The sequence below is a fragment of the Triturus cristatus genome, chromosome 12 (assembly GCF_964204655.1).
Source record: "Triturus cristatus chromosome 12, aTriCri1.1, whole genome shotgun sequence".
NCBI classification, from domain to species: Eukaryota; Metazoa; Chordata; class Amphibia; order Caudata; family Salamandridae; genus Triturus; species Triturus cristatus.
In genome coordinates, this window is record NC_140595.1 from 739,324,502 (window position 1) to 739,612,859 (window position 288,358).

General features: G+C 45.3%; 2 protein-coding genes across 6 annotated transcripts; both read left to right on the top strand.

The window, feature by feature from the left end:
• The first annotated feature begins 11,933 nt into the window (after positions 1-11,933).
• LOC146782638 (calpain-5-like) lies at positions 11,934-154,345 on the top strand. 2 transcript variants are annotated; one of them, XM_085640024.1, is made up of 13 exons: positions 11,934-12,543; positions 63,259-63,469; positions 71,737-71,868; positions 72,274-72,482; positions 94,128-94,320; positions 102,748-102,941; positions 129,675-129,752; positions 131,719-131,914; positions 137,934-138,056; positions 139,613-139,809; positions 142,534-142,655; positions 145,353-145,489; positions 152,627-154,345. In XM_085640024.1, the coding sequence occupies exons 2-13, from the start codon at positions 63,305-63,307 to the stop codon at positions 152,798-152,800; spliced, it is 1,920 nt and encodes a 639-aa protein (XP_085496150.1). In that variant the 5' UTR covers positions 11,934-12,543; positions 63,259-63,304; the 3' UTR covers positions 152,801-154,345. The 2 variants fall into 2 exon arrangements, with proteins under 2 accessions (XP_085496150.1, XP_085496151.1); XM_085640025.1 differs by having other exon boundaries at positions 12,067-12,199.
• Positions 154,346-194,528: 40,183 nt separating this feature from the next.
• On the top strand, positions 194,529-288,121 carry LOC146782639 (uncharacterized). Of its 4 annotated transcripts, none has more exons than XM_085637949.1 (6): positions 195,017-195,538; positions 232,021-232,107; positions 259,309-259,449; positions 259,911-261,122; positions 277,571-277,661; positions 287,255-288,121. In XM_085637949.1, the coding sequence occupies exons 1-5, from the start codon at positions 195,268-195,270 to the stop codon at positions 277,642-277,644; spliced, it is 1,785 nt and encodes a 594-aa protein (XP_085494075.1). In that variant the 5' UTR covers positions 195,017-195,267; the 3' UTR covers positions 277,645-277,661; positions 287,255-288,121. The 4 variants fall into 4 exon arrangements, with proteins under 4 accessions (XP_085494076.1, XP_085494075.1, XP_085494074.1 ...); XM_085637948.1 differs by lacking the exon at positions 287,255-288,121 and adding an exon at positions 278,299-278,665; XM_085637950.1 differs by lacking the exons at positions 195,017-195,538; positions 277,571-277,661; positions 287,255-288,121 and adding an exon at positions 194,529-194,650 and having other exon boundaries at positions 259,911-261,818.
• The last annotated feature ends 237 nt before the right edge of the window (positions 288,122-288,358 follow it).

Genomic DNA, 288,358 nt, shown 5'->3' on the forward strand with positions numbered 1-288,358 from the left:
GTATGCTCAGACGTGAGTCCCTTGCTCACTTTGCCACTGGATTCAAGCAAGCCTGGCTGAAGACGGCTGAAATTGCAGAAACCGGTCCTAGGAAGATTGTTTCCGGTCCAGGGAAGGCATGGCTTGGCAGTTCGGGCTGGACTGTTCCCATGAGGCACAGGGTCAGACTGATTTGCATATGGCCATGTCTGAACTGGGGTGGCAGAGTGGGCTAAAGAACGGTGATGGATCAAACCCAGATCTGTTGACTGGGTGTGAGTGTTTGATTGGTTCTGATGCTCCATCCATCACCACCCCCTTTTGTACCACGTGTATAATACGGCACTAGTGCAGAGGCAAAATGTTCCCTCATTTGCATGGAGCGACGCCCCCACGCATAAATGGCACCATCTACCCCACAACCCTTCCTCGCCCCCTGAGATTGCACTGACGCACATGCAGCACCGGGGCAATCTGTATTGCAGAAGGGGTTGTGCAAGCATCAGCAGTCCACTTTGTAATAATAAAGTGCCGCAGAAAACAGAGTGCATGCACAGGCGCATTGCACTCCCAAGGAACATTCTCTAATAGAGCCCTTGGAGTACTGTGTACACTTCTGCGGACCACATCTACTGTGCAAGTACAGCTCTGGAATCCACATATAGAGTATTGTGTCTAGCTATGGAGACTGCATCCATAGGGTGTGTAAAGTTCAGAAGTGCATATATCTAGAGTGTTGTGCAAATCAAGTCTATAGTGTGGGTAAAGATCTGAAAATCACACATGTCGTCTGCTCTCTCTTTCTGGACTAAGCTCTTAAGTATTATGTCCAGTTCTGGAGGTTACATCTATGGTGTGTGTAAAGTTCTGGAGTATTGTGTTGCACTCTGGATGCAACATCTGGAGTATTTTGGAAAGTTCTGATAGCTGCGTCTACAGCCAGAGTAATGTTCTGAAGCACATATACACGTACATGCAGCACTGTGTGCAGTTCTGCAAGTCATATCTTTATTGTGTATACAGTACTCAAATCAACATCTGGAGTGTTGTGTCCACTTCGGAGGCGGCATCTACAGTGCATGTAAAGCTCTGAAGTGCACACCTGGAGTATTGTGTCCAGTTCCAGAGACCGCATCTACAGTGTATGTAAAGTTTTGAAGTGCACACCTGGAGTATTGCATCTACAGTGCATGTAAAGCTCTGAAAGGGCACACCTGGAGTATTGTGTCCACTCTGGAGGCCGCATCTACAGTGCATGTAAAGCTCTGAAGTGCACACCTGGAGTATTGTGTCCACTCGGAGGCCGCATCTACAGTGCATGTAAAGTTTGAAGTGCCCACCTGGAGTATTGCATTCACTTCCGGAGGCCGCATCTATAGTTCATGTAAAACTCTGAAGTGCACACCTGGAGTATTGTGTCGACTTCCAGAGGCCGCATCTATAGTGCATGTAAAGCTCTGAAGTGCACATCCTAGAGTATTGGGTCTAGTTCCAGATGCCGCATCTACAGTGCATGTAAAGCTCTGAAGTGCACACCTGGAGTATTGCATTCATTTACCGAGGCCGCATCTACAGTGCATGTAAAGCTCTGAAGTGCACACTTGGAGTATTGTGTCCACTCTGGAGGCCGCATCTACAGTGCATGTAAAGCTCTGAAGTGCAAATCTGGAGTATTGTGTCCACTTCGGAGGCAGCATCTACAGTGAATGTAAAGCTCTTAAGTGCAAATCCAGGAGTATTGTGTCCAGTTCCAGACGCCGCATCTACAGTGCATGTAAAGCTCTGAAGTGCACACCTGGAGTATTGTGTCCACTCTGGAGGCCGCATCTACAGTGCATGTAAAGCTCTGAAGTGCACACCTGGAGTATTGTGTCCACTCTCACTCTGGAGGCTGCATCTACAGTGCATGTAAAGTTTTGAAGTGCACACCTGGAGTATTGTGTCTACTTCGGAGGCGGCATCAACAGTGCATGTTAAGCTCTGAAGTGCACACCTGGAGTATTGTGTCCACTCTGGAGGCCGCATTTACAGTGCATGTAAAGCTCTGAAGTGCACACCTGGAGTATTGTGTCCACTCCGGAGGCCACATCTACAGTGCATGTAAAGTTTTGAAGTGCACACCTGGAGTATTGTGTCCACTCCGGAGGCCACATCTACAGTGCATGTAAAGTTTTGAAGTGCCCACCTGGAGTTTTGCATTCTCTTCTGGAGGCCGCATCTACAGTGTATGTAAGGGCCAAGGATAGGATTTTTTCTTTGATCGAATAGGTAAGAAAGTTGACCAGAATCTTCCTAGGCTTTTCTCTGCCAGGTTTTAAACGAAAGGGGTCCCTGTGAATCCTCTGGATATCACTCCCCAAAATATCTAGTGGCTCTTCTAAATTGAGTGAGTCTTTGAGCAGGTTTATGACGAAAGTTTTAATGTCACTCCCCTCTTTCCCCTCAGGAATCTTCAAAAGTCGGAGGTTGTTTCTTCTTGAAAAGTTCTCCAAAGACTCAACCCTTTCGCGGAACACATCCCCCTCTCTTTGCAAGGTGTGGATTTTCGCTTGAGCAGATCCTAAATTGGTTTTAAGCTCCTCTACTGTGCCTTCGAGGGTTTCAGTCCTCTCATTGAGTCGATCTACTTTTTGCTCCAAAACATCACAGGCAGCCCTAATCTCAGATTGGTTCTCTGCAGAAATCATAAACCCCTGCTTTATATGTGCTTTTAGGGAGTTTGACAAGGATTCTATCGAAGAACAAGCTGTGACCGCTCCACTATCACCAAACTCTCGCTTATCTAAAGGCTCAAGAGATTGATCAGAACATGATGTTTGTTTCACCAGAGCCTTAGTAGGTGTTGAAATCTCTGTCTCTATCAATGGGCCACCTTGTGAGATTTGGACCGATTGTGAACTGACGTCCCCATTAGGTGCCATTATCTCCACTGTCCTGACATCTTCTGCTGCCTGGTCATCGTGGTCTGACCGGGCCGCTGGTAGGATTATATCCGCTGAGGGAGAACCTGCCGCTTGAAAGGCCATTTTCTCATGGAGACCTACACATACAGAATTACAATCTTGATCGGAAAGGTGAGGTTTTGAAATGGTCAGAACTTGGGGCAGGACTTTAAAAAAGGAGCGCAAGGAGGGTGTGATACGAGATGGTTTAAGCTCAGCTTGTCTCCCCTTAACAGCAACTCTCACAAGCCCTCTCTGGGGTCCTATTAGCTCCTCAGCTGCATGCCCCTCCTGCAATATGCTCTCACTGCCACAGTCAGCCAAAAATGCCTGGGTACCGTGCCTGCCCCTCCACCCTCCTCTGCCCCTACCCCTACCCTTCCGTGATTTACACTTTGCTACTTTCTTTTTGCAGGTGGTTGAGTTGGAGCTCTTAAAAGATACAGATTCAGCCCCGCAGATATTTTGTCCGTGATCTGCTGCGTTTGTCAAATCGCCGTCACATACCACCGGAGCTTTGTAAGGCTCCAACAAGGGGGGCGCCTGGGAGAAAAAAGTGCCGATCCCTTTACCCCCGTCACCTTACCGGAAACTTCACTGCCTCCCTGCACTGTTCTCCCTCGAAAGAGACCTCGAGCCGCTGCGCTGCGGCCGCGTCTTAACTCCACGGCTGCAGTCTCCCAGCGCCACGGCAGGGAGAGCCAGGAGACAGAGACGAAAGCCCGGTCCAAAACTCTCAGGCACATCCGCTGAATATTCAAGCCGACCCAGGTGGGGCAAAGAATCCCTTTACTCCGGGACGCCGTAACACATCGTATTCTCGACACACTAACATGGGAGAGAGAGGAGTGGAGAGCTTCTCCGAGGACGCGCGCTGCTGCTCAGCACGCGGGCGCCATGTTTTCCTGGTCTGTTTCACCTGGAGTATTGTGTCCAGTTCCAGACGCCGCATCTACAGTGCATGTAAAGCTCTGAAGTGCACACCTGGAGTATTGTGTCCAGTTCCAGACGCCGCATCTACAGTGCATGGAAAGCTCTGAAGTGCACACCTGGAGTATTGTGTACAGTTCCAGACGCCGCATCTACAGTGCATGTAAAGCTCTGAAGTGCACACCTGGAGTATTGTGTCCACTCTCACTCTGGAGACTGCATCTACAGTGCATGTAAAGTTTTGAAGTGCACACCTGGAGTATTGTGTCTACTTCGGAGGCGGCATCTACAGTGCATGTTAAGCTCTGAAGTGCACACCTGGAGTATTGCATTCATTTAGCGAGGCCGCATCTACAGTGCATGTAAAACTCTGAAGTGCACATCCTGGAGTATTGTGTCCACTTCGGAGGCGGCATCTACAGTGCATGTAAATCTCTGAAGTGCACACCTGGAGTATTGCATTCACTTCCGGAGGCCGCATCTACAGTGCATGTAAAGCTCTGAAGTGCACACCTGGATTATTGTGTCCAGTTCCAGAGACCGCATCTACAGTGCATGTAAAGTTTTGAAGTGCACACCTGGAGTAGTGGGTCCACTTCCGGAGGCCGCATCTACAGTGCATGTAAAGCTCTGAAGTGCACACCTGGAGTATTGTGTCCACTCTGGAGGCCGCATCTACAGTGCATGTAAAGCTCTGAAGTGCACACCTGGAGTATTGCATTCAATTCCGGAGGCTGCATCTACAGTGCATGTAAAGCTCTGAAAGGGCACACCTGGAGTATTGTGTCCACTTCGGAGGCCGCATCTCCAGTGCTTGTAAAGCTCTGAAGTGCACACCTGGAGTATTGTGTCCACTCTGGAGGCCGCATCTACAGTGCATGTAAAGCTCTGAAGTGCACACCTGGAGTATTGTGTCCACTTCGGAGGCAGCATCTACAGTGCATGTAAAGCTCTGAAGTGCACACCTGGAGTATTGTGTCCAGTTCCAGACGCCGCATCTACAGTGCATGTAAAGCTCTGAAGTGCACACCTGGAGTATTGTGTCCACTCTGGAGGCCGCATCTACAGTGCATGTAAAGCTCTGAAGTGCACACCTGGAGTATTGTGTCCACTTCAGAGGCGGCATCTACAGTGCATGTTAAGCTCTGAAGTGCACACCTGGAGTACTGTGTCCAGTTCCAGAGGCCACATCTACAGTGCATGTTAAGCTCCGAAGTGCACACCTGGAGTATTGGGTCCACTTCCGGAGGCCGCATCCATAGTGCGAATAAAGTGCTGAAGTGCACATCTGGAGCACTGTGAACAGTTCTACTGGCCATATTTTTAGTGCGAGTGCATAGTTATGAAATCCACGGGTGGAGTATTGTGCATCATTCTGGACACACAATAGTGTGCGTACAGCTCTGAAATCCATGAATGGAATATTGTCTCTTGTTCTGGCGGGTACATCTATCTAGACTATTGTGTACAGTTCTGCAGGCCAGGCCTATAGTGTGTGCAGAGTCCTGAAATCCACACGGGTACAGTGTATGTGGGACAGGAGAGAGCTGAGAGACATGACGGACACATGCAAACCACAGGTGTATAAAATCAGTCATGGGGAGAGAAGAACACACAGGAAACGAGCATTCCCAGTGGTGGGGTAACTTTAGTGATGTCACGGAGTAACAGGAAGAGGAGTGTGTGATTGTGTGCGTGTGGGGGGGGGGCTGTAGGTGGGGGTGGGGGTGACGTTGTACTAGAATGCAGGGCTTTGAGTAGGATGAAAAAACTGGGGGGGTCTCTCAATGGGGAGTGGCCGATTCAATTAGGGGCGTGGCTTAAAACATGTACTCTAAAATTCTGTGCTTAGCATAATGTGCCGCACGACTGGTATTTTGCTGTTTCTCTCATTTCATCCAGATATTTGAAACAACAGGTAACAATATACCTACAGCAAGCCAGGACTATTGACTTTGTCAATACTTGTTAGTTGCATAGGATAAAGAAGCAACAACTATGACTTTGTTGTATATAAGATTGAAAATGCTTCAGTTCTGAGATGAGACTGGGAAAGAACTAAAACACGTCTCTTTGTAGTTATGTCAAAGGCTTTGGGCAGTGGTACTGCTGCAGAATTGAGATTTTTTTTTTGTTCACCCTGACGGTGCGGACAAAGGTGGAGAGCCCGATAGAGACCCATCTTAGCACCTGCTTTTAAGAACTGCTGGTGCTGAGAACCGCCAGGACTATGCCCACTTAAAGCCCCGCTAGAAGGCGACATAAGGATTGTTTGGAACCAGCGCCCAGTGAGTTGCAAAGGTGAATCCGCAATATTGTGATAAGGTCTTTGGACTTGGCAGTTAATACACAAACAGGGTAAAATGTTTTTTACTTTCAGCATTTCACGTCTGACCTGTGGTCAGCGCATCGCTATTGCTTGCAACGCATTTTGGTTACTTCAGGGGGCTTAGAGGTTGTCAATTGTTTACCTTTTGACGGCTTCTTTGTCACTCTCATTTTCTTGCTTCTCCTTGTTCAGTGTGTGCCTGCTTCACTTCCTCTTTGTATGTTTGTACCTCCCTTGGAGCATGGCTAATGTACTGCGTCATTGCCCAATATGTGTCCTTCCACTGCTGTTTGGATTTCGAAGGTACTTTTCTTTGAGTTGCAGCAGTGCATGTGTATGCAGGCCATCTTTGTTGTTGTTTGCCTGCCCTGTTGTTTTTACCTGCCCCCTTGTTGTTCTGTTGTTGGCTGCCCCTTTGTTATGGGGTTCTTGCTTGTCCCGTCGTTGCTTTCCCCTTCCCTCCTGCGTTGTTGCTTGCCCCTGTAAACAGTTTGCTTCTTGCCACGTCCCTCTGGGGTAGTTCCGTTGACGCTGTGCCCAGTCCCCCCATCATCCCCGTTGTTGCTTGCCACATCCCCACCTGCCTCCTGTGTTGTGGTTTTACCCCTTCACCCCACCCAGTCTCAACCTGCCAGTAGAAAAGCGCTACAACGCTGGCGGATGCTGTGCCGATAGCTCATAAAGGACAGACCTGTTGGCTCTGCCAAGGCTTATTCCATTAGAGCACTCCATAAGCTGAAAGGATGCCACATTTGCTCGAGTTTTGCACATGCTGGTACCACTACCATTTTACTGATAACAAAAGTGTGCACAAGTATTACAAAATTGGGTATTAACTTGCGCAACACTCCTACGCCTGCACTACTCCGTGTGTGTGTTTTTATGCCACGCTATACACCTGGCACAAAATCCCTTTATATATCTCAGTCTAGTGTTATTTCTGCTCGAATACTCGTCAATGCCTGCTGGACATATGTTACTAAAAAAATACGGGCAGACGGTGTAGTAATAGGAATGTGAGGCAACCCATGAGAGAAGGGCCAGGAGTCCTTCCTTGGAGCCCACAAAGAGCCCCCCGTCAAAGACCGGTTACTCATCTGCTCCTGTGTTTTCTTCCATTGCATTCTGGGACCTGAAGTTCCATTTCTGTATTATAAAGGCGTAGCTGCAAGGAGGATATTGCAAAAGGGAGGAAAGGACAGAGTGAGCTACAGAGTTGACGTATGACAACTTGAGAGTTCCTGAAGTTTCTAAAGGACCTCAAGACCTGGCTCTTCGATGGAACTCTGTGAACCTCTGGATTCTGCGGCACCCCCTACCCCCGCCACCCCCCTCTCCCCCCACTCCTCAAGCATCTTGAGACCCATTCCGGGTGAGTAGCTGCGCGATAAAAACCCTGATTGATTGATTGAATATGTCCACCAGGCAGGGGCATAGCTTGGTCAGCAAGATGAGGGGGGTGGGGCTTTAGATTTCCCAACAATCATGCTAACATATCTCGTAAAAATGCATTATATTAGAAGCACGACGTGAGGTGGACTTAAGGGGCAGTGGAAATGATTGTTAGGAGTGCTTAAAACAACATTTTTCAAACTAACCAGGTTTTAAGGCCTTCGACACTGAGAGAAAGTGTGTCAGTGAGTTTTTAGGTCTCACCTGACCCAGCGCATACGCTGGCCTGGCGAGACTTTTAGTAAGGGCTTCAAAAAATTCTACCATGGCCCGCCTACAGCTTGCGTGCATGTGCGCGGGTGCGCGCTTATGAGCAGAGGCGCCATATGGCTTTCCTTGTCATGCTCATTAAGCGCATCGCTCGCGCATTGCTCACCGCGCTTGATCGCGATCACTTTCACTTTCGTGCTGTTCTCAGTGAGCCAGTATTGCGCTCGCAGCATTTTCTAAGCCGGGCTTGTCTTGTTTAACTTGCAGTGCGAGCACGCGCTTGTTTGTTCTGCATGTCTGGTTGTCCCAGTCCTCGTCTCTCAGACCCAGTGACTGTGAAATCCTGCCCTAGTGCCTGTGTGATGTCTCACAGTTGCCTATTTAGATTCCTGTGCTCGTGTGGACTTCTCAGTAAAGCGAAAGGACACAGTAGTGCGCACGCGCTCTTTGAAGTTGGCAGGAGCTATGCATCTTACAGGAAATATTTAAATAACATGATATACTGTTCCACTTGCGCAATAACACGGTCTCAATTACTCCACACTATCCTAAAACCAGCAGCAGGTGATATGAAAGACTTGCTGTTGGCTAAGGCCTGTGTAGAGATACTTGGTTCACAGCGCCACTACAAATGGCCACACGAGGGCACCTGATTCCAATAAATTACCTAAACAACGACCGTGTTGCTTAGCGAAAAGGAGCACTCAAACAGCAAATTATCATTGCGCCTGGTGCCCCGAAACTTCTTGCACAGGAACGGGTTGACTCGTCGGAGATGCCTTTGCTGAGGTAATGCTCTGTAGATCACAGATTTAAATCAAAGAATGCAAGTGAGGGGTGTGCAGAAACACTCCTCACTGCATCAGGGCAACGGTTCAGGGAGAATGCTGCCTCGCCGCAGGACCCACACCAGAGTACCTTTAAACCTCACCAGGACCCACGTAGTCGAGAACAGATCAGTAGTGAGTGATTAAAAAGATAACATTTGGATCTAAATTCACTTGAACTATTCTTGTTGCTCTTGTTCGGGATCCACCTATGTTTGCTTGTGCTTGCTCCCATAACAAAGTACAATACTTTACAAAGCCTGAGCTTGTTTGCCGAAAAATTATATTATTTTACATGTTGGGATTTTCCACCGAGTTGCTTACTATTCCCGTTGTCACTCTCCGTCATCCTGAGCGACTCCAGGAGTTTCTCTGATTTGCTAACAACTTCCCCAGCACAAACCCAAAAATATGCACAGAAATCACACTCACAAACCGTCCTGAAAATTATCAAAACGACCAAATTTTGCTGAAAATGCTCGAAATAGTGCTTCTCCCGCCTCCTTGAACGTCTGCTGTTGCACAGAGCATGTGGTCAGCGGCCTGAGCAGAAACATTTTAAGCCATGTGCAACGCGAGACCCACGTACCAGGGCCCCCCTGGGAAAGTGAACTTTCTCCCTCTTGGGCCTCCTTTCTATCTGTCTCTCCCTTTAAACCTCACTCCCTGTTTCTACCTGTGACTCTCTCTCTACCCAGCGACATCTTAGGGAATTTTGGGGCCCCGAGCATGAAATATTTTAGCTGTTGTTACTCTGTTAAAGTTTAGCATATAATTCAGTATTGTTTGGCGTCTTGATGATGAATTATCAGGAAATGGTAATAAAACTATGTGTTCAATACAGGGGCCCCCAAAATATGTCTTGCCCCGGGGGGCCCAAAATCTTTAACATGACATTGGGCCTGGCCCTGAGTGAGGATTGGGGATTGAACTACCGTGCCAAGAACAGTAAAAACTGTGCCAGCTCAACCAAAGCAACCAAACACTGCAGGGTTTGATGTCTTTTATTCAATCAATCAATCAATCATTTAATTTGTAAAGCGCACTACTTACCCGTAAGGGTTTCAAGGCGCTGGGGGAGGGGGGGCTGCTGCTACTGGTCGAAGAGCCAGGTCTTGAGTTGTCTCCTGAAAGTCAGCAGGTCTTCAGTTTGTCGTAGGTAGAGGGGGAGGGTGTTCCAGGTCTTGGCAGCGCGGTGGGAGAAGGACCTACCTCAGGAAGTGGTTCTACGGATGCGCGGGACCGTGGCCAAGGCGTGGTCAGCAGAGCGGAGTTTCCTGTTTGGTACGTAGAAGGAGAGTCGACTGTTGAGATAGGCCGGTCCGGTCTTGTGGAGTGCCTTGTGTGCGTGGATCAGGAGATTCTCCTGTCGACGGGGAGCCAGTGCAGGTTCCTCAGGTAGGGGGTGATGTGGTCGCGGCGCGGGACGTCGAGGATCAGGCGTGCAGAGGCGTTCTGTATTCTCTGCAGTCTGTTGATGAGCTTGGACGAGGCTCCGGCGTAGAGGGCGTTTCCGTAGTCGAGTCTGCTGCTGACTAGGGCCTGGGTGACCGTTTTCCTCGTGTTAGTCGGGATCCATCTGTAGATCTTGCGGAGGGTGTTGAAGCAGGTGGAGGAGACTGCGTTGACTTGTTTGGTCATGGTGAGTTTTGAGTCGAGGATGACTCCCAGGTTGCGTGCGTGCGTGGTCGGTGGCGGCCGGGGGGGTCCCCAGTGATGCTGGCCACCATGAGTCGTCCCATTTTTGGACTAACCGCAGGTATATGCAATCGGTGCTACGTTTTTATGATCTTTCAGAGTCCCACAGAGGTATCCGTCAGAAGGAACTGGCAGCACTGCGCCGGAGAGGATACAAGGAGACCTTGAACATATTTTCTTGCAAAAATTAATACATGTACAAATGTACACATTGTGCGCACTGCTCGAAAGTGAAGTATTTGAAGAATATACCACAATAATCACTATTGACAGTTTTATAACGCAGCACATGTCACGTTACTACAGGCCGCTGTGGATGCTGACAGTGTACTTGGCAGGCGGGTTGGGGTAGGTAGCGTCTCATCCCTGGGGCAAGGCATTGGACAGTCTGCAACCCTGGACACATTAAGTTAATCTTTGGCAAATGCACTCTATTACCATCTGAAGGCTCAATTGGTTAATGCGATCGCAGCAGCTGTCTTAGGCATTACCAAACAGCCACATAATAGGATCCTGCTTGCTGCAGAGGGGTATAGACAGTCAGACTGCACCTTGTATAAACCTTTTATGTAAGTTTTCCTTCAGAAGGATACAACCCCGAACTTATATGGTAACACCCTTACATTATCCCTCAAAAATAATCTTTGTCACCATAAAGTTTCAGATGAGTCCAACAATGAATATAGTGTCTCCCAGGTAGCCTTTAGTTGTACTGCTTAACCAATTGCATGCATTTGCATGTCTTTCCGGTACCAGGGCCCCTGGTGAGAAGGCTTGTTCTTCTGCGACTGCTTCTTGCTTGTCTTCACAGTACAAGAGATGCCCTTTTGCCCTTTCAGTGAGTGACGCCTTAAGGGCAGCATCAACCGTTCAGGAACAGTTGTTTCTGAACAAAAAGTAGGGGAACTGTTAAAACAAGGATTGGCATAGCCAATAGGTCTCGCCTTTGCGACCTTATAAGTGTTTAGCCATGCAACACTTGATGTTGTTGCACCAAGGAAATTGTGCTGGATAACTAAATACTTATAAGGTCCCAAAAGCGAGACCTATTAGCTATGCCAATGCTTGTTGTCTGTGTGGACATGTAAAAATCCATGGTGAAATCCAACAGACACCTCACCATGCCCCACTGAAAGCCCCTGCACCCAACTATTCACTAGAGAATATATGTATAGGTGGTGTAACATCCCCTCTCCCCCGAAGCTTACCCAGGGGAGGGAGGTCCTTTCATTTAGCTGTTGCAGTATTACACTACACATCTTCCCCAGCCCCCACCACACAATTCAATTGAAAGGATTCCCTGTCCTTTGTTAGCACTGAGACACGGAGACCACGTCCGCGACTGACGCACTGTGTGCTCCTGGGCCAGCTCCTTACCCCGCTGGGGCTGGGCTGCTGCTCGAGACGGGCGCCCTCGTCACAGGTTGTTAGGGTGCAGGTGCTCCTGCCGTAGGTGGTGCCAGTATTCATACGGCCGGGATGGGCGTCGTCCCCGGAGGGAGACCTGTTTGCAAAGCCAGTTTCGAGAGAGGGAGGGAGGGAGCTGCCCAAGTTGTGCCGGGAAGTGGTTCTCTTCAGGAAATGTACGCCGACTGGTTCTGTAAGGCGCCGATGCTTAGATAGAGCGCTGCGAAACCTCATTGAGGGGCTGTAGGGACCTTCGGGTTAGGTTCAGCGGTGAAGGGCACGAAGATCATCTCCCGGTTTAATCATCACGGATGAAACTGAAGCGCTTTGAAGCTTCTGAGTGTGGGGTTCGAGGTTGGGCGCTAAGTTGCCAGGTTGCATGTTTACTTCCTCAGCATTCGCTTCGTCACGTCACGCTTTGTGCGGTGAGTCATTTATACATTTGTTTAGGTTTTGCTCCGAGATAAACCTACCTGCTTCTAGAAAACCTTTAGCCAGTCCTGTCAGATGAAACCAAACTACAAGTCCCAGAATGCAACTTTTACGAAGACAGGTGTGGCTGAAGTGGTCAGCCATGACACTGGGCCACGTTCCAGCTAAAGATAAGAAGTTCCTCCTCCCAGGGCGGGATCGACGCGCCCTGCGGTGCTGGCTGCGAGCACAGGTGTCGTCTAGGGAGACACTGGAAGAGGAGCTACAGGTTACACCTTCTCGGCGCTGCTCCCGACCGACGCAGTGTGTGTTTTCAGACTCCACACCCGCGTAGACGGTAAGGTCCCTGTTTGATTTCATACACCTGTTGTATGTATCTGTGTGCAACCCGAAGCTCGGGGTGTGGATTCTCAGCATTTCATCATTCTGGGGACCAGTTAAAAAATAAGTTAGAAAATAGTAACGCCTAGCGCTTTGAAACTAAGGGGGCTGTACAGCAAATTATAGACTGTTTAGAAAGAAAGTGGGTGTTCTTTGAGCATAGTTTTGCAGCCATGAAACGCCGGATGAGATGCCGAGGTACTGAACACGTTTTGACAAATGTTTCACCTAGAGTCACCATACGAGGTATTTGCATTCTGGGGGTTGCAGTTTGACTTTCAGCACTAGAAGTATGATATGATAACAAACATGTCAAGATGATGGACGGAGTGCTGTCATTTTTCAACCCCTCACCCCCCAGTCACAGATCTGGGTTTAATCCATGGTTCTGTTGCTCACTTCACCACCCTAGTTTGGACCCAGCCATATGCAAATCAGTCCTGACCCTGTTCCTTGTGGAGACAGTCCAGCCCGAACTGCCAGGTCATGTCCTCCTTGGACCAGAAACAAGCATCCTGGGACCGGTTTTGGTGTGACACCCAGACAGGCTAGCCTGAACCCAGTGCCACAGCAAGCCTGGGACACACGCCTGGGCACACTCTGCCAACTTAGGGCGAACAAAGCAAACACAAGGAGCTGATGGACAGAGCGCTGAAACTTTTCAACCACTCACCCCCAGTCACAGATTTGGGTTTAATTCATCGTTCTTTTGCTCACAATGCACCCAGTTTGCTTTTTGTGTTATTTCTATAGCGCAAACCTAGCCAAAATAGCGAGAAGCGCTGTACATGGCGAGCTTAAAGTTTACGAGTAACAGGAGAGGAAGCCGTGATGTGGACTGTTAATGCAGTGTGATGCAGCGTTCTTTAAAGAGGGGAGTCTTCAACTTGTTCCCCAACTGGAGTAGGGTTAGAGTGGTCCGGATGGATACAGGGCGTTGTTCCAGATCCTGGATGCATGGATGGAAAAGGCCTCCTGCCTTTTTTTTTTTTTTTTTTTTTTTTACTGTTCTTAGTCTGCAGTCTGATGGTGTTCTGCCTACCCGTGTGCCGGGAACCATCAGAGATGGTGAGCTTGTCTGCAAGATAAGCAGGGTGTTGGTCGTGATGGCTTTGTAAATGATGGCGCCAGCGCTTAATTTGTAAAAGAATGAGTACCGGTGCCCAAGGCTCAGAAGCCCGCAGTCAGGGCAATTAAATGGTGGTGCACTGAATACCAAGGCTGCATAGTCTCGATTCGACCTCATCGCTCTTCCATTTACTGGCACACACTCCCTGCCCCTTTGACTCACCGTGCAGGTTCCCACTTTCTCCCTGTGTGGTGTTTTGTTTTCTTCAATCTTTCCGCTTTGTGTGTTTTTCCCTCTGTTGCTCTCGGTAAATGTCTGATGGACAAAAATACATGCCGATCCCCAAAAAATGAGCGCCGATGGCCCCCAGCAGCTCAAATGAAGCACTAAATGCAGCTGGTTTTGAAGGTGGTGCGAGCCTGCAAGGGGAGCCGATGGAGGGCCACCAGGATGGGGGGATGTGACCATATTTCTTCAGGCCTAGGATGAGATGTGCTGCAGCGTGTAGGACGCCCTTAAGGGGTAGATTATTATGCATTATTTGTTTTGTTTCTTTGCATTGTTATAAAGCCCTAAGGTGCTTTCTTATTTACTGTCTTTTCAGAGCACAGGGAGACACTGTAAAGCTACAGCACTCTATATACAAGCATTTGCAATGCAATAGGTCTAGAATTTGCAAGAGTTAGAGCTATGGGCGTTTTAAATGACAATGTTTTTTACCTATGTGTTTTGGCTTGGAGTATAGTGGATGTATGTGTTGTGGACTGGAAATATGTGGATTGCGTTGGAATTGTTAGTTGTGGAATTCTGTGGGGTGAGATGCATTTGTGTAGTGGAAGTGTTTTTTTATCGTGAATAGATAGTGGTGAGAGCTGCACTGAATAGGAAGAAAGAACAAGCATTGGCGAAGCCAATAGGTCTCGCCATGTGAGGAGGGACCCAATAACAGCACAGCATGCAGCGGGCGATGCACTCAACAGTAAAATGAAGCCATCAGAGAACAGCACAAAAAAGCATTAGCAACACACAGTTAGACAAGGAAGGCCTCAGCAAGTACTACGCATTTCCAGTTGGGTAAAATAACCCTCCTATAAATTGTTTTTGGCACATTGCCTTTCAGATCAAAAATATAAAACGAAAACAGTAAAATAAAAGAAGCAGGCAAACTAAACAAGTAAATAAAATACGCAGGAGCCACGCACCGTATTTGTAGGAGAGCGATCCTCCCTCCGTGGGTGTAATTTCATGCAGAATGTTTCCCCTTTTTTTTTTCACGTTGACAGGTCTAGTGTACAATGGTAAATGTCAAAGCCCTAGCGGCCTACCAGCATGTGCTGGAAGAAATTTTGCATAACTGCCCAATAATTAACATGGGTTTCTCAAAAACAGGCATTTTTTGTTAGTAAACACAGTGGTCGCACAAAGTAGCAGTAAGCAGTGGCGAGGTAAAGCCGAGCAAAAGATGTATGTTTATGTGTTAATCTAGGAAGTCTGCTAATTATATGAATTTGAAAGCTTCGTGCAGCCCATGACATACCAGCTATGCCGTTTCAGTGATTAGTTTTGAAAAGGTATGAATATGATAAGGAACTGTGAATGTGTGTGCGCTGCTGGGATATCTAATTAACTGGAAGTTATGTAGTTAACTGTCAATCCAGAAAGTTGTGGCGCTTGTAATGTGCTGTTAAAAAAACAGAAGGAACAAGAATGGCCACAAAAGTGAAAGCAAATTGTGCGGCAAATTAATTAAATAAACAAGCGCGGTCCCCAAAGTGGAAGCGGACCGCGCTACAAATAACAAACAAGGAAGAGTGGGAGGGGGTGCAAATGTGGAGCGCAGGCTGCAAATGAAAACAAGCAGCTCAAGAGGAGTGGTGTGGCGGGCACAGGAATATATCTACCACCCAGCGCGCCGCTGCTCGCCCCGAGAGCAAAACGCCATGGGAGTCAACATTACAAAAAGAGGTGGGACATGCACCCGCCTTTAGCCATTTGCGTGCTTTCATTCTTGACAGACACATGCAAAACCCAATTCTATGCGTGGGGGAAGTCAGACCCACATAGAGTAGTTACAAGAAGCCGCGCAGGGCAGCGCATGCGTGCTGCGCTAGGCTCGACCTAAAAATAGAGGGATAGGTGGTTAGTACATGAAGTGGTGATGGAACTCAAGACAGAGGGGCAAAGGAGTGTGTGAGAAAGAAGGGGAGAGCAGGCCACAAACGCATAGAGAGAGAGGACCTGCGTACGCATAAGACACCCCAAGAAGAGGAGGAGAGTGTGGTTTGAGGGAAGGAAACCTTGAAAAAGTTTTGAAAAGAAATTGTGCTTGAAGTCCTGAAGTGAACTATATGAGAATGGGGGAAGAATGCAAGAGAGAGGGATTAGAGAGAGTACGAGAGATAGAAGGATGCATTGGAGAGTTATCTAGAGGGGCGGCAAGTGGTGGACTCGTGCAGAGCATGAAGGTAGCATGCGTGAGCAGGCAGTATAGAGAGGGGTTAGGCAGTGTGAGATGTGGCAGTGAGATTTCAAGAGAAGAGGGGGTAGTGGTAGTATGTTCTATTTTAGAGCAGTGTTGCTGCTGTGTAGTATGTTGAAAAGTTATAATAAAATGGTATACGCATTCCTGCTTATTTGTATATAACCTAGAGCACGTCACGGGTACTCATAGTACGGCCCGCGGGCCGCCAGCGGCCTGGCAAGCCTTCCGTGGCGGCCCATGGACCTTGCAGGCAACATACCTCTGTTTTTTTATATTGCCGGTTGCAGCAGCGCGGAGCTATGGGGGCCGGGCGATTCTTTTAAAAAACATTCACTTGTTAATAAGGCTTTGTTGTATTTCACCTCTTCTTAGCGCCCCTGCATCTCCACTCTGATTGAGTGGAGATGCAGGGGCACTTTTGAGTGGAGATGCAGGGGCGCTAAGAAGAGGTGAAATTCAACAAAGCCTCATTAACAAGTGAATGGTCTTTAAAAGACCTGTGAAGTACTTGGGTGCGGCTGTGTGTGTTCCAGGGAAGCTGTCTCAGCGCTGGGTAGCAGGGTGAGGTGAGGGGGGGGGGGCAGCAGCTAGTGAGAGCAGCGGGAGAGTTTACAGAAGAAGGAAGACAGAGTGTGACAGAGGGAGGGGGAAGACAGAGAGCGGGAGACAGAGAGGGAGAGACAGAGAGAGAGAGGGAGACAGACAAGGAGACAGAGGGAGAGGGAGGGAGGGAGAACAGAGGGAGAGGGAGGGAGGGAGACGGAGAGAGGGAGACAAACAGCGTGAGTGAGACAGAGAGAGAGAGAGGGAGGGAGACAGAGCGGGACGGAGACAGAGAGAAAGGGAGACAAACTGATTGAGAGAGGGAGGGAGACAGGGAGTGGGCGGGAGACAGGGAGAGGGAGGGAGAGAGAGAGGCAGGGAGACAGAGAGAGAGAGAGGGAGGGAGGGAGGGAGACAGAGGGAGAGAGAGAGGGAGGGGGAGAGAGAGGGAGGGAGACAGGGAGAGGGAAGAAGGGAGAGGGAGGGAGACAGAGAGAGAGGGAGATGGAGGGAGGGAGACAGACAGAGAGAGAGGGAGGGAGACAGAGGGAGGGAGATGGAGGGAGGGAGACGGAGAGAGAGAGGGAGACAAACCGAGTGAGTGAGACAGAGGGAGGGAGACGGAGGGAGGGAGACGGAGGGAGACGGACGGAGGGAGGGAGACGGAGGGAGGGAGACGGAGGGAGGGAGACGGAGAGAGGGAGACAGAGGGAGACAGAGAGAGGCAGACAGAGAGAGAGGGAGGGAGACGGAGAGAGAGGGAGACAGAGAGAGGGAGGGAGACAGAGGGAGGGAGACACAGAGTGAGTGAGACAGAGACAGAGGGAGGGAGACGGAGGGAGGGAGAGAGAAAGGGAGACAGAGTGAGTGAGACAGAGGGAGAGAGAGAGAGAGAGATAGAGATAGATAAAGAGAGAGGGAGACAGAGAGAGGGAGAGTGATAGAGAGAGAGTGATAGAGGGAGGGAGGGAGACAGAGCGAGAGATAGATAGATAGATAGAGATGTGTGAATGCCGGGTCTGGTGGCTCAGTGGACGAAGGCGTCCGCTGCAGGGGCCTGTGTTCAACCTCATGGTCACAGTTTTTTTTTTTTGCTCTAGCCCTGCCCCCTTCCCCACTGCCCCGCCCCCACCGGTGCAGCCCTCTGCCACAAACCACACTGTAAATTTGGCCCCCGAGAGAAAGTTTGTGAGTACCCATGACCTAGAGTGTGAAATTAGTATTATATCATATATATATAAAAGTATTGCGGTGGGAGATAGAGAATGAAACAGTGAGGTAAGAGGATTTGTGTAGGGTCATAGAAATAAATATGTGAGAAAGACAGAGTGAGTTTGTTTTTGAGGCGAGCAATAGAATAGAAATAATGATAAACAGAGGAAAGAGAAATGGTGACAGAAAGAGAGATAGAATAAGCAATAGTGTTAGTTTTTTGAGAGAGAGAGAATGGGTGAATGCGAGAGAAGGTGGCTAGATATTATTTGTTAAAATTATAGTAAGTACACAAGATATTAAAATAAAGAGTATTAGTTCCTGTGTTATTGTTTGACAGTGAAAGTTTTATAGCAAATATGTAACTAATTCTTGTGATGGAAAATGTTCTATGGCCTGTGTTTTCCCACTTTGAATGCAAACTCTAAAAATATACAAAGGCTGGAAGTCTAACAACATTTTTTCACAAACTTTTGAACTTTATTTAAGAAGAGTTTTTTATAGCACATATTCGAGTGGCTTACGGCGTGCTGTGCTATGCGCTGCAACGTTGGCTGGAGGGGGGGGGGGGGAGTCTCAATTCTTGCACATCGCACAGCAGTGTGATGTTTTGTTTATGTGATATTATAATAGTGGAGCACTTATGTTAACTGGTTTTCGCGATTCTTGCTGGTGTAACGGAGGTGGAACATACACCTAAACCTAACATAAAAGCCTTGTGTAATAGTAAAGATGGAGATAGAGGCTAGGTAACACAGTGCTGCTATTAATACAAGTTTGCATCCGAAATAGACGGATCCTTTCTTACAGCAAGAGTTTAAGCATAAAAATGTTTGTCCGTCATAATTGGCTCCGCTTTTTATCATAATGAGGAAAAACAGAAGTATACCCTTGATTTGTGGACTATTACTTAAGTGTATGTGCTATAGATATATATATATATATATATTATAAACCAAGCTGTCCTACCAGACTACCGGGGGCCATCCCACAGAACCATTTCACTGATGAAAAGGGAGCGTTAGTACTTGTGTATCCCCTTCTTTTGGCTTGGCGCTGCAAATTGGAACAAAACAGATTTCATCCAGTCCATATTACAGTAAGATTTTTCCACTAGGCCAAAAACGTAGAAAATGGATTGTAAAAGGAAATGCTGCACAAATTTTGATTGTAAAAGGAAATGCCGCAACAATTTTGCTTGTAAATGATTTAAGTTATCAATATTTCAGCAGTGAAATCCTATTCCACAAATAACTCTGAAAGCCGGATTTGATATAATCCGGCCGACCTGGCCAGGGGGCTGCACCACTGCAAACCATAGCGGTTCCGCTGCTGGTGTGGAAATCAGCGGAGCGTACTAATCTGGCACAGACTTGAACGGGTGAGAACTCAGCAAATACACCTGTGATGTTTTTAATATTTTACTGGATGCCTGCCACCAGCCCACTGGGGTGTCATGGATAAAGACTACCAGTCCCAGAATGCAATTGGTTTATTTTTTCTCACCTGAGTTTGATTGTTGGAACAATAAAATGGGAGGAATACTGGAGTCTTGTGGTTGGCAGTCGCTCAGTATGCAGAGTCGCCTCAGAAGAAGGGCGTAGTCCCGAAACGGGTCAGGCTCTGCTGGTGTTGGGTGATGTCTGCTTCTTGCCTCGAATTGAACGTTCTGACTGGGAGTGTGCCCCGCACTTTTAGACTTGGTGTGTGTGTGTGTGTATATATATGTATATATATATATATATATATGAAACATCTCTCGACATTGCTGAGGGTCTGCCTGCCTGGTTCCCACCTTTATGAAGGCCATCTGGATGCAACGTGCGCTACGAGTTTATCCTTGCTGTGTCAAGAAGTATGATGTCACAAGAAAATGCAATCATTTTCCTCAACAACCAATGAAGAGAATCATTCAATAACCTGGCATCGTATGTCAAAATCACATATGCAGTAGATAAGCATATTGGGGTTGGCAGTGCTTAATTTGTAAAATAAGGCATGCTGGTGCCCAAATCTCTGCTCAGAATCTGCGGCCAGTGGTATTTAACATTAACGTGACAAATATCAAGGCTGGTAGTCTAGACTCCACCTCATACCTCTTTAATGCACTACCAGCCACTCCCTGTCCCCAGTTTTTAAATGGAAACCTAGACCTGCAGGTACTCCCCCATTTGGAGTACCGGTACACTCCCAATATATGTATTGCAGCAGTGAGGAGAAGTGCAAGTACTGTCCCGTTCAAATTAATGAAGTGCAGGCACTCCAGTACTGGACAGTACCTGTCATTTAATGCACTGCCTGTCCCTCTATCTTACTCTTGCAGGATCCTGCTTTCTCCCTCTGTGACTGCTTTTCCGTCTTTCTTTAATTCCTTTTTTCCGATTTTGTGTTTTTCCCTCTCTTGCTCTCGGGGAATATCTGATGTGAAAAAGCAAGTGCCAGTCCCCTAAAATAAGTGCCTGCGGCCCCCATCATCAACCACCAGCTCAAATTAAGCACTGGTCGAAAGTGCCAATTTCCACTAATAAGTCACGCAAGATCAGGAAATTGGCCTTGATTGTGCTCCACGCAGAGGTTGTGCATAGCCTCAACCATGGCCGATTTCATTCTATGACCAAGGCAGGGCCAAGAATAACGTGATGTTTGTAAAAAATAACCAAACTCGCCACAGATATGGGAGAGGATGTGGTGCTATGGACAGAGCTGCTGCCTTTGGAACTTGGGAGCCAGGTTCAAGTATCCGCAACAGCTGAGCATCCTGTGATGCTGAGCAAATCACTTAACCTCTCTGAGCCTAAAAGAACAAGCATTGGCGTTGGTGAAGATCTCCACAAACAGGTGGAAAGTTAGTTACAAATTCAATCCTTAACTCGCCAGGTGTCAGTCTCTTGTCTGAGTGTTTTTAGAACTCTTTCTTGTAGTGTTCTGTATTGTCACTCACTCTCTCTATATATATATATATATATAAATAGTCCAATCCGCTCTTCTCACGGCGGAGATGTAGGCACGGACCTCTCGCCTCCAATCCCAAAAGTAGTCAGTCCACAATCAAGTCAAATTCCACTTTATTCGATTAATTAAAATCATAAAAGCATTCTACAGCAAATATCAAAAGTTCATCTATAAAACAGTTGATAAATTTAATACAATATTAAACAGTTGATAAATTTAAAAAGCAGGTTAAAAGGGCGATAATTGCATAAAATACATTAAAAAAAAAAGCACTCGAATGAGCAATATAGATGGATCCAAATTTCTATTGTTCTTCCAATCTTAGCCTTATTCTCTTGCATCTCACAGATGCGGCTAGAAAACTAGCAGTGCAGTACATAATTAGAGGAGAGAGCAACATCTGTAAATAAAACAGTGCAGGCTTATACTGGATAAAGCCCAGGTCCTTCAAAATAGATTTTAAGTATCTTGTGCGCGGTTCATGATAGAAGGAACAAAAGAACAAAAAATGGGCGTTATCCTGAATAGAGAAACCATCACATTTGCATGGGGCCGATTCCTCCAGCTTGCACCAGTCTTTCACATCCCACAGCACCGTATAAATTTGGTTAAACCGAAATTTGGATAAAAGCCATCTATGAAATGGGTTGGTTACCGTTATTAATTAAGGGGCCAGCACACAGGATGGAGATATCAGAACATGAGCCCTCACAGAGGGTTTACATAAATCGTGGGCTTCGCGCTCGGCCATGCGAATTCTCAGAAAATTTATTTTCACCCACGGCAGGTCAGCTCTACACAAGGCTTCAGGTCTACTAAAGATTTCAGGGCGTCCCAAAAGTGCTGTCATAGTTTCAATGTAAGACAGCCACTGAATGTCCCTTCTGTGATCAAGTTGGAGACAATCTTTGATGATCCGATGATTAAGGCTAAGGTTTGGGTTAAGCCAAAGCTTTATCCACATCAATAGTGGAGCTAGATTTATTATGTCTAGGATGTAACCCATTCCCAGCTCTAGGTGTACTGAGAAGGTAGCAGTTGACTGGGGTAAACCCAGCAGTGAGCGAAAAAATTTGTTTTCCTCAGTCTGGATATCTTTAGAATTAACGTAACCCCAGACTGCTGCACCATATCTAGCCATTGCAATTGTCTTGGCTTTATAGATGGCCATAATAGCCTCCATAGGTTTCCCCCCCAATCTCTTAGCAAAACCCAGAATTGCAGCATATGAGCTTCTTACCGCATTCATTTTAGATGTTACCTGCGGTGTCCAGGTTCCCCTCTGATCAAAAATCACACCCAAGTAGGTAAAGACCTTGACACTAGTAATCACCTCTCCGTCACAGAAAAAGGATTTTTCTTTACGCATACCACATCCTACAGACATGGTATGTGATTTACTTTTGTTGATCACCAGGTCGAGACTAGTCCTAAAATTACAAAAGGCATCAAGTAACTTTTGTAGGGCAACTGGGGTCCTAGCTATGAGTACCGCGTCATCGGCATAGAGGAGCACCGGAATTGGTGCACCCCCCATGCTCGGGAAATCTTTTGTGGCAGACGTTAGGTAACCCTCCAAAGAGTTCACGTAGAGCGTGAACAACATTGGCGCCAGGATGCATCCCTGGCGGACCCCTCTAGTGGATCTAAAGCTCTCGGTACACTTTCCGTCGGTGGTCATTCTAATACGGGCCCTCAGATCTTTGTGGAGCTCCACCAGAAAGTGTACCAAGGAACTGTCGAGGCCCATCTCCAGCAACATTGCCCACAGCTTAGATCTATTAACAAGATCAAAAGCTGTGGACAGGTCCATGAAACCAAGGAATAAGCTGCCCCCTTTTGCTTTGGTGTATTTGGACAGTATGAGGTGGAGGTTGAGGCATTGGTCCTCAGTACTCCTCCCTGACCTAAAGCCGAATTGTGCCTCGGATAGGATGTTATTTCCCTTGGCCCACGCGGAGATCCTCGCCAGGACAACCTTGCCTAAAATTTTTACCGAGGAGTCCAAAAGCGATATAGGTCGATAGCATTTTGGATCTCCTCTCTGCCCTTTTTTAAATATTGGGACGATTGTAGCTAGAGACCAGGACTCAGGGAAACCCACTATTGCGGCAGCGTTAAAAACTCTAGTTAAAATGTTTGCCCAAAACAGTGGATTTGCCCTGTACATGTCCGCTGGCACTCCGTCGGGGCCAGGGGCCTTGCGCCCTGCTGTCTCCTCTATGGCTCTGAGTACCTCACAGGTTTCAAAACTCACAGGCTCCATGGGGCTACCATTTACGGGGGTTATAAAAGGGTCCGACTCCCTGTGACTGTCATAAATTTTTTCAAAATGGGATAGCCAATCGACCTCTGAGATGTTTAATTCCTGTGCTGAGTTTTGAGCGCCTGTAAGAAATGGAGAATTTATTATTGTCCAAAACTCCGCACTATTTTTTAGAGTAGCTTTATCCCTTAAATCCTCCCAAGCTTTACTTTTTAATTCATTTTTACGCAGAGTGATGGCCGTGTTATAATCCTTTCTCAATCGTGCCACAAGCTCCTTATCCCTTGGGCGGATGTTGAGGGCTTTTTTAAGGCGGTTATGAGCTTTACTGCAATTTTTATCAAACCAGCCTTTCGCCGGGTATTGTTTAGCCCCCTGCCCTTCGGCTAAAAGACTGCTAGACACAAACCGGCAAATATCTTCAAAGGAAGATATAATATCATTGTGCCCAGCTGATGGGGTGGCACACACCATTAACTCTTCCGCGACTGAATTGGATAAAGTTATAAAAAAAAATTCCGGTAGAACCGACTCCCATTTAAGTCTTCTCCCCTGATCCTTTTCTTTTACAGGCAATATAGTCCGCTGGAGAACAACAGATTTTGACAAGAAGGCACTATTTGTTAACACCAAACCAACCGGATTATGATCACTTATGGGCATAGCAATTGCATTATATGTAATCACATAATTAAGAAAATATCTCGAGATAAAAATAAAATCAATTATCGAATCGCTAGCCCTTCCTGTGTAGGTGGCAACCCGTGTAGTATTGTCATAAAATTCAGGTTCAAATAACTCATTTTCCTGCAGTACATGTTCAAGTGCTCGACCCTTCTGTGTGTGTTCTAGATGAGGGGGTGACACACTGCCTGGCCCCTCCGATTCCACCATAACACATTTTGAACACAAATGAACATTAAAATCACCCATTAAAATAAATCGAAACAAAGTGGTTTGCTTGTCTCCGTAGAGAATTAAAAAATCTGATAACCAATTAAAATGCGAGGATTCTGGATTACTATTGGGAGCATTGTAACAGTTAACCAACAATAATTTACCACCATCCTCTAAGGTTAACTCCAGAATGATAACATTTTTGGAAGCGCAGTCTAACATAATCAATTTGCCTTTTAAATTCACCGAAACCAGCATCATGAGGCCGCCTTTGTTCCGTCCAGCTGGGGAAGGCAAGGCAGGGACAAAGAAGGATGTAAAGCCATCTATCCAGTAGTCACACTCCAAGTCCCAAGTCTCTTGCAAGGCAATAACGTCATAACTCTTTACAAAGTTTTCCCAATTGGGGTCTCCCTTCTTAGCCCGCAACCCAGCAATGTTCCAAGATAACAGCCTAACCGTGTCCCCATTGTCACTAGTAATAATCTCTGGTGAGTTGTTCTTGACCGCCTCAGAAGAAGGGACGTGGACCATTGATGTTGGGGCCGCTACAGCGGCGTCCTCTGTACCCTCTCCCTCTCCCCGTCAATCACAGAGGTCGAGGCCTGAGAGCACATTAAACCTGTTATACGTTGTAATGGGGGGACCCAATAAACTAGAATTATCACGGCCCTGCAAAGAACATTGCTGAGCCCGACTGGGCCCTACCGGGGTAAATGGATAAGGTCTTGGTCTGGACAAGGAGGGAAAATTGGCTTTGTTGTAAAAATACCCCAGTGGACGAACACGGATACTATTACTGTCCTCCAACAGGGATGCTGCCCGCAGGAGGACAGTGGCCACATGTTGTGGGTATTTAAAATTCACAACCACGCAATCCCCTCTACAAGATTTCCTTGATGGGCCAATCCAATTCACTCTCCTCGTCGTAATAATATCTCCAGCATGTTTGGAAGGGAAACCGCATTTAGCGCCTAACCAGGCCACCACTTTGTTTTTAAGAGAATCATGCGCTTCCACTTGCGGCTCAGTATTACCTGAGCAAAACAACGGAACATTTGCAAGTACGATGACATAAGGAGCGCATTCTGGGGGCAAATTAATAGTATTGACGCATCTACTTTGTACAACGTTATTGTTATATAAGGGGCCAGGTCTCTGCAATCCCCTCGCCTGATCAGCATCCAAATCTGCTGGTAGAGGATGGATTGCTAGGGGAACAGTAGGTTTGCGGACCGGGCTAATAACAGGAGGGATCAAGGATAGAGAGTTGGGGGCTTTTGTAGCACTACCTCCCGTCACTTTAGGAATTGCTATACTATTATGAGGGGGTAAGGGATTCACCTGAGAGAATTTAACCAGCTGTTGATCCAGTAGACCTCCAAGTCTTTTAATCTCCGCATTTGCGGTGTCCAATTTGACTGTAAGACAGTCAATGGAAGCCTTAAATTTTAGGTCTACCGCTGCCTCAATACGTTCAATTAGCAAATCAAACTGCTCTGGGCTCAGTGTAATATTGGGTTCCTTCGTGATCTCTGCGTTTGGTTTGGATTTGGGGGAAATGTAACCATCCGGCCGGTGATTTTCCACTCTTCTCCTGTGGATGGTCTTACCCCCCCCTCTTGCTTTGTTGCCTTCTGCATGATCTAAAAGGTCTCTTTCCCCTAGTTTCTTCCAATATTTCTGTCTCTTCCTCAGAGTCAGGGCGTAACGTATCATTCATTGTAGAGACCATTAATGCATTAACATGCTCCTGGTGAATAGAAACTACTGTATTACAGGTTAGTTCAGTAGCGTTATGGTCTTCTGGCGTACAGTCCAAGATTCTATCGCCATCTAGGAAATCCTCCAGTGTAGCAGCTGTAGCTGGGGAGGGGGCATAATCCAGAGCGTCTACTTTGCCCAAGGAAGCTCTTCTATCCTCGTTGATTTCACAATCAGAAGTGGGTGAAGCAAAAATTTAATACCCAAAGTTAGAAAACAAAAATATATTCGGACCAGTGTCCTCCATGACGCGTTTCGCTCCACACAGGGAGCTTGATCACATGATGCGTCGCCGTGTAATGAGCTCATAAATACAGAGCCACTGTGCACCAATCAGAGAAAATAGAAGACAGACTGCAAGGTAAGACCTTTGTATACAATATACAAGCAAATCCTAATAGGCATGATCAAAACAGAATCCATGTCATGTGCAAATACGCAATTGCTAGCAGCAGGGTTCAATAATAAATTACAACACAGACAATAATAGTAATATAGTATAAATATATAAATATATATAAAAATACAAAAATTCAATACTAAAAATGCCGTTTAGGGTGGTACTCAAATTCATGCATAGTGCATATTATCCTCCCAAAAGGCAAATTAAATGAACCTATATTGTCAAAGAATGGGCTGTCAAATATAACAAAAATAGTCAGTGTCCAATACACACGAACCCAGAAGAAATGAAAACAAAACTAAATGCGTAATGTATAGGACACAATTACGTATAAAATGACAAAAATAGCAGCATATATAAATAAAACCAGTCAAAAGAGACTAGATTTATAAATATATTAAAAAGCCATTAAAAAGATTAAATATATCAGATTCATTTTATAAAAAAAGATCAATAGCCAAGGAAAGAGCTGAAAATCCAAAATTGGAAAGCAGTCTGAAAAAATAAAATATTAAAAAATGCCAGAACGACAATGTGCAAGAGGTGCATAGACCTATTCAGCAAAAAAAGGGGGTTAAGTAGGAAAGAACGACACATAGTTTTCAGACGTCACATAAGGGCCTAATATTCCATAAAATATAGCAAAAGGACACAGTTAAAAGGCAAAAAGTGTACATAGCAGCACCAAGATACAAGCAATCATAGAAAATTATGAAGATCCTCATTGATATTCAGACCATTTGGCGCTCTAGTATCTAAGGCTAGTATAAAATGTGATTCTCTCTGTCTCAATAGTTTATCGTGGTTGCCTCCCCGTCCGGGGTTCGCAACTGATCCTATGACAGTGTATTCAAAGTCTTTTAGCTTGTTGTCATGAATGGCTTTGAAATGTCTGGCCACTGGATAATTAGAGTCAGAGTTCACTATGGCCCTAATGTGCTGCAAAATTCGTTTGTGCACAGGAAGTTTGGTACTTCCTATATACTCTAAATTGCAAGTGCAATGAATTTTGTAGATTGCATATTCTGTGCGGCATGTTAAATGTCCTTGGATTGCAATTTCTTTACTGTTGAATGCTGTTCTGTAATGTGTACTATTAGTGGCAAAAGTACAGGCCCGGCAAGAGTTACACTTAAAAAAACCCGTTTTATTCAGCCAGGTGCCTTTGATATTACCTACAGGCATAGTTCTTACAAGGGCATCCCTCATAGAAGGCGCTTTCCTAAAAGTGATAGAGGGTAATTTAGGCAGGATGGGACCCAAAATATTGTCCGTTAAAACAATAGGCCATTCAGAGTAGATACTTTTGCGAATAGCATTTTCTTGAGAACTGAATGTAGTTATTAGGCGAATGGACTTCAGATCTGATTCAGGAGTTACCATAATATTCTTGATGCTAGGTTGAAGAAGAGTAGCCCTGGATATAGCATTCGCTTTATTGAGAGCATGTATTAAAAGACTTTCTTTGTAACCCCTGTCAAGAAATCTTTCAAAAGCTGCCTTCTGACAGTCAGTTGAGACAGAATCAGAGCTACAGATACGGCGAATGCGAATGAATTCGCCGTAAGGTATACTATTGATCAGGTGACGTGGGTGCGCACTGTCTGCAAATAGAATCGAGTTACCTGCAGTTGTCTTCCTATGTAGTTTAGTGCAGAGTGTATTACTGTCAATGTATACCAAAACATCAAGGAACTCAACAGAACAATTGTCAATGGAAGCAGTGAACTTCAAATTCAAATCATTAACATTGATATCATCAACAAATCTGCTGGCATCATCCTTTGAACCATTCCAGATAAGAAATATATCGTCTATGTAACGCCAGTAATGTACCACATGGCTCCACCATATATATATTCACTGAAAAAACCATAGGTTTCACACATGTTGTAGTTAGCTGGACATTTTACTCATAAAAAACCAATGAAATTCCCCCGTTATAGTTAGTGCAGGCAACTATAACTCACGCGACCGCAATCCTCTGCTGATGCTAATACTGTATTTAGACACTTATTTGCCCATGTCTTCTTCCATTAAATTTTAGCTATACATATATTACAAATATTTTTTTTTCATAAAGACACATATGTCATCAGCAGAGGATTGCGGTCGCGTGAGTTATAGTTGCCTGCACTAACTATAACGGGGGAATTTCATTGGTTTTTTATCAGTAAAATGTCCAGCTAACTATAACATGTGTGAAACCTATGGTTTTTTCAGTGAATTTGCAAGGTTTTTTTAAATGCTAATTCCTAACTATAACGTGTGTGAAACCTATGGTTTTTCAGTGAATTTGTACGGTTTTTTAAATGCTAAGTTACTTTACGCCGTTCGTGGCGTGCGCGCCCACTTAACGCAGTTCGTTCCGTGCGCGCACCGTGCGCGCACAGTGAGCACGCGGTGCGCTTCGCGCACCGCGCGTCCACTTTACGCAGTTAGTGCCGTGCCCACGTTACGCTGGATGGGCCATGTACGCACGATGCACTTCGCGCACCGTCCGCACACGGAGGACATATTATGCGCTTCGTTGTGAAAGGTAATCTATTAAATGTTCCATTTACCAATATGCAATGCGCAAAAGGAGCCCTGCGGGCACCTTTTGCACACGGGGGTGGGAAAAGGTGATACATTTTTTTTTTATAATTAATTTTTACCGTACGCGTACGGTAAGCGTAATCGGCGTTTTTTCGAAAAAAAATAAAATTGAATTTGGGGGTTCTTTTGAGACACCTTAATCAAGGCTAGGTGGTTAGGAGCTGTCTAACCTGCCCCTTTACATGTTTTCAACCTTTGTTTTTCCTCCCCCCCCTCAGAGTGCGAGAGAGAAAATGGCGGCCGCCGCTTCCTGGTTTCGACCGATTCGAATGTTTACTAAGATCTAACAGCCAATCAGAATCGCGCTCGCGCACGGCACCGTACGCGTACGGTAAGCTTACCATAAGCGCACGGTAAGCGCACCGTAAGCTGCCACAGATATATATATTGATTTAAATGCTATTTTCTCAGGAACTACTGAACAGATTTACACCAGACCTACAAAAGGCACTTCCTTGACCTGTAGACTACCTCTCTGCCAAATTTCAAGTAACTCTGTTCAGCCGTTCGGGCTGTAGCTGTGTCTAAAGGTCCTATGGAAAAATGCATGGGAAAAACGCGTTTTGGGACCCCCCTTTTTTCTCAGCCCCCGCTTGACGAATCCCCCCCGAGACTTTCAGGGTAGGAGCGGAGCGTAGCGCCCCATTAGTTTTGAAAATTTCGCGAGGATTCGTCGACCGGCGCCAAAGTTATTCCAAATAGAATGTTGCGGTTTTCCTATGGAAACAGGGTCCTAACTATAACTACCTACTGGCGACCGCCAGTAGGATATATATATATATATATATATATATATATATATATATATATATATATATATTCAGTGAAAAAACCATAGGTTTCACACACGTTATAGTTAGGAATTAGCATTTAAAAAACCTTAGAAATTCAGTGAAAAAACCATAGGTTTCACACATGTTATAGTTAGCTGGACATTTTACTCGTAAAAAACCAATGAAATTCCCCCGTTATAGTTAGTTCAGCTAACTATAACTCGCGCGCCCGCAATGCACTGCTGATGACGTCACATATTACATCACTCATGACATGGTCAGTGACATCACTCATGACATCACTGATGACATCTCAAATGACATCACTGATGACATCACTGATGACATCATCCAGAGAATGTGTGTTTTTCTGAAAATTACATATGTTTTATATATGTATATCTCAAGGTCGATGGAAGAATAAATGGGTATATAAGTGTCTAAATGGATGAATTGTTTTTGAAAAATTGATTGTATAACTGACTGATTAAGTGTATCTTAGTGAATACATGGCTTAGTGAGTAATGTTTAAATATGTAAATATCTGTATCAGTCTCTCACTTTGTGTATAAGTGGCTGCATAGGTTGGTGAGTAGCTACATGAGTGTCTATATAGGTTATTAGTTGGTTTTTTGAGTATCAGTGTCTGATGTCTGTATGGTTCGGTGGGGGGTATTACGTATTGCATAGATGCATGAATGAATGACTCACTCTTTGTATGTGTTGAAGACAGCATGTGTGCAGGACTCTATGGGTGGATGAGTGTGTGCATGGGTGTGTTAGTGAGTGAATGACTGTCTCAATAGTGTCTCTGAGTAACTACATATGTTTTAAACTAGTATATGTCACTATTGGTGTATATAAGCGAGTATATGTGAGAGTGAGAGATTGGAAGAGTTCCTGTATGAATAAGTATGTGTTTCTATAAGTGATTGTTTAAAAGACTAAGTATGTGTAAGTTTCTGTAGAAGTAAGTGTGGTGGTGTGTGTATAACTGTATATGCAAGTAAATGTATGTTTGATTCTTTATTAGCATGAGTGACTATGTGTGTGAGTACCTCTATGGATGAGTGGCATTGTGTAACAGGATGTATACGTGTACGAGTACATATGATGAGTGAGTACATGTATTAGTGACTGTATAGGACTGTTGGTGAATGAGTGGATGTGTATTTGGATCTTAGAATTACTGTATAGGTTGTTGTAACTGGTATTGGTATGTCCATTGTTTTTAAAATTTTAATTTCTATTTTTGAATGCGTGTATCAAAGGTTATATTAGGGGAAGAGGAGGTCTGCCACTCTATCACAAGGATGATGTCATAAGTGATGTCATCAGTGATGTCATTTGAGATGTCATCAGTGATGTCACTGACCATGTCATGAGTGATGTAATATGTGACGTCATCAGCAGTGCATTGCGGGCGCGCGAGTTATAGTTAGCTGAACTAACTATAACGGGGGAATTTCATTGGTTTTTTACGAGTAAAATGTCCAGCTAACTATAACATGTGTGAAACCTATGGTTTTTTCACTGAATTTCTAAGGTTTTTTAAATGCTAATTCCTAACTATAACGTGTGTGAAACCTATGGTTTTTTCACTGAATTTCTAAGGTTTTTTAAATGCTAATTCCTAACTATAACGTGAGTCTGCTTCTTCCCCCAAAAAATCGCTCCCCCTTTTTCCTACTAATGCAACTGTGAAATCACCAGAAAAAAACGCAATAAATCTCTGCCTGTAATTCCTATTTCCACACAGAGTCATGTTTTCACATTAGTCCCAAAACGAAATGTCTTTGCCAATTTGAAAGCACACTTACTGCTCTTTTTTTTTGGCAAGTGAAAATCACTTTTACAGACTGACACATTATGAAACCACTTTTTTGATTTTTTTTAAATGCACATGTCCAAACTGCTTTTTCAGACCACCACCATGTGTAACCTGGGTGGCTGCCTACATTCCAGCAAGGGCAACCAGCCTTAGTGATGCTGAATGTATTTGCATTACTGAGTCCAACCTCAAACCCTTAAACTATTCTTTTTTTTTTCCAGTACACCTTAATTTATCGTGAAAACATAGTCCATATTATTTTACATGTTCCTCACATTTAAATTTCTCCCAAAACAGAAAATGATAAACGCAACTTCAACAAAAAGAATTTCCATTTCTATTATTCATTTCTTAATTTACCATATACATCTCCTCTCAAACTCTAACCTCACCTTTAAAATTAGTTAGTTGTGAAAGAAATGTGGCACTCAAACAGCAGATTATCAGAGCCAGGATCTCTGTTCTGTTCACCTCTCTCCTCTCAGCAGAACCAGATAATGGCAAACTTTCCCTCTATTTTTCCACACATATACATGTAAGTTTCAAATCTCAGTGCTTCCCCCTTTTTTTCAAATGTAATCACACATTTCTATTGGTTGAAAACCAACCCTTTTCCAAAAGTACCCTGCCCCCAACTTGACTTCTGCCTAGTACCCTTCCCCCAACTTGACTTCTGCCTGCTACCATAGCAACAGCTCATGGAACACTGCTGTGTGGAGTTAGGTCAGAAGTTCGCCACACAATGTTTCAATTCCACAGAGCAAGAGTGCTTGACTTTTCAAACCTAACAGCAAATCCATAGTACTGTTCTTTGGTAACACATTTTTTTGTACCAATACAAAACATGCTTCTATTAGTTTACACATACAGCCTAGTTTCTATTCTAGAATGGTATGAAACAGCCAATCAGTTCTTTTTGTTTTGAAAAAAATATGTATGCCTCCATTTCCAAACTGTCTTTCTTTTCATATTGCCATTCTACTGAAAGACACCTCCTGAGTGCATCCAGTTCTCCTTTGAAGATGTTCACAGTGTGGATTGTAGGGCACAGCTATGTCTTCTGGAGTGAAAAGTTTGCAGAGAAAACAGATATGGTGAGAGACCTTGCTTTGCCAAATGTAGACATTAAATGGATTGGTCAGAGAGGGTTAAAGTGGCACCAATTGATGCCATTGGTGAAATCCTTCATGCAAATCCAACACCCTGACCTCATAATAGTGCACTGTGGTGGCAATGACCTAGGCACTTTGACTGGGGTAGGTCTGGAAATGCTTATGAAGGACACCTTTGCACAACTGTTTTCACTTTTCCCTAAAACTGCCTTTGTGTTTTCCAACATATGCCAAAGGCAAAAATGGAACTGGTCCAATCATTTCTGTCCGCAGATTGACAAAGCAAGAAAGCACGTCAACAAATCTGTTTCTGCTTTCCTCCGTGACTATGGTATGGGTGCCATTTACCACAACAACTTGCGTTATGACATGCAAGACATTTATAGAGGAGATGGTGTGCACTTCAATGATGAAGGGAACAGAGTCTTCCTCTTGAACCTTAGACTCTGCATCGGTACTTACTTGTAGGTACCACTAAAAAATCATTTCATAAACACAACGGCTCTTTTTAGAGCCCCCTAATATCTAAACACTTAAATCTGAATTTCATTTATTTTTTTATTTTTTTTTCTACCGTACGCTTACCGTAAGCTTACCGTACGCGTACCCCGTGATTTTTTTAAAAATCAATAAATGTTTTCTTTGTACTTTTCAGTCCTTCTTTGACCCCCTCACAAATGTAAGGGGGTCTGTAACTCTCCTCATTGCCCCCTTTTCTTGTTTTCACTCTTTTTTTTCTGAGTGAAACACACAAAATGGCGGCCGCCGCTTCCTGGTTTCGGCCGATTCGAATGTTTACTAAGATCTAACAGCCAATCAGAATCGCGCTCGCGTACGCCACCGTACGCGTACCGTAAGCTTACGGTAAGCGTACGGTAAGCGTACCGTAAGCGGGCTCAGATATATATATATATATTGATTTAAAGGCTATTTTCTCAGAATCTACTGAACAGATTTACACCAAACCTACAAAAGGCACTTCCTTGACATAGGGACTACCTCTCTGCCAAATTTCTAGTAATTCTGTTCAGCCGTTCGGGCTGTAGCTCGTTCTAAAGGTCCTATGGAAAAATGCATGGGAAAAACGCGTTTTGGGACCCCCCTTTTATCTCAGCCCCCGCTTGACGTATCCCCCCGAGACTTTCAGGGTAGGAGCGGAGCGTAACGCCCCACCTATTTTGAGAAATTCGCGAGGATTCATCGACCGGCGCCAAAGTTATTCAAAATAGAATGTTGCGGATTTCCTATGGAAAAGGGGTCCTAACTATAACTACCTACTGGCGACCGCCAGTAGGTAATATATAGCTAGCATGTAACTGCGCTCACTCAAACGTTTCGTTGACACTCGTTACAGTGTACACAAAACATTGTGTTGTATCTTGCCTGCTTGGCCTACTTTTGGTATAATTTTGTTTGTGTATTCATTCATTGTTGTACCTAAAAGGCGTGTGTCCATTGAGTGTCCCTGTACCCTGTGTTGGAAAAAGTTTGCTTCCGGGGCTTCTTTCTAAATGTATTCTTGGGCGTGGTTGGGCTCCATAGATGACAAACCGCGTAGGAGCACCAGACATTAAGTCTTTATCGGTGTTGAAGCGACAGACTCTGATTTTGGCACGGTGCCCAGGTTGTAGCCTAGAGCATCAGCAGAACTGAGGAATCCACTCTCGGCTTCCCTGCTTGATCAAATGGTGTGATTCTGGCCAATTTACATCTAAGTTCCAATCTGTGTAAAGTTAGGAGCCAGGAAAATGGGAGTTCCTAACGATTTCTCGTGTATCTGGCAACTGCTTGCATTTGTCTAATTTGGCTTTCATGTATGTGTGACCAGATGACATCATCCAGTGAATTGGAAGTTGCTAGGAAGTAAAAAAAACAAAAAACGCATTGGCAAAGCCAATAGGCCTCGCCTATGTGAAGTATTGACTTTGTCAATGTTTTTAGCCATGCTGCTTAGTAGCATGGCCGAAAGGTAAAAATAAAAAGATCGCTGCAACGCTGTCCACGCTGACCACATCATAGTGTTTTTTTAAACTATCAACCATGCTGTACAGCAGCCACGCTGCTGTGTAACATGGCTAAAAACATTGGCAAAGCCAATAAGTCAGGTAGGTGAAACCTATTGGCTTTCCCAATGCTTGTCTAAGGAGAAATGCCACAAAGCTACATTATAGGATGAGGATTACCCAAGTGATAGCAGGACCTGAGGGTGGTGGTCGCCATAACGCGCAGGTAGGAGGGTAGGAATCCATTGAAGATTCCGAAGAACATAAAATTCAGCTGACAAGAACATTCCTGGATTGGAAACTGGTGGTTAATGCACTGTCCTGACCACAGTGGTCGAGAATCCAAAGCTGTCCTGGGGAGCAGAGGTGATCACAGTCCAGATGTCACTGGAGAACTGGGAACTGAGTGCCCGGAGGAGCCGCAGCGAGTGGAAGGGTCTCTGCCACTGTCCACTCAGGCTGTGTAAAGGCCGGTGTGGTGGGTGGTTTTAGTGCCGGTGAAGGCCTTTAGCTGGTCATGGGATGTGAGAAACATAGGGGCTGTCTTTGACGTTTGCTCAGATTGGTTGCCCAGGGGCAGGCAGCAGCCACTCTAGACTGAGGTGACGGGAGGGCCCTTTCCTGGGCAGGGGTTTGCGGTTACTAAACATCAGCAGGTGAGATGGGGAGGAGAATTCTGGAAGGTTGGGCTATGTCCAAAGGGAAAGCTGTTAGGAGGACCCACCTGGCTCTCCTGTTGCTGAAAGCACTACACACACTTGTTCACTTGCGCTACTTCAGCTCTGAAGAGAAATTGTGGAAGGCAGAGTTGACATGAATGTTATTGAGGGCAACTGGTCTTTTGTGTCTGATGGGACGACGTCGGAGGACATTTATGGCACAATCCTTGAGTCGGTGAAAAGGAAATAAATGGTTTGTGACCTCGCCCAAAATAAATCGAAAGGACATTGGTTTGGCGTATGACCGGGTGAAGCTGGCAGCAGTGTGTTATGTCCGGTATCCGCTATGCAGGAAGTTTTGTAGATTTAACCACTGAGGGCGGATTCTGTTTGCAGGTGTTAAGGGATGCCAGAAAGTTTATTAGAAGTTTATTTTTGTATGGCGCTGCAGCAGAGGCTTATGTTTGTAAATCTGATGTGCTCCAAAACGAAAGGAACCATTTTTAGGTCTAGCTAAAGACAGATTTACTTGTGTAATGCATCTCATTCCATGAAAGAAACCAGCATTGGCCAAGCCAAAATACCTGGCTTTTGCCTGTGGCAAAGCTTGTTTATTTTTTCCTGGCTTTTGCTACATTTATTGTAGGGGAAACTTCAGGGCCCTTCTCAATCTAAAATAAAATTGGCTAAAATCTTTGTTGGTCTAAATAAAACACATTGCCATTATAGTTCCGGGAACTTAACGAAAACATTTTGTGTGTGAATTTGCTCTTTGTGAAATGTCAGAATGCAGTCACTCACAATGACATTAGACAGTGGCAGAAGAGGGCTGAACTATTGACTCATGCTGCATGCTATAGCGAGTGGAAAAAAAAGTGAATAGCATAGTTACAGACCAATGGATGAAGAGGGCTGGCCGAAAGCCCATATAAGTATATAATATATTTATTATTGTAGTAAAATAAAAAGGTTTTGGCTAATGCCAGAACTAAAAATATGAAGACATGAGCTTTGGGTTAGCCCCGTTTTTAGGTCTCGCCTACCAGACAGCGCAGGTTGTATGGTTGCAAATAGCCTTTTGCGGGCCTGTAGCCTGCCTAATGCTTGCCATTGGTTGGCTTTAGTACCTCTCATTTCCTTGCTTCTTATTCAATGGGTTAATTTCCTTCTTTTTGTTTGTCCCTCCCCTGGAGCACAGCCTCTTTACCATCCTTTTGATTGGGTGACTTTTATCCTTCCATTGCTCACTTTAGGGAATTTCTTTTTGGTCATGGACTCAGTGAGAGTGCGTATGCTTTCCAACTCTTCCCCCTTGTGTGCTTCTCTACCCACCAAATACTCACCCCACTCTCCATGTTGCTCTTTCCCTTGGGTGCTGTTCTCTCTCCCTCTCACTTGCTTGTCTCCATGCTCTGTATTCCTCTCTCGGAGTCAGCTATTTCTCCGTCCTAGTGTTGCTCTCTCCCTCACGTCCGGCTCACTCGCTCTTATGTGGTTCTGCCTCTACCAGACTCCCTCGCACTCACTGTAGCGCTCTCACTTGTGTCCAGCTCACTCTGACCACACCCACTTCCTGTTGTTTACTGATATACCTGTAGACCTGTCTTCTTTTTTTCCTTCTGTTGGACTGTCCAGCAGTGGTCATTTGCTCCCTGGCTGCTCTGCGGAGCAGAAAGAGTGTTTGTGGCAGAGATGGGAGCAGTATGGAGTGAAGGGGGCTCCATGTTGTGGGCAGTAAGCTGCCACTTGCACTGAAACATTTGGACATGGCCTCGCAGAAACTGTACCCGCTCAACTTCTAGAGTCATAGCTTCTAAGGTTTCAGATTGCTATGTGTGACATTTTCATAATTTCCGTGTAATTATGAGTGACATTTCAACGACTATGAGTGAGACTTTCTTATGAGCAAAAATCAACCAATAAAGACGAGGGAAACATAAATCTAAGAAATAAGACCCATTTGAGCAATGAGAGCTCTTAGAAGATCTTAAAACTGCTGCAAAGGCCTGCGGTGGCTGACTCATAATTACAATGAAATTATGAAAATGTCACACTTAGGAATCTGAAACCTTGGCAGCTATGGCAAGGCCTTATCTGTAGGTGAAACTGTGCCACAGAAGGAGGGATTAAGCAAGTTTGGGGACAAAGATTGGAGGCGTAGCGGAACGAGCATGCAGTGAAATGCTTGCAAGGGAATGGAAGGTTGCTGCAGCAGGCCAGTATAATATTGGGGACATGTCCTCCATCCTTTCCCATCAGAAGCCCCCCCCCAATTGGTGATGCTATGGGAGGCCCTTTTGTGCTCACATGTCACATCCTGGCTGCATACCCCGGAGCAATGACCAGCCGGTGAATACACATTTGCCTCTTTTCCTCTTACTTGGCTCATGTATTCAGTTGGTAAACTGGGGGTAAGAGTCCATGGGAGAGGATGAGATGGGTAATGGGTGAGAAGCTAGGAAAAATAAAGAACACAAGCTTTTATAGACTGCCTGGAGGCAATGAACTGAACCAACAGCCTGGAAAGACAGCATTATCAAAGGCAGCTCACAGGTCAGCTGTGTGTGTGTCCTTCTAATCCAAGAGCCCCGACCCTCGTTCAAGTTTGGTAATGCCAAAAGCCAGCCCTGTTTAGGACTTTAAGGTAAGGGCAGCCAACTGCAGAAGAGGATCCTAAAGATAGGTTATCATATTTGGCCAAGGTGTTCTTGGCTAAGGAGGCACTTTACCAGCAGAGATCCATATACGCTTACGTTTTACAACCGAAAAGAGGGAGATTTTGAAAACAAAATCGGGCGAATGCATTTTTCCAACTGATTTATACTGTAGCAGAGACGATTTTAGGAGCGAGGGATCTAAAATAAAGCCATTTTCGACTTCTAACATCGGGAGTCTCCCGCCTGAATCGGGTCTGTTGACATTAATGAGATACGGTTGGGTCCTCCCTTTAATTGGGGGTTAAATAAAGAGGGCGGGTATCACTTCACATGACATAGCTGTTATAATCTCTCTTTCTTTCCCCTGGTTCCCTCCTCTGTGGTGTCTGTCCTCTTTTCCTTTTCAAGAAGTAGCTTCCACTCTCTCCCCCGCACCCTCCGCCCTCTTGGAACGTTCCTCGAGAGTTCACTGTGGAATGTTGACAGTGCTGTGAGTTACGGAGAGTGGATGACAAGAATAAAGACGTTTGAACTTACTTGCATAAGTTTCGTCATCATTACAACACTGGCGACGATCTGGCGAAGGCAATCAGGAGTTAATCTCAGAAACAATTACTTGAAGGACCAATCATGAGTTATACAGTTGCCACTCAAATCTCTTCCCCTGATGGACGCAAAAGGAGTAACCCCCGTTCTCAAATCATAAGAGGTGTGATATGCCCAAATGCTATCTCTTAATATGAGGAATCTACTGGACATACCCATGGAGACAATGAACTCATTCGGTGGGCAATGCATTGGGTCAAAAATCTCACTCATCAAGCCCGTACAAACAAGATGGATGTAGAAAAGGTATTAAGAGATAGCATTTGGGCATATCACACCTCTTATGATTTGAGAACGGGGGTTATTCCTTTTGCGTCCATCAGGGCAAGAGATTTGAGTGGCAACTGTATAACTCATGATTGGTCCTTCAAGTAATTGTTTCTGAGATTAACTCCTGATTGGTCCTCCATGTAATTGTTTATAAAATGTATTGGAGTGTTCTCTCCTTCCCTTTACAGCTGTAACCCTTTCCCCCGGAATCTGTTCTCAATCTTTGATTGGTAAGTTGTATCCTCCCAGGTATCCCCTTGGTTTCCTCTTCTCTCTCTCCCAGCTGTGTCCCGGTTTCCCTCCTCCCTCCGTAGGGAGATGTGTTATAATCTCTCTTTCTTTCCCCTGGTTCCCTCCTCTGTGGTGTCTGTCCTCTTTTCCTTTTCAAGTGGTAGCTTCCACTCTCTCCCCCGCACCCTCCGCCCTCTTGGAACGTTCCTCGAGAGTTCACTGTGGAATGTTGACAGTGCTGTGAGTTACGGAGAGTGGATGACAAGAATAAAGACGTTTGAACTTACTTGCATAAGTTTCGTCATCATTACAACAATAGCATTGAAGACCGTGCCCATTCTTGACACCAAGTCTTCTTTACCTACATATTTCATAAAAGTGATAGGAAGTGTGTGTTTTATTTTATTGCTATTTGATTGCTTCTCTTGCAAAATACTAATCATAAATAAAACTTGTGAATTTTGGATGGCACAATGAATTGACTTATAAGGATAAAAAGGCAAAGACAGTGCCATTAAGGAAAAAATAAAAGATAAGGCGCATGGTGAAACAAGCAGAATAAAACAAATCACTTTTACCAGGTAGTGGCTGTTGTCCAAGACTAAGACATACAAAAAATTAATGTGATGGGAAAAGGTTTATCACTTGGAGTGGGGTGAACTGAGTCGGTAAAGCTGCCACTGCCGGGACCACCTTATTCATAAGCGAAGCTGTGAGCAGCAAAGTAAGGCTTGTGAAGTAACTACTAATATCCGCCTCAGATGTCACCACCAGAAAGCAATAAATAGCGGACAGCTAGAAAGCAGGTCACATGGCTCCGCTAAGAATTCACACCAAAAAGACAAAGGCCATTGCGTTTAGACTGCAGAACCACTGGAGTGAAGCTGTGCAATAAGTGCCACTGACCATACAAGAGAACAGTATAGTAGAGAACACACATCTTTACTGCAACATGCCCTACCAGTGTAGAAGGGGTGTTGATGGGTACACACAAATGGCATTTGGAGGTGTGGTGGACCTCAGCATCTCCAAAGCCTGCCCTGATCTGGCATAAAACCTCTCTAGTCCCACACATGGTGTCTGTATGATGCCGCGAGTGACAATTTACACACCAAGTGTAAATACACCAGACGACACTTCAGGCAAAGATTGAAATGTGTTTTCTGACCATGGGCAAGAAGTCAAAACATGTAAACAGCACAAAAGCAGCACGGTCTGAAGTCGGGTATTCTGTCTGTCCTGTATCTTGGTTTGAAGCCTGGAGCACAGCAAGCGTTGAAAGTCCCCTGAATCAAACACCCCGCATTCAGATCCAGACATGCGCAGGTAAATGCAAAAGTAGTCTGTCTCGAGTGACAGTCAAGACACACGCTGGTAAGAGTAGCTCTCTGTGAACTGGTGGCACTGCGCTGTGGCTGCTTGGAGCGAGGCGTGCAGCCTGACCTGGCTTTTAAAGATAATACGCCACCTCCTGCTCATCTAGCTCTGCCCCCTGAACTCGGAGCACGTAAAGTCAGACACTGTTAAACAGAGTGAGTTCTAGTGTTGCCAGGTGACCGCAACAATTCCGGGGGACTCGAGCTAGGACACAAGGGACTTGAACCTTGGAACACCTCACCTGTTGCCGGGAGGGCTGGCAGAAAAAGAATCCTGCCAGCTTAGTAGTACACCCACTCACTGGGCCCCCGGCTCCTCCCTGGCAATCAATCAAATAATATAAAGAAGGCAAAGAGCATCACTGAACTCCATGCCGCTCTAGCTGTCCCACATGGGACCCGGGCCCAGACTGTAACAGGATGTGAGAGACCCTAACACAGATCTCAGCTGCCTCAGGCCTCTACCATAAATTAATGATGGAGTCGGCTCACTCGCGGACTCCGGCCACAATCAGAAAGTGACGGCATGATTGGCCAAGCCTCAGAAGAGGCTGTGAGACACGCATAGTGGCCACAGGCAGGCTGTATTATTTCAAAATGCCACACCAGTATAATTAAGTGAGCGTCCCCGCTACTACTGCGAGTTCAGACAGTTAACTTACTTGCATGCATTATCTCAAAAAGAAAAGATTTTACTTACTCAGTCACACAGCATGATTACAGTTCTTCTCATAGTCGAGCAGCAGGCTCACAACGGTGAGTGAGTCATCCGCCACCAGCACTGGGGGGGTTAGGTGAGCCTCAGAAGGTCTGGTCCGCAGGATTCATTATACTGCTGCCGCAACCGTGGGTCAAGCGGCGTGCTCAGCTGAACTCTCAATCCCACTCACACTGCAGCTGAGCAGCGTAGCCATTTACTACATTTGAAATGCCGCCCACTCGCCGCCGCCCCGCCCTGTTAAACTGACTCTGAGAGACTCACACTGTCTATCCATTCCATTGGGCACTGACAATGACTCCTCTCCTGATGTCAGGCCGTGTGGTGTTGGGTGGTGTTACATTGTAGCACAGGAGCAGTCAAACAAGCCCCAAAGCCTGCCGGAGCAGTGTGCATCACGCTACCACTGCAGATTTCAGTATTTGTGCATTATAGACCCTCGGGCTTGATAGCTGAGGGACGCTATAATGCGTCACTGAAATGCATGTGTGGTGATGCGGACCACAACACTGAAATGTGTTAGTTTAACGCCAGATGCCTGGTACTTGGCAGGGCTGTAGAGTACAGGTCAGAGTCCCTGTGGCTGGAGCACACATTCTTGGATACAGACTGTGTAGGGTGCCAGCTCCCAACATCTACTGCTGGGCGGCTCGATCTTGGAGCTCGGCACCGGTATCGGAACCGTGGCATTTGTTGCAGCTCCACCGAGGTAAAACTTGCTAAGATGCAGAATGTCTCCCTTCCCACGGAGTGCCCCGAGATGCACCAGATAGTGCATTGAGTTGTTCAGATGGGCTGATATTCTCCATCTCGCATTTGAGAACTCCCTTTAGACCCGGGCTGAGAGGGGAAAAGGACTTCAGGGGCAGTATTATAGAAGTGCCCTGGGGGCACAACGGGCGTTTGCACCCACTTTGCGTGTCCCTGGCGGGATTTGGTATTGGACCACAGACCCCCCCCCCCCCAGACATACCCTTGCAGGCAGGTGCAGTCTCTAATCCCTTTTAAAAGCGCTGGCGGGTGCCGCCTGCACTGTGAAAACACAGAGCGGCTTCAAAGCAGCTGCTCCGTTTTTCACATGAATGCGCTGTCTTGGGGGCAGCGCATTCACCCTAATACGGCGCATTTTCCTTGGTTGTGTCGGGCGCATGTTTTAAAAGGTGCGCCTGACGCAATCAAGGAAAATTTGCTGTACGTATGACACGGCCCCAGGTTGTCATGGGGAAGGTTCAAATCTAATGGGAAGGAGAAAGAAGCAGAGGTCCATTCAGCATCCAACTGTCAATAGTCATTAATCAAAAAGGGGGGGGGGATGAACCAAAACAGTCCATATACCAGAATTTCAGGGAAAATTGTCTCGGAGACCCTCAACCACACGTTCACAGTTGCAGGTGTATATTATCTCCGCTACTGTGGTATGGTGCATCGTGTCATCAGTGGGTCTATCACTTAAGTGTCCAGTTCTCTAAGTGATTAAACATCCTCCACTAGGAGGGACACTGTCTGGATGTTGACAGTGGTGTAAAGATTGTTGTGGTTCATTTTCCCCTCTTATTTGATTAATGACTATGTCATAGGGTTGGCTCAGGGGACTTGCCCCAAGAACTGGGGATGGTCACGAGTTCGTAGTCTGCTATTTTGGGGTCTAATAACCTTGACCTAAGACCGAGACATCTGTGCGGTGATATTGTTCACAGAAGGCAAGTCATTGGCCTCTGCCTCCTCCAGAGAGTAGCATGTGCGGTATTCATCAGCTGTGGCTGCCAACTGCACTCCAAGCAAAATCATAAGTGTAGTCCCAGCCCACTAAAAAGTGACAAAACCCTTCTTAGAACCTTTGTAGGTTCTGCTAGAGTTGAGATGCCCCCACAGGTCGATCTGCCCCATATACACTCTGCATGTAGCTTTGGGGGGATACTGTCACCTTCCTTAGTGGGTTTTCACATGGTTACACTGCCTCAGAGGCGAGGGCCGCCCCCACCTGCTGTCTCCCTCATCCAAGCTTGTATTGTTCAGAGAGTGTCACACTCACCCTGGGGCTGCTGTCTGAACCTTGAGGTACAAGACATAAGGCACCCACCTTCGAAGGCGGTACTAGGGGTGGGCAAAGGTGCCATGTGGTGCCTTCTGTGTACATGGGTGCATTATCCCTCCTGATTTGTGAAGATAAAGTTAACTCACCTCTGCACCAACTCCTGCAGTCCTGTCCATCCTATCTTTCAGCACAGGTTGCAGGCAGGAATTTGTCCTTGACTACTTTCTGTTTGTGGCCTATCGTCAAGGTAGGCTAGCGAGGGCTGTTGCGAAGGCGTGTAGACCGAAGAATAGAATATCCCCCACTTTGAACAGTGCCCTAAAAAGCACTGAGTGAGCAAGTGAGGCTGGCACTCATTGAAGGCAGGTGCTCGCTCCACCGCCCCCCCGCCCCACCCCCCACCCAAGTGAATTCAGAAAACAATGTGACCAAATGGTGCATTTCAGACCTCAGTTCTCAAAGAACTTTGCAAAAAATGTAGACCCTTCCCAAGCAGTTCTGCATGGGTACTCCTTAAATAATACATTAATCAAGTGTTTCCCACGAGGCTATCCTTCCTCAGGAATGTTCAATGGTCCATCCTTCCAAAGAATTAAAAAAAAAAAATATATAGGGCCATGGTGTTCATTTTACAGAACAAATTCAAACAAATTGGCTGAAACATCAATATGTTTTGCAGGCAATGGAGAAGAAAACCGACGCACAAGAAAAGGCTTATGCTTTTTTTAATCCATCCATGCATCCATCTTCCATTCTCTCATCTTTTTGTCTTTTTCCATTCATCTATCCTTCTTTCCTTCCTCCTCCTCATTCAGCAAAGGAAGAAAGCCTCACTCGCTCAGTGCTATTTTGGACATGGTGGATCGTTCCTTTCTTCCTCCTCTATCCAACAACCGTCCATCCACCCATTGTAATTGTATTTATATAGCGCTTACCACCCCTGAAGAAGAGTCAAAGCGATTTTTGGCGAGTAGAATGCCACTCATGAACCCCCAAAAAATTAGTGGCGAATTAGTATAGGGAAATGCGAGTTAATTTGAGCGGTGGACATGCAAGTCTGTTAGTTGGATTGAAAAGGATTGTGGAGGGATGGAAGAGGGGAGAGTGTAGAAAGTGTTTATTGGGAGATCACAGCAGTAGGACGAGGTTTGGGATGAGTAAAGAAGAGATGGAGGGAAGAGTCTCTAGAAATGGATTAGGGAGTTCATATTCCATCTTTCTCTCCATCCACTCGTCCTCCTCACCCCACCCTCTTTATTCATCCATTTTTCCTTCTGTCCGTTCATGCGTCCATGCTGGTCTCCATCGTCCGCTTTTCTTTGCATCCATCCATCTTTCTCCGCAGACCTCTCTCCATTCATTCTAATGCGTCTCGTGGTCATTTGTTCCTCTCGCCCCACAGCTGCAGTATTGGTATATATGAGTATGTGTTTGGGGAACAGCATCTCCAATCACAGGCAAAGAAGAATCAAACAACTTCACAACAATTCATGTTTATTTTAACCACAACTGCTAACTGGCACCACTCGACAGCCATTTAAGATGCAAAAGTGGAGGAGAATTATCATGACGCCCTGGGCACCAGGAGCTGTTGGCCATCGCAGTGGGAACGTTGGGTGAGGGGTGGCAGTGTGAGGCATGGGAAGGAGGAATACGGTTTGCCTGGTGCCAGGCTTAATTTGAACCAGTGGTTGCAGTTGGAGCCCACCTGCACTCTTTTTGGAGATCAGCACTTATGTTTAATTATACATATTTTGAACCAGAACAAGAGAGCGGAAAGGAGGAAGAGAAAGATGGAAAAACAGTGACAAAGGGACAAAGCAGGAATGAAATAGAACCTACGACACTGCGATATAGGGGCAGAGAGTATAGGTTGGTGGATAAAAGAGCTACGATGCCCTAGTCTGTAACTGAAAGCACCGTGATTATGTATGTTATTATTTTAAAATTGTGTTAAGCACAATATAAGGTAGACTTCTGTAAAATATGCAAAAACATTTAGTGTTTAATATAAAACAAGTGGTTTCATAATCTATATTTTAGTAATAGGCACTGTTCATAGATTTTTTCTATAGGTCTGTCTGCTGAAAAAGTCCTGCAAAATTATAAAGGGCTTTTGATGGTAAAGTTGAACATACTTCAAATACATTTATTTATATACAGTCTGTGGCAACTATCAGGCAACTCCTTATTCTTTTTAGGTGGTACTTATGTGTTTGACATATACTGAGATGCAGGGTGAATTGCAAATTGCTTTTTGAAAGTCGGACCAGTTGACTTTTGCCAATGCTTCTTTTATCGTAGTCCAACCCAAGTTGTGTGCCAAGGAAGTGGCTTCCGAGGATTTCCTTAGGACCGAGACATTTCCAGTTACTCCTCGTCTAATACTTGAGTATAAGTCTAGTAACTTGGTAATAGTGCTCTTCAGACAGTAGGGCTATGGATCTGGCATAAGGGCTGCACGCGGATCACAGCAGGATGCGGCGGTGGCTCTTGTTTGCATATTTAGGTTCACCAGAACAAGCCTTGTGCTTCTCACACTTTGCATAAAACAGATTTGTGCCAGCAGTGGTTGGGGCACAAACAGTGCATGAATTCTAAAGGGCTTGAGGGCAGAGCGGGGGGAGTGGCAGACCAGAGTAAGTATGGGTGGAGCTGCAGGCTTCATGTACAAAGAATGCATTCGATAAAATAGGTCACAATTTGTGCACAAACTTTACCAATTGCATTCTTATTTTGTGAACCGAGCTATGTAATAAGAGGTTGGTAAACAAAACAACTGAATCCTAGTGGGTCCAGAGAAATTCAGCAGCTCTAGTTACCTGAGCTAACTATAACTCACGCCCCCACAATGTACTGCGTATGACTTCCCATATTACATCTCTCATGAATTGGTCATTGACATCACTGATAACCTCATCCAGTGAACCGCTCACACACCCACTTGCATCCCTATACAATATCTCATACACCCCCTGTCACACAGCCACTGACAAACCATTCACAGTAGTGGCTGTTAGGGAATGAAGGTGGAGGGGTGTGGGGACAAAGGTTTTTTTGTTTTTTTAAATACCACCTACCTCTTCCACCGGCCGTGAATTCTGGAACCAGGACGCACCCAGGCTCCCCATAGCCAATCACAAAGCTGTTGCAATGCAGCATTCTGAATAGCTCCCCTAAGCCAATCACAATGCTTCAATGCAGCATTGTGATTCGTCTGAGCGCCGTGGATCGGCGCTCAGATGGGGCCTGGGCATGTTCCCCACCAGGCTGTGTAATGCAACCTAGTGGGGAACATGGAAAGTGCACATGACTGTTTGGTTGGGCCAAGACTTTCGGCCAAGCAGTCATGCACACTTGGAGTGTGCAAACCACTCCTCCCCCTGTCCCCCCAGCCCCACCCTAACCCAGCCCCGAACTGGCAAAACATAAGATCATAATAACTACGTTATTTTCAACTATTTTTTTTTTTCTCAAAGAGCAGTGGGGCGACTCTCCTCCGCCTTAGTGGAGGAGCCGCTCCTGCCCAATCGCAGGCCCATGGAAATACTCGCACACCTACTCCCTTACCAATCGAGGCACTCGCACATAAACTCACCCATACACCCACTAACACAACAAGTAACTCACATAAACAGCCGCTCATGAACCTGCTCCCTGAACAATAAAGGCACTCACACATCAAGACATACAGACACTTCCATACCCACATATACACCTATTCAACCACTGACACACTGAGTCAGTCAACCATAAACATACTCACACATGTACTCACTCACCTATACAGTCCCTCATGTAGCCACTCACTCATCCATACAGTTACACACACATACTCATACATATACTAACTGTTGGATTCACTCGCACATACAGTCACTAAGACAAGCAGATAGTCTCCCATACAACCTCACTCAAAGTAACTTAAATTAGCACTCACACACCCATTCACGCACCCACATATCCAGTCACACACCCTGTTAATCATCAATACACCCAGCTACATATCCATTCACACACCTGGACAACTATTCATATACCCTATTACTCACCAATACAGACACGTAGGTACCTCCACTGCCACTATTCACCCACTCATGCAGTCACACATTTACCATTTATAGACACTGACACACCAGCACACTCACCCATACAGCCACTCATTCATCCTCCTATTCGCTTGTACAGCCACTTGCACACCTTCTCTCTCACCCATATAGCTACTCACACAGCCACTCACTCATACACAAATTCACTCATGTATGCAGTCTCTCACATCCCCACTCACTTTACTATACACCACATACACAGCCACTGACTAGCCCATTCAGACACTCCTTCAGCTATCTACCCTACTATATATATTAAACACTGAATACGTTTTAGAAAACACTCACAATCATTGGATGATGTAATCAGTGATGCTACATGTGTATGAGTGGTGCATGGATGATTACATGAGTGCATGAGTGGTGATGGATGATTACATGAGTGTATGAGTGGTGGATGAATGATTGAATGAGTGTGTGTGTGGTGCATGTATGATTTAATGCTTGGGTGCATGAGTGGTGCATGCACAATTGAATGAGAATGGGAGTGGTGTATGGATGATTGAATGACTGCATGAGTAGTGTATGAATGATTAAATTAGTGCATAAGTGGTACATGGATGACCAAATGAGGATGTGAGTGGTGCATGGATGATTGCATGATGTATGTATTAATAACTGAGTGCATGTGTAGTGCATGGATAACTCAGTGCATCAGTGGAGCATGGGTGAGTGAATGAGTGCATGAGTGAGGCATGGATGATTAATGAGTTCAAGGGGTGTATGAATGGTTGTGAGCACATGAGTGGTGCATAGATGATTGAATGTATGAGTGGTATATACATGTTAGAATGAGTGCATGAATGGTGGATGAATGAGTAGTGCATGGATAATTGAATGAGGGCATGAGTGCTGAATCAATGATTGCATGAGTGGTGCATGGATGTTAGAATGAGTGCATGAGTGGTGCATGGATGTTTGAATGAGTGCATGAGTGGTGGAAAGAGGACAGAGTGCATGAGTGATGGATGGAGGATTGAATGAGTTTGGTGCATGGATGTTAGAATATGTTATGAGTGGTGCATGGATGATTGAGTGGTAAATGGTTGAATGAGTGCATGAGTGGTGAATACATGATTGAATGAGTGCATCAGCTGTGCATGGATGTTAGAATGAGTGCATGGGATGTGCATGAATGAGTTAAATAGTGCATGAATAATTGAATGAGTTATGCATGAATGATTGAATGACTGCATCAATGGTACATTGATGATTGAATGAGGGTGTAAGTGGTATATGAATGATTGAATGAGTGGTGTATGGATGAATGAATTAGTGCATAACTGTTTTTTTACTATGACTACGCCTGTAAGTGGGTGTGTCAGTGTCATAGTGCGACTATGAGTATATATATTGGTTTCTGAATGGGTGTTTCACTGGGTGCATGTGTCTGTAACTGAGTGTGTTAGTGCCTAAGGAAAAGTCAGGGTGGGAGTGTGAATTTCTTTTTTTTTTTTTTTTTACATTTTACCAATAATTGCGAACTCACTGCAGCGTTATATGGGGGACCACGCTGACGATCCAGATGTCATTGTGAATATTGTGCGTAGTCAGGAAAATCGATTTTGGATACATAACTTGTGTCATTACCACCCTCATTTGTCAAACGGCAGAGTAGCTCCACTCTGACCCCTTATATGAGCTTTCGAGGAACTTTTCAGCCCTGAGAACCATTCCCCAAGCCATTTAGTGGCAGCCGCAACTTTCTCTTTAGGTTGCGGCAGGCCAATCACAGCATTGCTGTTGGCTTACGTCGTCACAATTAATTACAGTGTCTCTGCGAAATATGCTCGCCACAGATATCGCTAACTTTTTCTTCTTAAATTTCTCCAAAACTACAAACGTATTTACACCAAATAACAGAAAGCACAATCTGTGTAACCAAATCTACCTTTCTGCCAAATTTGGTGTAATTCCATCCAGCAGTTTGGGCTGTAGCAATGTTGACAGGTCTCCATGGCTAATGCACCCTTTAGTTCAACCCCATTTATCTCAACCCCTGCTTTATGAATCGCCCCAAAACTTTACATCCGTCACAAGACTTACAGGAGCACTTTTTGGGGAAAATTTTGTGAAGATTCATCAAGCGGCACCAAAGATATAGGCAAGTAAAAAAAAAAAACCCTTTACCTATGGAAACATGGTCCTGACTAATATTACCTACTGGCGACCACCCGTAGGTAATAAATAAAATGACACCCAAATGACAAAATCCAATCAGTAGAACCGGAGTTATGAATTTTTTAAGATTCTACTAAAAATAGCACCGCAAAGTGCCAAGTGGGTTACCTGGTCGCACTGGACAGAGTCTCAGCCACAAGTTCAGACTGACCACACTGGAGGGCAGGTTGGCTACAGGAACCAGGTGTGTCCTGCTGAAGATTTTACCTTTTCAGAGTCCACGTCCACCTGGGTAGCTGCAGGGGAGCTTTGTGTTGGTGGTCGATGCAAGGAGACTGTTGGTGGCAAGAGGAGCATGTCGGGCATCACAGAAGGTCTCTGCTCTGTATGAAGAGTCAGTTGTCGCTGGAAGTTTACGTTGGTGAACAACACAGACTGCCGCCATTGCAGCTCGATCTCAAAGCAGATACGAAGATCAGGTCATCGCTGGAGGTTCGCTTGACTGGTGCAATGGATTGTCATCGGGCGACACGAGGAGTTTGTTTGCGAAGAGCCCAAAAACTCACAGATCTATACCTGGAGCTCAGGACTTATTTGAGACAGGAGGAGTACACTGTGATGCCAGTCAAGGTCAAGGTCCAGGACCTGGAGAGGAATATGAGTCATTACTACGCAAACCAATACTTAGCTTGCTTTTAGTACAAAGTTTTTACTTCGCAAATACCATTACTACGCAAGTTTTTAGTGCGCATGCTTTTATTTCGCAACTGCTTTTAAATGTAATAAAATTGCTTTTACTTTGCATTAAAATATAACACATACACCTACTACGCATTCTTGGCTCGTTTTAATTATAAATTAATTGAAATAGTAACCTATCCCCTGGGACGGGATGCCAGAAAAATTGGGGTTTTGGGCGGGGGAGTGTCCCCTACACTGCACTAACAACACTACCCTAAAACACTACCCCCAGCACAACCCTGCCCCTACCCCCAGTCCGTTCCCTACACTGAAACACTATCCTGCACGACCCACCAACACTACCCTAAAACACTACCCTACACAAACACCACAACACTACCCTAAACCCTAAAACACTACCCCCAGCACAACCCTGCCCCTACCCCCAGTCCGGTCCCTACACTGAAACACTATCCTGCACGACCCACCAACACACCCTAAACTCTAAAACACTATCCTACACTACACAAACACCACAACACTACCCTAAACACTACCCCCAGCACGACCCTGCCCCTACCCCCAGTCCGTTCCCCACACTGTAACACTACCCTGCACGCCCCCGACACTACCCTAAAACACTACTCTACACTACAAAAAACAACTACACTCCCCTAAAACCTAAAAGACTACCCCCAGCACAACCCTCCCCCCTACACTAAACCCTTAAAAACTACACAGCCCCTCTTACCTCTCTCTTCTCGTGGTTCCTCTCTTCTCCGGCTTCAAGCGTTGTCAGAGGTGCACGGAGTCTTGAAAACGGTGAGTATGCAGAGGCAAACGCATCGCGCATGCCTACGACCGCCCTGGCCGCGTATCCTCATTAGTGACCACCCTTCACGAACGTGTTCTTGATCGTACGGCGATGCGGTCCATCATTTTGGCGTCATTTCTAGTACGTTCGGTTACTTTCTAGTGCATGGTTGATCTAAACATAGAAATAAAAAAAGGTCTGCTACTTCCATTGAAGTAGCAGACCTTTTTTTTTTTTATGTTTATATCAACCATGCACTAGAAAGAAACCGAACGTATTACAAACCCACGTATTGCAACGCAAGCGATGTGACAATTTGCATAGTAAAGGCTACACGCTGTTACATCACGTGCGTTGTAACGCTTGCGAAGTAATGGTATGAGGTGTAATAGCCGCGTACTAGTGGCAGTTCACCCCTGGAGAGGCCCCTCTTGTGGATCAGACTCATTACTGCAGAGGCCAGCTCGGGCAGCTGTAGTTGGTGCTGTGCAGGCCTTTGGAAGCTTTTTGTATCCCTGTATCTCAAGCAGGAGGTCAGCCAGTTGACCTTTGGAGACACTTCTTGGGGAGCCGGGGTTCAAGGCCAGCAGATCCAATCTTGCCTCTTCAGACAGCAGGGAGGTACTTCTTCTGAATCTTCCACAAGTCCAAGGGAGTTCTGATGAACGGTTCTGAAGGTGCCACTTTTATCCCCAGTACCAGTCTGTGGGTGTGGGCTGCCCCGTTTGTCTAACATTCCACCTTTCCTGGGTTTGGCTCAAACTGTCTAGGGTTCCAAAGGGCAGGCAGGCAGGCATAGGTGTGTGCTACATTTGGGAGTGGCAGGGTAGGCAGATCTTAGAAGTCGGGTTGGGCAAGCCCTGATGCTACCCTTTAAAGCTCAGGAAGGTCGTAGTATAACCCCCAGGACATCCTTTTCAGGAGAGCAACATCTACACCACACTCGAGCCCCTTTTGTCCCCCATGTTTGAAAGGAATACACAAAACACCACATGAGACCTTTACAGCCATAGGACCATGGACATTGGCAGAATGGCTCATTTTGGTTTAAGTAGAAAAATGCCAACTTTCTCAAAGTGGGATTTTCAGACTAGTAACTTAAAATCTGACTTTACCATTCAATATCATTTTAAATTTTAATTCATTTGAGTGAAAGAAGCATTTATCTATCTGTTCCCTTGGGGACCCCTTTCCATTAGCGAATGAGTTACTCCTTTTGGTTGGTGGTATAATATTAACGTTTTGCAACTGGATTTCCATCACAAAACATTAATGCATACCAAAAGGAATCAGTATTTGGAAGGAACATCCTCAAAACACCTGTTAGACCTGGCACCGTGGCGTGAGTCTCCCTCCCTCTTTTTTGTCGCTGTGCCTCATGTGATTTTATGGTGTTGGCCGCTCAGCGCGCTGTGCCACTGCCAACCAGTGTCGCGGTGCGAGTGCTCCCTTTGTAAATTGTATATGTTGGTTGGATTCCATGATTGGATTGTTTGATTGACTATCAGACCCCAGTAAAGTGCGCCAGGAGCGCCAGGGCATGTAAAGGCAAACACCGCTGGTGGGCTTGCAGCACGGGTTGTGCCACCCACAGAAGCGGCCGGTAAAATACGTCTAAGGTCTGCCATCGCAGAACCTGCGTGCAGTCTGGTACTGACACGCTGACTGACAAGTGCCCACACTTGCCGGTCCCTGAAACCTTCCCTTAGCTGCATGTTAGTCACCCCTCTGGTAGGCCCACGGGCAGGGTGCGTTGTGAGCCTGAGGTAGGACAAGCCTAGATGCATGGCATGTCCTGGTAGTGAATGACCGCCATTTTGTTGTTCACTGCTGTAAGGCTACCCTGTTCTCATAGGCCAGTATGGGCGGCCTGGATTATTACACCCTATGATCCTAACCGACCCAGGGAACATGGTAGAAGATCGAGTTTAGTATGCCTGAACTCGGAATAATAAGGTACATCTTTTCGCAAGGTTTATTTTAATATTCCGGGTTTGCAAATGTCGCTTTTAGAAAGCTGGCCTTTGCTTGCCTAAACATTTCAGCCGCCTCTGCGTGATGTGTATCTGTTGTCTGGCTGGTATGAGTGACAGGGCTGGGGGAACCCAGATGGGCAGGGCTAGGTTGCCTGGTGGTGAATAGGACGATCGACGGGTAGATGGGTGGGAGGAGTGCTCCTAGGCTCTGAATAGGACAGTGCTCTGCTACCTCAATGCCGGCTCCGCCCCCTGTGGAGCGTCTGATGACTCTGCCCTGCGCTCTGAAAGAAGAAGCCTGCATCAAGTAAACAAAGTGCTCAGAAACCGGACTGAACTAGGCAAGGGCCCCCCTGGCCTGGGAGAACAAAAGATTGGTGGTATAAATGGAGGAGCCCGGCTCCTAAGAAACTAGATCCGCTTTTGACCAAGAAGAATCTCTGCCTGAGGAGGAGGCACCGGGAAAGCTGTAGGAGGAAGACTGTCCCTGTCCTGGGGGATTGGCCTGCAGTGGTGACCTTGCTGCCAAAGGGGAGAAGAGAAACTGTTGCTGAAGACTTTGCTTTATTTTTACTTTCAAGACTTGTGCTTTTCCAAAACGATCTCCAAGGGCTTGGAACTGAGCTTGCCCCCTGAACTGCGCCCCAGGACCATTGGGCTCTACCTGATCTTCACTCGCCTGCTGCTGGACTGTGGTGTCCTTTCCCTCGCCGGAGCTGTGACCCTCGTGCCGCAGTCCATCCCTGAGCCGTGACCAGGACTGCTTAGCCGCCCCCGCCTTGGGAAGAGCCTCGCTCGATCGGAGCCGCTCCCCCTACGCTGTGCTGGGCTGCCCCTGTCACCTCGCTCGCTGGAGGCTCGCTGTGCACCTTCACCCTCCCGCCGGAATCGGCGTTTGTGAGCATCTCCAAGCCTCGGACGGCCCGGACGTATCTGCGTGCCCGGCTGCCCCGCTTTGTTCACCCGCCACCTGCAACACCCCGCTCTTGCCGTGAGCCTGAAGACCAGACACCCCTCGTGAAGTGAGGGAGCCCCGGACGCCGCCTCGCTCTTCTGTCGAAGAGCCGCTGAAATCCCGCACCCACCTTCGCGTCAAGAAACAAGGTACTGTACTCACAACCTCGACCACGAGCTCGCATCGGATCCAGGGTCCGCAACGTTCTGATTTCCCTGTCATCTGCCGTGTGCTTCCCGGTCGCCGCTTCAGCACGGAGTGCGCTGAGGCCTACAGTTACCTTGTGCCCGCCTAAAGAACTTTCCACAACGAAGAGAACTTTACCGTATCCCTGAGAATTGTGGCCCCATCAGTTCAACGTTACTGGGCCTTGTATTTAACTCTGCTGAAACTACATAAAAGCTTATTTTTATATACTACCGGATTGGTGTCCATTTGTGGTGCATGCAAGGGGTTTACTGTATGTGTAATTGCATTTGCTTAACCGTGTACGCCTGAGACTTAGCCTAGACTGCTCGCGCCACGCACCTAGAGGGTGAGCAGGGGTTATTCTTGGGAGTCATCCTTCGCCCTGACAAGAAGTAAAGGGTCCCTGCTTGTTGTGGGTTCGCACCTGCGTCAACCAGAGGCCTCTCATTTCTAACATTGGTGGCAGCGGTGAGGATTTACTGATTTGCATTTGTGGTTTGCGTATAGTGAATCACTGATCACCACGTAGTGAGAGCAGACCAGTAACACAGCCACAAGGCTAGCATTTGTTTTTGTTTTGCCAAGAATCTCCGTTGTTAGAGCCATGCCTGGTTCACTTTCCGCCGGAAGGGCGGCTTCCATAATCTCTGGATTTGAAGACGTAGATTGGGAGGATGACGCACTTCTGAATCGTAGCAATGAAGAATTGAAAGGTTTGTGCTCCAAGTTCAGGATTGCCCAAACTGGATTAAAAAACAAGGCCCAACTCGTGAAGGCGCTGAGGGCCTGGTATGAGTCAAAGGCACCAGAGAATCAGGTGGAAGTGGTTCCACCAGAAAGTGTCCATGAGTTTGGCAGAGGCCTGTCGCCAGAAGAATTGGCAGACAGGGCAGCAACCCGGGCACACGAGGTGGAAATGGCAAAACTTCATGGGCAGATGGATATGGAAAAACAAAGATTAGCCATGGAAGAAAAGAAACTACAATTAGAGCATGACATGAAGCTGAGGGAGCTGGAGCTGACAGCAAAAAGTTTGGAGCTTAATCCCTCTGGTGGCAGCACACCGCCAGTACCGGCGGAACCAAGAGTTTATATTCCCAAGGATGTAGTGAAGGAGTTCTTCAAGAATGACGACATCGGGCAGTGGTTCAGAGCCTACGAGGTAGCCATGTCTTCCCACCGGGTCCCTGAGAAAGATTGGGGAGCGGGGTTGTGGGGAAGGTTCCTGAGTGAAGGGCGGGACACACTGTTAGATTTACCTGCTGATGTTCGTAATTCTTATGCCCATATGAAGGAAGCATTGATGGCTAGGTATGGGTTGACCCCTGAGTTATATAGACAGAGGTTCAGGGGTTGCACTAAGATTCCCAATAGTACGTATGTGGAGTATGTGACTTTCTTTTGCAGAGCGCTGGATGGTTGGGTAAAGGGTAGTAAGGTGAATGATTATCAAGGGCTTCTTGATCTAATGGCATGGGAGCACTTGTCCAGTAATTGTTTTCCGGAGCTACGCCAGCACCTGATAGATAGTAGGCTGACTAACCCGAGGAAGCTTGCTGAGGAGGCGGACCGCTGGGTCAGTACCAGGGTCCACAAGGGTACCGTGGGAGATTCCGCCAAAGGTGGGCAGGGTCCCCAGCAGAAGAGTGGGGGGGACAGGGGTAAACAGAAGCAGTTCCAAAAAGGGCCCCAAAATAATCCCCAAGGGAACCAAGGGAAGGGTTCTCAGCCTCCCCCACCCCAGAAACCGACCGGGGCCCCGACAGGTCCTCCTGTTCAGAAGGGGCCCGTAAGATGTTACAGGTGTAACAATTTGGGGCATTTTGCCTCTGATGTAAAGTGTCCGTTGTTTGGTAAGCCAGCACCCACTGGTGCTCCCCCCCGGCAGGTGACTAGTGTAGCCTTGGGGGAGGAGAGGGATGTCCAAGGTGGGTGGGGTCCCGCAGAGATGTCCCTGGTCTCGCTAGGAGACCGTGAAGTGGTCTCTCCAACCCAGCTGCCTGAGAACACTAAGAAGTACAGGCAGTGGGTGACCATAAATGGCCATAGGGTGGAAGCTCTTAGAGATACAGGAGCCAGTGTGACAGCTGTCAGGTGTCACCTGGTGTCTCAGGAGCAGGTGGTCCCCAATGCATTCTATCCCGTTGTTGCCGCTGACAACACAGAGAGGCACTGCAAGGTGGCTCAGGTTCCCTTCGAGTGGGGGGGGGTCTCTGGTACTCTTCAGGTAGCTGTGAGGCCCGCCATGCCTGTAGACTGTTTGTTAGGGAACGATTTGGAGAGCTCACCTTGGGCTAAGGTGGAGCGGAGTGCTCACCTGGAGATGTTGGGTATGCCAGATTGGGCGTGTGTCACCACACGGTCCATGGCAGCCAGTAGAGGTACTCAAGAGGTCCTGGAGCCTGAGAGGGAGGCCCAGGAACCGGCCTCAGAGAGAAGGAGCAAGGGGCGCGGGAAGCCGGCCCCTGAAGTTCCCACGGTCCAGGAGGAAGCAGACCTTGAGGGGGATGCCCTGGAGCCTACAGGGGAACAAATAGCTGAACTGGGAGACCTGCCGGAGCTGACCCATTGGCAGCAGGAAGGGGGTCCCACCAGGGAGGACTTTTGTAAGGCACAGAAGGAGTGCCCTTCTCTCGTGGGTATGCGGCAGCAGGCTGCAGACCAGGCCGCAGGTGATCAGTCAGGATCACATTTCATTTACTGGGAGAACGACCTCCTATATACAGAGCCTAAGGTTGCTGAGCCTGGGTCAGCCCGTGCGCTGGTGGTACCCCAGGACTTCAGAGCCTTCCTACTGGGGCTGGCTCACGATGTGCCATTGGCAGGGCATTTGGGGCAGGACAAGACCTTTGAAAGGCTTGTCACCCACTTTTATTGGCCTCAAATGCGCAGGAGTTCGGATACTCACTGCAGGACATGCCAGACTTGCCAGGCAAGTGGAAAGAGTGGGAGGAAGCAGAAGGCTCCACTCCAGCCATTCCCTGTGGTCGGTACTCCATTCCAGCGAGTGGGGATTGACATTGTAGGGCCACTGGACCCCTGGACAGCGATGGGCAATAGGTTCATCCTGGTCCTGGTGGACCATGCCACCCGGTACCCGGAAGCCATTCCTCTGAGGACAGTGACGGCCCCCGTGGTGGGACGTGCACTGATGGGAATTTTCTCCCGAGTGGGATTCCCTCTAGAGGTGGTGTCTGACCGAGGTACCAATTTCATGTCCAAGTACATGAAATCTCTTTGGCAAGAGTGTGGTGTAACCTACAAGTTCACCACACCTTACCACCCCCAAGGAAACGGGTTGGTTGAGAGATTCAACCGAACCCTCAAAGGCATGATAATGGGCCTAGAAGGACCCATGAGGCGCAAGTGGGACGTCCTCTTACCATGCCTTCTCTTCGCTTACCGTGAGGTGCCACAGAAGTCTCTGGGGTTCAGTCCCTTTGAGCTTCTGTATGGTCACCCCGTCAGAGGACCTCTAAGTCTGGTCAAGGAAGGCTGGGAGCAATCTCCCAGGAAACCTCCCCAGAATGTATATAGCTACATGCTGGCCTTCAGGAATCAGACTAGGCGTTTCAGGCAACTTGCTGAGGCAAATCTGGAAGCCAGCCAGGAGGAGATGAAGCGGTGGTACGACCAGAATGCCACTCTGGTAGAGCTTCAGCCTGGGCAGAAAGTATGGGTCTTGGCCCCCGTGGAGCCATGTGCGCTCCAGGATAAGTGGACCGATCCCTTTGAGGTGGTGGAGCGCAAGAGTCCTGTTACCTACGTGGTGGACCTGAAGACTCCCAGGAACCCCTTACGGGTCCTACATGTCAACCGCCTCAAGCCCCACTTGGAGAGGTCCCAAGTGGGCATGCTCTTGGCAACAGATGCGGGGATGGAAGAGGAGACAGAACCTCTTCCTGACCTCCTGTCAGCCAAGGAGCAAGATGGGTCAGTGGATGGTGTCATCCTCTCTTCCACCCTGACCCCTGAGCAACAGAATGATTGTCGCCAGTTGCTGGGACAATTTTCTGATCTGTTTTCCCTGGTCCCTGGTGTCACTGATTGGTGCGTCCATGATGTGGACACTGGGGATAGCCCACCTGTGCGGCACAAGGCCTACAGGGTGACTGACAGGGTGAGGACATGCATCAAGGAGGAGGTCTCCAAGATGTTTGCACTCAGGGTCATTGAGTCTTCTAGCAGTCCTTGGGCCAGCCCCGTGGTCTTGGTCCCAAAGGCTGCAGCGCCGGGAGCCACACCCGAACTCCGGTTCTGTGTGGACTACAGAGGACTCAATTCAGTCACTAGGACTGATGCACACCCCATCCCCAGAGCTGATGAGCTCATCGATCGGCTAGGGGCTGCCAACTACCTCGGCACGTTTGATCTAACGTCTGGGTATTGGCAGATCGCCTTGACCGAGGGGGCCAAAGAGAGGTCAGCATTTTCCACCCCAGATGGGCACTACCAGTTCCGGGTTATGCCATTTGGGATGAAGAATGCCCCTGCCACCTTCCAGAGATTGGTCAACCAGGTGTTGGCTGGGCTGGATTCGTTCAGTGCAGCCTACCTGGATGACATCGCCGTGTTCAGCTCCACGTGGGAGGAACACTTGCGTCACCTCTGGGAAGTGTTGATCGCGCTGCGGAAGGCAGGCCTCACGATCAAGGCGAGTAAGTGCCAGATCGGGCAGGGTTCCGTGGTGTACTTGGGACACCAAGTTGGGAGTGGCCAGGTGGCACCCCTTCAGCCCAAGATAGAAACCATCCTGAATTGGGAGGCGCCCAAAACCCAGACAGAGGTGAGAGCCTTCCTAGGTCTCACCGGGTACTACAGGAGGTTTGTCAAGGGGTATGGCAACATGGTTGCCCCCTTGACAGCGCTGACTTCGAAGAAGCAGCCCAGGAAGGTGATCTGGACTGACACCTGTCAGAGAGCTTTTGAGGCCTTGAAAACTGCTATGTGCACGGCGCCCGTGCTCTTGGCTCCCAACTTCTCCAAAGAGTTTATCGTTCAGACAGACGCTTCAGAGCATGGTGTGGGGGCTGTCCTTTCACAGATTAATGAGGAGGGCCTAGATCAACCCGTAGCCTTTCTTAGCAGGAGGTTACTTCCACGGGAACAGAGGTGGAGTGCTATTGAGCGTGAGGCATTTGCTGTGGTCTGGGCGCTGAAGAAGCTAAGACCCTACTTGTTTGGGTCTCACTTCCGGGTTCAGACGGACCACAGGCCTCTCAGATGGTTGATGCATATGAGGGGTGAGAATCCAAAGCTGTTGAGGTGGTCCATTTCCCTACAGGGGATGGATTTCACGGTGGAACATCGCCCTGGTACGGACCACGCCAATGCTGACGGTCTGTCCAGATTTTTCCGCCTTAGTGATGAGGAACTCCCTGGGGTAGGGTAGTTCTCCCCACTTTTCAGCTGGAGGGGACACGTGTTAGACCTGGCACCGTGGCGTGAGTCTCCCTCCCTCTTTTTTGTCGCTGTGCCTCATGTGATTTTATGGTGTTGGCCGCTCAGCGCGCTGTGCCACTGCCAACCAGTGTCGCGGTGCGAGTGCTCCCTTTGTAAATTGTATATGTTGGTTGGATTCCATGATTGGATTGTTTGATTTACTATCAGACCCCAGTAAAGTGCGCCAGGAGCGCCAGGGCATGTAAAGGCAAACACCGCTGGTGGGCTTGCAGCACGGGTTGTGCCACCCACAGAAGCAGCCGGTAAAATACGTCTAAGGTCTGCCATCGCAGAACCTGCGTGCAGTCTGGTACTGACACGCTGACTGACAAGTGCCCACACTTGCCGGTCCCTGAAACCTTCCCTTAGCTGCATGTTAGTTACCCCTCTGGTAGGCCCACGGGCAGGGTGCGTTGTGAGCCTGAGGTAGGACAAGCCTAGATGCATGGCATGTCCTGGTAGTGAATGACCGCCATTTTGTTGTTCACTGCTGTAAGGCTACCCTGTTCTCATAGGCCAGTATGGGCGGCCTGGATTATTACACCCTATGATCCTAACCGACCCAGGGAAATGGTAGAAGATCGAGTTTAGTATGCCTGAACTCGGAATAATAAGGTACATCTTTTCGCAAGGTTTATTTTAATATTCCGGGTTTGCAAATGTCGCTTTTAGAAAGCTGGCCTTTGCTTGCCTAAACATTTCAGCCGCCTCTGCGTGATGTGTATCTGTTGTCTGGCTGGTATGAGTGACAGGGCTGGGGGAACCCAGATGGGCAGGGCTAGGTAGCCTGGTGGTGAATAGGACGATCGACAGGTAGATGGGTGGGAGGAGTGCTCCTAGGCTCTGAATAGGACAGTGCTCTGCTACCTCAATGCCGGCTCCGCCCCCTGTGGAGCGTCTGATGACTCTGCCCTGCGCTCTGAAAGAAGAAGCCTGCATCACGTAAACAAAGTGCTCAGAAACCGGACTGAACTAGGCAAGGGCCCCCCTGGCCTGGGAGAACAAAAGATTGGTGGTATAAATGGAGGAGCCCGGCTCCTAAGAAACTAGATCCGCTTTTGACCAAGAAGAATCTCTGCCTGAGGAGGAGGCACCGGGAAAGCTGTAGGAGGAAGACTGTCCCTGTCCTGGGGGATTGGCCTGCAGTGGTGACCTTGCTGCCAAAGGGGAGAAGAGAAACTGTTGCTGAAGACTTTGCTTTATTTTTACTTTCAAGACTTGTGCTTTTCCAAAACGATCTCCAAGGGCTTGGAACTGAGCTTGCCCCCTGAACTGAGCCCCAGGACCATTGGGCTCTACCTGATCTTCACTCGCCTGCTGCTGGACTGTGGTGTCCTTTCCCTCGCCGGAGCTGTGACCCTCGTGCCGCAGTCCCTCCCTGAGCCGTGACCAGGACTGCTTAGCCACCCCTGCCTTGGGAAGAGCCTCGCTCGATCGGAGCCGCTCCCCCTACGCTGTGCTGGGCTGCCCCTGTCACCTCGCTCGCTGGAGGCTCGCTGTGCACCTTCACCCTCCCGCCGGAATCGGCGTTTGTGAGCATCTCCAAGCCTCGGACGGCCCGGACGTATCTGCGTGCCCGGCTGCCCCGCTTTGTTCACCCGCCACCTGCAACACCCCGCTCTTGCCGTGAGCCTGAAGACCAGACACCCCTCGTGAAGTGTGGGAGCCCCGGACGCCGCCTCGCTCTTCTATCGAAGAGCCGCTGAAATCCCGCACCCACCTTCGCGTCAAGAAACAAGGTACTGTACTCACAACCTCGACCACGAGCTCGCATCGGATCCAGGGTCCGCAACGTTCTGATTTCCCTGTCATCTGCCGTGTGCTTCCCGGTCGCCGCTTCAGCACGGAGTGCGCTGAGGCCTACAGTTACCTTGTGCCCGCCTAAAGAACTTTCCACAACGAAGAGAACTTTACCGTATCCCTGAGAATTGTGGCCCCATCAGTTCAACGTTACTGGGCCTTGTATTTAACTCTGCTGAAACTACATAAAAGCTTATTTTTATATACTACCGGATTGGTGTCCATTTGTGGTGCATGCAAGGGGTTTACTGTATGTGTAATTGCATTTGCTTAACCGTGTACGCCTGAGACTTAGCCTAGACTGCTCGCGCCACGCACCTAGAGGGTGAGCAGGGGTTATTCTTGGGAGTCATCCTTCGCCCTGACAAGAAGTAAAGGGTCCCTGCTTGTTGTGGGTTCGCACCTGCGTCAACCAGAGGCCCCTCATTTCTAACAACACCCCTTCCAAATAGGTACTTCTTCATGTTTCCTAAACCCATTTAACATTTCTGAAAACCATTTCCAAATCTTTAAATGGGTTTAGTTCATTTAAAAAAAAGTGTTTTAGCAGCTGCAAACCCTCAGATTTACCAAATGTTAAAACACTTTGTACATGAGGCCCTGCATGTCAAGAGCTGGGCCCGGATCCACTGTCTACAAGGTGAGGGCAGGCTGATGGGCCTTGGTGGTGCATATCTGCTGGGAATGGCCAGACTTGAAGGGTTTGGCTTTACAAATCTATGAGAGAGTGGAAGACAGGATAGGTCCAGCAGTACTTTTTTGCAAGGAATGGCGGACTGAATGGGCATGGCACACGTATCTGCAAGGGATGAATGGTTGGATAGTCCTGGAGGTCCGCACCTGGAGGGAATGACCAGACCGTACGGGCCTGGCTGCATGTCTGTAAGGAAGACTGGACACGTCTGGTGATCTTTCAGTGGATTGGAGGGCTTGATTGGTCGTTATCCTTCGGTGCTGTCACAATTGTCTTTTTCCATATTTGTACTATTGTCATTCCCCCTCCTCTGCCTAAAATAATTAAAGTTGAGCTGTTCGTATTTTTGTTCTACAGCACCAACCAATGAGGGTCATAGTCGTTTTTGGAAGGTTAGTGTGTAGTACCAGGATCCGAAAGATGACCGTGTCCGAACAGGGACATTTTTTTCGCGAGTCTGAGTCTAAGGCTAGTTGTATGGTATTACAACATTTATGTAGAGCTTATTACCGGTATCTGGGGTATTGAAGTGCTACCCTATATGGGTAGCTGTTGTAATAGAAATTCCATTAGCCGAGGTGTATATTCTATGGATGATTTATTTAAGCTAAGTTACAAGGTAAGTTCCACATAAGAAGGTAGATGATAAGAGAGCTCCACCAGGAGCAGCCTCTCTGCTCCTCAGCATGCACACTCCTACTGACACTCAGCACATCACCTGGCACCCATGCATTCTATGACATCATCAAGCATTCAGCATTCCATTCATCACCAAGCACTCCAGCACTCATCCTGGCTGAGCAGTAGGGAAGCTGTAGTTATGGAAAAGGAACGGCAACAGTTAAGTCGCAACAGTAGCATACTGCACTTTATAGGGTGTGTGATTGGAAGTGTGTTGTCTTTGCTTTGATTCTATGAGGGACTCAGTGCTTTAAATGGGCCGGTACTCACCGGTACTGAGTACCGGCACTTCCGATTTTTTTTTTTTTTGCCTTCAGTACCGGCACTTCTCTGTAGCCAGGGAAGAGTACCGGTACCCTGATCCAGAGGACGGCAGGCGCAGGTTAGGTTTCTCCTCCAGTGCAGGGCGGATGCCGCTCTGCTTCCGAGGAGCATGTCGTGTAATGGGTTAATCTGTTTTATTGCCATTAACGCATTTCTCGTGTGTTTTGACATGTGCTTCTGCGATACATAAGTCATTCGGTATGATCATATCTTTCTCTTCGCCCCGCCCCTAGCCCCGCCCATTTGCCACACCTCTATTTTAATTAGTACCTGCACTTATTTTTTACCATTTAAACCACTGATGAGGGTAATGTTTCCACGCTGTGCGTGACGATCACCAAGGATGAAAACCTTTCTCGGGTATGATAAGCTGCTGTCTGGTTTCTAATTCATCAGTGGCCTGTCCTTTTTTTCTCTCTCTCACGCAGGTGCGTCTCACTGCTTTACTTCCCCTCCTGAGGACTGCAAGAAGAGATGCCCAACTCGGTGGTGCCCTATAAAGGCCAGAACTATGCCAAGCTGAAGAAGGCCTGCCTGCAACGCCGCGCTCTCTTCGAGGACTCGTTCTTCCCAGCTGCGAACGAGACCCTCTTCTACACCAAGGCCCCGCCCGAAGGCGTGGTCTGGAAGAGGCCAAAGGTGAGACTGATGGAAATAGAGGGACGAGAGGAGCGCCCTCGGCTCTCACTAGTAAATATTGCCTTTTCCTCTATCAGCAAGTCCTTTATTCGGCTATTTCTTTTAATCTGGCTCCCTCCTGTGGGCATAGGAGGTGTTACGGTGACGCCGTAAATGTATACTATACAGTCAAGCAACACCGGCCCCGAGAGAAATGCAGTTCTCTGATTCATGGTAATGGATTGGTTTATTTTTATGGTTTTTATTTTATTCAATTAGGGTAGTACCTGGCGTTCTGAACCTACTTCTCGATCAATTTTATTTAGCGCCTCGCATGTATTTATTTACCTTCTACCCACGTTCGAAATGAACCCCCTTTATATAGAATGTTTTTTGTTTGCATCTTTTATATAGCACGAACTCGAACAGAAGGTATTGGAGTGCTGTACATGAGCACCGTATTTACATTACATATTCAGGCACGGGGAGATTAGGTGATTTGCCCAGAATCACAAGATGTGGACGCGACCTCGAGGCTCGAACCCTGGTTTCCTGCACCAAAGTCGGAAGCGCAGCCGACGGGCCACATCTCCTGTATAAAGTCCCGGGGCTGTGTCGATTAAACGCAACTAACTTTTTTTCTGTACTTGCCCATGAGGCCGGTATTACACTGGTCCGTTTCAGGCTACACCTCTTGTTTAGGTAACATCCGAGATGTATGAAGTGTGTGTGGTTCTACTGGATTTAGTGACAGCGGTGCAGCGAGTTACCGGAGAGATAGCCCTGCTGCCCCAGTCTTTCTTCAGAGTTCTGTCACCCGCTGCACAGTTCTTTCGTCTAAAGCCTCTTTGACAACTGTGGCTGCCCCGAGCTCAAATCTGTCCCTTCTAACCCCATCAGTGGCAGAACGCGTTTCAGGTGAAATGAGTGATGTACCTAATGCATTGAGGGAGGAGCGAAGAGCAGACTCAGCCTTTCAGCTGTCCGAACTCGATAAAATGAGTACCATTGCACTGACCAATAACATCACACGTGATGGTTACTATAAAGGTCGCCCCCCCCCCGAGTTTGACAGGTGAATGTTATCAAGGGTGATCCTTGTTATTAAAGTTCTAAAGCCTAACCCCCTGTGATATATGGGGTACTCTTCAAAGGTTTGGACTGCCCAGTAGCATTTCAGACCCTCGTGCTATGATTCATCACTTGTCACAGATCTGTTTGTGCCCTCCTCATGCCTTACATGCCACTTACATGTTACTATCAGCGCTTCAGGGCAACCCCCCCCCCCCCCCCCCCGTGCACGAGGGTCAGCTCCCTGCCAGACGTTCAGTATGGCACTTATGTGAAATAGCCCAATTTAGATGCAGAGCTCGTAAATGTTTATGTGTATGTCCTAAGAATCTACATTGGGTCTGGCCGCCCTGGACCTATGCTGGACAGTCCTTCCCTGCTAGCTGGTCGTTTTAGGGACCTGGAGGACTGTGACCGAGTTCGTGAGCTGTGAGGCGCGCCTTGGATGTCCTCACAGGCCTTTGAGGACATGCCTGGTTTTCCTCTGGTTGCATTGATTAGCAGACAGTTTGTGGCTCCTTCAGTCCCCGGCCAGATGTATCTTACGTGTGACAGGCCAGCCCTTAGCAATTCCAGGGGCGCGGACCTGTTAATGGAATCTCTCAGTTTGCCCTTAGCCTGGTATTTTCGGAAGTATGAGAAATGTTTTTTTTCCTGTTTTTAAAGACTGCTGAGTGGGTTGAGTGCCCGCTGCAACGATCTGATTTTATATGAATGCACCCTCCATGGTATGTGGTGGAATCCTAGGACGGTAGCTCTGTTGGTTAAAGTGGATGCAGAAGAGACCTGTGCACTATCTGAAAAACGTCTCTGAATCCCAGTGGGGCCAACCTAGGACTAGGGTGTTCAGGTGAAAAACAGCTGAGCGCTGCTGAGTTTGAAAGTACGACCATCTTTATTGAGTGGCATGGCACTTCCGGTTCTCCGCACTACATCAGCGGTGATACGAGTCATTACTACGCAAACCAATACTTAGCTTGCTTTTAGTACGAAGTTTTTACTTCGCAAATACCGTCACTACTCAAGTTTTTAGTGCGCATGCTTTTATTTCGCAACTGATTTAAAATGTAATAAAATTGCTTTTACTTTGCATTAAAATATAACCTACACCTATTACGCATTTTTGGCTCGTGGGGCACTCCTATGTGTAGTATCCGGCTGGATACATTCTAGTGTTCCACTGCTGATGTAAGACACTTTACACCCACCCACCACAGGCGTCACCAGTCAGCTGACCCTGTTAATAAAAGGGGCCGGGCGCACGTGCCCTGGGCCAGTTACTGCACCATACTAGCCTGTGTCTCTATGTTCACACAATGTGGGCCTGAGGCCCAACACCACACTATGAAAGTATTGAACTGGGGTCGACACTGGAGTTCACTTCAGATCTGGCAGGGACCTCTGCTTTGGGGAATGCTGCTCTTGAAAGTCAGATCTTTGACTTTTGGGTGTAAATTACAGTCTTTTTGTAGCTTTTTTGATGATCCTATTTAAGTTTAAGGTTGCATGAAGGCCAGCTGCTGCACTCTCGATGAAAACACTGGCCGTGTTTTCCTACTCCTGCAAAATCAACTTCCCGTTGAAATGCTCTAAAGACATCACCAGGACTCCTAACGAAGGGACATGTACAAAGATGATGACTTTCCTCCCACTTTAAATTATTTATTAGTCATACAATACTGAATAGTCGATGTTATGGCTTTTTCTCCATGTCCAAAAGGTGTCCCCCCCCCCCCCCCCCCCCCCTTCCTTCCTGGGCTTTGATGCAGCTTCACCAGAGTTCTAATGAAGACCATGGGTACACACAATACAGATGCACACGCGTGTGCCATGTTGCTTGACAGAAAGCTTTACATGTTGCAGCCTTTGCTTTGAGGCAGGCTGCAGCAAATGAGGGGGATTCACTGTGCTTCTGTTGTTGCAGATTTGAAGCCTCCTCTTTTAAAATGGGCCTTTACCCTTTACATGGCCTAGTTTTTAAAGTCTAACAATTGTGGATGAGAATTCCCCTTCCTTGACCATGACACCAACTCCTCACCTGTTTCTCCAGGTTATCTTTCCTCTCTGTCGCTTTATTTCACTACATCTTTAATTCAGAACATTTTGGAAGGACGCAAAGGGCGTTTTTAGCCAGCCATTAAAATGGGTTGGAAGAGACCACAACCCTATTTACAGATAGATTCCATGCTCATTATTAATAAATAATTTGTGCCAAAGTGTCTGATCAGATGCCTAAATGCATGAAAGCGCACTGGCTATTTATTCTATAATTTGTCAAATGTTAAAAATGGCCTACTTAGGTTTTTTTTCTACATACTTGCATATTACATCTTTGGGTGCAGTATTTTAAAACACATATATATAGGTGCTGTGAAATGTTTCATCATCAAAATTACATCCAAAAAACCACTCGACAGAGCATTGAGCATTGCCAGGGTGCAGGAAAGGGAAATGTTATTTGTGGGGTTCACCTCAAAGGATAAGGCTGACGCCTGCTAGATATCACATACAGTAAATAAAATTAACCTGTGCCCAATCCCAGGTAACGTGACACGAAGAAGTCAGGCTTAAATCAAAGGCAATGTATAAAGTATTTAAGCATTGCATACACAGTAGAAAAAAAATCACACAAGACACAATAAAATTCTACAATAAATTTTAAAATAAAGAGAAAAAGTTCATGAGTAAAATAAGACCAAAACATCAAAAACCCAGTAAGGCGTGCCAGAGAACCACATTTGTAAAGGTTGAAATAACATAAGTAGTTGTAAAGCGCACGTTCACCCGTAGGTATCTTGGCACTGAATAACAGATTTTTCTTGTTACCCCACTCAATGGTACTCATTTTATCCACCTCAGATGGATGACAGGTTGAGTGGACCTGCCAGGATTTGAACCTGTGACCATGAGGTAAAACACAGGCTCCTGCAGTGGAGGCATTAGTCCACTGAGCCACCAGACCCGGTTTAAATATCAATAGCACCAAAAAGCCCAAAGCGTCAATGATAGTCTATTGAAGGGGTAGATCAGGATTTAAGCACAGTTTGAAGCTGGCCGCGATGGAGCCCTGGTCAAATACAAAAAGTGGATTGGTCCCAGTAAAAGTCTGGAAGTCACAAAGTTCAACAAAGTTTCAAAAGTCCTACCAATAAGGGAATTCTTTTTGAAGAATAAGTTGTCTTCCTGTGTGACAAATGTGAAATTGTAGCCACTGCCGTGGAACTGCTGGTCAGATACCTGCCGCAGGTTGGTCCTGCTAAGGCTCTGGAGCTTTTGAGGTTTTTGCTTCAAAAAGTTTGTAAGTCCAGTATGTGCTAGAGCATGGTTACTAAGAAACATTTGCCTGGGCGCCGCAAAGTTTGGTCGTTGGTGTGACCGAGGTCCGCACTGATGCCAGCGGGGTTGTAAAGTTGGTGTAGGGGAAGCAAAGCATGTATATTTAGTGGCTGAACGAAATTGCGCAATGTGGAACCAGAAAACCTGGGATGAATCCCAGCTTCTCCACTTGACCAAATTGTGTGACCCAGGGCGCAATTGTTTTATTTTAATTTCCCTCCATTTTCTTAATTATCATATAAGAGAAACTCGAAATCCATGACTTAAGGATGCGTGCAGTTCAAAACCATCTCCCGTGCCTGGATGTAATCACTAGTAGCATTGTTGTCAGGGTGAGGAGGAGCAGCATGTTTGAAAAACATCACTTTAAGAAAAATACTTCTGAATGCTCTGCTATAATTTGATTTACTAAGGTGAAATAGTTCTACAGGTCAATTAAATACACTTTTTGAATTTTGAAAAGACTAGCGTATTTTTATGCATTTGCTATATTTAAAAATGAAGGTGTTCCTAAAGTAAAGGGCCTTGTTACTGCCTTTCCCTAACTGCAATTAACCTTTCAAGAAGTTTTTGCTGTATATTTAAACATTTTCTTCATATTAGTGCTGTGTCGAGTAAACAGCAGCCCAGTGCTGCTGCCCAGGGAGTCGTATGTAAAGGTCAAGCGGACCACATGTGGCCCCGGGCCATACTTTGAATATCACTGTGCTAGAGCCTTTCAGGAGACAAATCTGAAATTCAATCTGCCAGTCTGGTACTTTTCAGTCTAGTGGTCCTTGGCTCTGGTGCTCTGGAACAAAACTTTTCAAAAGTTTCCAAAGTTTTGTCTGGCACCCAAGCCACCACAGAAGTACTTTTCAAAGTCTCCCAGGCTTAATTTCACAGTTCCAGATTAAAACATTTCAAAAATATAACTAATGAATGGAAGTATAAATAATGGTTTCTGTGGTCTCCTCTCAGAAGGAAGAAGCTTGCAAGGGAAGCCAATGCGGTTATGTGATATTATTTCTAAGGCCATGAACAAATGCGCTGCGGTGTGGATGTCCCAAGGGGTGCAAAGGTGGAGTCTGGGAAGCCATGGAGTAGGGCGTAAACACCATCCAGAAGAGAGAGTAAGAGGGCTTGAACAGCAGTTCTAAATTTGCTTTCTGGAATAACCGGTTCTTCTGAAGAGAGAGCTGGTACCAGGCATTCTTTATTTTTTGACAGTGTGTTCCTTGGAAGTGAGGTTGAATCCAAGCAACTCGGCATTCAGTAAAAGGTGGGGGTTCAAAGCCGTCAAGGTTCATGTCATTGAGCCAGGTTTGAACTGCATCTTGTTTGATGTTCTTGCCAAACAGGAATTCTGCCTTAAGCTTCAGGTAAGCGCTGGACATCCAAATCCGGATGACGTTGAAGCTGTGTTTGAGGCATTATATGTCTGAAGCTCAGAAGACTTTCAAGTAGAGTTTTGTATCATCGGCTCATTGGTGAATCTTGATGCTGTTTTTTGTGGGTCGAGCACCAAGTGGCTCCATGTGAAGGAGGCGTATGGAGCACTGAGAGAGGCCACGGCTGAAAGGGATCAGTTGGGACCTGGAGGTATCCAGGTGAACAAATTGGTGTTGGTTGGAAAGGATGAGGAGAACCAGTGAAGGACATGGACAGTGACTTCCGGTTGAGACTCACAGGGTGCGCATGAGGATGGGATCGTCAACTGTGTCGAAGACAGCGGTCCAGCAATATCAGGAGGCATTGGTCCTCTTCATCTGTGGTCAAGAGGGCATCGTCCATGATGTGTAAGGTAGCGGTTTGGATGCTCCAGCCTGTCCTGAAGCCAGACTGGTAGTCGTGCTGGAGATGGCTAGCATTGATGCATTAGTGAAGCTAAGCACAGACTGGTATTTCAGTGAACTTGCTGATGAGTGGTAGGTGAGTGGATTAGAGGGGTTGAGTGCATCCGTGAGATCTGGGAGAGACAGGGCTTTGATGGCTGCCCACCGTAGGATTCTCCAGGAAGGAGTGGGTGTAGGAAATGAAGCAGGCTTGGTGTTGTCGATGGCTCTTGTCTATTTTTTCACTGAAGAAGAGTTTGATGGCACTGCACTTTTCTGTGGAGTGAGGAACAGGTGGGTCTGGCAGGGGATTTATGCAGTGCTTGTCTTGAGCAGTGGTCTGCTTCTGTTGTTGACTGCATTGATGGTGTTGGTATAGTACTTTCCTCTAGCTGATGGGATGTGCTGTCTGCGTGTTGAGCACAAGGACTTCAGGATCAAGCCCCTACGCATGGGCATTACCCACGGGTTGAAGGGATGGGTTTCAGTGGAGAACATCAGAAAATGACAAAGCGAGTTGTCTATTGAAAGTAATCCAACCATTTGATAGCTGTTCCCTGGTAGGGAGGCGTAAAGGTTATTTTGTGACACAGGACTGCCTTACACATCATAGTATACAAATTGGCTTACCCAGTGCACTAAATAGGAGGTAAATATTGTAACTGTCTTTTCCAGCCAAGGGCGGCTCCTCCATCAGGGCGGATGAGCTTCAGCCCACTACTTTCTCGCATACCATTTTATTTTATTTTTCTGCTTCTCGCGCTGCAAGAAAGCAGAAGGGTATGCTGGTTGGGGGTGGGCGGGTCAAGAAGGAGTGGCTTGCCCAATGCTGTGGGCCCGGGCTGTTTGGCCGGCCCTATGGGGCTGACCAAACCAGTCGTGCGCACTCTACATTTTCTCTATGCAGCCTACATAGAGAAATGGCCTCCCCATAGGTGCTCGGCTGGGCGCTGTCCCCACCAACCAAAACGCTGACATTGCAGCGTTGTGATTGGCTTAGGGGAGGGAGGCTGCCTGCTTCCTGTTCCAGCCGGAGGCAGAAAAGCAGGAAAGTAGTAGGAAAACGTGGGACCCAGCCAGGAGCGGAGGTGGCGCGAGACCCGGTAAGGTGAGTTTTTTTTGTGTTTTTGTAAAACACGCCCCCCACCCGTGAGTCATGTGAGCCACGACTGACTTCCAGGGGCAGCAACGAGTTTTTCTGCAACTCCCTAGAGTATGCGTGTGCTGGCTTTTTTCCTGGCAAATTGTTAATCAGTCACTGGACCTTTACCAAGCAGGTCCAAAGGAGAGCCTCCCTTTCAACAAACAAAAACTAAAGTAACACCCTTTCTCCTACTTTCCACTCTATTGTGTAGACACAGATTGTACTGCATGATTTTGTTTCATGTGCATACATCTGGTACCTTTTGTAAATAAATATACCATTGTTCTGTTCTTAGGTTCCAGCCTTGGCCTTCTAAAGTTCAGCCTTGAGCTTGCTTTCTATTATTAATCTTGGGAGTGACTTGACGTGTGCAGTGCTTGCAAAACCAGAGTACCTCTGCTCAGAACATCCTAGGCATTTAGTTTAGATAGCAAATGTTCACAGGGACGCTGCCCCTCTTGAAGAACCTCTACTGTAGGTTCTTACACCGATGTCCCACCTCATTGGTCCTCGAGGCAGATGGGATATGGACATCAGTATGTAGAGGACCTCAGCAGTAGGAGTTAGATGTGAGTTTGGAGCATCCGAAAACACCACTCCTGCACTCATCCGGGCTGCACTCATCCGGGCCACATGACGCTAGCTTGAAGATGAGGGCTGTGATGCCTTCATAGAGGCGAGGGAAGAGTAGAAGAGGTGCAGGCCTACAGAGGGTGAGTTGCTGTGCAGGTGAAGGTGATGGGTGCCTCTCTGCAGAGGGTGAGGGGATCTGCACTATCATGCAAAGGGTGTGGTGCCGGGCGCCGCTCACAGGCAGGTGCGGTGAAGATCACCACCCTACAGCAAAGGAGATGATGTGTACCAATTGGTAGGTGACAAAAGCCATAACTATATGCCACTCTCACTGACTGTTCTCTTTGTAGGAGATCTGCTCCAACCCACAGCTGTTTGTGGATGGCATCAGCTCCCGCGACCTGCACCAGGGTAGCCTGGGAAACTGCTGGCTGGTGGCAGCAGCGTCCTGTCTCGCCACTGAGCCATCTGTATGGAAGAAGGTGAGCACCAGTGAACTCGCATCGCTGTTCCTACCTGACGTCTCTGACTGTGGCCTTTACTGGCAGGCTCTACTCATATCCCTCTCTGACGCCTGTTCCCTATGCTAATTCCAGACTGCCAGTTCCTGTGCTCTTCTCAAATGTATTTTTCTTAACTGTGGCCCTTTGTGTGCTTTCCATACGTCCACTGCTCGTGCCTTTCACTTGCTCTTGGCTCCACCTCTCGCGGACTCCTCCCTCAGTTATCTTTCTTGAATGCTCACTGGCTGCTCTAGTAAATCCCTGGTCCTCAGTCTCCTTGCTCTCTCTCTCCAAAGGACCTAGTGTGTATGATGTATCAGACCTGCTCTGCCACCCTCCATTCGCATGCCAGCTGATGCCATTACTGCTTTCACTCCCCCTCAGGTGATTCCCAACTACAAGGAGCAGGACTGGGATCCCAAGCGGCCAGAGAAGTACGCTGGCATCTTCCACTTCCGCTTCTGGAGGTTTGGCAACTGGCAGGATGTGGTCATTGATGACCGGCTCCCCACTAGGAATGGCAGACTGCTCTTCTGCAGCTCCACCGATCCCAACGAGTTCTGGTGTGCCCTGCTGGAGAAGGCTTATGCCAAGTAAGATGAGACGTATGGCCAGCATTGCGGAGAGACTGAGGCAATGCATGTTACCCATGTATTGCTTTCTCTGAGTGGCAGCTTCTTTACCATAGATGGTGCATAACTCGTTGTAGTGTTGTCATTTACTTTCTCCCTAGAAGGGTCTATTTTGGCCAGGCAAATATTGGCTGCCGGTGGGTGCCACTTGAGTGGCTGGATCACTCCTAGACAGCTGCTACTTTCTACCCAAAGTTGGCAGCTTCAGATCATTTACAGGGTGCTTACCCTCCTGTATGGTTTCTAGATTGCATGTCAGAGTGGCAGCTGGTTTCCTTCCTTCCTTTCTTTAAATTGTCTGATTTCCCGGATTGCAATTGGTTGACTCCATATAGAAGGTGGTCCCGCCGGCAGGTGGATGAGTTATTCCATGGGGGTGGCTGGTTTCCCCAGTTAGGCACTCTTTTTCCCCCATATGTGCCAGTTTGAGTCTCCCTTTGGTCCTGCGTCCCCTCTGTGGGGTCTTGCGTGTCTCTCCCACCAGTTGTCTACTAGTTTCTACATGGTAGAGCGCACAGCTAAGTGCCACCCCAAGTACTATGTGCCTTTTTTCCATCTGGTTGATTGTCCCCAAAGGAAGTGTAGAGTTTCCCCACCAGAGCCCCGTTGCTATGGTTTCCCCAACATGTGATGTCTGATTTACTGGTAGGTAGTGTACTGAATCCCACAGCGGGCCAGGTTCCAGATAGAGACTGATTCCCGCCAGGTGGTATTTGGTTTCCACTCCGTAGGCAAAAGGTACACTTCCATCCCGCTGCTGGTGCTCTCTTGAGTTGCAACATACGCCCGCCACACCTCTGTTGCCAGGGGTGAAGACGGCTTCACTCCCTGAACAGCTCCCTCTTTGCAGTGCTTGCCTGCCTCCCGGTGTCAGATCTTTGGCTATCAGACGCAGCGCAGATAATCCACCCATGGTTCTACAGCCATTGTTCAGCGAGGTAGCTGATCCGCTTACTGCCCCACCATGTTGGAAAAAATGGATAAGTCGCCTACCTCATGAACTACTTCAGGGCCACACAAGAAACTAACAGAACGAATAAAAGATCCTTGTTCCCCCACTATGCAGGGGAAGAAATATACTAACTATTCAAACACCTCCCAGGTGCCGGGGGCTTACAATGACACAGCTCTCAGAGAACGTAACGCACACTTTGATCCCCAACTCAACCTGGACCTCGAACACTTTAACCTGTGGTAAGTGCGGCAGTCTGAAGAGGAATCCATTGAAATGTTCTATGTATACTTGCATGAGATAGTGAGCAAATGCACCAATGATGATTAATCAAAAGAAGTTTGGGCGTAGCTCATACAAGGTTGCAGATATGTAACTTTGAGAGGCCTCATCCTGTGTCAGCCGGAAATATGCCTAAATTACATTCTAATCCTCGCACACATGCATGACCTGTCCACATCCTACACAGGAGAAATGGAAATAGCTCTCAAGACCAGCAAGTCCATCCCACAACTAGGTAAATCGTCAACCATCAAGACGGAAGTGCTCAATGCGATACGAAGTCGATCCGCAACATGAGCGTAAAAGTCCACAACACCAGAGCCCAGTTTCGAAATTGTGGAAGGGAAGAACATCCACTAGAGAAGCTGGCCAGCCCAGGGAAAGACATGCTCCAGCTTTGGTCAGCTGAATCATTTTGCAAAATAAGAACAAGGAAAGAGAAAAGAGGGAGAGATAGAAGGAAAGATCATCGGATGCACAGGGAAGACAAATGAGGGAATAAAGAAGGAACATACCTACAAAGGAGGTATGCGAGAAGGGGTGGAGGAGGGAAGGAACCACATGGGTGAGGCAGCACATCCAGGAGCAACGAAGCAGGGACCGGGAGACATCATTAAACACGAAAAAAAAGTCCTGTAAGACGAAAAAAGAAGAACAAAGAATTAAGACATACCAGGAGATTATGTTGAAATCATGACTAACAAATAGAACAGGGGACAACCATCATGCATAAACAATAGAGCACCGGCAAAGTGGATAACCGGAGAATCAGAAGAACACAGGTTAACTGCAACCTAGATAAAGTCTCTGAAGAAGAACAGGAAAAAGAGAAAAAGCAGCAGCCATTAGAGAGTCACAAAGGCACTAGTCAACCAGGAGCAGAGGATGATGGTCCGGAGGCTTCCATGGTAGATGATCTGTGCGCATTGATGAAGCTTTGTAAGCGCACTGGATCTTCATAAGTTGTAGTCTTATTATTATAGGTAACTTTGAATAAACATGGGTGATAAAGGCCGTATCGTGCTCCCATCGCACGTAGGTCTTCTCTTAAACTCAGAAAAACCTTGCGACGATTGGCAGTGGCCTTGGCATAATCCTGAGCAAAAAACTGAGACGAGCCAGACCAAGTCAGATTCGGAGAGGATTTGGCCGCCGCCAGTACCATCAAGAGATCGGTATATTCCAAAAAGTAGATGATGACCCCTCTGGGCCTTTGTGAGGAAGAAGCAGAAGAAGGTGGCCGACCCAGTCTGTGAGCACGCTGAATGTTGAGGGCCTTGTCCTGTGGCAGATGCAGGAGCTTGGGGAGAAACGACTTGAAGAAGGCGATTGGATCAGACCCCTCGAGTCCTTCAACTAGGCCATAAACACGAAGATTATTGCGTCTATTTCTGTTTTCCAACTGCTCCACTTGTTGTTGAAGATCCGAGACTTGAGACTTCAGGTTCGAGACAACAGAGGATGTCTCTTGGAACGACTGAACAGATTTTTCAATCGATGTTACCCTTGTTTTCATTTGCGACCAATTATCCGTAAGAACCTGGAGCTTAATATTAGTCTCTTCCATGAAAGGACGCAAGGATCTTATTTCTTCTAACAATAACTCCATGGATACTGGTCCTGAATGCTTTGGGGGTGAAAGGGAGTTCGACTTAAGCCTCTTCGTGTTAGATTTGGAATTATCCTGCGAGTGCCTGGAAGGATGCATTGGTGTATCAGAGCCAGACGAGTTAAGAGAGTGTTCCAGTTGTGAAAAAGCAGAGAAAACCTTGGAGTTCTTCACAATCTGAGGTTTGGGCGAACGAGACGAATGCGACATTGACTTGAGTCTACCCATGTGACAAAGCCGTGAGGTGGTTGACACAGTAGAGGTCACAGGAAGCTAAAATGAAGACAGCCCAAGAGAGAACACCGCAGGAGTATGAGGGTAGTTGAATACGTCATGAAAGGAATGCAACCATCTTCATAGTACTCGGGTGTAAATGGTCATCGAGGTGTGTGAGGAAAAACAGAAGGAGCCGTTTATGATAAGACCAGGGTATTATTCGTGTGGCATTATACTGCAGAATGTAGGCACCAACGCACTGCTTAATGTGAAGTGATCTCAAGCAAATTGGCAAGAGATGTGGTGGAATGTCCTCTCATGTACCTCGCAGAAGCCTGCAGTAATTAGTGACATTGACAGCAGAGAAGCAACCAGGCGCGCTGCTTTGAGAAAAAAAAATGAAAAAAATAAAAATAATTCACCACTTATAAGGAAGGCAGGAAATTATCCATATAGAGCGCTGGTAGTGTCTTAGCTTGAAAAACAGCTCAATGGTAGTCATGGGAAAGAAGGGCGTGTCATGAAGGAGCATTGTTGATGCATTATATAAGTGACACGCGCTCCAAATAAAAGGCAGGCAGTGCAGAAATTCGGTGCATAAAAGGAGAAGCAGTCATGGGGGTAAATTATAAGCCCACGAAGAGTGTGTATTGTCTTACACTCATAGCGCTGAACTGATGTTGCAGTTACCTCAGCACAACGCGCGTCGCTCGGCAAAACTAAGATGGCGGCCGCAAGCAAAAAATCCTGTCGGAACTCACAAGCGGCAGTAGTAGCGTCGCGGAGGCATGAAGAGACTTCAATTGACGTCGGGTGAGATCAGGGCATGTTCCGACTCTCCTTCAGCCATTCGCCTCCAGGATTGAAAAACAGGAACCGGCTTGTCTCACAGCGCCGCCCCGGAGCCTTACTCGAGCGCCGCCATCACTCGCGGGCGCCAAGCCACGCCCATAGTCTTCTTCTAACTAATCCAAAAAGTGCATTAAATAAATCTAAGGGAATAGAACTCGCGATTAGTATGTTGAACACAGAAAGATTGCTCAGAAGGACGCGCTAGAAAGCTAGTTTTCCCCTTATTGTTTAACCGCAGTTTTAATTCTGCTCAGTAATCTGCCTTTCACTTTCAGCACCCGATTAGGGTATCGAACAGACCACCACCGACAGTCCATTGAAGGTGGCCTGCCCGACAGCCAGGATAGCAGTCTGACCACAGGATTATGATGTGGTAGGTCGGAGCACAGTGGTCCGAGGGACTGACCGATGCATCCGACAGGCTCAAGGAGCCCATTTGAGCATCGGTCCGACAGTAATCCCTACAATAGGGGAGTGCCTGCTAAAGCACCGCTGTAGGGATTACCATGTCCTTTTTAGGTCTCGCTCTCGAGACCTATTGTCGCCGAGATGCCTCTCAAGGGAGACAGACTGGGGCACGCGCAGCGATAGTGATTGGGGTCTGTGGACGCGCTTCTGAGATGCGCTTGCGCAGATGCACACACAGACACATGCGCGCGCACACACCCCGCCGCTGCCGACCCCCTGTACAACAAGCATTGACAAAGCCAATAGGTCTCGTTGTTTTATCGGTTGATTCTTTAGTAATCCTCTAGTTACGGGATCACCCTTACTTCTGAAATGCCCCATCCCCATCCTCTAAGCCACTTAGCCTCCTAAGTGCCCATTACTGCCGACTGCGGCCCCCGGCATCTGCCTGCTTCCCTCCCTCTCGGCGGGATCACGCCTCCCTCCTCACCTGCGGGGTGAGCAGGGTCTTCATGTGTTTGAGCTGCATGATGCTGCCTCCCTCGAGCTGTAGAGCACAGCGCCACTGCTCTCAGTTCCTCTCCTCTAGGCCGAAGCCCCGCCCCTTCCCTGGTAACCCGGGGCAACAAACTGTACACTCTCTTAGTGGCGCGCACGGATGACGACCAACAGAGGTCATCGGATGCGCCGAGCACCATGGCAACAGCAGAGGGCGCGGCCTAGCGACGGCATGTAGTGACTGTCATGCAACGTACGCAAATTACGTCACATGTTAGCTAATGAGTTACCGATAGAGCTGTTCAGCAGCGCGCAGCCCGAATCTGTTGCTCTTGAGTTGTTGTCATCTTCTTTCCATTGCTCACAATGATGCAAAGAAAATCCTTGGACTGCGTTGGCTTTTCGCACCTGGGCTTGAGGGAATTGAGCGTCCAGCTCTGTTTCCAGCTGCAGGGTCACAAATCCATGCCCGAATAGCCGTGTGTCATCCAGGCGCGCAACGCCCATTGGACTCGAAGGGCTTCAGCGACCCCTCCTCTGTCGTGTGTCAGCCCGGGCTGAGACAGCTTCCCGGCGCACACACAGCCGCACCCGAGTACTTCACAGGTCTTTAAAAGACCATTTGCTTGTTTATGAGACTTTGTTAATTTTCAACCCTTTTTAGAGGCCCTGCAGCTCTACTCTGCATGTTGCTTTTAGAATTAGCCCCCCCCCCCCCCCGAAAAAATTTCATAACCCCCCCCACCCCACCGAAATGTGGCTCTGGTGTCATCCTTCACCTTTCCTCAACCTGTCTAAGGCCCAAGTATGTTTTCCGCACAAACTTTAGTGCCAGACTTGCTTCAGCAAATACTGTCCTTCTTTTTGCTCCCAAGCGAAGTGTGAAACTCCTTTAACCCCTTCTGTGCCTATGACGAGCTGGATTTGTCATGGAGCACAGTCGCGCTGTGCCCATGACGAGTCCAGCTCGTCATGAGGCATTCCCTAGGGAATCCCTTTGGTGCGGGCACCAGAGGGATTCCCTTTAAACCAAAATAGCCTCGGGAGCTGGGGAAAAGCTTCCCCAGCTTCCGAGGCCCCCCACCCTTTCACTGTAATGACGATCGGCGCGCAAGTCGCGCCGACGTCATTACAGTGAAAGTGAAACTGAAATGTGCCAAGAGGCTCATTTCAGTTTCACTTTCTACGTGCTCAGGGGGCTATCTCAGCCCCCTGAGCACGTAGAAAGACGGGAGAGGTATAGTTGGAAAGGGGAGAATCTCCCCTTTCCAATGGTACCCCTCCCCAGTGGATCTCTGCTTGGGGATCGCCACAGAAGGGCGATCCCTAAGCAGGGATCCACCCACTAGACACCAGGGAGGGGGGAGCGGCCCCTTGGGCAAGGGCCTTTGCTCCCCCCAAATAACTTTGGCGCAATTTAGTCTGTTTGCCCCCCCTGGGGGGCAGATGGGGGCATTAGCCCCTAATCTGCCCCCCCCGGGGGGACAAAAAGCCCACTAGACCCCAGGGAATTTTTTTATCATTAAAAATAGGGGTTGGGGCTGCCCAAAACGGGCAGGCCCATGCCCCCACCCCACCCCCCAATTACTAGTCTTTCTGCCCCCCCCGGGGGCAGATGGGGCATTGGCCCCTAATCTGCCCCTTCGGGGGGGCAGAAAGCCCACTAACTACCAGGGATTCGTTTTTACTTTTTTTTTTTTTTAGAGTGGGGGCTGCCCGCAACGGGCACGCCAATGCCCCCACTCACCCGCCACCATTACAGCCTTTCTGCCCCCTAGACACCAGGGAATAAAAAAAAAAAATAGAGGTGGGGGCTGCCCAAAATGGGCAGGCCCATGCCCCCACCCCACCCCCCAATTACTACAGTCTTTCTGCCCCCCCCGGGGGGGCAGAAAGCCCACTAAATACCAGGGATTAGTTTTTAGTTTTTTTTTTTAGGGTGGGGGCTGCCCGAAACGGGCACGCCAATGCCCCCACCCTCCCTCCCCACAAAAATGACAGTCTTTCTGCCCCCCAGGAGGCAGATGGGAGCTGTAGCCCCCAATCTGGCCCCCCCGGTGGGCGCAGAAAGCCCACTAGAAACCATAGATTTTATTGTTTTATTAGTGTAGGGGTAGGGGCTCCCCAAAATGGGCATGACTGTTAGACCTGGCACCTTGGCGTGAGTCTCCCTTCCTCTTTTTGTCGCTGTGCCTCATGTGCTTTAATGGTGTTGGCCGCTCAGCGCGCTGTGCCACTGCCAACCAGTGTCGCGGTGCGAGTGCTCCCTTGTAAATTATATATGTTGGTTGGGTTCCATGATTGGATTGTTTGATTTACTGTCAGACCCCAGTAAAGTGCGCCAGGAGCGCCAGGGCATGTAAATGCAAACACCGCTGGTGGGCTTGCAGCACGGGTTGTGCCACCCACAGAAGCGGCCGGTAAAATATGTCTAAGGTCTGCCATCGCAGAACCTGCGTGCAGTCTGGTACTGACATGCTGACTGGCAAGTGCCCACACTTGCCGGTCCCTAAAACCTTCCCTTAGCTGCATGTTAGTCACCCCTCTGGTAGGCCCACGGGCAGGGTGCGTTGTGAGCATAAGGTAGGACAAGCCTAGATGCGTGGCATGTCCTAGTAGTGAATTACCGCCATCTTGTTGTTCACTACTGCAAGGCTACCCTGTTCTCATAGGCCAGTATGGGCGGCCTGGATTGGTACACCCTATGATCCTAACCGATCCAGGGAACATGGTAGGAGATCGAGTTTAGTATGCCTGAACTCGGAATAATAAGGTACATCTTTTCGCAAGGTTTATTTTAATATTCCGGGTTTGCAAATGCCGCTTTTAGAAAGCTGGCCTTTGCTTGCCTAAACATTTCAGCCCGCCTCTGCGTGATGTGTATCTGATGTCTGGCTGGTGTGAGTGACCGGGCTGGGGGAACCCAGATGGGCAGGGCTAGGTAGCCTGGTGGTGAATAGGACGATCGACAGGTAGATGGGTGGGAGGAGTGCTCCTAGGCTCTGAATAGGACAGTGCTCTGCCACCTCAATGCCGGATCCGCCCCCTGTGGAGCGTCTGAGGATTCTGCCCTGCACTCTGAAAGAAGAAGCCTGCATCACGTAAACAAAGTGCTCAGAACCCGGACTGGACTAGGCAAAGGACCCCCTAGCCTGGGAGAACAAAAGATTTGCTGTATAAATGGAGGAGCCCTGCTCCTAAGAAACTAGATCCGCTTTTGACCAAGAAGAATCTCTGCCTGAGGAGGAGGCACCGGGAAAGCTGTAGGAGGAAGACTGTCCCTGTCCTGGGGGATTGGCCTGCAGTGGTGACCTTGCTGCCAAAGGGGAGAAGAGAAACCTTTGCTGAAAACTTGCTTTATTATTACCTTCAAGACTTGTGCTTTTCCAAAACGATCTCCAAGGGCTTGGAACTGAGCTTGCCCCCTGAACTGAGCCCCAGGACCATTGGGCTCTACCTGATCTTCACTCGCCTGCCGCTGGACTGTGGTGTCCTTTCCCTCGCCGGAGCTGTGACCCTCGTGCCCCAGTCCCTCCCTGAGCCGTGACCAGGACTGCTTAGCCGCCCCCGCCTTGGGAAGAGCCTCGCTCGATCGGAGCCGCTCCCCCTACGCTGTGCTGGGCTGCCCCTTTCACCTCGCTCGCCGGAGGCTCGCTGTGCACCTTCACCCTCCCGCCGGAATCAGCGTTGTGAGCATCTCCAAGCCTCGGACGGCCCGGACGCAACCTGCGTGCCCGGCTGCCCCGCTTTGTTCACCCGCCACCTGCAACACCCCGCTCTTGTCGTGAGCCTGAAGATCAGACCCCCATCGTGAAGTTTGGGAGCCTCGGACGCCGCCTCGCCCTTCTGTCGAAGAGCCGCTGAAATCCCGCACCCGCCTTTGCGTCAAGAAACAAGGTACTGTACTTACGAACTCGAACGCGAGCTCGCATCGGATCCAGGGTCCGCAACGTTCTGATTTCCCTGTCATCTGCCGTGTGCTTCCCGGGCGCAGGCTCAGCACGAACTGCGCTGAGGCCCACAGTTACCTTGTGCCCGCCTAAAGAACTTTCCGTAACAAAGAGAACTTTACCGTATACCTAAGAATTGTGGCCCCATCAGTTCAACGTTACTGGGCCTTGTATTTGAATCTGCTGAATCTACATAAAAGCTTATTTTTGTATACTTCCTGATTGGTGTCCGTTTGTGGTGCATGCAAGGGGTTTACTGTATGTGTAATTGCATTTAAACCGTGTACGCCTGAGACTTAGCCTAGATTGCTCGCGCCACACACCTAGAGGGTGAGCAGGGGTTATTCTGGGGAGTCATCCTTCGCCCTGACAAGAAGTAAAGGGTCCCTGCTTGTTGTGGGTCCACAGCACCTGCGTCAACCAGAGCCCCCTCATTTCTAACAATGACAATACCCCCACCCCACCCCCAGAGAAACTCCAGTCTTTCCACCCCCCTGGGAGGGTAGTTGGCGGCAGCGGCCCCTGATCTGCCCCCTGGGGGGGCAGAAAGCCCACTAGGCGCCAGAGAGTACGCAGGCTTTTTTATGCGTGGGGGTGGGGGCTGCCCAAAATGGTCATACCAATGCCCCCACCCCCACAAAAAATAGCCACAGTCTTTCTGCCCCTTTAGGGGCATATCGGGATGAAACCCCCTTCCCCGATTTCCCCCCCAGGGCGGCAGAAAGCCCACTGGGCGCCGCCTTTTTTTTAGCAATGTGCATACCTGTGGATTTTGGGCCCTAGCGCAGTTGGAACGTAGGCAAACCTGTACATTTTTTAAGACTAGACACCGAGGAGAATCCAGGATGGGGTGACTTGACTGGCTCTCACCAGGTTCTGTTACCCAGAATCCATTGCAAACCTAAAAATGTGTCCAACATAACAAATTTTCCTCACATTTCTGTGGTGGAAAGTTCTGGAATCTGCGTGGGTCCACAAAATTCCACCCACCCCGCGTTCCCCAAAGTCTTCCGAGAAAAATGGTACCTCACTTGCGTGGGTAGGCCTAGTGTCCGCGTCAGGCAAGGGCCCACAACCAATTGAGGTGACATCAAAATTACCTATCACAAAACAACCTGATTTTGCAAAGGGGGTCCCATGAGTTTTTGGCCCCGGGCTTGGCGGCTATCTAGGGAAAACTACAAAACCCACACATTTCTGAAAACTAGACACCCGTGGGATTCCAGGGAAGTATGGCTTGCGTGGATCCCCCAACGTTTCCTTACCCAGAATGCCCTGCAAATCTCAAATTTAGCTGAAAAAATCACCTTTTTCACACATTTTTGTGTGGGAAAGTTGTGGCATCACCGGGCTGACACAAATTTCCTACCACCCAGTAGTGCGCCTCAACAGGCAAGGGTCCTAAACGTAGTGCGCCTCACTACGTTTTGGGCCCTTGCCTGTCGCGGGTACTTGGGCCTCCCACACGAGTGAGGCACCGTTTTTATCGGGAGACCCGGGGGAACGCTGGGTGGTAGGAAATTTGTGTCAGCCCGGTGATGCCTCAACTTTCCCACACAAAAATGTGTGAAAAAGGTGATTTTTTTCAGCTAAATTTGAGGTTTGCAGGGCATTCTGGGTAAGGAAACGTTGGGGGATCCACGCAAGCCATACCTCCCTGGAATCCCCCGGGTGTCTAGTTTTCAGAAATGTGTGGGTTTGGTAGGTTCCCCTAGGTGGCCGCCGAGCACCGGGCCAAAAACCCAGGTGACCCCCCTTGCAAAACCAGGTCGTTTTGAGGTAGGCAATTTTCATGTCGCCTCAATACGTTTTGGGCCCTTGCCTGTCGCGGGTACTTGGGCCTCCCACACGAGTGAGGCACCATTTTTATCGGGAGACCCGGGGGAATGCTGGGTGGTAGGAAATTTGAGTCAGCCTGGTGATGCCTCAACTTTCCCACACAAAAATGTGTGAAAAAGGTGATTTGTTCAGCTAAATTTGAGGTTTGCAGGGCATTCTGGGTAAGGAAACGTTGGGGGATCCACGCAAGCCATACCTCCCTGGAATCCCCCGGGTGTCTAGTTTTCAGAAATGTGTGGGTTTGGTAGTTTCCCCTAGGTGGCCGCCGAGCACCGGGCCAAAAACCCAGGTGACCCCCCTTGCAAAAGCAGGTCGTTTTGAGGTAGGCCATTTTCATGTCGCCTCAATACGTTTTGGGCCCTTGCCTGTCGTGGGTACTTGGGCCTCCCACACAAGTGAGGCACCATTTTTACCGGGAGACCCGGGGGGACGCTGGGTGGTTGGAAATTTGAGTGAGCCCAGTGATGCCACAACTTTCCCACACAAAAATGTGTGAAAAATTTGATTTTTTTTCAGCTAAAATTGAGGTTTGCAGGGGATTCTGGGTAAGGAAACGTTGGGGGATCCATGCAAGCCATGCCTCCCTGGAAGCACACGGGTGTCTAGTTTTCAAAAATGTATAGGTTTGCTAGGTTTCCCAAGGTGCCCGCATAGCTAGGGTTCAAAAACTACAGCTAGACATTTTGCCAAAAAAGGGTCATTTTTCACTGCGAAATTGAGGTGTGACCACGTTGCGTTTTGCGCCGTTTCCTGTCGCGGGCACTAGGCCGACCCACACAAGTGAGGTACCGTTTTTCTCGTAAGACTTTGGGGAACGCGGGGTGGGTGGAAATTTGTGGATCCACGCAGATTCTGGAACTTTCCACCACAGAAATGTGGGGAAAACGTGTTTTTTTTTTTGTCAATTTTTTAGGTTTGCAAGGGATTCTGGGTAACAGACCCTGGTGGGAGGCAGTCAAGTCACCCCATCCTGGATTCCCCTGGGTGTCTAGTTTTAAAAAATGTATAGGTTTGCTAGGTTTCCCAAGGTGCCCGCGGAGCTAGGGTTCAAAAACTACAGCTAGACATTTTGCCAAAAAAGGGTAATTTTTCACTGCGAAATTGAGGTGTGACCATGTTACGTTTTGCGCCGTTTCCTGTTGCGGGCACTATGCCTACCCACACAAGTGAGGTACCATTTTTATCGGGAGACTTGGGGTAATTCAGATTTGTAAAGGAACTGTTAGTTATTATCTATTGACTTTCGATGCATTTCTGCCTTCCAAATGAAAGATATTGTGTAAAAAAGAAGTCATTCTAAAAAATGACTGATAATTCTCATGCTAGTATGAGTATTCCCAATTTCAGAAATGTGCAAATATCTACTGTTTCTAAACTCTATATTTTGTTCCCATTTCAGAAATGCATAGGTGTCTTTCATACCGATTTTTCCATGTACACATTTTTACAGAATAATTACTATATACCCGGTACAGAATAAAAAACCATTGCAAGTTGCTGCTCAGTTTTTGGCTCTGGGTTCGTCGGGTTCTTGGTGAACCTACAAGTCCTATATATCCCCACAACCAGTTATGTCCAGCGGATGTAATGGTATATTGCTTTCAAAGAGCTGTCATAATTAGAAGAAGTTACAGGTGAAAACGTTGACACAAAAGGCTGTTTTTTTCAACTAATTTTCAATTTATCCTATATTTAACTGTTAGTTTCTATAAAAAAACCTTGATGGATCTACACAAATGACCCCTTGCTGAATTCAGAATTTTGTCTTCTCGAAAATGTATAGCTTTCCAGGATCCATTATTGCTTTTGTACCCATTTCTGCCATTAACTGGAAGGAGGTCAAAAGCACAAAAAATAGCAAAATTAGGCTATGTCCCAGAAAAATGCCAAAACTGTGTAAAAAATGTTGGGTTTCTGACATAAGTCTGGTATCCCCGAAAAGCTGGGAAAATGGTGATTTCAACCCCACAAACCCTTTTTTGATAACATTTGCAGGGAAAAACCCAGATGCTTTCATTTGCAGCTCGTTTTTCCCATTTTTCCGAAAAAAAAAACATTTTGCTGTATTTTGGCTCATTTCTGTGACCCCTCTAGGAGAATCCACAAACCCTGAGTACCTTTAGAATCCCCATGATGTTGGAAGAAAAGGACGCAAATTTGGCGTGGATACCTTATGTGGTCAAAAAGTTACAGGGGTCTCAGCGCGCACTACCCCAAATAGCCAAAAAAGGGAGTGGCACAGGAGGGGAAAAGGCCTGGCAGCGAAGGGGTTAACGGTGTTGTCGAACACTATGCCCAGGCCATGACAACTAACAGTGCAGAGTAAGAGCTCTGGGGTACAGGCCCTTTTTAGGTCTCGCCTGAGCCAGCGCTTTAGCGCTGCTCTCGCGAGAGCTTTTGTAAACGGGGGTTTTGGAAGTGCAAACTAGTGCTTTGAGGGCGCCAACTACAGTGCATGTGCGCCGGGCGCACGCACCATTTGGCAGCCTGCGTGTACATTTTGCGGGCGCTTTGATGTTCTCAGTGAGCCGCGCGGCCACTGAGAACATCAAAGCAGCCTGCGTGCCTCTCTCCCCTACACCCTCCCTTATCCCACTTCCGCGTCTTCCACAACTCCTGGGCTTGTTTAATTAAATATTTGTGCGCGACAACTCCTGGCTGAGTTGTGCGGCCAATGCTTGTATACACTGCTCTTTGAATGGCCTTGGAAAGTGTGTGTATCATTTGCACTTCTGTATATACAGGATTTTTTTTAAACAGGTGTGTCTATGATTGTGCAGATACCAGACGGCATTTCAAACGTGGCCTCTTTGGACGGTTCAGAATGAGGCATTCTCATAAAATCTCAAACCTCAAGCTACCTTCTTCAGTTAAATTGCTGCTCTTCACAACCCCTGCTGCAACCCCACCCCACCCCCTCCCTTCCACTCGCAATTTTTTTATCTGGCTAAATGATCTGCTAGGGGTCGCTGGTCGTCTATTCAGTAATCCTCATGAAGCCTGATGTGAACTGTATGCAGGGTTGCTGGTTTTTGGAAAGTTGTAACCTCCGAGCTGCCGCCAAGCCTTTACTATTCTGTTTTTAGTCCCGCAGTCATTGATGCTTTATTTCTGTATGGTGTAAATGACTTCCTTTTTAGCTCCACAAGAAGCATATTACCTGAATTACTATACACAGATTTCTATAAAACAAAGGTTGTACTTTCACCACTGACCTTCCGCATAGAGGGGTCTGCAAAGAACATATCGCTTCTTGAGAACACATAGCAAGCTGCACATTTATGATGCTGCGTATCAGCTGTGAACTCGACAAAGCGATCTGTTAGGATCTGTTGCAAGGCAGCACGTTTCTAGCTCCACCTCCTAAGGCTCATTCAACAGCCCCGGCCGTGGCCCGCTCCACCTTCAAAAGGATTGAAGATAAACGCAGACTGAAGTCTGGGAGCCGAATTGGAAGTGTATGTCTTGGGTACAAAAACTATACTTGATCCGGCCATGAACAGTACAACATCTTTTTAAAAAAAATCTTTTCCTCCATGTTGTCTGTTATTTCTACTTCATTGAAGCCTGGCGTCCGCTGCCCGCTTAGTCCCTCTCAAACAGTGGCGGAAAGAAATGTGGCCTCAGTAAATACCTGCCTTACATTTTACAAACCAAGAAAGGTGTGCAAGCCTCACTTCCATTAGTGCTGTTTGGAGATTGTTCTTCCCCGAGAAAATAAAAACAAGCATTTGCAATGCAATAGGTCTCGCATATACGCGAGTTTGAGCTATTGACATTGTAAATTACAATGACTTTTATTTTTGTTTTAGTTTTTAAAACATAAATAAAAGGCATTGTCATTTACAATGCCAATAGCTTAAACTCTTGGAAATGCGAGACCTATTGCATTGCAAATGCTTGTTCCCTCTGTGTTTACATGGCGGTTCCACACATTTGCAGATTGTGTCTTTCACAAAACACTGCTTCAATGTTTTAAGCAGGGGCGTAACACAGGCCCCCGCAGCCGCCGCGGTGCTGGGTGAGCTGCAGGGTTCCCCCTCAGCACAGTACTAAATCCTGAGAACTCCGGATTAAATCTGGAGCGGGGGCCCTCCGTGTACCTTGCAGGAGGGCCTCCTCAACTTTTGTTACGCCACTGTTTTTCGGAGGGGGGGGTTCTCTAAAAGAAGCATGTTGTTTTAACTTCACTGAGATGGAAAAAATAATGCGAATGTTGCCAGGACTCTTTGTGCACGGATTAGTACACACTGATGAACCACACCTGAATATAAATTAGGCCGCTTTTTCCCCAGTCCACCTGCTCAATCTGCATACATTAATGGCCTGGACCAGAGAAAGACTAGGAATAACACCTCCGCCCAGTTGGCAAAAGGAAGGAAATAGAGGCCCATCTGCCTCTGGAAAGGTCGCTCAGGCTCCCACTGGGCCCCTGCCAGCATCTTAACAGCGAAGACACATCCTAAATTGACCACCACGCTGGCCAAAAAGTGGCCCACAGCTGCAACTCTGATACCGGCCCATTGCCTGCCTTTCCAATCCGACCCTGTTCACATTACCTGCAGGCATTGCGACGTCCCAAGTCAACTGTAATGACCCGGTTACTTACTGATAGGTTTCACTACTCCAACCTTTGGTCATCTTCGTCACAGTGATTACACTTCAATTTAGCCCCATCACCCTTTTTTAGCTTATGAGAAAACAAGTTTCTTCGAATACCTATAGTTTTCTTGTATCCCTCTCTGGGACCTATTCCTTTGTTGGGGTAAAAAGGAAGCATCGACTAATCCCACTACTTGTTATAAAAAGCTGCTCTCTGAACCACACTGACACTTCCAAATGGGAATGAGAGAGAGAGATTCAAGGTCTGTGATAAGGAATACTACTGGGTGGAGTAATGAAGGTTATCCGGAAGTAACTACGTCCTTCAAGCCTTACCCATCTTCCTCATCCCAGTCCTTTCACGTTACAGAGTCAAGCCATAAAAGAGGAGGGACCGCACGCAGTAATCGGTGGCACACATGGATCACACCGAAGACCAAAAATTGCATAACCTCACAGTGATTAAATTATTTAGCAGAAAAAAACTCAGTCTTCTAATCCAGCAAAACGGATCTCAACACCGAAGAACCAAAATTAGCAGGAACCTTACCCCAACCTGCCACATTCTATGATTCATAAAGGTGTGGAGAGATGTCCAGGTGGAAGCATTACAAATGTCTTTAACAGATGCACCATCAAAGGCTGCCCAAGATGAAGAAGCTGTTCTAGTAGATCTATCCTAATTGGATGATGGCAAATCAACCCCTGCCACCTGTTACGAGACTGAAAAGCAAACTTAATCCAGTGGTTCAAAGGTGCTATAGTGGTACGATGACCATGGCTAGCTAAACCATAAGTGATAAACACAAATCTACTGTCCTAAAGGAAGCAGTCCTTTCAGATAAATTGGAATAACCTATGTGCATCTAAAGTTTGAATAACAATCTTCTCAGAAGAATGAAAAAATAAAAAACTGGAAAAACCCAAGTTCCAAAAAGAAGAAGAAAATCTTGGGCAAAAAATACAGAGCTAGCTGACAGACTACTGTGTCCTGAAATAATCAGAGAAAAGGAGGTGAGAGAACTTGGGCCTATTTAAAACATTTACCTTCGACTAAATGGTCTTTATTAGATGAATGAGAGATAAGAGGGAGAATACTATCAATCATCACAATTGCAGTGGCGGCTCCTCCGCAATGGCGAAGGAGTGTCGCCCACTGCAATGCCAGCAAACGAAAAATAAAACGATGCTCTAGCATGGTTTTATTTTTCGTTTTCCAGCTTGTGCATGGAGGAGCGGGGCTTGGGAGGGTGGAGGAGGAGTGCGTGTGCACTCCCCAAGTGCTCATGTGTGTTTGGCTGGCTGTCTCAGGCCGACCAAAACACACATGCACACTTCGGTTTCTCCAGCCCGGCTGAATTGAGTAGCTGAAGAAACCCCAACAGACTCCCTGGTCTGAGCAGGGCATCTTTCCTGCCTGCTTAGACCAATCCCCGTGCTGCTCTGCAGCACAGGGATAGGCTAGGAGTCTGTTCCAGGGGGTGCTGGGAAGCAGGAAGAAGAGGCCAGCAGAAGCGACTCGACACGGGAGGAGGCTGGTGACGTCAGGTAAGTTTTTAAAATTACTAATAACCTGTCAACCCCCCACCCCCTCAATCTCGCGCTCGCTCTCCCCCGTGCTGACCCCACCTGCCCAACCACTCTTTGTTAGTGGCAGCTGCCACTGCAATATAGTGCAACCAATTGGGTCACACAATAATCCAGGTCACAACTGAATATGGGATTGGTCTGAGTTTTACTCATAAGTTCAAAAATAAATTTACATATACTAGCCTTAGCATAAGGCTATTGAAGTACAGACCAAACAAAATGTGTCCAAATCTCCTGAAGAGATTCACCTTATACAGAAGAAAGAATACGACTAGTTTGATTATAGTTAAACAAAAAATGAGGAAAAAGAATTGTGATTTAAATTGCATTAATCAGTTTTCAAAATAAAGCATTAGTCCTATCTATCCCTACACTACTCTTATAGGACTAACTACTCTACTGAACATTTAAATTGATTTAGAATAGAAATAAAGGAAGAAAGTTGTCAGCTGCTGGAGTCTTCAGATGAAATACTCCAAGCATGGGTCAGGTAGCATAAAGCTATGCACGCAGAAACATATGTCTGCACCCTACACAGTCTCAAGATGTCTCTTGCTCTCCCTCACTAAGCGCAGCATGTATTATCAGTTTGCATTCAAGGTAGACGATCCCACATGACTCTTCTCCACTACATTTCCATTCTTCCAACACTCAAATTGGGATACTTCCCAATCACTAAGTTGCAACTTCAATTGGCCTTGGTCATTTTTTCTCCTCTTCTATGAGAACTCATCTCCCAGCTTGTTACTGTGGTTCTCTTTGCCAAACTTCATCTTCTCATTCCTTGCTATCGCATGAAAACAAAACTCTTCTATGCTAACTGGTGAGGCTTTGTCCACACCTGCAATGGAAACAAAATGCAACGACAACATTCCACATTGAAGGTTAAACACAAATAAAATGTGAGCCTGTAACGTGAGCTTGCACTGAAAAGTCACATCAAGCCTCGAAGTAAAGTCTTTAACACATGCACTGGATTACAATAAGAATATATTTCTAAACAAACCCTTTTAGCAGCATTAGGATAATGAAACAGGGGTTGGGGGCATAACTTTCTAACCTGTACTATCTAGTTTGCAACTTTCTAACCGGTACCATGTGCTAGATTATGATTTGTAATTTATGAATTATAAAGTAGCCAAATGCTCTTTGTGACAAAAGCAGTGAACCACTGAGCTATGCACATAAAATACTGTTCTGTGACCTGCATGGTACACATCCTTTGCAGCAGTCATATAAACCCTCTGCGCCACCTTAGATGAGTCAAAACTGCCACTAGACAAAACTCTGATCTCCCTCCATCAGGTACATTAATCACCAGAGTTATCTTGACACTTTTATTGCTGCCTGAAAACTACTCGATATACACGGAACTCTGCAGCGAGTGCTTTTAAAACTGCTGCACTGCTACAAAACTGTCTCCCACCTTCCAACCTCCTAGGGAAACACCAGAAGTCCAGTACAGCCAGTCCGGCCTTGCTCAGGGTTATCCCCTTGCTCAAACTCCATGGGTCTAATAACCATTGAAGGGATCTGGAGTCCAAGCCTCCTAGTTCTCCAAGCTCAGTTTCCAGTGTAATAGGATTTGATTCAGGAGGGACTTCCAACGTACTTTGGCCCAAGGAACCACCTAAAGGGAATCTGCCATGTCCTCCTGTTTACAGGTGCAGCGGCACGGATCGGAGCTAGGGGGGTGGGGGTGGAAGGTGGTAGGACTTGTGAAGTAGGGGGAGGATGCAGGAGGATGCAGGAAGCAGCTACAAAAAAATTAAATAAAAAAACTTACCTCCTCGCCGCGTCTCTCCTCCATAGTCCTCCCTCAATCAATTTGTGCTTTTTTCCTTTTGGAAGAAAACCACAATTTAGTTTTATGTGAAAAATTACTCCAATGTGGAGGAACTATATGGTACTTGGCCAAGATCAGAAGAAATCCAGGGCTCTGGGGAATTTTGCAGACTCTTTTAGCATCTGTGTACTTCTTCGAAAGAGATGCAGAAATTAGCCAGTCATCCAGATACAGAAAGCCATGGATCTCCACTAAAGAAGGCAACACACCAGTGTAGTGCTTAATTTGTGAAAAAAATAAGTGCAAGGTCCCCATATATACTTCAGAAGGCAATGCAACTTACAGTATCCACTGTCCTTGCAAATGCCAGCTATATGCTACTCATCAGACTGACAAATGGAACTGTTTGGAGTATTCTCCGTCTCCCAAAGCTGTAAGAATTCCTAAGCCTGCTGATGTTATTTTTTAAATATGTATTGAATTATTAATCACGGTGCTAATGTTCTCTGTTTAAATTTAAATAGACCGCTCCACCATGAGATGTACAGTCATTAAAATGTGCAGATTTTAAAAAACAAGTGTCGGTGTCGAGCCCAGGCAAGCGCTGGCACAAATTAAGCACTGCACCAGTGGGGCAATTACTTTGGTAAACACCCTTGGAGCTGAAGTTAGGCAAGAGGGAGCACTTGGAACTAGTAGTGAAAGTCAAAGACACTCAAGCAGAGGAATCTTTGGGAATTTGGATGAATCTGGATCTGTAGCTGTGTGTCCTATAGGGCTAAAAGTGCCAGAAATAGCCTGGAGAGATAAGCGGCAAAATTGACTTAAGGGCCACCATCTTTATTGGCTGCTATGGAATAAAGGACCCCACTTCTTTCATGTCCAAAACCAGCTGAGGTTGATGATGCATTTTGAAACAGGAATAACAAAACTGATCTAGATATGAATGTGGCAAAAAAATTACCACTGCTTTTGAAAGGATTTTTTTCTACTCCTGGAGAAGGTCCTGACAATGAACTGGGCAAGTCAAACATGCAGAAGGGTGAACAACAACTGTTGTGGTTCTTCTCTGAACTGAATCAGATAAACGTTCTCTGTTATCCAAAACCCAGACATCTGAGATAGAGTATTGCCAGATTTCGCGAATGTTCTTCACAATGCCAATGAATATAGTCTTTGTGTAGTCAGGTTTGGAAAGGAGGGAAAAGGCGATTTAAAAAGGCCTTGAGTTAAGATTGTTCAGAAGATGGGATCCTCCAGCCTTGATCCATTCTAAGGAAGGGCTGAAAGGTCCCGCTGGATGATGAAGCCGGACCAAAGGCTCTTTTCGCACCCCAGTTGAGCTCTCTGAAAGCGAGAGGAACAGGAGTCCTCGATTTGCTCCGCTGACGTCGTGGCCAGGTCTAGCTGGGACCCAAACAGTTTGGCTGCAGTATGCGGAAGGTGCATCAACAAGCCCTTCTGTAAACTACCCCCTTCCATGATCTCATCCATCTATGACGTCCTGCTGCAATAACGGAACCAGAGGGTGCTTCCAATACACGCAAACAGTCAAATAATATGTCCGGAAGGAACTTAACTTGTTGATACGTTATAACCAAGGTGGAAGTACAGTCTTTACTCCTAGACATCCTTCTAACAAAGTCTGGAAATCCCTTAAAAGAGAATGCACTGAATAACTTGCGTAAGAGTTTGCTCTAATGGAAAAATTGGTTGCAGATTATGCTTGTTCTCTCACACTCCCTCTTCCATCAACTGGATCACAACTGTACCTTCAGAAGAGACGCCAGCTATCAACGAGTCCACCTTCATACCCGAAGGAAACTCCTCTGCATGATGGTGGAGTAGATCGCTTTTAAGGCGGAATCTTGGCGACCCAGATCTTTCTACCTCCTTCCATTCTTTAGAAAGCACATTTCACATGGCCCCGGTTAATGGCGTACTTTCTGGCTCTCTGTAGCGGTACTGCACAAGAGTAGAATAGGAAAGGCAAGATCACTGCAGAGATGAAGAATTGCAGTGAGATGCGTCCCTTGCACATAATCACCTCTGACATCTTCATCCTTTTCAGGATCTTCCTTATCCCCTACATAATCCATTCTTGCATCTCCAGGATAGGTAAGTCCTGCTTATCCCCCACATTATCCATTCTGGGGAGCTCTGGGGAAGGGAAGTCCTCTTTATCCCCCCACATAATCCATCCTGGGCATCTCCGGGGCAGGTAGGTCCTCCTTATTCCCTCACATAATCCATTCTGGCATATCTGGGGCAGCTAAATCCTCTTTATGCCCCCATATAATCCACTCTGGGCATCTCTGGGGCAGGTAAGTCCTCCTTCTACTCCAGTGCAGCAGCAAGTGCTTGACTCCTCTTCTGCTGTAAGTCTGCTATGAGGGCAAAGTTTCATTAGGCTGGAGAGGAGAAGTCAGTAGGAGGCAGGTGAACATGAAGCCTCTGCCTTCTACATTTGCGGGACTGCAGATAAGTGCAAAAAGCCCACTGCTGCAACTTAAACTCACCAGCAGCCAGGCGAGCGTCCGGATTATATGGTATCAGAGGGAAAGCTATTGTACAGCATGTGTAATTCTTAGAGCTCGACGCCATTGTATAGTCAGGCTGGGGCAGCGGCTCGCTGACCAAAGACAAAACATGCTCCTAGACCTCTCGCAAGAGCAGGGAGGGCTTCCCGGTAGCAGCAAAGCGGGCAAGTTCTTCAGAGCGAAGACAAGACAATATGGCAGTTCGAATGCTTGTTCTAGTATCTGCCTCAGGTTAGGTGCACCAGTTTCTGTTGGCCATGATCTTACTTTTCAACCACTGGAACTGCTGCCTCCATCGTGCGCACCAGGATGCAAGTCAGACACAATGGCTTTACAAGTTTTTTCTTCTAGAATCTGTCTGTCTCAATCTGTTGGTGGCCTGTTTGTCTTTGGCACTCTTTGACTTTGTATTTCTTTGGGTTTGTCTCAGTCTGTCCTCTCTCATGGCTCTGCTGACCTGCTTCTGTCCCTGTCGCCCTCAGGTTGAATGGCTGCTATGAGACCTTGGAGGGCGGTAATACCAGCGAGGCCCTGGTGGACTTCACGGGCGGTATCTCGGAGCCCGTTTGCTTGGATGAGGAGAACATTGCTGCAGACCTGGAGAAGAAGAAGAAGCTCTTCAAGTCCCTGATGAAGGCTCATTCCCGGGGCTCTCTCATCAGCTGCTCCATCAAGGTAAGTGAAACTGACTGACCCTGAGCGGCCCTAGCCGATGCTGCTATAGTTAGCGTCCTTACCCTGAGGATTTTATGGGGTCTCAATAGCTGCTCCATCAAGGTAGGTGAAACTGACTGACCCTGAGCAGTCCTAGCCGACGCTGCTATTGTTACCACCCTAACCCTGAGGATTGTATGGGGTCTCAATAGCTGCTTAATCAAGGTAAGTGAAACTGACTGACCTTGTGGAGTCCTAGCAGACGTTGCTATGGTGAGCTCCCTACCCAGAGAAGTTTATGGGGTCTCAATAGCTGCTTCATCAATGTGAACTTGTCAGGAGAGTGTTTATACACTGTATCCCACCCTTTGTGTCAGTGAATGTAAGGAAGCGTACCCCACATATGGATCCAGAGACAGTGGTCTAGGAACAGTTTCGCCCACAGATTATATTGAGCCTCTAACGCAGGAGGGGAGTAAACTTGATAATGGTTTGTGCAAAAAAGCATAGATAATACTTAATATTAAAGAACATTCTGAAACAAGAGGATACAAAGAAACTGGGTGCAGTATCCTTATAATGTTAGGATTCTACCTGATAAGGGAAACCCACCAGGGCCTCTTACCATGTCTCTTTCCACGTCTATAAATGTGCCTCCTGCCCGCATCAGATCGGATTCCAGATCATGGAAACATTTCCCAGTGATTCTACGCTTCAGGGTATGGAAGGTATTGTAGTGGCACACTTCTGTAATGTGTTGTAAACTTTTTGTACATGCAAGCGACATGGAAGTTTACTACGTCACTCGGAGTGAAGAGGTGGAAGCGCTAGACTGCAGAAGGTTAGTTGTGGAGGAGTGTGTTTAATGCTGCGTACTGCACGCTTCGCTTCTGATCCAGACATGCTGTTGTCGGAGTGGGCGATAGGTATGGGCTGTTTGCCTTCTCGCTGTTGTACTGGTGTCACCATGCAGCAGGTGCGAATGGCTGGGGACTGCAAGTGCCTAAGTGGGTATAGTGAACAGCTTACGAATCAGATTTCAGAGGGACCTCTTGCATCCTTCAACTTACTTGGGCATGAATGACACGCATTCTTTGCGATATGGCCATTTGGTGGGCAAGTATTCAGCTAGTTCTTTTTGGTTTAGGGGTACCCGGTTTGCGGGTAGCTGGGGCGAGCTAATCCCTGCAAACCCAGGAAAAGTGTTAGTTGCAAGTTGCAGACCTCCAGGAATCCCACAACTCGTGAAGAATGTTGGTCTGAGGCCAGGGTTGAGGTCCTGCTCTTTCACCGGGTCCATTTCTTCTCCTCGTTCTGACATTAATTGACCAACTTTCTTGACCCCGAAGCAGCAGAACTGACATTTGTCAAGCGACAGCTTGAGGTCTTCTTTTGTCAAGAGCGCATGTCCTTTGCTTGTGCTCTTCCAGTGTTTTTGTGAGGACAATAATGTCACCCATGCCCACCAATGGCTTGATTTATGGTCGAGTCTTATTGTAAAATCCTTGATGGTGAAGAAAAAACAACTTAAAATCCTCTGATGATGAAGAAAGTGCTAGATCTGTCAGCCTTCCTACCCAAATCACAAACTGCGACTATGCCCGTAGGGACTCACAGCTGAACAGCCTTTTAGCCACAAATGAAGCGGATACCCAACAGGTTCAATGTCAACAGTGCACAAAATCCTCAACATCGTTCAAATTGCTCACAAGAAAAAAAAACCTTTTGTGGCAATCTAAAAACAGTCAAAACCACTTGGGCAAGTCCATTGAAAGACCACTGAAAGTCTCCTCTTCCAGGTCACGTGTCCCTTCATCGCGCTCAGAGGACAAGATCCGGTCTCAAGACGGGCACCACCTGAAAACCCCTTCAGCCACAAAGGACGTCAGGTTGATCAGTTTGAAGGCAATGCTCAGTGCCTATGTTAAGGAACTTAAACAAGAAATGGTCGCTCTCCATGCTCCGGGGACCTTCTTCAGGTTCATCTTGTGACCTTTGAAGGAAGGGTCCTCAGGGAGGGTCCAATATAGGACGGTGAGACAAAGGCGCCACTTTAAGAAAGGGTCAAGCAATAGGTACCGAGTGAAATGCAGCTGTTCATGAAGTCACAACAGCTGTATTGAAGCTTACTTTGAATTTGGAGAAGATGCTTCTTGGATGAGATGCTACAAAAATGAGGGCAGAAGTGCCGTCCAATCAGCATGACAAATGGAAGAACCGGTCCATTCACAAGTGCTCAGCTGACTATAAACATTCCTATCAGGGCTGATATAGCATAAAGCCCATCTCTGAATTTAACATATCTGTGCCAACTATTGTGATAACTGTTGGTTAAAGCCTCTAGTACCGCTCTGCATGAACCTGCGGCTCCAAGGCATAGATCTTGGCAGCGCTGTCACAGCCATTGTTACTTTCAAGGTTGATAAAATGGGCAAATTGATTTAGATTATAGTAACAACTGATGTTACTGCAGTTCAGTATGCTTTTGCAGTGAAGTCATGTAAAACAAATTGTTTATCTAAAATCTTTTTAGGTCTGACTAAAGACCGCTTTCTCTACCAGACCTCATGTCAACACGCACATACACACACATACAAACAGGAGCTTTAAGTCCGACCTCTAAAGCCACTGGAGTGTGGGGGAAGCCTCCTTCAGGCATTGGCTGTCCTTCATGTTTTGAAACCAGGTCCTGGCATATTGCGGATGTTTTCACGTTTTCAGAGTAATCTCCGACTACTTATTTTAGCTATGCCAGTGTCTTTGAGCACCCCTTTCAGTGGAATTGGGGGACCCAGAAGGTAGTCTCATGACGGAGCAGGACAAACTGTCTACCCGCTGTCAGCTGCATGCTCCATCCTCCTTCCAGTGACCCAAGAGGCCCTCTAAGCAGCCACATCGGGAAAGTTGCAAAAAGAACTATTGATGGACAGAATGCAGAACAATGTCATACATTCACCCCAGTACAGAGATCTGGGCCTAAATCCATCGTTTTTTTTGCTCACCATGCCATCCCAGTTTGGACCCAGCCATATGCAAATCAGTCTTGACCCTGTGCCTCATGGGAACAGTCCAGCCCGAACTGCCAGGCCAGGTCCTCCCTGGACTGGAAACAAGCATCCTAGGACCGGTTTCGGGGTTTCACCATCGGGGAAAGTTAGGCTTCGTCACGCTTGGCGGCCATTTTAGTGTCAAACCATTAAAATGCCAGGGAGCCCACCCTGCAAAGAAGGTCTCACACACCTGATTAGTATTTAAATAATTCTTCAGTGCTTTATCCAATTAATGGTTAATGCTGGCTCGGTTGCATGGAATTTAGAGTGGCCCGACCCTAATATTTATGCCTGAAACTATGATGGCTGCCACAGGTGACACTGCCTTGCCTTTCCCATGCAGAGGCCCTGAGTCAAGCCATAAACTTTAATTTTGGTCAACCAAGAAGTTAAAAACGACAGCTGATGAAACGCTTAATGTATTTTTTTTAACAGTTTATATATTAATTTTGATCCGCACAAGTGAGATACTTTATGCCCACGAAATTCAGGAAAAAAGAAAACTCAGTGCAACAAATCGTACATGAATCTTGTTACTGCCTTCATTGTCTAGTCACAAACATTGTATTACAGTATGGAGCCCCCCTCCCCCAAGTGTACCACAGTTACCCATGTGGGTAACTGTGGGTTGGCCCTGTGAGGCGAGTCCGTGGCCCCTGGCCTAGCTGTCCGTATGGAGGCCAGCCATGTGGATGAGTTCAGGTGGGCGAGCAGACAGACAAACTCCCCTCCCCCACCCCCACCCCCCCAATCCCTTGTTACCAAAAGTCTTGAATGCTTTCCTGACTTTGTCAACTTTCTCCTGGTTGTCATGTACAATGGATAAGATTTGTTCCTTGGCATACATGGACCAGATCTTACTACACCACATATTTATGGACGGTGTGTAGTGGGTTCTTTCCAAACCTTTGCTAAAGGCAATCTAGATTCTATAAGAAGCTGTGAAATCCGCATACCCATCAGAGACATCTGAATATGTGTGCAGATCCACCACCTGTGTATACAAGTGCCCCTCTCGCCACAACCCTTCAAGCAAAGCACCGAGCTCCCCGTGATGGCGTGTAGCCCGGCGGGAGAGAGGTACCAACGTGTCGCTACGCTAATTGAGGCTTTCACTGCTTTGTGCCAACGGAATCCGCTCTTGCGGTGAATAGCATATTTTAAAATATTAATTCTCTTTCAGTTTCTTGTGCGGCTGTTCTGCTGTTTAAGACTAGGCAACCCCCTCTCTGGTTTCACCAATCCTTGCAAAGCTGCCATCTGCTCAATCATCGTGTGTTCACTGGAAGCATCAAGATGTTGATAGTATGGGCACTCTCCAAGTGACAGTGATTAGTTCACACTTGACCGCTTCCTTACAAGACTGTGATTGTATTGGTTACTAGCCTGATGGTCAGAGGTAGCATCTCCTCATGTGTGCGTGCAGTATTTCCCAACCATGAGGCTGAATGTGTTTGAACAGACCTAGGATAAGACCTGTCTCAGTTGAGATGAGCTTGATCTAATCCTCACACTGACTTGGTTTCTGCTTCCAGCCTCACCTCCAGGTTGCGATGAACTTCGATTGAGAAGGAACAGATTACCTTCAGCTGGAAGCACAGGCTGTGGCCAGCTGCATGGGTGTACAAGATGCTGGTAACAAGGCAGGCATTTTCAACTCAGAAGAGATTGCATCACTCTGGGTACTGCTGCAAAGTGACTCTGCACCAGGTGTGGGGGACAGAAGCTCTCCCACTGCACAAAATCACTCCTGGAACACATCAAATCCTTCAACCTCACTTGCTACAACTACACAGAAGATGCCCAGGTAATGCTCAAACTAGATAGAGCAAATTACCTGGAGCGAACAAATTTACTGAATGCCTCAACGGCAGAAACCTCAAACTCAGTGCCATTTAAACAGAAATTGTATCATGCAGCGAATGGAAAAACTACAACTCACTAACACAGTGGACTAAAGAGCTAGGACAACCAACATCTGCTGACTCCGAGGCACAGCACTTAGGAATTATCATAGATTCAACCCTTGAACGCATATAATCGCTCAGTTCCCTTCGGTCCAGGTGTTCTTGAATCCAATATTTTGGTATTTGGAGACTGAGTGCCTAGTTCAACTCGTATCCAATAGCGAGCTGGCTGAAAGTCCTGGGATATGAGCCATCTCTTCCCCTAACTGATAAATGGGTGAAACTGGTATACGTTGCAATGGCGGTGGCCATGTCTCTTCTGCTTCAAAAATGGCGATCACAACAGGTTCCAACAATGAGTGAGCGGGTTCGGAAAATGAATCAAGTTAGAAATAGTGAACGACTATATGCAATGCAAAATGGGGGGATTAGGAGACTTGAAAAACTATGGGAGCGGTATTTTGACTAAAGATTAAGGCTAGATTAGAGGATTGTACAGGTACCCCGCTAATTTTCATATCCTATTTATTTATTTATTTTGTATTTAAGAAAGATACACACTGCTTATTTCAAGGGGTTGCTAGAATGGTTAAATACACATTTTAGGATTGACATTTTGCACATTTGCTCATTCTTTCCTTATTTGCACTTTAAGCACATTATGCACTTTAAGTGCTTTTTATTGAAGAAATCTGTATTGTATTTTGTTTCTATTGATTCTTAAAGCAATGTTATTCTTGTTCTTATTGTGCTCTGTATATGTTTTAATTCCTAAATATGTATGCTGTATTTATTGATTATTGGTGCATGACCTAGGTATGGTACTGTGTTATATGGATGAATTTGAAGATATGGTGAATCTCAAGAAAAAAAGAAAAATAAATAGATTCACCCCTCTCCACGGTCCCACAAATAACCTAAGACCACATTTTGCACCATCCTCTGACTCATCTTTCTTCAACTAGGTTTCCTAAAGAAGGTCCAGGTACCCACCTCACTCGTTCTTTCACGCTTATACTATGTTAAAAAACTATGCCATTAAGTAGTAATATCTACTTTGAGACAACTCTAAAGATTTCAAAATGCAGCGGACAGACGACTTTTACACCTTAAGATGTGGAAGCATCGCTCACTGGCTCTGAAGGGCCTGCATTGGCTACCAGCTGCTAGAAGGTCTACCTTCAAACAACCGAGCACAACAATCGAGGCAATACAAAGATGTGGGCCATTGTTCTTACAGATGAAACTCAAGAAATGCTCTAAAAATAGGATTCTATACTGCAGGTTGTCACCACAATTAATTCCCCTCCCTATAAGCAGACTATGGTAATGTATCCTTCTTTGTCCAATCTGCCCAACTGTGGAGCTGACTCCCACGGGTCACGAGAATCGCCTGGTGTTTAGGGAGGTCCTGTGGTCTTTGCGTTCCCCCACCTGAACCTCAGAGTCTTAATAGAGTAAGGATCTCACAAACAACAAGAAAGCAGACATAGTGTATGACCAAGAAACCAGAAAAATGGCATACCCTTGACGAAGACTGCAGTGACCAAACACACAGCATATGTCACACAGTATCGACAGATGGAATTGCAGGTTCCATTTAGAAATATATCGGGTGATGAAGACGTTAGCGCCGACATGCAGATATAATGCACAACCCCATAGAAACTGACCACTCTCTGTCAACTAATATGTCTGAAGGGTACAACTTTCTCATTTTAAAAGTAAATGCCATTAGCAACCAATAAAAGATTCTATTACTTGTACTCATTACATGACACCGCATGAAAACCATTCCCAAGTGGGCATGAATTACTTGACAGACTTGTTCCTCCACCTTTGAGCCTGAACCCCTGCCTTGCTGCACTCTCTCTCTTGGTTTCAGTGCTGCATCACAAATAAACATAAGAGCTGATTGTAGTGGGACACACATGCTTGACTGCATGCTAGCCACTTATCGCAAAGACGCCATAAAAAGTAGGGAATTGTCAATAACCAACACATCTACATCATTAACACCTAATGTCCTCTGAACGATAACCCACATGCAACTAACCAGTTAGCAATCTGTAATAGTGTGGCTTAGTATATGATTAACCAAACTCCAACTAGGGTTAGAAACTAAGTTTAACATTTGCTTAGAAGATGTTTGTCGTGTTCTCACTGCTTGGGCGTGTGAACATCCTTGGTAAAAACTAACACCAATAAATGCTTATTTTTCAGTGCACAATTCACTTTATTTTCTGCCACAAGTTAAGGTCACCTTAAAAACCCTGTTTAACGTGAGACCAATGCTTAGTTTTAAAATAATCAATGGTTTAAGTAACTACTGGTGGATCAGCTGCCCTACCCACTGCTAGCCCACGGTTCAACAAATCCCCTGCTAGGTGGATCCTGGGAGAAGCAGAAACTTCCATCTGCATGGCCACTGAGCCTTCTGTACCTGCTAACCCCAGCCCCCAGCCCCTGAGCTCTAGATCTGAGCTCCCCACCCCTTCCCTAGACCTGTCAGTGCTGGACACTGGAGGAGGAATCACATGGTCCACAATGGGTCACAGTGGTTTGTGAATCCCACTTTGCTGGACTAAAAAGATCATGGGTGCAATGAAATGACTAGTTCTCTCTCAAACTCTAGTTCTGATCCAATAAACTGACAACTGTGGTTTGACAATGCTGGAAGAAGTTTAAGTTTTAGAGGCATAGACCGAGATGGTTCTTCTGTTACCAACTGGAGTTGTCGCATGAAGCTTGAACGTTTTACTTTCGCTTTCTGGGAGTGGTGCTTTTTTTCATTTAGAATGATGATGCGAAACTACATAAAAGTACCACGGTGCAAGGAGAAAACCGTTCCCACCCGTCGCGGAACAACCTGAGATCTCTGTATATGGAAAAGAAGTGACATCAAATTGAAAAAAATATATATTTTCATATACAGATGAACTGGTGTCTAAGCAGGGCCACTGGAAATCTGTGGCAGGGGATCCCCAAATTATGCAGCAGAGTTGTCTAAGTTATGCAAGCAAGAAAAGGCAAATTATGTGGCATAAGGCGGCACATTTTTTAATAGTATTACTTCATCATTTTGTCATTTTTAAACACGGTAATACATTCCGGGCAAATATTTCACACCATAAGTACCAGCTGAACAACCAAACCCAGAAATAACTAACTGAAAGATGACCTGTTAACCTCTGCGAACACATGTTGCCACGTTTTTTAGTATCTTTTGATCCGTTTGCGCTCGAAATAATTAATTTTTGTTAAAATCTGCTGATGAGGCAGAAGCAGATGTAATATGTGATAAAATTCATAATTATACTAAAAAAGCTGCATTCTCAGAATTGCATAATTTCGGTGGCCCTGCATATAAGGACCCAGTCTAGAGACACAGGAAGTCCATGTCTCCTGGGCGGAAGGGTGGGACTCTGGGTAGGTCAGGTGGAAGCAGCTCAGGGTGCTCTGACACCTTCTCTTTCCTTGTGTCTCCCCAGCCCTCCTCGGGAGAGGAGATGGAGCTGCAGATGCCGTGCGGGCTCGTGAAGGGCCACGCCTATGGGGTGACCGACATCAAGCCCGTGCACCTGGGCACCGGCCTCCTCTCCTTCTTCAAGACCAAGAAGCTCTACATGATACGCATGCGCAACCCCTGGGGCTCCACAGAGTGGTGCGGGCCCTGGAGTGACGGGTAAGACTGGCTCAGTTCCTTGTTCATTGTACTGTAACTGCCTTTAAATAGTGCTTGCTACCCTTGATGAGGCATCAAAGCACTTTATGCTGAGCAGCACGCTGCTCCTGAACCCAAAGGTTAGTGGTAATGCGGTGGGTATTAGCTCTTATTGGTTATTAGTGACTGAGGCGTACATGCATGTGACTCGGATAGAATAGACCTGCATAGGATAAAAAGTAAAGAGAGGCTCATTCGCAAGAAAAAAGGAGAGGCGACATCGGCAGGTTGAAGTCAGGTCAATTTTTCATGCAGGTATTTAGGAATATAGAGGAGGATTTTTGAGAGAGTTTGCAATCTGAGGATGCAAAACTGTAGAAAGAAACATTATTTGATTGATTGCAAGACTGTGCTATATTAGGTACTTTTGATAGGCACTAGAATCTGGCCAAAAGTCTGCCTGCTGCAAATTTTAGCATTGTCATTGCCGGGCACATTATGTAATAACTTTTATATGGTGCAGTTTATTAAATACACATTTTTAACTATATTCTGGTCACTGTAAAGAACTATGACCCAATTTAATGTTGCTCCAGTTATCTACCTTGGAGTGATTAAAAAACGAGTAGACGCAACTGCGCTCTTAACTCCTCTCTTGCAGATCACACACGGGTGTGGGCCCCAGGCACTTGTCTCACTGAGCAGTAATGCTCACTACATTGCAAGGGAAGAGTAGATAAGCGTCAAAAACAGGGAGAGAGCAAGGGAAGGGGGAACGTCCGTATCCCCTGTTTAATATATGTTTAAACAATGATGGACGAACCCAAATATGTGTGGTACAATCACTACAAGGCAGTGTCATGGGACCCACTGGGTTTGTTAAAAGACCCCTCACACACCAACCTAGTTGGTGTCATGCTTCATCATTGGGGTCCCAGCCGGGGGGCCGAATGCCCCCCGGTTGTGCTAAGACGCCTGATTACAGCGTCGCTGGTGTGGTGCAAAAAAGTGTGATGTGATGTGGATTAAAAATACTTCTGAGAATCCTTGTCTTATAATTTTATTAATGGCGGCTCAGGATATGATTAAAAGATATTCGTGATGCAACTAAAAAAAGAAATGATTATCTTATAGTTGTCTATGTGGTTGGTCTACATGTTTCAGCCCGCAGGGGAGTATAGATGGGGCTTTCTTCAGGACCGGTGAAAGTGGTGAGTGGCAAAGTGAGTAGTGCCACGTGGAAAGTGATTATAAAAAGTATTTAGTACGTACACACGCGCTAAGGTGTGTGGACTGCGTGTCTGCGTACTTACGGACAGTTAAGCAAAAAGGGGACCTGTGGGAAAGAAAGAGACAGCACAGAACATGTATACACATATGACAAATAGACAGTGATATTAAGCAATTATAAAATGCATTCTTCAGTACTGTGATCATCTGATTAGATCTACCAAGTGAAGGTACTTATAGGTGCAGTCAAAACATCAGGTGGGCATGCTGCATGCTGGAGTGGTGCAGCAGCTGGTTGAAGATGACTGGTCTTAACGATGCTATGAGGCTGTGCGTTTAACACATAACGGTCTATTGGCATCACACATACAAGAGTAGATCAGCTTCAGGGCACACACATTTCAGGAAGATCACTGACCTACCGTGAATAAAGTGAACTCAGAAGGGTAACTCTGATCATAAAGATGCCTTTGGAATACATGTGAACATTTCTGGCAGATGACTCCTAATTTTTAACCCAAAAATGATGCTTTTGCTCACTTAAGAATTGTTCGTCAATTGAAAATTACTGGGAGAAGTCAAATGCTCCCACTCTTTTTCTCCTACATCTACCTCTTATCTGTTCCTTAATGGTGGCAGGTGTGCATTGGTCCGTCAGTCCGCCTTGCGTCAGGCACTGTGGCATCATCAGCGCCAGTGTTGGCAGCGGGCCCTCGCAGAGGGTGAAGACGATTCTAGGTATTAGAGACTCTAACTATAACTCTCGCCCTCGTCATGCACTGCTAATTACCTCACATATTATATCACTCATGACAGGTAGTGACATCATTGATCACAGCACTGCAACATCTTAAATGACATCATTGATGACAACTCTGTGCATAGCTGGGACGCGAGTCATAGTTACTTTACGGCACGAGTTGTAGTTACTTGAGATGCCTATAATTGGTGAATTTGAGTGGTTTTATTAGTTTAAAATATGTTTTAAGACATTTTTTTTTAATCTAAGTATAGCTTTTTACACTTTTGGTATGTGTATATGTATATATGTGTATATATATATATGTTCAGCATAAGGTTAAAGTCAGCTTCAACACCAACCACACTGCACTCCCAGGGGGATTATTTCATTCGGCTTTTCTTTATTTTGAGTTCACATCAACGCGTTTCGATGGCCTCTCGCCACCTTGTTCACGATATATATGTATACAAGTTCCTCGTCTTTCCAAAAGGATACCAGCACTCACGGGGTCGTGTTAAACCAAATTTAATTTATTTCTTTCGCGCAGCAAACAAACGCGTTTCGGAATCAATCCTTCGTCAGTGTTTACGGTTGACACTGAGAGGCAGCATGTTTTTAAATGTCATACCTTCGAACATTGAAACAAAAGAGGGATGGTGCTCACAGGAATGCAAGCACCATTTTGTAATGGTATTTCACAGTCTCATTAATACCTGATTTTTATACTTCTATAAGCATATTATGATCCTTGTTACATGATGGAATATGATTTTGGTTTTTTTTCTCCACAATATCCTCAATAATCAATCATGGTTAACGTCTGCAATTGCCTTTAACTCAAAATAATCTTGCCGTGTATCGGCGATTGGCAATCACCCTCTGGTAATTGCCACAATTCCCTCTATAGTTTCTTGTTCCGCCGTGTATCGGCTTATTCTTTAATGGTAGAATGGAAAAATATTATTACACATGTTTTTCTAAAAAGTCGTATGCCCTTATATAGTAATGTAAAAAACTATTTTCACACCTGATTCTTCAAATTGATTTGTCCTCATACTGTCTAGGTCCCCAGGTGTACTGTCAACTCCTCCCAACTATTTAACCCATTGGGGGTCTTTGTCTGGAGGTCAATGATATAGCGTGACTCCAATCTTCTTAATTTCAACACCTTGTCCCCCCCCTCTGATATTCAATGGGACACAGTCAATGCTAAAAAACTGTTATAGATCCCTATCACTTTTGTGTTTGATAGCAAAGTGCCTAGCAACTGGATAATTTAGATCCTTCTTTGCTATAGCACGCATGTGTTCTGGAACCCTTACTTTCACACAATGTATCGTGCTGCCTATATACCGAAGGCCACATGGGCACTTCAGGCAATAGACAGCATGAGTGGTTTGGCAGGTCATGAATTTATTAATTATTTTTCCTGATTTCAAACCTTGTACTTAATAGGTAAGTACCCTTTTACTGAAAGCGCAAGCCTTGCACTTCCCGCAAGGGTAAAACCCTCTCAACTCATTCAGTGTTCCCTTGCGTGATGGCAACATGTCTAAATGACTATGAACAAGACTATCTTTTAGTGAGTGAGCTCTCTTAAAGGTAATTAATGGAGCTCTTGGAATGTCTGCTCCAATAATTGTGTCGGCCTTTAACACATGCCAATTCCGTTTCATAATCTTTTTGAGGCTATCTGCATCCTCTGAATAAGTTGTCACCATACGGAATTTACCCTCATCCTGCTTTTTCTGTTCTGGTTCTTTGAATAGACCTTCTCTTCGTAGTTGTTCCACTTTCTGTAAAGTGTTTTCCAGAATATCCATTTGGTATCCTCTGACTAGAGATCGGTTAAAACTTTCCTTCACTGCTATGTTAAAATCCCATTCCCTTGAGCAGTTACGTTTCAACCTGAGGAATTCTCCATAGGGGATGCTGCTTTTAAGTTTCGGCGGATGCCTGCTAGTGGCGTGCAACGTACTGTTGCCTGCCGTAGGCTTTCTAAAGAGGGCTGTAGTCAGTTTCACATCTTGTATCTGCACCCTTAGGTCAAGATAGTTCACTTCCACTGAGCTAATCTCACCTGTGAACCGTAAATTAACATTGTTTCTGTTCAAGTGTTCTATGTATTTCCTCTGCCTTAATCAATGGCCCCTTCCATATTAGGAAGAGGTCATCGATATATCGATACCATGACACTATTTAATTTGTCCAGTTTTCGTTGGTTAAGGACCAAAATTTAAACAAATTGGCATTTGAGTTATGTTTTTCCTCAAAATGCCGTGAAGCTGGATATGTTGCATCGTGGTTCTTGATTGCACGCATGTGCTCAAGAACCCTCTTCTTGGTGGGGTGGATGGTGCTCCCCACATATTTCCTATTGCACGGACACAACAGACAGTAAACTGTGTAATCGGAATTACAGTTCATCAGTTTACCAATCTTTCGCCTAGTCTTTCTTCCTGGTACAGTGAATTCCTTGACTTTTTGGCTATTCCTGCATGCCTTGCTGCTCATGCAGGGATAGAATCCTGTGATCAAATCTCTTTTCTTGGGGTTCTTCGTATAATTGCTCCTTACCAGCTGATCCTTGAGTGCTGGGCCTCTCCTATATGTAATTAAAGGACTCTGTGGGATGATATATCCTATATTATGGTCTGATTTTAAAATCTTTCAATTTTGTCTGAAGATTTGGAAAATCTCAGTGAATCCTGTTGTGTATTCTGTTATCATTCTCACTTTCCCTTGGGGTTCAACAGCAGAGACCTCTCTTCCCTCAGTATCTAGCAGGAGATTTTTCCTTTCTACCTCTTTGATCTTATTGTTAGCATTAATTAGGTTTTTTTTTCTGTATCCTCCCTTCGAAAACCTGCTTAGAGCATTGCTGCTTTCCTCCCGGAAGTCTTCATCTAATGAGCAGTTGCACCTCAGCCTTATGAGTTCTCCGTATGGGACTCCATTAATGACGCTTTTAGGATGGAAACTATTGGCGTGTAGTACGCTATTTCCTGCTGTAGGCTTCCTATACAGTGTTGTTTCAATCTTATTCTCTCTTACATACACCATAAGATCTAAATAGGGCACGCTGGTCTTGCTCATATATTCAGTGAATCTTAGATTTACGTCATTGTTGTTTAGCTCTTCTATATATGTGTTGGCCTCTTCCATTGACCCTCTCCATACAATGAAGAGGTCATCAATGTAACGAGATCATAGAACCACTTTTTCCAGACAGATTTTGTTTTTTCCTACCCAGGCCACGTGCTTCTCCCACCAGCCAACGAACAAGTTCGCGTAGCTGCGGGCGAAGCACGTGTCCATCGCAGTACCCTGCTGTTGATGAAACAATTCTCCTGCAAATAGAAAAATATTGTTATGGAGACAATATGCAATCAATTCCTTAAGCATAGTATTGTGTTCAAAATGCTTCAAATGTCTCTTTTTCAGAAAGAATTCTATTTCTTCAAGTCCTCTCTGATGATGGATACTTGTATAGAGGCTGGTTATGTCCAGGGTCACCAACAGCATGTCTGGTTCCCACTCAATGTTAGAGATGATTCTCAAAAAGTCCTTTGTGTCTTTCACATAAGAGCTGACTAATGGTTTTAAAAAGCAATGAATGTAAACTGAAGTGTTCTCCAATAAACTGTTTTTAGAAGACACAATAGGCCTGCCGGGGGTATTTGTTGCGCTCTTGTGGACTTTGGGGAGATGATAAAATGTTGGTAACTCTGGTGGCTCACAGTAAATAAATTTAAAATCTTCTTCACCCAATATTCCCTTTACTCTTCATTTGTTAGCAAGTTCCTGAAAGTCTTGTATGCTCATTTCATAGTTCAGGCGTGTTTTTACTCTGTAACAGTTCGTATCAGAAAGTTGTCTTCTAGCTTCATTAAGGGAGGTTATTTTGGCCATTATTACGACGTTTCCTCCCTTGTCAGAGGATTTGATTATTAGATTGTCGTCCTCTCTCAGGCTTGTTATTAATTTTCTTTGGTGTGTTGTTAGATTCTCTTTCGTCAAGTTAGGACTTCTTGCCTGTAGTTTTTTTAGGTCCTCTGTTACCAAGTCATGGAATGTGTCTATTGCTGTCTGTGGGATGAACCCTGATTTCTTAGAGTGCTTACGGCACCCTTTTGTGTGATTCCCATCTCTTCTAGGAAATCCACTGTCTCATTGGGGTCATCATGGCTGCTACTCATTTCAGTTTCCAATTCCCTCATTGCAGGGGGGGCATTTAATTCCATTCCTGTTAGTGAGTCGTCTTGTTCCAAGCCATTTGCACCGCCTACGTCTTGTCTTTTTGGATGTAATGTATGTATCTTCAATAGTTTTAGTTTACGCACGAATTTACAATATGATGTGGGAGCACACCGCTGACCTCTCAGGCAAGGTTCACCCCTGGCATTCTGGGAAATGCAGTTTCTTCCGATGTTTTCAAGTGTTTCGCCAAGGTTGGCGCAGATAGTGCTGATCTCTTGACACGTGTTTCTGGTTTATTAACCGTCATCAGTAGAGAATACAGCCAATATTTTGGGTTTGCAGAGTAGGCTGCCAATTATTACATCCGGTCCAGTATCTCTCACTGGCGCTCAGGTGCTTCATCCACGAGCTCGTCAGCTCAATGACTCACGGGAGTACTTTAAATAGACAATATGATGTGGAAGCACACCGCTGACCTCTCAGGCAAGGTTCGCCCCTGGCATTCTGGGAAATGCAGTTTCTTCCGATGTTTTCGAGTGCTTCGCCAAGGTTTGCGCAGATAGTGCTGATCTCTAGACACGTGTTTCTGGTTTATTAACCGTCATCAGTAGAGAATACAGCCAATATTTGGGGTTATCTGCGCCAACCTTGGCGAAACACTCAAACATCGGAAGAAACTGCATTTCCCAGAATGCCAGGGGCGAACCTTGCCTGAGAGGTCAGCGGTGTGCTCCCACATCATATTGTTTACGTACAAATTAGTATAAGTCTATCTGTATGTTGGTGTAATTGAATTGCGTTGTAGGGCAGAAAGTAAGGCCCAACTCCAAAATTTTGGTTTCTTTCTGTGTGATTTGTCTGCTAAACAGGTTAATCACTGTTTTCTTCTCCGGTGTCCTGTCTAATTCCGTTTCGCCCCTCGTTTGCTCCTTGTCCTCCATCCAACCGGTGAGGTGTCTTTTCCTCTTCCTTCCCCATCTGTTTTTTCGTTTCTTCTCTCTGGGGGGGTGTGTTCTTGCTGCCGGGCGCTGTCTTGCTTCCCTCATTAGCTGGTATTCGTGAAGAAAAAATAATATATAAATATATAGATATATATTACCTACTGGCGGTCGCCAGTAGGTAGTTATAGTTAGGACCACGTTTCCATAGGAAATCCGCAACATTCTATTTTGAATAACTTTGGCGCCGGTTGACGAATCCTCGTGAATTTTTCAAAATAGGTGGGGCGCTACGCTCCGCTCCTACCCTGAAAGTCTCGGGGGGATTCGTCAAGCGGGGGCTGAGATAAAAGGGGGGTCCCAAAACGTGTTTTTCCCATGCATTTTTCCATAGGACCTTTAGACACAGCTACAGCCCGAACGGCTGAACAGAATTACTAGAAATTTGGCAGAGAGGTAGTCCTCAGGTCAAGGAAGTGCCTTTTGTAGGTTTGGTGTAAATCTGTTCAGTAGATTCTGAGAAAATAGCCTTTAAATCAATATATATATCTGAGCCAGCTTACGGTGCGCTTACGGTACGCTTACCGTACGCGTACGGTGGCGTGCGCGAGCGCGATTCTGATTGGCTCTTAGATCTTAGTGAACATTCGAATCGGTCGAAACCAGGAAGCGGCGGCCGCCATTTCGTGTGTTTCACTCAGAAAAAAAAGAGTGATATCTTGAAAAGGGGGCAAGGAGGAGAGTTACAGACCCCCTAACATTTGTAAGGGGGTCAAAGAAGGACAGAAAAGTACAAAGAAAACATTTATTGATTTTAAAAAAAATCGCGGGGTACGCGTACGGTAAGCTCACCGTACGCGTACGGTAAAAAAATAAAAAAAATAAAAGAAATGAAATGCAGATTTAAGAGTTTAGATATTAGGGGGCTCTAAAAAGAGCCGTTGTGTTTATGAAGTGATTTTTTAGTTGTACCTACAAGTAAGTACCGATGCAGAGTCTAAGGTTCAAGAGGAAGACTCTGTTCCCTTCATCATTAAAGTGCACACCATCTCCTCTATAAATGTCTTGCATGTTGTAACGCAAGTTGTTGTGGTAAATGGAACCCATACCATAGTCACGGAGGAAAGCAGAAACAGATTTGTTGACGTGCTTTCTTGCTTTGTCAAACAGCGGACAGAAATGATTGGACCAGTTCCATTTTTGCCTTTGGCATATGTTAGAAAACACAAAGGCAGTTTTAGGGAAAAGTGAAAACAGTTGTGCAAAGGTGTCCTTCATAAGCATTTCCAGACCTACCCCAGTCAAAGTGCCTAGGTCATTGCCACCACAGTGCACTATTATGAGGTCAGGGTGTTGGATTTGCCTAAAGGATTTCACCAATGGCATCAATTGGTGCCACTTTAACCCTCTCTGACCAATCCATTTAATGTCTACATTTGGCAAAGCAAGGTCTCTCACCATATCTGTTTTCTCTGCATACTTTTCACTCCAGAAGACATAGCTGTGCCCTACAATCCACACTGTGAACATCTTCAAAGGAGAACTGGATGCACTCAGGAGGTGTCTTTCAGTAGAAAGGTAAAAAGAAATGAAAGACAGTTTGGAAATGGAGGCATACATATTTTTTTCATAAAAAAAAGAACTGATTGGCTGTTTCATACCATTCTAGAATAAAAACTAGGCTGTATGTGTAAATTAATAGAAGCATGTTTTGTATTGGTACAGAAAAATGTGTTACCAAAGAACAGTACTATGGATTTGCTGTTAGGTTTGAAAAGTCAAGCACTCTTGCTCTGTGGAATTGAAACATTGTTTGGTGAACTTCTGACCTAACTCCACACAGCAGTGTTCCATGAGCTGTTGCTATGGTAGCAGGCAGAAGTCAAGTTGGGGGAAGGGTACTAGGCAGAAGTCAAGTTGGGGGAAGGGTACTTTTGGAAAAGGGTTGGTTTTCAACCAATAGAAATGTGTGATTACATTTGAAAAAAAGGGGGAAGCACTGAGATTTGAAATTAACATGTATATGTGTGGAAAAATAGAGGGAAACTTTGCCATTATCTGGTTCTGCTGAAAGGAGAGCGGTGTAGAGAACAGAGATCCTGGCTCTGATAATCTGCTGTTTGAGTGCCACATTTCTTTCACAGCTAACTAATTTTAAAGGTGAGTTTAGAGTTTGAGAGGGGATGTATATGGTAAATTAAGAAATGAATAATAGAAATGGAATTCCTTTTGTTGAAGTTGTGTTTATTATTTTCTGTTTTGGGAGAAATTTAAATGTGAGGAACATGTAAAATATTATGAACTATGTTTTCACGATAAATTAAGGTGTACTGGTAAAAATAAAGAATACTTTAAGGGTTTGAGGTTGGACTCAGTAATGCAAATACATACAGCATCAGTAAGGCTGGTTGCCCTTGCTGGAGTGTAGGCAGTCACCCAGGTTATACATGGTGCTGGTCTGAAAAAGCAGTTTGGACATGTGCTTTTTTAAGAATCTGAAAAGTGGATTCATAATGTGTCAGTCTTTAAAAGTGATTATCACTTGCCAAAAAAAAGAGTAGTAAGTGTGCTTTCAAATTGGCAAAGAAATTTCGTTTTGTGACTAATGTGAAAACATGACTCTGTGTGCAAATAGGAATTACAGGCAGAGATTTATTGCGTATTGCTCTGGTGATTTCACAGTTGCATTAGATGGAAAGGGGGAGCCATTTTTTGGTGGAGAAGCAGACTCTTAGCACACACCCAGCTGCTTACCCTGTGGAATCATGCACAGTATTCACAAGCGAGTGGAGTTTGAGGTTTCAGTCAGTAATGAAAATACATTCAGCATCACTAAGGCTGGTTGCCCTTGCTGGAGTGTAGGCAGTCACCCAGGTTATACATGGTGCTGGTCTGAAAAAGCAGTTTGGACATGTGCTTTTTTAAGAATCTGAAAAGTGGATTCATAATGTGTCAGTCTGTAAAAGTGATTATCACTTGCCAAAAAAAAGAGTAGTAAGTGTGCTTTCAAATTGGCAAAGAAATTTCGTTTTGTGACTAATGTGAAAACATGACTCTGTGTGCAAATAGGAATTACAGGCAGAGATTTATTGCGTATTGCTCTGGTGATTTCACAGTTGCATTAGATAGAAAAGGGGAGCCATTTTTTGGTGCAGAAGCAGACTCTTAGCACACACCCAGCTGCTTACCCTGTGGAATCATGCACAGTATTCACAAGCGAGTGGGGTTTGAGGTTTCAGTCAGTAATGCAAATACATTCAGCATCACTAAGGCTGGTTGCCCTTGCTGGAGTGTAGGCAGTCACCCAGGTTATACATGGTGCTGGTCTGAAAAAGCAGTTTGGACATGTGCTTTTTTAAGAATCTGAAAAGTGGATTCATAATGTGTCAGTCTGTAAAAGTGATTATCACTTGCCAAAAAAAAGAGTAGTAAGTGTGCTTTCAAATTGGCAAAGAAATTTCGTTTTGTGACTAATGTGAAAACATGACTCTGTGTGCAAATAGGAATTACAGGCAGAGATTTATTGCGTATTGCTCTGGTGATTTCACAGTTGCATTAGATGGAAAGGGGGAGCCATTTTTTGGTGCAGAAGCAGACTCTTAGCACACACCCAGCTGCTTACCCTGTGGAATCATGCACAGTATTCACAAGCGAGTGGGGTTTGAGGTTTCAGTCTGTAATGCAAATACATTCAGCATCACTAAGGCTGGTTGCCCTTGCTGGAGTGTAGGCAGTCACCCAGGTTATACATGGTGCTGGTCTGAAAAAGCAGTTTGGACATGTGCTTTTTTAAGAATCTGAAAAGTGGATTCATAATGTGTCAGTCTGTAAAAGTGATTATCACTTGCCAAAAAAAAGAGTAGTAAGTGTGCTTTCAAATTGGCAAAGAAATTTCGTTTTGTGACTAATGTGATAACATGACTCTGTGTGCAAATAGGAATTACAGGCAGAGATTTATTGCGTATTGCTCTGGTGATTTCACAGTTGCATTAGATGGAAAGGGGGAGCCATTTTTTGGTGCAGAAGCAGACTCTTAGCACACACCCAGCTGCTTACCCTGTGGAATCATGCACAGTATTCACAAGCGAGTGGGGTTTGAGGTTTCAGTCAGTAATGCAAATACATTCAGCATCACTAAGGCTGGTTGCCCTTGCTGGAGTGTAGGCAGTCACCCAGGTTACACATGGTGCTGGTCTGAAAAAGCAGTTTGGACATGTGCTTTTTTAAGAATCTGAAAAGTGGATTCATAATGTGTCAGTCTGTAAAAGTGTTTATCACTTGCCAAAAAAAAGAGTAGTAAGTGTGCTTTCAAATTGGCAAAGAAATTTCGTTTTGTGACTAATGTGAAAACATGACTCTGTGTGCAAATAGGAATTACAGGCAGAGATTTATTGCGTATTGCTCTGGTGATTTCACAGTTGCATTAGATGGAAAGGGGGAGCCATTTTTTGGTGCAGAAGCAGACTCTTAGCACACACCCAGCTGCTTACCCTGTGGAATCATGCACAGTATTCACAAGCGAGTGGGGTTTGAGGTTTCAGTCAGTAATGCAAATACATTCAGCATCACTAAGGCTGGTTGCCCTTGCTGGAGTGTAGGCAGTCACCCAGGTTATACATGGTGCTGGTCTGAAAAAGCAGTTTGGACATGTGCTTTTTTAAGAATCTGAAAAGTGGATTCATAATGTGTCAGTCTGTAAAAGTGATTATCACTTGCCAAAAAAAAGAGTAGTAAGTGTGCTTTCAAATTGGCAAAGAAATTTTGTTTTGTGACTAATGTGAAAACATGACTCTGTGTGCAAATAGGAATTACAGGCAGAGATTTATTGCGTATTGCTCTGGTGATTTCACAGTTGCATTAGATGGAAAGGGGAGCCATTTTTTGGTGCAGAAGCAGACTCTTAGCACACACCCAGCTGCTTACCCTGTGGAATCATGCACAGTATTCACAAGCGAGTGGGGTTTGAGGTTTCAGTCAGTAATGCAAATACATTCAGCATCACTAAGGCTGGTTGCCCTTGCTGGAGTGTAGGCAGTCACCCAGGTTATACATGGTGCTGGTCTGAAAAAGCAGTTTGGACATGTGCTTTTTAAAGAATCTGAAAAGTGGATTCATAATGTGTCAGTCTGTAAAAGTGATTATCACTTGCCAAAAAAAAGAGTAGTAAGTGTGCTTTCAAATTGGCAAAGAAATTTCGTTTTGTGACTAATGTGAAAACATGACTCTGTGTGCAAATAGGAATTACAGGCAGAGATTTATTGCGTATTGCTCTGGTGATTTCACAGTTGCATTAGATGGAAAAGGGGAGCCATTTTTTGGTGCAGAAGCAGACTCTTAGCACACACCCAGCTGCTTACCCTGTGGAATCATGCACAGTATTCACAAGCAAGTGGGGTTTGAGGTTTCAGTCAGTAATGCAAATACATTCAGCATCACTAAGGCTGGTTGCCCTTGCTGGAGTGTAGGCAGTCACCCAGGTTATACATGGTGCTGGTCTGAAAAAGCAGTTTGGACATGTGCTTTTTTAAGAATCTGAAAAGTGGATTCATAATGTCAGTCTGTAAAAGTGATTATCACTTGCCAAAAAAAAGAGTAGTAAGTGTGCTTTCAAATTGGCAAAGAAATTTCGTTTTGTGACTAATGTGAAAACATGACTCTGTGTGCAAATAGGAATTACAGGCAGAGATTTATTGCGTATTGCTCTGGTGATTTCACAGTTGCATTAGATGGAAAGGGGGAGCCATTTTTTGGTGCAGAAGCAGACTCTTAGCACACACCCAGCTGCTTACCCTGTGGAATCATGCACAGTATTCACAAGCGAGTGGGGTTTGAGGTTTCAGTCAGTAATGCAAATACATACAGCATCAGTAAGGCTGGTTGCCCTTGCTGGAGTGTAGGCAGTCACCCAGGTTACACATGGTGCTGGTCTGAAAAAGCAGTTTGGACATGTGCTTTTTTAAGAATCTGAAAAGTGGATTCATAATGTGTCAGTCTGTAAAAGTGATTATCACTTGCCAAAAAAAAGAGTAGTAAGTGTGCTTTCAAATTGGCAAAGAAATTTCGTTTTGTGACTAATGTGAAAACATGACTCTGTGTGCAAATAGGAATTACAGGCAGAGATTTATTGCGTATTGCTCTGGTGATTTCACAGTTGCATTAGATGGAAAGGGGAGCCATTTTTTGGTGCAGAAGCAGACTCTTAGCACACACCCAGCTGCTTACCCTGTGGAATCATGCACAGTATTCACAAGCGAGTGGGGTTTGAGGTTTCAGTCAGTAATGCAAATACATTCAGCATCACTAAGGCTGGTTGCCCTTGCTGGAGTGTAGGCAGTCACCCAGGTTATACATGGTGCTGGTCTGAAAAAGCAGTTTGGACATGTGCTTTTTAAAGAATCTGAAAAGTGGATTCATAATGTGTCAGTCTGTAAAAGTGATTATCACTTGCCAAAAAAAAGAGTAGTAAGTGTGCTTTCAAATTGGCAAAGAAATTTCGTTTTGTGACTAATGTGAAAACATGACTCTGTGTGCAAATAGGAATTACAGGCAGAGATTTATTGAGTATTGCTCTGGTGATTTCACAGTTGCATTAGATGGAAAAGGGGAGCCATTTTTTGGTGCAGAAGCAGACTCTTAGCACACACCCAGCTGCTTACCCTGTGGAATCATGCACAGTATTCACAAGCGAGTGGGGTTTGAGGTTTCAGTCAGTAATGCAAATACATTCAGCATCACTAAGGCTGGTTGCCCTTGCTGGAGTGTAGGCAGTCACCCAGGTTATACATGGTGCTGGTCTGAAAAAGCAGTTTGGACATGTGCTTTTTTAAGAATCTGAAAAGTGGATTCATAATGTGTCAGTCTGTAAAAGTGATTATCACTTGCCAAAAAAAAGAGTAGTAAGTGTGCTTTCAAATTGGCAAAGAAATTTCGTTTTGTGACTAATGTGAAAACATGACTCTGTGTGCAAATAGGAATTACAGGCAGAGATTTATTGAGTATTGCTCTGGTGATTTCACAGTTGCATTAGATGGAAAAGGGGAGCCATTTTTTGGTGCAGAAGCAGACTCTTAGCACACACCCAGCTGCTTACCCTGTGGAATCATGCACAGTATTCACAAGCGAGTGGGGTTTGAGGTTTCAGTCTGTAATGCAAATACATTCAGCATCACTAAGGCTGGTTGCCCTTGCTGGAGTGTAGGCAGTCACCCAGGTTATACATGGTGCTGGTCTGAAAAAACAGTTTGGACATGTGCTTTTTTAAGAATCTGTAAAGTGGATTCATAATGTGTCAGTCTGTAAAAGTGATTATCACTTGCCAAAAAAAAGAGTAGTAAGTGTGCTTTCAAATTGGCAAAGAAATTTCGTTTTGTGACTAATGTGAAAACATGACTCTGTGTGCAAATAGGAATTACAGGCAGAGATTTATTGCGTATTGCTCTGGTGATTTCACAGTTGCATTAGATGGAAAGGGGGAGCCATTTTTTGGTGCAGAAGCAGACTCTTACCACACACCCAGCTGCTTACCCTGTGGAATCATGCACCGTATTCACAAGCGAGTGGGGTTTGAGGTTTCAGTCAGTAATGCAAATACATTCAGCATCACTAAGGCTGGTTGCCCTTGCTGGAGTGTAGGCAGTCACCCAGGTTACACATGGTGCTGGTCTGAAAAAGCAGTTTGGACATGTGCTTTTTTAAGAATCTGAAAAGTGGATTCATAATGTGTCAGTCTGTAAAAGTGTTTATCACTTGCCAAAAAAAAAGAGTAGTAAGTGTGCTTTCAAATTGGCAAAGAAATTTCGTTTTGTGACTAATGTGAAAACATGACTCTGTGTGCAAATAGGAATTACAGGCAGAGATTTATTGTGTATTGCTCTGGTGATTTCACAGTTGCATTAGATGGAAAGGGGGAGCCATTTTTTGGTGCAGAAGCAGACTCTTAGCACACACCCAGCTGCTTACCCTGTGAAATCATGCACAGTATTCACAAGCGAGTGGGGTTTGAGGTTTCAGTCTGTAATGCAAATACATTCAGCATCACTAAGGCTGGTTGCCCTTGCTGGAGTGTAGGCAGTCACCCAGGTTATACATGGTGCTGGTCTGAAAAAGCAGTTTGGACATGTGCTTTTTTAAGAATCTGAAAAGTGGATTCATAATGTGTCAGTCTGTAAAAGTGATTATCACTTGCCAAAAAAAAGAGTAGTAAGTGTGCTTTCAAATTGGCAAAGAAATTTCGTTTTGTGACTAATGTGAAAACATGACTCTGTGTGCAAATAGGAATTACAGGCAGAGATTTATTGCGTATTGCTTTGGTGATTTCACAGTTGCATTAGATGGAAAGGGGGAGCCATTTTTTGGTGCAGAAGCAGACTCTTAGCACACACCCAGCTGCTTACCCTGTGGAATCATGCACAGTATTCACAAGCGAGTGGGGTTTGAGGTTTCAGTCAGTAATGCTGGTTGCCCTTGCTTGAGTGTAGTCAGTCGTTTTCTGCCTAATTTCAAAGCATGACTCTGTGTGCACACAGGAATTGTTTTTAGATATTTAATTGGTGAAGGTGTTATTGTGATTTTCATTTATAGGAAAGGGGTTTATAGTATTTTAAGATTTCTAAAGAACATAAAAAATGTAGTAATATATTTAAATAAAATAAAGGATTTTTTTTTTAGTTTTTTTCAGGTATTGCTGAAGAGCAGTGAACAAAATTTAAGATGCCTACAAAATCCAGAGTAAAGAAAGACCAGAAAAAAAAACTATATTTGAAGACAACTGGAGGACCTAAGTTAGTTGGAGATGCTCATGTTGGGAAAAAGAAAAAATCTTCTGGTAAGCCGACAAAAATTTTTTTAAAGAACATATTCAAAAAAAGGAAAAATGTACAAAATGTCTGTACTGGAAAGAATGTTTTCAATAGAAAAGGACAGGAAAAAATTGAGAATTTAGTTAATGCAAATATACCTTCTGCAACTAAAAAGATTAACTTAAACAGAAAAACAGCGTTTAAAGAGATACGTAGAAAAATGTTTCAGAGAAGAGTGATGTCCAATTTGATAAAGGATGTGAAGAAATATAAGCAAAAGGCTAAGTTTTATAAGAGAAAAAAAGAAATTGAAGCCATTGCAGCAAAGGCATTAGAATTAAAAAGGAAACTATTCATTTTAATTTTGAATAGGATGCGTACATTAGATAAAATGGTTAATGTACTGAAATCACAAAGCAAAAGGAAAAGAGTAGTGAACAGAACAAACTTTTCTAAAGTGTTTTTAGGAAAATGGATGCATAGTTCAAGTAGTGAACCTTTTTTTAATGAAGAGAGCTATTTTCAAAGTAATAGTTTGCTGCATGCAGTTGACACCAGAGGTCGTGCTTACGAAGTGAAAAATGGTTGCATAATGGAGAAGGAGATAATGGTTCCAAGAGATGAGGTACAAGTGATGGCGGATGAGGCTATGGGGAGACGTCCTAAAGCCCCAGTGTACACTTGGAATTGTAGTAGTATTTGCACTGTGCGTCAGGAATCTATTGATAAATTTCGTGAGTTTCTAAGAGAATATAGTAAAAAAAGTGTAAAACAGAAGATTAAGGTGCTTCAAAGTCTAGATCCATGCAGAGTGAGAGAGAATACTGGTTTGCAGGGTCATTCTCTGGCTTGTCTATCTAGAAAAGTGTGTAATAGTGTTTTCCATCATTTTAGGATGCTGGCTGTTCATCATACTGAAATGAGAAAGTTTGTGAGACGGTTGTATTTTGCTAAAAGTCCAGCAATAAAGTTAGGTGAATTGAATAGGGCTCTGTTCCGTGGATCGGTATCAGATGTAGAGAAGGTTGTTGATGAAATTCAGTTTTGTTACTTTGGTCCTGAACAAAACAGTGCAGAAAAGGACACAGTAAATGAGGAAGAAGTGGAAGAGAATGTAGAACCCTCTGTAAGTAAGACATTTAATGATCACATAACAAAATTTGCAATAATCTCTAATGAAAGACCAAATATTACTTGTATTTGTTGCCGCATAACTCATTATAGAAAACAAACTAGGAATGTTGATCTCTACAGAAAGAGTGAAAATGAAGATAATTATAAGTGGAAGGATTTTGCCACATATATATTTCTTGAAAATTGTTTTGAATTGGGTGAAGATCAGCGTATTTGTAAATACTGTTACAACAAGTTAGAGGAAAATAGAATGCCGACCAGAGCTGTACATAATAATTTAGAATTGGATGCTATTCCTGCGGAACTTTCTGAATTAAATACATATGAGTCTATACTTATTCAATGTGTTCATCCGTTCCAGACCATAGTACGTATGGAGCCCAAAACTGGTAAATTACCTCCTTCAGATTTACTGAGAGGTTTAAAAGGTAGAGTGGTGTATTTGCCCTTGGATTTGAAAAAAAATATGGAAACTATTGATGCGGATACTTTGGAAACTGAACCATTAATTATTCTGGTTAATGGTGTACCTACAAAGAATAAGAAGATTTGGCAGGAGCTGGTAGATGTACGGAAAGTACAAAGAGCAAATTTGTATTTGAAAAGGAATAACAAATGGTATGAATCAATTTATATAGAAGAAGAAGAAGAAGAAGATTTACAAGAAGACACAAACACCAACTGGACAAATTGAAAAAGTGGACAAGTCAAAGGAAGAAGAAATTTATGAACATTTTAGCATACATCCTCTTCATTCAAAAGAAGTTATGGGAGACAATATTGATCTCTTTCAGATGAAGAAAGCAAAAGGAACTCCTGTGAGTGTATGGGAGGAGAGCTTGGAAGCTCGATGTTTTCCCCAGCTGTTTCCTAAAGGAAAAGGAGGACGATACGATGAACGTCCGGAACAGATTCCAGCTTCTGAGTATCGGACTACAAGACTATATGCTGAAGATCCCAGATTTCGACAAAGTATTCCTTATTTGTTCCATCTTTTATTTGAAAGCGACTTGTCTGCACTGTCTTATGCAGTAAATCACATTTTAAAAAGTGGAGTACATTTACAAAATGTGTCTGCTAAGGATTTTATGGAGAAAGTGCAGCACCGAGATGATCATTTGGAAACACAACTGATCAATCTGATGGCTTGTCAGCGTGGGACAAATGAATATTGGTACAGACGCCATGGTGAATTAAAATGCATGTTACGGAATTTAGGTACACCAACATGGTTCGTTACCCTAAGCTGTGCTGAGTACGCTTGGGATGATTTACTGGATTTTCTACGAGAGGCAAATTCAAACATTAAAAACATCGAATACAAGACAGCAGGAGAACTGTGCTCATTGGATCCGGTTAATGTTTGCAGATATTTCAATCATAGATTTGAGGCTATGATGTCGTTCATCTGCAATAAAAAAAATCCACCTCTAGGAGAAGTAGTGGATTTCTTTTGGAGAAAAGAGTACCAGGCAAGAGGTGCTCCTCATATTCATACGCTGTTGTGGATCAAGGATGCCCCAAAGTTTGGAACAGATGCTGATGAAGCAGTGTTATCTTACATTGAAGAATATGCAACATGTGCTATACCAAAAAACACAGAAGAGAAAAAGTTAAAGGAGCAAGTTTTACGTTTCCAAAGTCATCGGTGTGGAAAATACTGTCGACGGAAATACAAGAGCAAAGATAAATACTACACTAAATGTCGATTTGGATTTCCTAGACCTGTTCTTTCAAATGGAAGAGTAAACAGTTTTACGTCATCTGTGAGACATACTATCACAAGAAAATCACCTAAGAATACCTACAACCTTAAAAGAAAAGAAGAATCAAAAAATATAAATGACTACAACCCAGTCATTTTATCCATGTGGAATGCTAACATGGATATACAGTATGTAGCTGACAATTCCATTGCTGTTGCTCGATATGTAACGTCTTACATTACGAAATCAGAAAAAACAGAATTGAAGGAAATGTGGGAAGAGATTTCTCACGAGAAGACTGTCAGTAAGAAGCTGTACAGTTTCAGTTTGAAGATGTTATCGCATCGAGAAATTGGATCCTACGAATGTTCAGATAGGTTATCTTCTGCAAGTCTCTACTCGAAATCAAGAAGAAGAATTTGGGCAAGTTTAGGCCTTGCAGCAATGAGAAATCGGGTACTGAAATCTGTTGGAGAAATAGAATATTTGGCCGAGAATGACCCAGAAAGTACAGATATTTTGAAATCAAACATGTTGGACACATATTATCCCAAGAGAAGTCATCATCTGGAGAACATGTGTCTCTATGAAGTGCTGCAGAACTACATTTATTCACGGAAAGCCACAGAAGACCTCAACAATGGAAAATATAAAGTCATTGGTGAGGAAGGATGTTTGGTGAAGCAAACAAAAGGAAGTTTGATTAATCACAGGAAGCTGAGTTGCGACACTACTGACAAAAAGGAATTTTACTACTTGGCTCTTTTACAGCTGTTTAAACCATGGCGTACAGAGGATGAACTACTGGGAGAATTTCAAAGCTATGAAGATTCATTTAATGCTTGCAAAGACAGCATACAATGCAGTACATTCTCAACTTATCTGCAAATGTTAAATGAAGAAATTGAACAGGAAACTACAATTGCAGCAGAAATAGCTAGAGACAGTTCTCAGGACAGCCAAAGTTCAGGAACACTCAGTCAAGATCCCCTAGGACAACCAATCGTTGAAAATGAAGCATCAATAGCCATGAATGAAGTGGAAACGGCTATGAATCAAGCTCAAGAAGAATTTATAGACTTACAAAATTTGGAAAGACAACTGAACGAAGAGCAGCAACAAATTTATGAAGAGATCAGAAACAAAATTGATCACGGATTTCTACATGAAAAAAAAGAGTGCTCATGCACATCATTTCATCCAATCAGGATGTATGTAAGCGGACAAGCTGGAACTGGAAAAAGTTTCCTTATAAAAGTCATCAGAAGCTACCTACAGCAAAAAATGGATTCTACTTTGTCTTGTGTGGTTACTGCTCCAACTGGGTTAGCAGCATATAACATAAAAGGAATCACTTTACATCGTTTGCTAATGTTACCAGTGGAGCATGAGAACAAAATACAATACAACAAACTAACTGGAGAAGCATGCTTGGAAGTTTCAAGAGTATTGAAGAAGATGCAAGTTCTCATTATTGATGAGGTGAGCATGGTATCAAACTTAATGCTTGCCTTTGTGCATTTAAGAATGCAGCAAATTCTGAAGACAGACTATGACGTGTTATTTGGAGGAAAACATGTCATAGTTTTTGGGGATCTTCTACAGCTTACTCCAGTTAAAGGACAACCAGTGTTTAATACTGTGACACATGAAGACACAAAGAAGTCATTGGGAAGCATCGGTAATGCAAATATTTGGTCCTTCTTTGAGTACAAGGAACTTACTACCAATATGAGGCAAGCAAACGATGAAGAATATGGAAGTATTCTGAAAGATATCAGAATTGGACTACTCACTGAAGCTGGCACGAAAGCATTACAGAGTCGGCTGCTACATAATTTATTTCCAAAGGAAGAAATAGTTGCAGAGAAGATATACAAGAACATTGCAGAAAAGAAAAGTGTCATCTGCTTAATGCCAACTCTACGTGAATGCTCAATATTCAATGAGGAGCTTTTAAAATTGGAAAAGGAAGATATCAGGAAATTGGAAGCAGTGGACAAAATTGAGGATGGAAGAATTACTGTTACATTAACAGGCACACTGAAAAATAAATTGGATTCACTAGAGAAGAACATTTCCAAAACAGCTGGATTAGAAAAAAATCTATATGTTTGCATGAACTGTAGAGTATTTTTAAGGAGAAATTTGGATGTTGAAAAGGGTTTAGTTAATGGAGCTATGGGAAGAGTTGTGGGTTTTATTAATTATCAGAAAAAAGATGGAATTGAATGTTTAAAAATAAAATTTGATCAGATAGAAGAAGTTAAAGACATTTGTCGTTGTTCAGTTCGTTTCATGCTTGTGAAAGACTTATATGTACGTAGGAAGCAGTTTCCGTTTTCTCTAGCATATGCTGTAACTATTCACAAGTCTCAAGGATTGACTGTAGATTGTGCATTTGTGAACATTGGTTCAACTGTGTTCAAAGAAGGTATGGCATATGTTGCTTTGTCACGAGTGAAAACATTATCAGGTTTATTCATGATAGACTTTGATGACTCAAAAGTTAGTGCTGATGCAAACTGTGTAAAGGAGTATAATAGATTAAGAAGAACCTATGCCCCTCATTTAGGTCAGTATCCTGTGTTGGAGAAACGTGTAGTTTCTCGTAAAAGGAGAAATGAGAATATCTGTAATGAAGATGTAGAGAGGAGGAAAAAAAAGAGGAGTGATGTAATTGCAAGCAAAAAGAAAATGGAAAATGAAGAACAGGTTGTAGGATGTCATTTTGAAAATAGCTCTGGTGTCAACTGCTACGCTAATGTAGTGCTGAATGTTGCATTTTATCTGGATAGTGTGCAAGAGCAGATAATAGTAAATCAGGGAAAAAGATTCTGTTCTGAGTTGTCTCCTTTTTCAAAAGCTGAGTAATGATAAAACTCAAATAGAAAGTGCTACTGAAATTAGAAAACTTTTAGATGTATGTTCAGGACGAACACAGTTTTCTCAAAATGTACAGCAAGACGCACAGGAATTCTTGATGTATTTTCTTCAGGTACTGGAAGAAGAAGGGGTTCCCATTGAAAATTTATTTGGTCTCTCTTATAAATGGGAACATAGTTGTGAAAACTGTTATAATATATGTGGCTCTAATGTTGATTCTGAAAGGTTTATTTATTTAACATTGCCAGAAAGTAAAACAGTCACTTTTGCTAAATTAGTTAAAGATGCTAATCATAGCATGGAATGCAGTGAGTGTCAATCTGACATGTTTTCAACGTTAATTTTAAAGGAATACGGTCAGTATGTAATTTTAATGATGCAACGCTGTAAAGCTGATGGTTCAAAATTAGATACTTTAATAAAGAAGTTTACAGGACAGCAATTATCAATTTCAGGAAAAACTTTTGTAACAGTTGCAATAATTTTCCATGATGGACCTACTGTAACTTCTGGTCATTACACAGTTTATCTTAAATGTGAAAAAGGCTGGACACTGTGTAATGATTCCCAATTGATTTTTAAGCAACGTTTGCCTTTTGATTTAGCAAATTCCTATCTAATCTTCCTGAAACCTAAATTTTAGAGAGATTTGGCAACATCTGGACAAAACAATTTTACCATTTTATTGGATTACCATTGGAATTTACAAATAAAAAGATTTTACAAATTATCATTTGGCCTAATGGAAAGGTAACCAATTGTAATGTGGAATTTATCAATTTTTTAATGAAACTTTGGAAAACCAAAAATTTTGAAAAAATCGGTAACATCTGCACAATTTAAATTTTGGAATGTTATTGGATTGCCATTGGAAATTTATTCAAAAAAGATTTTTAAAATTACTATTTGGCCATGAGGAAAGGTAACCAATTCTATTGTGGACTTATTTAATTATTAATTAATCTTTCGGAAACCAAAATGTTACAGAGAATCGGTGAGATCTGTACAATTTAAACTTTAGATTTTTATTGGATTACCATTGGAAATTTAATCAAAAAAGAATTTTAAAATTACTATTTGGCCTAAAGGAAATGGAACCAGATGTATTGTGGAGTTATTTGAGATATATTTTTGTGATTATACTTCTGAAACAAAAATGTCAGACGGTATTTTAAAGAAATAAGTTTTGATATTTGTTGATTTTTTTTTAGAATATTATGCATTTCTATAATGTTATGTTTAAGTTAAAAGAGATCCTGGGCTTTTTTTATACAATCTTTGAGATTGTTATTTTTTTTTTGCCCGCTGTTAAATGATGAATGCAATTGCTTTCACAATTTATAGTGAAATGCAATATATTCTGAAAACAGCAAAAAAAAAGGCAAAAAATTGTTTTTGAAAAATATGTAAATGTGTACTGTATTATAAAATGTTTTTTTAAATATTAATACTTTTTTCTTTTTTTTCAGATTGAGATAGAAAATTTTCGAAAACTAGAACCATTTTTAAAGCAATTAAAAAAAAAAATTAAATGATTAAATATTGTTTTGAGTGGATATGGTAAGTCTAAAATTTCATGGTCCCTTTTTTCCACTTCTCCACAATCACATTTTCAGTTTTTCATTGTAGTCTCTCAAGGACCTTGAAATGTGATAATTGATTTTTAGTGTTTTTTAAAAAAAAAAAAAATTACGCGTACCGTACGCGTACGGTAAAAAAAAAAAAAAAAAAAAAGTTTTAAAAAATATATAAAAAAAAGTTGAAAGGTAAGGTTGGCTCTTAAAAGAGCCGTTGTGTTCATGCAGGGACAGAGGAAAGAAAGAATGGGAATATTAGACGGTACGACAAATGTGCTGATCTATTTTATTGTTCACTAGGGAAATACTGGTCTCCCTATAACAAATTAGATCATGACAAGTGGCGCACCGTATTTCAACCCTCAGAAACCGAGGGTTTATTTCCTGAGGATGAGAAAAAGGAGATGCTCCCCCCACAGATGAAGGGCTCACCTGACCTGCCGAAGATGGACTCGGCCCTGCAGATGATGGTCCAGGCTGAGCTGCTGTGGATGTGCTTGGTTGACTTACTGAAGGGTTACCTTCAGTATGTCGAGCATGTATAATTCTGTGTACATCCTTAAGGTGTCTCAACATGGTGTGATTCCCGAAGGAATACTTCCTGTTGGGATTCCCTCTTGAAAGTACACGCTTACACAGCTTACAAGTCACTAAGGGTGCATTTACCTTTTGCTGGCCCTCTGGAAAAGAAAAATACTCCCATAAGAAAGAGGTCTTTTATTTCCTCGTTCTCTGCCTCAAGGTAGTGCTGCTAGCCTCACTCTCAGAAGGGCTCTGCTGTTCTGCCATCGTATCACAAAGACAACCCAGCTCCTTCTCCTAAGGGATCACAAGCAGAAATGAGGGGAATGGGTGTGGTGTAGGAGAGTTCTAGAACTGAAAGTTGTAAAAACCAATCAAAAGTCTTGTTTCTTGATCACATGACCAACCGTACGCTTACGGTACGCTTACGGTGCGCTTACGGAAAATTACGCATGCGCGTAAAAAAGACACGCGCACGCGCGCATGCGCACAACAGGCACGCCCCTTCACTTCCACGTAACGTGCGCGTGCAGCGTACGCGTTACGCGCTGTGCGCGCGTGACGTGCGTCTACGCAAATTGCGTAAATAAACGCAAACAGCGTAGAAATCTGACGTAATTAAAGCAAGACGTGCGCTTACCGTACGCGCACGTAAAAAAAAAAAAAAAAAGGAAAAACAAAAAAAAAAAGTTATACTAATAAATCTTACCTGTTTATTTTATAAAAATGGTAAAAAAAAAACATATTGTAGAATTTTTAAAATTTAACCATAGTCTTTAAAAAAGGATAGAAAATTAAAATAAAAATATGTAAAAAAAAAAAAAAAAATTAGCATTTAAAAAACCTTGCAAATTCACTGAAAAAACCATGGGTTTCACTCACGTTATAGTTAGGAATTAGCATTTAAAAAACCTTGCAAATTCACTGAAAAAACCATGGGTTTCACACACGTTATAGTTAGGAATTAGCATTTAAAAAACCTTAGAAATTCAATGAATACACAGTCAGTTACACAAAATTTTTTTTTTTAAAAAAGCATCCATTTAGACACTTATATACCCATTTATTCTTCCTTTGACCTTGAGATATACATAAATATAAAAAATATTTAATTTTCAGAAAAACACACAATCACTGGAGGATGTCATCAGTGATGTCATCAGTGATGTCATTTGAGATGTCATCAGTGATGTCATGAGTGATGTCAGTGACCATGTCATGAGTGATGTAATATGTGACGTCATCAGTAGTGCATTGCGGGCGCGCGAGTTATAGTTAGCTGAACTAACTATAACGGGGGAATTTCAATGGTTTTTTACGAGTGAAATGTCCAGCTAACTATAACATGTGTGAAACCTTTGGTTTTTTCATTGAATATATATATGTTTGTGTTAACACCCATGTTTCATTCCCAGAGAGTGGAGAAGCCTAGCATCAGTACATTTTCTTGTTTAATTTTGGTTGTACGTGTGAATCTTTTCCCCATGGAGGGAAGGGGACGTAAGCTCAACTAAAGCGAAGACTCAGCAGGTGTGAGAAGGAAGCCAACCTGGAATCAAGGAGTTTGGAACATGGAGTTTATGGCTCATTCTATCTAGTGGAGGCACATAGCTCAAAAGTACCCACTGCAGTGCAAAATTGTTGGTGCCATTTAAACCCCCTGAAAAAAGATAGGTGATGCTTGACAGGTGTTCGTTAATATTGTCCACTTGCATTTGCTTTGCGTCCTTTACACTTTCGATACCTCATCGTATGAGTGTCTTAAAACTGCCTCACAATCCCTTCCTTCTGGCATCCCATTTATATGTGTGAGATGGTCCTCCTAAGATGGTTCAGAAAGCGGCTGAGACAGTTGCACATCAACTTATAGACCTATTTAATCTAGCTCTTGAAACTGGACTGTTTCCAAAAATCTGGAAAAAGACCTCTATTTTACCCCTGTTAAAAAAACCTAATTTAGACAGATCAGATCCAAGTAACTATCGTCCGATTTCCCGCCTGCCCCTACCGGCAAACTTCTTGAAAAGTATATGAAAAGTCTATGAACCAAGAACTAACTACTTTTATTAATGCCAATCATATTCTTCACTTCACGCAGTACGGTTTCCGGAGTGAGCACAGTACGGAGCTTGCCCTGATGACTGCGTCAGAAGAAATTTGACGCTCAGTAGAAAATGGAGGTAATGCTGCCTTGATCATTTTGGATCTTTCGGTGGCATTCAATACCTTAGGTGGATCAAGAAGTGGTATGCAGTTCCTAAAGGGGATAGGAGGGACAAAGGAAAGGGCGGAGGGAGGGGGGTTGAGATGGAGGGAAACCAGGTGGGAGAAGAATCAAAGGGGGGAGAGCTCCAATAATGAGCAAGGGCCCTCACACACCCCGAGAGGTGTCATGCTTCATCATAGGGCAGCTCCTCATTGGGCTGGCACTGCAATGCCCAACGGGTCCCTCAGGGGGGCTCTTTGCCAGAGGTCTTTAGATTAGCACGCCAGGAGGCCCTACCAAACTCTTTTAAGACTTTGGTAAAAACAAGAGGATCTGAGTAAAACCTCACAGTTGGCTGGGATGACATTGTTTTAAGCTTCCAGCCATGCCTAAAAACATTTAATAAAAAAAATCCCTGCTGTAACAATACAGAGCACTAGTATCTGAAGATCTTTCTAAATTCCAAAGATGTTTAGGGTTTCTTTAAAATGGTGGTCTGTGGCATTGCTTGAAATGGAAGTGCTGGTACTCCATATCTGAGAGTACCTGTTTGTTGCTGAGAAGTGCAGGTACTCTCCATGAAAAGTATTGCACCTCTGCTGAAGAGTGCTGCTACTCCCCCTCTCAAGTTGAAGAAGTGAAGACACCCCGTACCGGACAGCGCCTGCTCATTTGAAGCACTGGTCTGTGGGACACAAAGAAAAACGCCACTGTTGGCCATTGTTGCACAATCCACTGCTCATTATCTTTGTAAAGCCTGAGAAGTTCTTTGACCTAAAGTGATGTCAGTAATACTTGAACCCTATGCTCCACAGGTCTGAAGAATGGAAGCAGGTGGGCCGAGGAGAGAGAGAGAAGATGGGCGTCACTGTACGAGATGACGGGGAGTTTTGGTAAACGCCTTGCTGGAGGTGATGGTGGGGTCTTAATCATTAAATTACTGTATTATACATTTACAAAAGGAGTGATTATGCATGCTTTATTCTGTCTCTCAACAATGTTGAATTCCTTAGTGAGGAGGATGGTGGCCTTGCAGGTGTCATGATTGTGTGCGTGCTGTGGTTGTGGTGTTCCATGGTTGCATTGGTGATTTGATAGTGCTAGTGCCATAGTTGGCATAGTGTCCTAGGTTGTGTGGTTCTGTAGCTGTGGTACGTTGATTGTGCTTTATCAGTGGCAGTATTATATGTCGGGGATGTGTAGGGTAGTCAGGGTGGTAGTTTTGTGACAGTGGTGGCGCCATGCTTGCGATGATGGGATACATCGATAGTGGGTCCTTTGTAGTCATATTCTGGTGTTCCCTTGGCTACAGGAGCATCTTAATGATGGTGTGATCATCATAACCTTATCATGGTTATAGCAGGACAATGGCTTATGATGCTGATAAGCCATTTGTAGTCCATCTTCAGTGCCTATGAACTTAAAAGTTGAACAACTGACCACATCACATGGTGCATATGATTAAGACAAAGGAGTGTTGAAACGCGTTATGCAGCAAACCTTCTTATTAAAGAGAGATGTGATGCTACTTACTGGCTGGTGGGCTTGTTTTGTCCCCATATGCGGGGGTTTCTTCGTTTGGAATATACATTCCAAACGAAGAAACCCCCACATCCGCATGTGTATATGTATGTATGTAGATATATTAAAGAACTCAATTTTTACTACTCCTTGATGCTAGCCATCCCTAAACTCTAAAAACCTCTTATTACCACTGGAACGCTACCCAAAAAACTAACAGCCCTTAATCCTACTCTTCCATGATCCTGCAAAAAACTCTTACTTCCATTCAACACTGCCCTTTCCTGATCCCTAAAAGACCCATACTATCCCTTAATACTACCCTTACATGATACCTAAAAACATAGTTCCTATTGATACCCTTCCCTGAACCTTAAAAAAACCTTACTATCTCTTAATACTATCCTTCACTGAACCTTAACAACATGCGCACCCCTAATTGCACCAATCTCTAAACCCTCTTACTACCCCTAAACACCACCCTTCCCTGAGCCCTACCCATACATCCCACCCATCCAAGCTCTAAAGACTCCTTACTACCCCTAAATATCACCCATCCCTGAATCCAAAAAATTCCTTAGTATACGCCTAAACTCTACCCGTCTCTGAACCCTAAAAACCTACCCCCACCTCTACCTTTATAAATGCAATGCGTTTTGACTTACCTCATACTACATTACCTTGAAGTGGTAAACGCATTGTAAATTTCATCACTGTCTTATATTTTTAGCAGATGCATGGCAATGTGTAGGTCCATTGTGCCTTGGTGGGATGGTTTTAATTATTTGATGGTTTTATTGCTGGACAGCTGTGATGGTTTACTTGTTGTGACAGGGATATGGTGCACTAATAAACTTGAAATAGTGATAACAGGTTGTGGTGATGTCATCGCGTGGCGCTACAGTGGTGGTTATAGGTTGTTTTGTGATGTAGTTTTGGACAGCGACTGATGGATTCAAAGCTTTTTCACCAGACCTCCTGTATATTATAGTAATCCTTTGAATTGTGTGAGTGTTGAACATAGCATCGCTTTTGAAAATGGCAGTACATGCACAGAGAGCACTGCTGATTGTAACTGAATGGCTGTGCTCTGGAGTGTAATTTAGGTGTTGCAATGTGTACAGTTGTTCAGTAGGTGATTGCCATTTTAAAGCTGGCACAGTCTGGTGGTGGTGTGGGCTTCAGGGCTATGGATGGTGGTCCATACGAGGCGGTCGTCTGCGAGTTGGATGTCAAGCTCTTAAAGCATCTCTACTTTTCTTGACAACTGTCAACAAGTACTACAACCCCTTAGATGCCCACATACACAGGCCTCTCTCTTCATTGGCTGTCTAACAGGATGAGCTTTGATGACTTCTGCCAGTACTTCACTGATCTGGTTGTCTGCCGAAGGATTAACACAAACCTCCTCAGTATCCACAAGACCTGGGCGGAGGCCATGCTCTTTGGAGAGTGGATTGTAAATGAGAACCCCCTGAGGAATCGAAGCGGCGGGTGCAGCAACAACCGAGCAACCTTCTTGCAGAACCCGCAGGTCAGTACTTGGTTTGTGTGCGGTTAATGCCCACTCATGTGCAGGTCTGACAATGGGTGGATCCTTCAATGCACAAACTTATTCATCTTGTGTAGAGCTCATTCATGTCAACTTCAACAGCATTAGAAAGGGGAGCGCTGTTCTGGATCCCTGTTCACAATAAAAGCGTGAGACTAGAGACGAAGAGCTTAGTAGGTTATGCCTTGATGTATTTTTCAGAAATTGGCAGATTAGACCTATTTGTGTGCACAAGTTGTAGGGGATAGGAGATGTTTGCAATGCAGGGATCGACAATCATGCCGCAGAAAGGGATTCCTTTAGACAGTTCTGTATGCTCCCTCCTTTGAATGAGTAAAAACCTCAGTGGGGTGTGGAGATAGATTTGGCTATTGAAGTTGCCCTTTACCTTGTAGTTTAGGATTTGAATCTTATTTCTGACTTGCAATGCATGCTGACTAGTAAATGAACATCACTTCCTCTAGAGGGCCAGTGTGCTGCTTCTGAAGCATAAGTGTGTTTTCACGTAGACAGGGAAGAACCCCGTACTCATTAACCCTGTGTCACAAATAGTATGTCTAATTTGGCATTAATCATGACATCTATCATAAGGTCTTTGATATAAAAACATATTGCACACCTACAGTGTGATGCATCCTTCTGAGCTCTACATTGACATAATGAAAACACATTTCACCAGCCTGTTGTCATGAGACTAATACTGTGATAAAGCAAGCTTTCATTGCTTACATAATTAATTAGATGACGTCATCCTCCAATGCCAGGACATCCTAGGAGCACCTCTCCACAAAGAAACCTATGCTTGTTTAACCAGAGTTCAGGCACTACTTTTGTCTTTACAGAAACATGTCCCAATGTAGGAGACTTGCATGGCTGCCACGTGGCCCACACCATAGCCCTTCTGTACATCTTCTGTCTGAGTGCCAGCTTCAAAATAGATGTTTCTTTCGACCCAGGTATTCTTTGCGTAATGTTTGCCTGAAACCTGGATTGAGTCAATATAGTCGATGCCTAGCACTGTTATAGTTTCTGAGTAGATGAGGATAGAAAGACGTGAACTTTAGATAGAGGGCAAAGTCTCCAGAATTTAAATTTTCATAGATAAACATGAAATAATGAATACCCATAATCAATCTATGAAGCCAGCACAGTGGCTGAGAATCCAGGTACAGTGATGGAATATAGCATTAATGCAACAATACATACCAACATTTACAATAGTGTTTTGTAGCAATCCACCTTATTGGAAAGTTTGCCCTGCAGCTAAGGACTTTTTGGGGCACTGACCTCCACTTCACACAGTATCCTCTGCTTGCCATCATTTAGAGCTGAATTCTGTGAAGAAAGTGACCACAACGCCCTCATATTTAATATGATGTGCACAAATATGATCTCTGTAGAGCACTTCTGAAGGTCTAACAACTCTATATGGAGTCATCAACCAGATCATTTGTTTGTTTAAATGCTTTAAACAGGCATCTGGGTGAGAATGCTTGCTGTTGATTTTAAATCTAATGTTAGTGAATATGAAGCTTTACTTTCTTACCCACAATTGCAATGGTTTTTATTTTGCAAAATGTCACACATTAAATTGCATTTAACAGAACATGGTTTAATCGTGAAATCTACAATAAGCATTGTTGTATTAGAAGGAGGAGTCCGCCTCTTAAATATGCTCTTGAGGAATTGTATGGCGAGCGACAGAGGTAATGCCAGCAACTTAAAAGATACATAGGAGAAGAAAAACTTAAAAAAAGAAAGAACTGGATCCCTATAACAGCTGCACATGAGAAGAATGAATACAAAATCTTCTGGCATTTACTTGTGAAAGGTATTACTCCTGTCTGGGGTGTAAGGTAAACTGCATATGTGACCTTTGATAAGTAACAGCAATATATGGAGCACTTATGGAAGAGTGACTATTCTGTCATTCTGAATTCTGTGGCCACTCTTGATTTAGGGACCCCTTTTTCGAAATACAGAGTTAGTGGCCCCACTTCCAGTAGTGAAGTGTCAAGGCACCCAGATGGTTTGCCAAGCAACTCTTTAAAGGCCTAGCAAAAAGATTGGTCCCAAATGTTACACTTTGTATTGCAAAATGCACTTGAACGTTGTCTGATCATCATGACTTGTGGATAGCTATATTGGTCCTATTAGTGTATATATTCAGCAAGCATTGGCAAAGCCAGTAGGTTTGACATTAGCTGCCTGCATTTTAGCTTTGTTAAAGCCAGTTTTTGCTATGTTCCTTTTTTAATTGTATTGTTGAATGAGGTGCTAGGCACTCGCCAAAATAGAAAAATGGTCAAAACCAAAATTATATTTGGTCTCCAAAAGAGAACATTGCCACAGTAGTCCCTGGCACTGAAGGGTACTACTTTGTGTGCAGATGGGCTCCCTGTGAAACAGCAGAATGTCATCACTCACATTGAAGTTAGTCAGTGCCTGAATTGGGCTCACCCTTTGCCCCATTCCTTATGTTGTAGTGGGCAGAAGAAAATGCAAATGACACAACAGACCAATACATGAAGATGGATGACTGAAAACCCCTATAAGGTTATTGTATATATGGAATTTTTGTGACATCAAAAGGTCCTGGCTAACCCCAGGCCTAAATAAAAAAAAAAATCTTTTAGATCCTAGTGGCTGCAGGATACTAGCAATGGTTAATCTCCCACCAAAAATGTTCTCAAGAATTCCACCTGGGCCCATGTTGCATATAGGGCACAGATTACGAATAGGACACACTGTCCTTGTTTGCTCACAGCACCTCTTTGAACAGGTACACCCGGTGCAAACAGGGACAGTGCGCCCAATTACAATGAATATGCTGTCCTCAGGGCAGTAGCTAACTTGCGCTGAACTAGAGGCAGAGCATTCTGTGAAATACGGAGCGACTGCTTCAAAGCTGCTCCATTTTTCTCTGTGCAGTGACAACCCAACTGCATTTTAAAAAGGGGTCACAGATCTTCCAGCAGGCAAATGCAGTGAGTGACTTTCCCTGCCTGCAGGGGATTGTTTTAGGGATCCGTTGGAACCCCTCTTTACCCATCAAGAGGGCTGCCCTCACGGGATGCACTGACAGTGTAACACCTTTTTTGTGGCGCACTGTCGCTGTCCTGAGGGCATGTTTGCTTCTGCACCCGTGTCGGTAATACAGCACAGACTCAGAGGCAAATTGATTCCATCATGTGCATGTGGCCACACCCACGTGCACATGAAAGGACGCCCTCTCTGGATACTACATGTGCGTTAGTACTAGCAGTAGTGCATAACGAGGCTGCACAAGCATCTCCAGCCCCTTCTGTACTACCATGGTGAACAAAGGGGGAAAACGCACCCCTTGGGGCCCCAAGGCACTATGTGTAAAAGGCCCCATATGAATTAAATCATAGGATATCTGTGGGTGAAGTGTTGCACCCAACTCAGGTCAGTTTCCTTAAAGAGATGTCCACTCATCTTCCCCGCCTGATGTGTTGGCGCTAACGCTCATAGCAAGTACGTCTCTTGCCTTAGGTGTGGCACCTGTGCACTGTGTTTACGTTGTCTTCTCCAAAGCCTTCATGACCATCCATTGCCCTCTGTTATTGGGAGAAAATGCTGAGATTTGGATTTCTGCAGCCCTTTGGTAATAACTTAGATTATCTTCATACTAGCATGAGCTATCTGGGACAACAAGTTTTAGCACCCATATTTTTTATATATTCATGAGTGATGTGGAACCTCTTTTAACAGCTGTGAACCCGCATTTCCCTTCCAAAGGGCCTCCTAACATTAGGTAAATGTTTTTTTAAGTCATCAAAACATAAATTGGATTGCTGTAGTCGCTAAATATGCTGAAATGCCTCAATGAATGGATAAAAGGTCAATCTGACTATAGTTTTGGGTTCCACTCACCTTCTGGTTTCTTTTTATTACTATTTACTACACTTGTGGTGAAGCAAGTCTATGGATCTCTTGACCGCAAGCATATATGGGGTAAAGCAATGATGGCTAAATTAAAAGTCGATCTTGCTAGCTTTCATCATAAGTTCAGGGTCTCTTCTGTGCACTCTGATCTGTGCATATGAGAGGAAAGGTATTCTGATATGACCTAGGGGCAGCTTTATCTGAACTTGCCTCAAGCCACTGTGGACAAAATGGAAGCTGAGGTATAGAGCAAATGACTTCTGGTTCGGTCATCAACTGCTATAGAGTTCATCAGACGAGAGTTTTTATGGGTTACACCTGGTCAATTACTTTGACCTTGTCTCTGTGGTGGGTGCTTAAATGAAGTACAGTAGCATGGAACACTTTGTCTGCAAGGCTGTGGATGAGTTGGATTCAAGAGCCAGTGAGAAGCATAAACACTTCACTTATTTCCACTTTAAATGGCTTTAGGGTTTAAATATATTGACCACTTTTCAAAGCAAATCAGTAAGTATTGATCAGATTAAAGCAAGACTAAGGTACACTGTGCACCACATGACTCTCACAGCAACTCCTGATCTCCTGGGGAGAAGAAGCTTGTTTAATTCTTTTTACTCCTAATTTACAGGCCAACCCTTTATGAGAAATTTTGATCAATTGAGTTATCCAAATAAGCTTCTGAAATAAGTGTGATTGAGTAGTTCATTTCCCATTCTATGATATGACTGGTGCTCAGGAGAAGAAAATAACTGGCAAAAGATTATATAGATTGTGTTGTCCTAGCACCTAAACATATGGACATATTCTGATGATCCGACCACAGTATTGAGCAGATGTTGAAATAATGCTGAGCACATCGCCTATTGCGATTAAGGCCAGAACTATACGATAAGCATTTATATCTATTAGGCAATGTCTTGATTGAGTTTTCATATGAGTTGGTTGGGGTTTTTGCTAAGCTTTATTGTAATGTTACAGGTTTTGGACGGTTAGATTGTTCTATAAGGTCAAGCAGTGGTGTGGAACCTCCTAAGTATGGTCCGTCTCATATCCCTCTTTCCAAGGTGTTCTTGACCCTGTTTTCTAATGTTAATTTTAGCAGGTGAAGCTATAAATGACTCCGTGCTGGAGAAGAAAAGTTACTTAACTGCAACCACAGTTCTCCAGCGCTGTTCACTTTAATAGATTCAAATACAGCCCTTACCCTCCCTGGAAGAGGTATTTTCCTTATTTCTACCTTTGTGCAATGAGAATCTTACGGCATGGTGGTCAGTGCTTAATTTTAGCTGGTGGGGGCCACCAGCACTTATGATTGGGGACCAGCACTTATTTTCCTGCATTAAATATTTCCTGATTGCAATAGAGATCAGATCAGAAAGATGGAGGAAGAGAGACTGAAAACCATCGCAAAGAGACTAAGCAGGAGCCTGTAATAGTAAAATAAAGGATCAAGGAATTTCTGGTAGCGGATTAAGGAGGCCTGAGGTGGATTCCAGACTACCAGCCTTGGTATGAGGCACACCGACCTTTAATTGCACCAGCCGCAGGCTTCTGAGCAGACCTTCAGGCACCGGCACTCAATCTTTTACAAATTCAGCACTGATGGTGGTCCATCAGGGAGTGGGATTTTACCATTACTGCTTCAATGCAACAGAGTACTGGGAGTCCTAGCCTGATAACAGGGAATAATTTAAGCTTGTAAATGCATGGAAGATGCCAAGCCTAGGGAATATGTGTTAAAGGTAAGAGACATTTTTTATTTTGTGTATAGTAGCTCCCTTTGGCTGTGTCCCGCTGGCAGTATCCACTTTCAATCCTTGGTTAGGCTAGGGTTAAAGACTGTGGTGGGTGAGAAATTACTGAATTTGTGGGAATGTGTATGGAGAATAGGCTGCACTCACTATCCACACCCTTTGCAAGTTAATAGAAATTTGCTGGTCTAATCTCTGCATTAGGCGTTACCCCAATACCAGCCTAACTTTGGAACAGCAAGCATTTGCAGAGTTGAGTGACCTATCACTTCTCTCTTTGAGATATACAGGCAGGGCTAGATTCTGTAAAACTCAGAAGAACTCTTCTCTCTTTTTCTCAGTTTGCTTTTGACATCTCCCTGGAGCACGACTCTGCACTGATCTGCCTCCAGCAAGACGACAAGAGAGCCCAACGCAAGTCTGGATCAGGGGGAAACCTGGCCATGGGCTTTGATCTTTTCCAAGTAAGTGTTGGTAAATGGATGTGAGTATCTGTGATGGACATGGAGCAGATTTGTTAGGAAAATATTGACATTTTTCTATGGTTTATGTGCTTCATCCAGTACAAAATGTCACTCATAAACAACACAAGCCAGTGAGCAGTAATGATTCTTCCTTTGCTGGTCTCATAAACTCCTTCTTAGGTGTTCCTAAATGTTGGTAATTATGAGTTGGGAGCTGTGGTTCTCCAGGTATCAGAGTTGGGAATTCTGAAATTGGAAGATGCTCTCTGGCCACCAGAAATCTGACTGGGTAGAGGCATTCCCGGACTGACGTTTCCTGGATGTGCTTGGATCAATTTTGCCTGAGAACGCTTCTGGGGTTTTCCCAGATGGAGATTCTTGCATGAGGCACTGTCACACCAACAATACTTTCCTGATATACGCAGACCTCGATCTGAACAGCTCCAGGGGGACCTTTTGCAACACTCCCTTGGTGCAATAGAAGCTTTCACATATACCTTGACAGCTCCCGTGTCTTATCCTGCAGGAAACACAGGAGCCGATGGCTGCTGTGCTAGTTTAGATGCCCTCTGGCATTACAGCTTTAGACCGGAGAAGACATACGTATCACCAATGCGTAGGCTGGATTATCATCAAAGCCCTTTGTTGAGGACATTCCTGGCCCTCTGGTTTCAATGCCTGCCAATCTCCAGGTTAGTCTTTGCTGACACACCCATCTCCACCAAGGGTTCCTTGAGTTATCGAGAGCTTTACAAAGGCTGACGGGGCCAGTTGATCTTAGTTCAGAAGAAGAATAGGACTTCACTTAGGCATGGCTTGCTTGGAAGCCATAGGTTTTTTTGGGGAAAGCAGGTAAAGTGACTTGGCTTAAATGTGAGTTGAGCCTAACTATTGTTCATGCAGGGCTGTCACAGCCTTTGGGGCACGGATACAGACGCACACACACGTTGTCTCGCTGACTTATTCAATGGCTATCTTTTATGGCTACTTAATTCCATTTCCGCATAGAAAAGAGGATTCTATTTGACATCTGTTCCATAAACCAGTAAAACTGATAGAGGGGAAGCATGTTAAAAGGTTGGCCCAGTGGCTAGAGAGGTTTCTGATGAGTTTCATAGAAACCAGCCAGTACTGGTTAGGATATATAAGTTAATGCCGCTGGTGTCGCTGGCAGAGCAGAATGAAGACTGATTGACCTAATAACACAAAGTGATGTGTTTGCTTCAAAATGGTGACAGCTAATAGTATTGCTGTGATGTCTTAATGGGAGTAATGGGGATGTCAATAGACACTCCCACATCTTCCCACATAGGTGAAGGTAAGATAGCTTTATAGTCTCTAGATGTTGCTTGATGTTCACATAGGAAACACCTTATTGCAATATCCTCACTGTCCTTATCGAGGTCTATAGATATTGTGGAGAGGAAGTTAGTTGCGGATAATGGGCAGATCTATCCACTGTCAAAGCCTTTCTTGTTTGATGTTGAGTTGTCTGTGTGATGCGATGAGACTCTGGCAAGGGTGATATAATGGAGCGGTGTTGTGTATTTCTCAAGGTGGAGCAAAACCGGAAGTACCGGATGCACACTGTCCAGAGTAAAGTGGCCAGCTCCACCTACATCAACTCCCGCAGCATCGTTCACCGAGCGGAACTGCCGCAGGGGAAGTACGTGATCGTCCCCACCACCTTCCAGCCTGGGATAACCGGAAACTTCCTGATTCGTCTCTTCACGGACAAGTCGTCTCACCTGAGGTAGAGTGCCGGCGTTGGGTAGGGGCTGTCCACCTCCATGAAGGATAGGAAGGAGCTGTGTTTAGGTAAATAGTCTGCTCCGCTGGGTCACAGGCCTAGACGTCCAGTCTGGCATCCTTGAGGATGAGCCAGAGAGCCTGTCCCCCTAGGTATACCTCTGTATGTACCTGTCAGCCAGGGCTCTTAGGTATGGCCTTCTATAGAGCTATAAGTCATGATTCATGGATAAGACTTTAATCAGGACTCCTGGGTATGGTGCTGTATGCACTTGTTGATCAGGACTCCTAGACATGAAATCGCACTGCATGCACCTGTGAGTCAAGACTCCTAGGTGTGGCACTGCATGCACCTTAGTCATCACACCTATATGTGGCATTGCATTAACTTCTAGGTGTGGCGTCCCATGCACCTGGTAGACAGGACTCCTAGGTGTGGCAATGCATGCACCTATCAGTCAGAGCTTCTAGGTGTGGCACAGCATGTACCTGTCAGTCAGGAATCCTAGTTGTGGCACTGCATGCACCTGTTAGTCAGAGCTCCTAGGTGTGGCACTGCATGCACCTGTGAGCCAGGACTCATAGGTGTGGCACTGCATGCACCTGTGAGCCAGGTCTCCCAGGTGTGGCAGAACATGCGCTGTTTAATCAGGACTCCTGGGTATGGTGCTGGATGCACTTGTTGATCAGGACTCCTAGACGTGGTGCGGCACAGCATGCACCTGTCAGTCCGGACTCCTAGGCTTGGCATTGCATGCACCTGTCAGTCCGGACTCCTAGGCGTGGCACTACATGCACCTGTCAGTCCGGACTCCTAGGCGTGGCACTGCATGCACCTGTCAGTCCGGACTCCTAGGCGTGGCACTGCATGCACCTGTCAGTCCGGACTCCTAGGCATGGCACTGCATGCACCTGTTAGTCAGAGCTCCTAGGTGTGGCACAGCATGCACTTGTCAGTCCGGACTCCTAGGCGTGGCACTGCATGCACCTGTCAGTCCGGACTCCTAGGCGTGGCACTGCATGCACCTGTCAGTCCGGACTCTTAGGCATGGCACTGCATGCACCTGTCAGCCAGGACTCCTAGGTGTGGCAGTGCATGCACCTGTCAGTCCGGACTCCTAGGCGTGGCACTGCATGCACCTGTCAGTCCGGACTCTTAGGCATGGCACTGCATGCACCTGTCAGCCAGGACTCCTAGGTGTGGCAATGCATGCACCTATCAGTCAGAGCTTCTAGGTGTGGCACAGCATGTACCTGTCAGTCAGGAATCCTAGTTGTGGCACTGCATGCACCTGTTAGTCAGAGCTCCTAGGTGTGGCACTGCATGCACCTGTGAGCCAGGACTCATAGGTGTGGCACTGCATGCACCTGTGAGCCAGGACTCCCAGGTGTGGCAGAACATGCGCTGTTTAATCAGGACTCCTGGGTATGGTGCTGGATGCACTTGTTGATCAGGACTCCTAGACGTGGTGTGGCACAGCATGCACCTGTCCGTCCGGACTCCTAGGCGTGGCATTGCATGCACCTGTCAGTCCGGACTCCTAGGCGTGGCATTGCATGCACCTGTCAGTCCGGACTCCTAGGCTTGGCATTGCATGCACCTGTCAGTCCGGACTCCTAGGCGTGGCACTGCATGCACCTGTCAGTCCGGACTCCTAGGCGTGGCACTGCATGCACCTGTCAGTCCGGACTCCTAGGCATGGCACTGCATGCACCTGTTAGTCAGAGCTCCTAGGTGTGGCACAGCATGCACTTGTCAGTCCGGACTCCTAGGTGTGGCACTGCATGCACCTGTCAGTCCGGACTCCTAGGCGTGGCACTGCATGCACCTGTCAGTCCGGACTCTTAGGCATGGCACTGCATGCACCTGTCAGCCAGGACTCCTAGGTGTGGCACTGCATGCACCTGTCAGTCCGGACTCCTAGGCGTGGCACTGCATGCACCTGTCAGTCCGGACTCCTAGGCGTGGCACTGCATGCACCTGTCAGTCCGGACTCCTAGGCGTGACACTGCATGCACCTGTCAGCCAGTACTCCTAGCTGATTCGGTCGTTATGACTCATTGTTTCTAAGTGTGCACCATTTTGTAGACCTTGGACTGGTGACAAGGACGGAGGGCACTGAAAGCTGGGACTCTCAGGTTCTAGGTATGGAGCCATCATTAGAGGTGCACACTGTTAGGATTTAGAGTTGGCAGTCCTCGGTTTGATGTGTGGATCTGTTCTTTCAGGTTGAAGTGGCCACTGAAATCTGTGACTTTTACTTCTGGTGGATATCTGTACTTTGAGGGGGCGGGATATTAGTCTGCATTTGTGGATTCTAGGTTGCCGTCTAAATGTGTAAGTGGCTTATGAAACTAGTGCCAAGGAATTCATGAATACAGCCTTCTGGGTCTGCATCTGTCTCTGCAGGAGACAGAGGCCACGTTCCGAGTGGAAGTCAAGAGCCATCATTTCTAGGTGTAGACTTCCTCTTCTAAGGGGTGGTTTGAGACAGGCATCACTAGGAGCCAGGACCTTCGAGTTCTAGGTGTACATGTGGCTTACGCCTTATGCCTTTGGGCTGGAGCACAGGAAGTCAGGAACCATCAGGTCTAGGTTTGGGACTGTCTTTAGGGGAGCACGGGAACTTTGCAGTCAGTAACCAGCATACCATTCCCCTCCCTTGCGTAGGGGGTGAATTGGTTCCCCGTGCAATAATGGTCCCTGATGTTCTTCTTCCTTCCTCAGAGAAATGACCAAGGACCTGCCAACGCCATCTTTCTGGAAGCGGATCGTGGGCTACCCAGTGCTGGTCACCTCCATCAGTGTATTCAGTGCTGCGGGACTGGCACTGCCAGGCTCTGCCAAAGGTAATTATGTGCCATTATCAGTCAGCAAGGTGCACACAAACTGACGCACACAGCCTGCCTTTAAGACTAACTCCCTGCCGAAAACGTGGTAAGAAACAATGGTAAAAGGTTCACTGTGCTTTTGTTTTCAACAACCCAGATCAGAGTGGGTGTGGCTTCAATATAAATGTGTATATATTCTTTCAGAAGTCTGTTGATTTTTTTTTTCTTTTTCTTTTCTGTGTCCTAATTGAATATGCGAATGCTGGATTGTGATGATAATAGTCATTAACATGACTCTGAATGCAATCCTGTGTGTTCTTCCTGGAAGAAGCCGCACTAACATTCTTAGCTAATACCTATTACCAGGCACTTGTATATAGGGAAAGTTGCTCATTTCTAAATGTACCAGCTGTGCTATTAAAGATGATGGTGTTGAGCTGATCATCTCCAGATGGAGTAATGATTGTTAGGCGAAGGCTAATGACCCAGGACTGAGCAATAAAAATAGTTCCCTGAAATTGGCAGTGGAAGGATACAACTCATCTAATCAATACATTGTGATACCGAAACACTCCAGGGTGAGGCAAAGGGGAGAATATGGATGAAAGCCATCAGATGCCCAGCACAGGCATGAGAAGGACAACAAAGCATCCAGCCACGATTAAAGTGCTGGCCCAAAACCCATAAGATTATGTTAAAATATTGAAAACAGAAGATCTGCAACAGACAGCTTAAACATTTTGTAGCAGGACAAAATAAGGTAAATGCAGAGAGTAGTAGGTGATAGCGTGTAGCCTCGGGGTAGGGATGGGCGTAGGGTAGTGAGAGGTCAGAATAGGTAAGTGAAGGGGTTAATTTCAGGGTACTTCACAGCATGCGGGAAGCAAAAGGGATGCCAAGGAATAGTGGATGGAGCACCTTTAAGAGGTCCGGCCATTGGAAATAGAGCGCGACACAAATCGCCGCTAACGTAACGTGGATATTGTAGGGGGCAAGAGATGGGATTACAGGTGGCGGATCTCAGGGGTTACCTTGAAGTATTAAACATCCGGGTTTAGGAGATTACACAGCATGGGGGAAACACAAGTCCTGAGGGTTGGGGCAGTGTGTGTCTGCACCACAGGAGAAGGTCGTGAACTCTCTCTCCCGCCCTGATGGGGTGAAGGGAGCGCGATGGGTCAAGCCGCAGAGGATGACCGCGTGCTCATGTGGAGTGAGCGCTCGGGGTCATAGGCGGTCTGCAAAGGGGAGTGATCTCAGACCCACAGCGCCAGGCCTCGGCCATACCTGTATCGAGGCAGTGCGAGCTCAGGGGGTCACAGAATCCTGTTTCTTCCACCAGATGTTTTGGGTTCTGGCTGGCACTGCAGATGTTCGGATGGTCTGGCGTGGCGGGAAACACGAACTCAGTACAATACCATCTGAAGCAGCCTTAGCAGACCCCTGGGAAGCACTGCCTTAGCAGTTGTAAGTAAAGGTCACTTGTGTTTTAATACAACACTGTGAGAAAAGAACTTTGAATCACGAGGTACCTTCTAACATACCTCTGACGCGTTGTTAATTAATGGAAGCTACTTCAATGTACAACTTTGATGTACTGCTGACTAAACAAATGGGCAATGATTTGGGGAATAACTTTGTACAAAGATATAACAAAATACCCTAACAAGACTATTTTGTGGCACCCTTTGCATGGAAGCACAATACATAAACAGTGGGATTATTTTCAGAAAGCTCCGCTGTTGAGGCTCGAGGTCTTAATCTCTTTGGGACAGGTCCTCAAAAGTTTGTGGAAAAACTAAGACATATGACACCACACGAGTACTCCAAGGCCTGAAAGAATTATCAATGGATTCCAGGAGTGTTCTTGGAAACCTACTACAGCCTTCGTTTCCTGAAAGTACTTCAGTGTGCAAAATGTAATGCAGGTTTCCCAAAAGGGAGCCGTTCCTGCACAGAAATCTGCTTCTCTGTGGGGGAAATAGTTGTTCTCGTATAGGAGGAGCTCCTCCGCAAAGACCCGCGAGATTTGGGAGGGTGTCCACGCGAGATTTGGGAGGGGGCCACACTGCCACCTTTCAAACTCACTCCTGCTCTTGACACGAGGGAGTCTGCAAGTGTTTCCAGAGGGGCGAACGACCCGCACGTTGAGTGTGAACACCCACAAACCTATAGGTGTGTGGGGTGTACATTCAACTTACGCATCTGCTTTTGCAGCCACCGCCTCACTGGAACTCCCTGGATCGACTCCTTGCACTACATTTGTACTTGTAGAAATGTCACCTCGATGGACGAATCCCCACGTTCACCAATGGCTTTAGAAGGGCACATGTATGCCAGTGTTGATTCTGTAAACAAGGATCGCTGTGTTCTTCTCATTAATACATTTATTTAGCACATCTGAGCATCATAATTGAGCCTGCCTGTGTAGACAACTTTGTGGCTTAGCCCTACAAAAAGCCCCGTAACAGCAGTATGAGATAAACAGGCTGTCATAAATGGCACCTTGGATTGCATTGCAGCAAAGAGGCCAATGACTTAATGGGTATACTTGCTTGAGTTGCTTCCACAGTAATTATTGGCTCTCAGGCTGGTAAACCAGGCAGTCACCAGGCTGCACCCGTTGTAGGTGCCAAGGGAGCGTGTCCTGTGGTGTGTGTAAGGGGAGCGTGCACTACTTTTGTCTCGGCTAATTCCCGCGTTCCTCCCCGGCAGCTCCAGACGTCTTTGCCAAGATCTCGTGTGAGCGGCAGCAGGTGAAGTCCCGGGTGCACCCAGCCTCCTCCAGCCCGGAGTTTGACCTGGGGGGCGTCTTCTACCGTAAGAAACCCCAGAATCCGGTGAAAATTGAGGTAAGTTGTGTCCAGGGCCGGCTTTTGGGCAGCGTGACTGTTGCGGCCGCACTGGGCGCTGCCCTGGTGAGGGGGGTGCTGATCTCAGGGAGGCGATGCTGACCTCTGGGGGCGCTGTGTTTAGCAATAACTTATGATTTAAAAGCACCTGCGGCAGAGTTACTTGTGCGTCCAGTGTTCAGGCAGCATTTAAAATGTCAAGATAACTCTTGTGATAATGTTCCTGCTAGAGAGAGAGGCCAGAGTTTGGTCTAGTGGCAGTTTTGACTCCATAAAGTAGCGCAGAGGGTTAATATGCGAGCTGCACAGAACAGGTATTGTGCGGATCACAAATCTGGATTTTGTATAGGTAGCGAGTGGATTACTGCTTTAGTCACAGAGATCCTTTTGTTACTGCAGTACATAAGATGCATCCCTGATGCAGAACAGTGACCTATGAACTGTCATCAAACAGCTGCATGAAGACTGCATAAAATAGGTTGGGACTTTGTCCCCCCCCCCCCCACCCCCCAGTCTTTCATTATCTATTCCTAATGTTGCTGAGAAGTGTATGTTTGTGTAGATATACATTCTTATTAGTGGAGTCAGCCTTTACTAGTGCTTTAAGACAAGTGAAATGTATGTGAGAGAGGGGCTATGGTAGTGGTCTTCAAACTTTTTAAAGCCGCGCCCCCCCATGGGGGAAAAAATAATCACCCCCCCCCCAATTTTTCACAATTATTCTATTAATCTGGCAATGTTTGAATATGTCTAGACTTATTTAAACATAGCAGTTAAATTCTGTTAACGTTTTACAAATGCAACCAAATACATGATTCCAAACATGCATACCATCCTTTCAAATGTGTAAGAGACACCGCAGTGTGATTATTAGAAACAAGGGTGGGGGTTTTGAGGAATATTTGGAGTCCTTTTCCTTTTGACACCTTCTCCCAGCCAGAATATAGATGACGAGAGTTGTTAGCGATGGCCCATTTCAGAGCGGCTGACTGCAGCTTATTTTTTTCTGCTGAAAACAAAGAACTGGTACAATTAGATAATGTCCCAGTGGAGAGAAATTTCAAGCCAGAGGGATGTGTACAAGAGTTAATCTGTTGTACCAGAACAAAGTCAAGCACCAATATACAGTATACCAACCAAATGAATGTGATTTTATTTCATCACAACATTGAAGTTAATCAGTTTATATACAGTAGAATACAATTCATAAGTGGATACTTTTGGAGCAAAAAGGTGCACAGAAAGGTGAGGTGGTAAGTGCATGGGAGGGATTGTGATGGACAGTAGTGCACATATATATACATCAGTAAATTGATAACCAGCTATCCAGACAGTTTCCTGCCAAATGCATTAAATGTCAAATCATAACATAATTACAGATATAAATTCTCTGTCACATATGTCTGACAATACAAAAAAGAAATGTTGACGTTTCGACCCCTAAAGGGAACGACCAATTTTGCGCATTGTGAACGGGGTCTTCATCAGGACCAAGGTGAAGGTAGGGGAGTGGGCACCTAAGGACAATAGGATGAGGTTATTTGGTTGGTGCGTAAAGGTAAAGAAATTCATCAAAAGAGCAATAATATGTGAATTACCAGTAAAAACTGCTATATTGCTTCTGGCTGTGGATATAAAAGCGGGGCTGGGTAGGCTCCTGTGAAAGAAAGAGAGGAGACAAAAATACTAGGACCTCTGTTCCTAAGGCTACTGCGGAGTAATAATTATAAAAATGTTTTTGAATCTACAGAGATTCGAAAGACGAACGTACTCCGATTTCTTCAATGATGTTCGTGTTGAACAGGAAGATAGGCCCAGGTTGCACAGTAACCTATAGCTGAAGAAGGTGATACATTGAGACACAGATTGTACACCAACTTCAAGTTTGGTTCAAAAGACGAAACAATGGACAACGTGCCACGCGAAGGCGTGTCGGGTGTAGGGCGGGCTACTTGAGGCATCTCCACAGTACTCGGGATGCCAAAAGGTGACCCTGCCGACAGCATGAATGAACACGAAGAGCACTAATTGAAACCTCTCTATGGTGCTTGAGATGAGTCATACATTACTCATTATGGCATACTAAGACCTCGCCGGTGGAGGATGCGCCTACTACCAAAATATGGGGGCAAACAGCCAAAAGAGAAAACACATCGCGCTTTGTTTTGTTGAGAAAACAGCCTGTTATGTATAAAGCCCTCACTCGCCAACCTGGTTGGTGACATGCTTCATCATCGGGCTCCACTGGGTATGACCGAATGTCATCCCAGTGTGCTGCAACGCCAGGTTACTGCGGAGCGGGGTTCAAGTGAGGTGACAGTGAATTTAAAATTGCCAATTAAGTCAAAAAAGTACATTTTATTCGTTTTGCTAATTGGGAAAATTAAAAAGGGAGTGAAGGTCAAAAAATAAAAGACCTGTTTCACTCCTTGGCGGTCAACATGTTTCTGCCTCAATGTGCCAAGGAGTGAAACAGGTCTTTTATTTTTTGACCTTCACTCCCTTTTTAATTTTCCCAATTAGCAAAACGAATAAAATGTACTTTTTTGACTTAATTGGCAATTTTAAATTCACTGTCACCTCACTTGAACCCCGCTCCGCAGTAACCTGGCGTTGCAGCACACTGGGATGACATTCGGTCATACCCAGTGGAGCCCGATGATGAAGCATGTCACCAACCAGGTTGGCGAGTGAGGGCTTTATACATAACGGGCTGTGTACATAATGGGTATAGCCTGTAGAGGTCTACGTCTTTCTCAACAATATAAGTGTTTGTTTTGAACCTGTGGACCCATGCTCCTTTGATATACAGTGCTCTGTTTACATCACACTGACTTTGTTGTTTCCTAGTCTTTCCCTGAGGGGAGTAGTCGTGTTGTTCCCTTCCTCTCTTGTTGTTTACACGTTGTTGAGAAAACACCAGTCAAAAGCAGACCTCTATCTATTGCAGGCGTTAAAAGAAAACCTTTGGATGGAACTAACCAATAACTTCTGCAGTGGACAAAGGACTGTTAGCAGCATAATGCTTCGTTTGGCCAGAGCCTGCCCCCCCCGGCCCCGGGATCACTTGAGGTGCTGTGATGATCTCAGCCTTTCTATAGGGACAGCAAGGCTCCTTTGTAGCAACATCCACTATCCGTGACCATTTCGGCAACCATACCCCTGGTCCCCTCCTTCCCCGGCACCATTTACTTCTGTAGCTTTCACTACTTGACCTTCCACTGTCCCCTGAGCAAGAAATAGAAGGCTGTTGAGGACAAAAGAGTGGAGAAAGAAGTTAATCATGTTAGGTTTTCCTGGGTGTGCCTGGTGTGCAAGAGAGTAGCCCAAAAAATAAAATACTCCCAGTTTGAACGATGGCCTGAATGGGTGAGAGGAGCAAGTCCAATGCTCATGCGGTTGCTCGCTCGAGGGAATTATGAAAATAAACTTACCAAAAGCTGCCTTCTAGACCTCCGTTCTCAATTTAATTTGGCTATCCTTTCTCCCATGTCATTCATCCACCCACCCCTTCTCTCCTTCGATACTTACTTCTCCATCTATCCATTCGTCTCTCCACCCAACCTTTCTTTCACCACCCATCCTTTCTTACTTCTCTCAACCATCTGGCCTTCCATCATTATTTTAATCTATTCTTAATTTTCTCCTTTGATCAATTAGTAAATCCATCCATCCATCCATCCATGATCCGCCCATTATCTTTCCATTTATCCGTTACACCATCCATCCTTCTAGCCATCCATCTTCCTATCCATCCATCTTTCATTTTGTGCTTTTTTATTGCATGTTTCCCCACTCCCCAGCTTCATCATGCTAGTTCCTTGCAATGTTTTTTTATTTGGAGGTACAGTCAAGGGCAAAGGAGCAGTAAACCTCTTTTTAAATGCTTTATGCTACACACCCTCACTAGTGGCACCCAACCCCCACTTAGGCTCCTCCGCAATGGTGGAAGAGTGTCGCCCCACTGGCTCAGCCAGCAGCTGAGAAATAAAACAATATAGTTTTAATTTTCAGCTTCTGGCTGAGCCAGCATGTGTATGGATGGGCGGGGCCGGGCCATGGGAGGGGAGCTGAGTGATATGCACTACTAACAGTGCAAGTGTGTTTGGCCGGCTGACTTAGGCCGGCCAAACTCACATGCACACTTAGGTTTCTCCAACCCAACTGAGCGGAGAGTCGAACTGGCCAGATCAGGCCCATCCCCACGCTGTTCTCATAGCAGGAGATCAGTGCGGGGATTGCACAGGGAGTCTCTGCTGCTGTTGCAGTGTCTGCTGGGACCAGGAAGCAGAGGAGCTCCGAGGCCCAAGGCAGCAGAAGCAGCATGAGGTAAGTTTTCTTTTTTATTCCCCCACACAATTCCCCCCCCACATTCCATACCCCTGTGCCCCTTCAAGACACTGAATACGTTTCATGGTAATCGACCAGACTGTGAGACAAGCCTGATGACTTTTATATGAGAGCGACTTATTTGGGGCAAAGGTATGGAGAATGCACCGTTTAAAATGTGCCCCTCTGCCAGTTAATTACAGTGGTTGAACCAGCATCAGGTCTACAACATCTGTTTTCAGAGGGACCACAAAGAAAGTGCCTGTTTGACATACAGAGCCATCCATTTTAAGAAGGCCCTTCAGCTCTGATGTGACAGAAGGTGGGCACATTGCTCTTAGAAGCAGCGCCAAGAATCTACCAAGTTGCATTTTTCCAGTGTCACCATAAACAATGCAGTCGGCTGTGATGAAAGAGGGGGTCTACAGTAGCCCAGAATTCCAAGAAGAACTAAGACCCATGCATATGTCCTCCCAAGATTTAAACTCTGGAGACCATGATTCTCCAGATCCTTCAACAAAACCTTAGGACTAGGACTACATCTCACAGTTCAGTCACTGACACCAAGGACCTGGTTCAACCCACTGCTTTGACTGGACGTTGTCCATCTGCACACCAAGCAACTTCCACTCATGATCAATCTCGAAAGGAGGCTTGGTGAGGAATGACCCTTGTAGTGCCACGTGCCTTCTTCCGAAATGACTCCGCAGTCAGCACCACACACTAGAGTCGAGATTGTTCAACGTCAAGGAATTCCCTTGATGCCGGAGGACTCAACCAGGACACCAAACCTCTAAGACAAATGGGAGCTGACCAGCTTTTGGCATACTAATCGACTCCAAAGCAAAGCGAGACCTCTATTTCAGAGAAATTACAATCACTAGAGCAAAATAGTGAACAACATGATGCTAGCCAGAGGACGATCTATATTGACCTCGATACAGGGCACAATGTCCCTAGCCCCCTTCCACCACACGGTCATCCCACAATACATGCAAGTTCACTTTTTAGGAGGCTATTTTGATGAACTGAAGGCCTATCCTGACCCTAAGAGGCAGAGTGTAGATGTTACTACACTGCCACAAATGTCACCTTCACACTCTGTTCATTCCGACTGTGACCAGGATGCAGATCCATTGCCTTAGGATCAGCACCACTGGGTCAACCGTTCAGCAACACGACACTTGACATGATTACAGGGCAGTTCCTCCGGATACATAGGCTTTGAAGCCCTGCCCTCTTATGGCTTTCCTGCCTGATGACAACTCTGCTTGTCACACAGTTGGAGGCAAAGTCCTATAACATACCCATGCATGCTGATGAGGAAGACTTCCTCATTGATGCTTTCTCTAAACCTGAGCACTGCATTACACAGTTCTTGTTTATGCTCAAGTCCTTGCTCAAGAATGTAAGGATCTGGGTAAAGACAGAGTAGTTATTACAGGGTTGAGAAAGCTTAAAACCCTTGCCCCATGACTCTTTCTTCATATGCAGGCAGATACAACCTAAGTCTCTTGTCTTGCACGCGCCATGTAAAAGAACCCTTATGCAGGGGATAGACGGCACTACACCACCGGACAAGGACAGCAAAAGGATTTCCACCGCGGGACAGTGCCTAGCAGTGGTTGCTGCAAAGCAATGGCTTATTGCCAACTCAATAGCTCTGTATGACGGGCATCAATGGAAGTATTGAGCAAACACCCACCAGAGACACACAAAAGAGAGCGAAGGTGATCATGCAGGAAGGGAAACTTCTCTGGTGCCATCTGGTGTGCTCTTGGCTGGGGAGAGGGAGAATGTTCATACAACAACATGTAATTTAGCATGGTGCTCCAAACACCTTCCACTCCAGCTGTTTCACGGCACTTATGGTTAACGCGCAAGCCACTTAGCATGTCTCCCTCCTACCTGCTTTGGAAGTTTTCGTTCGCCTTTTAATTGGAAAAACAGTTGGCTTATGTTTATTAATCAATTCTTCCAATGCTTCAGGGTGGTGAGGTACTTTAAAGGCATTCCTGGCATTTATGGTTCTATCTGATTCCACAGGACATCACTGGTCCTGTCCTCCCAGTTGTTTTAGGAGTGGTCTGCAGATAGCATGAGCTCTCATGCCAGCCTCATATAATCAAAAAATCCTAAGTTAAAATACTTATATTAGTGCCTAGAGGGGGCTTTGATAAGCTGTCTTCATCTATTGGTCTGCTTAAGTGTCATTCGTATTTGCCTACACCCAGCACGATATACAGCACAGAGTAACTGGTTATTGCACTGTGAGGGGACACCATTATGCTGATCACATATGTAGATCCACCTGAAAAGAAGTGCACTTCAGAGTCGGGGATGATGGACCAATACTTCATATTGTCACTGCCTTTTTTTCTCCATGTTTTCTCCTTTTCTAAATTGTAGTTATCTTTGTGTGTTTGACTTTTTCACATTTACATTTTTATTGCAAGCAAATGGGTGCCACGTTTATTTAGTGGTATATTTTTCTCCTCATTATTGTCTTTTTTTTGTTTTTGTGGCATGCCTATTATTTTTTTAAAAAAAGCATAAAATAACCATTGCAGCTTGCCAGACCGATTGTCTTTGCCACTGTTTGTCTGGTACTGTGTTCTCCCTCACCTATGTTGCATTTTTATAAGATTTTGATGAGTCTCAACAGTTCTTGGTTGTAGCTTGCCTATGTTCTCTCTCTTTAGGCTTGTGATGTGCCTCACTGGTGTTTTGTCCTTTCTGAGCTATGTTCCTTGTGTGTTCTGTTGCTTTTGCTCTACTCCTGATGTTAACTTCTGGCTCTGGTTTCAGATCTGGGTAAAAGGCGTTCTTCGCAACACCCTCTTGGGCTCCACCAAGGTGATGGCTGATACGGAAGCGATGGATAAGAATGAGGTCCTACGGTTAGACCCTGCGATACCGGGAGCATCTGCTGGTTCCATCGCTGTACGCATCTCCTCCAGTCGAGAACTCGTTGCTCTCTGATACCTGCCGGCGTGAACGTCTCTCCTCATGGCCAAATCCTCGTGGATGGCAAACACTGGAATCTGCGGAACATCTCTTCAGCATTCATGGCCACTAACAGTGGTGAATTGACTGGTCAGACATGCCTTACTCCGAGGAGTTGGAAAGATTTATCTTTGTTTACATTGAACAACCAAAGACATCACCTGTGTTGGACATTGGCAACCCCAATTGTTCTCCTGCCAACCCAGGACAACTGCATGCTTGGCGCAGGAAGTTGAATCCTTGTCATATTTTTAAGGTTTGCTGTCCAAAAAACTGGGCTTCACCAGGACATTTTACTCTTATATCAGCTAAGGTTGCGCTGAGTTGAACCGGTAGTGGGCACCTTCAGTTGAACCTCAGAGATCCTGTAGGCATCAACACTGTTGGAACCCAGAGACCCAACACAAGACAAAAACTCCAAAGGAGAACATGACGTCTGAACGTAAGTCCGCCTTTACCATCCTCTGTGTGGCACCTGCTACTGCTAGTGAGATCTCAGCAGCACCTTCACAACACCTGGATGGCAAGGTGACTGTGTGAATGTAGACACCTGACAGGTTGAGGACATGTTTCATCAGTGATCATCTGTTACTGCCTATATGTTTCCCTATCATCTGCTGAATGCAAAACTGTTTTCTGGAGGGCTGAATGGACAGGTGATCAGAATGCCACAGTCCCCCATTTTCACTCTTGTTCTCCGTGGGAGGGAATGTAGCGGATCCTTAAAGTGATTTTTTGTTTTTGTTTTTACTGAAGTGACCTAAAGAGAAAGGGTGATGGAAACAGTTGATTGTAACATGTGGGCAGGCTTCCTTTCTTCTGCTGCCCTGCAATCCTTAAATCTTGATCTGTCCTTTTTTTATTGAAACCTGCCTACCCGGATCTATCACAAGAAGTGACTCCTCCAGCGTGATTACCTTTCCCTTTTGCATTGCTGGTTCTTTCTGATGGATGGCTCATCGAAGAGGGGTCAATCATTGACACAGCCAGAAATTGCCTAGAAGTCGCTGTATCTTCTGCATTGCAGACTCCTTCAGGAAAGATTATTTGCTTTTTAAGAAAAACCCACAAGTCTTGGAATGTGAGAAAACTAGCTAGAGTTCCCAACCTTGTAAAAGATTGCTTAAACATCTGGAAAAGTACTAAAGTGGAGGTAATTTGGAATGTCTGAAGGATGCAGTGTGCCCTGAAAATGTTCACATTGGAGCATGACTTTCAGGGAATTCATAATTTTGTAGGATTGAAGGATGTTGTCCTGAGTCACAGGGAGTGTACTTTGACCTTCTGTGCCAAGCATCTGAAATGCATTTCTGTATCATGAATAATTTCTCCATGTAGATCACCCAATTGTTGTAGGCACACAAGTTTATATCGTAGTTCTACGTTCAAAATAAATATCGGAGCTCTTTCTGTTTAACTTTTAAAATGTCCTCGAAAAATTAATGAACAAGATCCAATTGCTGCTTTTTGATATTTCACAAATGTTTTTAACAATGTTCTTAATAAAGCTAAATGCCTCTGCGTGTTTTCTGTTTGTCTTCTGTGTATTCGGAGATACTGAAATGAATTTCCACCCGGCTTTGTCAATAGAGCCAATGCCTCCCAGGCTAGAAACTGCAATGTGTAGGAACCACGAATTTTCAGGTGAGTGGAATTCAAAACACAACTACAAGAAGCCAAGCAGAATGACCAGATTCTGGAGGGGCGGGAGACTGTTTCGTTGTCTCATGTTGATTCCTCTGCTCCAGACTGAACAGGTGTGAAACTGGTCCCAGACATCCAGATCCTTAGGAATCCACCACTTCAGGGTTTTCCACTTTGTCTCAGGAGGGTAGGTTCTTTGCTGATGCAACAGACTCTCAATCAATCAGGGGTTTGTAAAATGCGACTACTCACCTGTGAGGGTCTCAAGGTGCTGGAGGGGAGGGGGTGGGCTGCTGGTCCCTCTGGTTGTGGAGGATCATTTGAAGAGCCAGGTCTTGCAGTCCTTCTTGAATTGGGTAAGCGACGCAGATTGCCTGAGGTGGAGAGGCAGGGTAATCCAGGTCTTGGCTGTGAGGTAGGAGAATGAACTTCCTCCGGGTCTGGTCTTGTTGATCTTGGGGACTGAGCCTAGGGTGCTTTGTGCGGAACAGAGTTGTCTGGTGGGTACGTGGAATGCGGGGCGGTGGTTCAGGTATGCTGGTCCAATGTTGTGGAGAGCTTTGTAGGCATGTGTGAGGAGCTTGAAGGTGAATCTCTTGTTGACCAAGAGCCAGTGGAGTTTTCGGAGGTGCTGCATGATGTGGCTGCAGTGGGGGATGGCAGGGACCAGTCTGGCAGTGGCGTTTTGAACGTGCTGTAGTTTCTTGAGCTGTTTCTGGGTGATGCCGGCGTAGACTACATTGCCGTAGTCAAGTCTGCTGGTGATGAAGGTCTGGGTGACCGGCTTTCTGGATTCTGTGGGATCCATCGGAATGTCTTTCAAAGCAGGCGGAGTGTGTGGAAGCAGGATGAGGAAACTGCATTGATTTGGCGGTTCATTGTGAGTGATGAGTCCAGTATGATGCCAAGGTTGTGTACATGGTCCTTATGGGTGGGAGGGGGCTCCCAATGGGGCTGTGCACCCGGAGTCAGCCCAGGCTGAAGGGGTGGGACCCAGAATGAGTACTTCGGTCTTGTCCGAGTAGACCGCGGTCTTTCATCCAGGTGGCGACGTCCTCTGTATCTTTCTGATTAGAAACAGCTGGACATCATCTTGGCATGCTTGTCTGGTACTATCTGGTCTAGTTGCAGACTTTGCTAACATGCTGTTGTGCCTTCTGGCTATGGTCTATTTTCTGCAAGGACTGAGGCGGTTCTGGCCTCTTTGAGACCACCCTAAGTGTTACCTGTACAGCTCCTGTGACTGCAGGCCAGTCATCTCCCAGCCCACCCATTCGCATCCGTGTTGCTCCCAGCCCTTTCTGCCCTACTGTCTCACTGCCACAACTGATTGCAGTTCAGCTGCCTTTTCTAAACCCATCCCTGGACATTCCAGTGGGAGCATCAGACCCTACAGAAGCTCCATCTCCCAATCTACCTTCTTGGTTGACCTTGGCGCAGTCGCTGATGATTAAGGTGAGCAGGAGGAACTGCATTCTCCCAAGCAATAGTTCTCAGTGCTTTCTACAGCCCTTGAGATGCTGTCCGGCAGCGCTTTAAGAGCGATTAAAATGGTGTCGGGGCACTGAAACGGGTGTGGCTTGACCAACCGTGACACGAGACGAGGTCTATGTAAATTACACGTGTGACGTAGCATCTTGTGTTTAACAAATTCATAACTGGAGTCTGGCTGGACAAAGCATCATCAAAATCAACACTATTTTATTTAAACATTTATTTGGCACCACCTTTATACAGAGTCAAAAGCAATAAAAAAAAAAAACTTGACAAGGTAAGTTTACAGAGTCAAAAGCAATAAAAAAAAAAAACTTGACAAGGTAAGTTTAAAGGTAAGTGGCAATTCTTTAGTTGTTCAGTTCAAATGAAATAATACCTTAGGCCCTGGAACACCAAAGGTAAACAACAGTGGCCACCTGTCACTTTGTCCGTGAGTCACAAAAGAGACTTCTGATGACTGATCTGCAGCATGGAGGAAGGTAGGGTGTTTTTTATTCAGCAGGTGAAAGACAGAAATAGATGCCCCTAGTTCAATGTCTTTTTTAGGTCTCGCCTAGGAAGCGTTTTTTATGAAAATGGCAGCAGCTGTAGGTTGTGCGCTTTCAACTTTTGCTGCTTCCTTTTAGGTTTCAATCGTTGGTGAAATGAAACCAGTATCAAGGGAGGCCTCCTCGTGCTCTCCAAACGCAGCATGTAATGTGAGGTTACTTAACAATATATCCCGCAAGTAGACAGTGCAGCACCACCTCAGCACCACTTCAGCAGCACCACTGGAGCATCACTCAGCAGTACCTGAGCACCACCTCAGCATCATTCAGCAACCACACCGCACCACCTCCGCATCAGTGCACCACCACCAGCGCAACCCACCTCAGGAGAAACTCTGCACTAATGCAGCAACACTTCAGCATCAGCGCAGCACCACTTAGCACCAGCTCAACACCACCGGAGCAGCAGCGCAGCACCACCAAATCAGCATGATGCAGCACCACCACCACATCACTCAGCACCATCTCAGCATCAGCACAGCACCACCAAAGCACCATCTCAGAATCACCAAACCACCACCTCAGCACCAGCACAGCACCACCTCAGTCCCAAGGCAGCAACACCTCAGCACAGTCCACAACAACATCAGTACATCACCAACTCAGTAGCAACTCCGCACCAATGCACCACCACTTCAGCATCAGCACAGCACCGCCTCAGCATCAGCGCCTCACCAGCTCAGCACCACCTCAGTATCACTCAGCAACACCTCAGAATCACTCGGCACCATCTGAGCACAAGCACAGCACCACTTCAGCATCAGTGCAACACCACCTCAGGATGAGCACAGCACCACCTCTGCACAGGAACATATCAGAAAAGCTTCACCTGAGCACCAGCACAGCACCACCACCTCAGCATGACTCAGCACCAGCACAGCATCACTTAGCGCTACTACAGCATTACTCTGCATCATCTCAGCATCTCTTCCACACCATCTCAGCCACAGCACAGCACCACCTCTGCATCAGTGCACCACCAGCACAGCCCCACCACAGCATCAGTGCAGCACCACCTCAGCACAAACTCATTACCATCTCAGCACCAACTCAACACGAACGCAGCACCACTTCAGCATTAACGCAGCACCACTTCAACACCAGTGCAGCATTACCTCAGTACCGTTGGAGCACCACCACCACAGCACCATCTAAGCATCAGCGCAGCACCACCTCTGCACCAGCACAGCCCGACCTTAGCAGTAATTCAGTACCAATGCAGCACTACTTAAAAATCAGCGCAGCATCACCTCAGCACAGCACCAACTCCGCATCATCTGAGCACTACCACCTCAGCTTGACTGAGCACCATAGCATCTCTCAACACCACCTTGGCATCTCTCAGAACCATCTCAGCATCACTCACCACTACCTCAGTATAATTCAGCATCACCTGAGCATCATTACGCAGCAGTACACCACCACCTCAGCATCACTCAGCACCACATCAGTCAGCTCGTTTTGTAATTTAGGCACAATTTCCCAACCACAGCCTCAGTTGTTTATGTCCCCCCAGCAACAAAAAGCTATAACAAGCCAGCATTAGAACAGGCAGGAAGAAGTTGCCAGCATTGCAAGGACAACAAACCAGAAGACATTTTTTATGGTAATTCTTTTTTTTTTATAGGGTTGGTCAGTTGTACATAATGTCTTCTTGGATATATATATATTAACAAAAATGCTTATAACACTTTCTTATGATAACTTTTCAGCATGGTGCACAGCAGCCATACAGCTCTACAACACAGCTTAAAGACATTTGGCAAAGCCAATAGCTCTGGCTAAACACGTATAAGGTCCCAAAGGCGAGACCTATTGCCTATGCCAATGCTTGTAAGCTTTGCCAGGGCCTGGCCCTGAAAGTCTCAAGGCCATTTAAAGCTCTGCTGTCGTTTAAGAGGCAAACTCCCCTGCTGGAGAATGATCGTATGTGTTGGTGACGACCTCAGTTAAACCCCCTCCAATCAGAAGCCATGTTCTTCATAGAGCTCAAGTCCTGGAACGGGGTCATGGGTTTTGGAAGAAGTCGAACTCTAAACCATCCATCTCAAGTCTCAGCTCAAAGTCTCAGAGCTGCACTTCCTTTTCTCGGTGAGCTCCCTTTCACCCTGTTGTGGTGATTGCAGATATCCGAAGAGTAAACCATTGTTCTCCTGTGATTCACCGACTGTTAACAGGCTGCATAAATATCTCGAGGCCTCTCACTCTAGCGAGCCAGAGCCATCATGGCGAGCTACACCTGTGGCCCAACATCAACCCCTGTGTCTCCTTCATCCCTGACTATGTCCAGGAGGAGAATACGATTATTGTCAGCCCAAGGATTGAGGGGTCTCCAAAGATGTTCAAGTACCCTGGGACTTCATCAGGTCTGCTGCAGAGACCGCTGTGGCCACCACACGTGACTGCGGTTTGAGGACCTAAATCCAAAGGTCCAGGAAAAAGCTTTTGATGTTCTGTTCTATGGTAAGGACCCGTGGCCCTTTATTGACACAGCCCTCCAGCAGTACCAGGCAGTCACAGCCAAGTCACTAGGTGACATCCGAGCAGAACATCAGGCCGCAGCGCCCCTTCCAGCTGGTGATGGCTCTCCGTTCTTTCGAGCCCAGGCCCCCTTTGTGTCTCATGTCCTAGGCAGTTGCAGCCTCCTGCTATAGGCGACATTCCAAGTTCATCCCACAGACCTCACAGGATCCCAGGAAGGCCAAATGGTCTTTCCAGGCCTTCCCCCAGAAACATTTCCAGAGGTCCATTGGAGAAGTGTGGCTCAATGGTTAGAGCGGCAGACCCTGATGCAGAGGTCTGGCCCGAACCAGGGTTCAATTCCCGCCTTGGCGGGTGTTAGGCTCAATTTCCCCGGACCCGATAATTCTCGCCTCGGTGCCTGTTCTAATCATGGGTCCCACGCTGCAACTCTGGGCAATAGCTTGCTTAATCTCCACAGCGGCCCCAAAAGCGCTAGGATGCCTGGCTTCACCTTGGGGGTGCCCAGGAGTGGACACTTCACGGGGAAAGGCCGGAAGGGTTCCACAGCGGTATGTGCACAGCGCCTGAGAGACCCTTTCAGGGGTGTACGGAGCGCTATATAAATGCACTACATTTACATTTACTCTGGGAGGGGCGTTTTCCCTCCAACACCATCAGACCAGCATTGCCTCTGTAGGATGTTGAGACAGCCTATATCTCATGCCAAGTACATACATATGGATGGATAATGGGAAATGGCGCTGTATAAATGTACGTGGGATATCGCCTGAGTAACTAAAGCTAAATCCTCTACATACACACAATATATGGAAAATGTGTGTACATTTAGATGGGGTGCTGTTAAACAACTGGCTGATTACATGCTATGTTTAGGACACCTGACAATTGCTGGAGGGGTCGAGGTGAGAGGGAACTATAGGCAGGGCCACTGGAATTATGCGATTCTGCACCCATGGCATTTTTAGCAGATTTATAGATCTGCCACATTTGCGTCATAATCTGTTTAATAATCTGCAAATTTGAAATCAAATGGTTCAAAATTTACTAAAAACGCAGAGACACGTTGCCGCGCAGTGGAAGGTTCTTTGTAAAGGTTCACTGGACCATGCTTATTGCTATTTTTGGGTTTAAAACTAGTGCAACCAACACCCGGACAGTATTAGCTAGCATAAAAATGTCAAAATAATGAAATAGAATGATCATAAAATATGCCACATAATTTTCCCTTTCTTGCCCCACAATCTACTCAACCCTGCCACATAATTTGGCCCTCTCTTGCCCCATAATTCCAGTGGCCCTGACTATAGGTCATGTGGTGGACCACGCTTCCCAAATGCAGGGGTACTGGGAGTCTATCCTGCGAATAATTAAAGACATAACCAGGATCTCTTGGAACCAGACTCCCTGGCGATTTTTGTTGTAAGCACAGGGGATGGAAATGCATTTTGCCGAGTTCTGAAATGGGCAGACATTACTGTTTTTTAGTTGCAAGGTTGTCTGTCGCTCAGTTTTGGAAAGAACTGACACTCACACTCTCAGTCCCCCCACCCCTCTTGTGGACTAAAATGTGGTTGCTACACGCTACTGGGAACAGTGCTGCAATAATAATGATCGAAGTGATAAGTTTGAAAAGACACGGGCTCCCCTCTGTGGCGAGTACGTGCGGAGGAGAGGTGTGTCCAGCAATCTTACTGTGCATGCACCAGTGACATTACAACAATCCAGGGCCGGCTTCAGGGCAGCGCAACTGGTGCGGCACACTGGGTGCTGACCTGTGTAGGGGACACTGACCTGAGGGGGGCGCTGTGTTTAGCAATAACTTATGATTGGAGAGATGAGGGGCACTTTTCCCCAGTGGTACTGCGAGAATCCGAGGAGGAGGTCATAGTGTGTGGGGGGTGCCAAAATGATTCACACTGGACACCAACAGCACTTAAGCCGGGCCTAAAACAATCTAATGCATGCACTGTATCCCCAACCAGAACGTGAATTTGTATCATACGGGAATCCATAACGGTATCTTGTTGCTGAATAACCAATGTTTCTTGTTATCCAACTCAATGGCACTCATTTTATCGACCTCAGAAGGATGAAAGGCTGAGGGGACCCAACCTGTGACCATGATGGCGAACACAGGTCCCTACAATGGCTGCAGTAGGCAACTAAGCCCCAGGACCCGGCTATCCAGGGAAGTATACCGTTTGGATTTCTACAGTTGTCCCCTCTCCAAGCTTGAGAAAACTGAGAGGTCAAGAATGCATGAACGGTAACAAATGCGAGAGCATCATTGAATTGCCTGTTGGGAACGGTCTACTATAAATGCTGAATATTGCTAAGAATGTTAAGTGCAAACGATTATCTGTGTATTATTACTTTCCACCTTTTATCCTTACTCCACTCTTCCATGTGCCCCTCTTCTAATCTTCCCCATTGCTATTCCCTCCTCTAGCATTCTACTCTGTTATTTCTCTTCATGCTTGCCTTAGTCTTCTATCCTATATTTCTCCACTCCACCCCTACCTTTTCTCCAGTTCATGTCTCCTTTATACCTCTCCATTACACATCTAATACCTCTATCTTTTACTAACTTCCTCTATCCGTCCTCCCCTGCAACTCTCAGTTCTCCCCTCTAACTATGCACTAATTTGTCAATTTCTCTCCTGTACCTCTTCACCCCCTTTGATTCACCCTCCTTTATATCTCTCAATTCTCTCCTGCACATGTCTATTATGTCCTACATCTCTATTTTCGCTCCACCCTTCTATCTTCTCATCCTCCTATTTCCCTTGTCCCTGTCTCTCTCCTTCCCTTTATCTGCCCACAAACCAGTATTTCTTTATTCACCCTACTATCTCTTTATTCTTTCTTCTTTCTCCCCTGATTCTCCCCATTCCTCCCTCTTTCCATACTCTTGTATCTCTCCATCCCAATTCATCGACTCCCTGTAGTACCTTCCAAAGCATACAAGGCACTTTGAAAACATGTAGATAGATTCCTTTTATTCCAACCCCTGCGTCGCAGGTACAGCCAGCATTAACCCTTACATGACTTACCAGTGAAACACAATACTACACTCCCCCTCTGTAACTCTCTGCTCTGCATTATCATCTCTGCATTAACCCCTGCACCTCTTTATTCCTCCCTGTACCTATTACTTTCCCTCATCTCCTCTGGCTACTGTTTCTGACAATAGGGCTCAGTCATTACACAAATGCTGTTCGAGGGCTCTTGTGGGCTTTTTTCGTATGAGTGACAGTTCACAAATGTCAGGATTCATAAACTTCTCAGCTTTCTACAAAAGACACAGAGGGACAAAGCAATTTTAGACTTCGTAGGTTTCTCAGCTTCATGCTTCACTGAACTAGTCCTGGTATTCAGTATGCATTCTGGGAGGTGTAGTCCTATTTATTTCTATTATAAAGCTGGGAGTACAAGCCCTAGAAAATAAAGAAAACAACCTGGATGTGGGAGCTAGTCACGCATGAATATGGGAAACCTGAAAGCTCTGCAATTACACGTTTTTGCGACTGTCCATCGCTTTCTGTCAAGGGTGCTTGTGCTGCAGGGGCAATTGTTTATGTGCAGGAAGGAACACCTTCCTGCACATAAACAATCAATAATGGTGATTTGCTCTTTCTATGTGTGCTGCACAATGCAGCACACATGGAAAGTGAAATTCTTTATTTCTCCTCATGTCACCATTCTAAGACCAGGTATTACCTGTTCTTAGTTTTTGGCGCTTCTCCAACCTTGTAAATCTGGGGCAGCGTCAAAAAGCAATGGGGGTTGCAGTGGAACGCCCACAGCGACACCCATTGCCCACCCCTTTGCCGCAGCAGACTGCGGCAGTAAGGGGCATAATTACAAGGTGGCATTAAGCCACATCAAGTGGTGCTGCACTACCAGAGGGTCAGAAAAATTGAAGCTCCAGTGGCTAAAGGGGCTTGTAAATATGCCCCTCAGTCTAACAGTGAGCAGCTCTGTGTTTCCTCACAGGACCCTCGTTTCCACTTTTAGCATTACCAGCACGTGACCTCCTAACTATTCCCTTCACGGTAACTCATAATGCCACTCGCCAAGGTTTCCATCTACTCACAGTAACATCAGAGCCGCGTTTCCCTTTTCTTTGTCACTAGTGCCAAAGTTCCATCTCACAGGGACGCTGGTACCAAACTTCTCGTATGTTGAGCGTACATGACACAAACTATCTCTTGAGTGCCATACATGCATTGCTTGATGAATCCTAACGAAAAGCTGCTTTTCCATATTACCCTTACTTTAGGAACCGTGAGCACCTGGGTTGTTAATGTAGGATTCACTTTCTGACAACTCTGTACTTCACACTTACTTACTGTAAGGAGTAGAGATAGGGGTCCACTTTGGCCCTAATGAATGCTGCAGACCAGTATCAGCATGTATGTGGGCATAACTATGTTGGCTTGCCATGGATGGTTGAGTCATTGCATCTGTTAATGGTCCCCCGTGTAGGTTTTAGCTGTACCTAAGCTATCTATTAATACAAGTTGGGTTTACCTTTAGGTATTTTTAGTGCAGCTGGTTCCTGTCTTGTCCAGTTAACTTTATCAAGGACTCACTCTGAATGAGGTTGATTCTGCCCTCCTAGTACCAACCTACAAGGTTGGGATGAGGTCGCCGATGACTAGTGGGTGAGGCTTCCGCATCCAATCGGCACAGTGGGATCAAGATAAATCCCCTGCTGATACCAAGTGGGTGTTTTTTAAAGGACTTATTTCATAATTCTCTTGCTAGGGGAAAGAATCGGCTTGACATTGTTGGCCATAGCGCTTTGATGTGTTTACCTTGATTTCTGAGAAGCGTGTGCGGTGGCGTACCTCCACCTCTACCCTTGTGTTACCTGATGTGTTTACCAAGCTTCGCTTCACCTCACAGTGATGTGATATAAACATTTCCTATCCACTCACATTGGTAGGATAACCAAGCTTCCCTCCTACTGTAAATACCACCAGCGCCAAGCTTCCACCTCTGACAGTGGTGCCAATGCTGAGCTTCCTATCCCTTTAAAGTGATTGCACATCTGAGAGGCCTAAGTACTCACAACAACACCATAACCAATATCCCTAGACCCATCTCCTTACATTGTCATCAAAACAACAGCCCAACTGCACAGCTGAGTTCTGAAGTGTGCATCTTGGTCTCCAGGGTCTAGTCTTCAGGTAATATTTTCAGGGACTTGTGGGGATAGTAAACAAAATGACAGGACTCCGATGATTAATCATCAAGTCCTCCACACCAAGCAGATGAGACACTAGGGATAGATGGAATTCACCCTGGAAGACAGAACCTCTCTTGGGGAGAATGGAAGTGGGAAAAGAGAGAAGGAGAACACTGGATGGTCCAACGTGATTGTCTCTGCTGGGCGAGGATGTAGGCTTGACCCATAGAGTATGTTGTGAATATCGCTGGATTAGTATCTGCACCAAGTACCCATCATCCAACAGCACTCTAGTAATCATAATAATAATAATAAGAAGATCATGAGATATCAAAATTGACTTAAACAAAGCTCCATTCACTTACCCGGTCTCCTGACAGATGCTGCTATTGACCACCGCAGGAAGAGCCTGGACACCTCGTCCAGGAAACAAGCGACCACTGGAAAGCAGATGGTGGTATAGATAAGCTGAAAGCAGAGAACACTGACCTTAGTCAGTAAAGTCAACCCAGAAATAGGATATAGGGATTGGAGGAAAAAGAATAGGACAGGGACAATGTTAAGATGAAGTGGTCCACACAGCTCTGAGTAACTTGTACATTTGTTAACACCAGTTCCAGCTGAAGGTATAGATCCCATGTAACTCAGCTGGTAGACCCAGGTCTAGTTCAAGGTTACACCCCACCAGGAGCATGAGGACTCTTACACAGCCCATCCTGGAATGAGCTTTCCCATGCTGCTATGGATCCTGCTCCGCACGCACCTCTCTTGGGGAATGTAGGCTCTCTGGTTGGCCCATCCCTCCTCCATGGCCCGGAAGACCCTTCCAAAGGTGAGCTACCCCAGGTTCCAGAGACCCATCTACCAGTTCCTTGTCTCTGTTTATCACTGACAAGTAAATGAGAAACATGATCTTGGTTTTTGAGTCCCTACCAGTGGTTGTAATCCCTGCAAATTCATCAGAGAAGTGTTTGTGAAACCCTGGGCCTGGTGTGCATGGGTGGAGGTTCATGGTTTGTGTGGAAAGGAGGAAGAGCTGAGGGAAGCGGAAGAGAGTGGAAAAAGCCAAGGTGACTCTGGAGATGATTACAAGGCTGCTGACTGTTTGTGTGCTTCCTGTGTGCCAATGTCAGCGCTTGTTTTTCTCAGGTGGTCTCCTCTTCAAAAATTGGCCTATCAATTCTCTGGCCCATTAGGCGTTATTTCTCCTTATATTCTGCAGCTCTTTATGCAACTACCACCAGCACCTCAAGACAATACTATATATAGCAACCAGGGAATTGTGGGTCAGTGCTCAAAGTCACTGCCAGTAGAACTTTAATGAACATGTCCCACTCTGCCACCAACCGGAGGCCCCCTGTTCCCCATTGGATAACCTTGGACCTCAGCACTCTGCACCCGGCCGCCCTAGTTCCGATGAGGGTGTAACAAGAGTGCATCCTTGATCCTGGGGGAACCCTTGTTTTAAACCCAGAAGCTCAACTCCAAAGACCGATTATTTACCTTGTAACCTTTAACTTCTTTTCTCTTCATAGGAACCTATTGACTGTTTTTCTCTGAAAAAAAGTTCTAAGTGTGGAGTGGATTTGTATGGAAACCTGAAAAATAACAATTGTGCAAAACTGACTTTACTTACCTTTTCTCTAGGAAATGTCCCAGTGTGATATCTAGGCATATCACACTGAGTATAAAAAGTAATCTAAAAAGTAATCTCAAAAGTAACGTAAAAGTAACTTACCTGTAATTCTAATTGCAAAATGGATACAAAGTATATGTACAGCATTTCACAGTATTGCATTCCCAGTAATTCAAACTGTAACCATTTCAAAGTACGTTTACAACTGCATTCTAAACTGTATATTTACTGCAAAGTATCTATCAACTTACCTGTGCCAGGCTTGGATGGTTCTAGGAAATAAAATAACTAAAAGAATATTTTTATACAAAACCAATTGGTCTGAAGTTCAGTCTTTGAGTGTGTGATATAATTTGCTGATTGAGTGTGTACAACAAATGCTTAACACTGTCCTCTGATACTGCCTTACTGTTCGACCACACTACCACAAATAGGTGAGGTGCTATCTAACTTTACCTCTGCCTACCTTTGGGGATCCACTGGACTCTTTCATTTGGAGGCACTTTCAGATCTAGACACCGTCAGTCTGCTGGACCTGATGAATGGCGGAAACTTGGAGAAACTTGTGATGGGCGCCACTCACCAGGTAGGTCACACACTAGATGGCATTTTCCCCAATAATTCACAGTTGCTTTTCACGGGCCTTCTTCCCCTAGTCTGGACAGACCATAAGGCAGTGTTATTAAAGCTCACCATGCACGACCGTTATACTGTGAAACCATTAAAAAAACAATTGGAGAAAAGAGCATGGAACAAGGCAGAAGCCGAGGATTTACAGGAAATGTTAACCTCGACTTTAACCACGCTACCTAGAGATTTGGACGAGGCTACTATGTCATATACAAATTGGCTGGAAGCAGCAGGGAACAAGCTAGCTCCTAAAATCTCCTCCACCACAACTGGCCACGTCCTTCCTCTCCCTGGTACTCGCAGGAGCTTAGAGATCAAAAACTGGTCTGAAAGCACCTGGAAAGAAACTAGAGGAAGGAATATAAAGACAAGGAAAACAAGCATTGGCATAGCCAATAGGTCTCACCTTTGGGACCTTATAAGTATTTAGTTATGCAGCACAATATCCTTACTGCAACAACATTAACTGTTGCATGGCTAAACTCTTATAAGGTCCCAAAGGGGAGACCTTTTGGCTATGCCAATGCTTGTTTTTTGTAACTTAACCATGCTGCTGCTCTACAACATGGCTGAAAGACATTGGCAAAGCCAAGAGCGCCAATATAGACGAGACCTGTTGGCTTTGCCAGTGCTTTTTTCTTTTTAAACTTTATCCAATTTCAAAACCCGGACCTATGTGTTTTCTCCCCGTGGCCGCATTGCTCAAGAAACACAACATCAACAGCTCAGTGTCCCCCAAGCCTCTGCCGCGCTCATCTCATGGTCAACACATGAATCTTACAACGAGGAAGAGTCCGTCTTCTCACCACCACAGTACCCCGGAACTTACTGCGTGTACTGTCCAGCAGGCAGACACCTACTCTACCCGTGCGACCTCCATACTGCTGCCTGCGCTGCTCAGAAGTCATAACATGCTATGATGCTATCAGTCTGTGGTGATCCGTTTCTCTGTCAGGGCAGCAACATCTTCCTGTTCTCCGACTCGTCTCCTTGCGAGATGAATGAGTTTGGATCTCCTGGCGCCTTGGTCATCTCTTCAAATATCAGGCGCTTTATCGTGCACATCTGTAAAGTGCGACATCCAGTGTTACCTGTTTAAAATACATGTCAGCAGCGTGGTCACTGTCTCTTTAAGGAGAGAGCTCCAGAAGGAAGCACAAGGGAGAGGGGAAGCAGGGATCAGTGAGGGAATGAAAACCATGCCATGCTGCCTGCTGCCCACTCCCCCGATCCTCCCACTGCTAAAAGCCGCGTCGGGGGTGGGAAAGGGGTGGCTCTTTGGGGACGAGCCCCCGAAAATGTGGCGAGACAAGGGGAACAGCCATTTGTGGGGTGGGGTTGAGGGTGTGACCCTTTCTGAACCTGCCCTCAGACGGACGGCCCCTTTGCCAGATCACCGTCAGCTGAGTGGTGATTGTAAATGCTGACCCACAAAATGACCAAAATGTCTCCCTCAGACTGGATGACAGCCAGTGCCTGTGACGTCAGACATGTATTTCTCCCTCAGCACCAGTATTCTTGTGTAATGAACTGGTGCTCATATAAAGCTCTCCAATACCTTTGTGTCGAGTACGCGGTATTAAAACTTCAAAGAAAAGAAACACGCTGCAAATCCTGGCAGATGCGTGACAGTTATTGTAATAGCAAAGGTGTGCACGTAAACGTCGTAGTCTTTTGTGCTGCCGATCCTCCCCAAGTCCTTTCTGTAGCATTTATTGACGGATCAATTACGACATTACTGTTGCTCTTCAGCAAAGCAACATAAATCTCATCTCCTTAACCCCCCCTTCACTGCAGACTCCGCTTCGATTTTATAAGGTGCCCAGGTTAGCCGAAGGGCCATTAAAAGCTCTTTGACCGTGATAACATCCTGGAGCGACTTAATGATATCAAGGAAAGTAAATGTTTTTGACAATTTATACAGCGCAAATTCGACCCGAAGGTATCAGAGTGCTTTACATGAGCACCATTTCCGAGGGCACATTCATTTTTGGTAGGCGCGGAGAGATTAAGGGGTTTGCCCAGAATCACAGGATGATGAGCCGAGACACAAACCCGGCTCATCAGCTCCAAAGTCGGTAGCTCTGGCCATAAGGCTACATCCCCTTCCGTGTACTCTAACTGGAACATGGTCTCTACCGCTGGCGTTATCGTGGAAGGTATTATTACGGTAAACACTTCATACAAAATTACGAAGATGAAAGCATGCCTTGCTGCCTCTATATTAATTAGGAAGCCCCCTTTTCGTTCCAGGCCTCTCTGCCAACTGAGAGTGCACTGAAGAAAAAGCAGAACCAGCGCAAGGGAATCGCAAGGGAATCGCCAAAAGTGCACAAGTTGCATCGAAAGCAATGCAACGCGTGCACGTTTTCGCCTGCACAGCTGAATCGATTTCAAGAGGTCTCTTTCCTATGCAGCGCATGCGCTGCGTAGGCGAGACCTAAAAAGGAATACAAATTGAGTCTAGCTCATTATAAACAGCTGCTCCATAAAACTAAAGAGTTGTTTACTATAAGAATTGACTCTGCAAAAAACTCGCCCAAATAGCTTTTTAAAACTGTAACCACTTTGGCTCACCCAGCCTCTCCCACCATCCTGGCGAGTCAGGAACTCTGTAACAAAATAGCCAAGTTCTTTTTTGACAAAGTCAATGTCATTTTTTTTAACTTTCTTTGACTCAACAACTAAGACAATTACTGACCAGACGACTAGTTCTAAGGTAGATAAAAGTGATGCTTTTCTATTGGACAGATTTGCCCCTTTAATGGCCTTGGACACTCTCAATCGTCTTATGAAATTGAAGTCAGGCTCCCCGTATGATCCATGCCCAATATCCATAGTAAAATTTGCATCCAAGCCAGTTTCACGAATACTGACTTCCATCATAAACACAATGTACTTGGAAGGGTATTTTCCTAAAGATTGGAAACAGGCATCCATCCTGTCCCTGCTCCAAAAAACGAGCCTGGACACTAAAGATCCAAACAACTTTAGACCCATCTCCATACTACCACTCTCTGCGAAAATCGTAGAGAGAAACATGAATGCTCAACTCAACCTGTTTCTGCAAGAATCTCAGGCGCTGAACCCGACTCAGTACGTTTTTAGAGGGGGGCACAGCACAGAGACTGTGCTCCTCAAGTCCACAGAAGAGATTCGGACTATACTTGACATGGGAGGAAAGGCCGCATTGATCATGTTGGATCTTTCAGCGGCCTTTGATACGGTCCATCATGCTTTGTTGATGGACCGACTGCATGAGATTGGAGTTCAGATCACCGCCTGGAAACTACTCTAATCCTTTCTATCAAACAGAACTCAAACTGTTTCCCTTGGCGAATTTGCAGCCGAATCATTCTCTCTGCCCTGTGGAGTCCTGCAGGGGTCATCAATGAGTCAGACACTCTTTAATATTTATGTGTCCTGATTGGCGCCCCTAACAATCCTTTGGCTTTAGTCTGACATCCTACGTGGACGACACACAAACTGTGGTGTCTATACGTTCAGAGGAGCTGCTGGGAACTGCGTCCTGGCTCCAGGACTGTATGAATGCCTTGGGGATCTGGATGACTCCAAATTGCCTAAAACTCAACTCCGGTAAAACGGAGGTTGTGTTGTTTGGCAACAACCCCAACTTCTGGACCCCTGACTGTTGGCCGGATGCATCGGGTCCTCTTCCCACTCCTAGCAGGAAGGTGAAGAACATGGGAGTGTGGATTGACAATAAACTTAGCTTTAGGGATCAAGTGAACACAGTCATCGACATCGTATATCATGAGATCCTGTAGGAAAATAATGCCATTGCTGCCCAAAGACACTCAACAAACAGTTATCACAGCCTTAACAATGTCCAGACTGGATTATTGTAACAGTCTTTATTTTAATATCCAGGAAGGGCTTATGAACAAATTGCAGATCCTGCAGAACGCTGCTGCCAGACTTGTTACTGGTAGACCAAAGTTCGCCTCAATCTCGGCTGAGATCAAAAAACTTCACTGGTTGCCGGTTAAGAAGCGCACTCAGTTTAAAGCCTTATGTTTGGTCTTTAAAGCCCTTCATGGAGCTGGGCCAGACTATTTAAAACAGCGATTTCGCTGGTATGGACCAAAAAGATCACTGCGGGCATCAGATGCAAAACTGGTGGAGGTGCCCTTGGTGAAAAAAGCCAATTGGGGCGGCAGAGGCTTTGTAGCCAGTGCAGCCAAAGCATGGGATGGTCTCCCACTACACCTTAGATGCAAGACCAATCTATTGGCCTTCATGAAGGCATTAAAAACATGGCTTTTTATTTAATTTCGACAATACCTCCACCACTTTAGTCCCAGGCAGGACTTCACACAGCGCCAGGACACCTTTGGGTAACAGTTAGCATGCTATAAATGACAATAACAATAACTCTGTGCACACTATACCTCACTTTGGTATAGAATATACAGAGACAGCTTCCTAGGTAGAGACAGAGTGTCATGGCTGCACCCCGGACCGCTGCCCCCATCAGGATACTCGGGGACGAAGCAGCCCATTGGAACCGGGCCGCGGTAACGTTCCGCGAAATGCGTGGCATATGGGGGACTACCGAAGGTGCCGCTACAACTGCAGCTCCCAGCGGCCTATGTGACAGAGACGCGCGCGCACAGGAAGTGACGCGGCGCGCAGTCCGAGAGCCTTGAAATCTGCAGCTGAGGATGAGAAGCTAGCAGATTATCCTGGAGCTGACCTCGGCGCGCGAAGAATCTGGAGTGGTGTTTCCCGGGTGCGGTAAGGGTGTCAGTGACACCGCCAAGAGTCCTTTATGTTCTGACACACTCGTGAATTCTTCACTTCCGATACAACTTGCGAAGTAAATGCTTTTGAACTTTGAAAGGATCCAATTACCCTGCTAAAAGTGCAGTGCGTGAAGCGCACGGAAAACGATACAACTTGCGAAGTACCTGCCCTTTGAACTTTGAAAGGATCTATTTAAACTGCTAAAGTGCAGTGCGTGAAGCGCACTGAAAAACGATTGCGTTACAGGTGGTATGAGAACAATACCACGCTGTGGATTTAAATATTCAGATACTCAAAACATTTTATGCCTTGCCATGTGCTAACCGTCATCACTAACTGTTATACAGCTGCATTATCCAAGTACAATTGATAAGAGTTTGTGTGTGTGTTTTATCTCATAGCTGGGTGATTATAGAGTGGCCGCTAGGCTGCAGCATAAGACCTTCTTTCCCAGTGATGCCAACAAACACACCATTTATGGTTGGTACATGTGATAACTCCTAAGACAGATGTTGGGGGGGATAATTCGAATACAGAGGGCACTGGGGTTTTATGCCTTGTTTCTTTATCAACAGTCCAGCCACATGAGTGCTTGTACCAAATTGCGGCAACCCTGCGTTAACATCAACTAGCTGTCCTTGATGAGGCTGTGACTCATACATCATTCATCCGGTTGCTGGCAAAGCTAGAATTGGTTCTTTTCCTTTACAGGTAGAACAGTTGTTTGAGGTAGAAAAACTGGTGGGACTAGTGGTTAATGTGTATGGCCTAGTGTTATCAAATCGTGTGCTTCTTTTACAGATCTCCCTCCCCGCTGTTCCCTTCCTTTCCTTCCCCCCGATTGACCCCCTTAAACTTCCGTGCCGTTACGGCAATTCGGAATTAGGGTTGTCAATAAGGGGGCCCCTATTGAGCAACGAACCGATCCTGAGAGGCCTTCGTGGGACCTGACAGAATAATCTGCCATACATTAATATACCTCTCCCGGTCAGTTCATTGTCACCATGACCACCCTAGAAGACGTCTTGGCCACCCTAGTGACTCTCCAACAGGAAATAGTTGAGTCTAGAACTGTGGTAGCAGCCTCAAGGGCTGAGACAGCTGCACTACAGGACTCTGTAAATCGGTTACAGTGGAACCCCTTTGACGCCCAGGTAGGGCATGGAGCTAGCGGTAGTATGTTCCAGTTTGGAACCTCCTCGACTCCCACGCCTTTGACGGTAGAATTACCCTCTCCCATTCCTTTGGCTGCCCCGGAACGTTTCCAGGGAGACGCGAATAAAGTGCAAGTCTTTATGACACAAGTATTGCTGCATTTCTCATGTAAACCCAAAGCCTTCCCTACTAATCAGGCTAGAGTGGCCTTTATGATCTCATATTTAACAGGGGAAGCCGCTCAATGGGCGGTGCCTTATGTTCGTAGAGATGACCCCCTGTTGTATGACTGGGAGGAGTTCAGGAAGGAATTTGAAACTGTTTTTGATCGCCGAGCGGCCTCGTTTACGGCCGCTCGAGAGATAGTAGAATTAAGGCAAGGTAGCAAGGACATAGTGACTTACGTGAATGCCTTTCAGAGGCTGGTGGCTGAAACTCAGTGGCCTGAAGAAAAGAAAGGCGCCCTATTCTATCAAGGGTTAAAAGACGACCTGAAGGACGTGATAGCCCAAATAGACCCCCAACCTTCTACGTGCATAGACCTAATCAATCTGGTATTGAGATTAGATTATCGTATGGGAGAACGTCGAGGGGATAGAAAAAAGGTGGAAAGACCACCCATGCGCTTTGACCGAAATAGGGGCTTAGGCGGGGGGTCGGGAACTTCCACTGAACCTATGGATATAGGGGCCGTCAGGGCGCCGCTTACACCAGCAGAGAGAGATAACAGACGTAAAGCAGGTCTCTGCATGTATTGTGGAAAGAAAGGACACTTCGTCAGAGAATGCTTAGCTAAGCCAAAAACAGGGTTCGGGGTGACAAAATTATTAGGAAGCAAGACTGAGGAACCCCAGGGAAACTAATTCACTCAGGGAAAGCAGAAGGGCATTCTTTGAGTGGAATTCGTGTCCCTTCATTATCAAAACCAAATGACTACTCCACCCAACATTTCTTTCTTTCGGTGAACCTTATGACGCCCACGGGATGGCAAACTATAGACGCAATGATTGATTCAGGAGCCACAGGGCTGTTCATGGACATAGGTGTGGCCCAAGGCCTAGGCCTGGTGTTGTTGGCAAAAGACCACCCCGAGGAGGTTCTGGCGGTTGACGGAAAGAAATTAAGTACTGGGCCCATGGAGTATCACACTACCCCTTTGGTAATGCAGTGCGAAGAAGACCATACCGAGACGGTGATGTTCAACATACTTCAGGCTCCTCAATATGGCATAATACTAGGGCTTCCCTGGTTAAGACTGCATAACCCTGATATTGATTGGAAGGAGGGCCGGGTGAGGTTTAGTGGGTCCTGGTGTGAAACTCATTGTAAGGGCAAAGGTCAGAAAACCAAGGTTAACTTGCAATCCTCTTATAGTTTAGCGACGGCAGCCGAAACGGATGTCCAGCTTCCCTCCTGGTATTCAGAATATCAGGATGTTTTTTGTGAAAAGCTGGCAGACGTGTTACCACCTCATCGTCATTATGACTGCCGCATAGACTTGGTGCCGGGGGCCTTGATACCATGTGGGCGTTTGTACGCATTAACGGAGGCAGAAAACACACATCTGAGGGAGTACCTAGATAAATACCTTGAGAATGGGTTTATACGTCCCTCACGATCCCCTGCGGCCTCTCCTCTGTTTTTTATTCCGAAAGCCAACGGCGAAAAGAGAGCATGCATTGACTATCGAGCTTTAAACGATATCACGATAAAAAACAGATACCCCTTGCCGTTGATACCGGTTTTATTAGAACAGGTAAAAACCGCAGTGATATACACTCGACTGGATTTAAAGGGGGCTTATCACCTGGTAAGGGTACGCGAAGGGGACGAGTGGAAAACTGCCTTTCGCACCCGCTATGGCCTGTACGAATACACAGTGATGCCCTTCGGCCTGTGCAACGCTCCCGCGGCTTTTCAATACTTCGTGAACGAAGTGTTGCGGGAGTTCTTGGACAGGTTCGTTGTGGCATACATAGATGACATCCTCATCTACTCATCCTCGGTTGAGGAGCATCGAACACATGTCTGTCAAGTATTTGAGGCATTGAGAAGAAACAACTTATATTGTAAGCTCAGCAAATGTGAGTTCCACGTGGATAAGGTGGAATTTCTAGGGGTAATGCTGACGCCCACCGGGCAAGAGATGTCCGATAGAAAGATACTGGCAGTGAAAGACTGGCCCCAACCTACCAACGTGAGGGATGTCCAATGTTTCCTTGGATTTGCAAACTTTTATCGCAGATTTATCAACAGGTTTTCTACCATAGTGGTTCCCATCACCATGCTGTTGCGAAAGAACGTATCATTTTGTTGGTCTACTGAAGCAGAACAGTCCTTTCAAAGCTTAAAGGAGGCCTTTGTCACCGCTCCTGTATTGTCTCACCCTGATCCCGAGCGACCCTACATAGTAGAAGCGGACGCCTCAGACGTGGCCATAGGAGCTATTCTTTCCCAAAGGCATAGGGTCACCGGTCAACTACATCCAGTGGCCTACCTGTCCAGGAAACTGAACCCTGCTGAGACACGGTATACTATAGCAATAAAGGAACTCCTGGCCATCAAAGAAGCCTTCATGGATTGGAGGCACTGGTTATTCGGAGCCAAACATGTGGTCACAGTATATACCGACCATCGCAACTTGCAGTTTATGCGATCCACACGCATGTTGTCTCCTCGACAGTTGCGATGGATGTTGTTCTTTTCTGACTTTCAATTCATAGTTACCTATCGACCAGGGACGGAAAACAGAAAGGCAGATGCCTTGTCACGACAGGAACCCCCCACAGAACCTACCACAGAATCCCAGCAGGCGATTCTGGATCCGCAGAAGGTCATAGGAGTAATGCATACTGATGCCTTCCTCCAAAAGGTAATCTTAGGAGTAAAACCCAGTTACTGGAAAAGATGGTTAAAAGAACACCCGCAATGGAAATTACACCAGGGTATTCCAATGAAAGATAAGCAATTGCTTGTGCCAACACAGTCCTTGCGTAAGGAGGTATGGCACATGTGTCACTATACGCCCAGTGCTGGCCACAATGGCGTAAAGAAAACACTCGACAGAATCTCACGCCAAGTCTGGTGGCCCACCGTAGTGAAAGACACCACTGACATGGTACGGAGCTGCGAAACGTGTGATAAGGCAAAAACGGATCACGGAAAGACCCAAGGGCTGCTGCAACCTCTGCCCACTCCCTTGAAACCGTGGGAGACCATATCTATAGACTTCATAGTGGGTCTTCCAAAGGACCAAGGCTGTACCTCCATAGTGGTAGTGGTAGACAGCCTCACAAAGATGGGACACTTTATTGCATGTGCCAAGGAACCTACTGCTGGGCAACTAGCCAAACTACTTTTGGTCCACGTAATAAGATTACATGGACTGCCTGTAAATATTGTGTCAGACAGAGGCCCTCAATTTACAGCCAAGTTCTGGAAGGAGTGGTGTAGGGCGTTACATATGAAGTCGTCCAAATCCACTAGCTTTCACCCCCAATCCGATGGACAAACAGAGTGCCTAAACCAAAGTCTAAAACAATATCTGAGATGTTATGTCGAAGACAATTCGAATTCCTGGGTGGAATGGCTCTGCTTGGCCGAAGTGGCCTACAACAGTGCCAAGCATCAATCCACACAATACTCACCTTATTACAGCAACTATGACATTCATCCCCGCTTCACTTCCTTGATTCAACCCACTGTGGTTCCCGATGTACCTGAAGTCGGTACCAGAACCAAACTTATCCAGACTATCCTGCAGAACACTTACAAAAACTTGAAAAAAGCCAAAATAACCTACAAAACAATGGCAGATAAACACCGGAAGCCAAATCCTCCATATAAGAAGGGCGATGTAGTATGGTTATCCACCAAAAACATCAGATTCCGGAAACATAGCGTTTTCCACCCCAAGTACATCGGGCCATACAAAATAAAGAGAGTTGTTTCCCCCCGGGCTATGATGTTAGCTCTTCCAAAAACGCTAAAAATCCACCCGGTGTTCCACGTCTCGCTTCTGAAACCATCTTACACCCCAGTAAAAAAAGAATCCTTCTCCTGTCTGGATAGACAACGAACCTGAATACGAAAGCCGGGCCATCCTCGATTCCAAGATGCGGGGATCCAAACTTTGGTACCTAGTGTCCTGGAAAGGGTATGGAATGGAAAATGATTCGTGGGAACCAGCCACGGGAGTACATACTCCCAGATGAGTAAAAGCTTACCATTCCAAACATCCCCACAAACCCGGCACGTGGCAGCGGTCTCGGGGAGAGGGATGTGCTGTCATGGCTGCACCCCGGACCGCTGCCCCCGTCAGGATACTCGGGGACGAAGCAGCCCATTGGAACCGGGCCATGGTAACGTTCCGCGAAATGCGTGGCATATGGGGGACTACCGAAGGTGCCGCTACAACTGCAGCTCCCAGCGGCCTATGTGACAGAGACGCGCGCACACAGGAAGTGACGCGGCGCGAAGTCCGAGAGCCTTGAAATCTGCAGCTGAGGATGAGAAGCTCGCAGATTATCCTGGAGCTGACCTCGGCGCGCGAAGAATCTGGAGTGGTGTTTCCCGGGTGTGGTAAGGGTGTCAGTGACACCGCCAAGAGTCCTTTTTGTTCTGACACACTCGTGAATTCTTCACTTCCGATACAACTTGCGAAGTAAATGCTTTTGAACTTTGAAAGGATCCAATTACCCTGCTAAAAGTGCAGTGCATGAAGCGCACGGAAAACGATACAACTTGCGAAGTACCTGCCCTTTGAACTTTGAAAGGATCTATTTAAACTGCTAAAGTGCAGTGCGTGAAGCGCACTGAAAAACGATTGCGTTACAGGTGGTATGAGAACAATACCACGCTGTGGATTTAAATATTCAGATACTCAAAACATTTTATGCCTTGCCATGTGCTAACCGTCATCACTAACTGTTATACAGCTGCATTATCCAAGTACAATTGATAAGAGTTTGTGTGTGTGTTTTATCTCATAGCTGGGTGATTATAGAGTGGCCGCTAGGCTGCAGCATAAGACCTTCTTTCCCAGTGATGCCAACAAACACACCATTTATGGTTGGTACATGTGATAACTCCTAAGACAGATGTTGGGGGGGATAATTCGAATACAGAGGGCACTGGGGTTTTATGCCTTGTTTCTTTATCAACAGTCCAGCCACATGAGTGCTTGTACCAAATTGCGGCAACCCTGCGTTAACATCAACTAGCTGTACTTGATGAGGCTGTGACTCACACATTATTCATCCGGTTGCTGGCAAAGCTAGAATTGGTTATTTTCCTTTACAGGTAGAACAGTTGTTTGAGGTAGAAAAACTGGTGGGACTAGTGGTTAATGTGTATGGCCTAGTGTTATCAAATCGTGTGCTTCTTTTACAGATCTCCCTCCCCGCTGTTCCCTTCCTTTCCTTCCCCCCGATTGACCCCCTTAAACTTCCGTGCCGTTACGGCAATTCGGAATTAGGGTTGTCAATAGGGGGGCCCCTATTGAGCAATGAACCGATCCTGAGAGGCCTTCGTGGGACCTGACAGAATAATCTGCCATACATTAATATACCTCTCCCGGTCGGTTCATTGTCACCATGACCACCCTAGAAGACGTCTTGGCCACCCTAGTGACTCTCCAACAGGAAATAGTGGAGTCTAGAACTGAGGTAGCAGCCTCAAGGGCTGAGACAGCTGCACTACAGGACTCTGTAAATCGGTTACAGCGGAACCCCTTTGACGCCCAGGTAGGGCGTGGAGCTAGCGGTAGTATGTTCCAGTTTGGAACCTCCTCGACTCCCACGCCTTTGACGGTAGAATTACCCTCTCCCATTCCTTTGGCTGCCCCGGAACGTTTCCAGGGAGACGCGAATAAAGTGCAAGTCTTTATGACACAAGTATTGCTGCATTTCTCATGTAAACCCAAAGCCTTCCCTACTAATCAGGCTAGAGTGGCCTTTATGATCTCATATTTAACAGGGGAAGCCGCTCAATGGGCGGTGCCTTATGTTCGTAGAGATGACCCCCTGTTGTATGACTGGGAGGAGTTCAGGAAGGAATTTGAAACTGTTTTTGATCGCCGAGCGGCCTCGTTTACGGCCGATAGAGAGCTAGTAGAATTAAGGCAAGGTAGCAAGGACATAGTGACTTACGTGAATGCCTTTCAGAGGCTGGTGGCTGAAACTCAGTGGCCTGAAGAAAAGAAAGGTGCCCTATTCTATCAAGGGTTAAAAGACGACCTGAAGGACGTGATAGCCCAAATAGACCCCCAACCTTCTACGTGCATAGACCTAATCAATCTGGTATTGAGATTAGATTATCGTATGGGAGAACGTCGAGGGGATAGAAAAAAGGTGGAAAGACAACCCATGCGCTTTGACCGAAATAGGGGCTTAGGCGGGGGGTCGGGAACTTCCACTGAACCTATGGATATAGGGGCCATCAGGGCGCCGCTTACACCAGCAGAGAGAGATAACAGACGTAAAGCAGGTCTCTGCATGTATTCTGGAAAGAAAGGCCACTTCGTCAGAGAATGCTTAGCTAAGCCAAAAACAGGGTTCGGGGTGACAAAATTATTAGGAAGCAAGACTGAGGAACCCCAGGGAAACTAATTCACTCAGGGAAAGCAGAAGGGCATTCTTTGAGTGGAATTCGTGTCCCTTCATTATCAAAACCAAATGACTACTCCACCCAACATTTCTTTCTTTCGGTGAACCTTATGACGCCCACGGGATGGCAAACTATAGACGCAATGATTGATTCAGGAGCCACAGGGCTGTTCATGGACATAGGTGTGGTCCAAGGCCTAGGCCTGGTGTTGTTGGCAAAAGACCACCCCGAGGAGGTTCTGGCGGTTGACGGAAAGAAATTAAGTACTGGGCCCATGGAGTATCACACTACCCCTTTGGTAATGCAGTGCGAAGAAGACCATACCGAGACGGTGATGTTCAACATACTTCAGGCTCCTCAATATGGCGTAATACTAGGGCTTCCCTGGTTAAGACTGCATAACCCTGATATTGATTGGAAGGAGGGCCGGGTGAGGTTTAGTGGGTCCTGGTGTGAAACTCATTGTAAGGGCAAAGGTCAGAAAACCAAGGTTAACTTGCACTCCTCTTATAGTTTAGCGACGGCAGCCGAAACGGATGTCCAGCTTCCCTCCTGGTATTCAGAATATCAGGATGTTTTTTGTGAAAAGCTGGCAGACGTGTTACCACCTCATTGTCATTATGACTGCCGCATAGACTTGGTGCCGGGGGCCTTGATACCATGTGGGCGTTTGTACGCATTAACGGAGGCAGAAAACACACATCTGAGGGAGTACCTAGATAAATACCTTGAGAATGGGTTTATACGTCCCTCACGATCCCCTGCGGCCTCTCCTCTGTTTTTTATTCCGAAAGCCAACGGCGAAAAGAGAGCATGCATTGACTATCGAGCTTTAAACGATATCACGATAAAAAAGCAGATACCCCTTGCCGTTGATACCGGTTTTATTAGAACAGGTAAAAACCGCAGTGATATACACTCGACTGGATTTAAAGGGGGCTTATCACCTGGTAAGGGTACGCGAAGGGGACGAGTGGAAAACTGCCTTTCGCACCCGCTATGGCCTGTACGAATACACAGTGATGCCCTTCGGCCTGTGCAACGCTCCCGCGGCTTTTCAATACTTCGTGAACGAAGTGTTGCGGGAGTTCTTGGACAGGTTCGTTGTGGCATACATAGATGACATCCTCATCTACTCATCCTCGGTTGAGGAGCATCGAACACATGTCTGTCAAGTATTTGAGGCATTGAGAAGAAACAACTTATATTGTAAGCTCAGCAAATGTGAGTTCCACGTGGATAAGGTGGAATTTCTAGGGGTAATGCTGACGCCCACCGGGCAAGAGATGTCCGATAGAAAGATACTGGCAGTGAAAGACTGGCCCCAACCTACCAACGTGAGGGATGTCCAATGTTTCCTTGGATTTGCAAACTTTTATCGCAGATTTATCAACAGGTTTTCTACCATAGTGGCTCCCATCACCATGCTGTTGCGAAAGAACGTATCATTTTGTTGGTCTACTGAAGCAGAACAGTCCTTTCAAAGCTTAAAGGAGGCCTTTGTCACCGCTCTTGTATTGGCTCACCCTGATCCCGAGCGACCCTACATAGTAGAAGCGGACGCCTCAGACGTGGCCATAGGAGCTATTCTTTCCCAAAGGCATAGGGTCACCGGTCAACTACATCCAGTGGCCTACCTGTCCAGGAAACTGAACCCTGCTGAGACACGGTATACTATAGAAGAAAAAGGAACTCCTGGCCATCAAAGAAGCCTTCATGGATTGGAGGCACTGGTTATTAGGAGCCAAACATGTGGTCACAGTATATACCGACCATCGCAACTTGCAGTTTATGCGATCCACACGCATGTTGTCTCCTCGACAGTTGCGATGGATGTTGTTCTTTTCTGAATTTCAATTCATAGTTACCTATCGACCAGGGACGGAAAACAGAAAGGCAGATGCCTTGTCACGACAGGAAACCCCCACAGAACCTACCACAGAATCCCAGCAGGCGATTCTGGATCCGCAGAAGGTCATATGAGTAATGCATACTGATGCCTTCCTCCAAAAGGTAATCTTAGGAGTAAAAACCAGTTACTGGAAAAGATGGTTAAAAGAACACCCGCAATGGAAATTACACCAGGGTATTCCAATGAAAGATAAGCAATTGCTTGTGCCAACACAGTCCTTGCGTAAGGAGGTATGGCCCATGTGTCACTATACGCCCAGTGCTGGCCACAATGGCGTAAAGAAAACACTCGACAGAATCTCACGCCAATTCTGGTGGCCCACCGTAGTGAAAGACACCACTGACATGGTACGGAGCTGCGAAACGTGTGCTAAGGCAAAAACGGATCACGGAAAGACCCAAGGGCTCCTGCAACCTCTGCCCACTCCCTTGAAACCGTGGGAGACCATATCTATAGACTTCATAGTGGGTCTTCCAAAGGACCAAGGCTGTACCTCCATAGTGGTAGTGGTAGACAGCCTCACAAGGATGGGACACTTTATTGCATGTGCCAAGAAACCTACTGCTGGGCAACTAGCCAAACTACTTTTGGTCCACGTAATAAGATTACATGGACTGCCTGTAAATATTGTGTCAGACAGAGGCCCTCAATTTACAGCCAAGTTCTGGAAGGAGTGGTGTAGGGCGTTACATATGAAGTCGTCCAAATCCACTAGCTTTCACCCCCAATCCGATGGACAAACAGAGCGCCTAAACCAAAGTCTAAAACAATATCTGAGATGTTATGTCGAAGACAATTCGAATTCCTGGGTGGAATGGCTCTGCTTGGCCGAAGTGGCCTACAACAGTGCCAAGCATCAATCCACACAATACTCACCTTATTACAGCAACTATGGCATTCATCCCCGCTTCACTTCCTTGATTCAACCCACTGTGGTTCCCGATGTACCTGAAGTCGGTACCAGAACCAAACTTATCCAGAGTATCCTGCAGAACACTTACAAAAACTTGAAAAAAGTCAAAATAACCTACAAAACAATGGCAGATAAACACCGGAAGCCAAATCCTCCATATAAGAAGGGCGATGTAGTATGGTTATCCACCAAAAACATCAGATTCCGGAAACATAGCGTTTTCCACCCCAAGTACATCGGGCCATACAAAATAAAGAGAGTTGTTTCCCCCCGGGCTATGATGTTAGCTCTTCCAAAAACGCTAAAAATCCACCCGGTGTTTCACGTCTCGCTTCTGAAACCATCTTACACCCCAGTAAAAAAGAATCCTTCTCCTGTCTGGATAGACAACGAACCTGAATACGAAAGCCGGGCCATCCTCGATTCCAAGATGCGGGGATCCAAACTTTGGTACCTAGTGTCCTGGAAAGGGTATGGAATGGAAAATGATTCGTGGGAACCAGCCACGGGAGTACATGCTCCCAGATGTGTAAAAGCTTTCCATTCCCAACATCCCCACAAACCCGGCACGTGGCAGCGGTCTCGGGGAGAGGGATGTGCTGTCATGGCTGCACCCCGGACCGCTGCCCCCGTCAGGATACTCGGGGACGAAGCAGCCCATTGGAACCGGGCCACGGTAACGTTCCGCAAAATGCGTGGCATATGGGGGACTACCGAAGGTGCCGCTACAACTGCAGCTCCCAGCGGCCTATGTGACAGAGACGCGCGCGCACAGGAAGTGACGCGGCGCGAAGTCCGAGAGCCTTGAAATCTGCAGCTGAGGATGAGAAGCTCGCAGATTATCCTGGAGCTGACCTCGGCGCGCGAAGAATCTGGAGTGGTGTTTCCCGGGTGCGGTAAGGGTGTCAGTGACACCGCCAAGAGTCCTTTTTGTTCTGACACACTCGTGAATTCTTCACTTCCGATACAACTTGCGAAGTAAATGCTTTTGAACTTTGAAAGGATCCAATTACCCTGCTAAAAGTGCGGTGCATGAAGCGCACGGAAAACGATACAACTTGCGAAGTACCTGCCCTTTGAACTTTGAAAGGATCTATTTAAACTGCTAAAGTGCAGTGCGTGAAGCGCACTGAAAAACAATTGCGTTACAGGTGGTATGAGAACAATACCACGCTGTGGATTTAAATATTCAGATACTCAAAACATTTTATGCCTTGCCATGTGCTAACCGTCATCACTAACTGTTATACAGCTGCATTATCCAAGTACAATTGATAAGAGTTTGTGTGTGTGTTTTATCTCATAGCTGGGTGATTATAGAGTGGCCGCTAGGCTGCAGCATAAGACCTTCTTTCCCAGTGATGCCAACAAACACACCATTTATGGTTGGTACATGTGATAACTCCTAAGACAGATGTTGGGGGGGATAATTCGAATACAGAGGGCACTGGGGTTTTATGCCTTGTTTCTTTATCAACAGTCCAGCCACATGAGTGCTTGTACCAAATTACGGCAACCCTGCGTTAACATCAACTAGCTGTCCTTGATGAGGCTGTGACTCACACATTATTCATCCGGTTGCTGGCAAAGCTAGAATTGGTTCTTTTCCTTTACAGGTAGAACAGTTGTTTGAGGTAGAAAAACTGGTGGGACTAGTGGTTAATGTGTATGGCCTAGTGTTATCAAATCGTGTGCTTCTTTTACAGATCTCCCTCCCCGCTGTTCCCTTCCTTTCCTTCCCCCCGATTGACCCCCTTAAACTTCCGTGCCGTTACGGCAATTCGGAATTAGGGTTGTCAATAGGGGGGCCCCTATTGAGCAACGAACCGATCCTGAGAGGCCTTCGTGGGACCTGACACAGAGACAGATAGAGGCGGAGACAGATTGAGGCGGAGACAGATTGAGGCGGAGACAGATAGAGACGGAGACAGATAGAGGCAGAGACAGATAGAGGTGGAGACAGATAAAGACGGAGACAGATAGAGACAGAGACAGATAGAGACAGAGACAGATAGAGACAGAGACCGATAGAGACAGAGACCGATAGAGACAGATAGAGCCAGAGACAGACAAATACAGACAGAGACAGATATAGACAGAGACAGAGACAGATAGAGACAGAGATAGATGGAGACATAGACAGAGATAGATGGAGACAGAGACAGAGATAGATGGAGACAGAGTCAGAGACAGAGATAGATGGAGACAGAGTCAGAGACAGAGATAGATGGAGACAGAGACAGACAGAGCCAGAGACAGACAGACAGAGACAGACACAGACAGAGAGAGACAGGGGCATACAGAGACAGGGACAGACAGAGACAGACAAATACAGATAGAGACAGATAGAAACAGAGACAGATGGGGACAGAGATAGAGACAGTGATAGACAGACACATAGACAGACAGATACAGATACTGAGACAGAAAGAGAGAGAGACAGAGAGAGACAGAGACAGAGAGAGATAGAGATAGATAGACATAGATAGATAGATAGATAGATAGATAGATAGATAGATAGATAGATAGATAGATAGATAGATAGATAGATAGATAGATAGATAGATGTGTGTATGCCGGGTCTGGTGACTCAATGGACGAATGCGTCCGCTGTAGGGGCATGTGTTCAACCTCATAGTCACGGGTTATTATTATTTTTTTGCTCTAGCACTGCCCTCCTCTCCTACTGACCCCACCCTCACCGGTGTGGCCCACGGCCACAAACCACCCCCGAGAGAAAGTTTGTAAGTACTCATGCTTTAGGGGCAATCTAATATGGATTGCACCAGGGGCCCCACATGTAATACAGAATACCTTGGTAGATCCGGAGGATCGACACAAGATTCTAGAGGGCACTTTGGATGGCCAATTCTTGGTACATGCATTTGTTTATGCATCTAAAGTTCCTCGGGTGACATTTCTGGAAGGTTTAGGCCCTGTCTTCCAATGATATTCCATGTCAACACAACTTTGAGGAGGGAATTGAATATGGCATATGGTTGTGAGAATAGTAGATCCTATCCCCACTGTTATGATCCCAGAGTAGTGTAACTAAGTTCTCTGGCTGGCTACCACTAGGGCAGTTCCTCGATTCTTGGAGAGAACTCCATCCAAATGATAGAGAGCTTTTGTTTTACTCTCTTGGGACGAGTAATGTCAGACCACAACCCGCTTTTATTATCACTGATGTGGACCAGGCTTCGCCCCTGGATCCCCACTAGGAGGTTATCGGTGGAGGCACTATGGGGCAGATTTACAATAACTGGCGCATCCCTGCATATCAGCAGGGATGCGCCAGTTATTTTGCGTCACGTCAGACACCTCTTGCGCCACCATGGATGCGCCGCATTTACAATGTGGCGCACCATGGGGCAAGAATAGAGAGATGCGTGACGCATCTGCTGCCGTAAAGGTGACGCATTGCTGGAGTCGCGTCACAAGTGCGACGCAGCTTCAGCAAGGTTCGGGTGCCCCTATGCCTAACATGCTGCGTCAATCCTTACGCCTTCTTCAAGCAGGTGAAGGGTTTTGACGCAGCCTGGCCGTAAAAGTGACTGAGGGAAATCTTGTAGATTTCACTCAGCCACTTTTAGGAGGCGTTCCTGCACCGGAACGCCCCCCCTGCGCCGAAATGCCCACATGAGGCGCAGAGCTTTACAACATGACGCATCTCCGTAGATGCGTCACGTTGTAAATACCCCACAGCATGGCGCTGGCTTTGCGCCGCCGCTGCGTCACAAAAGTGACGCAACGGCGGCGCAAATGTGGCGTACGGGGCTTGTAAATCTGCCCCAACGTGACACATTCTTCTGCACAAAAGTGGTGGAACAACTAGATAAATACTTAACAGAAAATGCTGGCTCCACACAACTGCAGGGGACCGAGTCAGACACATTTAAGGTGGTGATCCGGAGACAAAGCATGCAAACTTCATTTAAGATTAAAAAGGTGTTGTGGAAGGAGATTCAAGCCCTCAAAACTAAAACGTGGACTGCGAGAGATTGGCCATTACAGACCTCACTGTCCTTACTTTAGAAGAACGGAAAGGGTATGAGGAGCAGCTGTCCCAATTGTGTCAAATAAGCTGTCAGGTATCTGTTGCAAAGCAACCTGATAAGGGAGACAGAGCGGGAACAGCTCTTGACCTGGGTACGCTTGATTTATTTTGCCGCATTTATAGGTCTTGCCTGTGCGAGCACGTGCGCTGGTAGCTGGTCTCTCGCTTGTGAGAGAGATTCTTTTGAATACGGGGCTTGGAGCCCGACCATTGCTTACCATTTGTGGGTTTCATTGTCATTTTGATATATTGCCTTCTAATTGGGCCGTGTGAGCCGTCTTCCTCTTCTTTATGCAGTGGCGCACTGACCAAGTACTAATACCTTCAAATGTATTAAGGTCCTTCTGCTGCTGGCGCGGTGACGAAGCTACTCATGTAATGTTTCTTTCTTCTGCATGTTCTTCTATTCCCTCTCACCAGTCTCCCCGCCCCGGTTTCTTCTTCCCCTCCCACCTGCCTGCCCATCAATGTTTCATTTCCCCCACCCGCCCCAGCCCTGCTTCTTCCATCACCCATCCGCTCTGTCTCACCCCCCACCACCCTTCCCTCTTTCTTCTCCACAGACAGAAGAAAAAAAAAAATAACTCAGCCAGTGCTGGTCACGCCATATCGATTTTTTTTTATTGTCCTGCTCTCTACCTCCACCTGTCATCTCGTTCACCACTACCACCCCATTGCCAAAGCCAATAGCTCGCACATAAGAAAGACCTATTGGCTTTGCCAATGCTGGTTCCGGGGGAAATTCGTCTGGGGAAATTTGCAAAGTCTAGTAATTGGTGCACAATTCAGAATTCCAATCCTTGAACGAACTTCCATTTCCTCTTGCAATGGAATGAAAAACACAACATGCAATAAGGACCTAATTAATGTTTGTAGGGTGATAGAAGGCAGGGACAGGTTAGGTTAACAGGGGTTTGCCTAGCTGTGCATTGCAGTTATTACGGCCTTGAGGTGCTGTAATGTTTGAGTATACTATACGGTATTGTAGTTGTCTTTTATAGTGCTTCATACTCCTGACGAGGTGCTGACGCGTACTTGAGGGTGGATATCATGCTAGGTCATGGAGGTGCTGTGGACGGAGGGGCAGATTTACAAGAAACTGTTGCATTTGTAGAGAAACGTCAGTTTCCCTGCGCCACTCTGCGATACCCTTGCTCCACCATGGATGTGCCGGCGTACCATGGCGCAAGGATTGACAGATGCATCTGAAATTCTGACGAATCTGTTGGCACAAAAGTCACGCATTGCTGGAGTCGGGTCGCAAGCACGACGCAATTCCAGCAATGCATGTTGAAGCCAATTCTCACTACACTGCCTCACCCCTTATGCCTGCTTCAAGCAGGCGTAAGGTTTTGACGCAGTGGCGTCCTAGAAGTGGCGCAGTGAAATCTTGTAGATTTTACTGCATCACTTTAAGAGGCTTTCCTGCGTGGGAATGCCCTGCCTGCAAACATTATACCTGACGCAGGTATAATGTGACGCAGAGCTTTACAACGTGACGCATCTCCCGAGATGAATCACTTTGTAAATTGGCCTCATTTTTTACGCCGCCGCTGTGTCACCAAAGTAACACAACGGTGGTGCAAAAGTGTCACAAAGGGCTTGTAAATCTGCCCCGGAGTGTTTTGTCCGGCATCCTCTCTGGTAGGTGTTTTGATGCTGTGCATGAGGATCACATCCTGTTTTGACACTGAGCTTATGTGTGAGTTTGTAGTAAAATGGAGTGTCGGATAGGTCGCTAAGCATTAGGTTCTAATATATGAATGACTATAAGGGTGAGTGCGTTGTGATCTATGTTTGAAGTCTTTGGGGTGTGTTTCTGTGTATTACTGAAAACTCTCTAATCTGTGTTCTAAATAAGCGTATAGCGGAGTTTACTCCTGCCATTACCTACCGGAGAGAGGGTGGGTGGGTCATTCATTATAGCCATTGATGAGACCTGAGGACATATAGCATTTTTTTCATTTATTTGTGTTTCATTAGTGCCTGGGTTCATGACTGCGTTCGAGGCACTAACAAAAACAAAACAAGCATTGGCATAGCCAATAGGTCTCGCTTCTGGGACCTTATAAGTATTTAGTTATGCAGCAAAATAAGCTTGGTGCAACAACATCAACCGTTGCATGGCTAAACACTTATAAGGTCCCCAAGGCGAGACCTATTGGCTATGCAAATGCTTGTTTCCGACTGCCGTGACAGCAGGCACATCGATGTGGGCGTGCTCACACTGCTCCCTAGTGGAGAAGTTACGGCATGACGTCATGCCCTGCTTTAAAGAGAATAATTTTCTCTCTGGATTTTCCTTCTCTTGTTGAAACTCAGCAGCCGCAACATCGTCGTGGTGTCACCAGGGCTTTAAGTGGAAGCTTTTTTAGGTCTCGCCTGACTCAGCACATGCGCTGATCTGGCCGAGACATTTTGTATACGGCTTTTCAAAGTGCTGCCTGTGGCCTAAAGCTTGCGTGCACATGAGCGTGCACGCGCGCAGCGCCATGTGTCTTTCCTCCGCCGCGCTCAAAGCGCGCAATCGCAATCGTGATCACTTTCACTTTCACGGCCGCGTCACTTTCGCGGCCGCGTGGCCAATGCTTATTTAGTTTAATGCTTTTGATATTCGCGGCCGCGTCACTTTCGCAGCCGCGTGGCCAATGCTTGTTTTGCTTGCAATGTGTACATCTCTGGGAGTCGTCAGCTAACAGTCTTTCTTCATATATTTGCTTTGGCATTAGAGGAAAGACGAAAGACATAGTATGTTTGATTTCTTGCTCTTGGTAAATGTATAATCTCCGTGCCAGAGCCTGATGTATTTTGAAAGTTCTTACAATGGTTCATAAGGAGATAGAAAAGGCCAAGAGGTTATGCCATGGAATTAAAAAAATAGTTACATAGGTTATGTTATTTCAAGTGTCAAACAGTGAGTCTATACAAGACAAAAAAGTAGTTGAAGAATGCCACTGTTTTATTGCATTTACGTTTTTCTCTCCAGAAGATACAATTTATAGTGCAGTAAACTATTTCCATGCTCATGCCATTTATTGGAGTGCATTATGCTTCTTCCGCTTCCTGTCACGCAGTCAGGCACAATCTCTGAGATCTGGGAGGACTGTTCACTTCTCGTTGTTTTCTTTTGCAGCTTCAATCCGTTTAGTTATGGTATGCCGAGTTGAGGAGATTAACGCCACACAGTACAAAAAAGGGAGAAGGGGGCGAGGGGGCACACAAAAGGGAAACGAGTTTGACAGTTTACGTAGCTGTTGCTGAGGGCAAACCCCCCTCCCCCACTACTACGTAGTTACTTGAACCCAGTGCTTTAAATGGGGGAAAAACAGTGCAGGTTCTCATTTAAATGTGGCGAGTGGGCGGGGCTTGGGGGCGGGGCTTAGAAGTCATGTCGATACTTCTCGACTTCTATATTACTTGCAGCACATACCAAAACACATGAGAAATGTCTTGAACTAAACAAAGAAGGTTTGTTTACTCATTACACAAGGAAAGCCAAACGCTGTGATATTTTAACATTTCCTTGTTTTTTAATATGTGCAACATCAATACTGTTAATTGCTGTTGCTTGGCACAATACTATATATTCTCCAGCGACACAGAAAGAAACAATTAGACGTGCACACACAAGCATTCCACACATTTCCTCTGATGTACCTTCCATAAGTGCTTCAATTCTCTCCCCCTTTCTCTCGTATTTCTCTCACTCAAAAACAATCACAGGCAAGCAGACAGGCATAAGCAGACACTTAAAAGAATCAGGTGGGATTAAAGCTATTTGAGCCTGGTTACCTCCCACGGCTTTCTTAATAGCGCTGTCACCGGCTGCCTCGATTTCTGTGTTTACAACACAGCGTGATGGTGAACACCCCGACGGTATGGAGATGAGCCCAAGCCGAATAGATCAGCGGGGGCTCGGCTCAGGTCTACAGAAGTGCCTGGGCTGTCAGAGACAGACCGCCAGCACCAGCGTTTCATGAGTACCGGTACTCTCCTCGGCAGTAGAGAAGTGCCGGTACTCGGAGAGATAAAACTAAGAAGTGCCGGTACTCAGTACCGGTGAGTACCGGCCCATTTAAAGCACTGCGGCTGAACCCTCCTTACCCTTCCTGTTGCTGTCTGCCCTTCACCCCCCCCTTGAGAATGGTTGCGCCCTGCTGCTGCATCAGAGCAGAGCGCCGGGATTAGCTGGATTCCTTTCACTGTACCTTGATCAAGGGCTAATTCCCCACAGACTGTTTGACAGTTGTTCCTCACCCTCACGCAATGCATCTACTGTGCCTATTTGTTTCAACAACCTGCCAGTGGTTTTTTTCTCAAAAATCAGAAGACTGTTGTTTTCCGGATTACCTCCTTGTCTTTTTCAGTAATGAACAGAAATAAAGGATTTCAAAGAAAAGGACATTATTTTAATTATAAACGGGCTACTCTTATCACGTGGTGCATATTTTGAAAACGAATTTGCTTGAAAAAATGGGAAAAACTCAGTTTGCACTTTTGTTGCTCTTCGCAGATTGGGGAAAACTGGGTTGTTTTATAAATTAACTCTTGTTATATAAACTATGCACCAGAACAAAAAAATAGAGCAGACTGATCTTGTAGATTTTATTGTGCTTTAATGAAAAAATAAACTAATGTTTTTAAATCCGGCAACTTTTATTTATGGGATTTTAGGGGTCTGCCAGACATATCAAGCCACAGCTGCAAAAGCCACGTCACCTTTTACATATTTATGAATTAATCTACATTCTGCAATCCCAAAAAATATTCTCCAGGACAGGAAGGACTGTTTTGCGGAATGTGAATCAAGAGCTTTCAGCATCCATCCACACGCATTTCCGGGAAAAACCTGATGATAGAAAATGGAGAACAATGTGGGATAGATCATGTGTGGGACTGGGAGCAGACGAACCTATTCCGACAATTATGTCACATTCTCAAAGGACAGTTTATGATGGCCCAGTAATTCTCTTTCCTGGAATTACCATCTATGTGGTATCTGTAATTCCCGGTGTAGAATTATCTACGCGGAAAATCACATGATGGTCTATGACAAGGAACCAAAGCATAAAAAAAAAAGCGAACTGGTTTACGAAATTTCTTTTGCTATGTTTGCAGGGAACAATAGGGTAAATACATTTTTCTTTCCTTGTCAAATGTAAAAGATGTGGTGTCGTTTAAGGAAAAAAATGTAACTACGGTTTCTATTTAGTAAGCAGAAAGTAGTGCACAATCAGTTTAGTTTTGAAAAGAAAAATTATATTCCAAAATTTAGCTCTCGTCTAACTGAACACACAAGCTCTAAATTTGTCACTTTAGGCCTGTTTGACGAAAGCTTTAATCTGTTTCCCAGAGCTACATCATCAGCACCCATCACACGTAGAGAGGTACAGTAATTCAGCATCCTCACCCATTGCCATATATGGCATTCATACATTGATCACCCAACATTACCAGCCATTTGTTGTTGTGACTGTCATTCTTGATGTATGGACTATTGATTCTGCACCAACACACACTGGTGCAGTAGATACACGTGTCCACATCGGGAACGGGGTCCTACTTTTTTTGCTTTGTTCCCTGAAATGTTCAATAATTATAAACCGTGAGTCGTTGTCCATTATTACTGGATCCCTGCATCTTTATGGTTCCTTGCCACAACTCTTCATAGTAACCTTAGTGTTATGGGACTGGAGCCTCCCCCTCAACAGTTTCTACGGCTGCCTTCCACTCATCAGTATCCTGACTTTTAGACGTGAGTCCAGACCCAGCAGTACTGGTCATGGAAGCATACCATTGAAGCTGCTGTACGCGAACTCCTGTCCTGTGAAACAAGGGCAGTGGTGTGAGCTGCAATGAGTATTCGTAGGGTAGAGGGGTGGCAGCATGATATGCCACCATCACTCAAGCAATGGGTGCAGAATTGCTGCTGCCATGACCAGAAATCCGCAAGATCCCTAGCCTTGGGGACAGTTTAGCTGCAGGTGTTGCATGCTAATTCTTCCAGCAATCAGCAGAGTGGAGATGCAGGGGCTCTAAGAAGGGGTGAAAGAACAACAAAGCCTCGTTAACAAGTAAATGGTCTTTTAAAGACCTGTGAAGTACTCTGGTGTGGCTGAAGTAAGACGAACGCCAGACCACAACAGCTCAAAAACTGTTTTTGTTAATAAATAGAATTTTAAAAAAATTAAACTGTCTTCGTGTGTGCCTGGGAAGCTGTCTCAGCCCGGGATGAAACACACACACACGACGGTGGGGGCTGAAGCCTTTGAGCCCAATGGGCGTTGTGTGCCTAGCTGGGGCCATTAATAATTATTTTGCTGTAGGACATTGTTGCTTGGGAGTCTGGGATCCTTGATGCTTATACTATTTGAGATCACTAATGCTCATTTTTAGGTCTCGCCTCAGCCGCGTGAGTCTGTGTCGGCTGATTGATTCATATCACTTCCCCACTCAGCTTCCGTGGCTGCACATATCCCCACTGCCTTCAGTGAGATGACGTTATGGCCAGCACCGCTGGTACTGTTCTCTGTTTTCACTCCAGTCGCTCTATCTCTGCCCCCTGCCTTGTCTCCCTTTGTTCTCCTTCCGTTACCCCTGTCTGTATTTCCATGCCTCTGCTGTTCAGCTCCACTCTCTCTCATATCCCCACTGCCTTCAGTGAGATGACGTTATGTCCAACACCACCGGTACTGTTCTCTGTTTTCACTCCCCCGTCACGCTATCTCCGCCCCCTGCCTTGTCTCCCACGCCAAAGGCCTCATTACTGGAGCATGAAAGCGGGGCTGGACCGAGCCACCCTTCTCCCGGCTGGCACCTCACCTGCTCCCCCCTCACTCGTGCCCCCCCACCCACCCTCACTTGCATCGCCCCCACAGGGCAATTTTTTTTTCAAAACAATAATTATCAATCCATACAGCCGGCGCCTCTGGCGCTATCCTCAGGCCAAAGATTATGCCCCATAACAAACAAAAAAATTAGCATAGCCAATAGGTCTCGCCTTTGTGACCTTATAAGTGTTTAGCCATGCAACAGTTGATTTTGTTGCACCAAGGATATTGTGTTGCATAAATAAATACTTATAAGGTCCCAAAAGCGAGACCTATTGGCTATGCCAATGCTTGTTTAATAATATATACAAGCCATAGTTGCTGCTTATTTATCTTTATGCAGCTCACAACCCTTTACAAAGCCAATAGTCCTGACTTGTTGTAGGTATGATGTTACTTGTTGTATCATATATCTGGATGCAATGACAGAAACAGAAAAATACAATTGGGCGGCACACTATGCCAAGCACAGATGTTTTGCTTAGGTGTTTTAAAGCCACGCCCTTAATTACATTGGACACGTCCCTTGGAGAGACCTCCCTCACCCACAGTTTTTTCATCCCACTTATAGCCCTGCCCGTAAGTACATATCAGGTGCAATATAAAATCTCTGCGACCTCTACAGAAAAATACCATGTCACACTGTAAGTAAGCCCTTGTAAACACACACATAAACAGAGCTACTTTCCTCATGTTTAAAGTGAACCTGTTGTATCAGCGCCTGCAGTGCACCAAGTTCTGCTACAGTATTACCTCGAAGAGCGCTCACTTGGGGTTACGGACATTCCGGTATCGATTCAGGTCATGCTCCAATAAATGGCCAGCATGACTTCAATGGATGAGCGGATTCGGGCTGCAGTTGCTCGGTTTACTTGTGGGCCACGTCTCTAATCCCTGCGGAGATGCCATTAGCTATTGCTTGACCTGCAATTCACATGAGCCGGCACGCGCTCCGAGTTTGGTCTGCTCTGCCTGCTCTGTCTGGCACTTTCTGTTCAATCCCATGAAAGGTGCTGGAGATGAATATGGAAAATACAGTGCAGAGACATTTAACTGCTCCGTTTCCGGGATTGTGTGTTTGGTAATGAGGGCCGGCTCCACGCTTACACTTTCATGGAACTTTATTTGGCTAATTAATATTTGCAATTGATTGCTGGGTATTGATGAGTAGATATCAGCAATTCTGAGTATGTTTACTATGTGGTTGTATTCAACAGGAAAGTGAGAAACAATTTACAAAATATATGGGTGCGTGTTTAACCAATTTTTATGCTAGGAGAGAAACAGGTGAGACCGACCCCTCCCACCCCGTGGTTATAAATTAAGAGATTCTTTACCTGCCAACTTTCACAAGCATTGTGGTAGTCAGTTCACAATAGCCTGCAAACGAAAATCAATAAAGCTCCACAGTTTTCTTCCGAAAGCGCTGCGTTGCTGCTTGGCCTTCTCACTCTGGCAGCCTCATGGCACTTTTCAAACAAGCAAAGGGGTTGGGGGTGGCGACAGCGGCAAGCACGCTGGCTGCGTGGCAGTAAAAGTAACGCCGGCCGCGAAATGAAGTTTAAAAAAACGCGAGTGGTGACGCGAGTTGTGCGCACACGCGCGCGATGGGAAAAAGTGCTGCGCACGTCGCGCGCGCTTGTGTGTGTTCTAAGATACTGGTGTGTTACAGCACCTGATTCAGTTTCCGGAAGAGATTGCGAGCAAATTCAGATGGCGCTGAAGGCTGGCGGTTCGCGCGTGCACGGTCGCGTGAACGCAAGTTTGTCGCCAGCCAGCAGCACTTTGAAAACTCACCTACTAAAGTCTCTCCGAGCAGCGCATGCGCGCTGTCTCAGCGAGAACTAAAATCAATTCTTTCCTTTGCTGTAGTTAAGAGTGTGACAAGGTAGCACTGCTGTGTATTCGTCCATAGAGCCGTTCATCTCTGTTTATCAACCTCAGATGCCTCAAGTAAGCCCCCCAAGTCTTTGACACCTTGGCAGTGGCGGTTGATTGCGAAGGCCTGGTAGACCAATGGGCATTACGCACCTGGTGCATGCCCAGTTTTGTGTAAAACAGAAAGGGAGTGAGGTTAGCGATAACAAGGTGTAGAGTTTACCTTGGCATCACAGCCAGCAGTGCCCGGCCGTACCTTGGCATCACAGCCAGCAGTGCCCGGGGCCTCTGCATCTGGGAGCGCCAGCCCTTCTGTGAAGGGATGGGGACGCACCCTCTAATTAAATGCAGGTTTTAAGGTTACATCATCGTCTTGCTTTCGTTTCCCTCTGAATAGACCCTGAAATGCAGGTGTTAAGGTTTCATCAGACTCTTTCTTTCATTTCCGAGAAGCTTCTTGGAGTTCGCTGGGCACGCACGCATACCTTGATTTTACTGCTAGTCCTTCCTTGGTAGAGGTAAGTAAGCAAAGCCGCTTTGGAGCGGAGGCCTCCTCCAGGTCTGAAGCAGTATCACTCATTTGGCGTGAGTTTTACACTCCGTGGCGCTCAGACTCTCGTGATAGTGCCCCACTTCCGTGAACGGGGGTCTCGTCAGCTCTTGGCTCTGCAGACTGTGCCCTCGGTGAGGCCATGAACACCAGAATCTGTCTGTTACACGCCCTGCAGGCCCTGACGGACGAAGAGCGGCACACCTTCAATGTGCTGCTGAAGTCTACGGAGTACCGATCCATCGGCCCCGTGTGCCAGGCCGAGCTGGAGAAGGCCACCCAGCCCTGCGACGTGGTGGAGCTGCTGGTCGCTCACTACACGGAGAAGTACGCGCACTTCGTGGCCCTCAGCGTCCTGGACAGCATGAAGCTGAAGCAGTCGGCGAAGGAGCTACGCCAAGCACTGGCCCAGGGTAAGAGGGCGCACGGGGATGTAGGGGCGGGGGCTTCCGGTTCTGTACTGAATGTAACCAGGGTGTCAGTGACGTGGATCGCCTGTGCCCATCTTTATAGCCTCACTTCTCAAACAGCACGAAGGTATGACGTCACGATTCGGGTGCACTGAGGGAGCCGTGTGTGGGTCCAGTATTGGATCGGCATTGGTTCCTGTGGGGGAGGGTTACGGTACATTGGCAGAGCTGCTTGCAGTACTGGAACAGCAGGGGGTGACGCAGGTCATGACTGGGGTGCACTGGCAGAGCTGCGTGCGGATCCGTCCCACTAATGGAAGAGATGGGGTGCAGGCAGCCTGGAAGGGTTGAGGTGCATGTCAGGCCTGTCTGTGTGGGTCTCACCACTGGAACCACAGGGGCGCTGCACATAAGGACTGGGGTGCTGTGGCAGAGCAGGGTGTGATATCTGGGGTGATTGGTGGTTCTAGCACACCTATGCCTGCACGGATGGATAGACACATTCCTCTATCTCCTGTGATGCGCTGGGTTCGTTTCTTCCTTTTCAATGAGTTATATTTCCAGGCGCAGAGCTGGCAGGAGCTCGGGCATTGTCATAGTTCACGCACACTAGGCAACAGACATGCAGAGCTGCATGGGAAACACTACAGGCACGCTTGGACACTGACAAAAAACTTTAAACTGTGATAGCACAATAGGTAACTCGCAAGTAACAAGTACACACAGGGCACACACATGTAAAACACGCACAAAGACACACTTGTTTCCTGCATAAAAGTGCACAAAACATTTAAATAGCACACTGCCAACAAAGCAACCAGGCATGCGCACCAGGCAGATCCCAACAAACAACATACATCATGTTGGAAATTGCCCTTTTTACAGGGTCACCTCAAATGTTTTGTCTTACTCCTCCTACTTGTTGCCAGATTCATTTTTGTTGGTCTTAGGACTCTGCACACTTTACCACTGCTAAATAGTGCTAAAGTGCATGTGCTTTCTCCTCTAAACATGCTAACATTGCCTTATCCCCAATTGGCACACTTGATTTACTCCTAAGTTCCTAGTAAAGCGGCACTTATATGCCAAGGGCCTGTAGATTAAATGCTAGTAGTGAGCTTTCAGCACTGATTGTGCCACCCACTTAAGTAGCTTTTAACCATGTCTCAGGCCTGCCATTGCAGAGCCTGGATATGCAGTTTAATCTGCCATTTCAACCTGGCAAAATACCTTTTTGCCAGGCCCAAACCTTCCTTTGTAATACATATATCAACTCTAGGGTAGGCCCTGGACAGCTCAGAGGACAGTGCATTGTATTTAAAAAGCAGGACACATTCTTTTAAGTTTTCCATGTCCTGGTAGTGAAACAATATGAACTACTTTTTTCACTACTGCAAGTCCTATCTCCCACCGGATAACATTGGGATTACCTTATTACACTTTATACATGTAATTCCAAATGGGAAGATATGATTGGTTCCAGTTTGGTGTCTCTGGAATCCTAATTAAAAATCCTAACTCATGCCGAAGTCATATTTCAAATTACAGTTCTGAAAATGCCACTTTTAGAAAGTTGGTATTTTCTTACCCTAGCCATTTGATGCCTGCCTCCTGTCTCTGGTCACATGACTAGATGTAGTTGTCAGGTGGAATTTGTGTATTCCTTCTAGACAGCCACACACAATGGGAGCTTAGGTGTGACTGAATGGGCCACCACTGACAGGGTTGAAGGGAGGATCTGGATCCAGTCTCACTTATACCTGAATAGGCTGCGTGTTATTCCCACACAAAGGGCCTCATGCCCCCTGTAGTTAGTCTTGTGCCAGGGCAGGGTGGGCAGGACATCTGTGCACTTCAAAGGCATGCCTCTGGAAGCTTCTCCCCACTTCAAAGACACAAGTGTGTATAAAACAAGGACCTCAGGCACCACCACTTCAGTATACTTCTGGACATGTGGATACTCTGCCAGGAAGAAGGACTGTTATGCTCCTGAAGGACTGCCATTCTGCAGGACTGCACTCTGTTGGACTCAGGCTTTGCTGGACTCATCTGCTGCCCGCTTGCTTGGGTGAGAAGGACTGGACCTGCATCTCTTGAACCCAGAACCCAGAGTTGGCTGGCCTACTGACCTGAAGCCTCAGGGACATAACAGGCTTCCAAACCCAGCACCTGGATTCTGCTACCTGTGAATATACCATGCCAAGTGATGCCAACCCAGTCCTGCACTCTAGGAAGTGGGCCTAAGGTGCTTGCCAGTGGAACTGACGCATCTTCTCTGCTGAGCGATGCATCTCTGAGCAGAACCAACACATTTCCTCGGCTGAGCGGTGCATTCCCGAGCAGAACCGACGCATCACCGCTGCTGCATGGATTGGACCTATTGTCAATCTACCAGAGGGTGAGCACAGGTTAATTTAGGGTTAGCCTGTACCTGACCCTGACTAGGATTGTAGTTGCTGCTTGACCTGGGCTCACAGCCCAGTCAACCATTAGCCTAATTTCTAACACATGGGGACAAACCATACACATTCTGATGTGCACAGACACAAACGTCCCTTGTCCCTAAAGCAATACAAGTGATGTTACACCCTGTTGCACCTTCAGTTCTATTTGCTGTCATCTGTGCTTGGTAACAAACAGGATTGCATATGTTATTCTGCATCTAAGCTAGGGACAGTGGGGTCTTTGCAGGAGAGTTATAGTGCTCGGTGAACATTGGTGTGTCAATCAATGGACTGAAGCTAGTTCTGGACAGCACCAAAGACATATGTGATGTAAATATAAGGGTTAGAAGGCACTCTTTCACCAGCCGCACAAGGCGAGAGGCCCCACTGCATCAACTTTGCCCTGCACAGAGACTGTACTATCTCTGATGTGGTAAAACAAGCTGGCAGTTGTGTTAGAGTGGTGAAGATACCTGCAAAGGACAGTGATGTGCTGGTATATGTGAAACTCTGACTCTAGGGCTGTAGTTGCAGAACATGGGGCTAGGCTATCGGAAGGAGTCATGCTGTAAGGCCAACTTTATGTCTGTCAATTGCAGTGATTTACAGATGTATCGTCAGCTACCGAATGGTTTATGAAGGCAAGTGACTAGGACAGCTCAGTGCACTTCATTTGTGCTTCTCTTACCGCCTTGTGTTGGGAGTTGCAGTGGGGTTCTTTTAGGCTTGGGCTTTTGGATACAAGAGCAGCAGGAAGAAGAATTGTAACACACTGCGAAAGTGGTGCAAAATGTGGAAGTGTACACTAAGGTATAGTAAGAAGAGGCACAGGCTGAAGTATGACTGGTTATAAGCTGAGTAATTAGATTTATGCTGCATGTAATTTATGATTTAAAACAGCTTTTCCCTACTGTGTGTCGGAACCCACTTGTGAGTCGCAAGTCAATTTCTGGTGTGTCGCCAAACCCCTTGTGAATATGTAAGTAATATTTAAAAGATTAGCCCTGTTTGTGCACCAGTGCAAAGGTACTCAACAAAACAACTAATTCCATTTTTAAAACAAACCCTTGCAAGACTGTCTAAGCAAGACTCTGGGAGAGGGGAACCTTCCAGTATATGTTGCTTCTGTTTTTTACTTCACAAAGCCACGTGCACACTGTACACAATCATACACAACCATACCACTTGTGTATGACTTTCAGATAAATTGAGAAATATGGAATTGGCCAGAATTGCTAACTTTGGATCTGCGGAACAAGGTTTGAGTTCCTGCGTTAGCTCAACATCCTTTGATTCTGGGCAAGTCCCTTAATCTTCTGTGCTTAAAATGAAATTCATTTTACCTGTGCAGTGTAATCTGTCATCTATGTAAAGTGCACTAGTGCACTTTGGCTGTGAAAACTGAAATAAATAAAAAAAAAAATATATATTATGCATATTTCAAAATGCATCACTGGACCTTGTTTTGAAACAAACTGGATATGATGCCTTGACCCATACTCTGCTGCAGAATGGAGTGTCCTTGTGATGCAGTGAACGGATGCCACAGACCAGCAGCTCGCTCTGAAAGGTTTTCCAGCTCCAGAGCAGTTCATCACCTGCCACTTTTATTGGCAGATCAATATCTTGGTCACAGTTCATATCAAAGGGTGTGGTCAAGGTCATGATGTTTACAACTATTACTGTTATTACATGAAAAAAATTGCACTGCCTCGTGTCCATTACAGTTTGACGGGTTGCAAAAGTTTGTTGTTCTAAAAATTGAGTGGTGTTCTAAAATGTTTGGGAAGCTGGAAAAATAATGGTAGCCAGGAAATCTCAGTCACCGCACCACCTAATGTAGTAGTATAGTACTAGCATCAATATTGTTCACCTCAAATGACCAGCTACTAAATGGTCATGAATTAAACAGTTGAAAACACAAGAAATGAGAGGCAAAACAAGAAACATGAAGTTGAATCCAAAGTTCTTTCTGAAGTACGCAACAAGCCTGTGCTTGAATGTTCTTTCATTTAATTTCTTTCAGCTTAAGAACAGAACAAACATACGCAGCCAACACGTTTCGCCAAAACATGGGCTTCTTCATGGCAGTATTATTCTCATGGCAGTAGTAATACAATTGGCAAGTGACACAGTCTTACCGGAGTCTATGTCGTTTGTTCCACACTAGTTAAATACAAATAGAAGTTCGAAAAATCAGCAAAGCTTGGTGACCCTGAGAGTCACAGTTCACACACGTCTTTAATTCAGGAATAGTAATTCCACCAAGTAAGTACAGTGTGCAGCAAAGCCATCTAGCATGCCGTGTCCATGTCCACTACTGCCATGAGAGTAATACTGCCCTGAAGAAGTCCAGGTTTGGGCGAAACACATTGGCTCCGTATGTTTGTTCTGTTCTTAAGCTGAAAGAAAAGAAATAAAAGAACATTCAAGCACAGACTCCTTGTGTACTTAAGAAAGAACTTTGGATTTAACTTCATGTTTCTTGTTTTGCCTCTCATTTCTTGTGTTTTCAATGTTTGGGAAGCACTGGTTAAGAATATTAAAGGCGGATTAATATGTCCTTTTGCTAATAGTGTGCCACTTAAGAGGGTGCTGGTTTAATGTACACTGGCAAATTTGTTGGCTGTTAACCAACAGTGACTCAGTTTGGATTTAACGGTGGGAAATATTTCTGGCTAAACCAATTGCTACTGGTTATCTGCACGCTTTACAAGCTGCAATTCTTGTGAGAGGCACTGGTTTGTGTCATGAGGCATTTGTGCTCCAAGATTATTACTGTGTGGGTCGAGTGAGTTTTCTGTCACATGATATTTGGTCAGTAGTAGCACGCACTTGCGTGCAGCCGGAAGGCCTTCCCACTGCAACAAAGTTTACTACTGCCAGGCGATCCATGCGCTGTTAGTGCTGATAAAGGAAGAAGATCAGCAGCCGACTTGTGTGGACAGACAGTGACAGGGACAGAAAGGCTCCGGTCGGCGCAGGCAGGATATTTTCACTTTAAAAAAATATAGCCGCAGCCAGCTCGGGCCACCAGGAATTGCTGCTGCCGAAATTAAATTAATGGACAAGGATTGTCCTGCTTGACACGTGCTGCCTTCCCCTGCTCATGTGTGTGTGTGGGACGGGATCATCAGTGTTGCAGAAATTCTGCACATACACAGAACTATGCGCAGGATTATGGGACCTCGGTGCATGGGGGCTGCGCCTTCCTACCACCTTAGTGCCCACGAGCCCAGGATTGACTAGCTATAGTGTCTCACTTGCTCTCCTGAACTTTTGCCACTAAATCTACCTGGTTGCTTCATTGCCCGCTGCATGCTACATACCGCGGACGATCTACGGTGCCACAGTTTCTTCCCTGGCACCAGCACACCGCTGTTGTCCGCCCGCGCGCCAGGAGACACTGATAAGGAGACCGGGGCTCCCGCAGCGCGGGACATGCGTGGGCCAAGGGCGGGCCCGTCTGCACCCGTCTTAGACCGAATGAGACTGGGCTGGGCCAACTCTCTAAAATCTCTGCACCCGGAACAATCTACAATCTTGTGGTGAAGTACTATTTCCAATTTGCTTTTCTCCCTGTCATCGTCCTTGTGTTGTTTTCATGAGTAAGCGTAAACTAGGTGCAGGTCAGGGCGTCGCTGGGACACTTGACGCTTTCTTACTGAGGGCTGAGTCTACACTTATCCATGAGATAAAACTCATGGAACACAGACAATCCTTAGAGCCCTTGCCCTCACAGACAAGACTTGCCCCTGCTGAGCCGCTTGCGTTAAATAGCCACGAAATGTCCTCTACCCGATTTAGCCTGACACAACACTCAGAGTCGGAAATAAAAATAGTCTCCCCTAGATCCCCTCACTTGGAACGCGGACCTGATAAGCTCAATGTAATTACTAGAGGCCGGAAAGCTACATTGAGCGCTGAAACCATCAATGAACCCCAATCCACAAAAAGGAAGGGGCGAGGGCCTCAGAAACAGCCTAAACCCAGCCCAAAATCAACTGGGAGGAAGCCTAGATCCACTACTAATGATAGGGCTCTTGATAAAGGGCCCACCGCATCTGCTGCACATACTGTAACGGGGAGGACACCTGAATGTGGACATGAGGAAGACTACTGGGGCAGATTAGAGACTTTGTTGTCAGTATTATTAGACCTGATATTGCAAAAAATAACTCTGGTGGAATCTAGACTAACAAAATTGGAGGAACTTGTTATTGGTAAAACTACAGTTTACTCAGCCTCTTGCCAAAGTACGGGATTGGATAGTATATGCAACAGGGGGACAGATAAGAGGGCGGATCAAGCTGGGAGTAGCTCTACTAACAGGTAGGTTCAAAATCTAACCACTAATTTAACTACTCTAACCAACATCAATTCTATTCCCAGTATAGTTAATCCTCCCACTCGGACTGGGCACCCACCCCTTAAAGCAGGACCCCCCCAGTAGACCCTCATGGCTATTCACAAAGCAGAGCTGCACTTAACGTGCCATCTATCATAGGATCAGATGGCCCATTAGGTCCAATAATGAACACTATACATGGGGATGGAGGGAGTGGCTCAAATACTCTAGAACACCAGAAGTCCACTCATGGTAATTTCACTAATCCAACACGAAATTTACACCTGCCGCTAGAGGCAACCCCTTATACGGTTGTCCTGGCAAACGTTCCATCTCTCTCACATAATACCTTTGAGCATTGGTCTACCTTAAGGAACAAGTCGTTCCACTTCCTAAGTTCAAGGACTGGTATAAATAATATATTTTTTTCAGAATTTAAAATGGTTAGGAGAATAGGGTGGGTGGGCAACTCAGAAAAAAACTTAGGGGGGACTGTGTAGTGTTAACTTTTAGCTCACTCTTTTTAGTGCAGACACTCCTTGATAAGGGAGGCTACCGGTTTTTCAATGCTCAGGATATAAACATACTACCACTAGGCTTTTTTATCAACCCCGAGACCTCGCTTGTACTCACCTGTGGAGGTTAATTATTTAGAGAACAGGCTGCCTAGATATCTGGTCCCAGTGAGTAACTGATTTGATATTCTGAACCCACTCGAAGCGATAGACTGACTGACCATGGGGTTTGATGGCCATACCTTTCTTAATTTTGGCTTCTATGGTGAAAGGAGAAATCATGCCAGTTTACAGAATAGTAATTCTGGACTGGCCCACATAGAGAGAGATAAATGCCTGCCCCCTCCTGTTTCAAGGAAGCTGAAGGAAACCGATCTAAGCATTATTAACTTGAACCTGGTCGCCCCAACCAAATTCCCAGTACATCTAGAAATAGAACACGCAAAGCAACAATATAGAGGGGGTGCAAAGTAGGAACGTAGCCACAATTAATGCTGTACCTACTAGCAATACAACATTCTGTAATATCGTTTCATGGAACATCTCTGGCATACACTCCAAGTTTAATGACTCCACATGGTGGGATTTTATATTAAAATTTAAGATAATGTTTCGAGGAAACATGGTCTAAGGAAGTGCATCATTTGAATGGGTTTAGGACTTATCGTACATCTGCTGTAGATGGGGTGGGTGGAAGGGCCAAGGGTGGGTTATGTACGTATGCATCAAGTAGTTTAAATGTAAGAAAGATAACAATGCCTATAAACGAAGCTTATTACCAAATTATTGTTATTTATGTAGGCGGGAAGCATTGTATAGCTATAGCTAATTTTTACAATAATATTCCCCCAGAAAAAGTTGCGGACACAGTCAAAGAACTAACCGGAGATTTAAAATCTGTTAGTAATAATAAGTCCAAAGATACTGTGTTAGTACTGGTAGGTGATTTTAGCTGTGCACTGTGCCTCAATGCAGGTGATAACTCATGTGGTCTCTTAAACGACGAAGGGACAAGTAATACCCATTTCCGGCACTCTGTACTGGGAGAGCTGTTTAATAAATTAAGCTATAGTCTCAATTTGGGTTTTGTGAATGAACTATGCCCACTGCCCACCCCCATGCCATGGACTTTCAATGGTAGAGGTTTATACTCTACAATAGATTTCCTTCTAATATCGAATAGCTATGCGCATACTGTTCACTCATTCACCGTTGATGTATCCCTCTTAGTGATCATTTCCCCCTTTGTCTCTCTGCTCTGCTAATACCAAGTGAACATATCAGCTAAGGTAAAGACGAACAGTTGTTAGAAAATATAGCCATTGGGAAAACAAATGGATAGTCTTTGCGCTGGTCGATGGTAGACCAAGACGCAATTACCAAGGCAATGGTCACTAAATGCAATTCTGCTTTGATATATGTCTAAGTGAATCAGCTGCTCCAGACACTATCTTATCCTCTTTTAAGACGATAACTGATGCAGTAAAAGAATCCTTGTTAAGGCGGCGATGCAATAAGGGCCAATTACGGGGCGGGTTTGATTCAGGGTGTACGTCAGCATATTCTAGGCTAAAAGAAGCTCTACATGAGACCCCGAGAGATCTGGACAGAGTAAGACAGGCTAGAACAGATTATAAGCGAGCTATTAGAAATAGGAAAACTAGTTTGAAGAATGAGGCCTGGGAGGCCCTACACAAAGTATCTCTACAGAAAGATGGCATGGCATTCTGGAAGGCGGTTAAAGCGCCTTTCTTGACTAATGAAGGAGGACCGTCCATTGAAATTACCATTACTGAAGAACAATGGATTAAACATTTTTCCAAATGATATAATGGCGTGGCTAATTTCGATGCGACGGCTAATAACGGTGAAGAGGACCACATTCTGGTATCATCGTTTCCCCATTTAGACCTGCAGTTTACCTTTGACGAGGTGAACCAGGCACTTTCTGCATGTCAGGGTGGCAAGGCTCCCGGCCCGACGTGGTACCTGTTGATTTATACAAGTCAAACACCTCCCTGTGGGGCTCAATAATCATCCAGGTAATTGCTGCTAGCTGTCGTACCCCGTTTTTATCTACTTGGGTGGAATCCGCTATAGTTCAGATTTTTAAAAGGGGGACCAGCAGGATCCAGGATGTTACAGACCATTATCTTTGTTGGATGCTATGACAAAAACAGTGGGACGCATGTTATTAGAATGCTTACAGGACTTGACTGAGGACAATTTGGTTTTGTCCGACTTACAATATGGTTCCCGTGCAGGCATGGGGACGGTAGAGCAGAGCTTAAACCTTTCAATTTTAGTGGGGAAATACACTAGGGCGAAGAAGGGAAAGTTGTTTTTAGCGTTTGTGGACCTCACAGCAGCCTTCGACTGTGTGATCCATAGTAAACTCTGGTTAACATTAGAAGATATGGGGATTAATGTACAGATTTATTTCTTAAAGCGTTATTACACTGATGCAAAGGCTCGTGTACTTTGTGGCTTACAGAGCGAGTGCTCGGCGCCGTTTCCAATAAGGAGAGGGGTCAGCAAGGATGTGTCGTGGCCCATTTTCTTTTTAATCTTTATATCAATGGTCTGGGCGAGGCACTCCTGAAAGGTAATATAGACTTTCCCCAAGTAGCTGGACGTCCAATACCAGCACTTTTATACGCAGATGATGCGGTATTGATGTCCTGTACACAAGTAGGCCTTCAGAGGACTTTAGATACTTTTTCTAGTTTTATGGAAGATCTTGGATTAAGAGTGAACACCTCGAAAACCGTCATCATGCGGTGTGGTCATGGTATTAAGAAGTCCATAATATGTTTGTGGCAGGACAGAAGATCGGGGTCACTAAGAGATTTTCGTACCTCGGAATTCTCTTTGACCAAAACGATACTTGGGCACAAGCAGTCTCAGCAAAAAAACTAGTGTTATTAGGATCAATAAATGCCCTGACTAATTTTGCTAAAAAACTAGGTAGGAGACCACCCGTCGAACTGATTAAGATTTATAAAGCAAAGTGTGTCTCCTCTGCGGTCTATGGGGCAGGGGTTTGGGGATTTGCTGACCTGCTTCCAATTCAAAGGGCAGAAAATTCCTTGTATTACAACTTCTGGACAATGTGCACAATATTTTGGGGATTTTAACTTTTTAAAAACGAGTCTTGAGTACAATATTCGCCATTATTTATGGGTGACATTTTCTACTTGTGTGATATTTTAATTCATGAAATAATTGTTGTCTTTTTATGTGCTTTTATGATTGTTTCATATGGCAATCGAATAAAGCTTTCTTTGACTCCTACTCACAAACGGAGTAACAAAGGATTAGACACCCCAGAACACAACACTCCCTGATCTCTCAGGAATCGTGGACATAAGACACCCCTTTTCGCTCACTTACTCGTACTTGTCCACAATCAGATCAAACAGAAACACAAATATAGTTTAAAACCTGTATTTTAATTAACGTGCTCTAAGATGCAGTATACATGCCACAACAGGCATAAAGATGCATATTACCAAATATGGTTAGCATTGCAGTAAGGCCATATATCATAAAGGGAGACGTCATCATATAAAGTCGGTGGAGAAAGTAATACAGTGCCTATAATTCCTACACTCCCCTTGGTAAGTAGAATTATTATTACATAATAGAAGATCTCTGGTTTTTTTCAGCAGTTCCCATACCTCAGGCCATAGATGTATTTCTACACCACATGTGCCTGTTGCTCTTCTCCATGGAAAGGTCCCTCTCCAAGTGTGTGCTAACCAAGCATGCATCCCCACAATATCAAAGTACGAGTTTCCGCCTGTAGCAGCTGCACCGGTATGTTTTGTCTATGGGCTAGGGTCTGACCAGAACAGAATAACAAGAGACATTGTTTACTGACCTTGCTCACAGTGTTCAGACTAAACTTCAGGAACAGACAGAGAATGAGCACAGCAAAGTGTTCTCATGTGAAAGGCAGAAACTGAGACATGCAAAACAAAAACATGTAGTGTCGTGCGCCAAAGCAGCATCATGGCGACTAGGCTCATGCTAACATAACAACGTTTCTAATGCCCCTATCAACCATGTGACATCACTGGCTATGTCCGGTCACGTTGAAAGGAGGTGCAGAGGGCCTAAAGACTCTGAAGACAGTGTGCCACGCCATGCCCTTTGCACCTTGACTTCAACCTACTGCTGCAGATTAGATGCAAGGCAGTGCTCTTTGTGATACAGAGAGGAGCTTCAGAATCATTTAGGTCACTGTGCTAGCCTGCCGTCTTCGAAATGGAAACTGTCTCCAGCACATGGCAGCACTGTCCACAGTCTGAGCAGCTGTCTGCAGTGAGAGTGGCCCACAGACTGCAGCTACAGCAAACAGGCCGAGCAGCAGAAGGTATTTTACCAACACCGTCAGTAACTCCTTTGGTAAGTCAAAGAGAACGTGGAATTTAATGTTCCTGCCGGGGAGAAATCAAAGATATGTCCAGTGCACGTTGACTAAGCAGTAGCGCAGGGGATTAATGTGCCTACTGCAAAGAATAATGCATATCACAGAACCTAATGTTGCTAATATGGGTTAGTTTGGCTAGAAATGCATTCTTATTAGTAAAGCTAACCCTAACCACTGTGGTATGTTTTAATTCCTGAGTTTGTGCTTCTCCAGACCAAACACTTAAAATATACTGCACAGTTACACAATTGTTTTACTGTACGATTACCTAACAAGGGCACTAGGTCTGTGCCCTTCCATTTCTGGTGCTTTGCAGCAGTTTTGAACTTCTTACAGTTTTTAGTTGCTCACAAGAGTACAATTTCTGATACTTATGTTCCACTCGTCTTCATTGCCTGATTTTGCTTGTGAGAAAGTGTCACTCATAGTCATTGAATGTCACTCATAATTACACTGACATTATGAAAATGTCACACACAGGCAATCTGAAACCTTGGCAGCTGTGGCGGACACCCAGCCCTGCCACAACCGCCAGTCACATCATGAGAAGCTGCAGCCAGTGGGTGACACTCTACAGACACTTCAGCTCCAAAAACAGAGGCAACAGGCTTTATTTTCCCAGGAGCAGCGATGTTGTGACTCAGAGACTTTTGGGAAGTTAGTCAAAAATGAACGCTGGTGATTATAGTGTTTGCACTCAAAAGTCAGAGTTTAGTTTACTGGTATTTCTGACTCGACATCTACTAGCGCAGAGGGTTAATATCCCTGCTGCAAAAAACATGTAGTATGTATATTGGCAAAACAATATTTTATGAGGATAGCAGTGAGTTATTGCTTTTATAATAGAGATCCTTTTGTTTACTTGTGGAACTCTTGCGGCACAGTGCAGAATTCCTGGCGTGTCCATGAGTTTTAATGCAACAATAAAAATGTCAAGTTACTTCTGCTGAATAATGTTCCTGCTGTTTCGAGATCAGTGTTTTGTCTAGTGGGAGGTTTCACTCATGATTAAATAGCGCAGAGGATTAATATACCTGCTGCAAAGAACATGAACAGGTTACAAGGGCACTAGGTTAGTGCCCTTTAATTTCTGGTGCTTTTCAGCAGTTTCAAAATCTTCTTAGAGTTTCTCATTGCTCAAATCATTTCTGATATTTATCTGTTTCCTTAGACTTCCATGGTCTTCATTGCTTGATTTTGTTTGCGAGAAAGTGTCACTCATAGTCGTTGAATGCCACTCGTAATAACACTAAAATTATGAAAATGCCACACATAAGCAATCTGAAACCTTGGCAGCTATGAAAGAGGCACAAATAATTTATTTGGGGTTTGCCTGGACTCTCTGCACAGTGTACCTATTTTTGGTGCACTTTATAGAGTGCCAGCTTCCTACACATATTGTAAGTACTCTATAGAGAGGCACAGGACTGCCACTCTCTTTTTTTTTTTTTCAGAGTTTTATATAGCGCAAACTTGACCCGAATCCAATCAGGTATCAGAACGCTTTACATAGCACCAGTTACTTCTCGATTTATCGACAGCTTTTGATACGGTTGACCATAAGGTCTTGGTCAAGCGTCTCCGGGCTGTCGAGATCGAGGGGCCCGCCCATAAACTCCTAGAATTCTTCCTATCTAGAACAACTCAAGTAATAGCCCGGACCCTTTTGTGTCCAAACCCTTCCCACTACCTAGTGGGGTCCCTCAGGGCTCTGCACTCAGCCCCACATTGTTTAACATTTATGTTAAACCCTTGGCCTCCTTCATTAGATCGTTCAGGCTGGATCTCACCTCTTATACAGATGACACCCAAATTGTGGTAGCTCTGTCTAACTCTAACATCCAAGCTGGCTCCATTTTTTATGACTGCATGACTGCCGTATGAAATTGGATAAACCTGAACTGTCAAAAACATAATTGCGGAAAAACCGGAAAAACCGAGGTTAATATATTTGGAATTTCCCTTTCTTTACCCAAAAAGTAACTGTCAATAGGTTCAAGCTAACCAACTGGGGAGGAAGAGGTTATGTGAACTCCACTGCCAGGGAATGGAATGCACTTACCCTTTCCAATGGGTCAATTCCAAACCTCTTACTGTTTAGAAAGAACCTAAAAAACTAGCTTTTTCCTGAGTAACTCATTAAACATTTGTCCTCTCTCTCCCTTAGGGTTAGCCCCTTTACACCTTTGGGTATTTGTTTGCGCTCAATAAATTGCCATAGAAAGAGGAACATGCCTTTAGAGATTGTTTTCGTGCAGGAAGGCATCCCTTCCTGCACAAAAGCAATTTGTGCAACACAGGTACCCTTGCACTGTGATGCTAGGCTGCTTGAAGTGCACCAGCGCAAGGAAAGGACAGGAGTGCGCCATATGATATTAAATACGGCGTATTCCTGCTCTTTCCCTTTCACCAAGCGCAGCGCAGCAAGGTGGCTTGCTGCATTGCGCTGCGGGAAAGTTTGATAATTATGCCCCTTAGTATTTTAAGCAGCCTTCAGTTATTAGACAGAATTGTCTCATCATGACAATTTCTACATAACAGACAACTGTGTGCACCAGGTTTTATCCTCTGTACATGTGCTTCTTTTGCTTCAGCTTCAGAAAATGGGCTATCTGTAAAGTTTTCACCACAGTTTGAAGGCTACAGGTAGTATGATCTTTAGCACATTCAGACCTTGGTTTTTTAAGTGAATAGTGTATTTTTTGTCAAGTGTTGCATAGAGTGTACTGTTCTTAGTAGATACTTTTTAATACTCTGTAGTGTATTTCTCATGAGGTTTTAATGTCTGCAAACAGTGTGATACAGAGAAAATTCACTCCATAGAGTGAACACTGTTTACAGTGCCCACTTTACTACTCATGTCAAGTTCTTTTCTCAGTGTAGGATCAGTGACTGTCAGGGGTTTGATACACTTAAAAGCTTTCTGTAGTACGGCATTAATTGTGGAACAGACATTGAGCATTTTGAGGAACTTAGTTTTCTCTGAACAGTTGTATTCATATTGAACACCGTATGCAATGAGGATTTCCTGTATGTCTGTGGTTGATTATTAATGTGGACTAGGCTACTCGTGAAATTTATGGTATTGGGTAAATATGGCACATAACACATTTGCTACACCTAAGGGAGTTGTATCTGCGATGACATTAATGATGCTTCATATTATTCTGAGCTATTTAGCATTTACTTTCAGAGCTCTAATGCCTGTACCTGTTATAGCGATACCAAAGGGGATGATGGACGGAGCGTTTGAGCAAATCAAACACTCAACGCCAGCCAACTGATCTGGGTTTAATCCATCATCATTCTTTAGCTCTCTCCACCACCCCAGTTCAGACATGGCCATATGCAAATCAGTCTGACCCTTTGCCTCGTGGTAACAGTCCAGCCCGAACCTCCAAGCCATGTCTTCCCTGGACCGGAAACAAGCATCCTGGGACCGGTTTCGGGTCCATAACCCTCGTCAGCCAGGGTATCTTGAATCCAGTGGCAAAGTGAGCAAGGGTCCCATGTCTGGGCATACCCTGCCAACTTAGGGCAAACAAAGCAATACCAAAGGGGATGATGGACGGAGTGTTTGAGCAAATCAAACACTCACCCCCAGTCAATTGATCTGGGTTTAATCCATCATCATTCTTTAGCTCACTCCACCACCCCAGTTCAGACATGGCCATATACAAATCAGTTTGACCCTGTGCCTCATGGGAACAGTCCAGCCCAAACTGCCAAGCCATGTCTTCCCTGTACCAGAAACAAGCATCCTGGGACCTGTTTCGGGTTCATAACCCTCATCAGCCAGGCTATCTTGAATCCTGTGGCAAAGTGAGCAAGGGACCCACGTCTGGGCATACCCTGCCAACTTAGGGCGAACAAAGCGATACCAAAGGGGATGATGGACGGAGCGTTTGAGCAAATCAAACACTCACCCCCAGTCAACTGATCTGGGTTTAATCCATCATCATTCTTTAGCTCTCTCCACCACCCCAGTTCAGACATGGCCATATGCAAATCAGTCTGACCCTGTGCCTCATGGGAACAGTCCAGCCCGAACTGCCAAACCATGTCTTCCCTGGACCGGAAACAAGCACCCTGGGACCAGTTTTGGGTTCATAACCCTCATCAGCCAGGCTACCTTGAATCCAGTGGCAAAGTGAGCAAGGGACCAACGTCTGGGCATACCCTGTCAACTTAGGGCGAACAAAGCGATACCAAAGGGGATGATGGACGGAGTGTTTGAGCAAATCAAACACTCACCCCCAGTCAACTGATCTGGGTTTAATCCATCATCATTCTTTAGCTCACTCCACCACCCCAGTTCAGACATGGCCATATGCAAATCAGTCTGACCCTGTGCCTCATGGGAACAGTCCAGCCCGAACTGCCAAGCCATGTCTTTCCTGGTCCAGAAACAAGCATCCTGGGACCAGTTTCGGGTTCATAACCCTCATCAGCCAGGCTATCTTGAATTCAGTAGCAAAGTGAGCAAGGGACCCACATCTGGGCATACCCTGCCAACTTAGGGCGAACAAAGCGATACCAAAGGGGATGATGGACGGAGCGTTTGAGCAAATCAAACACTCACCCCCAGTCAACTGATCTGGTTTTAATCCATCATCATTCATTAGCTCACTCCACCACCCCAGTTCAGACATGGCCATTTGCAAATCAGTCTGACCCTATTTGCTCAAACGCTCCGTTTATATATATCCCAGGGAGGACTAAATAAGTCTATTTCAGCCAGGCAAAGAAACACAAATATGTGCTGGAAAAGTGTTCAAAACAGAACTGTCTGAAGAAAAATCATCTAGATCCATATAGTACCCAGAGGCACTAGTTGAAAAACTGGAGGCTCGGGTTCAGTAACAGGACTGCAAAAGCGGTGGTTTCATCAATAGTGGATCAATATAAATGACTTCAGCTGCTGAAGACGTAGTAGTAGAGACTGCACTCACTTTAGTCATGTTGTCGGTTGAGGACTCAGGCAACAGGGGCAACAGAGGACGGTAGGAGGGGCCATTCTCTTTTTTAATCACCACCTTCTCTCGAACAAGATCTCCAGTTCTTAGAATCCAGCCGTAGATTGCAGGCTTTACATCTGTACTTGAAGAGGGAGAAGTGTGCAACTGGTTGCTTCATTGAGCGTCACAGAACATTTGAAGGTCCTGTAAGACAGCACATTGGTTATCTACATCAAAGATCGTGGCTGCCACCACAATGTCTGCACTGTCAAGGTCCGGAACATGGAAAAAGTCCTTCTGAACGAAGGTTTAATCACGAAAAGCCTTTAGAACGGAAGCAGCATCCCGATGGCGTCATTAGCACGCCTGTCTTAAGGCCGAGTTGTTTACAATCATGCCAGAAGATAAGCTGGGGAAGGGTCAGTTTTAGGGTTAAGAGAAGGCCGGTTTCAGGGAAGGGGTGTTTCAGGCTAAGAGAAGGGACGATTTTAGGGTTAAGGGAAGGGGTGGTTTCAGACTAAGGGAAGGGGCGGTTTCAGGCTAAGGGTAGGGGCAGTTTTAAGGTTAAGGGACGGGCCGATTTAGCGCTAAGATTATAAGGGGAGTTTAGGGCTAGGGGTATGAGGGGGGTTTAGGGGTAAGGGTGCAGGGGTGTTGCGCTACTCCATGACTCAGGCCGTGGCTGAGTGCTTTCAGAAACAATGGTTCCTGTGGACTGATACTGTCTATAATGATATTAATATTTTGTGTAATAGCAATGTAAGGGGTTAATATGTTGTCAGAAGGCAAAGAAACCACCAATACCAATGATTAAGTATATCACAGTAGATTTTATAATATAGAGCAAAGGAAGGAATATATACAATATCAGAAAATGAAACACAATGAAAAACATTTGTGTGTAGTGTCCCCAGTGAAATCAGGAACCTCAAATAATGGTGCTAAATTGTGACAGTATTTTTACAAGGTTTCCACTATTCTTTAAAAGTCGACCATTAAATATATACAGGTTGAACAGCAGATATATACAATGATATGCGCTTGTTAATGGTTCACTTTTGCTTTGTGTCAACGTCGTTTCGACCCTCTGTGCAGTGTGGGGTCTCATCAGGACCTAGGGTTGTAGGGACATCTATGAAAAAAATGATAATATCAGCATAGGGCCCAATTTATGGCACTAATGCGACTAAAAGGAGAGAAATTGCAATGTAAATACCTGGTAAGAAGGCCGCGCAGCCGTGTGAGGAGTGTGTGCCACACGTGAGTGAAAGAATAGAAAAGAGATACTCACAATGGGACCCAGCCGGGTACTGATTGTGGGAGAAGAAAAAGGGAGGCATCAGTTAGAGAAATAGAGTAGTCCTGTCCTGATTACATGTAGATGACTCATAGGAAGGAAGCGCTTACCCCAATTTGTGAGAGGAAAGGAGGGGCTGCTCGTCAAGGATAGCACAGCGTTACGATGAAGAAATGGTACACTTATAGCGTGGGTGGGCTACTAGTGTGTAGGGGGAACTCTATAAAAAATGAAAGTGCATTAAAATTATGTATACTCAACATTAGTTCTAAGAAAGTCACCAGGCGGTAGTAGTTACCTTTAATAGCAATATGAACGGGCCTGCAAGGCTCCTGTGTCAACAGATAAGTACTTCTTACTTACTATGCTTCCTATAAGGTGCCTGATAATACATTTGTACGTGCTTAGAATAGGGAAAGTGTGCCTTACTTAATGGTAATTAATAGCCAAGGTACCGCCATCGGTGTTGCTGATGTTTTCAGAAAACAGGTCCTGTAAGTAACAGGAACCGGCATTAATTTACAACCACGTATCCGAGCGGGCGCCAACATTGTGGCTGATAATTACAAAAAACGGTCCTGTGAATACCATGAACTGTGACTAATCAATAGGGGTGGGCGGAATTTGCATAGTCGCGCTACGCAAAACTCTGCGAAATGGTAAAAAATCTACGCGAACACGCAGAAATTCCACGAACACGCGGAATTGCTTATTCGCGATGCTTTTTCCTGTTTGCGATCACGGTTTGCGTGCTCGGGGGGGAAATATCTTGTGAACACGCATTTTGAGAACACGAACAAGCAAAAAATTCCGCGAAGCTGCGGAATGCAAAATTTACCCAAATTCCGCAAACAGATCGGAATTTACCGCCCAGGCCTACTAATCAACCAGTGTGCGTGGAAGCGGATCGAGCGCAATGGTGTCTAATGTTCACCTTAAAAAGCTGAGAGTTCCTGCTGAGCTCGGGACAATGCACCACACGGACAGCAAAGCCGCGTGAGTCAGTTTTGCCCAGGTTCAATAGCAATGAGCGCTTGCGTGATAGGCCTCTAAATACAGTAGGAATGGACCACAGGCATCATTGTTTTCGTTAAACAATAGAGAAAATAGAAGAATGACCTGAGAGTGAAATGAATAGAGGGAGAATGAATCAGATGAGATTAAAGGAAAGCGTGTGGCATATAATGGGCTTGCCAGTCCAGGGGACTGAAATCAATCAATTAAAGCAAAGATTTGTATCATTACAATTGAATTGTTTTGAAAGGCTTAAAAGGCTAACAACAGTCATAATCTATGCACATCTTGGACCGCGTTTGAACTCAGGTACATTAGTACATCATTGCATAATGGTATCATAGGTGGGCCACCTTACCTGGTGTTAAAAATAAGACCTTATTTAAAAAAAATATATATATTTTATTTTTCGTCCAACCAGCAGCATATCATTACAAACACATATCATTCATACATGTTATTAGCATAAGGTCACATGGCATTTCTCACATTTTGGTACCTATAACAATTTTTACAATACATTGATGTATAGTGAATAAATGACTTCTGTAGCAATATTATGCCTTGATCTGTTATGATTCATTATATCAGAGTTGCAACTATTTGGCTCTATTGCCCTCCTTGGTGGGTTCTGAGTGTTGTTAGTCCTTGATTCACCATTATGGTGTGTCAGTCTCCTCCTGCGTTGATTGCAGGTACTGTACTAATGGTTCCCAGAAATCTCTGGGCCGTGAAGCCTGTGGTTATTCCTCTGCATAAACCTCCAGTGTCTCTCTGCAGTAGATCATGTCTGTAATCCAGTGTTTGAGTCTTGGGGGCCTTTTGCTCCCTCATCGCAGAGCTATGCGCCGTTTAGCGAGTAGTAGTGCATCTGCCAGAAATTTCCTTCATATAGATAACTTGGAGTTTGCGTACACCTAATGTACATACCAATGGTGGGTTTGGTATATGCTCTGATGACATGGCAGTGAGCGTGTTCGTGATGTCTTGCCAGTACATATGAAGTTGCGGGCATGCCCATGACATATGTAGGAAGTCTGCATTTGGTGTTTTACATCTCTGACATTTATCGTTCTCCCTAAGTCCAGATTTGTGTAACTTGACCGGAGTGTAGTATATTTGGTGCAAGAACTTAAAGTGAATAATACGCAAGTTACAGTTTGACGTAAGGAGCTGGAGCTGCGTGCAACTATATTGCCAGTCATGTTCGTCTAATTGTTCGCCAAGTGCTATTTCCCACCTGTGGGCCGCAGTGTTTGGTTCTCTTTCTGTTCATCTTGTTTTGCATTGTAAAGGCGCGTCACTAGATTCTGGCATGCAGGTGCTGTTAAAAGTATTTGTAATACGTTCATCTGGAATGATGTGTATAACTCCCTAATCGCCATGCGTAACCGCAGATAAGCAAACTTCTTTAATGGTGATTGATGTGCGCAAAGTGATAGGTCCTCTAGTGAAATAAATTTATTGTGTGGGGACATCTTTCCCATAGTTGTCAGCCCCATCTCCACTAGCAATGTTGACATTTTCTTTTCCTGAGTCACTGTGAGTTTGGGGTGCCGAGCCATTGGAAGCGCCTTAGCATATATCGGGAGCTTGTTTGCTCTATGAGCCATTGTATGCCATGCCCGAGAGGTGCAGTAGACCGTTTGTATAGTTTCCCGCGGCGTTAACCTCTTCGGGTCAGTTATAAAAGTCGTCAACGGCAAAGGTTGCACACTATCGCGTTCTACTGCTATGTGTGGAATATGTGAATGGGGTATCATCCAATAGTGGGCTTGTTGTGCTTGCGCACAGTAGAAGTATAATTGGAGGTCCGGCGCCCAAATCCCCCTTGGTGATATGGTTGTGTTAGAATTTTCCAGCTAATTCTAGCCTGCTTTCCTGCCCATGTTAAGCATTGTAAGACAGACCTTAATCTAGAGAATAATGCTTGCGTTAGCCATATCGGTATATTCTAAAATAAATACAGGAACCTAGGCAGCACAATCATTTTCTGCAGGGCTATTCTGTCCTCTAGGGAGAGGGGCATTTAATTCCACTTATCTACTTGGTCTTCAAGTTTTGTCAATGCTTTTCCATAACTTTTTCTAATTACCATGTCTAGGTTGCGGTGTATCCATATGTCGAGATATTTTACCGGGTCCGCCTGCCATTTCAGGGGAAATTCTAAATTTGGCTGTGAGGTTGCAGCTGTGAGGGGTATAATTACTGATTTATCCCAATTTATTCAGAGTCCTGAATAATGTTCAAATCGAATATATTCTCTGATGAGTGGATTTAAGTTAGTGTCGGGGTGGCTTGTGTATAGGACCATGTCATCTGCATATAGGGATATGCTGATGGGCCGGATATTGAATTGTAAAGCTGACTCGTAGTGTTTTTGATGAATTTTGCAAGCTAAGGGTTCCAAAGTTAATGCAAATAACATTGGTGACAGCGAACAGCCCTGTCAAGTACCTCATTTTATATCAATTGGGTCTGACGTGATCCCATTTATTCTGACCCGTGCCCTAGGTTCGGTGTACAACATTGATATCCATCTAAAAAATGGCTCAGGAAACCCCATTCGATGCAGCACTGTAAACATGAAGACCCACTCCACCAAATCAAAGGCCTTCGCCGCGTCCAGAAGGGCAGCGGCTGCTGTTGTATCTGGGTCTAGATGATGGTATAGTGCAAATATTGTGCGTATGTTTTGTGTAGTAGACCGTGTCAGCATAAAGCCTGCTTGGTCTGGCAATACTAGATTACATAATAACAGCTGTATTCATGATGCTATAAGTTTGGCTAATATTTTAGCGTCCATATTAATTAGGGATAACGGCCTGTAAGAGTCACATTTAGTTAAATCCTTGTCCGGTTTAGGGAGTGGTATCAAAAGTGCTTCCCGTGAGGACGCGGGGAGTGTGCCTTCCTCGTAGGCTTCTTCCTACATTTCGGCTAAATGTGGAAACAGTAGGTCACAGAATTCTTTATAGAACTCTCCTGGGAGTCCATCAAGGCCTGGAACCTTATTATTTGGGAGTGAGTTAATTGCCTCCTTGATTTCGTCTTTCATAATATGGTGGCAGAAATACTCACGGTGTTCGTCAGATAACCATGCCAGTGCTATATCATCTAGGTACTCATTTCTTTCAGATGTGGATACCATCAACTGAGTGGTATATAAGTTGGCATAATATTTGGTAAAGCAGTCTAGTATGGCAGGAGTATCAAATAATGATTGATGGTGTTCATTGTTGAGCTGAGTTATGTACGTTGTTGTATGTGCAGGTTTGATTTTGTACGATAGTGCACGGCCAGGTCTCCCACCCTCCCCATACCTCCTAGCTGTGTATTTACGCGAGATATACTTTATCTCATCATCTGTGAAATCATGGTAAGTATCTGTCTTTTGTCTGATTTCCACCAATATTGAGTTATTTTGCGTTGTTGTGTATTCCGCCTCCAGTCTACTAATGTCTGTTTCTGTCATCTTTAGTTGTTGTTAAATATCGTGTAGTATGCCTGCGTGTTTGCTAATGCAGTGACCCCTGATAGTGAGCTTAAAGGCCTCCCACAATGTCTTTGCGCTGCTAACAGACCTGGAATTATGATCAAAATAATTCACAATCGCCTGATGTAATTCACTGCGAAATACCTGGTCCAGAAGAGCATTGTGTTGCAGCCTCCATGTGAATTGTCCTGGAGTGTGTGTAGGGATAGCCAGTGAGAGGCGTACCGGGGCATGATCTGACAGCGTTTTGGGTAAATTTTCTACGTCAGTTGCCCACGTGCACATGTCCTGTGTTAATAGCCAGTAATCCAGTCTGGAACGTGTATGTTGTGTTAATGACAGGCAAGTTTCTTCCTTACAGCCTGGGTGTCTCAATCTCCATATATCGACCATATCCCATTCTTCCATTCCTTCCCTTAGAACCGTAGCAGATTGTTTACCGTATCTATCGTTACCCGTTGATCTATCTAGTGCTGGGTCTAGGCATGTATTGAAATCCCCGCCCCATATAATGGCTGCAGGTTGTAAATCACGTATTTTATTCCAAATTTGTGTGTAGAAAGCCGGGTCATCATTATTTGAGCCATATACAGTGACGATTGTTAGAGCAGTACCCCCGAAGTTGCCCTGCACTATAACGTAACGACCCTGGTCATCTTTGATAGATTGAATGAGTGTGAATGGGGTGTTTCGTTTGACCAATAACATTACTCCTCTGGCGTAGGAGAAATAGGAGGATGCCATCTTGTACATAGCCCATCTAGCACCTAACTTATTCTTTCTGAGATCTGTCAAGTTTGTTTCCTGTAGACTGGCAACATCTACCTTATGTCTGTCCAAGTAAGCAAGGACTTTACGTATTTTCTGTGGTTTGTGAAGTCCGCGAACATTCCAGGTCATTAACGTCAGTGTTCTATGGTGTTTCGGAGTGTTAGCCATGTATCTTCCTGTTGCCATCGACTAGTTGCTGATATTGATAAAAACATTTAGTACCATATATACATGTATCTGCATCTCTGCCGCTGGATGGAATTTTCTTTTTGATACCCCACCCCACCCCCTCCCACTCCACCATAACCCTGTCAGTGGAGAAAATCCCAAAAAACGTGTAATATACCCTTTTGCCTGTGACCACCCCCATCCGTTAAAAAGAAAAAAACTAACTGGTGTGGTATACACTAGAGGGCGGGAGCTGTCCAACTCGGATACCCTTGCAATAGTTACAAGGGGGACGCCATTTTGTAATTCCAATGTATGTCGGAGCATCCAGCAATGTTTACTGATTAAAATATAGAACACCACTTGCGTCAGTGATGTCATCCGTCGGAGTATAGAGGCAGGGTTACCAGTCGTCCTGGGACTAATACTGATACATGTGCTGTGATTAATAGCCTCTGCAATCCCTACATATGGCTGCTTTACAGTTATGTGTATTTCCGCCAATAGCCCTTAACCCTCAGGTCAATTCACAGGTACCTGCATGTCCATTCTGTGTCTTGAGTTCAGGCCTTGTAGTCATATTCTGCGATATAAGAGCACTAAGTAACACATTGTAACCGGCATAGATCTGAGTGCTTTAAAACGTTGCTGAAGTTCTAGTGTGGGAAAAACAACAATTACATTTGTGGGGACATGGGTATCACTCCACATCCGATGTGGCTGCCTAGTCCTCCTGCCGCTCTCTAGAAGATTTCTTTCTTGTGCTCTGCGAACCTTTCTGCTGGAGATATTTCAGAATGTCTTTAGGATCATTGTAGATTTTGGATTTGCCATCTTCAATCACTGAGTCTGGCAGGGTCCAACATTTCATACATGATATTTAGATCACAAAGCTTCCTTTTGGCCAGATCAAATTTCTTCCTCACCTCTTGGGCTGATGGCGTAAAGTCAAGATACAGAAATATCTCCATTCCCTCATGTTTCAAAACACCCAGTTTACAGGCCTTTCTGAGGGCCGCGTCTTGGTCCCTACAATTTAATAATTTGGCGATAATGGGCCTCGGCCGAGCACCCGTTGGTGGTGGCGGAGCTGAGGACCTGTGCGCCCTTTCAACTATGAAGACATCAGAGAAACTGTCCCTGCCCAGGAGAGTGATCAGCAGCCGCTCCACATATCGTTCCATGTGTCCTGTATTTATTGTTTCTGCTATGTCCATCAAACGTATGTTGCTTTTGCGGGATCTCGCCTCTAAATCTTCTGCTTTTGCTGTTAACACTGCCAGTTGTTTATCCATCTTGCCCTGTTTGATTTCCATTTGGTTATGGGCATCTTCAGTTTCGGATATGCGACGTTCGGCCATATCTATCTTCTCCATATGTCGGTCCATACGTTCAGACATACGGTCCATCCTGTACGTCAGACAGTCAATCTTGCCGTCGATATTTGTGAGGGCAGCTTGGATAGTGGAGAACATGGCCTGCACATCGTCATTTGTGATATTGCTGGCAGATGCCGCCGTTTGCGTTGGCGCCTGTTGATCATCTGTGTTGGTTTCCGTTGCTTTTTTGGACTGATGAAAATTAAGCTTGGGCTGGTTTCTATCCGGTTTGCCCATAGTTCTGGCCGTGGCGGTGTCAAAAAAAATATTTTCCCAGTGAAAACCAGATGTTAGATGTTCAACCTCGGACGTCGACAAAGGGCACGCAGTGCTGCTTCGAAGGTATTGCTGGGGCTTTCTTTGGGCAGGGGCAGTATGGATGTATAACACACCTCCTCTGACTTCCGTATATTGTTTGCGCTTATTGTGCACGAGTGTACTCCGGCCCCGTCTCAAACCACCTGTCTGCAATGGCCCTCTGGTGTCAGGTATATTCCCCCTCTGCAGAGGAAATCAGTAGAAGATATCTAATGGGCCCTGGCACTCATCGTAGATTGTGCGTGGCATGCTACCAGCAGGAACAGCCTGTTTAGTGACCGAGACTTCTTCTACTCAGATGTGTGTTGGTTTAAATTCTGTAGTTCAGGGGTACTTCTTTGCAAGAAGGAGACTATTTGCCAGCAGCCATATCCAACGAACATGCCTCTTATCCCGTCTCGAAACACTTAGCGTGTGGTCTACGGTCGTGGCTTCGCCCCTGGTTGGCTCGATTATGGAGGTATACAATTGACTTTCTTTTTCAGATCAGAATCAATTGCGGCTCATGGCTATGCCTTTAGAAACCAGTGCATCGGCTCGCAGCTGTGTGCCAGCGAGCCGTCGGGCCCGCAGCTCTACCTCTGTGAGCCATCCGGTTAGCTCGTAGGTGTGTCTCTGCTAGCAGGCCCGACGGCCCGTAGCTCTCCCTCTGCGAGCCGATATATATATCACTAAAAAAAACATAGGTTTTACAGACGTTATAGTTAGAAATTAGCATTTATAAAACCATTCAAATTCACAGAAAAAAACATAGGTTTCAAGCACGTTATAGTTAGAAATTAGCATTTACAAAACCATAGAAATTCACTGAAAAAAACATAGGTTTCATGGACGTTATAGTTAGTTGGACATTTCACTCGTACAAAACCATAGAAATTCCCCCATTATAGTTAGTTCCGTTAACTATAACTCGCGACCCCGCAATGCACTGCTGATGACAACACATATTACATCATTCATGACATGGTCAGTGACATCACTGATGACATCTCCAATGACATCACTGATGACATCATCCAGTGACCATGTCATGAATGATGTAATATGTGACGTCATCAGCAGTGCATTGCTGGGGCGCGAGTTATAGCTAGCTGAACTAACTATAACAGGGACATTTCTATGGTTTTGTACGAGTGAAATGTCCAACTAACTATAACGTCCCTGAAACTTATGCTTTTTTCAGTGAATGTCTAAGGTTTTTTAAATGTTAATTTCTAACTATAACGTGCCTGAAACTATGGCTTTTTCAGTGAATATATATATATATATATGTATATATATATTCACAGAAAAAAACATAGGTTTCAGGCATGTTATAGTTAGGAAATAGCATTTAAAAAACCTCAGAAATTCACTGAAAAAAACCATAGGTTTCAGGGGTGTTATAGTTAGCTGGACTTTTCACTTGTACAAAACCATTGAAATTCCCCCGTTATAGTTAGTTCAGCTAACTATAACTCACGCGCCCGCAATGCACTGCTGATGACGTCACATATTACATCACTCATGACCTGGTCAGTGACATCACTCATGACATCACTGATGACATCTCAAATGACATCACTGATGACATCATCCAGTGAATGTCTGTTTTTCTGAAAATTAAATATGTTTTATATATGTATATCTCAAGGTCGATGGAAGAATAAATGGGTATATAAGTGTCTAAATGGATGATTTTTTTTTTAAAAATTGATTGTGTAACTGACTGATTAAGTGTATCATAGTGAATACATGGCTTACTGAGTAATGTTTAAATATGAAAATATCTGTATCAGTCTCTCACTTTGTGCATAAGTGGCTGCATGGGTTGGTGAGTAGCTACATGGGTGTCTATATAGGTTATTAGTTGTTTTTTTGAGTATCAGTCTGAGTGTCTGCATGGTGCGGTGGGGGGTATTACGTAGTGCATAGGTGCATGAATGAGTGACTCACTGTTTGTATGTGTTGAAGACAGCATGTGTGCAGGACTGTATGGGTGGATGAGTGTGTGTATGGGTGTGTTAGTGAGTGAATGACTGTCTCAATAGTGTCTTTATGAGTAACTACATATGTTTTAAACTAGTATATGTGACTATTGGTGTATATAAGTGAGTATATGTGAGAGTGAGAGATTGAAAGAGTTCCTGTATGAATAAGTATGTGTTTCTATAAGTGATTGTTTAAAAGACTTAGTATGTGTAAGTTTCCGTAGAAGTAAGTGTGGTGGTTTGTGTATAACTGTATATGCAAGTAAATGTATGTTTGATTCTTTATTAGCATGAGTGACTATGTGTGTGAGTAACTCTATGGATTTGTGGCATTGTGTAACAGGATGTATAGGTGTATGAGTACATATGATGAGTAAGTACATGTATGAGTGACTGTATAGGACTGTTGGTGAATGAGTGGATGTGTATGTGGATCTTAGAATTACTGAAGAGGTTGTTGTAACTGGTATTGGTATGTCCATTGTTTTTAGTCTCCATTTTTGAATGTGTGTATCAAAGGTTATATTAGGGTGAGAGGAGGTCTGCCACTCTATCACAAGGATGATGTCATCAGTGATGTCATCAGTGATGTCATTTGAGATGTCATCAGTGATGTCATGAGTGATGTCACTGACCATGTCATGAGTGATGTAATATGTGACGTCATCAGCAGTGCATTGCGGGCGCGTGAGTTATAGTTAGCTGAACTAACTATAACGGGGGAATTTCAATGGTTTTGTACAAGTGAAAAGTCCAGCTAACTATAACACCCCTGAAACCTATGGTTTTTTTCAGTCAATTTCTGAGGTTTTTTAAATGCTATTTCCTAACTATAACATGCCTGAAACCTATGGTTTTTTCTGTGAATTTCAAAGGTTTTTTAACTGCTAATTTCTAACTATGTCTACAGAGATAGGACATGTGAAGAAAGAAGAAAAAATGCACAGAAAGAAAAAAAAAAGTGCAGAAAGAAGCAACAGAAGTCCTCAAAGACGAAGAAAAGTGCAGGAAGAAGGATAATGTGCAGAAAGAACAAAAAGAAGAGCAGAAAGAATCCTTGTTGCACAATCATCCTGTACCCTCAACTTTTTCAGACGGATACTGGTGGTAACTGAGTCTGACTAACCAGTCCTAGAGCCAGTGCTATGTTAAAAGACACTTAGAATACAGTGAAAACACCTACATACACTAGGGAAGATTATGCGTTGGGGTCCCCCTGTGATTAGCATGACCTCCTCTGTAAGCCCCTAGTATATAATAGGGCAGGGGGATTAAAACTACCTCTTAAAACAGGCCACAGGGCGCTTTTGCACACATTAACTCAGGCCCCGTCCCCTCCCTTCACCACTGTGTAAACACGCCCTGTGTCCGTTTATAGTTGGGAGATTAAGTTCATTTGAATCCTGAGGGTCCCTAGTGTCCAACTAGCCCACTAGGTACCTCCAGTAAGTGCCACAGAGTTGCGTTGCAGAGAGGTGTAAAAAGTGGCACAGCCTGGACCACCTCTCTGCAATGCAGCTCAGTGGCGCTTACTGGAAGCACTTGGTGGGCTAGTTAGCCCCCAGGGGCCCTCAGTATTGAAGGGAAATTATATCCCCAATTTAAAACGTGCCACAGTGCGTGTTTGCACACGTCACCTCAGGCCCCGTCCCCTCCCTTCACCACTGTGTAAACGCGCCCTGTGGCTGTTCTAAGTTGAAAGATTAAGTCCCCTTGAATCCTAAGGGTCCCTAGGGTCAAACTAGACCACTGGGTACCTCTAGTAAGCGCCACAGAGCTGCGTTGCAGAGAGGTGTAAAAAGGGGCTTGGCCTCAGAACATCTGTCTGCAGCGCATCTCCCTGGCGCATACTGGAGATGCCTGTTGGGCTAGTTGGCCCTCAGGGAACCTCAGTATTGAAGAGGAATTAATTCCCCAACTTACAACTCGCCAGGGGGCGCGTTTGCAGAGTGCTGCAAGGAGGGGGCGTGGCCTCCGGCACGATGCCAGTCTTTTTTTTATTTTTATTTTTTAAGAAGGGGGGCTGTGTGGTTCCCCTTCTTATTCTAATTTATTGGCCCTGATGACCCCATCCCCCAGGGCCTGTCTCCTAATTATATTTTTTTGACCCCAATAACCAGGGCCGGCCACTGTTTTTTATTATTTTTAAAAAATATATATTTATAGACACACCTAGGACATGCTGGACAAACCGTACGTACCTATCACCATGACGATTTGAGTGATATTCATTAAAAGGCGACTATGCATACAATGAATCCACGTGGAATGTATGTACACCACTAGTGAAGTTCTGACATGTCTGATGCCCTACCGTGCCTAATCCCGGTAGACACCCGTGTCGTTTATTTATACAAACATGGGTAACTATTGACGGGCACATTTAATACACATGCACACCAAGCCATTCAAAGGGGATTCGACAAAAATTCGACCAAAACTATGTAAGAAACCCCCCTCACCGTTAATAAAACACACATCCACTGCCGGATGTGTAATACTTTTAATTTTACTCTCTGGAAAGTGGACGAACATCACTTGAGAGTCACAGCGCGCTCCTGGCAGAACCCAATGCTGTGTTACACCCACCATTGCCTGCCGAGTGCCACACACCTCTGTGTTGTATTCCACCAGCTAGTGCATATGCTATGACACTCTCTAGCCCATGTGCACTGTAACACCACCCCGTGAATATGTCATGTCACACTTGTCTTCGCACGGGTTATATTGCCCCATCTAACGTGCCTTCCTCGATGCCTATGTTATAACGCACAGTGCTATGCCATACATATTACAATCTGGGATCCATATCTTTATCACAGTGCATATGCAACGTTACACTCCCCAGCACATATTTTATATTACAACTTTAGAGACTAGTTATGTTACACAACACTGTCCTGTGCATATTACACTCCAAGGCGCACATCGCATAGCACGCGCTAGTGCCTGTGCTATCTCGCGCTCTCCAATGAATCCGTCATTGCGCACAATGTATTGCATATTATATTTCACGCCCGGTTCATCTTATATCACACTTTTTGGTGCATAGTTTATACCATACACTATATCTAGTTTTCATTTTCAATCGTGCTCTCAGGACTATGTTCTATATAACACTATGTTCACCTACCCTTTTCACGGGCATTACATTTTGCGATAGGGGGTGGAGGGTCAGGGGGTGTTTCTGCCAAGTGAGCCCAGAGTCACAGTCACAAACGTCCTCTTCTTCCTGAATAAAAGTGAGATTATGCTGCATACTTGTTCATATTTTAAGTAGTTCGCACAGACACACGTTTTAAAAACAATAAAGTTCCTAATACCCGCCTTCTCTGAACAGTTAGCTTGCTGCCCCATCCCCCTCCCCCCTATCCTCTGTTGTGTGAATCCATGGACTAGCCTCCTCCCTCCTGCCATGCATGGTCTGATGTGCTGCCACTGCCCTCAATTTAGTATGATGTACCAGTCCCCTCCTCCTGCCCTCCATTGCCCAATTCTATGCCCCATCATTGACCTCCTGCTTAAACTCTGTGCTTAGCTTGCTGCCCCTATTCTCCTTCCCCCCTGCCCTCCGATGTCTTTGTGCATGCCCCAGCTCCATCCTTTTTGCCCACCATGTTCCATGGACCTGCCACTCCTATCTACTCTGAGTGTTCTGTTGAGCTGCCACTCCCCTCCCACCTGCCTAGCATTGTCAGATGACTGTAACCTGTCCCTGCCACCTCCACCCTGCCTGTCCACTTTCCATGCCCCTATCCTCTTCCTCCTGTCCTACATGATCCATTGTACTGCCACACCCTTCTGCCCTCCCTGGTCTGTTGTGCTGCAACTGCTCCTCCTGCCTGCCCCGTGCGGTCTGTTGTGAGGCCCCTTTCCCTGAACTTTCTTGTTTGTGCACAGGTCCTGACCCTCCCTTCTATTCTCCATCGTCCTTTGTGCATGCCCCTGCACCCTCCTTCTTGCCCATCATAGCCATTGTGCTGCCACTAACCCTCCCACTTGCCATGCATGGTCTTCTGTGCTGCCATGGCCCCTCCCACCTTCCCTGTGTGGTCAGTTAGCTGCCCCTGACCCCCTCCCACCTTCCCTCCATGGTCTGTGTGTATGCCATCACAGTCTCACTGTTGCTCTTCATGGTGTGTCTTGCTTCTAGTGCCCATCCTGCCTGACCTCCATGGCTATCTTGCTGCTCCTGCCCTGCCCCCTTGCCCCCAGCCCTCTGTTTACATGTGCAGACCCCTACTCCCTCCCTCCCGGCTTGTCTGTTCCATTGTAATGCCCCTGATCCGTCCCTCCTGCCCTTTATGGTCTGTTATGCTGCAGCTTTCTCTCCTGTCTGTCCATTATGGTCAGCTAGCCTCTTGCCCCTCTGTTCTCTGTTGTCCATGTGCATGGTCCTGTCCCCTCCCTCTTGCTTTCTATGGATTGTTGTGCTGCACTCCCGTCCCGCATGCCCTGTGTGGTGTATTGTGCTGCTGCAAACCCTGATGCCTGCCCTGCAGGGTCAGTTTGGTGCACCTCTCCATGTCCCTCCTGTCCTCTGTTATCCAAGTCCATGTCCCTACCCCATTTCCTTCCATGATCCAATGTACCATACTTGCGAACATTTTGAACTTGGTAAGGGGGAGATTTTGAAAAAAAACTGGGATATTGATTTTCCCCTTTGAGTTACATTGAAAAAGAGGAGATTGTAGACAGGAGACAGATCAAATAAATCCCATTTGAGCTTAAAAACATTGGACGTTTCTGTTGGCATGTATGGTTGTACTACCATTGCCTCTTCCTTCTGCCCACAATGCTCTATTACATTGCCACAGCCTCTCTTGCAAGTCCTGTATTGTTGGTTTGTTGCCCCTGCCCCCCTTTCCACTGCCCTCCATAGTCTGTTGTGCTGCCACGGCCCTTTCTGCCTGCTCAGTGTGGTTAAATTGTTGCCTTTGCACCCTCCTACCTGCCTTCAATTTTCAAAGTCCGTGCCCCTGGCCTCTGCCTCTCAACAGTATCCTAATGAACAACTAGATTGCTAACATTCTACATTTATTACAAAAGTGTGGAACGCCTGACGTCATCTTGATGTAATCAAAACTGTAATACCTAGAGCATTTCCTTTAGAAATTATAAATATGAGAGGGTCTTATTGGCATCAGAATTATGGTTAGTGCTCTAAAAGACTAAAATAAGGACATATTTTCTGAGTTTTCAAATAGCGACAAAGCACTTTTAAATTATTTGTTATCTTTATTGTTTTTTATCCAGTTGACCACTTGATTAAATGTTGCACTTAGGGGAGAGGATGTGGTGTTACTTCCAGAACTGCAGACTTTGCAACTGGGGAACCAGGTTGGAGTTTCTGCTTCAGCTCGACATTCTGTGATTCTGGTCAAATCACTTAGTCTCCCCATGTCTACAACCAAAATGAATTTGTTCTTGTGTGATGTAACCAATGCTCATGTAAAGCACTCCAATACCTGACAAGTCTGCACTATATAACACTGCAAAAACACAAAATAATAAGTGTTTTGCACACTTCTGACATTGGGCTATATTTGGGCTACATCTGGGTGATTTTGGGCTACATTTGGGCTCTTTTGTCTCCGCTGGCCATCTTGGGAGATTTATTTGTTATGAAGTTTCCTAATTTCCTCATGTACTGCAGTCTCCTCAGTAGGAAATGCTTTCAGTTTTTTACTTTGATTCCATCATGAAGGTATTCAGATATGTCACACATTTGCCATAAAGTCTGAAAGTTAGCACTCTAGTTGCTCATTAGATCACTGTAGTAAAACTACTGTTCACCATGGAAGTCTGCTCCTGGTATTAAAAGTGCATGATTCAGTCTGCATGTCAGAATTTTTTTAATGAAATAGAAGAGGATTTGAGAAGTCACTCAAAATGTGCCCTCATTTTCTTTCTTCAGCATTAATCATAATTTCTATGGCAAAATGAACCCCCTCATTGTGTTCCTTTTTAAATTAAATGTTTTAAGTGTTACCAGTTTATTCCAATCAAGATGGCTTCAGGTGTGCCATACTTTTGTCATAATAAAGACAGTAAGCACTCTAGTTGTTTTTAAGAACACTCTGGGACATTCTGTCATTGAGCTATACTTGGGCTACATCTGGGTGATATTTGGGCTACATTTGGGCTCTTTTGTCTCTGGTGGCCATCTTGGGAGACTTATTTATTATGAAGTTTTCTAATTTCCGCATTTACTGCAGTCTCCCCAGTAGGAAATACTTTCAGTTTTTTACTTTGATTCCATCAAGAAGGCATTCAGATGTGTCACACATTTGCCATAAATTCAGAATGTTAGCACTCTTTTTGCTCATTAGATCACTGTAGTAAAGCTACTGCTCACCAGGGAAAACTGCTGCTGGTATTGAAAGTGCATGTTTCAGTCTGCATGTCAGAATTTTTTAATGAAATAAAAGAGGATTTCAGAAGTCAAAATGTGCCCTAGTTTTTCTTTCTGCAGCACTAATCATACTTGTTATGGAAAAATGAACCCCCTCATTTTGTTCCTTTTTAAATTAAATGTTTTAAGAGTTACCACTTTAATCCAAGCAAGATGGCTTCAGGTGTGCCATACGTTTATCATAAGTAGGACTGTTAGCGCTCTAGTTGTTCTTTGGAACACTCTGGGAAGCTGCAGTAGAACACAAAGGAATCAACTGACAGTCTCTGCCCTTGTTGGATGTACATGTTTTACTGAGAATGTCAGACTTCATTCTCACATGACTGAGAAAGATAATGTCAATTTACAGAAAATAAGCTCTCAGTTTAGCTTATAGATCACCTTCCAAACCTCTGTGGGAAAAGCATGAGAAAATATTTTTCTCTCAATCATGATATCCCAGCAGAAGGCTTTTTCACATGGTGAAATCACCTTAGAACATACCACAATTCCTAAAATGAGTATGGTACCATCAACAAATGATTTATAATGTAACTAAAGTCTTAAAACCTTCTATTAACTGCAATGCTTTTTAATGAGGTGCTATCATGTATATTGGTCCCAAGATGGCTGCCAACACTTTTTGGATGAAGTGCTGACAGCCAATCAGATCTCAGGATGAGATGTGTGGTTAGGCTCCGCCCACATATATATATGATTTTACTTTTGATTTTCTCAGGAACTACTGAACAGATTGACACCAGACCTGCAAAAGGCACTTCCCTGAGATGAGGACTACCTCTCTGCCAAATTTCAAGTAATTCTGTTCAGCCGTTCGGGCTGTACCTTGGACTAAAGGTCCCTATGGAAAATTGCATGGGGAAAACGCATTTTGGGACCCCCCTTTTTTCTCAGCCCCCGCTTGACGAATCCCCCCAAGACTTTCAGGGTAGGAGCGGAGCGGAGCGCCCCACCTATTTTGAAAATTTCGCGAGGATTCGTCAACCGGCGCCAAAGTTATTCCAAATAGAATGTTGCGGATTTCCTATGGAAACACGGTCCTCACTATAACTATCTACTGGCGACCGCCAGTAGATAATATATATATATATATATATCAGTTTTGAAGGCTCTTCTACTTTAGGAAAGTATTATGGCACAGAAGAGTCAGCCTGCTATATAGTAATAATAATAAGTAATAATAAAATATGTTTATTTATATGTTAATAAAAACCGTCACAATATTTTACAATTAATACAAATTAAGTGTGCATATTTAAAATACAAATCCTTTTTTTTAAATGATCAGTTTTCTTAAAAGCATTGATTAATATTGCCACAATACAGAAAAATATATTGGTCTTCTTTTCAGCGTATTATTATAAAAATTCCTTCAATTAATAACCGTTAATACTCTTCTCAATTATTATAAAGTGGCATGTGCATCAGTATGAAATTAACTACTAGTTTTGTTTATAAAAGTCTCCACAGCTTCAAAGGTCAGTGTCCCACAGTTGTGTCAATATCATATCAATGTCTTTTGCTCACAATATAGGCCAAGTTTCTTAAACTGATGTAAGGTGCTTGGAATTCTGTTTAACTGCTTTATCATGTAATTGTAAAAACTTCAAAATTTAGCAGTTTGGCAGAGGGGCTGTTGGGTCCAGGCTTCTCATGATAGCTGTTCTGCATGTGCTAATCCCTCTCTAATATAATAGGCGCTTTAAAAGTATAAGGCGTACATTATTTAGTATGGGACATATGCAAACCAAATGCAAGAAGTTCTCATTTAGGGCACCACATAACCTGCATAGGAAAGGAAGGGTTCTGAACCTGTTAAGTCTAGCAACATGTCTCCCAGAGCTGGCACACTCTGCAGGGTTATTTAAAAAGCTGCAATTTGGTACTTTACAGTTGACTGATTTTAATTTCTGATTAAGCAACCCCTAACCAACTGCCATAAATAAGGCTGTCACGGAGTTTTGTGGCATTGCATAACAGATGGAAAGGGTGGGTCACTGGAGCATCCCAGAGGTTATAGTACAACACCAGATTAACTGCTCTATGGGTTGAAAGAGCGTCCAATTGCCGCAATAACTTGATGGTTCACTAAAGCTTCACATTGCTTACAAAAATATATCAATATAAAGGCCCGTTGCAAGAAGATTTGCCCTGTGAAGTTTGCTGTTGCGCTGAAGATCAAGGTTAGGCTGAAGAGTGGGTCAATGGATTATCCCATTGTCTTAAAGTGGGTCACTTGTGTCCTATTGCTTGAGCTTTAAGCCAGTAGCATGACCTGTTGTCAGTGGCCAGCAGAGCACATCATTGCCTAATGAGTGAGTTAATGGGGCACCCAACTAACCTTATGGGTCTGCTGATAGAATGTGCCATAGCCTTAAAGATTGCGTTAATGAGTGGGTCCATAGAGCATATGACTGGTTATAAACTAGTCAATGGCTCTTAATGGTGTGGAAAAAAGAGCATCCTTATGTCCAGAAAGTGATTCAGTAGAAATTTCAATGGTCCTGACTCAATAGCATGTGTCACAGCTTCGAAGAATAGATACGTAGTGTCACATTGCTCAAGACAATTCTCACATGGACTCCTTGAGAGGTTTTGGATGTTTGGATGACCCAAAGAATTCTAAACATCTCAGATGACCATACAGTTTTCCAAATGACCGATGGAGATCCACAAAGAAAAGCAAACTCCCCCACCCCACCTCTCAGACTGACCCACACACACAAACCCTCTCTGAGAGATGATAGCCCACCTCACTGGCTGCCAAACCTCTCTATCGGATGTTGACTGAATCACACGGTTGTCAATACTGAAGTGAGTCCACCTTGACACGCGCTCAGTTTGCAAGTTCCTTGCCTGTCTTCCTGGCAGTCCAAAGCCAGTTCCCCAGAGTGCTGAGGCCCAGCTGTTCCACATATCTATCTTGGTGACCATTTTCCCTGTCACTTGCTTTGTAGTGAAGGAGGAAGAACTGAAGAAAGAACAGAGGCCTCCCAGGAAGACAATTGACAGATGTATGTCTAAAAAGAAAGCAGATGCCCATGGTATGTACAGTGTCTGCGCTAAAACTGACTGTGCACTCTCTACTGGAGACAGTGAATGGGAGAATAAGTCTGGGGGTGATGAAGCGAAATGTACCCATATCATGTTATTGTTCCAATTTTCATATCATGCAATACATCCTTGTTTCCAAAGTCTTTCCAAACTGCTGTGTTCTTGCCTCAGCTTCCCCATTGTTGCCTTCATACACTCAAATCGTGTCCTCTAAACTACACTGTAAAATAAATACATATTTTAAATGTAAAGATTCCACCCAGTATCCTTATAACTTCTTTACATAATAGTTGTTGTTATGATGTTGCCTCCAATGCTGTACTGTTTGTTTTCAAATGTTCTCACTTCTTGTAAAATCAATAAAATTGATTATCAAAAACAAAACAACAAATAACTGTAGCTCAGGTTGGGAGCAGCAGAGGGGGTTCGAGGGGCGTGTGAGCTGGGGGCGCCGTAGTATATTTCAGGCAGGCCCGATTAAGGAGCATACCAATTGCAACCGTGTGATATTGTAGTGCATTTCTCTTGGGGAGGGAGGGGAGAGGTCTATTCAAGTTTGTCTCTGGCAGCCACAGCGAGTCAGCGCGCAGGGGTTTCACTGCCTTCATCGGAGCTATTAGCATGACTCAGATGCTCCCAAATATATAAGGCATTCTTCCATAGGTCTGCAATCGGGTGTTGGCACAGGCCCTAAACTTCCTCTCAGTTCAGTGCCTTTTCTTCAGAACCAGCCCACCTAGTCACTTCCTGGGTCCAAATGTTAGTTGGTGGCCCGAGGTCTGTTTCCATACCACTGCTATACATCTCCAGGCCAGCGCCAAGGCCAGGTCCATCAACTGAGTGCCCACTTTCCATTTGGGCGGACGGGGGCATAGTCCAAGCAGGCATGTTGCTGCTGTTAATTCCAAAGCACGCCCTAATGCGACGTTAATTTTGGACAGCACTGCCTGCCAAAAGACCTGCAGTTTGTCACAACTCCAGGTCATGTGCAGAAAGTCTGCATCCAATTGCCCACACCTTGGGAAGCCCCGCGGCTCCCCCCAAATGTAGTGAAGAGTCGGTGAGGGGTCATGTAGGTCATATGTAGGTAGTTAAATTGGGCATATTTTAGTCAAGTATTACGTGGGATTCTCTTGGCGGGACTTCAACGGCCTACTCCACTTTTTGTTGGTAACGTTTTAATCTAGAAGCCTTTCCCATTTGTCCCTCAGCTGTGACAATGGGGTCAGGGAAGCTTTGAGCAGTGATCTATAAAACCATTTGATTTGGTAGCCTGCCGTTCCCAGCGTAACCAGGGAGTGAAGTGACGCCTGGGTCTCCGGTTCCTCCTGAGCCGCTCCCCACAGTCGCCCAGACTCATGAACCAGCACTTCATACACGAGGAACTTCCCCGGCGGGATTCCACACCCCTCAACCAGTTCCACAAACAGAAGTAAGGTTTTGTGTTGGTAGCAGTCCCCCACGGTCTCGATCCCTGCTTCTGTCAAGGCCGTCAATTGCTCGGCCGTTAGGATCGACTGAGGCTCCCCATATGGTAATCCAACAAGTGGTAGCGCCGGGGAGTATCGCAGAGTATCCGGCAGTCTGGACATGCAGAGTTTCCAACACTGCAGAGCAGTAGTCTGCAGTGTCGTGTTTTAAGGGACCTTAGTCGTCCGGTTTAGGAGTTTTGCCAGCAGAAGGCGGGGGTGCTGGTCTGGCTCCATAGGTAAAGGTCCCTCTTGGTATACGCCCTGCAGCCATTGGGCCACCCATTGTAGTTGTGCATCTAATTGATTAAACTTGAAGTCTGGCACCCCCTTGCTTACAGGGCATCGCAAAGTTTGTAGTGACATTCTCCGTCTCCCCAGATGAGGTCCCGCACTAGTGCATTAAGTGGGCGAGACCAAGCCCGGGCATAAGTATCGGTAGGTTAGCAAAGAAGCATAAAAGACGAGGCAGCATGACCAGCTTGGTCAATGATACCCTGGCCATTATGGGAAGGCGCACAGTGCCCTAAAAGGCCATGCTGGATCGGAGTGATCGGGTTGCCCTGTCGAGGTTGCCCTCCTTCAAGTCATCCAAGGAGTGTAAGATTCTGATGCCCAGGTACATAAATGTGTCGGGAGCCCAGTTAGGTTCAGCGCGGCCCGACAGAGCCCCAAATGCAACAAGAAGCCTGACGCTCGTCTCCGCTCCACCCTTTGCATCATTTAGGTTGATCAATAGGTTGTATGCGTAGTGAGAGATGGTATGGGCCCTGCTCCCCACTGTCAATCCCAGTCAGTCTCCCCCTTGACGGAAGAGCTCTGCTAGGGGCTCAATCGCCTGCACGAACAGGAGCGGGGATAAGGGGCATCCCTGGCGGGTGCCACGTGTTAATCCATACTCTGGGGAGATGTTTTTACCCGTCCTGACCCGCGCTGTGGAGCGGGCATACAACAGCCGAACCCTATTCAGCCATCCCATTCCTAGTCCCAGTCTCTTCATGACCTCAAACAGGTAGGGTCAGTTCACGGTGTCAAATGCCTTTTCGAGGTCAACTGAGAGGAGTGCGGCCTGCGGGAGGGACCTCGACTTCTGGTGGTAGAGAGCGGAGTACAGTCTCCGCAAATTGTACGAGGTGTTGTGTGAAGGGATGAACCCATTTTGGTCCGGGTGTATTAGACATTGCATGTGTGGGAACAGTCGGGACACCAGGATTTTACTCAAGTTTTTAAAATCCATGTTGAGCATGGACAAAGGTCTAAAATCCCTCACTCCAGCGTATGGGCCGAGCGCCTTTGGGAGGGGGACCACAGATGCAGTTTGTGTGGAGTCTGGCAAATGACCCAACTCTCGAGCCTCAGCGTACAAGGTGACCAGGTGGGGGCCAGATCTATGACATATTTAGCGTAAAACTCTGCCGGGAGGCCATCAGGGTCCGACGCCTTACCGTTGGCCAGCAACGCAATGGCCCCCCGGACCTCTTGAATGGTTATAGGGCCATCTAGTTCCTCCACAGTCTGTTCATCTACAATATGGGGCGGCAGCGGGGCCAGCAATGTACTAAGGTCTGCTTGAGGGGCTTCCTGGGGGGTGGTGTATAGTGATTCGTAGTAACTCTGGAATAGTTTGGTAATCTTGTCCGGGTCAAATTCGGGTATACCCGTGTCTGTTTGTATGTGGGTGATTAGGGTGGCTCGGATCTCCGGCCTGATCAGCCATGCCAACAGCGACCAGATCTCCCCTCCTCTCTCTGCACCCTATCCATATACGCCCTGTAGTCATGCACCCAGAGCCACTCAAGGGCCTCATCATACTGTTTGCGAGTGGCGAGCAGGAGTGTATTTGTGTGGACCCCTATCCCCTGCGTGTTGTCCAACGTGCACAACACTCCCTCAATGGTCAAGTGCTCCAGGTGTAACTTCCTCTGTATGCCAGTTGATCACCCCACACAGTGTCCCCTCACCACCACCTTAAATGCCTCCCACTCCACCAGGGCAGACAAGGCCGTGTGTGCGTTGTCTGCAAAGAAAGTACCCACCAATGCCTGCAAGGATTCTCTAAATGCAACATCTTCTAATGACAGGGGGGTTGAGTCTCCATGTAGGGATTGGAGGTCTTTGCATGGAGGGTTGGTACGATAGTATTAAGGGGCTGTGGTCCGAGAACGTCCGACCTAGGTATTCTGTGTACTTGATGGAGCCGCCAATCCCCGGGCAGCACCAGGAGTTCTTTTCTACACATCCCTCAGCCCCAGTTAAAGGCAATGTAACTACCACAAACAGTAACTCCCTAACCGTGGGTCAGGGTCTATGTAAATACTATGGCTCTTGAACATGCAGGTGGAGACAAAGATTCTGCTGTGGCTCACACAAGGGGGAATATAAGCCTGGCTCCACAGAGTTCACAACGACTGGAAATCACACATGATCAACACAATTTTAACCCTCCTGATTCTGCTACTGGTGTGTCATTAGGCCAGAATAAAGAACTCGCTGTGGGTTCAGCAACGTTTGGATTCCAGAAGGAGGGGCTGAGGTTGCCAAATCTGAGATTAGTGATTGTTTTTTTCTCTAGCCGACGCAGCTGAGTGGTCTCTGGAGGGGTCAGACACCTCCTCCAGCCTTAGCGGGAGTGACAGTGATCTTGAAGAGGGCAAAAAGAGTAGCATTACGACCGCTTGCAAGATAGGTAAAAAGTCAAGCCAGAGAACCACAAAAGGCAAGGATCTAGCCTGGGACTAACCCACAGAGCGCCTGGCTGGCCCCCACTATGTGAATCTACAGAGGGCAGGAGGTTCTGACTCCCCTACACTAGATGTTATCTACCAAGCAGTCCTAGTCAACGTAAGCTTTATTCGACAGTAAGTGTCATAAAAGCTGGGTACATAAAAAGTCAAATTTCACAGTTTAAACAATGTCTAATAGAACTAAGTAGATAAATAAAATCAATACAGCAAAATATATATTAAAATAAAGAAGAGATTTAGAAAAAGTTAAGAAACATGTACACGGTATTATTATTGTAAGTTAGGACAAATAAATAATGAACAGTTTAAACGGTCCCAACAGGACTGAAACATGATTCATTATCGTTAATGGAGAAAACCTTCCTTCAGTGATTTGCTAGAAGCAGTTTAGATCTTATTATCCACATCCATATTTAAAATGTTGCCGTTGATACTGCATACGGTACAGATGGATCAGTACATAATATTCTCATAGCTACACTTGGCGAGTGGATGCCCATGTTCCTGCAAATCGGTGCCAGCCAAGCTTTACGAGGTGCAACGTACGCAGGGCATACAAACAACACATGTGCATATGTTTCTTCAGAGTTAATGCAGATTGGACATTTGTCATCAACAATGGCAAACCATTTAGCAGTAAAAGACTTCAGGGGTAAGCATCCTGCTCTAAACTGGAAATACAGTTTGCGGTCTAGCGGCTTGGAGATTACATCCCAATAATCTTCAACAACCGGGCTTGATTTTATTTGCAAGAACTTTCCTGTCAGTGTTGTGGCATCACTTTTTCTATTAGCTTCTTGTACAGTCAGTTCCCAATACATTTGCTTGATTGGATCTTTTATTGTGAACTGGGTGCTTTAGGGGCTTACCACAATGATGGCATTCCCTTACAGGCTAGGGAGCTTCTGATATCAGGTAACCAGCTAATTTTGTGGAAACGATCGGCCTCCATTATAAGACCTTCTGCGAAAATGGCCAGTTCTGGCGTGCACCAGATTCTGCCCCAATAAAGGATAGGGCGTAGTCTTGCTAGGTCTTCTATTACTTTTCTGCCTAGATCATAGTGCAAGGGAAGCATGGGAGTACCTTGGGGTAGACTTGTGACTTGGAAGAACCTATTCTCTGATAGAGCTAGTGCAAACAATTTCTCAAACCCCCATAACTTGGCACCGTACAGAACTGAGCTCCATATCTTGGAGCTATAGATCTGCAGCACCGGGTAAGAGGCTTAGTCAATGATGTTTTAAATTCCTCGATCAGGCTAATTGCCTGTGCTTTAAAGCCATGGTATCGATGTGCGGCATCCAGCTAAGTCCTTTATGCAAGGTGATGCCTAAGTAAGTGAATGCATCGACCTGCTCCAGGGGTAGCCCATCCAGTACCATGCCACCCTTAAATGACCTGTGTTGATTAAAGGTCATGAACTTTGTTTTTGCAGCGTTTATTTTTAGACCACGCAATGAGAAGAGTTCTTCAAAATGTTGCAGCGCATGCTTTAACCCACTCGGTGTTTTAGATAACATAAGCGTGTCGTCCGCAAACATTAATATCTGGACATTTTTGCCTGCTAGAACTCGTGCGTCTGTGGGAAAGGAAGCTACTAAGCAGTCTCAGTGCTTCGCGGGGAGACACGTCAAGACAGACAGTCGCAAGGCTCAGACTGTTTTGAGGAAAGTTCAAGGGGTGGTCAGAAAACTGATAAAAGCGTGTAATAACATTGGGAATCGCCTTATAGATCTTGAGACTAGAACTGCTGCGACTGAGACAGACCTAAAGCGAGGTAGCATCATAGGGGTGAACTAATTAAGTTACATGACATAAACCAATCAACTTTACAGAAATTGTGTTGCATAAAACAGGCTATTGTAGGGACTGGCTAAATTAATAATATTTAATTAGTCCCTTCACCCTACATACACAATAAGTGACATTGCACTGCTAAACAATAAACCATTTAAATGAACAAGCGACTGCAGGTAGCAACAGCCTTGATTTGCAACATTACCAGAAAATCTCTGGCACAGCTTCCTCTTAAGCACACGTTAGATACAATACAAGAAGCTGCACCACAGAATGAATCCCATTCCAACAAACACAGAAGATAACAACTTTCTGTGCAAGTTTTAAAAGCCATGTAGTCCTCAGCTGTCAGTGTAATTAATGTTAATTTATGTCTGTTTATGTTAGCATTAGAAGGCCTCAAAATAAATTCACTGTGGCACTGACCTGACAGAGGTCAGAAGCCCTGGCCATAATACTTGATCATACTCTATAAAAATGAAATGCTACCACCACCACGGCGAGGATGGAAGCTCTCCACCTCTGTGAGGATAGCTACCACGTTGCGTCTCTTCCAGTCTAACCAGGCAAGCCTAGATCATGATGCACACGTATGATCCATGCTCCCTCATAACAAGAAATCATTACTAAGGATCCAGATATCACTGCAGTCGGGGCACTCAGAGCAGGGTTCCCATCTACTACCATGCAAGGGACATTTCTGTCCCAAAACTCTCACTCCATTCAACAAAATATCCAGATGAAAATACTTGCTCAAATATTATCTAAAGAAATATACTTTCAGACCGTTGCTGTATTACCTGGAATTCGGAAGAATTTAAATTCACATGGAAGAAAACTGTATAAAGACCTAGCCATCACAATAAAAGAAAAGGATAAAGTCTGTTGATCACGAGTTTCTAATTCAGGATAGCTTAGACTCCACAGAATGTACTTCCATCTTGAATAAAACCTTTACATGGAAGATTTTTGGTTGACCCTAATAAATGTATGTAGGCATCTATTAATATATGTCCCAGTAGATTTCAGAACCCCACCATGACTCATAGCAGCCGACAAGAGTATTAGGATTGGTGGAATTTTTTTTTATTTTTTGACAGTGAGTAAAATTATCAGAGACTAGTCATAATATAGCCAACCCTGGTGACATCAAGACCAAAATGGACCTCTGCATGCAACGTGTGTAGTGAGAGGCAAAGTAGATCAGTGAAGTCCTTAGTGGAGCTCCAGCGCCGTGGTCTTCCTTCTCCGTTGCCTCCAGAGCAGCTGCTACCAGACCAAACAGCAATCTATGCAGTTCACATTCCGAAACTTCATCGTATCCCACATGATGAAGCCCCCAGTCCATGACCAATCACGACACTGTGGATTTTAGAGACACCATTGAACCAAACGCGGGGGGAAGATCAGCAAAAAAAGAGCAGATAAAAGTCACCTTGCCCCAAATAGCACTGGGGCTACTACAGATTGCCAGGAAAGTTTAAATATGGCAGGCACAAAGTTTAACTTAATGGAGCAGTTTGCTCTGCTAACTCGCACCATAGAAGCTAAGATAGAGGCTAAATTCACAGAGCTGATGAAACCCCTTATTTCTAAACTAGATACGGTGGCATCAGAAGTGGAGAGACTGGGTGGCCTTCTAGCAACATACCAGGCTTTAGTGGGAGAAGGACCTAAGATGGTGGATAAGCGTTTGGACGCTGAGGGACAGGGTTCGGGTAAAATAAATTCTCAGCAATTTACTCAACCAATACCTGTAATTGAGTTAGCCCCTCTAGCGTATACCTCTGTACCCACCCAGCAAAAAAAAGGCCATAGTAGCCTCTGAGGGCCCGTCAGCTTTCATGCATGTTAAGAAAAATTGCCACGCTAATCTTCCCCCAGACTGCGCACCTTATGTGGCTGTTCTTATAAATGTTCCTCCCATTGAGCGCCTTTCTCAACAGCCAACTGAGGAATCCCATGATACACTGACAAATAGAACTGTATCATGGTTGAACAAAAATTGTGGGTTTCCAGTTATATTTGCCGACCAAATACTGTCAACCAGGAGGGTGAGCTGGATTGGTACATCCAGGAAATCAAGAGCTGGTGACTGTATCATAGTCAATTTTAAGCATCCGCAGCATGTTGCCACAGTTTTATTGAGAGCAGCTTCCTTAGTCCACAATGGGAACGGCATAAGTGTACGTACCCTTGGTTATTTTTATACCCATTTGATTAAAGCCCCGCCGTTTTCTGGGTTTTTTCGACCCCCCACTCCTATTCAGTCATCGTCTACTAACGGCGCATAGTTGCTCAATGCTGACAAGCAGTGTGGGTCAGGGTTCAACATTGTAACACACAACAGATTTGACACCCTCTCAGGTTTAGAATCCTGTGATTGACGTGAGGAACTTGCGGGTCAGGAAAAGGGGAGCATGGGCTGTGCTGAGCCAATTTTGCCAAATAGTAGTCAAAACAATGTTATTTCATGGAACATTGCGGGATTGGGTGCTAAAATGGAGGATAGCAATTGGATTAGGTTTATTAAGCAGTATCAAATTATTTGCTTGCAGGAGACCTGGTCCACTGATTGTAACCATTTTTTAGAAGGATTTAAGGCTTATTATGTCCCCGCTACAGCAACAGCAAGGGGCAGGCCTAAAGGGGGCATGGTCATATTCATCTCGGTTGCTCTATCCTGTAAAATACGCAGAATTTCAACAAGCAGTACTGGTCTCATTGGTTTAGCTTTAAAGGGTGAAAACTGTCTGGCCGGTCTGGTTAATTTTTATAATGCTTTTAATCCTTGTTTAGCTCACAGTCAGATAGCTGCACTGAATGTTTTTGTAAGTAACTCCACGAAGGATTGTGTACATAATCTTATGATCATGGGGGATTTTAATGTTCATCCTGGCAAGGATCCTCTTTTTAATAGTATTACAGATTCAAATTGTCCCAGAATCACTGATTTTCACTTTGAACACACAAATGAGGGGGAAAATTTAAATGATATGCTTAACGACCTGGACTTAATGGCGACAATGGCTATGACTGACCCCACTATGTGTTTTGAGATCCCAACCTTTAAGGGGCACGGGAGGGGTACTTTTATTGATTTCGTATTAATTTCATCATTAATGCAGTCATTTGTGGATTCCTTTACCATTGAAGCCAGTGAGTTCAGTGATCACAACCCCCTCACTATACATATGACGGGTCCGTGGTTAGCAAAGGAAGGTACGAATACCTCTTCAGGTAGGGTGAGTCTGACAGATGGAAGACGTCACCTAAAATGGTCTCAAATCACCCCAGTCTTACTGTCCAATGAGATTAAAGCTGCAGGTGCAGATGACATCTTGGCTTGTATACAAGATGGTGCTCAGCCACATAACGTCCTCAATGCCTTTCAAAGCTTAGCGGATAAGGTCTCAAAGTTGTTGTCAGCTCCAGCAAAGAAGCTGGAGACTAAGGGACCCAAATGGTTTAACCATGACTGTTCTAAAGCCGCTAGAAATTTAAAAATAGCGCTGGCAGCTAAACCTAGGATAAAGGCAGAAGTCCAGGTTTGTTGAAAGATATATAAAACTGCTATTGCTCGACATAAGGACTTTCTTAGGGAAGAGGCATGGAGCGAGTTACTTGACCCCTTTACTCTGCAATGTAGCTCTAGATTCTGGGCAGTAATGAGGAAGCCTTTTTTGGCTCAGGAGCCGGGTGATGGCCTGGAATGTCACATTTCTAAGGAGGCCTTGGAGGCACACTATGGGAATCTGTACTGTAGCTCGGTAGCTGAACCTCCCAGTCCGGTCACCTCTGTTGGGGGTGAAATAATTACCTTCAATCGTGGTGAAGTTATTAATGGAATTGTGGGGCTAACAGCCGGTAGGGCACCAGGTCCAGATGGGATCCCTCCGGACCTGTATAAATCTGAGCCTAACTTTTGGGCTCCAATACTTGAATCTGTTTTTAATGCCGCTGTGAAAGCTGGGTGTCCACTATCATGGGGTGTCTCTACAATCGTCCCGGTTTTTAAGAAAGGGGACAAAGGCAGCCCACATTGTTATAGACCTATATTTTTAATAGACTCTACGGTCAAATTTGTAGGCAGAATCTTATTGCAGCGACTTTCTGATTGGGCAGAGGAGAATAATATTATGTCCAATTCACAGTATGGATTCTGTAGAGGTCGTTCTACAATCACCCAGTGTCTTAATCTCTTCCTAATTTTAAGCAAGTACACTGTAGCGCAGAAGGGCACCATCCACCTCGCCTTCATGGATCTGTCCTCAGCTTTCGACTGTGTTAACAGGGGAAAGCTGTGGCAGTCCATGAGGGAGAAGGGGGTGGAAAGTGGTGTGGTCGATTTTCTGGCTGACTTACACAACAATACCAGAGCTAATGTGAGATATTCTCAAGAATTGTGTGTATCAAATAATTTTAATATTAGTAAAGGTGTACATCAGGGATGTATCTTGGCCCCCTTTCTTTTTAATTTTTACATTAATGAGCTAGATAGAGTGTTACAGAATGTCCAGGCCGACTATCCTAAAGTAGGCAGGCGGGTAATTCCCATTTTATTGTACGCAGATGATGCAGTTCTAATTTCAAGAACAGAAAAGAGCCTGCAATCTCTTCTAGATGCTTTTAACTCATTTATGACAGATAGAAATTTGATGGTTAACAACTCTAAATCTTTTGTCATGCAAGTAGGGCAGCAATCAAGGAGGACTTTTACATTTAAAATTAATGAAGCAATAATTCCGCTAACGAAAACATTCTCCTATCTTGGGGTTCTCTTCGACTCTAAACTTAACTGGGCCCCTCAACTTTTAAAAAAGAAAGGAGAATTTGCAAAAGTTAATGCCTCGATATTTAACTTTGCTGCCAAAATCGGGAAAAAACCCATTTGTGCCATGCTTAAACTGTATAACGCAAAGTCAGTGGCAACTGTAATTTATGGCAGCGAAATTTGGGGATATGTTGCTGGTGAGCAGCTGCAGATTGCTGACAATTCTTTTTTGAAGCATCTTTTATGTGTCCCCACAGGCACATCTAACTTTGTTGTGCATGAAGAGCTAGGGGTGCAATTCTTAAGTGACTTGTTCTCCTTACGTCCCTTGACCTGTTGGCTTAAATTATGGCTAAACCAGGATATACCATTAACGCACCTGATCTTGAGGGATTTTCTGGGCCGGGACAAGATACTGTGTACTCCTTGGATAAAATATTTGAAATCGAATTTTCCTAGATTAGGTCGACTACAACTGTTTGAACACCCAAACAAAATTGTACAAGGGGATCTGGAGCTCATTAAACGGGCCTTCCTTATGGATAGGAGGTCCCGGAGGGAATGCGTGGAGCTCCAGAAACAAAGCGTGAGGAAATTTGCCATGCTGAAAACTTGTGAAACAATTGAACCGTACCTGTCTGGCTCACTGACTACCCATGAACATTTTTTGCTAACAAGGTTTAGGCTAAACCTCTTTCATCACCTGCTGATCCGACCAAAAATAGATATTTTAAAAAAAATGGCAGCACCCTGCGGCTGCGACGGAAAGTCTCCGCAGGATATGCTGCATTTTATATTTTTATGTAAGTTTTATGACTTCCTCCGTAAGCGCTATCTGGTGACTGTTGGACTTGGCCCTTTTTCCCTCATTTTTTTCGTTTTTGTAGTGTTAAGGGGCAGGTGTTCCCTTCACCCAAGATGGCTGCCACAGGCCCCTGCTACTGCAGAGTGGCCTGTTCTAGTAGCACCCTAGCTGCCAGGAGCTGGCTGGGACCCCACAACAATGTTGCGACACCAGCCCGCCTTTTTTGTCCTATACCTAGAGTGGGGAAGCTCCTGGAATGTGCTGGAACCTTCTAGAGGAAGGGTGGGGTTTTACTTTTGCCGCCTTAGGAGGTGGTCACCTGACCTAGGGCTACTTAACAGAGGGAGGGAACTTTTTCTAGTTAGTTGGGGTAAAGCAGACCTGGGGAACCCACGCCGGAGTTTTAGGCGGTAGGGCCTAGACAGGGACTTATGCCTCTGAAGGTGACAGGGTTTAGGCACTGCCCTTTAAGTGAGTGAGGGATCCTGTACTACCCACTGATCTGGCCCAGCGATAGGGAGACCCCGGAATGACCTGCCAAGCCTGACTAGGAGGGAACTAGTCACCCCCAGGAACAGAACTTTCAAGGGCGCGAGAACCAACTGCGCCACCAAGACTGCGAAACATAAGACTGAAGTAAATTGCTGAAACTGACTGCTGCAACTCCCAAGCTGAGAACTACTGATGGACTGCTGGGGGATCAACCAGGTACTAGCGCTGTGACCCCTGCGCTCCCCGACCTTGCCTGGGATCCCCCTAGTCAGTCCTGTGCGAGGCGCTGGTCGGCGAAGTCGCCCCTTAATTTCAGCCCCCCCTGCTGTGGGGATTCGAGGCGCACTCACCGCTGCGGCCTGGGGCCGGGAAACTGCCCCCCTGTCGTCAACGGGGCCAGCGGAGAAGCCCGGGGCCCCGCCGCTGCCGTCGCAGCCGAGGTATCGTGGTTCGAGGGCAGAGAAGGCAGCCGAGAAGCAGCGAAGGCCGCGTAGGCCTGAAGCCCCGCACTAGCATCACCTGACGGGGGCGGACTGCCAAGCGCCGCCACCGCCGTAATCCCATTGGTGGACTGGGCCGCGCCCCCGCAGGCCATTGGCGGCTGCGGGCGCGACCCGGAAGCAAGGCCGGAATCCCTAGAAGTGCCCGTGACGCCAGCGGAGCTCCCCGGTCACGTCTGACTAGACGGGGAGCCCCGCATTGTGTCCCCCGCTCCCCGCACCGCTCCACTAGGCGGGAGAAGCCCGCGAACAAGGCCCTCGGCCTGGAGATCGCCGGGCAGCCTCGACGTCAGCTGGAGGTCCCTCGCCGGGGAGAGCGCTGCAGCGCGAGGCACAGAGGAGGTCCCCTCCCACCAGAGAACCCGTCGCCAGGGCCGCGTGAAGGCCGAAGCTCAAGGTAACCCCTGGGGGAGGCGGGCGGAAGGCCGTGAGGAGGCCCAGAGTTCGCCCCTCCCCCTGGGGAGAGTCCGCAATTAGGCCCAGTGAACCACGGCCCTCCCCGGATCCGGGATTTCCCTCACCGACGCCCCTCGCCCTCTGAAGGGCTTTAGGAGAAGATACTTTGGGGCCCAAGGCCCCCGCCCTAGACTGAGCGCCCCGCTTGCTGCCCGATGTACTTGCCAGTAGCGCTGTGTGTCCCTACGCCATACTAGGCCCTGGGCAGCACTACCAGAGACTGCTACATGCTGCGCAATGTTAGGTGCCATGTTTTAGGGGCAGCACTAGGTCTTAGAGCCTGGTTCACTGTGCTTTCAAAGTGCTAAATTGCAGTGCCCTGTTTATGCAACCTGATTTTTAGGCGCTATAAGTTGTTGTGCGCAGCATTGTATCCCTAGAACCTGATGTTTTCTGGTAGTCCGGTGGGGTCAGGTTAAAGTTTAATGAGTTGCCTTTGAACTGAAATGCCTCTGCATGTATAATGATACTGCCAGTGAGAATCTAATGAATTGCATTTGAACTTGATAAACCTGATTGATTTTTAAGTGAACATACTGTGTGGCGTCAGTTATTGCGTGCGCTTCCTGCTTCAGGGGATGTGTGTGCTGTATGGTTGCTTCACACGTAAGCCTTCGGGTGCCCAACCGCTCGAGTCACGCTACGCCTTTAGGGCCCGGTGACCCCAGGTCCTACAGTGACCCTTTTAAAAAAACTTGATTTTACTCAAATCAGACCGGCACTAATGTATCTACAACTTTTGCACAGTGACTGTATCCTTCAAATGAAGGAATTTTTAAAACTAGCGGTTAAACTAAGAATCTGTATGGACCAGTAATGACTCTTCGCGTATTTGCACTATTTTATGCCTTTATCCCTGGTACTGTTGTATTTTATGGCAACACGTGCAAGTATTCACTATCTGGCATTTTATCTGAAATGTGTTTATTGTGTTATGTATCTTGTATTGTATATGTACTTTTATGGTCTATAAAAGAACCGAAATAAAGTATTTATGATGATGATTAAAACATTTACATTCCAGTTTAACCACATTTTCTTGTGCTAACCGGTAAAGCCTCAGGAGACTTCCTACCTAGAAAGGCTAACAATGTGGATATGAACATAAGAATTTAAACACTCTCAAACGTAAAATTCACTTTTTTTCCTTATATTGCAGCTCTGAAGTAATGGAAAAGTGAAAAGCAGGGTCCTTTAAAGCATCCTAATAAATTAACTAAAAACACGTTGGTTGTCATGGTGAGTTGTATGCAACTCTATTCAGAAAGGTTGCATAATTATACTAAGGCACTTACTCAAGTGTGTCCAGGCTCTGGTGACATGCATTCATTTTATAAATGTTTCCTGTCTGAGGATTATGAAAAAAAAAGATTAGCGGCAGTCTGATTGAGACTGAGTTACTTCCTGTTGGCTTGGGCATCACTCAGTTGGCATTCATTTGACTTGCTTGGTGCAGCTTTTGTTTAGATGGCTTTTCTTATACTTATATTAGTTTCATGGTCATTGCAACAATTCATTTGCTGGGAGACCATTACTTCATATTGATGCTATCAAAGTCTCGTTGGCACAGCAGATTGTTGTAAGTTTTTTAAATAAATATATTTATGTTATCAACATATAACAAACATGTCAGCATTGAATTCACATCATAGCCAGTAATTTTTACATAAGTCGTATTCAACCCTAGCTTATTTAACTATGTTACCAATGAGTATAACTATGAGCTATAGTTTGTACATGTGGTAGCAAATTTGGCAGTCATCCTTAATAAAGCAAGAGAAATATCATCTCTGGTGTCTGAGGCAATGTTACCAAAATGCTCATTTGTGTTAGCATTGATGACAACAGTCTGTTTGGCGTAGCTCTCATTTCCTGCAGTCTGGATAGCCAGTTACGTTTATGGGATAGCTTGACAAAGGACTGGTTTGATTTAGGTTTCTTGGGGTTGATTTCAATGTCATTGGGCTAAATCATGTTGATTTATTTGGAAATGGGAAAAATAACATTAAATTGAATGTTGTCGGGTTTCTTGGCTAGATTGTTACTGTATTGATGTTTTGGGTTGGTTAATGCTAAGTTGCGTTAGTATAAGACACCACTTGGTTGCTCGTGTTAGTTTAATGAGCATTATTTGTACTGTGTTTGGTTATATAGGCACTGGGCAGGTTGCTGTGATTAATTTATGTAAAGTTGTCTCAGTTAGCTGGTTGGTCTATGCTTTGATTCGGGTAGCAATGTGCGGTCTTGTGTTGGCCATGGTTTGTACAGGTGTCTTTGGGCAGGCTTTGAATGGATTTTTTTGGGACATGACTGTGTTGAGTTTAGCTGCATTTGGGTAAATTAGGCCTCTATTAGTTGGAGCTATATTTGTTGATTTAGCAATAGCTTGAGTGCTCTATGTTTGCTGTGTTTGAGAATGGATGAAGGTAGTTATTTGATAAAAAATTGCTTTTTCAGTGTTTGTTTTATATTTTTTTGATGTACACTTTACTGAAGGCGATTAGTGAGTCTAGGGTGTACCCATGTTTATACCTTTAAGCATAGCAATGCATGGACTTGATGGCACTCCTGAAGTACCGGGTTTTTAGAACCCAGCGGTGCAGGGGAACACACCCTAAGACTTCGGGTTCTTCCTGTTTCAGACCCACAGAAACACAGAGTCTTCTAGATGAAACCAAAGATCATATTTATTGGCTGCAGACCAATCACAGGTATCCGAGAAGTACAACACGATGTATGTTCTCAGGAGACTGCTCCCAACCAAAAACCAGTCTTTACTTATATACACAAAATTACGCTCTCGGCCACACCGCCCCTCTTTTACAAGTGGTCATCCACATATTTTAGTTTCAAAGAAACAGCAGAGCCATAATGACAATCCCACATTTCAGTTCATTAAGCATACAGTCATTTTACCCAGCAAGGCTCAGAACCCTCATCAGATAACAGCGGACCCCAATAAAACGGGCACCTCCTGCTCGTAAAACAAGCCATAGAGTAGGAAACAGAGTCAGGTGTGAAATAGCTTAGTCAGAGATCGTGTGCGAACAAGGACTTTATGATGGGTCGAGCCCTGATGCTAATCACATTAGGCCGCGAGGAAAGGAACTGGCCGGACAGGATTGACCTCGGGCAGCGGAGTCAGTTTGCACAGGTCAGAGAGAAGTCACAAGAAGGTGTACGTGTCCTTTAGGCCTAGGCATGGCCTTAGTGTGCAGCCGATGTGAGGGCAACCACAAAACGGCTACTGTTCTAAAATGGAACCCAAGGGTTCAATATGTGGTATCGTATGCACGGTGAATTAATCAGTGAAACATGACGAAAACACTCATACATACCGCGTTACTCATTTGCGGTTCGCTGATACTGAAGTCGGCATGGTAGGGCTATGCTTCCAACATGGTTCCGAAATTTACAGTACCACACACCCTCCTTTTGCCCTTACATATGCAACAACTATACTCATATTAATCTGAGTCCAGGTCCATATCTACAAAGTCATGGAGATGTTGCTGTAGCATCATCCTATTGCTTAGCTCATCCCTTGATACAGGTTTCCTTACACATGATGTAACACTTTGGCTACACATTACAGGAGCACACTATATACATAGACAGAACAGGAAAAGAATGGCTAAGATCGTTCCAATGACTATTAGAATCTTCCATCCCCAAGCTGATATCAGTTCCCAGAACCACCCCATTACCGACCAATCTCCTTTATCCACGTGGATAGATTCGGAAATTTTATGCAGTTTGGAGATGGCCTGATAGATTGTCGGAGCGTTACCTGGTATGAAAATACAACAGCTTGATTGGATAACAGTACATACCCCACCACGATCTGCAAGTATGACATCTAGAACCATACGGTTTTGCAACGTCATGAGGCGATCCGCTTGGAGCTCAGCTGTCAAGTTACCAAGGGCACCAGCCGTTACATTAACAGTGGTTTCCACTACACGAGTCAGTTGTCTCAGGTTCCTACTATTGACCATTGGTCCCCAAAACGGCAGGAAACCCAAGAAAAAATCTCCTGCTTCCTGACCGGCAGTATCCTCCTTACTAACCACGCCTCTCACAACTCTGGTCTTGTGATAATCAGAGGCGGCAGTAAATGTCAGTGGTAGCAAATTTGCAACATAACACGTGCCCGAGAAATCAGGGGGCAACCAGGTATATGCTCGATCATTACAAACAAAGTATGTACCCTTGGCAGCCAAAAACGCAGGGGAAAACTGTGATGGAAAAGTGTACGTTTCCGTACAGTCACTCTTCCCTAGTTGAGCTCTTGGATTTTGTCCATTCCCTTGTAAACAAAGGCGACCCATGTGTGGTACAACCCAAATTGGGGATGAACTTTTGCGCTGTCTTTCGCCCAAACTAATGCTATACCCCGTCGCGTTCCAACCTACATAAGCTCGCAACTCATCCTTGGAAATAGATGTATATGCATCGATATCTCTACTCATATCTGCAACTCCTCTCATTAAGGCTTTATTGTTCGAGTTAAGTCTAGTGGAATGCGGTGGTCGCGGGGAGTAGGTTTCAAGCGCAAAAAGAAACATAGTCTGGAATGCCCATGATGAGCCATTATAGCTAAATGGCAGCACTAGATATGGGATACCCTTATCAATGGTATGCGGCATCAAACCACACACCCAGCAATTTGTTGTGTTCATAACTAGTTGGTGCTGGTGCAGGAGTTGAACAAATAAATTGTTTACAAATTCAGAACGTCTAGCTTGTTCGTGTTCAGGCAGAGGGTGAAAAGAGTGTGGAAAAATAGTAGGAGGAGGTGTGGGCTGTACAGTGGGTACAAATGGCACTCGGAAAGACAATAATACACAACCTACAGAAAACATCATTATGCTAGACAGTACAAACAGACATAACACTACAAAACATTTGCTATTCATTATTTTACATATTCTGCTCTTAAAACGTATTTCCTCAGCGGGTCTCTTCATCTCGAGAAACTCCATCCTCTAATCGTGCTGTTCGCGGCGGATGAGTATCTTCTGCTAAGTAGTACACCTGTCAGTTCAGGGAACGCCCTAGACCAACCAGAACCGTTGACCTAACGTCTCCGGCTTGTACCCCAAAGTCTTGGCGCCGCGACCCTACAGCTAAACCCGGATGGTGGTTCAAAAAATAAAAAATAGAAAAGTTTCTCAGATGAGAGAGCTGCGCTATCCAAAAATATCAAAGGAAAAGAATTTTTATTTGTCCTTAGTCCTTGGCCTCAAATTATACCTGTTTTTCCCAGGTACTGTCTGGTCTTGAAACAAGAGTTCAGGCTCTGTGGTGTCCAATCGAATTGATGGCGATATAGCTTCTTGCAGAATGTCATCACTTTCTTGCTCTGAAATTGTTCCCTTTACACGTGCATCGCTAAAAGGCACAAAACGAGGCACAGTCTCAGCCTCAGAGTCAGCGATCCCCTCCTGGACCCACCGATCATACGGTAGGGGCAAAGGGATCCTCTTGCAATGTATGCCGTGTATCCAATTCTTTTTCCCTTTCACTCGAACCGCTGATCTTGTCGATAGAATGACGAGGTGGGGGCCGATCCAACGGGGCTCATCATTTTTCGTACGTTGAAAATTTTTAATCAGCACCCACGATCCAGGATTAATAGGGTGTCCTGGAGCTTCAGAGGCCTGGGGCAGAGTATCGTGAACCTGTTGGTGTAAGACACGCAATTTAGCCGTCAATTCATACAGATAATCAAGCAGTACTGGATGTTCGATTTCACTGAATTTTGTTGGTCTTGGCACACCCTATACATTGGCCGGGCGGCCAAACACGATTTCATACGGACTAAGTCCCACTCGCGAATGCACAGTCATTCTTGTTGATAGGAGTGCTAAGGGCAGAGCGTCAGGCCATTTAAGACCGGAGCTCGCCTGAATTTTGGCCAACTTAAGTTTCAAAGTGCCATTGTAGCACTCGACTAATCCAGCTGATTGGGGGTGATTTGCAGCGTGGAACTTCTGCTTAATGCCTAATCCCTCGCATACATTCTTCATCACTCGTCCCACAAATTCACTCCCATTATCACTCCATACCATTCTCGGCATTCCAAACCTAGGGAAGAATTCTTTGACAAGGGCTTTAGCTGTGGATAAGGCCGTATTGTCTTTTAGGGGGTATGCTTCTATCCATCTTGAAAAGGCGCAAACAACAACCAGTACATATTTCAAATTGTTGCACCTTTCCATGTGGATGAAATCTAGTTGCAGAACCTCAAATGGATATGATGGAGGTGCAAAATGACCAGCTGGAGTTGGGGTTCCCCTACCAGGATTGTATTTCAAACATACCATGCAATTTTTGACCACATTCTCCGCACACTTGGGAATTCCAGCATTCTGCCATACTGGGGCCAACAACTTACAAATCCCTTTCACACTGATATGTGCCATTCCATGTGCCATCGTAATCACTGGAAGCACATATGCATCAGGTAACAACCATCGACGGTGTTCTGACAAATCAACCCAACAACCATTTTCATCCAATTTACCCTTACTTTCTTTTCACATACTCAATTCTTTCTCTGTGGCTTCAGCTTGAAGGGACTTCACACTCTCTATCGTGTCTTCACACATTCCAACATCACCAACCCATCTTGCAGGGCCTGCAACATACATTCGAGTTGTCACATCTTTTGCTGTTTCTTTCGCGATTTCGTCAGCGAATGCATTACCACGTCCAACATCATCGGTAACCTTCGTGCGTGCGCTGCATTTCACAATCGCGACTTGTAACGGCAAGGTCAGTGACTCAAGGAGATTATTCACTAACTGACCATTCTGAATCTTAGTTCCATGCGAGGTCAGGAACCCACGTTCTTTCCACAAACGCCCAAAACTATGGGCCACGCCAAAGGCATACTGACTGTCAGTATTTATGTTCACTTTCATTCCTTTCGACAACACGCATGCTCTTGTAAGTGCAATTAATTCTGCTGCTTGGGCTGAATTATGTGGTATACGTGCAGTTTCAACAATCGTGTGCAAAGTCGTGACAGCATATGCAGCAGTCGTATCACCATTCGGAAGCTTGAAGCACGAACCATCCACCCATAAGGTACCATCACATTCAACCAGGGGAGTATCTTTAAGATCCACTCTCCCTCTTGTTTCTTCTTCTGTTCTGAACAGACAATCATGGTGTTCAACCTCATCTGTGTCTGCTGAAATTGGCAATAATGTAGCTGGATTCAGCGTGTTGCACCTTTTTATGTGCACATGGTTTGCTAAAAGTGTCAATTCATACCCTGACAATCGAGCACTAGTTAAGTGCTGTGTCTTGGTCCTGTTTAACAATGTGTCCACTGCATGGGGAACCATTACGATCAATGTGTTATTCATCACTAATCCAGCAGACTGTCGAATGGACACAGCTGCTGCCGCTGTGGCTCTTAAACAAATTGGCAATGCCCTCGCTACCGGATCCAAAGTCGACGAAAAATACGCGCATGGACGCGGTCTGTCTCCAAAAGGCTGTGTTAACACTGACAATGCGCAACCATCCTTTTCATGAACATACAATGTAAAAGGCTTACTATAGTCGGGGGTACCCAACACAGGAGCTGAACATAATGCCTTTTAATTCCAAAAAACTTTTCTGACACTCTTCAGACCATGGGACAGGATTCGGTGTATCTTTACATGTTAATGCTATCAACGGTTTTGCCAGCAAAGAAAAACTCGGGATCCAGTGCCTACAGTATGAAGTAATGCCCAAGAAAGCAAGCACTTCTCTCTGTGTCCTTGGCACGCTTAATTGTGCAATGGCCTGGATTCTTTCTGGGGTCAGCTTCCTTCCCTCCTTCGATAAGAGATGACCTAAATAGGTCACTTCTTGTCGACAATATTGCAGTTTAGAGAGAGACACTTTGTGATGAAAGGCAGACAAATGACGCAACAATGACGATGTAGCTCCTTTACAAATCTCATCAGTATCTGCGGCGATTAATAAGTCGTCAACATACTGAATAAGGGTAGCACCACTAGGTAAAACAAGTGCATCAAGCTGCGCTTTTAAAGCCTGACTGTATATTGATGGACTTTCACAGTAGCCCTGTGGAGCGCGTTTAAAACGGAAGCTTCGACCTCCTAAACAAAACCCAAAAATATCCCTGCTCTCCTCTGCAATCGGGATACTAAAGAAAGCATTCTTTAAATCGATCACTGAGAACCAAGCAGTGGAAGCTGGGATCATAGTTAACAAGGCAGTTATATCAGGACTGGAAACTGTGGCACAACTATCTTATTGACCTCTCTAAGATCGATCACAAACCTGTAAACAGGTGGCTGAGAAGGGTCAGTACGTTTTAAAACAGGCAGAACCGGACTATTGCAAACGTTGCCTCTTGTCTCTTCAATTACATCCTTCTCAATTAAATCATAGATAATTGCTAACAACGCTTTTTCACCTTCATGAGAGATCTTGTACTGGGGAATGCGTGGCAATTTAACATTGGCTTTCAAAGTGACAACATACGGCGGTATTTCCAAAAGGCCCACATCATTAGGGCCAGTGGCCCAAAGGGCATCAGGAAGAGACGACAATTCAGCTGGCAGTGTATTCTTCGACAAATATATGGGAGAAATCACTTCCCTACCCAGTGTAAGTTGTACTCCCGAGAGGGAACAATATAATGTCGCATGTAATCTCTTTAACAAATCCAATCCTAACAGGTTTTCACCACATCCTGTCGTTAGGATAAGGGGTGCTTTCAGCTCACAAGGTCCAACAGAAAGGGCCATAGGACTTGAGATCAGGTTCCTAACCGGGGCGCCAGAAAAACCTACTGAAACATTCATTTCGCCAGACAAAGGCGCGCCAGGGAGTTTTGAGCGCATAATAGAACTCTTTGCAGCACCAGTATCCAGCAGAAAGGGCTCTGTTACACCCGCTGTAGTCACCTTAACATACGGTCCGCTCTGATCCACTGGCACTGAAACAACTCCCTCTCTCTGTCCATGGCTGTCCTAGTAATCATTACCTTCCGTATTATCATCTTCTACATAATAGTCATTATTATAGTACTGCGCTGTCTTGCCAGTTACATTGGCTTGCTGATCAAAACTATTTATCGTATTTTGAGGCGGAAGAGGACGCGCGTTCTGGGGAACATTTCCACGCCCTCTACCTCTTGGAGCTTGCTGGCCACCTCTACCTTTTGCGCCATAAGCATTATTCGTGCGCTGCAACAATCTAAGACAATTATTTTTAAAATGACCTTCCTCCTTGCAATATGAACACTGATTGGGACCTATAGGGACACGTGGTTGATAATACCCATACATTTGCTGATTATTCTGAAACTGTTGGGGTTGCTGATAGATACCCTGGGTTTGCCTATAATTATTCTGACCTCCCCGTGGCGGATAAGCCTGCTGTAAAAGAACCTTAGTTTTTAATTCTTTCGTTTTCTTGTCTGTTCTATCCTTCTCATCTTTATCCCTATTTTCGTAATACTGTGCAGTAGCCAGTATTTGCGCTGAAGAGGAAACGGCCCAAGAACTCTCCGAATCTTTTAATTTTTTACACAACTCTGGAAGAAAATTATGCACAAATTTATCAACAAATAACTGTTGACCACCTTCTGTACTCATGTCTTGACCACTGTGGTCGATAAATGTTTCTTCAAACCTGGTGAAGAAATCGGACACTGTTTCATCTTTCTTCTGTTTGCATGCGGATAATTTATCCCAATTTACACGTATTGCGGGCATTAAAGTTTTCATATAGTTAATTATTCTACCAGGGAGTTCTGCTACCGCGGGCTCAGGCTTGGCACCACCAACCTGTCTATTGTCTGCATTAATGATATTAGCCCATGTGTCACCTAGTTCTGCAGCATGATCTGTATTACGAATCAATCCCCACAAAGGCTGTGGAACAACATTTCCGAACAACATATCTATGTCAGCTAGATTCATGACACATGATTCTGCAGTCTGTGATAACTCCTTATAATATCCTGCGGGGTTCTTACGGGGGTCAGGCAATGTCTGCTTAAGCGCTAAAACTTCAGATCGCTTCCAGGGAACATGTACCCAAACACGCTGAAAATGAGCTGGCATAGCAGCAATACCATGAGCGGCATCAGCCGCAACAGCTTCCTTCCATACCGGAGGGACTTCTCTCATAGGGTACTGTCGCACCTTTTTACCAGAGGAGTCAAGCCCAAACAGTGACTGAGAAGGATCCTCAATCCTAAAAGATAGAAATGTCACAACTGCTTTCCTAACATCGGGACCCACAATCGTACCTTTTCCAAATTCAAATCGCACTTGACACAACTCCTGCGGGCTTGAGTCTAAACCATTATCTTCCAATTCCTCACAGAGGAATTCACACATTTTCTCAAAAATGTATCTCTGTTTTGGTGCTTCCCACTGATGAAAAACATTCACAACAGACTCTACATCAGATCTTGAAGGATAAACAATCCACTTATGTGCCATGTGGTCCAATACTTCTTTCTCTCCAGAACCAGGCAGCTGACTACGCAACTGCTTACGTTGTGGACCAGGGGTCGTACTAGATGACCCAAAGAGGGGTGATATTAGACTAGTGACTGCACTAGCTATTCGTTGTCATGTAGAAGGAGAAGTTGAGGCAAGAACCGGGGGAAAAACAGAGGGAAGAAAAACGGGTGTAGATACAGATACAGGAATAGTAGCAGGTAGGGCACCAAGGGAGGCAGCTGATGTGCTAGGGAAAGTCGCAGGGAGCGCAGAAGAGGTAGGTAGCAAAATCGGCGTCCCTTGGGAAGGCTGTGCTTCAGGGATAGGAGCCGGCTGAGGAAGAGCTGGCGGCTGCGGGAAAGCTTGCGGTGCATTAGCTGGAGGCTGTACATTTAAGGGTTGCGGAGGCGCTGTAGCATTTTGCGCATATGGGGGTGGCGAACTTAGCAAATGCGACATCTTTCTGAAGGGGCGGCAAAACTGGGTAACATTTATCAATGACTAGTTTGCGTTGCCTGTGCAACTGCTCATTCATTTGGTCCTCTTCATTATCTTTAAACTGCAAAGCTGCTTGCATTATCGACATACCTCTCTCTCTTTTATTTTTCTTTGCTAATTTAATTTCTTTTTGTTTGACTTCCTTTCGCCATAGGCGGAAAGAATCAAACATCGCCGGCCGGGCTTTCTTCTTGAATAATTTAACTTCTAGGTTATCTAGGATTTCTGTGTCGAAACTACCATTTTGGGGCCATTTTAAAACACCATCCTTCCTGGTGTATCGGGTCCATACTTCATTATACGTAATGGGGCCCACGCCATGTTTCACATAAAGCTCATAAGTTGGAGTTCCAATTGGAGGAACCGGACACGAATCCTCTAATCGGGAATCCCTTTTACAGCCAAAACAAAACAAATTTCCAAATATACTAGAACCAGGCATCTTCGCTCACTAGTCTAGTTTCAAACTTCAAAGGATTATCGAATACGACTTCGGCTTTGGCACTTGCAAGTTCCAAATCAAAGCGATCCCGAAGGATACCAAAATCCCGAAGGATACCAAACAAACTGGGAGACGCTCCACTTATACTTAACTGAGGTATCGATGACTTCACCAGAAGACTCTCTCAATTGTTTCGCTCTACCAAATCATCAAGGGTCCAAAACAGGCCGATAGTCAGGGCAGCAGTCCTTCGTAGCCGTCGGGACGCGGAGAACCTCGCAGAAAAGACTTTCGGACCACGTCGACATGCAGGGGTGGATGAAGTGGCGGCCTTCCTCCAGAATTTCCACACGAAGCTCCCCACGAACCTCTGGCTTGGACCAGTACCGCTGAAATCGCCCTACGTTGGGCGCCAACTGAAGTACCGGGTTTTTAGAACCCAGCGGTGCAGGGGAAACACCCTAAGACTTCTGGTTCTTCCTGTTTCAGACCCACAGAAACACAGAGTCTTCTAGATGAAACCAAAGATCATATTTATTGGCTGCAGACCAATCACAGGTATCCGAGAAGTACAACACGATGTATGTTCTCAGGAGACTGCTCCCAACCAAAAACCAGTCTTTACTTATATACACAAAATTACGCTCTCGGCCACACCGCCCCTCTTTTACAAGTGGTCATCCACATATTTTAGTTTCAAAGAAACAGCAGAGCCATAATGACAATCCCACATTTCAGTTCATTAAGCATACAGTCATTTTACCCAGCAAGGCTCAGAACCCTCATCAGATAACAGCGGACCCCAATAAAACGTGCACCTCCTGCTCGTAAAACAAGCCATAAAGTAGGAAACAGAGTCAGGTGTGAAATAGCTTAGTCAGAGATCGTGTGCGAACAAGGACTTTATGATGGGTCGAGCCCTGATGCTAATCACATTAGGCCGCGAGGAAAGGAACTGGCCGGACAGGATTGACCTTGGGCAGCTTGCACAGGTCAGAGAAAAGTCACAAGAAGGTGTATGTGTCCTTTAGGCCTAGGCATGGCCTTAGTGCGCAGCCTATGTGAGGGCAACCACAAAATGGCTACTGTTCTAAAATGGAACCCAAGGGTTCAATATGTGGTATCGTATGCACGGTGAATTCATCAGTGAAACATGACGAAAACACTCATACATACCGTGTTACTCATTTGCGGTTCGCTGATACTGAAGTCGGCATGGTAGGGCCATGCTTCCAACATGGTTCCGAAATTTACAGTACCAAACTCCTCAGACTTGCTGAATCAGATTAGCGTAGTAGCATTATGTCATTCTCAGGGAACTTGTGTCTTAAGAGCATATGGTTAGATGAAGTATTGGGCGTAAGAGCTATATGCTCCCAACATCCGTTTTCGATCTGCCCCAGTAGTGTGCTCAACATTGTCTAGGACTGTACTGGAGCAAATTGGTTGGAGCTCTGCTAGTCCTGAACTATTTCATGACTCCGAATGCTGGTTTGCAATGACTGCCCCTCCAATGGAATGATTTGTAAACCATCTCTCCCAAAAGACTGTAAGGACACTAATACATTTTTTCACTATTTCTAACCAAGTTTTTATGAGGTGAGATTTTGGTTGAAAGAGAACGCATTACATGTAAAGCTAAAACAACTAATGGCATGAGAGGTACTGTAACAAAATGAGCATATCTTTGATAAACTTGTTTTCATGAACTGTAGCATGACTGTTTTCACACACACCAATAAACTATTTGAAAGTTGTGCCAAAACCAAACAAGAAATGTTTTCTTGACCTACTTGGGGTACAAGAGAAAGAAACATAGGTTACCTGTTAAGACTGGCCACTCGCCTGTACTCCAGATTGTTCTGCCTTGGCGATGATATATATCCCCTGTTCTCTGGGGCCAAACGGAAAGGGAGTAAGCAGACACACACACGACATTCCAGGGAACCTCAGGGGGAAAGGGGATTGGGACGAGAAAGAGAGAAGCTGACGATACCGGTAGGCCTGGCTGCACCGAAAGTTCCTGTCTCTGGGATACCTGGAGATTCTTTGAATCTTGGGAAAGCAGGAAGGACTGGATATATATATTACTCTTGCACTGCTCTTCGTATTGTCACTAACATAAACAAAAGAGAAGACATACATGAACAAGTGCCTTAAGTTCCTGAGTATTAATTCTCAATGTCACTATATGCTTAATGTAACGTACCTAACAAAAAACATTTCCGTTTTAGTGTTATTACAAATTGTTAACCTTCTCGATGAAGGATCTTTCCAAACAGGAGAATGTGTTTCCTAAAAAAGAAAATTAAAATCTTTAACTTCTTCATACATTTCTGTGTTCCATAGACTCTTTGCATATGGTTACAGACAATCCTACTTACAACCTGCTAGTCGACTGTCACTTGTAGATTTGTACATATAGAATATATATTGTATGTGTAAAGTTTGTCTTTATATCAGTGTCTCTTTACCAATCACTTAGTTCAAAGCTATTGCGGTTTATCTCACCGCAGAGCAATTCTTGTCTGAATTGTCTCAATGCTTCTTGACTCAAAATTGCTCAATGAGCAAGCAACCCAAATTTCTTTGTCCTTTTTAAAATACAAGAAGATCTTTAAAACTCACCGAATGTGATGTGAGAAATTCTTCTGTTTTACCTTACTTGGATGCAAGATCATTTCACATTGTTTTTTGTTTCTTTTTGTGTTTCTTTTACAGGTAACGAAGTTCCCAGCCGGGAAATAAGAAGAAGGGGAGCACCGGAGATAACACCAGCCGGAAGCGCATCCAATCAGAAGACAACGGAGCCCAGGAGAGAAACCCGGGAAGAGACACCGCCGATGAGCGATCTGGAGCCAAGTAAGTGGAGCCAATCAACGTGTCTAAGCGAGTCTCAAAGGAGCGAGTGGTTTCAATATGCTTGCCTCTATCTTCTGTTGCTCATCTACACGTGTAGCACATTTTGTCAGTTTTAACGTACGCGTGTGTGGAAGGAAGCTGCTGGTGCCTCTCGCATTAGCATACTCATGTATGCAACTCGCGTTCCTAATTTTTGGTAGCTTGTTCTTCATAATACAAAGATTGTACTCAGGGTTTTGTAACCAGTTCATAATGTTTATGTGTATACATTATATCATTCAAGGACAATACTTGCATATAATAATGCTGTTCAAGAACAATTACTTGGCATACAATAAACAATTTGAGTGTGATATATATATCCCTTGTTGTGGATCACTACGAGGAGAGCTGGGCAGTGGCTAGACCCGTGATATTACCTGTCCAACGACCTAAAGCTAATATTTGTGTTTTCTTTGTAGTAACTAGGAAGATGCCAGCTAATAAAAAATCTGCTCCAAAAGACAACAAAGACTTCAAATCTGCTCCGAAAGACAACAAAGACTTCAAATCTGCTCCAAAAGACATAAAATCTGCTCCCAAAGACTTAAAATCTGCCCCGGAAGGCAACAAAGACTTGAAATCTGCTCCGGAAGGCGACAAAGACTTAAAATCTGCTCCGGTAGAGGACAAAGACTTAAAATCTACTCCGGTAGAGGACAAAGACTTAAAATCTACTCCGGAAGACAATAAAGACTTAAAATCTGCACCGAAAGAAAACAAAGACTTAAAATCTGCTCCGGAATACAACAAAGACCTAAAATCTGCTCTGAAAGAGAACAAAAACCTAAAATCTTCTCTGAAAGACAACAAAGACTTAAAGTCTGCTCCAAAAAACAACAAAGACTTAAAATCTGCTCCGAAAGATAGCAAAGACTTAAAATCTGCTCCGAAAGACAACAAAGACCTAAAATCTTCTCTGAAAGACAACAAAGACTTAAAGTCTGCTCTGAAAGACAACAAAAACTTGAATTCTGCTCCGAAAGACAACAAAGACTTAAAATGTGCTCCGGAAGACAGCAAGAAAGACTTAAAATCTGCTCCGAAAGACAACAAAGAACTAAAATCTGCTCCCAAAGACAACAAAGACTTAAAATCTACCCCGAAAAACAACAAAGACTTAAAATCTGCTCAGAAAGACAACAAAGAGTTCAAATCTGCTCCGAAAGGAAACAAAGACTTAAAATTTGCTCCAAAAGACAACAAAGACTTAAAATCTGCTTCGAAAGACAACAAAGACCTAAAATCTTCTCCGAAAGACAACAAAGACTTAACGTGTGCTCCTGAAGACAACAAGGGATTGAATTCTGCTCCGAAAGACAACAAAGACTTAAAATCTGCTCCGAAAGATAACAAAGACTTCAAATCTGCTCCGAAAGACAACAAAGACTTCAAATCTGCTCTGAAGGACAACAAAGACTTCAAATCTGCTCCGGAAGACAACAAAGACCTCAAATCTGCTCTGAAAGATAACAATGACTTAAAATCTGCTCCAGAAGACAACAAAGACTTAAAATCTGCTCCGAAAGACAACAAAGACTTAAAATTTGCTCCGAAAGACAACAAAGACTTAAAATCTGCTCCGGAAGATAACAAAGACTTAAAAGTGGCTGCAGGAACACCCAACACTGCAGGTGTGCTTAGGTTAGGCACAGTCAACACAACTTCAGGCCCACCCCATCTTAGAACGTTTTCAGTAAAATACATGCTGCATGCAAGAAACTTTAACGCTCAATTGTAACATATGATCATAATGGGTTACATCTGTAGCACAAACATTTTAAGGACTTGAAATTGCTCTGAGGACATTTTTACCCGACCTTGGATGCAGAAATCCTTCTTTGTATGATTTCCTCTGATTTGACCCAGATGGTACTCCCCAGAACAGTCTTATCTGCTTTCTTTCTTTTTGTAAATTTATCATGAATTTGTTATGAGGACTCACTGTTAGAATCCATACTAGTTTCTCTTTCTTTTACCATTAATTGTAATTAATATTATTGTAGCTGAAGATGGTCTTAAGGCAGGCTGATATCATAGAATCATGGCAGTTCTTCAGAGAGCTGCCAGAGGCACACAGGGTGAAGGCTTCTCGGAAACTGCTGTTATCCAGCCGTATGAATTACTTCTACTGTTTTTTAGCCTTATGTGTGTAGGCAGCCAAGGCCATTGCCTGCCATCCTGTATCCCTTGTTCCAAAGATCAGGACCAGTCTCTTCCTATGAAGAGACTTCAATTTAATCTCTCCTCATTTACAGTATGCTCATTTACTGAGTTTGTCATGACTTTCCTCTAAATGGCTGGAATTTGGTTATAAATGATGCAGATTGTATTTTACTATTCTCGTTTTGAGATTGTTCTATTTTGGAGGCAGCAACCTAGAAGGTCAAGTTCCCATTTACAGGGATTGTTTCTAAAGCACGGTAACAGGTCATTTGTGGTCCTTTCTGCCTGCTGTTGGCTAAATACCGATTAGCATGGCATGAGTGCACATTGGCAGGATCTTCCAATTCTTGCAGTGTCCAATTCAAAGTACCGCTTGTTTGGGGTTTTCAGCTACTGGTTAGTCTGTGGTCTTTTTCTGGGAACATTTGCTTTTGGAAGTATTTATCAAAGTATTGTCAGAAATACAAATACATTACCATTCCTTTTATGTTTAACAAAAAATAAGAACAGTCACAAATAGGCCTGGGCATAATGTAAGATTACATACCTTAGCACCAACATGACATCATTATACCATATAGAACAACAGAGCAGTGTTATGAAATGTCATCACATCAATACTAGAATATTTCCCTGAAACCCTAGAGTATGTACTTCCCTTTCAGGTATCCTAGGAACCAATCCCTTCACCCCATATTAGGACTTACAGAGTTCACTCTATTGGGCAGCAGCAAGAAGGATACCAGTCCCAAGTCCCACTAGTAACTAAAGCAGCATAAATAATGTCCCATCAAACAAGTATCTTACCAGTTAGTCACACCTAGACAGAAGCCTAAACTCCCCACTATTTTTGTGTAACAACACTCAAAACAAGGTTAAGAAATGAGTCTACGTCATCATAAAGTAGTATAACTGATTGTTGAGTTTATAAATCGTTTCCTCACATGAGGCTACTCCATACACCTCAACATATGTTCATCTAGGGATGTTACTGTGGGTGTTCTCCAGTGGGGCAAAATACAATTCTTAGCAATAGCCAGGGAGCCCGCCATCTTTGTCTGGGTTCAGAGGAGACTCTACATTCTGAAATACCATGAAGGATTGCAAGACGGACAGAAGGTTCTAGTTCAACATCCTGCTCCGTAGCCAGTTAGGCCCACATTTCCTGCCAGTAAGAGCCAACATCAGGAAATTGCCACTGTAAATGTAGTAAATCACAGTTCCATCCTCCACATCTCTAACACTATGTATGAAGCAAAAGAAAAAAACTTGTGTAGGTGAATTGGCATCCAGTACCATCTGCGCAGCGCCATAAAATATGAAGTCTTCTCTGAATAGCCCATCATACGAGAAGAGCAGTGTAGACCAATCATCCAGATTCCAGTATTCACACTGCACAGTCATCTGCCAGCTGGGCCTTGGTTCCTGAGTTGAATACAAGATATCAACCAGCATACCATATATCCTGGAGATTACACCACCCAATTTCTAAAGATATGTCTTATGGTTGAAGATGGAAAAGGTGGTCTAATTTTCCCTGACTGACTACTCAGAGAGTGTATTATTTGGGTACAGTGCAAATGTTAGACCCACTTCAAGCTGAACTAATCTACCAACATCTGAAAATATTTCAAAGTATTCCCCTGGACCGTATGGTCTATCGTAATGACACCACCACGATCCACTCATATTTCCTCACAAGATTATAAGCAACACCTATAACTGCATTATCCTTAAAGACCTTTCTTCGTCTCAGCTGCTATGCCTACAGTGTGTCAGTATTCCCACTCCTCGTAATGCATATAGTTTCATCAAGTCCATCTTTTCAGCCGCATTATTGTGCAGAAGATTGAGACAGATTTTCGCTGCCTCCTAAAGGCAGCTGATAATCATTTTTATAATCATTATACCGAGCCCTGATTTCTTCTCTAAAGGTTTCCACTTTTAATCAGTCCCTCATCATCTGACCTCACCATGTTGCCCTGACTGAGTCCACAGGAAATGTGCAGCAACTGTGGCGTTCTCGCTCTTGTATATGTGGACATGAGAATTTAAAATATTTGTATCGTCTGGGAGCTTATATCGATTTGCTTACATTCCCAACGAAGAGGCTCATTATGATGTTGGTTGGAAAGTCTCCAAACAGCAGTCAGATTTGTCGAAACCGTGTCAGAACCTATGTTTTCGACTCGGAATTTGAATAATTTTCGACCGACCAATTACGATGTACTCGGTCAGAAAGCAAACCGTTCAGTCAGTCCGAATCGATTCCGACCGGCATTCGAAAACTCCAAGTCGGTCGAAGCCAAATCGCACAGCTCTATGGACCATGTTTCCGACCGATGTATTACGATGTCGGATTTGGACAGCCTTTCCGAATCGGTCTGTATGACATGAAAAGGCTGTTGGAAGCTGACTTTGGGGGCCCCTAGCAGGCTCCCCTTCATCCTGAGGCCTCCGTTTGGGGTGTGTGGGGGTACCCATGGGACTCCTCTTTCAAACCATGCAAAGTGTGGCAGGCACCATGGGGTGCCCTCCACAGGGTGCAGGGTTTTCCGCAACCACCCTTTTTTTAAATGGGAGCCTGTGTTGTCGGTTGGAACACAGGCTTCCATTGAAGCCAAGTGGAGACTTTCTGAACGGAAGCATCGTAATCGGTTGGTTGGACTCGCCAAACACGAGTTGGTTGAAATCCATTCCAACAAGGAGCAGGTCGGTTTGCTTTTTGATTGACATCGAAATGAGGCCCGAAGTTGGAGATAGTGTAATATTTCACGACTCTAAGTCCAAATGTACAGAGGAGTGATCAGAGATGCTGTGTGGGATAATCTCTACTCTCTGCAGTCTAGGTAATTGGGCATAGTCCAACAGAAAAACGGTACAATGTATGCGCAACAGGAACATAAATTCTTTGTCTCAGGGTGCTTTAGACTACAAACATGAACTAGGTTATAGTCAGTAAGCAGATCTCTTACGACTGCTTGTTACCATGTAAGGGGCCCTGTCAATATCAAATTGAATTCTAAGGGCCTGATTACGAATTTGGTGGTACAGTGACCGGTCTGCCTCGCCGCTGCACCGCCAAACCCGTGGTCGGGCCAACACCAAATTACGAGTGTAACTCGTGTCTGGTCTTTTTTTACATTCCAACAGTGGTGCCCTGAAAATAGGCCCCACAATGGGAGCGACAAAAACAGTTTTTGCACGGTATGGACTGAAAAGTCTATGCTGTGCAGGGACTGGGGTGCCTGCATACAGGGGGGCACATGTTGTGCCCCACTGCATTCACCCCATGGCGCAGAGGCACCAGGGCCCCCTTTGTTTTCATGGAGGAGGAACTGCCATGAAAACCATGGCACAGAGGAAACTCCTAATTTGCCGGGCATACTGATGCCTCCTGACCGCCGCAACACTGAAAGGGAACGGCGGTTCCCTGTTGGCTGCGGTGGGGCAATGGTGATCAGACCACAACAATCATAATAGGGCGGTAGGGAGACTGCTGCGCACCCATGAGTCTGGTGGTCCGTGGAGTGCCACACTCGTAATTAGGCCCTAGGTGTGTGGTCCCTGTCCCCTACCATATCCTGAGCAAAATATCATTAGCTTTGAACTTTGAACTCCAATCTACAGACAGAAGGTTCAGTAAAATAATAATAAGAACACAAATATTGTGATACATAAATATTGTCAAAAATATCGATCACATAAATATTGATTTCCTATACATATAAAGGTAAGTACACAAATATCAAAAAAATATTGTTTCACACTAAAATCATTAAAAAAGACAAACATATTGATTTTTAATAGACATATATAAGTTAAAATAGTAAATATTTTAATATATAGCACATCTATAATGTAAAATACATACATTTAAGTAACAGTTTATACAATATATAAAATTACACTTACATAAACTCGTATGCATAAATATATATGTTTGTATATTTATATATACATATATATATAACACAACACAGTATGTGCAACAGTAGGGAAAGTGCTGGACACCAAAGGGGTAAAATTTCCTATTTCCACTCCAGTCTGTTCAACAGTAGGGAAAGTGTTGGACAACAAAAGGGGAACATTTTCTATTGCCACTCTAGTCTGTAGAACAGTAGAGAAAGCGTTGGACTCCGGAGGGATAGAATTTACTATTCTCACTCTAGTCTGTGCAGCAGTCGAGAGAGAAAGTAGTTCACATCAAACACATAGCATATTTTAACAACTCTCTTAGTTAACAACAAATATTAAATTCTTAATAAAAAAAAGATATGTCTAAATTTAAAAAAAGTTTAACAAATTAAAGAATTATTAAAAATTGTAATTACTATTATCAATTAAAACAAGTATTATCACAAATATAACAGCCACCAATTAAAATGTAATCGAAATAAAAAGGTAGAACACAATTAACATTAAGCAAAATAAAGAAATTATTAATAAATGATTACATAATTTTTGATTCATTACTTAAATATGTTCCTACACTATTCTCCTATAAAACACAAAAAACACACCGAATATATAACATAAAAATGTTATTATAAAATAATTTAAAAATCTATCAAGAAATTAAATCCTTCAATAACAATGAATAATTTGCAATTAATTACTTAATAAACTTTCCACCCTATTTCTCTACAAACTAAAAAACACACAGCTAAAATGTAACTTGAAAAATATAATAATTGCACAATTTACATAATCATCAATTAGACTATTAAAATTAAATTAGTAGTTCGTTATTATTGAATTATTCTTAATTAACTTCCAACCCTTTACCCCTACAAACCCAACAACCCGCACCTCAAATAGATCTTGAAAAATATAATTACACAATTTACATAATTTTATTATTAAAGACACAATTAATAGTAAATCAAGAATTAATTCTACTTAATCAACTTCCCAGCCTTTACCCCTACAACCCGCACCTAAAATATGAATTACAAATATAATATTCACACAATTTACATAATTATCAATTAAATAATTAATACTAATTACAAATTAAATATAATTGAACTTCCAGCCATGTACCCCTAAAATCCTCACAACCCACTACTACACTATAAATTACAATTAACAACTTAGAAATTGTATTTAAAAACATTAACAACAATTATACAAACAATTTATCACATATACAATTAGAATTTAAACTAAAATACATAAAGATAATTTAAAACAATATTGTTTACAACTATATTTTTGTAAATGATAATAACACAGATATGATTGATAACGATAGTATTTACCTTTAAAAAAAATATATATATTTTTGTAAACCATATTAATGTATCAAGATATTTATGTATCACAATGTTGAACCCTCAATATTTGAATGACTCAATATTTTTCCTAAATGCCAGGCCGAACTCTCAGCTTAATTGGTCTGCAGAATATCGGACAAAGTATAACCCTAAATACCCCACCGGGGACTTTTGCTCATGTCACACAATATAAAAGTGTCTATAAGTTGCATACCTCCCTGTCAATAGCTCAAAAACCCCCCAGCTCTGGGATTTAAAGCGGAGAGTACACAACGCACCATAACAATGCGTAGAGTATCCATGGACTATCCACCCCTGGGGCAAGTTATCGGACAGCTACTCCATGTAAGCAAAACTTGTGATCATAATCCCAATATATGTGTGATCCTTTTTTGTCTCATAGCCCCAGAACATTTCATTTCAGTGGATCCATTCAATCCATCTTCTCATGTAAAGGGGAAACAGAGAGTTAGAAAATAATCAGTATACCACTCAGGTACAGGCAGCCAAATACAATAATGTGAGAAGTTGGCCTGGTATATGCTGTTCACTAGTTCTAGTGACCACCTTGTACCATGCCAAGCAACCCTTATGGTGTGGTTGTAAGTCAACCTTTTCGGACTAGCTGCCCTAGTGGTAGCGTAGGCTAAGCAGTCTTTGAGGCTAAACTCGTGATGCGTGTTAAGCAAGCTGTTTTACCAATAGTAACCCCCTTTTATACCAATGAAAGGACACCACACAGATATATATTCAAAATATATATGTATTTATTTCTCAAAGTAACCCCTAGTCTCTTTATGAGCACAGGAGCACAAATCGTCAAACAAGATTATCACAGAATACACAGAAGTTGCACTTTATATGGATGGGCCCTGGTGGCCACTCGAACCATATACTAAAATAGTGGTATAAGTACCACGAACAGAAAAGGGAAAAGGCCTAGGGCCTCTAGAATCGCTGGGCCTACAAGGAGCTAACTTCAGTTAGTGACCAGGAGGTCCACGGGTCGCGTGTGCAGAGCAAATAGTCACACGCGTGCTCCCATAGGTTTCAATGGGTGCGTAAAAAGTACAAAGTTACTGCAAAAGGAATCTTCCGGATGACCTAGGAACTTAAGATTTGGAACACAGGCACTAGAGATGTAATACTACACTTGGGCACAGGAGTGCCAGCTTTACCTCACCCACAGGAAGCGGGTGCATAGGTCTCGAAGTGCGTCGGGTTTCTTCTATCTGTTCCGTGGGGCCTGAAGACAAAAGTGCTGCAGGCGGTCGGTCGGGAAGAGATGCAGTGGATCCAAGAGTGGATCGGAGATGTTGAAGACCTGTAAGCAGAGGGGACAGTGTTCACAGTCACTAGCCAGTGACCAGCGTGGCACCAGGTGGGTACCAGGCGATGTCGGGTGCAAACAGGGAGGAAGGGGTAGCTTGTCTCTGCAGCCACGTGGTCCCTGAAGGTCGACGACGTCCAGGAGTCGAGTCACGAGCTGTCCCACGCAGGCTCTCGCTGTCGGCGGTGTCGGCGACTTGATCGAAGCAAACAAGCCTTGGCAAAAGCAATTGTTGTAGGCAAGGAGATAAGCTGATGGTTCTGACCAGCAAGGTCAGAGGAACTGCTCCTTTGGAGGGGAGCAAGGGCCAGTCTGGAGCAACCAGACCAGCGGTGTTTGTTGTAGATTTCGTCGCCAAGATGGCCACTAGCCAGCGGGCCAGTAACCGGTTAGGCGCGTCGAGTGGCAAAATGCAGAAGGGCCCCACGCAGATCGTGGAGATGCTGGAGGGCTCACCTTTGGTGCAGATGCTGCTCGAGGGTTGGGCTTCTCAGATCCCAAAGCACAACTTGGAGGGAGCCTCGATTGTTGCACTTGTCAGCTTGTCGTAGTCGTTCCAAGATGGCTGGCTCCACGTGTCTCGGTGCCTCCACGGGTCTCCTCTTTTCAGGGACTGTGGATCGGGCGGTGAGAGGTCTGGAGGTCCAGGTCTTGTCAGTCTCTGGGCTCGGGCTCCGGCGGGAGGCGGCGGCAAAGCAGACGTTGATTCGCTGGATGGTGCTTGCGTTAGCAAGGTGGTCACTCCCTGACCACAGGGGAGATTGGCTTCAGTCCTCTGTGCGGCAGAGCGTCGAAGTTCCCGTCTTCTTCTTAAGTTGATTCCAGGATGTCTGAAGTCTTAGGACACAGCTCCTACCTTTAAGCGGATTCTAGGGGCCGGACTACCTGCTAGGTCCCTCCCTAAGGGTGGGACCAGGAAGGGGGGTGGTTACACCCCCAATCCTTTGTCCAGCTCGCCCCAGGCCCGGGACTGGTGTGCCCCAGGACCGGTTTGAACTGGCATATGCCCCGAGGCTCCTTGTGAGCCACAGGCATGTCTGGTTCCTTTCAAGCCCTACCTGACCAATACACAAAATCCTGTCTGGGGTGGTGCACGCACCTCCCCTGGCAGGAAACCCTTTGTCCACATCTCCCAAGCTGGAAGGACTCCCAGCAGCAGGAGGGCAGACTTGTGTCTGTGGTGGCAGCATCCATTTTGTGGAGCTGAGGCTATGTCTGATTTTACCCGGGTTTCAGGTACTGTACATGTCGTGTCCCTCTAGAAGGGTGGAATGCTAACCCCGTCGCCAGAATTGGCGAGGGGTTAGTATTCCAATTCGTATGACACCTTACTCGACATGTTTTGATAAAGCCAAACCAAAGTTAGCATTTAACCGCGAGGTTCATAATGCACTTAAGAGTATATGGTATGACGATATCTGGAAACAGTAGAAGGAAGTTGTTCCGACCACTGCAGACAGGCTCAGCTCATGCCAGAGCACTATCTCACATGGAACCAAGCACTCTGCCTTCAGGATTGTTAAGGCCTGCCATAGGAGTGACTTATAGGTTACCAGGTGTCCCATTAAGGTTAGGTATAGGTATACTACACCTAAGTAAGAGGTGGTTACACCAACTTACCCCAGCTGAGTGATCAGCCAGTTGTGTCAGATTTGTTAGGCCAAGCCTGGGGTGGCATAATACATGCTTCAGCCCCGGGCAGGCCTTGGGTACACCAATGCCCTGGGTACCTAGTGTACACTGGTACAGGGGCTGACAGGGTGATCCACTTCCAATTGGTTATGCACCTAGGGTGCATAGTTTTAATTTAGTAGAGAGAACAGCAGGCTGGGGGTCTGATTGGCAGGCCCACAGCCTCAATATGTCAAAAACCAGTGAAGCAAAAAGCAAAAATTTGGGGTGACCATAGGATAGCAGACCCTACTCTCCTACACAACCCCCCCCCCCCAAACGCTGGGACATTAAACTAGCCTTGACCAGTCTCGTCTTCATGTCCTAAGTGGAAGTACCTGGAGAGACCATCTGCATTCCCATGGTCAGTACCTGGCCGGTGCTCCACTGTAAAGTCCATACCCTGTAGGGAAATGGACCACCTAAGCAGTTTGGGATTTTCACCCTTCATCTGATTTAGCCACAAGAGGGGCTTATGGTCGGTCTGAATCTTGAAGTGAGTGCCAAACAAGTATGGCCTCAGCTTCTTCAGGGCCCACACCACAGCAAAGGCCTCCCTCTCAATAGCTGACCAATTCTTCTCTCTGGGGGTCAACCTTCTGCTAATAAAAGCAATGGGTTGGTCTTGACCATCTACATTAAGTTGTGACAGCACAGCTCCCACACCCAACTCAGAAGCATCTGTTTGGACAATAAACTCTTTGGAGTAGTCAGGACTTTTCAGGATCGGTGCAGAGCACATGGCCTCCTTCAGGTCATCAAATGCCTTTTGACAGCTTACTGTCCACTGAACCTTTTTGGGCATCTTCTTGGATGTCAGATCATTAAGAGGAGTCACAATGGACCCATAGTTCTTAACAAACTTCCTGTAGTACCCAGTCAAGCCCAAGAAAGCTCGAACTTGAGTCTGGGTGGTTGGAGGGGACCAGTCCTTGATGGATTGTATCTTACTCTCCAGTGGTTGAACTTGGCCTCCACCTACAAGGTGGCCCAAATATACAACCTTACTCTGCCCTATCTGGCACTTAGTAGCCTTGATAGTGAGGCCTGCCCTCTGCAGGGCCTCAAGAGCCTTCTTCAGGTGGATCAGGTGATCCTCCCAGGTGGAGCTAAAGACAGCAATGTCATCAAGATATGCTGCACAAAAGTCATCCAACCCAGTGAGGACTTGGTTCACCAACCGTTGGAAGGTGGCAGGTGCATTCTTCAGACCAAAGGGCATCACCACAAACTGATAATGCCCACCTGGGGTTGAGAATGCTGTTTTGGCCTTAGACTCCTCAGCTAATCTGATTTGCCAATAGCCAGCTGTTAAGTCAAATGTGCTCAAAAACTTTGCAGAAGCAAGTTTGTCTATGAGCTCATCTGCCCTTGGAATAGGGTGTGCTACTGTCCTGGTGACAGCATTGAGTCCTCTGTAATCCACACAGAACCTCATCTCTCTCTTGCCATCTTTGGTGTGAGGTTTGGGGACCAGAACCACTGGGCTAGCCCAGGGGCTCTCTGAGGGTTCAATGACACCTAATTCCAGCATTTTATGTACCTCAGCCTTTATACAGTCCCTGACGTGGTCAGGTTGTCTGTAAAGCTTGTTCTTTACAGGCAGACTGTCACCAGTGTCCACAACATGGGTACACCAGTCAGTTTGACTAGGTATCAAGGAAAACATATGTGAAAATGATTGTAGAACCTGTCTACATTCAGTCTGCTGATGGGCAGTGAGGTTGCCTCCAAGGGTCACTCCTTCAACTGAGCCATCTTCAGGGTTCTGAGACAACAGGTCTGGGAGAGGGTCACTCTCTTCCTCCTGTCCCTCATCTGTAGCCATGAGCAAGCCCATGTCTGCCCTGTCAACATATGCTTTAAGCCTGTTAACATGGAGTACCCTGTGGGGACTCCTGGGAGTTCCTAGGTCCACCAAGTAGGTGACCTCTCCCTTCTTTTCCAGGATTGTATGGGGTCCAGACCATTTGTCTTGGAGTGCTGCTGGGGCCACTGGCTCCAACACCCATACCTTCTGTCCTGGCTGATACTCAACCAAGACAGCCTTTTGGTCATGCCAAGCTTTCTGTAAGGCCTGGCTTGCCTCAAGGTTTTTGGATGCCTTCTCCATATACTCAGCCATCCTGGAGCGGAGACCAAGTACATAGTCCACTATGTCGAGCTTAGGCTTTTTGAGAGGTAACTCCCATCCTTCCTTCACCAAACACAGTGGGCCTCTCACAGGGTGCCCAAACAACAATTCAAAGGGGCTATAGCCAACCCCCTTTTGTGGGACCTCTCTGTAAGCAAACAGAAGGCAGGGTAGAAGGATGTCCCATCTTCGCCTGAGCTTTTCAGGTAATCCTTTGATCATACCCTTTAGGGTCTTGTTGAATCCCTCAACAAGCCCATTGCATTGTGGGTGATAAGGGGTGGTGAACTTGTAGTTGACACCACATTCCTTCCACATAGCTGTCAAGTATCCTGACATAAAGTTGGTACCTCTGTCAGATACTACCTCCTTAGGAAACCCCACTCTGGAGAATACTCCCAGCAGGGCCCTGGCCACAACAGGTGCTGTAGTGGTCCTAAGGGGAATTGCCTCTGGATACCTGGTGGCATGATCCACTACCACCAGTATAAATCTGTGCCCAGATGCAGTGGGAGGATCCATGGGACCCACTATATCTATTCCCACTCTTTCAAAGGGAACCCCCACCACAGGTAGTGGTATCAGGGGGGCCTTTGTTGTGCCACCTGATTTGCCACTGGCTTGGCAGGTAACACAGGAGCGACAAAACTCCTTTGTATCTTCATTCATATGAGGCCAGTGAAAGTGAGGGACAAGTCTGTCCCAGGTCTTGTTCTGGCCTAGGTGTCCTGCTAAAGGAATATCATGGGCCAAGGTAAGAAGGAAGCCACTAAATTGCAGAGGTATAACCAACCTCCTGGTTGCACCAGGCTTGGGGTCTCTAGCCTCTGAATAAAGGAGCCCTTCATCCCAATACACTTTATGGGTACCTTGAGCATTCCCAGCAGCCTCAGCAGCAGCCAGCTGTCTGAGGGGTTCAAGAGAGGGACAGGATAACTGAGCCTGCCTCAAGTCAGCCCTTGAAGGTCCCCCTGTCCCCAGAAACTCAACCTGATCAGATTCAAGCTCTTCAGGGACAGTTCCTTCAGGGTCCTCTAGATCAGCTTCCTGGGAAGGCTGATCATCACTCTGAGGCAGGGGGGAAGGCACAGCCTTGACCCTCCTGTTCTTCTTCTTGGTAGGTGCTTGGTCCATTGTTCCAGGATCCAAGACCTGTGGTTCAGTGAGGCACTTTTTGGCCTGTGACCTGGTCACAGCAAGGACATGTGATGATATACCTAACATCTCTGCATGAGTCCTGTACTCCACTTCTGACCATAGAGAACTCTCTAGGTCATTGCCCAACAAACATTCTACTGGGAGGTCTGCACTAACCACAACCCTTTTGAGGCCAGTTACCCCTCCCCATGAGAAGTTAACAACTGCCACACTATGTGAAGTAGTGGCATTGCTGGCATTGGTCACCAGGTAGTTCTCACCTGGTATGTACTGTCCAGGGTCCACAAAGCCTGGTGTCACCATAGTGACACTGGCACATGTGTCCCTGTAGGCTTGAGCCACTTTTTCGTTTATTAAAGGAGTCTGTCTGTACTTGCCCAGGTTACTGGGGCTCACAGTCAGGGACAAATCAATGTCCCCATCACAGATCAAGACTGCCTGTGTCAGGGTTCTGTCTAAGTCAGAATCTCCTTCAGTTCCCATAGTGATTCCCACTACACCCTTTGTCTGGGGACCAACACTGCTAACAGTAGTACTGGGAGCAGGTGCCTTAGGGGCAACAGTGTTGGGGGCTCCACCCTTTTTGCAATCACTAGTCCAGTGAGTTGTATTTTTACAATGATTGCACCAGGGTTTCTTTTGACCTTCTTTCTTCTTCTTGGACTGTTGGGACCCACCCTCCTTAGCAGTAGTTTGGGGCCCTGTTGAAGACTTCTGGTCTTTAGGTTTCTGATCTCCACCCTTTTGGTCTGTTTTCTTCTGATCACCCCCTTGGCCCTGGTTCTGGTTCTTTTGCTTAACCCTGGTTCTGACCCATTTGTCTGCCTTCTTTCCCAATTCTTGGGGAGAGGTCAGATCAGAGTCAACCAAGTGTTGATGCAGTTGCTGGTTTTGACAGTTATTTAAAATCTGTTCTCTCATCATCAAATTATACAATCCTGTAAAATCAGATACCTTACTTCCCAGCAACCAACCCTCCAAAGCCTTAGTGGCACATTCAATGTATTCAGACCAGTCCTGAGTCTGTGTCTTTTGGGTGTCTCTGAACATTAACCTGTACTGCTCAGTGGTTAAGCCTAACCCATCAACTAGGACACTCTTCAGGACTCTGTAGTTTCTGACATCCTCTTCTCTAACAGTGAGGAGTCTGTCTCTGCCTCTTCCCTCAAAGGAGAGCCAGAGGATTGCTGCCCACTGGTCTTCAGGAACCTGCTGTACTTTGCAGGCTCTCTCAAGAGCAGTTATCCACTTGTGGATGTCATCCCCACTTTTGTAGGGGGGCACAACCTTAGACAGGTTTCTATTATCGAAAACCCTATCTTTGTCCCTAGGGACAATGCTGCCACCAGTGGGTATAGACCCACTCTCTTTATGCTGTCTAGCCTTGCTCAGTTTCTCTTCCATCAGGGCTACTTCTAGCTCCTGCTTCCTGATCCTCAGCTGGGCTTCTTGCATCTTGGCCTCATGCTCCCTCCTCTGAGGGGTGGTCATCCTTCTCCTGGAGTGACCTTGAGAGCCTCTAGAGCCATGGGAAGCATTGGATTCACCTGAGTGATTCCTTCTCCTCCCGCGCATCATGAGTTTAGCCTCAAAGACTGCTTAGCCTACGCTACCACTAGGGCAGCTAGTCCGAAAAGGTTGACTTACAACCACACCATAAGGGTTGCTTGGCATGGTACAAGTTGGTCACTAGAACTAGTGAACAGCATATACCAGGCCAACTTCTCACATTGGTGGCAGCGCTGGGATTCGAACCCACGCCTCCGGAGAGACTGGAGGGCTCACCTTTGGTGCAGATGCTGCTCGAGGGTTGGGCTTCTCAGATCCCAAAGCACAACTTGGAGGGAGCCTCGGTTGTTGCACTTGTCAGCTTGTCGTAGTCGTTCCAAGATGGCTGGCTCCACGTGTCTCGGTGCCTCCACGGGTCTCCTCTTTTCAGGGACTGTGGATCGGGCGGTGAGAGGTCTGGAGGTCCAGGTCTTGTCAGTCTCTGGGCTCGGGCTCCGGCGGGAGGCGGCGGCAAAGCAGACGTTGATTCGCTGGATGGTGCTTGCGTTAGCAAGGTGGTCACTCCCTGACCACAGGGGAGATTGGCTTCAGTCCTCTGTGCGGCAGAGCGTCGAAGTTCCCGTCTTCTTCTTAGTTTTAAGTTGATTCCAGGATGTCTGAAGTCTTAGGACACAGCTCCTACCTTTAAGCGGATTCTAGGGGCCGGACTACCTGCTAGGTCCCTCCCTAAGGGTGGGACCAGGAAGGGGGGTGGTTACACCCCCAATCCTTTGTCCAGCTCGCCCCAGGCCCGGGACTGGTGTGCCCCAGGACCGGTTTGAACTGGCATATGCCCCGAGGCTCCTTGTGAGCCACAGGCATGTCTGGTTCCTTTCAAGCCCTACCTGACCAATACACAAAATCCTGTCTGGGGTGGTGCACGCACCTCCCCTGGCAGGAAACCCTTTGTCCACATCTCCCAAGCTGGAAGGACTCCCAGCAGCAGGAGGGCAGACTTGTGTCTGTGGTGGCAGCATCCATTTTGTGGAGCTGAGGCTATGTCTGATTTTACCCGGGTTTCAGGTACTGTACATGTCGTGTCCCTCTAGAAGGGTGGAATGCTAACCCCGTCGCCAGAATTGGCGAGGGGTTAGTATTCCAATTCGTATGACACCTTACTCGACATGTTTTGATAAAGCCAAACCAAAGTTAGCATTTAACCGCGAGGTTCATAATGCACTTAAGAGTATATGGTATGACGATATCTGGAAACAGTAGAAGGAAGTTGTTCCGACCACTGCAGACAGGCTCAGCTCATGCCAGAGCACTATCTCACATGGAACCAAGCACTCTGCCTTCAGGATTGTTAAGGCCTGCCATAGGAGTGACTTATAGGTTACCAGGTGTCCCATTAAGGTTAGGTATAGGTATACTACACCTAAGTAAGAGGTGGTTACACCAACTTACCCCAGCTGAGTGATCAGCCAGTTGTGTCAGATTTGTTAGGCCAAGCCTGGGGTGGCATAATACATGCTTCAGCCCCGGGCAGGCCTTGGGTACACCAATGCCCTGGGTACCTAGTGTACACTGGTACAGGGGCTGACAGGGTGATCCACTTCCAATTGGTTATGCACCTAGGGTGCATAGTTTTAATTTAGTAGAGAGAACAGCAGGCTGGGGGTCTGATTGGCAGGCCCACAGCCTCAATATGTCAAAAACCAGTGAAGCAAAAAGCAAAAATTTGGGGTGACCATAGGATAGCAGACCCTACTCTCCTACAAATAGGTTCTCATACTTTCTTGTCTTGTGTCAGAGCCAAGCATACCACATCTATTGGAATACTAGACTGAATAAAGTGAGGAATCATTCTCACGTTCTGCCATTTAAAGCAGACAGAGATTTAGCTCTCTCCTGGAGTAGAGTTTCCACCTCTTTATACACACCATCTTGATTTGATCACAGATAGTGTGAAGTCCTTTCAATTGCACTCAGGGCTGGCTTTAGCGCTGGTGCAGCCCGGGGAAACAATCATTTTTGCCGCCCCTACACCCTATGACTGCCTCCTCAGATTCTTTCACTACCACAGGCTAAAGTGCCCCTCATCTCTCCAGTCATAAATTATTGCTAAGCACAGCGCTTCCCCCTGAGTTCAGCGCCCCCTACACAGGCCAGTGCTCAGTGCGGCTGCACCAGTCGCAGAGCCCTAAAGCTGGCCCTTGTTGCACTGTTAGCTTGTTGTAAGGTATGGCGCTTGTCAGAGTTCATGATGTGTTCTACATACAATGGTGGTAGCCTCCTGAAACATGTCTGTGTCCTTCTGGGTGACACTGATGTGATCCACTAGATTCAGCAAATCTGCAAGTTCCAACCATTCTGTTGTTTTTCCGCCTACAGTCACAATCATAACAGCCAGTTCTAGATAGCCATATTTAATATTAAAGAATGTCTTGCATTTTACTGCAGAGTTCCTGGAAAAGTCTTCTATCACATAGAATATTAGGTCTTCAAAGTTGGTAGGGCCTCATTTTCCTTGACTGATTTAAAACTGGTGAGAACTTGCTGGTGATGTAGAATGCCAGCTATCACTGGTTTTCGTCTATTTAAGGCTTGCCTGTTCCCAAGCCTGAGTCTATGAGCACTTTAGAATTCTCCCCACAGTATGTGCTGGAGGAAGTCTTTGAGAAAGGAAACTCTATCATCTTTGTCTAGCTGATTGGGGTAACCATACTGGTGGATATTGTTTCTTCCAGATTTGTCCTCTGTTAGTTTCTGATACAATTGCCAGATTTCTGACTAACCTGCAGCAGATGAGAATCCTTTTGCTGTCTGAGTAATCCCTTGATTTTTATTCTGCAGAAAAGAATGCAAAGCTTGTCAGAGGAAGCATCCCAGCTCGGAAGGCTGCACATGCATTGCAAGTGGCTGTCTGAAAAAAATAATCACCCAGGTGTGTATAAATTCACAATTAACTCAGAACTTAGATTTTATATCTGGAAGGCGATTGAACCAATCCCATCATGTACAAGCAAAATGTTGTGTTATCCATTTAAACCCATGTGCAAAACCTCATAGGACTACGTTGTCCTCATAATTACCTTAGTGAAGGTGAAGCATGCAGTGTTTCTTTAGTCTGAATGATGACACCCTGTAAAAGCTCCTCCCTCCCTCCCATCTATTTGCATTTTCTGTCACAGACAAGTAAGATGCATGCTTTGATTAAAAAAAATATTATCTGTTATTTACATGGCTTGGGTTAAAAGCTTTCTGCTATTCTTTTAAAGACGGTGGACAAGTATGCCACCCGCAGCACACTCCCCGCTCATATGTGAGGTTTGGGGTGATTGCAGCACACAGTGGCTCGAGGGCAGTCTTTACAGAAAACAGGAGCTTCTAGTGGTTCTCTGGCTTTGGCCAAATGTGCTCCAATGCATTTATCTCTAGAGCGACAGCACCTTCTTTTTTCATTTATGTGCCTGAACTCTTGTGATCCATGAGACATGCTTGCTATGCAACCTGTATAAATGAAGAAGTGGTGCCTTTAGCACGTTTACTTCTTGTTATGTCCTGTGTGTTGTGTTCTACAGGGTCCTCAGTTCGAGAATGAGGAGAATTTGCTACAGATTTCCAGGGCAGACCTCCAACTCATGTTTAATCAACCCGTGGATGTAGCTCTTAGTGATCTGCAAGAAAAACAACAAACGTTGGATGCTGATGATGACCAGAAGATGTTCAGGGCAAGGCTTTCCAGACACGCTGGCTGACAATAGGGATGGTTTGGGTTTGAGTCTAAAGCCTAGGATGACGGAAGGATTTATGCACAATACAGTGGCCCTCTAGCAGATATCCTGCCCCTCCACAATATGATCAGCAGTATTATCTTTAGAGAGTGGAAGGATATTTATAAATAGAATGTGCCATAGTTTTGGAATAAAAGATTCTTTTTTTTGTACTAGAAGCTTTATTAGTTTTTTAATAATGAAAAACAATACAGAAGTAATGAGGAGGGAGAAGAAACAATTTCAATAAAACACCCGAAAGTTGCATGATGTGTACATAAATGTGGTACACACAGTTGTTGATGTTAGAACATGAAATAACAACATGCATAAGTCCAGTACTCAGGATGTAACAAAGGCATTTGCCGCTGAGCCATGGGCAGAAAATAGGACTGGATGAAATAAAGCAAGTGTAACTGCAAGTGTATACCTTTCACAAGGTCCTGATGTGGTTACAAAGAGGAAGGGATAGGAGGGGCAGAGAAGAGAGGGGGGGGGGGGTCATGTAATACTGTGTACAGGAGGGATTGAGAATTGAGGAGAGGAGCCAATTTAAAGATCTTTGCCTTAAGTTTGAGAAAGTCATAGAAGTCTAGGTTAGAAAGGTTGTGTTTATGTTGTAAGGAAGATAATGGTAGCAGACCAGAGTTGTCACATAGGTCGGAAATCTTTCCTATCCCTTTGGCTGCCCACACATGCCTGGTCTTGTGAGAGTTGGGAGTGAGTACTTTCTTATTATATCATAAGGACAACATAGTGGAGTAACGGATATTGGTTTTCAGTACCTTATCTATAGACAGTATGGTGGCTGCAGTGTTTCTAATGATTGTTTGTGATTGGGAATAGGGGTACTGTGACATTGTCAGTGATGATAAGAGTGGAAAGGAGTGACTTATAGCGGACTCAAGGTCGTGGCAAATGGGATTGAGTAGAGGATTAGGTACAAACCCCTGAGAGCCCTGGGATACCAAATAAGCCGTTTGGTAGGAAGCCCAATCTGGGAACATACAGCCTCGGCATTCTTGGGTATCCTGAATTTATTGATGCGAATTTGCTCTTTTTTATCATCCTATTGGAAGAGTGAAACAGCTAATAATAAGAAAGAACTCTGGGGAAAGACAGGTGGGTAACATGCTCACTAAGAAGTTAACCAGCGGTGACACCATTATCTTGATGGTTTCAAATCTGCTCCACCAAGATATAATTTCAGGGACCATGGGCCATATGTAGGTAAAACGTGTTTTGCGATTCTCTAATTGCAATTTTTAGGAAATCGCAATTAGAGAATTGCAAAAGGCAATGTAGGTAGGATTAGCGAAATATTTTGCGATTCCCACCTATTCCTTATTTGCGAATCCCAAATTGACATTCGCTAATAAGGAATACCTTGCCATTCATTCCTATGGGCTAGAAGGCCCATAGGAATGAATAGGAAGACATTCTCAATTTGCGATTCTCAATTAGAGAATCGCAAATTGAGAATGCAATTTCAAGGTTGCAAGGGTGTCAATAGGACACCCTTATGCACCCCTGAAATAAACATGGGTGCACATGTGGCACACATACATGCGCTAAGGGCATGTTTGTGCGCCACAGGGCACTTTGAAAAATGCAAAAAGCGCATTTTTCAAAGAAATCGCAAATTACCACTAACCTGAAGTTGGTGGTAATTTGCGATTCCTTAAGCCAAAATTGCACAACTTGGGAGCTTCCTACATTGCATTTAAGGAATCGCAATTTGGGATTCCTTAAATGCATTAGCAAAATAAGGAATGGCAAATTTTGAGATTCCTTATTTTGCATGTGGGTTTTTGTGTGCTACATAGCACACTGCCCAAATTGCGATCGCAAACGCTGAAATTCGGCGAACTTCAGCATTTGCGATCGCAATTTGGCTTCCTACATATGGCCCCATGTCACTAAGAGGTCTTTAATTTTGTTAAGAGTTTTATCTTCATTGATAGAGACACATTGTCTGAGGTCTCTGGAGAGCCATAATACCAAGGTATTTGAGGGTAGACTTTCATTGCAAGTTAGATGAGCCACTCATTGCAGGATAACAGTGGATATTGAGAGGTAGAATTTCAGTTGTATCCCTATTGATGGAATATCATGAGACCTTAGAAAAGGTATCAATGCAAGATAGGGTTGTGGCAATTGTGGACTCTGGGGACTGAGTGAAAATAAGGATGTCTTCTGCATAAGCAGCCGTTTTGTATGGGGTATTATTAAAGGGGATGACGGGAATATCGGGTGATTCATTTAGCATCAGTAATAGGGGATCATTGGCTAGTAAAAACAATAATGCAAATAGGGAGCATCCTTGATGTGTAAACTGGTGCAGATTAAAGGTTTGAGACAGGGATCTGTTAATTCTAATCCTTGCAGAAGAGATAGAGTAAAGATCCATTGCATTTTTAATGAAACCATCCCTGAAAGTGTGCCTTGAGAGGATGGCTTTGAGATATGGCCAGGAGACTTTGTTGAACGCCTTTTCCGCTTCCAAGGCAATAGCCGCTGCCGGTGGAAAAAGTGTGTCAGCCCTTTCTTGATTACGTGAGAGAAAAGGCAGATATTATCACTAGCAGGCTGACCTTTGATAATGCCAGTTTGAGTAGGGTCAACTATGTTGGAAATCAGGCGGTATAGTCGAAATGCCAGGATCTTTGCATAGATTTTAGCATCCATGTCAATACGTGATATAGGCCTGTAATTTGTGGGGTCAGAGTGGTCCTTGCCATCTTTGGGAATTACCACATTGGTGGCCTCATAAGCTGTCCCTGAAACTGTACCAGAGGTAGTAAAGTGGGAGAGGGTTGATTTTAGTGGGGACATAATTGAACTGAGGAACGTTTTGTAGAATGCGACGAGAAGGCCATCTGGCCCTACTGCTTTACCGGTGAGGATAGATTTGATGGCATAGCCAATCTCCTCTCTGAAGATTGGACTGGCAAGAGCAAGTCAGAAGGCATCAGAAATGTCCTTTATGGGCAAAGAGACCAGAAAGTTTAAACAGGCTTCGAAGGGTGAGCGGACTGCAGGACATCTAGTCTTTTATTTTTAGGATGATAGTAGAATTGCGCTTAAACTTTAGATAGGCTGCCAGGGATTTACCAGATTTATTAAGACACATTTTTTTTGGCATTTTTAGGCATGGATTCAAAGGAGAGCATGTTTGCTGAGGATGACGCTAAGATCGTACTTGAGGCGTTTTAATAGTGTCAGGGTGGCTGGATCGTTATTCTGATGGTAGAATAGTTCTTTAGCCTTAATTTCTAAGGTAATTTATCAACAGATGCCTTGATGAGTTTGTTTTTGTGTGACATGCGACTGATGACAAAGCCCCTACAATGCATTTCATTGAGTATGATAAAAGATTATTTTTTGAACAACTTGAGGACAAATTTCCCCAGGTTCCGACAGTTGACTCCTTCCTGGCATTTACAGTCTCTTCATCGTCATTATCTTCTGAGGATTCAATGTTATCCGATGCTGTTGACAAGAAGGTTGAATCAGCTATAAAAAGATCATATACAGCCTTTAATTTTGGACAACCAAATAGGGGCTATTGAAAGACATTAAACATTATATGACTATATAAGAGAACGGTGATTCAGCGATGATTTTAGCACACATAGAGATACTTTCACAATCCTTATCAGATGTGACATTTGTTCATTTATGGGTATCATCAGCTTCAGGAGCTTTTTTAGCAAATCCCGATCGTAGGGACATTTCAGTCTGACGTCCTAGTCGGAATTGACTATTTGGAAGTAGGGGAAAGACTTTGGTCCTTTGTTCCACAATGGACTCGATATATGTTAAACCAACAGGTATTTTCAATCATACAGAAGGGTTATTTGTTTCCATTCACACATATCACACCAACGGCCTTGTTCAGACTTACACCATTATCAAGGGAAGGTCCAAAAAGAATAGCTAGCAGAGATCAAGAAAGTAATAATCAAAAAAAGCGGTGATTCTGGTTCCTCTCCCTCAAGAAAGAGGGTTTCTATTCAATCCTTTTCTTGTTTCTGAAAGCAGACTGATTCTTTTGACCGGTGTTGGACTTCAAAGCCCTGAACAAATATGTCAAATTAGAATCTTTTCAGATGATTATACTCCAATCAACAATTCCATTAATCAAGTAAGGCGACATCTTAGCTACGTTGCATCTGGAGAACATCCACTTTTGTGTCCTGATTCATCTGTAGATGGGAAGCAGTACCAGTTTAAAGCTCTGCCATCCTGCCTCTCTACTTCACTGAGATCCTTCACCAAGGTATTGGCACTGCTTGTAGCAGTATTGCAGGATGACGGAGTTTCCATATTTGGATGACTGGTTAGTTTGTGCCTCTTCTCTAAGGCCCTAACAACCAATCTTCTGCAACAGATGGCTTCGAGCTGAATTTTCAGAAGTCCAACCTGCAACCAGCCCACGAGAGACAATTCAGAGGTGTTCTGTTTGACTCAAAGAGGGTTAAGTATTCCTCCCTCAGACCAAAATATATATGTTTCAGTCAAACCTACAGAATCTCTTAACTCCTCAGTCAGTGCCAGCCAAAATATGATTAAAAATTCAAGGACTACTGTCCGCAGCAACAGTGGTGGTCCCCAGGCATGGTGTCACCTGAAATCAGTCGTGAACCATATCTTAGATTGCTGGAACCCATCATCAAGCGAGTATGAATTCCAGACCTCATTGTCACTTTGGATAATTCAGGATCTGAATTAGTGTTTACACAGGCAAAATCTCAAAAAAGGGGTCCTCTTCCAACTTCCCTCCCTTCTACTGTTAACAATAAATGCCCGTCTTTGAGGGGGGGTCAACCCTGGATGATTTGAAATGCAAGGGGCAATAGTCTTGGGTAAAAAGGGGACATTCCTCCAACTGAGAAGAACTGGGAGAGCTATGGAAGATGCTCCAGGGGCTATTATCTTTCCTACAGGCCAAGAACCTGATCATTTGGATGAACAATCCGGTGGCAAGGTGTTACCTGATTCACCAGGGATGAACAAAGAGTGCTCCATTGAATCTGTTAGTGGTTCAGATATGTTCCTGGGCATGAACTCAACTCATATCCTTAAAGGCAGTGTACATACAGAAATCAAGTATTCAAGCAGACAGTTTAAGTTGCAACCTCCACTCGCCAGTACTTTACCATGCAGCCGCTTTCATACTCAAGCAGATCTGGCAACTTTAAAACCCCAAGGATCAACATGTTTGCTTCTCCAAAAAATGCTGTGGTTCTAATCTTTTGCTTCGAACGAAACTCTCATGAAGTTTTTATGCAGCCGATACCCTGTTGATCTTATGGCTTCAGAGTCTACTGTATGCTTTCCCCATCACCCCCCCCCCAATTCCCCTAACCTGCCTCAGAAGATTTGAGGGAAGAGTATGTCAGTAATTTTGATAACCTCTTTCTGGACAAGAAATCTCAGATTTCCCCTCCTAATAAATCTATTCAGGGGCAACTTCTTCAAGCTACCAGTGGCGGCTGGTAACATTTGAAAGTGGTGTGGTGTAAAATTATTGCCGTGCTGCACTATGGCGAGCGAGCGTAGCGAGCGACCCTGAACAACTTAAGGAAGATTCGGGTGGAGGGTTCTTCCCCGGGAACATTTTGAAATAAAGAGTGGACAAATGGTGCATTTTCAAGCAAACTTTAGGTAGCAGGAAGGTTAATAAAGCAATATGATTGAAATATTTATCATTTAAGAAATTGCCAATTTTTATGAGTTATAGAGGACAATCTTTGCGTATTTTACCAGCAGAGTGTTATAAGAAATGCACACCAGAATAGAGGATGCGAGAACAGCCCACAAGTGGGATTTTGACTTTTGCTGCGCTCCACTTACCCCTTGCTCAATGAGGGAGACACCATTTGTCAAAGAAAGTCACATTTTCACCCTTCCCACTGGTTACCTGGAAGGTTTCAGATACATAGCACTCTGGTCAACAGCCTCAGGTAATTAATACTCCAAGGCCAGCCCATGGTACCCACTACCGAAAGACCACTCACAGCTGCCAGTAGAGCAAGACATACATGAGCTATACCAGCAGACTTTCTCCTGAAAACCCTATCCATGACCAGTATTGTAAACCCATCACAGTCAATATTAAAAAATACAGGCAGGTCCATTTTTGTATTATTATTACTCCAGCAGACAACATTTGGTCTATGAGAGGGGGATGGGGGTATCACAAATTCAAAACACCAGACTGACCCTGTTCAATAATCTAATTCATTCTACCGACTTATTCATTATATCTCACATGTGTGTGCCATCAAGTGATGTTTCATGTCATTTCACTGCCATATGAATGCGATAGCTAGACTGGGCTGCCATACTTTCACAGATGCAGCATCTTGTGTGGTTTATCTAGTCCTTGCTATGTCAATGCCAGCCTAAACCAAAAGCCATCACATCTCTTGTCGCATTAGATTATCTGTCATTAGCAAAACAACATGTAAAATGATGTTCTTCTAAGACCATTGACATAAGATGCCTTTGCGATCAGCACAAATCTACTGGGCAATATGTTTTCCGGCCAAACATGCCACTCAGAAATGTCTACCTCCTTGATGATCCAGGGGCTCGCTCACCTGTTGAAGACCCTCCTGAACCTCTGTTGCAGGGTGAAGGGCATTGATATGCTCTCGGTGGGCATGTTCTCGATGGTGGACACCACATGGGTGGCATGCTCGGGCATCATGTTGACAGCAGGTGGTCTGAGATCAGAAGGCTGGGCACATCCTGGGCAGCACCAGAGGCAAGGGCTGGGCACCACCTGCACCAGGGCTGGGGGTTGAAGCAGCGACAGGCCAATGGTGGTCGCGCCTGCCCCAGACAGGCTGGCAGGTCCAGAGGAACAGGGCACTGACAGGATACACACTGCTGACCACACACACCCACCACTCTCAGGAACCTGCACATCGTGTACACAGCCGGTTCACACTTGCAGTGCCCATGGGGTAAGCACACAGATCAGCATTGGTAGCAGATACACACCTGAGGATAGGATGACACTACTTGCACAGTCCATGTTAAGAACACAGCCCCACAGAAGACCCGAGGTAGGCACCAGGCACAATGCCAACGTACCAACAGCTTGGCACTGTTCAGAGAAAAAACAGACTTAGAGACTAGATTTCACATAAATCATAGCAAGCATTCACAAAGATTGGCGTGCAGCTCTCACAGAGATGGGGTCTCACAATCATATCAAACAATCACAGGTGATTACAAGGTACCCGGATGATCTAATAGTGAATTTTAAGGACTGGGTGGTCATACAACCTGAGTGTTGACATACACAGGGTGTCCAGACAGCCTCAGAGCGTTCACACTTCCACGGAGGAGCGATACAATTTGGAAATGAACACTTCAAAGTGACCATGCAGTCCCAGAACGATCACACAAGCGACTCACAGGCACACAAAAAGAGGCTGAGCCCCAACTCCCCACATTAAGTGGATTGCGCACACCCACGGGGACCCATGGATGCCGAACCACAAAGTAGATGAGGCACTCACACTCCACACAACAGATTTGCACCACTCTAAACTTGCCCCTCTGCTACCAGACCAGGCTCTGTAGAGCCGGCGAATGCCACGCACTGGTGCCATGCTGCCAGCTAGGGGTTTCTGAGGTGGGCGAGGGGTGCCGTGATGCTACACTATTCCTAACTACAGCAGGTGCAGGGGTGGCTTTGTGGGATCCAGGCACAGGCCCTTGTCTCCGATGCAGCAGGGCTGTGTATGTTCTCCTGCAGTCGCGGCTTGTAAAACTCGGGGTCCCGCGTTCTGAATAGGAACAAGCATGCTGCAGCTCCCTCCCCTCCTTTAAGCCAATCACAACGCTGCAACGGCAGCATTGTGATTGGTGTGGAGTCCCGGACGGCGCCCAGCCGGGTACCAGTAGGGAGGCCATTTTCTGTATGTAGGCTGCATGCAGCCTATATAAAGAAAATGTACAGGTTGCATGACTGCTTTGGTCAGCACCAGGGCCGACCAAGCAGTCAGGGCACTCAGAGTGGTGCAAGCCACTCCTCCCCAACTCACCCACCCGCTTGCCCCCAACCTCGCCTATGCTGCCACCCTCCCCCAACCAGGCATACCCCTGCCGTCTGCTGTCTCGCAGCGCAAGAAGCAGAAAATAAAATGGCATTTAAAATATCATTTTATTTTCTGCTTCTCGCACTGTGAGAAAGCAGTGAGGTGGCGCTCCAACACCCTAATGGAGCGGCCGCCACTGCAAGCTACCTCTAATTCCTCCCACTCACCAATCTCCAATGCTACCATTCGAACACCTTCAGACTCTACACATAATGGCTTGGAACTTGAAAGATTTGCAGTTGATGGAGCAGGGGAAATACAAAAATATTTGTACCCCCTTCGAAGTTAATGCCCTCATAACTTTAATAATATTAACCGTGTGAAGTATGTGAATTAATCAACAATTGCACCATTTTCGACACTACACGTGGAAAACTAAGGGTTACATTGCAAAAGTCAAATTCATTAATAAGATGTGAATCGAATTAATATAGTTTGTGATCAAGTAAAAAAGAAGAATAAAGTGCATGTATTTTGTTTGTAAGTAGAATTTTATCGTGGCAAAGAATGCAGATGGTAAGTATAATAGCTTTGAATGTCGCTTTTGCTAGGTAATACCTAACATGGGAAATTAGAATGGTGGGTGATAAACAGAAGGGCTTATATACTTTATCTAATTTCTGTTATGTTTGCTTTCGTATTAGTTCCGACTTGGCTCTGCTAGGCGTTGACTGAAAGTGGCTGATTTAAAATGTGAAGGCGCAAAAGAAAATAAAGATGGCTCATGCGCATGATCAGAATGGATGTTCAGTCAGAAGTGTATGGCCTATGCCCGGAGTGAGAGATGTCAAGGACAGTTTGACCTGCAACGGGAGTGGTGCCAAAGAGACATTTCTAAAAGCATGAGAACGGATGAAAAAACTGTGTTCCAGAGGATGAACAAGAAGCATGACCATGAATTTGTTACAAAGAATTTCTGAACAGTATAAGTGAACATATGTATGAAGTAATGTGAAAAATCAGAATGATCCTGAAAATTGTGAACTGGTTTGAGCTAGGAGGACAATGAGGTGATCATCACCACCAATCAGGAATGGATGAAGCCCCTAAAAGTTTCAATTTTGTGTATAGAAAGTTAGTGAAAGGGTATAAAAGAGCCTGTGTTTTATATGAGGTGTGGCTCTTATTTTCGCACCTTTGCTCAGCACGACATGCTGTCGGTTGAAACGATTTTTCTTTATGGTGCAAAGACTTTGAAATAATTGTGGACTCTAAATTTTGATGGGGAAAAGGAACGAGACCGTCGCAGGAATTTTATCTTGGGAGGGAGACGTCCGAGGAAGTTAGAGGGACAGACAGTCAGCTTGGGAGCCTATTCTGTGATCTGCAGTTCCTTTTCGGGTGAACCATTCTCTTCATCGCCTTATGGCCAAGGGGTAATGAGTAGTTTCCATTTTCTGATTTTCCTATGTTTGACTGTATTAATGAAATGCCTAGATGTATTTGCCTAATAAAACTTAATTGATTTGAATTTTCGTAAAAGAATTTAGATAAAATTTTACGAAAAATTTAAATCGAGTCTGTGATTATTAGAATAAAAGTCATGACAAATATATGCTGTAGGTTTAAAAAAATGATTGAGCTGGACTAAATGGCCATCAACTGATTCCTACTAGTCTGGTCCATCGACCAAATAGCGGAGTACCTTGCTGTGTTTTTTAGAACTGACAGCTATTGAGGTTTGATGTATTAAATGTATATAATTATTGTATAGGTTAATAAGGTACCCCGCATGTCTTGCAAGTCGT

Coding starts and splice junctions, on each gene's coding strand:
- LOC146782639 (XM_085637947.1), top strand. CDS start 195,268: ATGAACACCAGAATCTGTCTGTTACACGCCCTGCAGGCCCTGACGGAC. Junction 232,108..259,308: donor AAAGAAAGCAGATGCCCATG/GTATGTACAGTG, acceptor TTTCTTTTACAG/GTAACGAAGTTCCCAGCCGG. Junction 259,450..259,910: donor GATGAGCGATCTGGAGCCAA/GTAAGTGGAGCC, acceptor TTTTCTTTGTAG/TAACTAGGAAGATGCCAGCT.
- LOC146782638 (XM_085640024.1), top strand. CDS start 63,305: ATGCCCAACTCGGTGGTGCCCTATAAAGGCCAGAACTATGCCAAGCTG. Junction 71,869..72,273: donor AGCCATCTGTATGGAAGAAG/GTGAGCACCAGT, acceptor ACTCCCCCTCAG/GTGATTCCCAACTACAAGGA. Junction 129,753..131,718: donor CGAGATGACGGGGAGTTTTG/GTAAACGCCTTG, acceptor GCTGTCTAACAG/GATGAGCTTTGATGACTTCT.